This window comes from Dipodomys spectabilis, unplaced genomic scaffold (genome assembly GCF_019054845.1).
Source record: "Dipodomys spectabilis isolate Male_0828 unplaced genomic scaffold, ASM1905484v1 ptg000096l, whole genome shotgun sequence".
NCBI classification, from domain to species: Eukaryota; Metazoa; Chordata; class Mammalia; order Rodentia; family Heteromyidae; genus Dipodomys; species Dipodomys spectabilis.
In genome coordinates this window covers 6,400,659-6,689,016 of record NW_024870773.1, presented here as the reverse complement: position 1 = coordinate 6,689,016, position 288,358 = coordinate 6,400,659, and the positions used below count along the sequence as shown (strand labels likewise).

At 37.2% G+C, this 288,358-nt stretch overlaps 1 protein-coding gene across 6 annotated transcripts; it reads right to left on the bottom strand.

Annotated features, from left to right (window-relative positions):
* Window positions 1-84,996: 84,996 nt before the first annotated feature.
* On the bottom strand, window positions 84,997-243,727 carry Zeb1 (zinc finger E-box binding homeobox 1). Of its 6 annotated transcripts, none has more exons than XM_042685951.1 (10): window positions 243,600-243,727; window positions 243,423-243,497; window positions 130,633-130,833; window positions 119,901-119,960; window positions 112,200-112,361; window positions 107,834-108,036; window positions 101,128-101,233; window positions 94,265-96,072; window positions 91,163-91,343; window positions 84,997-87,481 (listed from the first exon to the last, which is right to left on the bottom strand). In XM_042685951.1, the coding sequence occupies exons 2-10, from the start codon at window positions 243,478-243,480 to the stop codon at window positions 86,880-86,882; spliced, it is 3,381 nt and encodes a 1,126-aa protein (XP_042541885.1). In that variant the 5' UTR covers window positions 243,481-243,497; window positions 243,600-243,727; the 3' UTR covers window positions 84,997-86,879. The 6 variants fall into 6 exon arrangements, with proteins under 6 accessions (XP_042541885.1, XP_042541887.1, XP_042541889.1 ...); XM_042685953.1 differs by lacking the exons at window positions 119,901-119,960; window positions 243,600-243,727 and adding exons at window positions 188,568-188,705; window positions 201,285-201,447 and having other exon boundaries at window positions 243,423-243,503; XM_042685955.1 differs by lacking the exons at window positions 119,901-119,960; window positions 243,600-243,727 and adding exons at window positions 188,568-188,705; window positions 201,285-201,343 and having other exon boundaries at window positions 243,423-243,485.
* Window positions 243,728-288,358: the final 44,631 nt, after the last annotated feature.

The window sequence follows — 288,358 nt, the reverse complement described above, 5'->3', positions numbered from 1 at the left end:
ACCCATTGAAGTTCTTTGGCCTCAGCTCTACCACAGATACTCCTGTAGTTCCTTATCTGGAACGTTCTTCTTCCCATTCTTCTTGTATCCTTTGGTTCATGGCTTAGTTTGCTTCGGAGTGGGCCTTTCTTGTTTTCCACAAACTGAATTAAGAACGTTCACTCTATCAAGGCAATTATAGCTTCATACATAAAATGTGCTATCATTTTTATTATCTATTACTTAGATGATCACAAATTTTTGTAGTACTGGAGTTGGAATTCATTCTCACACATGCTACTGATCTTCATTCATGACCTTTGTTTTTTTTTCTTGTGTCCCCTTAAATGGTGTGTTCCATGAGGACAGGGATTGTATTTTGTTCATAATTGCTTTTCCAGGTACATGGTAAGTGCTCAATGAAAATTATTGACCAAAGGAATGAATAAATATAACTGGGGTTTAATATCCCTAAAGGACAGGATGATGTTTTTCATTTTTTTTCATCCAGGAATTTAATAAATACTTGCTGACCTCAATTGAGAAAACTAATAAGAATAAGAAGAAAAACAAGGAAGAAGATTACAGCATTATAAATCTGTGTGACAGACAAAAGTTATATACTTTAATATAATGAGTCTTAGAAAATAAGAGACAGTATTATACCCACAGGATCCTTGATTTGTGAAATAGCAGTGTGCTTAATATTGCAAGTTTATTATATTTTGAAAGAGCAGATGAGTTGAACATACACATCTGGATATTTGGCAACATGTAGATGAAAACATCTGGATTATTGACCAAACATTTCAATTTAACTAATGTGTCTTGGGGTTGTGTGAATGGTTACAGATTACTCTGAAATTATATTTCCTGGGATGTGGCCACATGAATAAATGGAGAAAGATATTTCTACTTCCAAAAAGATGATGGACTACAAAACTTGAAGTCACTCTTGCCATGAACACATGAAAATTATGATTACATATAACCCTTAACAATTGCATAGTTGAAATCATATCAGAAATGAGGAGATGAAAAAAAACAGGGCAGTTTATTTCTGTTCACAGTAAACCTAGGGCCTGGGATTTTAATATCCATCAGAAGATAAGAGACAAGAGAAATATACATTGGTAAGTTTGGAAAAACTGATCCTCACTGGAAAGAGTATTAGAAGAAACCTCTCTATTGACAAAGAGGAAGATAAGGAACCTGTCCCTGAGTTTAGGGGGAAAGTCTCCCTAGAGATAATTAAGCCCCAGGCTTGCCTTTGAGTTTTAGGTCCAAAGCATGTCATTAATCTGTTCAGAAAATATGGAAATATATCTACATGGCTCAAGAAATTCTTTGCATCATCATGAGAATCTGCTCCAAAATAACATACCCATGGATTGTTTGTAATGCCAAATCAGCCTGTAGTGATATTACAACAACACAGGCTTATTGTATTTTCCAATAAAGATGAGCTCATGGTTAAAAATACTGAACTAAAAACATTCAGTGAAATAACTCACTATAACTTAGAATAGGTAGACATAATAAGCAGTTAAGTAGGGTTTACGTCCCATGAAATTGTAGATACACCACTAAAGAGGGGAAATGTGTGCTAAAAATGCTTTAAAACAATACAAGTAATTGAGTCCTGAAGGGAAGGTGAAAAAGGTTTAAAAAGTGACTAAGTAGACCTTCTAGAGATAAGAAATACCCTTCATGGATGCAAAACTCACTAGATGGATTATGCTGGATATTAGCACAGTTGGAGAAAGCACTACAAAATGGAAGTTTAGAGGCCAGTGCCTAGAATGTACCAGAGAGGGCTGGGAAGGTGGCTCAGTGGTAGAGCGCTTGCCTTGCATGCCTGAGGCCCTGGGTTCGATTCCTCAACACCACATAAGCAAAAAAGAAAAAAAGCCGGAAGTGGCACTGTGGCTAAAGTGGTAGAGTGCTAGCCTTGAGATGAAGAGCTGAGGGACAGTGCCCAGGCCCAGAGTTCAGGCCCCATGACCGGACCCCCCCCCCAAAAAAAAAAATGTACCAGAGAGACCAGATCAAAAATGTGAAAGGGTTTAAGATAATGAGGACTTAAGAAAATGAAAAAAATACAATTTTTAAAAAATCTAAGAGTTATACAAAGACAGAAGAGAATAATTGGAACAAAAATTCAAATGAAAGTAGATGATGAAATTAATCCAGCAGTGATACTCACTAGATACAGTGTTGAAAATGAACTATACAATTTATGGGGAAGGGGTGTCAGGAGGGAAAAAACTGGGAGAAAACGAGGGAAGGGGTGATACTGTTCAAAAGAAATGTACTCAAGCCTGACTTATGTACCTGTAACCCCTCTGTACATCTTTACAATAAAAAGCAATTTTAAAAAGCAATAAAAATATACAAAAAGAAAGAAAGTAGATAATGACACAAAAGTAGATAATGACTCTGAACTGCTTAAAGACATGAGCCCAGTCAGATGTGAGCTGGTGGCTCATGACTATAATCCTAGCTACTTAGGAGGCTGAGATCTGAGGATCTTGGTTCAAAGCAAGCCCAGGCAGGAAAATCTGCAAGAGTTTTATCTCCAGTTCACTACCCTAAAAGCCAGAGGCAGAGCTATGGCTGAAGTGGTAGAGCACAAAAGCTCAGGGACAGTGCCCTGGCCCTGTGTTCAAGCCTTAGGACCTACACACACACAAAAAAAACCCCACAAAACATCAACAAAGAAAGACATGAGTCAACAAAGAGAAGAATCCCCAGGAATCCCACCTGCATAATTTTTTTTTTATTGTGAAAATACTGTACAGAGGGGTTACAATTACATGGGCAAGATAATGAGCACATTTCTTACCAAGCATTGTAGCCTCCTCCTTTGTTTCCCCTTCCTATCCCTTCCCAGCCTCCTCCCGCCCCCCCCCCCCCATCCTCCCCTGCCTCCACCAAAGTTATAAGGTTCGTTTGTACTTGTACTTCTCATTGTTGCAGTGGGTCCACCTGTATCCTTATTTAAACAACTTGTTTTCCCCTTCCCCTCCACAAATTATACTGACATCAAATACAGTGAAAGCAGGGGTTATACTGTGGGGGAGGGACATACAAAGCAACAAAGAAATAATCTTATAAATGCGTTAGAAACAAATGCATGAAAGAAAAAAAAACATTTAAATACATATCTTAGAGTTCATTTTCCTAACATCACCTTATCTGATCTTTTCTGCTTGACTCATACATATACTAAATATTGCAAATAAGGGAAACCATGGGACCTATGTTTCTTTGGGCCTGGCTTACTTCACTTAATATAATTTTTTCCAAGTCTTTCCATTTCCTAACAAATGGGGCAATGTCATTCTTTCTGATGGAGACATAGAATTCCATTGTGTATATATACCACATTTTCTTTTTTCTTTTTTTTTTTTTAAAATTTAATTTAATTTTATTTGTGAACATACTGTACAGAGGAGTTACAGTTACATGGGCAGGATAATGCGTACATTTCTTTTTTTTTTTTTTTTTAAATTTAATTTTATTTGTGAACATACTGTACAGAGGAGTTACAGTTACATGGGCAGGATAATGCATACATTTCTTACCAAGCATTGCAGCCTCCTCCTTTGTTTATCCTTCACATCCCTTCCCAGCCTCCCCCCTCCCCCCCAATACCACATTTTCTTGATCCATTCATCTACTGAGGGGCATCTATCTGGGTTGGTTCCATATCTTAGCTATGGTTAATAATGCTGCAATAAACATAGTTGTGCTGGTAGCTTTAGTGTGGTCTTGTTTGTAAACATTTGGGTAAATGCCCAAAAGTGGGATTGCTGGGTCATAGGGGAGCTCTATGTGGAGTCTTGTGAGGAGCCTCCAGACTAATTTCCAAAGTCCACCTGCATAATTTTTAAAAACAAAACACCCGGATAATTTGTAGTGTAACTATTAAACACTAAATATTGGGAAGCAAAAAGGGAAAAGAGATCACATACAAAACAAAACAACAATGATGAGAATGGTAACATATTTGTCAATACCTATAATAGAGCTCAGAAGATCCTGCAATCATATCTTCAAAGGGTTATAATCTTAATCAAGAGTGAGAGGAGGAGGAGGAGGTTGCATACCTGTAATTCCCAGCACCTGGGAGGCTGTGGCAGATGGAGTTCAAGGCCACTTAGGACACTGGCTGGAAAAGAAAAAGGAATGAAACAAAACCAAAGGAAATTTTAATGAATAAATATGTAGAGAATTTGCTGGTCATAGAAGCTTAATGAAAGAATTACAAAGTTTTAAAAATCAAAGTAAGAAGAAAAGTGAGATCAGATAGAAAATTAGTGTTGGGAAAATAAATCTGAGAATGTAGGCTATGTAAAAAATCTAAAATATTGACTATGGGGAAATAAAACCCACAATAATAATGATTTGTTAGGGGACTATAAAAACAAAATGAATTGAACTAGTAGATGAAAGTAATGGGTGAGATATACCAGGAACACAAGTTAAGGAATTTCAAGACACTGTGTTTCAATGGAGGTGAACACAATCAATTAGACCTCATTACATTAATGTGACAAGCATTTAGAAAGTAAATGCCAAAATAGTAAGATTAGAATGCATAATTTCTAAGGCGTGGTTGGGGCAGGAAGAGGACTCATAAAAGTCTGATTAACCCAAGAGAATCAGGCAGAGAGAAATAGAAAAGAAAAATCATAACTCAAACTAAGTGCAAAATAATATAATGAATATAAACTCAAATATATCACTACAGTAATTAGAACATATATAAATGGGTCAAATTGCCGGGTTAGTTTTTAGTTTTGAGGATATTACTAGAAGCCCATCATCTTTACTTCTTTTAAATCAGTTCTATTGAAGCATAAATTACATACAAGAATTAACTGGCTGGGCACTGGTGGCTCACATCTGTAATCCTAGCTACTCAGGAGGCTGAGATTTGTCAGTTCAGGTACATTATAAGTACATTAAAAACAATAGCAAGAAAGATAAAACCACAGTGTCTCTATCTTGGGGTTCATTTTGCTTAGCATCATCTTATATGGTCTTATGTACATAGCTTTTGAGCTTTTCTGCTAGTCCTAGACATAATACTAATTATTACAAATAAGGGAAACCATGGGGACCTATGATTTTTTTGTTTCTTTTGTATGTTCTTCCTCCATGGTATAACCCCTGTTTTTACTGTGTTTGATTACTGTATCCTGAATCTTGTATATACATTTTTCTAATTTGGGGAGGGGAAAGGAAATAAAAAATGTTGAAATAAGGATATAGGTTGATCCATTGTAACAATGAGATGTACAAGACACTGTTGAAAACACACTTTACAACTTTGGGAGGAGGGGAGGAAGGTGTTAGGGAGGTGGGGAGGGAAAGGATTGGTAGGGGAAAAACAAAGGAGGAGGTAACAATGCTCAGTAGGAAATGTACTCATTACCTTACTCATGTAACTGTAACTCCTCTGTACAGTATTAAAAAAAAAAAGCCAGTTCAGTCAGCAAAGTCTGTGAGACTCTTATCTCCAATTAACCACCAGAAAACCAGAAGTGGTACTAGGACTCAAGTGGTAGCGCGCTTGCCTTGAGCTGAAGAGCTGAGGGACAGTACCCAAGCCCAGAGTTCAAGCCCCATGACTGACCCCCTCCTCCCCAAAAAATTAACTAAATTCTTTTGAATTAACTAATTTCCTTCATGTCATCTGCAATCTTTTCCTTTTTTCCTGTCCCTTGCTGTCATTATTGATATGCTTGCAGCCAATGCAGTCTATCTTTTCTGGAATTTCATATAAAGGGAATCACTCAGCATCTTTTTCTACTGTGGTTGTTTGTTTCCTCTTTCACTTAGCATAATGCTGTTTGAGATCTATCAACATGTTGTCTGTGTCAGTAGTTCATTCCTTCTTGCTCCTGGGAGGTATTTCATTTTCTTTATCCACTTACTAGTTGGCAGACATTCGAAATCTTCACCCACTCCCCCCGCCCCCCACCGCCCCACCCCGACCTTCCCCACTTCAGATGGTAGCAGTAATCAACATAATGAAAAGTTTTTGTATGATATATGCTGTCATTTCTAGTGGATGAATCAGTAGGTATGATATGATATTACTGGGTTGCATGATAACTTTGTGTTTACCTCACAATGAACCACAGAACTATTTTCCAAAGTGGTTGTAGCATTGAGTGCTGTCTGAGAGTTCCCATTGTCTCATATCCTCATCAGTACTACACAAACTTCCACAACTAAGTGCCACAATGCAGCAGCCAAATGACACAGTTTATTAGGTCTGGAGTCCAACTCAGGTCTTTTTTTATTGGACTTGAGGTGTAGTAGAGTTGTGGTCTTTTCCAAAGGCTTTCAGGAGGATATATTTCTTTGGTCATTCCATGCATACTTGCTTGCTGGTCATCAATTGATGGATATTCCTAGCTTGGTTGATCCTTGTTCCCCTTCCTCCATTTGTTTTCAACACCATTAATGGTGGATAGTGTGATTGTCACATTGTATCTTTAACCCATCTTCCCTCACAGCCTCAGTCTCTGATCAGCTCTGAGAATGACATGGCATTAGACAAAACATACTTACAAGGTTTATCTGTTCAGTAGAGCTCCCCAAGTCCACATTTTGTAGAGCCTCTTTTCTATATACGTGTTTCATTCTGGAAGCTTTGTAGTTTTTGGATCTACATTAAAGTCTGTGGTCAATTTCCAGTCAATTACTATATATAGTGTAAAGTACGATTTGAATTTCATTTGTTAAAAAAAGCTATCTTTTCTCATTGAATTTCTTTGACACTTCATTCTTAAAATAATTGACCATATAGCTGGGTGCCCAGTGGCTCATGCCTGTAATCCTAGGAGGCTGAGATTGAGGATCTTTGAAGCTACACTGACCAGGAAAGTCCATGGGACTCTTATCTCCAATTAAGCATCACAAAAGCCAGAAGTGGAGCTATGGCTCAAGTAGTAAAGTGCTAGTATTGAGCAAACAAACTCAGGGACAGCAATCAGGCTCAGAGTTCAAGCTTCAAGTCCAGCACACACAAAAAATAATAATTGACTATGTAAATAGGAATGTATTTAGAGGAGACTATTGACTTCATTTCTATTTGACTTTTTTTAAAAAAAAAACAACCTTATTTATTATACTTTATTGAGCTGTAAATCTTTAAATCAGGAACGATCCTTCCAAGTTGTTCCTTTTTAAAACTGTTGTGATTACTCTATGTCCTTGTATGAATGTAAGAATCTCTAATCAGTTTTTCAATTTCTACAAAAAATTCTGCCAAATTTTCACTGAAATTGTCTTGAATTTGTAGAAAAATTTAGGAATAGCTGACATTTTAACAAAACTGAGCCTTCTGATCCATGAAAATCGTATATGTTTCCATTGATTTAGAATACTTTTGATTTCCTTTGGAAATGATCTGTTCCTTTTAGTGCATATATCTTGTAAACTGTGTTTAATTTGTCCCTAAATTCATATATTTTAATGCCACTGTAAATGATACTCTTTTCAATTTTTATTTTTAGTCTTTAGTTCCTATATTTAGCATTTTGATCTTTAATACTGACCCTGATAAATTGTTATAATACAGAGAAACAATTTTGTAGACCTTCAGAATTTTGTCCATGTACCCCCATGTTGGCTTTGTGCCATGATTCTTCTATCTATGCATCTTGAGGAACTAGAATTAAGCTGTGAACTACCCCGCCTGGTCTAGAAAATGGATTCTGTGGATAGGATAAGTTTCTATCCTATCCTTATACATATATTGAGACTTGCTAATTGGTATATTTGTATTTTATTGTTTATGTTATATTATCTCATATGTTTTCCTGAAATCTAATGTGTGTGATGATGACAATCTAGCCATTCCAGTTCACTTTTGACTGACATTTGCATAGAAAATATTTTCTATGTATTTATATTTAAACTATCTATACATGAAGTGTGTTTCCTGTAGAAAGAATGAAGTTGTATCTTATTTTTTTCAATAGGAAATATCCATCTTTTAAATGCAATGATTAGACCCCTGTATTTATATTTGATTATGCCATTGGATTTAAGTGTTTCATCTTGTCATCTATTTTACGTTTTCTTCATCTGTTCTATAAAACCTTTTCTTTTCATCTGCCTTCTTTTCGACTGAATAATTTTGTTTTATCTTTGCTATTGGTTTATTATATATATTCCTTTGTCATGATGAGTATGTGTGTATATGTGTGGTTGATCTGGGTATATCACATACATCATGAACTTACAATTGTTTATTTTCAAGTAATATTAAATTATTTCATGTATAGCATTGGAACTTTACATTGATACATTTCTATGTCCCTTTCCTACCCTTTATGCTAATACTGTTCTAAATTCTATAAACTACACAATATATCATTTTTATATTCCCTTTAATCAGTTAATGATCAATTAAAGAAATTTAAAATATGGAGAAAAATGTCTTCTATGTTTTACCCTTTACAGCCTGCTTAATTGCCATCTGGCATCATTTTCCTTTTGTCTGAAGGAGTTCCTTTAATACTTTTTGTGGTGCAGATGTGCTAGCAGTGACTTCCTGTTTTGTGTCTATCAAATGAGAACAAGTATAGTGGAAAATGAGAGCAATAAATGTAAATTCCAATAACTTAGTAGTTATAATATATTTTAATTTATATTGCCACCTGTTACAATACAGAAGTTTAGACAGAGCCTGGATTCTTAAAAATCCAGTTCCACACTGTTTATAAGAAATATACTTAGAACAAATAATATAGACATATTTATAGCAAATGAAAAATACTAATTAAACTGCTATATTAACAACAAGCTATACTTCAAGCCAAAAGTACTCTTCAGGGGCTTGTTACATAATGACCAAAGGAAAATTCTACACAAGACAAAAGAATTCTGAACTTTTAAGGATTTTTATAATTTAACTGAAAAAATATTGTATGTAGATGGACCAAAAACGTATCAAAACATATAATAATAATGTGTGTATATATATGTATATGTATATAAAAGGGAGTTAAAATGAAATATTCACAAATTCAGAATCTTGCTAAAGGATTTTGATAACCTTTCTCTAGTCATTAAGGATGAAATAAAAAACTAAAATGAAATGTGTATTTGAATAGTATAACAATATTATCATGTATAATAATTACACAATATGTGCTTATTATAGTTATAACAAAATACAACAAGAAAATGAAATTCACATTGATAAAATGAAACTTTGCTAAATCATTAATGATTATACATGTTAACTATATTATATATATGTCATATATATGATATATAATCATAATAAAGCCTAGAAAATTAGCGTAAGCAAATTGTTCAATGCAGTTTTAAAAATGTCTATAATTAATTAATTAGTACTGGTCCTGGGGCTTGAACTTAGGGCCTAAGCACTGTCCCATAGCACTCTACCACTTGAGCCACAGCTCTACCATGACAGAGTAAAGCTCAAGTTGAAGAAATGCTTACCTATTGTGACTCAGCAGTTCTCAGAAGAGTGGTGATTAGTGAAGCCTATTGCAGAACAGAGTTACCATTTTACCAGGATAACCCCAGCAGTGGGTGACACCAATGGAGATGTGTCTAATATGTTAATGTTACCTTCTACCACATGTACACATGCCCTTGATTCTTCCTCAAGTATTCTCCCAAACACACACCACTGCCTTTCATATACAGTGGTGTATGTTTTATTTATCTTTTTATTGTCCATCTCACTAGAGATATTTCCTTTGTTTTTTTCTTTCTTCCAATGCTACCTCCCAGTATATTTTATACAGAGATATATGTGTACATATCTATGCATGAGCATATATATACATACACATTCATAGATATGTACATATGGTGGGTGCTGTATCACCATTTGTGGCAAAAAAGGCGAAATCTCAAAAACATGATATTAGTATAAAATGTCAGATAAAAAAATGAATACTAGTTATGTAAGTTTTAAAACATATAACTTACAAATATTTGGTAAAGTAGCACACACATGTTAATTTCAAGATAAGTAGCTATCTCTGGGGAGAGAATGATGGATACTTGGGGATGGATTTTAATCACATATATGTATATATATATATACACACCTATACATATATACACAATTATATATGTTATATATACTATATATACATATAAGAATATACTATATACAATATATAACATATTATGTAATATATTTTATATATTATACATAATATGTACATATAGTATGTGTATACATATATGTATACACACATACACACATCACACACACATATATACACAATACCATTTTAATTTTTAAACAGATGGATAGACCTGATGCAGTATTGGCAAAATGTTAACATCAGTGATCTTGGGTATTTGAAATATCTTATGATTTCTGACAAATTGCAGATTCGTAAACAAGAAGAGACATGTCAGGTTATTCCCTTATGGAAAATTGCTTCTTTGCTTCTGACGCCAAGGCCACTTTGGGAATATAGAATTCTCCACCTTAATCCTCTCCTTTAGGTCAACCCTATCGCCCTAGGCAGCCATGCACAGGTGTTTCTGGTCTTATTTATGTGGGCAAATCTAATTGTGCTGTGCTTTATTTAATCAGGGCTCCCGGGACAGGGTATCAACTACTGGGAACAAGCCCTTCCCCATGCTCAGCCGTGGCGTTCCATCCACGCAGCGTGGTGGGGTGAGCAGACATAGGCATCCGCTTATCAGATGATAGGTATACACCAGGCGAAACAAACTCCAAGGCTGGAGCAGACACAGACATTTATTAACACAGATAAGTTTTTATTGAATTAAGAGGGAGCACTTAGAAGGAAGACCCTGGAGAGTAAAAGGATTAAGTCATTTTAGAACATTTTTCTCCTGTCAAGTGAGCAAATGAAACCTCAGTGACGGCCATCTGATCGTGAGTCACTGGAGCTGCGCAGAGGGACGGCCTCCCCGATGGAAGGAAAAGCACTTACAGGTAGTTTCCAAGCAGAGCTTTGCTAACAGGGGACAGAGGTGACCTGTTTACAGGGCGTTTGAATGATCAGAAGACTCAGGGAATGCACTACTTCAGTAACAAAAGGGAATGTATACAGTACCACAATCTTTCTTAGTGTTAAAAATACTGCTTTCATCAGAAGTATTTCTTTGTCTTCCTTCCTTGGGAAACTGCACTTAGAGAAAAGTAGGTAGGCCCCTTTCTTAAAACATCCATCATATTTGCCACAACCATGTAGTGGCCATTACTGTTTCCAGGAATAGATAAGGCTGGAGAGTTCCAGGAGATTCAGTAATCCTGGTTGTGGAGCTGACTAGAGGTTGGGCAGAAATGAGACCTTGGGTGCCTCCACTTTTTTTTTTTTTTTTTGTACCAGTGCTGGGACTTGAACTCAGGGCCTGGCCCTGGCCCTGAGCCTTTTGGCTCCAGGCTGGTGCTCTGCCACTTGAGCCACAGCTCCACTTCTGACTTTTTTGGTTGTTAATTGGAGATAAGAGACTCATGGACTTTCTTGCCTGGGCTGGCTCTGAACTGCAATCTTCAAATCTCAGCCTCCTGAGTTGCTAAGATGAGAGGTGTAACCTAAAGATGCCCAGAAGGTGACTTTACTTTTTAGATCTCTAACCTCTTTTTGGAGTCCCGGCCGCCATACACTCTCTTTTTATACTTTCCTCTTCTTGCTTCTCTCGCTGCTCTCCCTCTCATTCAATTGGATCTTGAATGTTTCCCAAAGGCTCATGTTTTAAAGGTTTGGTCAACAGCCTGTGCTGCTATTAAAAGGCAGTAAGCCAGTCAATGCCGGTGACTCACACCTAGAATCCTAGCTACTCAGAAGGCTGAGACCTGAGGATCATAGTTCAAAGCCAACCCAGGCAGGAAAGTCAGTGGACTTTTGTTTACAATTAACCACCAGAGATGCAGACGTGGAGCTATCGCTCAAAGGGGCAGTGTGTTTTTTTTGTTTTCTTTTGCCTTGAATGAAAGAGCTTCATTACAGTGCCCAACTCCTGAGTTCAAACTCTATGACTGACTAGAAAAAAGAACAAAAGCAGCGAAACCTTTAGGATATAGAGCTTAGGGACAGGAAGTTAGGTCGTTGGGAAGTTGTGCTGGAGTCAGATATTTTAATCTTAGCTGCATCCCCTCCCCCTATGACTGCCTTGAAGTGAACCGTTTTTCTTAACCATGTGCTGCTTCCTGAAGTAATGGTTTGCTTCACTCCAGGACCCAGTATGTCTTCCTTTATGTTGATTTTCTGGGGTATTTTTGTCATAGCACCACAAAGCTGACGAACACACACTCTCTTGCTTTCTGTTTTATTCTCACATACATGCACACATTCAGGTACACATTCACCCAACCATGCTGGAGATTTAGTTGATGATCACGCATCTTTCTCTCACATTCTGTACCTGAAATTTCCTACAGTCATCTTGTGCTTTTCCCACAAGTTTTGGCTGACTGTTAAATGTATATATACTGAGCTGTGGCTCTGTGCTAAAAAGTGCTATTTCAATGAGTACCTTGTACTCAAGATGTCTCTTAGATTCTTTCCCAGGCCTATCCTTTCTTACTTGTTTGCTTCGGAGTTTTGTTTCACATCTCATGAATATTTATGGTAAATACTTCCTAGGTATTGCTTAGAATCATTTCCAATTTATACTGAGATAGCTTCTCTCAGAGGTGCTCATCGGCTTCTGCTTCCGAGTCATCTGGATTAGAACTGCTGCTACTCTCTCAGTCTCTCCTTATTCTACTCCTCCTGCCTCCCGAGCACTCTGGACTTGGGGTTCCTGTTCCTTTGTGATGGCTTCATCAGGCTCTGGTTTGCCTGTCTCTGCTTCCTTCCCTGTCTGTGAGCCACATTTACTCTTCCCTGCCTCACTTCCTCATCTAGCTGGACTCTTGTTTCCTATAGGACCCCCCCCCCCCCCCATGACTGAACTCTGACCCTCTCTGCTTGGTCCCCACAGACTTGCAACATCAGCGCTCACCACTGTGTGATCATCTAGTTTCTTGTCCTTGGCTTTGTTTGTTTTGATTCCAACTGTGGCCTCTTTTTTTTCCTAGGCAAAGGAAACAAAATCTGTCTATAATTTTAAGGCCTGGACAGCCAGGAAGATTCAAATGGTAAACTCACAATAGCATTTTTACTCAAAGCCCAAAAGCTACTATTATTTTTTTTTGAAAACCCTTTGAGCAGTCAGGTTCTGCCTTGTGCCTGAAATCCTAGCTACTCAGGAGGTTGAGATCTGAGGGTCATGGTTCAAAGGCAGCCTAGGCAAGAAGGACTGAGACTCTTATCTCAAATTAATCGTGAAAAAAAGGCTGAAAGTGGAGCTGTGGTTCCAGTGATAGCCTTGAGCAAAAAAGCTTAGAGACAGCTTCTAGGCCCTGAGTTCCATTCTCAGGACCCAAAGCAACCCCAAACCAAAATCCAAATCCTCTGAACAAGAGTGGATATTTTGTTTAACTTTTCCTTGCCTCTTTTAGATTTTTTTCCCCTAAAAGTAGAATGCAAAATATGCTCTACTCCCTGTAGAAAGGCTCAGTTTCTGAGGGTATTGGCAAGATGGTCTGGATATTTTTCACATTCATTGTAGCACATTCAGTTATACAGGGTGGAGTCTGGCTCATTCCTGTATTAAGAGGACTAAAAATTGGAGGAAGGGTGGGAGGGGACAAGAACTGCATTCCATGCTTTATCTTTAGCCTTTACAAGAACCATATAAATGTATCCCAAATCCCTGAAGCAGGAAAAGAGTAGTAAAACCCATGTGTTCATAGGAAATTCCATGCCTATTTGCTCTGCAGTGTGTTCTGGGAAGAGTGGGCCTTTGGGAAGAGGTAAATGGCCAGAAGGGAGGGGCCAGAAGGGTCAACAAGAAGATTGTGAAGGCTGTTAAACTCCTGTCAAGCTAGCACATTTGGTTACCTCTCACATGCTTCTTCAAGGGGCCTGTATGTAGGAACAATGAGAAGATTTGGGAACTTGGATGGGTGGGGATCTGCTCCTGGTCTGAGTGCTGCATCGATGGATTTGATCAAAAGGATCTCATGGTCGAGAGGTGTGAAGCCTGTATTCCCACAACGAAATAGACAAAAGCATCTGAGTCCATGCATCAAGTACAGCAGAAAGCATGGTGCAAAGGCCGAGAACCAGCATACAGGAATCAGAAGAGTCCTCTACTTCCTAGCTAGATGAATTAGGCCATTGAGACTCTTAAGAGCTCAGGTAAAATGGGCTTAGGCATGCCTGGCTTATGGGCAGGTTCTTGTGAAGGAAGCATAAATTAATATTGCAAAGGAAATAGTCAATACTATGTTACTTCTATTTGCATTATTTTATCATCTGGTATCAGAAAGGCCAATGGGCCTCCATTAGCAGGCACATCTGTAAGTGAATATTTTTGCTCCTGGGCAAAGTTCCAAGAACCTATCTTTCTCTTATTCCAACCCCACTCCACCTGGGACACGCTTTGAAATTAATCTTACAATTCTCATTGCATGACTATGTCTCTTAAAAATCTTTTGGGCCTTGATGTCCACTCCTAGCCTATTTGAAATGCCACTGTTTTCACAAAAGCCAATTTAAAGAATACTGGCCATCTCTGCAGGGAATGAAATGCCTGTTTGGGAGGTGGAGGTGAGGAATCTGAGGCTCTGAGCAAACCAGAGTTTTTTTCCTTCCTTCTCTACAACTCTATTGAAAAAAGACACCCCCAAAGGAACCACTAGAAACCACTTAGTGGAATTAGGCAGAAAACAGGAAATTGCTTTCTCTTCACAAATTTCAGTGAGCTGTTTGCCACTGTTTTAATGGGAACCATGTTTGTTGAGAAGAGTAACTATAACTGGCCTTGAAAAACATACACTTTCAGACAATGTTTTTACTTTTTTGTACTCTAGTAAGGTAAACATGGTTAATCTTCAAAATACAAGCTATCTTAATTTAAATGATTACGTTTTTCCCCTCGTCACCTAATTATTGCTTCTCTAAGTTGTCTACCTTTTTCCTTTTGGAATCATAAGGAACTATTAGTCCTCAGACTGTACTTCTAGCTACTTGGTTGGATGAGAATGGAAGGGCCAAAGTTCCAGGCCAGCCCCTGCAAAACATTGAAGAGATTTCCTCTCAATTAATAGCTGTGTCATGTGCATCTGCCACTCTGGATTTCTGGAGGGTTGAGACTTGGAAGAAAAGTCCTCAACATACCATCTCAACGGAAGAAACTGGATGTGGTGGCTCAAGCCTGTCATCTAAGCTACAAAGAGAAGCTTAAAAATAAATCCAAGCATGCTCCTGGAATAAAGAAATTACCAAAAAGAAAGGCTAGCCGAATGACTCAGTAGTACTGCCTAGGATGGCCCTAAGCTCAAACCCCACTACCACCAAAAATTAGCTACCACCAAACTTAAGATAACATATTTTAGAAACAATTTTTCACTTAGCTTTCTCGGATTCCTTAATGATTGTCTGACTGTGCTATGAAGGGCCTTGGTTTCTTTTCTAATGGGTTCGCTTTCATTCATGCACTTGGTTGATGTCATTAAACATGGAGCCGGCTCCTGATAGCTCATTTATCAGCGAAACCAGTTTCTTCCAGCTATGCTGGTCTTTGGGAATACTGGGAGATGAATAATACCTGTTTGAGTTCCCCCTCTTTTTCTCTGGGCATGATGTGGCTTTCTTCACACACAAAACACCTAAATGCTCAGGGACACCACTGTAGCCTCTCTTTAGCTTGAGACCCTGCTCTGCATTTTCAGTACTGCTTCCTCTCATAGTTTTACCTATTCTGATCTATATTTCCTTTAACCTTGTTCATTTTGCTTCCTGACAGTCAGAGATCTTCAGCTGATATTCTTTCCTTCACCACCTAGCTTGTGTTGGCTTGCTAATGTGTTTTTGAGCCATGACATGTGTTGTGGCTTAGTTAAATGAATCTGCAGGCTCTAGCTTATGGAGTGACTGACCTGCCCCCATCTTTCAGCACTTCTGCAGCTCTGTTGGAAGGTTTTCTCTTAGCTGCCTTGAGACACAGAGGGGAGAATGCCTCCCTGAGTTAAATGAGAGCTGGAGGAGCAACACCCCCATCATGTTCTCAACCCTGGTGAAGTTTTCATAACATCTTCCAAGGATCCCAACATGATGGAACCTAAGTTGCCCAAAGTGGTCATGGTCATGAATCCACCTTTAGTATCTCCTTTCCTTCCCTGACTCACTTCCCATGTCCATGATGTATTCTGGATTACCTATTGCCAAGCAAACAATTGGCACCCCAAAATCTTTGCCCTTACCTGGACAGATTTCTTGCAAGTTGATGTGAATTTTCCCCAAGATGTCTCCTGCCTTTCTTCATAACTTTAAACCTAGCATGTGGGGTCATGACATAGGTCGGCCTGTGCAGAGAAATAAAGTCCCTGCAACTGAAAGAATGGAGTCATTTTCTTAAGTTCTCCACCACTTGCCTCATGCATACCAATAGGAAATGGGTATGACATGGGTGGGAATGGATTGTGAGGGAGATTGTGGGGTCAGGGAGAGAAGAGCATGTTGGTAGAGAGCTAGGCTTCTCAAGCTCAGGAATGAATAACTTGGACACCTGAACCTGGCCCCAAGCATTGCTAGAAGGGCTACCTGAAACTCAGAAACAATGGTGACCAATGGTGGAGGGGCTGCAGCTGCTTTGACAGCATGCCAGGAAAGGGTCAGCATTCCCAGAAAAGTGCAAGTGTTAGGACCAGCGGGGAGGGGGTTGTGTGTGTGGGGGGGGGGGTAGTGCTTACCACATCAATGTGCTAGGGAAGGCTACATGAACCATGGTGAGGCTCAATGGCGACTTCCTCTGAAGCCATGGCTGGTAGTAGAAGACATCGTGATAGAACCAGGTCCCCAGTATTGACATACATGATTGAAGTCCATCAGCAGAATCCAGGCAGCAGCACTTCAGTGTAGGGACAAGTGGTTACTGTCATGGATAGCAAGAACAGCATGCCCATTGGGCCATTGTCCACAAAGATCTGTGGTGATGGCGCACAGACCATGCAGTTCCTAATGACAAATAGACAGGAAGCTGCATGCTGAATGAGATCATGAGAGATTGAGTAGAGGGCAAATGCTGCCCAAAATGATGCAAATGGTTATCCTTGCCCACTCCCCACAACTGAGGCTATTCTTGGACTCAGACCAGTAATAGAGATGGAGACTGAATTTCCTTGAGGAAGGAACCAGCTACTTCAGCAAGTACACGAAGGAGACATTTCTCCAATCCTTCCCCAAAGAGCCTTTAGCCATTTCAGACTTCTTGAGGATTTCTGGACACGGGGCCCATGCTAAAACTGACCACACATGTACTGGTAAATATTGTGATTAATAACCCCAATGTTTATTAGTTTATAGTGACAATAACTGTTTATTGTGCACTATTTGAGAAGGTAATGTATCAGGGAGAGGCTGCTTCGTTAATTCTGGTGTCTCACATGGGGTTGCGGTCAGATGTCTGCTAGGGCTGCCTCTATAGAAAGGCTAGACTTAGCCTAGAGGATTTAATTCCAAGCTGCCATCTTTATATGACTGTCAAGTTGATGCTATAAGCTGATTTCTCACTCTGGGGTCTCTCCATGTATCTGCTGTGTTCCCTCATGATATAGTTTCCCCTATAGGGAGACATTTGAAGAGATGCTAGCCAGTAGGCTAGGGCACTGTCCCTGAGCTTTTTTGTTCAAGGCTAGCACTTTACCACTTGAGCCATGGCTCCACTTTTGACATTTTTGGTGATAAATTGGAGATAAGAATCTCACAGACTTTCCTGCCCAGGCTGGGTTCAACTGTAAACCTCAGTTCTAAGCCTCCTGAGTAGCTAGGATTATAAGAATGAGCCACCACAACTGGCTGAGCTATATCATTTTAATGCCTTAGCCTGGGAAATGTGTATCATGTTCTGTTATATTCTATGTTAAGAGAAAGTAATGAGGTCTAGCCAACATTTAAAAGAAAGAGAAATTTACTTTACTCTTTGAAGGGAGGGACATTGGAAAATGTATGAACTGATTTTAAAATCATCATCCAATTGGACCCTGAATATTATCTTGATCTTTCTCTCCTCACCTGTCTTAGGCAGGTGAAGGTCAGAAGTGAGAGTTCTGCCTGTACAGATAATTTTCTATGGCCCACAAATGATGTTATAAATATCTTAATGGCCCTAGGCAGAAAAAAGGTTTCCCACTCCTGCAAGGAGGATGTCCCAAATCAGTGCCTTTCTGGGTCAGCTCTTTGGCTTGTGTTACTTATACTAAGAGACAACAGTGCCACCACCCTGAGCACAGGTGACAAACCTGGGACTGGCATTTCAGTAGAAGAGGGTGAGGATTTCAAAAGCGGGTGGTGGCTGGGCAACAGTGGCTCATGCCATAATCCTAGCTATTCAGGAAGCTGAGATGTGAGGATCATGGTGTGAATCCAGCCCAAGCAGGAGAGCCTGTAAGACTCATCTCCAATTAAGGACGAAAAAAAAATCTAGAAGTGGAGCTGTGGTTCAAGTGGTAGTGCACTAACCTTGAGCAAAAAGTTAAGGGACAGAGCCTAGGTCATAAGTTCAAGTCCCAGGATGGACACACACACACACACACACACACACACACACACACACACAGAGTGGATGGTGCAAACTGCCATATTAGGGTCCTTCAGATTATATGAGAATAAAGTCACACAGTCAGATCTGCTATTGTGTTAGCCAGAATTGTGCTACTATAACAAATACCAAAGATAATTATTTATAAAGAGAAAAGGGTTAATTTGGCTTACAGTTTTAGGAGTTCCAGGCCATAAGGGATTGGCTCTGTTGCTTTGGGTGAAGGATCACATCACAGCATCAGAGCCCAGGTCTATGGCAGGGGGAAACTCCTCACTTCCAGGGCAAGAAGCACAAGAAAGGAAAAAGAAATGGCTTAGGTTCCACTATCCACTTCAAGGACACGCCTCCCCCCCATGACCTAAAGACCTCCCAGCAGGCCCCACCTCTGAAAGCTTCTATTGCTTCCCAATAGCACCACGTTGGGGACCAAAGTTTTAAAACATCAGCCTTTGACACATTCCACATTCAAACTGTACAGCTATTGGAACAGATCAGCTAGGCTCCTGCATCCTGAACAATGTTGACTTAATGTCTTTTCATTCCAGTTGGGAAGGCCAGTATTTAGAGTATGGTTAAAAAGAACATCTTGATCTATGTGTCCTATTACCTAAGTTTAACTATTCAAGTGTTGGCCTTGCAACTTAAATCCCTTAAATTTCACTATACTACATCTGCAATATGGGCATGTTTTGGCCAAGGTCAAACTCATGTCCTAACAGTCGTCTTAGACAGTCCTTGGCTCTGGGGACAGCAGGATGGGATCCAGGTGGTCCTCTGTCTTTTCAGTCATCTAACTACAGTGTTGCTTCTTCCATGGTAGCTTGAATGGGTGCAGGTTGGGTGGGGATAAGTTCCCAGGTGGCAGTTTCAAAGGTACACTCCAGATGAAGAAGGCAGGAAATCTGAGTGGCTGAGGCAACTTATTAACTGCCAGTTATTTTCCTGACTCTCACCCAGTAGTTCTGAACTCTGGCCACCAGTATTCTTGATGAGATTTTTTAAAAAAAAGTTTCCCTGAGCTGAGTGTGGTGGCTCAAGCTTGTAACTGTAGCTACTTGAAAAGCAGCTATTGAGGAGTCGAAATGTGAGGCCCGCCCAGGCAAAAAGAACTTTGTCAGATTCCATCTCAACCAATGGCTGAACATAGCAGCCCATGCTTATAGCCTAAGCTACGGGGGAAATACAATGGCAGGACACAATGTCACATGCTTGTAATCCCCAGCAACATGGGAAAACACAAAGAGAAATATTGTAGCCCAAGACTGCTGGGGCATATAATGAACAGTACTTCAAAAATAATCAATGTAAAAATAGCTGAAGGTCGGGCTCAAATAGTAGAGCACCTGCCTGAGCAAATGTGTAGTCCGAGGTTCAATCCCAAGTACTACCACCAAAAACTGTTTTCCTGGCTTTGAACTCCTTAGCTTCTAATTCAAAGTGGATTTGAGGCACAGACCTTGCCTGCCTTTGAAAGCTGCTGGGGCAGCTCTTCTTTCCAAGGAGAGATTGTTGAACACAGTTCATCAGAAAGATGCTACACTTTGGGACTCATATACCTGTGGTACCTAACGGTACATTCAGACATCTAAAGCAAACATGGAGAATCACAGGGGAAAGTAAACAAAGCAGTTTCAAGCTAAGTTGAGCCGAATTTCCTTTTCTTGTAGTGAAATGCCCTCAGGCATGTGTAGTGAAATGGGCCGGCCTGCTGCTCAGTCTTCTCAAAGGCATTTCTCAGGTCTTCCAAGTTTTTGAAATGATTGCTAAGCCACGTCAACTGGGAAGGCCTGAGAACAGGGTCTCTTGAATCTTTTCTTATTTTAGCTGCTTTTTTTTTCTTTTCTTTTTGGTACTGGGTATCAAACCCAGGACATTGTACTTGCTAGGTAAGCACTTTGCCACTAAGCTACATCCTAGTACTCTTTTATTTTTTTATTTAAATTTTATTTCTGTTTTTTTTTTGCCTCACCATTTTCCATCACTAAGGGCAGCTTGAGAGGAGGGGAAAGGAGAGGCAGGAGAAGTGGAAGTGGTGTGTGTGTGTGTGTGTGTGTGTGTGTATGAAGGCCTGACTCTACTTTTCAGGCCTGTCTGGTTTTCCTCATCAATGCTGAGCAGAGGACTGAGCCTAAACTGAGGATGACTTGCCTTTGGGGAATGACCTTATGGCATAATAGGTCAGCATTGGAGGATGAGAGCTGGACATCAGGGGCTGCTGAGACACAGTCGTGCATTGCTTTGCGATGGGGATATAGCATGTAAAATGTGTCCTGAGGCAATTTTGTTGTGCCAAAACCCAAGGGTGTGCTTCTGCAGATCTAGATAGTAGAGGTCAATCCCTTGGTGTGGCCTTGACACAATCAAGAGTTGTAGAAAACACAAGATATGAGGCTGCTGCTTTATTACTTTATAGTGAGTTGTTGATATATATCATATATAATATATACCATATGGTATATATACACATATACATACATGTGCCCAAATATACATACATGTATACAAGTACACATATATAAACATGCATGTATTTTTGTGTTGGTACTGGGGCTTGAACTCAGGGCCTAGGTACTATCCTTTAGCTTTTTCACTCCAGGTTAGTGCTCTACCACTTGAGCCATATCTCCCCTTCTGGCTTTTTGGTAGTTAATTGGAGATAAGAATCCTATGGACTTTCCAGCCTGGGCTGGCTTTGAACCCTGATCCTCAGGTCTCAGCCTCCTAAGTTGCTAGGATTATAGATGTGAGCCACCGGGGCCTGGTAGTATAATTTGTTTTATAAGGTGAAGTAGCATCTTCTAAAGAATAATACAATGTGTATCACAGTAAATACACAAATGAATGACTTAGTCATTTATTACCATTATCAGATATCATGTAATGTATATAATAAAAAATACTCTACTTTTATGACTGACAGGGTGCAATGGTTGTTTATTTCAGAAATACCACAGACACCCAAGCAAAGCATGTACTACAATGTGACTAGGCAATAGTGACTTTTCAGCCCATTTATAACCTCTGAGACCACTAGAATCTCAAAAGATGGTTCATTGTTAAACCTAGATATGTTTTTGTAGTGCATGACTGCATATGATGGTTCAGAGAAAGGTTCTGATACTGGCCAGACTTAAGTATAATAATGAGCCCTGAGTATTCACGTCTGTAAAATGGGACTAAATAGCACTCATCTTCCCAATCATTAGAATCAGGTGACACAGTAGCACAATGTCCACCAAGGGCTCAGTAGATAACAGCTGTTTCAGAGCCCTAGTCTTCTCACAGAAAAGTCCTTGGACATAGACTGCTGTTGTGAGGGCGACGGTAGAAAGTTTTCCTGTGTTCGGCTTAGAATCTACCCAAAATGCTCAAGCATGGAGACTTCAAGTGGAAGGAGAGAATCCCTCATTCTCTGAGCTGGGAGATGGCCAAGGGAGACACTAAGCTGATTTTTATGTCCTTGTGTGCATCCTTGCATGGTCCACAACTAGCACCAGTTAATGCGATGTGTTTTGTTCCAGGAAATTGATAGTCAATAAACTAACCACACAAACATTAAGCAGGCTTATTGATCGTCCACTATGCCTGGCACACAAGGCTTACAGAATCTATTTTTGTCCCTTCTCATGAACCAAATGAGAAGTGAAAATTTTCTGGTAGCCAAAAGGCCAGACACCGCGGCTCTGTCAAGGGTTGAGGTTTTCCAGAACATTGTGGAAACGAGTCATTGTTGACCTTTGAGCCAGTGACTATTTTGGATTTTCCAAAGGCGATTGCAAAACTGAAGGAGGAAAAGGTAGAACAATGTGATTTTCTGAGATAGGAGTCTCTGAGGATTGGGGGGAAAAAAGAACAGAGGAAATAATTGAATTGGTTCAATTTCATAAAGGTATAATTTCATTAAGACAATTACCATCTTATTGAATTAGTTGCACTGAATAATTTTATATCTTACTTTCTTAAATGTTTACTTTTAAACTTTAAAAGAAATGTACTTGCCTTTACCCAATACCCTATGCAAACATTAACTTAAAAATGTGATCGAAGACTGAAATACAGGAGCTAAAGCTATAAAACTCTTAGAAGAGGACTTGGGGGAAAAGCTTCATGAAATTGGATTTGACAATGATTTTTTTAATATGACACCAAAAATGTAAGAAATAAACAGAGAAAAAAATAAGATATCATCAAAATTAAAATTTTCTGTATATCAAAGGACACTATAATGTCAGCAGACAATATATAGAATGGAAGGAAATAGGGACTGGGAAGTTGGCTCAGTGGTAGAGCACTTGCCTTGCATGCCTGAGGCCCTGGGTTCGATTCCTCAGCACCACATAAGCAAAAAGAAAAAAGCCAGAAGTGGCGCTGTGGCTCAAGTGGTAGAGCGCTCGCCTTGAGCTGAAGAGCTGAGGGACAGCACCCAGGCCCAGAGTTCAGGCCCCACAACTGGACCCAAAAAAACCCCAAAACAACAGAATGGAAGGAAATATTTGCAAATCATATATCTACTAAGGGATTATATTCAGGATATATAAAAAGCTCCATCATGAAAATCAAATAACTTGATAATACTTGACAAAGTACTCACATAAATATTTTAAAAAAAGGATGTTTAACTTGTCAACATTTACTAGTCATTAAGCAATGTAAACTCAAATCACAATGCAATAGCCCTTCCAACCCAGTGAGATAGTTATTACTAAACATAAGAAGTCAGGCGCTGGTGGCCTACACCTATAATCCTGGCTACTCAGGAGACTGAGATCTGAAGTTCAAGGTTTGAAACCAGCCCAGGCAGACAAATTCATGATCCTCCTACCTCCACTTAGCCACCAAAAAGCCAAAAGTGGAGTTGTGACTCACATAGTAGAGCCCCAGCTATGTGCAAGGAATCTGAGTAAGAGTGCAAGGCACTGAGTTCAAATCCTGGTACCAGCCAGATAATAATAATAATAATAACCATAATCACAATATGATTATGATTATCAGTAGAACTGAGAGAATACAACTGTCCCCATCCCAATGAATGCAAAGATCTGGGATATTCAGAGACAAGCAGACATCACACACTTCCTTGTGAAAGGTAATAGAATTATGTGGGAAGCATGCTTGCCAGAAAATCAAATTAAATGGGAGCACATTTCAGATCTACTACCAATTTACAGGAAATGAAAGAAAAGAAGAACATGTTGCATGACACTACTGGGATGCAATCATTCAAATCCAGACAGGGAAGTTCTACTAGTCAAACAATCCAGTTTGTTCAATAAATGGCATTGCAATGGGGAGAAGAGCCTGTAGAATAAAAGAGACGAAGGAGACATGCCACTCACTTGCAATACATGGATTTGGCTTAGATTTTTTTTTTCGGTCAGTCATGGGGCCTGAACTCTGGGCCTGGGCGCTGTCCCTCAGCTCTTCAGCTCAAGGTGAGCGCTCTACCACTTGAGATGCAGCGCCACTTCCGGTTTTTCTGGTGGGTTTTAGATAGAAGTCTCATGGTCTCTCCTGCCTGGGCTGGCTTTGAACCTCGATCCTCAGATCTCAGGCGTGAGCCAACAGCGCCTGGCTGGCTTAGATTTTAAGTTGGACAAATTACAAAGAAGAAGACCATACAATTTCAACAGTGACTAGGTATTGAGGAATTTTTGTATTTTTTTCCTTTTTATATTGTCAAGGTGATGTACAGAGGGGCTTTCGTTGCGTAAGTAAGGTAGTGAGTATATTTCTTGTCAACCTTGTTACCCCTTCCCTTAATTTTCTCCTACTTTCCTTCCCCCTACCCCCCAAGTTATACAGATCATTTCCAACATACTGTCTTGTGTATATCACTGTTGCATTGTTTCCCCCTTGTCCTTTGTCTCACCATTCTGTTGTTCCCCTTCCCTTCCCTAATTCAGATAAACGTACATGCAATACTAGGGTACCTATCAAATACACTAACAACAGAGGACATATCATAGGGGGAAGAACATACAAAAGAAACAATAAAAATCACATAGTACATTAAAAACAACAACAATGTCCATGTCTTGGACTTCATTTTCCTTAGCATCATCTTATATGGTCATATGTACATATGGAAATGGTATTGACATTACAGTGTCTTTTTCTTTGCAAGAATTCTTGTTTTAAAAAATCCTACATCCAGGGCTGGGAAGGTAGCTCAGTGGTAGAGTGCTTGCCTTGCATGCCTGAGGCCCTGGGTTCAATTCCTCAGCACCACATAAGCAAAAAGAAAAAAGCTGGAAGTGGCGCTGTGGCTCAAGTGATAGAGCGCTAGCCTTGAGCTGAAGAGCTGAGGGACAGCGCCCAGGCTGAGTTCAGGCCCACGACCGGCCTCCCCCCCAAAAAAAATCCTACATCCAGCACAACTATGTTTATTGCAGCATTATTTACCATAACTAAGATATGGAACCAACCCAGATGTCCCTTAATAGATGAATGGATCAAGAAATTGTGGTATATATACACAATGGAATTCTATGCCTCCATCAGAAAGAATGACATTGACCCATTTGTTAGGAAATGGAAAGACTTGGAAAAAATTATATTAAGTGAAGTAAGCCAGGCCCCAAAAAACATAGGTCCCATGGTTTCCCTTATTTGCAATAACTAGTATATGTCTAGGACAAGCAGAAAAGGTCAAAAGCTATGTACATATGACCAGATAAGATGATGTTGAGTGAAACGAACCTCAAGATAGAGACACAAGTGGTTTTTTCTTTCTTGCTATTATTTCTAATTCATTTATTATGTACCATGTGATCTTTTTGTTTCTTTGTATGTTCCTCTCCCACGGTATAACCCCTGTTTTCACTGTATTTGATGTAGGTGCCCTGCATCTTGTATATACACTTCTCTAGCTTGGGGAGGGGAAGGGAAAAAAACAAAATGCTTAAATAAGGATACAGGTTGACCCATGGTAACAATGAGATGTACAAGACACTATGTTGAAAAATGAACTTTACAATTTAGGCTTGGGGGTGGAGGGAGGAGGGGAGAGTGTAGTTGTAGAGGTAAGGTGGGAGGGAGGGAGGGTAGGAGAAAAACAAAGGAGGGGGTAACAATGCTTGATAGGAAATGTACTCATTACCTTGCTCATGTAACTGTAACCCCTCTGTATAGTATTTTTACAATAAAAAACTTATTTAAAAATCCTACATACTGAAATAAAAGAAAAAATGACATCAGGACTCAGATATATCTGAAAATAAATAATCTATATAGATATGGATGAAACAAAATTAATAAAAATTCATAATAAAATCCGAGGGCTTGCTAGTGGCTGGGTTTCTTTTACTCTTCTGTCTACTTTGGTATGTGCTTTAAATGATCTATATTAAAATACTTTAGAGACTGGGAAGGTGGCTCAGTGGTAGAGTGCCTGCCTTGCATGAATGAGGCCCTGGGTTCAATTCCTCAGCATCACATAGACAGAAAAAGCCGCAAGTGGCACTGTGGCTAAGTGGTAGAGTGCTAGCCTTGAGTTGAAGAGCTGAGGAACAGCACCCAATCTCAGCCTCTTGATTAGCTAGGAGTACTGGTGAACCTCCAGCACTCAGCTTCTCTTAGTTCTTGTTATTTTAATAATTAAGAGTGCTTCTTTAAAAAGAAATTTCTAGTCTAGTGATTTGGTTATCCTAAGATATAGGAAAAGTAGAAATCATTGCTTGACCCCTTAGTGACTTTAAAAGTTCTTTAAAAGTTTTTGAAAGAAGTTCCTACTATTGATCTCCAAGTTTCTAGTGAGTATCTTTTAGTATTATAATGAATAAAGATTTAATGTGTTTTGGACTATTAGTTCAGGTTTGTTTGTTTTTGTGCTGGTTCCGGGGCTTGAACTCAGGTCCAGGGCCTTGTTCCTGAGCTTCTTTTGTTCAAAGTCAGCCCTCTACCACTTAAGCTATAACATCACTTCTAATTTTTTTCTGAGTAGTTTATTAGGGATCAGAGTCTCACAGATTTTCCTGCCCAAGCTGGCTTCAAACTGTGATCCTCAGATCTCAGCCTCCTGAGTAGCTAGGATTATAGGTATGAGCCACCAGTACCTGGCCTGTATTTCAGCTTGAACTGACTTGCAAACTGTCCTCTATTTGTTTGTTGAAAGTTTCTCAAGTTCAGTCCTGGATATTTCTTACTTGGCTCTAAGAGTCTTCTTTATTTCTGATATAAGTAAATGTCCCAAGCTCAATACCATGCCTGGATGGACTGTTTCTCCAAGGAGTCCTGGCTGCTCTTAGCAGAAATGGTATCAGAGATCTTAATTTGCTTAGGTGAGTATTGACTGCTGCTAATGTGGTCATTGTTCAATCTTTCTAAATTCATAAAATTTAGACCACATTTATTAACTTCCTCCCCCAAATTAACAACAAATTTACATATTTTCATTTTCCCCACCTTTTCTTTTCCTCCTCTCTTGTCTGTTGTAATATTGCTTTTACAATGGCAAGACGTGTAACATTGACATTTTTACTGCCACTGTAATTTTAATCTTTCTCATTTGGTACATAGATAAGTTATAAAACAGTATACCAATCCCCCAGTGTTTTCAAAATTATAATAATTTCAATATCATTTACTGGTGAAATCCAGAAAGATATGATTTAGATCCAGCGTCAAGAAAATGTGATCCTGTTCCACTCCCTTGAGCTGTTGGGAGGGAACTCAAGACCAAATGGATTCTTTTGGCAATTATATCCATTGCCCCATGCCATGGCACTTTGGATTCTGCTTCATATTTGTACTGTGATGTTGTACAGCTATTCATTTCCCCTTGGAATTGCTAGCTGTTTATTTTTTTGTTGCTGTTGACAGAAGAAACATATACTTTCTAGGTTCCTATTCATAGGCTTGCATAATGAAACCCATTTGTATTTCGAATACCTACATGGGAGATTTTCTATTGTTTTCTAGACCTGCTGCAAAGCCTCCAGCTAAGATCGATTTTCCTTGCATTCTTGGGTTAGCTTTACTTTTTTTCTGGATCACTTGCACTGTACTTCTTTGAATTCCTATTTCCTCTGATTAGCTACATTTTTGATTCTTTAAAATATTTATGGAAGATAATATTTCTGTTCCCTTCTTACCTGAAATTGTTTTTCTCCCTTAGTTGATCGGTAGTTTGGCTAGGGTAAGGCTTTGCAGGTTTGTTACTTCTCTCTCAGAATTAAATTGTAATGTATAACTTTTTGTAAATTATAAGTCCCATATCTGATGTGTGTGTGTATATACATGCTCATTTGTGTGTGTGTGTGTGTGTGTGTGTGTGTGTGTGTGTGCGCGCCAATACTGGGCATTGAACTCAGGGCCTCATACTTTTGCTTGACTTTTTCATATAAGACTGGCACTCTACCACCTGAGCCACAACTCCACTTTTGGCTAATTTGAGAGAAGAGTATCATGGACTGGCTATGAGACTTGATCCTCAAATCTAAGCCTCCTGATTAGCTAGGATTACAAGAGTGAGCCATCAATATCTAGCTTCATATCTTTTTTTGGGGGGGACAGCTTTTTATAATAGACTACTGACCATCCAGTGACTTCTTTCTTCTTACCAAACCTTAATTTTATTTAAGTATCAAGACCACTTTTTTGAAAGAGAAAGTTTCCCTCCTCAGCCAGACAGGGATTCATTATTCGTTTTGCAGCAAATCTGTTCTGATCTGTAATCAATTTAGGAGTAAGCTTCTGGATGTTTCTATTTGAGGAAGCAATGATTCCAAGTTGTCACAGCCATCTAGTGACCATGAAGAGAAGAATAAAAAAAATGTTAGAGGCAGCTGAGTCAAAATATTGAAAGATGCTGATTACTGATGATGTAATTGAGTAGTTGAATTAACCAAACCATAAAATGAACTACTTTGTACCATAAAATTTTCATTTGTAGATAGATTTTAGATAGTCTTTGTCTGAGGATCATGTTGCCTATTACACGTATTCTTTATATAATGACTCATACTTCTTCTCTCGAATCTTTGGCACCTCAACTCAATTGTATTTTATGTTAAGATGATTTGGACCAAATGTTTCTCCAAACTCTTCTTCATAGACAGATCGGGAACTACAAATTAAAAGAAGGAAAATGGATACTTCTGTACAATAAATTTGGTAGACACACAGGACTGGAAAGGCTGTCAAGAGTTAATTTGGTTGACTGCCTTGACTCAGAGACCTGATGAGAAAGTGCCTCCCATAAAAATGCTTCATATTTTTTTATAGACCCAGCAATGTCATCACTGCCTTGTTGGAAAACATTCCAGCCTGTGATGCCAAAGTCCCAGAGTGTTACCCTGACTTAGACGTGGTGGCATGTATGCAAACATCTAACTGTATAAACTTATAAAAATGGAAAGAGTCAAAGGAAGCAAGAATTTGATCTGCAAACATGACCTGGTTATCCAAAGTTCTCCTGCTGTGTTCTTTTAAACAATAAGGCTTACCAAATAAAATGTAGCTGCATTTCTAAAACTGAACATCCTGGTTACCATATATCTAGTGGATAATTTGTATTAAGCGGTAGCATCATCAGGTTCACAAAACCCTTCTATCATGTGCTGGTTCCAGGCAGTGGGAGAGTGGTATTTGCCTGCTCTCTTCATGGGGACTTTGCAAAGTTGGGGACATGCTTGGCTGCTCTAATTCCTTACACATGGGGGCTGCAGCCATCTGCAGTTGTAAACCACGATTCTTTGACACGCAAATCCCAGATGGCGCTTTGAATTTAAGACCCATATTGCATGCAGATTTCTACCACATGTAGCTTAATTTTTTCCTCATTGTTACTCAATGTGTGCCCATTTGTTAAAGAGAAACATAAATAGAAGATACAAAGAAAAAACCATAACTCCAAAATTCTTAATATTTTGCTGTTTATCTTTCTGATTGTTTTCTGTGTATATTTCTGCAAACACAGTTGGTCTTGCAAAACTAAGTTGGCATCTACGCTTTTCCTCCTGCACCCTGTCCTGTAGGGCCTTGCTGTGTGTGTCATGATTCACAGGAACCCTGGACACAGCTCCCTGACCAGCCTCATGGATCTAATACCACCACTACTATTTACCAACATGACAGGCAGAGGGTTGGACTCCACAGCTCCTGTGTACTGTGCACCTGCTGTTTGCTACTTGAGAGTCTACATACATATTCTCTCATAACCCCTGGTCTTCAACTTTGGAGATAAGGAGACAGATTGAGGCTGAGAGATAATTGAACTTGGATTCACTTGACTCCAAAGCCAGTATTTTCTTTCTTTCTTTCTTTCTTTTTTTTTTTTTGTTGGTCGTAGGGCTTGAACTCTGGACCTGGGCGCTGTCCCTCAGCTCTTCAGCTCAAGGCCAGCACTCTACCACTTGAGCTACGGCGCCACTTCCGGTTTTCTGGTGGTTTATTGGAGATAGGAGTCTCATGGTCTTTCCTGCCCTGCCTGGCTTTGAACTGCGATCCTCAGATCTCAGCTTCCTGAGTAGCTAGGATTACAGGCGTGAGCCACCAGCGCCCGGCAAAGCCAGTATTTTCTATGGCGCCACACTTACTCTTAAGCAGGTACAAAGACTAGATCAGAGGCTACAGGGAGGGGAAGACACTGTCCACTGGAGGGCAAAGAAGATGAGGATGAGCATAACCTGCCATGACCTGCAATAGGATCACCCCCAGAGGAGATGCTCAGGGTTGTTTTCTGTGACATTAGAAAGATTTGGCCAGACAGGCAAGGTCTCAGGTAGATGAGTCGGAAGGCAGATTAGGGTCTCAAAGTCAGATTTGGCTTCAGGAAAGCTTCAAGGCTGGCAAACATTGGTATTTTACCTCTTTCTTCCAGCTTACTATTCCAGTTCCTTTACATAAGATTCAACCCCAGCATAGAGTCTTCCTAACATTGGGTTTCTCTACATGTGTTCTCTGCTGCACCTAAGGAACACATTTCTATTGTTGGCTCATGACAACTACATGTGTAGCCCTGGAAGAAGATGCTTTACATAGAACTTTGAGGGGTAATTAGGTGATGGATAGACTGAGGGGTCACTGGACAGGGAAATCATCGTAGCAGTGTATCAGGGAAAAATGATGGCAGTCTACCCTGGCTAAATCAAGTAAAACAAAGTTCATGAGTCTAGGCTGGACTTCAGAGGACTTCACAAGATGCCATAATATACTGGGCCTTGTCTAGTTGGCAGCTGGCCTCATCAGACTTGAAATAATCTGAAGTATGGAGAGACCTAATTTGACTTGTGAACTGAAAGACATGCCTAGCCACACTGAGGAGGCTGGGTGAGTCCCTGGGAGAAAGGGACACTCATTGCTTCGAGGTGGTGAGGGTGAATTTGGGTGAAGGAGGCCTCTTTCCACCATTCTGAGAAAGACCACTTTTGTCCTAGGGAAAAGGAAAAGAAGACAGCCTTAAGGAAAGGTAGGGAGCAGTGTCTGATCCCTAGAAGTGAGAGGTACAGTCTCCCCATCCTCATCCACTGCCCCTCACCCCATCTCCTGGCCATGAGGCTGGTGGTAGAGAGAGGGTGTTTGGCCTTCGGAACTACCTCAGTGGTCCAGGAGTGTCCACCAATCCAGGAGCTGGCCAGTGGGGGGCACTGGTCTCTCCTGCTCAGGTAAGGCCCCACGTACTCTAATGTTTCTCTCTCTTTCTTCTGTTTTTCTTTCTTTCTTTCTCTCTCTCTCTCTTTTCTTCCTTCCTTCTTTCTTTTTAATGCATTTAAAAAACTGTTATTGTAACGGTGATATACAGAGGAGTTACAGTTATATAACTCATGTAATGAGGACATTTCTTTTTGAATAATGTCACCCCTTCCCTTGCTCTCTCCCAGTTTTTCCTTCCTGTCCCCACCCACAAGTTGTATAGTTCATTTTCAGGGTAGTGTTTATTGAGTTCCACTGCTGCATTTGTCCCTCCATTTTTGTGCCCCCTTTACCCTCTCAAAGACAGATACATGAACAAAAAAGACAAAAGGTAAAGAAAACAAAGACATCAACAAAAAACCCTCTTGTTGGGCTGGGAAGGTGGCTCAGTGGTAGAGCGCTTGCCTTGCATGCCTGAGGCCCTGGGTTCGATTCCTCAGCACCACATAAGCAGAAAGAAAAAAAAGCTAGAAGTGGCGCTGTGGCTCAAGTGGTAGAGTGCTAGCCTTGAGCTGAAGAGCTGAGGGACAGCGCCCGGGCCCAGAGTTCAGGCCCCACGACCGGACCCCCCCCCCAAAAAAAACCCTCTTGTTTCCATTTCCTGGAGTTCATTTTGATAAAAAATTATTTTATATGAGCAGATGCATATAGCTATTGATGCTTTGTGTTCCTCTCTTAAGAATATACTCTTTTGGTCTCATTCTGTGTAAATGTCTAGAAAAGTGGAAAGACCTGGAAAATTTTATATTAAGTGAAGTAAGCCAGACCCAAAGAAACATAGGTTGCATGGTTTCCCTTATTTGTGGTAACAGAATGTGCCTATAAATCTTCAAGTAAACACATCAGATGGTTAAAGACAAATACACTGGACATGACACTGGGACAGTGGTCATCAAGCTTAGTATGTATCCTGTTGTCTGAGGCAGGGAGCTGCAAGAAGCCAGCTTTCTGAATTGATTCCCCTCCTCTACCTCCCCCCCCACCCCCCATAGGCTTGGGGCAGGGGTTCAGGTAGGCAGGAAGGCTCTGGCTTTGGAAAGCCACTTTGTGTCCCACCTGCAATAAGGCCACCACTGTGATACCCACACTGGAGATCTGTTGTGAGGTTTGAACGAGCGGATGCATCCTCAGCCTTACAGCAGAGCGCTGTGTGTTCTGGTCAGGACTTGTTTTACTCATGGTGGCCTGAGCTGTCCAGCAGTCTGCCTGCCCCCGCCCACCCTGGCTAAGCCTCTTCCTTTCCTCCTCCAAGATAGGCAGCAGCTGCACTCCCTAGCCCTCCCCCACTTCCTGCAGCTCCAAAGAAAATCAATACCCAGACACCCCATGAGAGGGCCAAGGGTGGGGAACAGCGACTCATCCAGTCCTGACACACCAGTTTGGAGCCCTGGTCAGTCCAGCGGTACCTGGACACCACCCCTGCCAGATCATTCCTTGCATGGAAGTTTAAAGTGGTTTATTTTGTCTCTCTTGCCTTTGGATTCCTGGAATATTTAATAGGGCGTGTCAGAGGGAAACAGCCATAACTTGCCGCCTTGTTCTCCGGATGAAAAGTGTCCACCTTCCATTTGTCAAGCGTGGCACCTGCCACAACTGGACACTGGCCCTTCCTTCTCTGTGGGCCTGGGGTCTGTCCCTTCCGCTTGCCTTTGGAGTCCCCACGTGCTCTGAAGCATCCCCAGGCTTCTTGGTCCCACACATTGGACAGAGTATGAGGTCCAAGTGAAAACTATTTTCCTGTCAGCACGGCTTGTGGCTGAGAGCTCATGATTTCTGAGGTGGGGTGGTTGGGCCTCTGGAAAGGGCGCTGTGACAGGTGTGTGGAGCTGTGTAGGGGACCCCTCCCCTTCCCCCTGCCCCCTCACCGGTGGCTCCTGAGTTAGGAAGGGATTTCCTGTCTGGCAGGAAAAGAGCTCCACTCATAAATGACAAGGCCTTTCTGCCCCTGAGTGGGTGAGGCCGCTTGTTGTGGGGCCTCAGTGAAATGGGGTTGTGTTTTTTTTCCTGCAAGTTTTACAATCCACTTCTGATGTAAACAACCTTTGAGCGAGCGAGCGAGGGTGGTGGTCATCCCCGGGGATTTTTGCTGAGCAGTGATGGACGGGCTGAGGACAGAGCGGCAGGCCTACATCAGTCACACCTCTCCCTGGCTCCAAGACTGACCTGTTAGCACAGCCTGACGTGGATCGTTTGTCTCCAAGTACCGGGGGATTTGCAAACAGCTGTGGACTCAAGCGTTACAAAAGCCAGCAGAGTTCTGGTTTGTGGGAAGAATAACACACTTGCAATGGGTTCCACAGTCCAGGCTCCTGGGGTCCTGGGGCACTGGGTGTGGCGGTCTTTCTCTGCTTGGGCCTGCTTTTCACTACCTGGCTCTCTCTCCTACTAGTGCGTTTCCAGGCCAGCATGGGACTCATAGGCTGAGATTCTCTCCCTGAGAATCTCATTTCCACCAAACACACAGGGGAGTTGTGCTTGGCATCAAAGCCTGAGCCAGGCCAGGCCACATGGCATCTCTGGCCAACAAGTAATTCTTGGGACAGATGCAAAATCATTTTGTTTTCTTCCTTTGGTTTCCCTCTCCCTACGCTGAATTACAAGCCCACTCCCTCCTCTTGTCCAGTCCAAATTTGATGTTTCTCTCTCCTTTTGTTTCTCAGGGAGGCCTTGCTCTGAGGAAGAAACTACTCATCTTCCAGCTTTTTGGTGTTTAATTGGAGATAAGATTCTCACACACGCGCTGGGAAAGTGGCTCTGTGGTAGAGTGCTTGCCTTGCATGCATTAGGCCCTGGGTTCGATTCCTCAGCAACACATAAGCAGAAAAAAAAAAAAAAAAGATTCTCACACACTTTCCTGCCTGGGCTGGCTTCAAACCACAATCTTCAAATCTCCTCCTCCTGAGTAGCTAGGATTATAGGCATGAGCCACCAACACCTGACTGGAAGTGACTGAAAGTTCTTTTTATGCCTTGTCAAGTCTCTTTCCTTTTGAATTTGAGGAGGGCTATAAAACATCCATAGTCAAGCTTGTCTTTCACAACCTGAGAAATGAAGAGATTTTGCCACAGAAGCCAGGAAGTGACAACACAAACATAACCAGAATCGTAGCCTTTCCCAGGCTTCTCTCTTTCTCGGTGAACCTCACTTTTCCAAGGCAAACATGTGAGCACTAACATTGCCCCGTGTGGGCACTGTGGTGAGGATGAACGGAACTGGGACTGGTGGCTCACACAGCCCAGCCCCCACTGCGCTCACAAAAATGGCTCAACCCGCTTTGAGTCAAAGTAAAAATTCTGATCTCTAACATCTGTAGGATGCTCAACAGCTGTGGAAAAATGGCCCTCAAGTACCCAGTGGCTGAGGAACTGCATTTCTTGACCCAAAGGCAGCAGCAGGACCAAATACACCCTTCAGAGAGCAATCACCAGGTTGTTTTGCTTGTCTTTGTTTTGCTACAAACACTCAATAGTTGCTTCCCTTTTGTTTTTGTGTTCTGATACCTCACAGTTATTCTGTTGACATTTTCTACCTGTTCGTTCATTGGAATGTTCTCTGGCTCAGCAGGGGCAGAGTTGACCGGCCCAGGAGACTGGATCTTTCCTGTGCAGGACTGTATTGAGTTGAGTAAGGCAAGCTGAAGCTCTGTTAGGAACTGGACTTCCAAAAATGGTACTTACCTTGTGGCCCTTTGTAACTCACACCTACTGCTCTGATTCTGGGTTTGCTTCTGAGTAAGTGACAGCAATAATAGCAATATTGGTAGCAGTAGAGTTAGCTTTCTGTCCACAGGGTGTCATGGTGTCTTTGGGCTCTGTACTCCAGATGATTTGGCATTGCTAAATGCTGAAGCCTGCTGATTGTAGCATTGCAGTTTGGTATTGGAGAAGAGAAGAACACTAAGATTTGAACATCAGAAAAAAATGGTCTCTCCTTCCTATGATGGTTTTGTTCTTGTTTTGTGGACAGCACAGCTTTGGGTAGATGTTTTAAGTATGTTTAAGCTGCTGGGTAGCTTAGAGCCAATGTTGTGTCTGGCCTCTGGAGCTGAGGAAGCCTATTCAGAGGGCATCCCTGTGAGTTTGTCTTGACTCTTCTCATTCACATTTTCCTTCACTCAGTGGTTTTACCATTATTCTTGAATAACAACTATCTGTTTCATTCAAGAATAATAGAATCATTTCCGAACAACCAGCAACCTAGAAAGAGAGTGTTTCCTGCCCATTGCCTCCAAGTTGCAGGAGTCAGGAGCATTAAGAAGTAGGATTACTGGGGTGTTCTCTGTGTTCATGGAAAATCTTGCCCTACCATTTCTTTTCTTTGGGTCCCCTGTGGGTTCATAGCTCTTTGCAAGACTTAACACCTAGTAAGAAAGAGGAATTAAAATGGGCTTGTGTGCCAGGTACCTCTTGGTTAATACAAATGGTTTTCAAGAGAAATTTTGATAGAATTTCTCTAGTCCTTTAGTAGGATGTGGCTTCTACCCTTCTCTTCCCTTCCTATCCCTCTCCCTTCTTCCTCCCTCCCTCCCTCTCTCCTTTCTTTCTTTCTTTCTTTCTTCCTTCCTTCCTTCCTTCCTTCCTTCCTTTCTTTCTTTCTCTTTCTTTTCTCTCTTTCTTTCTTTCCTTCCTCCCTCCCTCCTTCCTTTTCTCCCTTTCTCCTTCCTTCACTCCCTCCCTCCCTCCTTCCCTTCCCTTCTTCTCTTCCCTTCTTCCCTTCCCTTCCCTCCCTGCCTGCCTGCTTCTTTCCTCCTTTTCTGTCTTGCTCCTCTCCTCTCTCTCTCTCTCTCTTCTGTCACTCATATTTGCATCACTTGAGCAAATTACTTCACTTTCTTGAGCCTTAAGGGTTTGATTTGTTTTGCTTTAAGTCACCAGAGGGATTTCAAAACCTCATAAAATGACTATGTGGATTAAATTAAATTATTCCAAAGCATTAAGTAAACTGCTTGACATAGTTAAAATATAAAAACTCCATTAACTCTTATTATTCATGTATTCAGCAGTCATTTGTGACATATGTGTGTTAAATGCTGCACAGACACAAACATTTCTCAAAGAGAAAACATTTCTCTTTATTTACACACACACACCCCAGTAATTTGAGGAAGGGAAGTACTGAGGTCATATTCATGATAAGTTGTTAAAATTCTGGACAAGGCTGGGAATTGCTTACTGCTTTGTCTTCTGGAAGCCTCTGGGAGGTTGTTTGCATTAATTAGTTCTCAGCCTCTCATCTTGTATCTCTTTTCTTTTTGCCTTGGATAGCTCCCCTCTCTGTTTTGGGGTTCTCTGTAAGTCTATCCTCCAGGCTGAGCACTCCCAAGGTTGGAACCCCACTGCCAATTTATCCATGTTCTACTTCAGTGGTCACAATCTTTATGCAAAATCGGCCTTAAAATGATGGATCTCAGTGCTGAATTCCTGCCTTCCTTCCTTCCTTCCTTCCTTCCTTCCTTCCTTCCTTCCTTCCTTCCTTCCTTCCTTCCTTTCTCCCTCCCTCCCTCCCTCCTCCCCCCCTCTCTCTTTCTTTCCTTCTTTCTTGATGCTGGCCTAATCACTATAGATTTTCTTTTCTGCTTCCATGAACCTGCTGTCCCTAGGGCAGCCATGGGCCCTAAACATTCTGCATGCAGTGATGCTATAAGTGATTAATCTGTGGCTAGTTTCCTTCCATCTCCCCCAGAGTGTGAGCAGTGCCCATACATCAAGATGTCTAGGTGATAGAAGCAGATCACCTTCAACCTGGCCATGCTCTGCTTATGATGTGGTCTGGAGATCTGCTGTGTGCAATGTAATTAGTCTTTCTCAGTGAGTCCCTGAGGCTACAGAGCCTCCCATAGACGCTGCCCCCAGAGTGGCTTTCCACAGTTGCCTCTCCTCTCTACTAGTGCTTTTGTGGATTTGATTGTAGGCTGGCACCAGCCATGGTCTTATCCTAAGAAGAACTTTTATCCCCAAACAACCAGACAGATGGAATGGGCTTAAACTCCAGCTTTAGGGAAGGAACTAGCCACAAGGAAGAATCTTTTTCCCAGAGATTGGAAAAACAGAGACTTCTGAGAAGGGGGGTGGGGTGGCAATTTTTAAAGGAAGGTTAAAGAAGGGGGATAAAGCTAGTTTCCTTAGAGAAGTGTTATTAGGAAACAATGTACCTCCAGATTTCCCGTCCCTAGGCTCCATAGGGAACATGTCACTTCTTAGAGGTGGAGGAGACCTTAGCAAACTTGGCATACCTTTTCTCAGCATGAATCCTCTCTAGTTGTTCATTGATTCACTCATTTCACAAATAGCTTGACTCAAAACACAATAGGGTTAGATCTTCACTGTCCCAAGTGTTGTGACAAAAGAGTACTCAAGTAATGTAAACTAATTAAAAGGGTATACAAATGACATCAGGATTAGGTGAAGACTGTCAACTCTTTATAAATGAGGTAAACATCACAAGTTGTTTCAGAGGCAATTTTGAAGGGACTCTTCACTCTTAAGGGGTCATTATCTCTTCTAACGAATGGCGATCGACAATTCACTGCAAGAAACATAGTCACTGCAACCACCACAAATAAAACCCTCATATGTGTGTTGAGATACTATGAAATGAAAGATTGAAACCCAGGATTAAAGTAGGTATATGACAGAAATATTCTGCTTTAGAGCCCCAAAGACCTGAGGTCCTCAATACCCTCAGGCCCTATGGACATCAAACCATGCAAAGTCTATCTGACTTTTGGAGAAGGACTACTGACTTTGGGAAGACTCTAGGCCTTTCTAAAGCACAGCTCCAATTTCTCTTCTACCAAAGGGCTACATTAGACTGTGGGGAACACAGGCAGCAAAGATGGCACTGAGAGGGAGTTGAGTGGGCAGAGCCCAATTTACTGTAGAGCACATGGGCAGCAAAGATGGAGCTGAGAGAGAGTACAGTGGGCAGAGCCCAATTTGCCTTACGTTCAGTGCGTAACCAGCCCATGAAGGCTTAGCTGCATGATAGGGTGTGACCTTGACAGTGATTGGTTCCTCTTCCTCCCCTGCCATGCCACCCGCTCTTTTTGGCTTTAAAAAGGGCTGCTCTCTGTTAATAAACGAGTTTTCTACCTGCTGGATTTGGCTCCCCACTGTGTCTGATTGTCTCCCGGGCTGAGGGAGGCTGGGGAATGGGCGAGCGCCACACTTACCTTTTCTCGGACCCTGTCCGTCTTTCATGGGACGGACGAAGACCCAACATTAGACCTTTAGAAGGTCTAAGTACCAATGTGAAATGGTGTCTCTCTTCTACCTTCCATTAAAGTAAATATTTCATAAGAGCACTTAGACTGTCAGAGTATTTCCATCCTCCACTTCTGCCCCATCCTTGTTCCTCCCTCTCTCCCTCCTACTATAGCTGAAGTTTGAGAGACATTAAGTCTTTGAGAGCTATTCTCAAAATATTGAGATAACTTGACCATTGACGCCTTAGCTCTAATGATTTTGATAGATTAGTCAGCCTTCACTTAGCAGAGAATGAAGAGAGCTGGCACAGTCCCATTATAGCAGGGTGAGAGGAAGGTTGAAAAATCTAGAAACTTTGATCCTGTATGCTTCTGAGCCAGTTTCTACCCTCTTGATGGGGGTAAGAACCAGGAGGGAAACCATCAAGGAAAGCAAGTGTTTCCAGAGCAAGCAGGTAGTTCATGATGTCAGATATTGTAAACAAGCATCTCAGCCTCCAGGAAATGACAGGTTTTGCAATTCGTTGTCCATTCAGAGAGTAGTTCAGGAGAACAGGAAGACAACGAGATGGAGCAAGAGTAGAGCAGTTAGTTGGTGTTAAGTAGGAGATGACAAATAGAGGCAGTGAGTAGAGTAGGAGGGAGCTGCTTATCTTATTTTGGAAGATGAACTGCAAATGGTGAACAGTCCAGAAGATGTACAAGTGATAAAACAGGGGTGACCAGTGTGGGATAGAATCAAAGGCATGGGAGGAAGGGATAAACTTCCCTCTGAGAAACAGGTGCATATTCTTGATGTCAAAATTCATGACAGTAGAGATCTTTGTAAGTGCAGAAGCCAATTTAAACCTGTTGACAAGTGATAAATAAAAGAATGTGACTGAAGGCCTTCATCCAGAACCAATACTCTGTGCTATGTCATCCTCACATTCCCTCTATGTCTGTATCATTCTTCTCTTTTTCCTGGTGGCACTCAATCTCTTCAGCTGGGAGGGAACCCTGGCTTCCATCAACTCCCTATGCACACAATCTTAACAACTACAGTCAAGAGAGAGTCCTAGCGAAGAGGATCTCCGTTGTTCATCCTGAGCCTTTAGTTGCCCAATTAAGAGTCAATAAATTGTCACTAGATAAGGAGTCCTTTATAAGTACATGCCAGTCCTTGTGGTCACACATATAGAGTGGAAGGAGGGTGTCATGTTTTGGATATGAAGTGACATCCTGAAAATCTCACGTGTTAAAGGCCTAGTTGCCAGTTGATGGACTTTTGGGAAGTAATTAAGTCTGGAGAGTGCTGACCTCATCAGTGGGTTAATCCCTTGATGTTTTAATAAGTATGATGGTATTATTGAGAGGGGAAGCCTAGTTAGAGGAAGTAGATCACAGAAGACATGTCTGGGAAAGACATGTTCCTGGCTTCTTCCTGGAAACTCTATCTCTGTTTCCTGGTTGCCATGAGATAGGAAGCTCTTTTCCATGTTTATCTGCTGTGAAACTCCCTTACCACAGGTCCAGAAAGAATGTAACCAGCCATTAATGGGCTGATGCCTCTAAACCCATGAGCCAAAACAAATGTTTGCTTCTTGAGTTGTTTATGTCAGGTGTTTTGTCATAGACACAGGAAGCTATCTAATACAGAGGAGTAGTTAGTATTAACAGAAGAGTTGACCAACATAATTATTGGTGTCCAGTGACAGGTTATTTGGAAATGCAGAAGGGTTTTAGAAGGCGAGAGAAATTGATGTTTCAAGTTGGTTTTTAGACTGTTGTTTCTGGTCAAGATAAGGAAGGTAGATGGGGACTTGGGATATGGAAAGTTTCAAAGTCTACAACATGAGCTGAGAAGACCAACCAAGTGAATGAGCAATATTGAGAACCATCTGAGGGCAGAAAGTACTTATTTGATGAATATGAGTGATAATTTCTATTATCATCCAGCATTCTGGACACAGCAAGAATGGAAGGAGACTGACATCTGAGGATCAGAGTTTAAAGCTAGCTTGAGCAGGAAAGTCGATGACAATTTTATCTCCTATTAAATATCCAAAAAAGCCAGGAGTAGAGCTGTGATTCAAATGGTGGAGCTCCAGCCTTGAGCAAAATAGCTGAGGGACAGCACCCAGGCCCTGAGTTCAAGCCCCAGGACTGACACACATATACAACAATCAAAATAAGTGTCTGGGCCAATATTGGAGAGTGAACACAGATATGCCTCAGGTACTGGGGTAAAAGTGCTGAGGTATGAGAGATCTATCCATTGCTGTAGAAGGGGACTGTGGAGGGAAGAGGACAGAGAACTGTGGAAGCCACCAGAGGAGAGCTAAACCACTGCTGTGTCTTAGTGGTGCCTCACATGTTGACTGATGGAGATCACTCTTGGGTAGTGTTATGAGTGGTACTTCTTTTCTTTATTGAAAGGTCCCAATTTGGATGCTGCATTATGTGGTCAGCCCACACACCAGGCCAGATCTGAAATGAGTGAGGAGAATGGTCTCCCAGGAAGGTGGTATGGTCCCCAGATCACATGGTTGAGAAAGAGTCAACCTTGGCTCTCAACTTGCTTCCCTTCTATGGGTTTAACCAAGGGAAACAGAGACTTAAGAGTATCTGATGACTACAGACTTGGATCTAAACAGGAAAGATTAGTGACCTGGTCTGGCCTAGCTTGCTGGCTCTTGGCAAGGAATGGGCCATACAAGCTTGAGGCAGGAGGCAAGGCTCCATTCCTTGTTGGCAGCAGGTATGGAAATATTGCCTGTACCCAAACTGGATTCCCCCAGGTGATCTGATACACCCAGAGTGTTTTAGGGCAGGAAGTCCCGGAAACCACACGCAGTTTCTGACCACCCACTTCAGTTTTGCTTGGCACGAACCAGACAAAGACCATGCTTAATCATATTTGCATTCTTTACAGTGCAGATCTGTCTGAAGCAGATTCTCAATAGGTACTCATGTGATCACAGGGATGCCCTTTCAGAACACACAGAGCCCTCCTGTCTCTGATGTGCACAACATGGTGGCCTTGAACCTGGTTGACAGAACTCACAAAGCAACAATACACCACAAGATTGGGATGGTAGGAAAAGACTGGCAGGAGCTGGGGTGGAATTTTTTCTGACTCCAGCTGGTGATCAGCTTATACCCTAAAGCAGAAGGATTAATAACCAGGGTAATTTTATCCTAGTCAGAATGTAACTACAGATGTGGGCTTATTGGGTGAAACAGCTAATCCTTTCTGCATTTGGCTCACTTATGAAATGCGATGCCTGGAGGTTGTCAAAGTACTATTTCCGCATGGGCCACGGCTGGGCACGGCCCTCCTCTCCAGGGCTGAGTGGGTGGATGTCTGGGGACCCTCTGAGCTCCTTTGGATTGGATGAACTGACTTCTCACTTAATTGATGATGGAGAGGAAGGAAAGCACTCCGTGTGTGTGTGTGTGTGTGTGTGTGTGTGTGTGTGTGTGTGTGTGTGTGTGTGTGTGAGATACTCTCAGGGAAAAGGGAGGGAGGTGTAGTTGAAGAAAGTATCTGTTGTTGCACTGGGTGGGTGCAAAGAAAAATGGTGAAAAGGACTTGAAGATAATTTAATGTCCGTTGCAAGACTAAAACCCAAAGCCTTGAGGGACAGGGGGGTCACAGGGTGCAGAGAGGTGGAGGAGTGCACCTGGGTGTACACGTGTCTCAGATCCCAGCCAGCCGGGCACCCAGGGATTTGCAGCGCGGTAATGGTTGGAGGCTCCAAAGCCGGGAGACTCTAAGATTAATCAAAGCGCTGCTGCTGATGGAGCAAAGATGAAAAGGTTCCCAGGCCTGTCAGTGATATGTTTGGAGCTTTTCCCTTGGCAGCCACTCTGGGGTGGCTACGAAGTCAGGGTGAGAAGCCCTGCTGGGATGGAGAAGCCAGTGGGGCCCGGGACAAGGGGGAGTGGCCCTGGCACAGGGCGGGGCCTGGGAGAAGGGGCGGATTCCTGACAAGGGATCTGGTGTAAGGGGCGGGGCCCGTGACGAGGGGCGGGGCCGTGACGAGGGGCGGGGCCCGTCGCCCTGTGGGCGGAGCACTCGGGAGTCTGCGCCGTGGCTTCCTTCGTGAGCGTGCGCTTTGCCGCGCACCCCCGCGTCCCCGGTCGTTGGCGGGTCCCTCCGCGCGTGGCCGGGGTGCGGCGGCCCCTAGGTGGGAAGTTTGGACGCCTCCCACCGGGCTCCAGTCTGGCTGCGGGGGTGCAGGGCCGGCCCAAGCGGGGCGGGGTGGGGGGGGGGGAGCCTCGGGTCCCTTAACCCTGCGCGGTCGCTCGCCGGGCCCAGCGGTCCCCGCGGCGCCCTCCGGAGCCCCTCCGGGTTGAGTGCCAGGCTGCGGGCAGGCCGGAACAGGAGCTTCCGGAAATGCCCCGCGGGTCTTTGGAAGCGGTGCAGAAGGAGAAGCATGTCTGATGTCTCCGTGCGGCTGGGAGACCACGGGCTCTTTAGACACCCATTTTTCTCGTTTCTTTCCCCTCTGACCTTAATGAACGGCTCCCCTTCCCTTCCCTTCCCTTCCCTCCCCCCCCCACGCGGGGCGATCCCCCCCACTGCGCAGCGTGGGCCGCCGGGGCCCCGCGGGCTCCTGCGGGGCTGGGAGTCTCACATCGCCATGGCAACGAGTTCTTCCCGTGGGAAGAAGGAACGGGGAGCCAATCGGACAGGGACCGTCCTAGCGCCAGCTGGGGCTCGGGGCGGGTGGGGTGCGGGGAGGGGGTCTGCGGGGACGGGGTGGGGGTGGGGCAGCCCCCGGGCCACACATGCCTGACACGTGATGTCACGTGCTCTCCCGGGCTGCCCGCCGCAGATGTCCCCCACTGACTTGTGGACTCCCAGGCCTGGCCTGGGGGCCCCGGTCTCCCCGAGCTGGGCACAGGGCGCGGGCCTTGGAGAGGGCTGGAGGTTGAACTACGGCGTTCAGTTGCGTGGGGCTGGGACTGCCGGGCTCTTGGTGCCTTCTTCTTCTTTCCTTTTTCCTCCTCTGTTTGTTGTGATGCTCAGACGCGAAGTCAAGACCTCCAGGCGTTCTTGTCTGGCTCTTCATGCAAGGCTGGTGCTCCATCACTCGAGTCTCACCATCCCGCCTGGCTTTTCGCTGGTTAATGGGAGATAAGCGTCTCAGGGAATTACTGAGCCTTTCAAGTAGCTAGGATTACAGACAGGAGCCTCCAGTGCTGCCTGGCTTGCTTATTCTTTTTTTCTTTTTTTCCAAGTTAGAAAAAAATTTTGGCCATAAATCACAAGTATTTTCTGAACCAGGAAAGTATGAAGAAGCAAGTGAACATGCTTCATGACCCCCGTCTTCCCATCCGGATAATCACCGTTCACATTGTTGTGATCTTTCTTCCAGATTCCTCCTGGGTGTTGGTACCTCTGTATAGGGATAGGTGTTTCCACACAGGTAGATTATAGTGCACATTATTTATGTCATCTGCATTTTCCCTTAATTTGCCACGGACAGATGTAGAAAATTTACATTATTTTTTATTATTAGTAAGTTTTTTTATTGTGAAAATACCATACAGGGAGGTTAGCATGACATGAGCAAGGTAATTTGTAGCGGCAATATAAACTATACAGTGATCTGTTAATCAGTTTGCTGCTGCTGAAAATTTAAGTTGCTCTCCAGATTTTACTCTTCTACATGGTGATAAACATCCTATATCTACAGATTTGCACACACAGTTTTCTTAAGGTAAACTTCTAGAAAGAAAATTACTGGGCCAAAGGATAGTGGCATTTAAAATTTAGGTGCACATTTCTATATTCTGGGTCCATGCATTTGTTTTTAGAAGTAAATGACTTTATTTACTTTTTCATCCATATTGTGAGTTATAGGTGTCTTTTTTGTTTTTAATTTAGAGTTATACATGGTAACTTTTATAGAATTCCCTCTCCAAACAAAATCAGAATAAGAGTTGAGGTGCAAGTAAGTTTTTTTTTTTCAGGGGCAATTTTGAAAGCACTCTGAGTAAGACAGTAAGGAAGGCATTCACAAATGAGTTACTGCCTCATTCACAAATGAGGCAACTGGGTCTCAGCCCTGCAGGGAACTCTGAGAGACCACACAGAACCCTTCCCAACTGGCCCCATTGAGAGTCTGCAGGACACTGACTTTCCTCACTGCTATTCAGACAATGTCTCCAGGTATGCTCTGAAGTAGGTCAAGGGAATATGGCTGGAGTATCTCCAGCCCCGGCTTCAAATGAATTATGACTCCTTCCCCAAACCCTTGCCAATGGGTGAGGTTAATTCAGGACAAAAATTGCATAATGGGTTAAGATTTTCATCTGTCCCTCTCTACCTTCCCTCCTTGTTCCCTAAAGCATCTCTTTGGGACCAACTCTAGCTGCTCAGGATCCCAAGGGACTTAACTCTTCAAGGCACAGCAGAGACAGAGCTGTTCCCTCTCAAGAATTTAGAGCATTAGGATCAAAATCTGCTGTCTTTCTAGGTACATTTTCAGACAGGTACCAAAGGAGAGGGTGCTTCTTAATGGGAAGATTGATGACAAAGCTGATATTTAATTTCTGTGGCAGCAAAATGGTCCTTGGCAGGGTCTACCTCAGTCTGGCAGGAGAATCCTGCTTGTTTTTCCTGGCCACCAGAAGATAAGAGACAACAAATGCAGAAGTGCATCAGGAAGAAAAAGACCAGTGCCTTAGTTCTTTCCCAAAGATGATACTCAGTGATCTGTGAAGTTTAGGAAATGAAGCACGAAAAGTAAGCGCTGAATTTGTTGCGGGAGGAATGGAAAAGAAGTGAGCTACTGAAGCAAGAGAAGAAAGGGATGGGCAGTTAGGAAAAGAGGAATTGAGTGAAAGAAGATGAAAATGGAACTGGCTGTGATTGCTGATGTCTGTAGTCCAGGTACTCCGTTGAAGTTCAGAGGATTGCGAGTCTGAGGCCAGCTTGGGCCAGAGTTAGTCCCTATCTGAGAACCAAATTGAATGCAGAATGACTGAGGGTTGCATAACTAGTAGAGTGTTTGCTTGCTTAGGAAATGCAAAACCCTAATTCCAATCCAGTTCCAATCCAAGCCCCACAAGAAATAAAGAAAAGGAAAAGAAAGAATTTGTTTGACTTTGGGCTGAGGCACTTCAATAAGGGACTCCTAGCTACAGGGGATCACTTCCTTTCCAACCATCTCTACCCCCAGTCATTTCTTCTCAATGTCCATTAAGGGTCTGCTCTTGTTTAGCCTAACCTATAGATGCTCAGAGTTCCCTAGCTGCACATACTCTCCAAGCATCCATGTCTCTTCCCAGTTCACAGACACTGCATAGGTGGCTGGTCAGGCTCTTCTTAAGGAGTTCAGAGCCCACCCAATCCAGAAATTGGCAGAAATTGGAATTATGGGAGGGATAGAGAGGAGGACATTTATTCTTTTGGCCTGTGTGTGAATTCTTTGGTAGTCTGCATATTTGAAAATGACTGCCCCCAATTAAGATGGAGGATGCTTGAGGGATAGGCTTTGCTTGCTTCTACTTCCTTGTCAAGCCACTTGCAGTAATCATCAGACACTAGTTGGATTGATCTGGAGAGATTTATCCACCAGTACCATTTGGAGATAGGAGAGGCAAGACCTCATGGAGACCTTTAGTTCTACTGTCACAGGCCTCTCCAGCCCTCTAACTTTATGAATAGACATCTGCTTACCAGATCTAGAGGCTGGTTCTCAGTTCTTTCTTACTCTCTTGTTAGTATCTGGCTCTGGCTCCAGTTCCGCCATCTTGAAACTAAATATTCTAACATCACACCCTGATTTTTTTTTTTGGTCCAATGAGCTGTCTCCTTTTGTCTCCTAAACATCGTTCTCCCCTAAGACCCCGTCCTTCAGAGCAGCATGAGGTAGTGGAAAGAATGCAGAGTTTGGAGCCAGAGCAACTGTGTTTGATTCTGCGCTGCATCATTTATTAGCTGGGTGACCTGGGTAAGCTTCAGTTTTCTCCATTGTAAAACACAGATTGTCAGGAGGGTTGAAGATATTGTAAGTTAAGGGCCTGGCATGAGGTAATTACTAAATGTGTGGCAGTTATAGGTGTCCCTGTGTGTGTCTGCCAAGTATTATACAACCGCCTGCTGACTTCCTGCTCACCTCTGGGTGGAGGATTGCCAGCTCTGCTTCTCCATCTCAACTTCTCTCCTACATCTGGTCCTTGTCTGCACATATCTGCTAAGTGTTTCCACGTTTGATGTCCTGCCACGACCCCAGCAATGGCCTGCACACCAACCTTGTCATCCTCCGCTCTCCAAAGCTTCTCCTGCCAGGATTTCCACACTGCTATTTCCCAGATGCTCCAGCTTGAAAAGCTTAAGAGAGTCTCCAACTCAAACATCTTCTTTGCTATTTGGAAATAATGATGGTTATTGGTAGAATGCCTCCACTTGCCTTTCTGACTTAACCCAACAGTATTTGCAGCAGGCTGAGCACACAGATGAAGCCTAGCGGGGCAGAGTAACTGGCCTGAGGAGAGTCAGGAGCAGAGCACGACTTTGGTTTAAATCTCAAGCAGGTCTCATTTCTTGAAGTTTCTTTCCATGGAACGATTCCCTCCAACTCTTAATATCACAAGATGGTGACATCTGTCTGTCTTTAAAACCTTCTGGCAAATTGTTTCCAATGTCTGCCTTTGGCTCCCAACCTTTCCTTAACTCCTTTTTCACAGATGAACTCCTTGAAAGACTAATTTCTTCTAGCTTGCCCTTCCCTCTCTTCTTCAGTTCTTTTGGCGATCTGGATTCCACTCTCCTCTCAGAATGGCCCTCACTAAGTTTATGAGATGATAAGGACACCAAGTGACCCTCCCCTTACCACAAGCCCTTTCCTTACCATGCCCTCTCCCCTCGTTTCTCTTCTGCATCTTCCTCCTCTTGTTATGTTGCCCTCATGTTAGTTGCTCAGGCCATCACCCGAATACTAAAAGTTCTGAGGCTTTCTGTGCCAATGTTTCTTCTCAAATTACATGTTCTTGTTTATCTCATTCATTCCTATGGTTTCAGTTAACACCAATACCCTGGTAACTAATTTTCTCTCTTTCTCTCTCCCTCTCCCTTTTTTTCTTTTCCTCCCTCTCCCTCTCTCTCTTTCTCTCTCCGGACAGTTCTCTTTAGCTTATAATCTGTGTAGCCCATGAGCATGAACTGGATGGAGTTCTCAACCGGATTCCATCACTTATTGGCAGAGTGGCTGTTCTAGCTGACTTCAAGGTATCAGCATGAGCAGGACACAGGATGGTCAGCTGTTGTTCTGGTTGTGTCTGTGAGGATGCTTCTGGATGAGTTTGAAATCTACCACTAACGGTGGAAAGTATTGTATTAACAATGGGTGAGGGGTCTATTCCTGAGTTGTATCTTCAGAATTTGTTCTCAAGAGTCTGAAGCTGGGTGCGGGTAGCTCACACCTGTAATCCTAATTTACTCATGAGGCTGAGATCTGGAGGTTGTGCTTCCAGCCAGCCTGAGCAGGAGAGTCCATGAGATGCTGATCTCCAATTAACCACAAGAAAGTTGGAAGTGGAGCTGTGGCTCAATTGGTAGAAAGCCAGTCTTGAATCAAAAAGCAGAGGGGCAGTACTCATGACCTGAGTTCAAACTCTAGTACAGGCACCAAAATCAATCAATCAGTAGGGACAAGGATATATCTGACTCCTTGAGGGAGTGCTCACAGGGATGGGACAGACAAGTGCTCAGCAGGGAGGTGACGTCAGCTGGAGTACAGACACAGCCTGACCCCTGCGTTCTTAGGAACATCAAAGAAATGGCCCCACCTTCGTGCGAAGGAAGCAGTCTTCAGCAAGCAGTCTTCAGCAGTCTCCTACCAGCTGGTTACTAGCTGCAGGTTTCTGGAGGAGGGTGTGGAGGTGACCTCCTGCATGAGGCAGCTTCTGGCTCCTAGTTGGCTGAGGCGATACTCTGGCAGTTGGCAGATGGAGTCCTGGACTGTAAAGTGATCTGGGCAGGGCACCAATGACTCCTAAGATGATTCCAGCAAATGGCCCCTCAGGTCTCTAGAGACTCAAGTTAGAAACCTGAGAATCATTTTTGTCACCTTCTGTTTCCAACCCTCTGTTCAGTCCAATCAGGCTCCAAAATATGTATTCAATCTAATCATTCTATTTACCTTTTCCTCATGTTCACTCTCCAGGTTGACATCACTGTTTTCTGTATGACAGCAACATCTCCAAACTAGTTTTCTCACTTAGTAAAAGTTGTCTAATTGAAAAAAAAACCACAACTCCAAACTCTAAAGCAACCAAAGTGATCTCTCTCTCTTTGGTCGGTAATGGGGTTTGAACTCTGGGCCTGGGCTTTGTCCCACAGCTCTTCAGCTCAAGGCTAGTGTTCTGCCACTTGAACCACAGGGCTACTTCTGGTTTTCTGATGGTTTATTTGAGATAAGAGTCTCACAGAGTTTCCTGCTCAGGCTGAACCACAATCCTCAGATCTCAGCCTCCTGAGTAGCTAGGATTACAGGCGCAAGCTACCGGCGCCTGGCTAAACAAAGTGATCTTTCTAAAATCCTTATTTTTCACATCACGTCCTTTATTAATCCTTCAGCAGTTTATATGAGAATTTCAAACTGCTTTTCCTGGCTTAGAAGATCCTGCTGGTTGGGTGCCAGTGGTTCATGCCTGTTATTCAGGCAACTCATGAGGCTGATACATAGAAGATCTCAGTTTGAAGCCAGCCCAGGTAGAAAAATTTCTGAACATTCATATCTCCAATCAACCAGAAAAATGTTGAACTGGAGGTGTGGCTCAAGTTGTAGAGAGCTGGCTATGAGTAAGGCAGTTGAATGAAAGCTTGAGGACCTGAATTCAAACCCTGGTACCAGTGCCAAGCTGGAAGTTTTGTGTCTCATTTCCATGACAAATATCACATACACACACACACAGACACAGACACACACACAGACACACACAGACACACAGACACACACACACACACACACACATTTTAGTAGCTATTTTTTTTGGGGGGGGTGGTCCTGTCGTGGGGCTTGAACTCTGGGCCTGGGCACTGTCCCTCAGCTCTTCAGCTCAAGGCTAGCGCTCTACCACTTGAGCCACAGCACCACTTCCTGCTTTTTTTCTTTATGCTTGTGTGGTGCTGGGGAATCAAACCCAGGGCCTCATGCATGCAAGGCAAGCGCTCTACCACTGAGCCACCTTCCCAGCCCCTGACACACACACATTTTAAAACCTCAGAAGCTGACTTAGTCAGCATTTAGTATCTCTGGGAAAATAGCCAAGAGTTTACCAAAATTTAGCCAACTGCTGTAAAAGGAAAAATTATCTTTAGAATGGAAGGAATGGTGGGGCACCAGTGGCTCACTTCTATAATCCTAACTACTCAGGGGTCTGAGATCTAGAAGACTGAGGTTCCAAGCCAGTCCAAGCAGAAAAGTCAAAGAAACTTAATCTCCAATTAACCAACAATAGGCCAGACTGGAGGTGTGACTGAGTTAGCAAACCTAGCAAGTGTGAGGCCCTGAGTTCAAACCCTGGTATAGGTAAAAAAAAAAAAAAAAAAGCAAAGAGTGAAGGAAGGAAGGAAGGAAGGGAGGGAGGGAGGGAGGGAGGGAGGGAGGAAGGAAGGAAGGAAAGAAGGAAGGAAGGAAGGAAGGTTGGTTGTATGGAGTTTTTACTTGCCCTGGCCCTACCTGTTCTCCTCAGTGGTGGTTTTAGTCTTGAGTAGGCAACATCTCAGTTCCCAATTACACTGTCCAGCTGGAGGAAGCTGAGCAGCCCTATTTTAGGAAATTATTGTGCACATCTGTTCTAAACTGGTTGGGGATTACCTGAAGGACTGATGTCATCAGGCAGGAGGCTCTGTCCACATACCTCAGAACACAGGAGGGAGAAATCAGCAAGCGCTGCTTGTAAAAACTACTCGGCAACCACAAACTCAGAGATGTCTTAAAACTGAAGATTCTGGGGGGAGACATACATTAGACTACCACCTGGAGACCAGGTTAGACTCTAGGGAAATTAGGACATTTGGAAAGAGTCATGGATTTGGGGAGATTTAGAGACTCATATATTTTCTGGGTATATACCCAGACAAGAATGGGAAACAATGCTAAGAAGACCATGATGTTTCATTGTGGACCCAACCCTAGGCCCAGAGACCAGCTGAGTGGTGACTAGGGCAAGCTAACCTGAAAAGACTGGGAAGGGTAGGTGTTCTCTCATTTTGATTTCTTTTTTTCTTTTCTTTTTTTGCTTTCTGCTTGTTGGTTTGTTTTCTTGGCTTAGCTTTTAGCATTGTAGGAAATCTCTATTAAAACCTTATCTGAATACAAGCTAGAGAGTAGAAACGTCAACATATGCGAAGGCATGGTCTTTATAAGAATTGATTATGAAAGTTTCTAAACAAATGTTACTATTACCTTAAGGATTAAAAAAAAAGAACAAGAAAGAAGGAAGAAGGAAACTAATCATAGCAAGTTTTACTTCCAGAGTTAATGTGTTTGTGTGCCTGTGAGTGTGTATATGTGTGTGTGTTTGTATGTGTGTGTGTGTGCATGTGTGTGTATTCCAGTACTAGGGCTCGAGCTCAGGGTGTGGATACTGTTCCTTAGCTTTTTCACTCAAGTCTGTACTCTACCACTTAAGCCGTAGTTCCACTTTTGTTTTTTTGGTAGTTTATTGGAGATAAAAAAGAAAGAAAAATGATCTTTTAGGAAAGGTATTGGGAATATGGGTGATAAGTGAGTATAATGAAAGTGAATCAGAACAAAGTACATCATATGAACGTATGCAAATGTTACAATAAAACCTACTATTTCATAAAATTTAAAATAAGTGACAAGTGCCCCTAAAATATGAGTGTCACAGACTTTTTGCGTAGGATGGCTTTGAACTATGATCCTGAGATCTCAGGCTCTTGAGTGGTTAGGGTTATGGTTTTGAGCCACTGATGTATAATTGAATTATTGCATTATAATAATCAAATATCCAAATTTCAACAATAACAACAAAATCTCAAAGCATGTGAGGAAGCAGGAATATAGGAACCATTTTGATGAGTATTGATGACAGAATCACTAAACAAAGACTTTAAAGCAACTGTGTGTTTAAAGAGCTAAAAGTTAACATGGATAAAGAACTAAATGAGAGTTAGAAAGTGATAGATGAGTAAAATGAGAATATTAATGAGGAGATAGAAATTATTAGAGAGAACCAAACACAAATTCTGGAGTTAAATACCATAGTAATTACAATTCACTAAATTCTGTGACAGCAAAGTAAATTAGGCAAAAGAAAGAACAACAAACTAGAGATAGAAATATGAAAAGTATTAAGTCTAGAAACAAGACCAAAAAAAAAAGACAGGACTGGGAAGGTGGCTCAGTGGTAGAGCGCTTGCCTTGCATGCATGAGGCCCTGGGTTTGATTCCTCAGCACCAGATAAGCAGGAAAAAAAAGCTGGAAGTGGCCTTATGGCTCAAGTGGTAGAGCGTTAGCCTTGAGCTGAAGAGCTGAGGGACAGCACCAAGGCCTAGAGTTCAGGCTCCACGACTGGACCCCGCCCCCCCCCCCCCCAAAAAAAAAAAGGACAAAAAGCAAACAGAACCTAAGACAAGTAGATAGCATTAGCATTAAGTGGACCGAGTTTTCATTATGGAAGTTTCAGAACAAGCAGGGGAGAAAGGCCCCAAGAATTATTTGGAAAAGAAATGGCTGTATGTTCCCCAAATTTAAAGACCATGTCACATGAATTTACAAATCCAGAAAGCTCAACAAACTCCAAGAAGGCTAAGCCCAAAGAAAATCACATCAAGACCTGTTATGATCAAACTGTCAAGAACAAAAGACAAAGACAATCTTATCTACTGATTTCTTATCAGCACATTATATTATAGCCTTGTGCTATTATATATTATATAATATATATTATTATATATTAACGGAAAATATCAATGGAAAATTCTATATGGTGAAAAACATTAATGATTAATAATTAAAAATTTAATAATGAGATAATTCTGCCCCTATAGCTAGATAAATTGTTCTAAAGCAGGACTCACTGATTTTGCTATACTATTTAAGATATTTCAATGGTTTCTCCATTTCCTATAGGAGTAAAATCTGCATTATTTTCAATGTATAATCTTTTAATTTATCCTCCAGCCCCAGCTTTCATGTCACTTTCCCTCTCCTTTGTGTCTGCCTCCATCTGAACCTAGACTCCTGGGACAATCTTGAACTCTGCTTCTTTTAAGAAGCTGGCTCTCAACTTCCTAATGCTGAAGTTATTTCTTCCATCAAACTGCAGAATTTCCATCCTTCTCTGCCACAAAGCTTTATCCATCTCAGCCACTTTTGCTCAAAGATTGGTGGGCTTGAATCTCATTTTGATATCCAGCCATCTTTGTGAAGCTGCCAGTGGTAATGGATGAAGGGAGCTCATTTTTACAACTCTGTCCTCAGTGCCCTTCATCAGAAATGGAGAAGGAACGGAGCTGCTCACTCCCCATAGCTGTCTGTCTGTCTTCTCTTTCTCTCTTTAAGTAGTTGTAAGAAGGGGTTTCAATTTAACATGCTTCCACAGCTCTTTTGAGCTACCTGCCTTGAGCTACCTAGTGCTGTTGACTATCCATCGCTATTTAAACTTGGAAAACCCTTAAAGAATGGCCTATGGTGGGGGAGGGGACATAGTAGCCTCCAGGGGGACCACATGGCATTGGGCGGGAATTGAGTGTCTTGCTCAAAATGCAAGTCAGTTTAGAAAAGAGTGTCAATTGGAGTCATGAGGAAAAGTAACAAAGTGTGATCTTGGATTCTGGGGAGTCTGTCTGATAATGATACTTTTCTTCCCCTCATTCCAGAAAGTACCCAGACCATGCAGGCACCCCAAACTCTTAAGGAGGGAGCAACTTTTCATCCTGAAGAGTCCTGACTTAGCCATGATGGGGTAAATTACACATGGAGATCTAATGCTTAGTAGCTAACAATCAGTGCTTGCCTGCACCCCCAGGCTACTCTTCCTTCCAGAAAGTCTTACCTCAGAGGTTAAGCCACAAACCTGTGAAATAAATATTCAGCTCTAGTATGGAGAAGAAAAGTAGAGTGGATATGGAGGGACTGCCGACCTTGCTCAGGCCTCTTGTACTCTGGACACAACCTGTGTAGACAGAGTGATCTGCTCAGGCTCAGGACTGTTCCTTGGGTGGGGCTTTTGGCCTACACGTCCCTTAGGCCACCAGATCTCCCACAGGTAGGTTGAGGCTGGAACTGAAAATAGCTTGACCCTTTGGCCTGGGCTGGGTCTGGCTATGTGCCCCTTGGTAGGACTGGGCGACTCTGGGCATCAGACTTCTCCCTCTTCCCTTCCCTCCTCCCCATTCCTTACCCTCCCCAGCCCCCCATCTGCCCCAATACTCCTAGTTCCTCTCCAATACCTCAAGTTCCTGACTGGCCCTATCTCCCTCTCTGGGTGTAGCATCATAGCAGAGTCTCTGATGAGGAGAAAGAGATACAATCTTTCTATTTCTTATGGAAAATGGAAACTAATCGGCTTCTTAGAGGATTTTAAACAAAGTCAATATTTCTCTCAATCTGTTATAAAAGTCTGGATGAAGGTGCTCTGTGTGGTAAGATGACTTGTGGTTATCTCCAAATGTGGCTTTCTGCTCAGCTTGTCCTGAGAGCCCAGTTCTGAGCCTCATGGCCCAGCTGAACTGCAACTAGCATAGCCATCATGACTGCATCTCCAGAGCAGGAAGCAGGAAGCAGGAAAGAGAAGCAGCCATCTTCTTTTTTAAGGATCCTGTTCTAGATGTTGCTCACATTCCTTCTGTCACATGCCAAGGTCAGCAGCATCTCTTGGTCTCAGAGCAAGTGGAGAATGTGTCCACAAACCCTTCTAAGTATGGAATGATCTGTTGTACAAAAAGGAGCAAATGGCAGAAAGAACTTAGCTTTTAGAAATTAGCTTTTGCCGTACTCCTTTAAACACTTCTACAATATTGCCTTTTAATTTCAAAATGCTTGCTTACAACATATCAAGCAACACATAGGTATATAAAGAAAAACTATGACCTCCAAGGTAATTAATGTTAGCAGTAAGATATTCTTTCATTTCTCTCTTGAGAGTCACAAAATTTTCTCTGCCTGCTTTTAATTCTTCTTATTTCTTTTGTGTGTGTGTGTGTGTGTGTGTGTGTGTGTGTGTGTGTGTGTGTGTGTGTGTGTGTGTGTGTGTGTTCCTGGGTCTTGGACTGAGGTCTTGTTTGTGCTCAAGGCTAGAATTCTCCCACTTGAGCCACAGCTCCTTTTCTGACTTTTTGCTGATTAATTGGAGATAAGAGCCTTATGAACTTTTCTGCCTCGGCTGGTTTTGAACCACAATTCTCAGATCTCAGCTCATGAGTAGCTAGGATTATAGGTGTGAACCATAGGCTCCAGCTTAATTATGCTTTTAAAGAATAAAAAACTCCATTTATAATATATTCTTCTTGTTTGCAACATACATATTGATAGATACTTTTGTGACTCCATTTTATTAACTTTAATATCTCATAATATTGGAATACTCTATTTCTGTTCTCCAACTGAATTACCTTACCTTGGGGCATACTAGTATTTTAGGAGGTAGCTTTTCACAAAATTAAGGACAGGGAAATACTCATCAGATTACACAATTTGAACACAACTTACAATGCCATAGGACCAACTAAAAGGGGTTTTTCCTATATAAACTGAGCTGTGTAATGCATATAGAAATGTGAAATTGTTGCTTTTAACATTTCTTTTGATTAAAAAATAATTACTTTTTTTGGACCAGGTTTGTTCAAAAGAAATCACGTGTTAACCAATCCTTGAACAGGGGTATTTAAAATGTATCTACAAGCTGGGCACTGGTGGCTTACTCCTATAACTAGCTATTCAGGAGCTTGAGATCTGAGATCACAGTTTGAAGCCAACCCAGACAGGAAAATCTGTGAGACTCATACCTTCAATGAACTACCAAAAATCATGCCAGAAGTGGAGCTCTGGCTCAAGTAGTAGAGTGCTAGCCTTTAACAAAAAAATCTCAAGATCCACCCTCAGGCCTTGAGTTTAAGCCCCAGGAGCACAGGTATGTGTGCATGCATACGCTGACACAAACACATATATGTACAATTTAAATTGCAATGGACATCACATGGCAACTTAGTGGAAAGCCGGCCATTGGTAAATTGCAAATGTTAGTGGCATTGGAATCAGACTCCTTGCTCCCGGAAAGAACAGAAGATAAGCCAAGGGGGTGGGCACACAGTTCCAGGAAGGCTTGGCCTGCTTTTGTAGAGAGAGTACCTCCACCTTCTGCTCCCAGCTAGAGGAACAGTGAGGTCATGTTAACTCCAGTACTGCCACATAGGCCATCCATGACTCAGGGGATGTTAACTGGTTAAGTAGGGGATAGGTAGCTCACATCTGTAATCTTAGCTACTCAGGAAGCTGGGTACTGAAGATCACGGTTGAAGCCAGACTGGCCAACCAAGTCTGTGAGATTCATCTGCATAAAAGCCAGAAGTGGAGCTGTGGCTGAAGTGGTAGAGGCTCAAAAGGTCAGTGACAGTGCCTATGTCCTGAATTCAAGCCCCAGGGCTGGCACAAAAAATAGAATCAAATAAAATAAAAGGAAAAGCCAAGAGGTCTCTCCAGTACTAGGACAGCAGGAGTTTAGGGGACCCAACGAGGGGTAAGGGGTGGAGAAGCAGAATATTTCTTCTGCTTCTTCCCTTCCTCCTGGGGTCTTCTTAGCTGCCCAGATGCACAGAATCTAGGGAGGAAGTCTAGACCTGGTGGCAAATAGCGCCCTTCTCACAGCTGGTACAGTCAGGGAGGGGGCTGGCATTTCCTCTCTTCCTCTCAGATCCACCTGGTTCACACTGGGAATGGAGAGCCAGAGTTCCAAGGCCAGGAGTGACCATGTGGAGTCTTGAGGTTGGAAACAGACTGTCCCAGACCTGGGCAGCTCCTCCACTGTCAAGGGCATTGTTTTCCCTTTGTGGGAGTCCCATGAGGTACTTCTTCCCTCCCACACGCCTCTCACTCAGCAGGGAAAGTCATGACCTTGGGGAAAGCAGGCTGTTTTGCTGTAGGGCCTCCTGTCTTGATATTGAGGTGTTCATTCTCAGGGTGCAGAGGGTACTGCCTAAGAGACCACATCACCTTCAGAATTCACATCCTGCTTTCTAGATTTCTGGAATCTTCACCCTCAAAGTTTCTACCTCCTGGAAGGTAGTCACCCGCAGCCCTCACCCACAAGCATGTCTGACCATTGCTCAAGTGAGTTTATTCCCAGCCAGCAGGAGAAGATGACCCACACAGTTGAGGAGAAGACAATTGCTTCCATCTCTAGTGTCTTATGCATTTCATGCCTTTGGGCAAATAATTTGCTTCATAGATATGTCTAACATTATTATTAAATGAATAATTCTACTATTGCTATCCTCACTCACACCTGCGGTCACTTTGCTAAGTCAGGACAACACGAACCCCCCCATACAGCTCCTGTGTTTTACCATTTTATTAGCAAGTGGCTTTCCCTGTGGAGAGACCCTTTATCACTATCAACTTCCCTTGTGTAACTTACACATATAGACTGTTGTTTTTGGCAAAGTGCTGACCTCATGCCCTTCAAGGTAAAGACAGAGGCCAAAATAGGCTGGGATCTTTGCCCAGCAACTCAGCGAGCTGATGCCTCTAAGGATATTTCTCAATTTGGAAACGGAGGGAAAGAGATCGTTTAGGATAGCGCTGGCGTATCCTGAGACATGAACAGCTTTCTGTCTTGTCCTTCTGGATGATCAGATTGTATGTGTGTGTGCAGTGACTGTGTCTTATTATTTCTGAATCTTCAATACTTCTGCAAGGCCTGACTCAGAGAATGAGCTAGACAAATATTGCTGGGAAACTGCAAAGGGATCAGGGGTTAACAGACAGGACACAAGCCAGGGGTGACTCGCCAAGAACACCGTGCTGTTTACTGATTTATTTGCAGTCCTAGAGATGGAAACCAGGACCTTGCACACGCTAGGCAAACGCTATACCACGGAGCTACATCCCCAGTCCCTACATGGGGACTTTTGTAGTAAGAGCCTTTCAAGTACAAGGGGCCTCTGTGCACCCCCTTCAGTCCGTAGGCTTTTGGGAACATGACCATTAGCTTCATGGCTTCCCAGGGCTGGGCCACGCCTGAAGAAGGGAGCCAAGGTTGTACCAGGTGACAGTGAACAGAAAAGGCCCCAAGTGCTGCAAGGCAGTGGGCTGGGAGACCTGGACCCTGCAACCTCCCTGGGGCTCTTTGTTTCTGTTCTGACTGCTTTGCTTTGGTGATATAAAGCCACAAACCATAGCAACAGTTGCCAGGATAAACAAACAGCATTGAATGTCTGGATCACAGCTCACCTCCTTCTGGGGATGGCCAAGAGGGACCCATGTTGGCCTAGATTTAGGGTGCAGATGGAGGTGGAGAGCCTTGAAGGATTTGAGATTATTGTACACCAATGAGATGAGCAAGGCCATTTGTTATCTGTAATTAAATTGAACTAATTTCATTTGGTGACACAGAGCCAGAGAATCAGGGTTCTGAAAAAACACACACATGTTATTATCTTATCCTATTTTGTGTCAATGTCATCATGGGGCAGCTGGAATGAGAAGAAAGGACATTTTTGAGCTGTTCCTGGTTCCCTAAATGGATTGCATCAGATCCTTCAGCATTAAAGTCAGTCTAATGCCAAGGCCTCTAGGAGCTGATGTAAATGAAATGTTACATTTATGTAATCATTCCACAGACAGACAAGAAAAGACTTTTTTTAAATGGATAAATCTAAGCACCGAAGGAGGGTGGCCGAGGGATCAGAGGTGCACAAGCCCTCTGGGATGTCTGCTACAAACATTCATCTTTCTAGGTTTTCCCCAAGGGGAAATGACAGAGAGAAAGGAGAAAAACCCCAGGCAACCAAGTTCCCCTTTTAGTCATTTGTCCTGGAGTGGTTCTGTGAAAATAGTCAGCGTTTAGAGCTGGGGAGGGGAAAAAAATCAGTGAACCCAAAAAATGACCTCACGATTCCTCTTAAAATAAGGACTTGAGACACACACCAAACTCAGACATTCATTATGAGAGGTCAGAATCTGAACAAATGCAGTCAACTCTTTCAAAGAGTTATGAGAAAACCCCTCCATGTCCTACCCCTGCCAAACAGTGAGGACAGTCTTCTAGAACTTTCTGGACTTTTCTGGACCTTTCTCAATATTTTGGGTAGGTGTCTGTAATTTCACTCCCGTGTTTGATTCTATCCTCAGCCTTGCCCCCTGCCAGAGGCAATTCTTCAGGACAAACAATTTGCTGCCTGACTTTGATCTTGACTGGGAGAGTAGCCATTGGCAATACTGAAGTTCCTCCACAGCCAGCTCCGTTTGCCTCAGTTGAGCTCCTTGGAAGATGGGCTGGGGGCTGGAGCTCTGTCCTTCCATGACTGCTGGACCGTCTTTAGTGCCTCTTATTCTTGGTCTGTCTTTCCTCTTGTTCTCTGCAGGACTATCCAGCTGCTTCCTCTCAATGCAGGGAATTTGAGGGGGTTCCCTTTGTGATTGTCTGGTCTTGAGAGATGCCCAAAGCTGAGTGTCTCATGTGTTTCTGCACAACAAGCACAGAATGGCTTTCTTAAGGCTCTGGCAGCTTTGCAGTCCTCTGTGATAATGCCCTGATGCATCATTCTGGTTTCTGGGCTGGCTGTAGTTGCTGTCCTGGAGTATGACTCAGATCTAAGATTGATAAGGACAAGCTTTCCAAGGAAGTGTCTGAGAACTAAGGGCAGCATGTGGCATTTTTATCATGTGCTTTAATTCCTCTATGGAGGCAGTCCATGGGCCCACACTGGTTCCTTGTCATTGCCATGTGCTTATGTCATTGAGAAAACAACTTATCTGCCTCCTTCCTCCCCTGTGCTGGCCTAGATGCGGCTGCATTTTCTCTGCCAAGTCACCATAGCCTTTAGCTCTTCTGTCTTGATTTCACAGAAATACACTTTAGGACTGAAGGGGATCTCAGAGAGTAGTTTATATTTCTGTCATGCAGCACAGTTGTGTTCATGTACATTTCCTCTTTCCATCATAAAGATATTGTCTACCCCACCAAGATCCCAGACAAGGATGCTAAGGTCTGGAGAGCTTGGGTGACTTGGTGTAGGTCACATGATTCTACTCCATGAAGGTTCAAACCCAGAGCCTCCTAATCCTGTCTTTCCCCAGGCTAGCTCTAGCCTCCTGAGCTTGGAGAGTATCTTGAACCAAGTAACACCTCAGCTGGCCTTGCAGTAAATGGGCCTGTGGGCCATATGCGTCCTCACCTTAGGTGGTTTGCATGGGTGAGGTGTTAGCAGCAGCAGTAGCTGGTTCTCCTGAGCTGTATATACTGGTGGGAGAATACTTTTTTCTGTTTTGTGTGTGCCAGTACTGGAGTACGGGCACTGGGCTTTCCTTTTTCATTTAAGGCTACCACTTGAGCCACAGCTTCACTCCTTGCCTTTTGCTGGTTCATTGAAGAGAAGAATCTCATGGACTTTTTTTTTTTTTTTGCTATTGGCTGGCTTTGAATTGTGATCCTCAGATCTCAGCCTCCTGGTAGCTAGGATTAAGGTGTGAGCCACCAGCACCTGACTGGCTGGAGAATCTTGATGGCTTTGTTTCATTGTCCCATTATGGGAATCCTAGGCAGCATAGGTTCAACCATAAATGCTCTAAAATCCTCCATCATCACAGGTCACCCACGGAGAGACGTGGCAGAGTGATGCACTCACTGTGGTCTCATGGACACTCTCCAGCAGCTCTTTATACCACGTGTCTGGCTCAGATCCCCCCAGCCCTCGCAAACCCACTCACACCAACAGACTATGGAATCAACGCTGTGTGAGAGGGACTTCACCCCGAATGCTTTACAAAGAGCAGTATGACATGCCCAGGACTGTACTGCTACAGGAGACTGGAAGAGGACAAGGACGTTTCTTGTGTGTTCACAAGTTCAAGGTTAAAGAAAAGTTACTTGTTTCTCCAAGCCAAGTAATGCCCAGTTCATGTCCCTGCCTTTCCAAAGGCCAAATTGAAGTCATTCAAGGGTGGGGAGAGTTTGATCTATGTTTAGAGACCTGATCATGCTGGGACACAGAGGAAAGTCACTGGTTTGTAGGACAATTTCTTGACTTCACAGGAGCTCGTAGTCTAGAGAAGGAGATGGGATCATGTGCAGTCTGGTGCGTGCGTGTGTGTGTGTGTGTGTGTGTGTGTGTGTGTGTGTGTGTGTGTGCTTGACAATTTTCCAAGACAGGGCACAGGAAGAATGGCTAAGTGAACAGGTCCTGGTAGGGGAGAGCCATCCTTGGTTTTGGCTAAGTTGAGAGGAATGCATTTTAGGCCAAGGGAGGAGCACATTTAATGGGTTGTGGACTGGAGACGGAAGAACTGTGGAGGGCAGGGCAGGAAGCCTCAGCCAAAGTTTGTGCTTATTCTGGAGACCCTGCCGAATGCCCAAGCCATTCAAGGCAGGTAGTAACATTCTGGATATTTCTTCATCATCCTCAGTGTAGGGCCCCTGACACAAAGGACAGTGGCAATGGTTTTGTCCAGACCTCGAAGAGAAGATGGTGGGGTTTCTCTACTTCATCCCAGAGCCAAAAGATTTTCACACAGTGACAAGATCATATGTTGTTTACCTATTCACCAAGTGCCTGGTGTAGAAGGCTGGAATGCTTCTCCTGGGTTTTTAGTCAAGGAGACCTTTTGAAGTAGTGTACTGATAAGAGACTCAATTTGTCAGTGAGTTGAGGCAGCTTGGTGAGACCTTTGGCTGCCATCAGTGGACCAGTGTCTGGGATCTCATGATGGTCTGTGGTATTAGAAACAACACAAGGCTAAGGCCAGGGTATGTTTGTGGAGGGGGTAAGTGTAGGCTAGGGTGGAGGAGGCAGAGATTCCTTCACACACAGGTAGACATCATCCACTAATGATGTCAGATGTGCAAGAAGCCTGCCCTGCCTTTTCATAAGCCATACTCCCTGCAGTTATGAAATGAAAGGTTTGGCTTGAGTTACAACTTTTCTCCCTAATATAGTTCTGTCTTCACTCCCATGAAGCTTTGCAGTTTGGTATGGAAGAGTCTGGCATGGAACTTTTTGGGAAGAAGTTCTGGTATATAGAGTTCACAGTTGGCTCCAGGGTATTGAATATCCAAGGGGAATGGTGGAAGAACAGGAAGAGGGGGCTGTGAATTCTCCATCTGCTTAAGTTCATCTGAACTGGCTTTGGAGTCTCTCTCACCAAAAGCCAGCAGTGTGGGGACAGGATAACACCCAGGCCTTCCTCTAGATCTGCCTCCATCCTTGGCCTGATTTGCATCCATGCAAGGAATAAGTTGTTTCAAGAAAACCATTCATATATTCTCCAAGTTTAGGGCTCTGATATGCTCTTCATTAATTTAACTATTTTTTTTAAAAAATAGAAACCATACTATGCTTGGTGCTAATTTATCATCTTGGATCAGCCTACAAAATCTTGACTTACCCATGAGGTGGATGGATACAGCACAGGCTTTCTTAGAAACTCAGCTCACATTTCCTCTGTGGAGAGGCAGGAGCTGGACATTCCCTGGAGAATCTGGGTAGCAGAGAAGTGGGGAGGGAAATGGAGGAAGAAAAATGCAGAGAGAGAGTGTGTGTGACACAGAGAGAAAGAGAAAGAGAGAGAGAATGAGACAGACAGACAGACAGAATGTTAAAAGGGTAGGGGTAAGGGATAAGGGCAGCTGGATGTTCACAGCAATCTTTAAGGATGCTCCAGGCATAGAACCCAATAGGGCCACAGACAGATACTAGCCAAAAGTGAAGTATCAATTGGCAGCTGGGAATCTATGTGTCCACATGAAGAAATGTTCAACATCTCTGGTGATAAAAGAAATGCAAATGAAAACAACACTGAGATTCCACCTCACCCCAGTTAGGCCATTATCAAGAAATCTAATAACAACAGATGCTGGAGGGAATGTGGCCAAAAGGGAACACTACTACACTGTTGGTGGGAGTGTAAACTTGATAAACCACTCTGGAAAGCAGTGTGGAGGTTCCTAAAAAGAACTACACATAGAGCTCCCCTGTAACCCAGAAATCCCACTTCTGGGCATTTGTTCAAATGACCACAAACAAGGCCATACTAAAGTTACCAGCACAACTATGTTTATCACAGCATTATTGACCATAGCTAAGATATGAAACCAACCCAGATGCCCCTCAGTAGATGAACGGATCAAGAAAATGTGGTATATATACACAATGGAATTCTATGCCTCCATCAGAAAGAATGACATTGCCCCATTTGTTAGGAAATGGAAAGACTTGGAAAAATCATATTAAGTGAAGTAAACCAGACTCAAAGAAACATAGATCCCATCTAGTATAGTCCTAGCAGATGAGCAAAGTAGCTCAATAGATATGTACATATAAGATGATGCTAAGTGAAATGAGTTCCAAGATGTGGAAAGAAGAGGTTTTTCTTTGTTGTTGTTGTTTTTAAAATGTATTATGCAATTTCTTTTGTGTTTTTCCCTCTCTGGTTTATCCTTGTTGCTACTGTATTTGATTTTGGTACTCTGGGTATTGTATATACATTTATCTGAATTAGGAAGGGGAAGGGGAACAACAAAATGGTGAGACAAAGGACAAAGGGGGAGCCAAGGCAACAGCAATACTCACAAGACAATGTGTTGGAAATGAGCTGTACAACTTGGGGGGTGGGTTGGGAAGAAGGGAGAGTGTAAGAAAAATGAAGGAGGGGTAACAAGTTCGACAAGAAACTTACTCACTACCTTACTTATGTAACTGTAACCTTGACAATAAAACTAAATTTAAAAAAAGATTGATGTCTCTTCAAGTCTAAAGTGTATGTCTATCTATCCTATTTATCTATCTATAGATAAATATACACAATATATAATTATATACAGTTATATATAATATATGTATAAATATATAATATAATTTCATGCAATATAAACATAAAATAACATGTACAATATAATACATTTCTGTTATTTGTATACTATATGATTACATAATACATAATTAGAATATATAATATATTACAATTATATTATTACAATAACTTTTCTATATTTAATATATATGCTTGTATATATTATAAAATATGTACTATATGATAGATTTCTATTATTTATCATGTATTTATATATTTTGTAGATATTTTTATCTGTAGTTCTTTAACATATTTGAAAATATTTTTTCTGTAGCTTGTCTTTTTTTGGTCTTCATGATGTCTTTGGAAGAGCAAAGTTTACATTTTGGTGAATTCTTTTTTTTTTATTGTGAAAATACCATACAGAGGGGTTACAATTACATAAGCAAGGTCATGAGTACATTTCTATCAAGCATTGTTGCCTCCTCCTTTGTTTCCCCTTCCCATCCCTTCCCATCCCCCTCTGCTCCCCCCTCCCGGCACCAAAGTTGTAAAGTTCATTTTTCGACATAAAGTCTTGTCCATCTCATTGTTGCAATGGGTCCACCTGTATCCCTATTTAAACAATTTGTTTTTTCCCTTCCCCTCCCCAAATTATACCAACATCAAATACAGTGAGAACAGGAGTTATACCATTGGGGAGGGACATACAAAGCAACAAAGAAATCATCTTATAAATATGTTAGAAACAATAGCATGAAAGAAAAACCATTTGAGTCCTTATCTTGGGGTTCATTTCGCCTAACATCAACTTATGTGACCATTTCTGCTTGTCTCAGACATATACTAGTTATTGCAAATAAGGGAAACCATGGGACCTATGTTTCTTTGGGCCTGGTTTACTTCACTTAATATAATTTTTTCCAAGTTTTTGCATTTCCTAACAAATGGGGCAATGTCATTCTTTCTGATGGAGGCACAGAATTCTATTGTGTATATATATATACCATATTTTCTTGATCCATTCATCTACTGAGGGACATCTGGGCGTGTTCCATATCTTAGCTATGGTAAATAATGCTACAATAAACATAGTTAGTATGGTCTTGTTTGTGATTATTCAGGTAAATGCCCAAAAGTGGGATTGCTGGGTCATAGGGGAGCTCTATGTGGAGTCTTTTGAGGAACCTCCATACTACTTTCCAAAGTGGTTGAACAAGTTTACACTCCCACCAACAAGGCAGTAAGGTTCCCTTCTGTCCACATCCTCTCCAGCATCTGTTGTTATTAGAGTTCTTGATTCTAGCCATTCTAACTGGGGTAAGGTGGTATCTCAATGTTGTTTTGACTTGCATTTCTTTTATGGCTAGGGAGGTTGAGCATGTTTTCATGTGTCCATTGGCTGTCCTTCTTTCCTCTTTCTCTCTTACAGAGAGAAGTTTCTCTGTAAGTCTTTAGCCCACTTATTTATTGGGCAGTTGTTTCTTTGAGAATTTGTTGTTGGGGGATTTAATTTTTTGAGTTCTAGGTATATTTTAGACATGAGATCCTTGTCCGTTGTATGGCTAGTGAAGATCTTCTCCCAATCCGTGGACTTTCTGTTGATCTTGCTAGCTATGTCCTTTGCCATGCAGAAGCTCTGCAATTTCATGCAATCCCATTTGTCCAACCTTTTTTTGATTTGTTGTGTTTCTAGGTCTCTATTATGAAAATTTCAGCCAGTGCCAAGGAGACCTAGGGTTTCTCCTATTCCGTCCTATAATGTTTTCAGGGTGTCTGCTTTGACTCCGAGGTCTTTGATCGATTTGGAAGTGATTCTGGTACAAAGGTGATATATAAGGATCTAGCTTTAGTTTTCTACAAGTGATTAACCAATTTTGCCAGCACCATTTACTGAAGAGGCTGCCTTTCTTCCATTCTATTTTTTTAGCTCCCTTATCGAAGATTAGATGGCTATAGGTCTGTTGGTTCATTTCTGGGTTTTCAATTCTATTCCATTGGTCCAGAGGTCTATTCTTGTGCCAGTCCACTCCAAATTACGCAAACTGATTAAAAACTTTGGCAAAGTAGCAGGGTATAAAATTAACCCTCAAGAATCAATGGCTTTTCTGTTTGCAAACAATGAGAAAAACGTGGCTGAAATCAGGAAAGCAACTCCATTCCTAATAGCCCCACAAAAAATAAAACACCTAGGAATTAACTTAACCAAAGAACTGAAGGACCTATATGATGAAAACTTTAAAAACTTGAAAAAGGAAATCAAAACAGAACTTAGAAAGTGGAAAAACATCCCATGCTCCTGGATTGGAAGGATCAACATCGTGAAAATGACAATACTTCCCAAGGCTACCTACAAATTCAATGTGATCCCTATCAATATTCCAACCTCATTCTTCAAGGAAATAGAAGAGGCAATCCAAAAATTCATATGGAACAATAAAAGACCCCGAATAGCAAAAAACAATCCTTAACAGAAAGAACAGTGCTGGAGGAATATCAATACCAAATTTCAAACTCTACTACAAGGCCATAGTAATCAATACATTCTGGTGAATTCTAATTTTCCCTTTTATTTTTTCTTCTCTGGTGGATCAGGTTTTTTAACATTATATCTAAGAATTTTTGATCTAGGCCCAGGTCACAAAAATTTTCAGGGTGCTTTTTTGTTTCTGAAAAGTTTACAGTTTTAGGTTTTCCTAAAACCATACTCTAATCACCTTTTAAAATACATTTTACCATTATTTAGTGAAAACTGGAACTAAGCTGAGTTTCCTGTGGGACAAGTAGTCCAGTAGTGGTCAGGGGATGAGCTGGTAGTTAGGAGAGTTCTGGTCTGTGTGTGTCCACGGTCAGCAAAGCTTGTAATACACAACTGAACCAGGCTTCCAGCTCTAAGAGTACAGACTTGAGTAGGTCTTATTTTTCAGTCTATGACACATACTTTTATCAGCCGGTCGTGCAGTTTTTTTACTTTTTTCTTCCTTAATCTACAATCCTGCCAGTCCTGCTCACTTCATAGATATACATATATCTGCATATATTGAATGACTTTGATATATGCAGATAAATATATGATTTGACCATGAAGTTTGGGGACATGTAAATCTACATAATAGATGTCACTAGAACACATGATATGCACTACATGTTGTTCCTCATTAGCAATTCATAGTAAATATGATATTGTACAGACATGAGTGCAGCATTTCATTAATCCCTGCCATGGGCTCCTGATACACTGAGCGCTGATTATTTTGTCCTTGACTTATACTGAATAAACCCATGCCATTTAGTGGATAGTATATTATTTTACATATTTCACCTCCATGTTTTGGACTTTAGGAGCATGCCCTCATCTGTACCTTTGTAAAAATAGATATTATATTTATTTCTGATTTTATTTCTTTTGCCTTTTCCTACTCAGCATTCCTCCCATTACAGTACACTCGTGTATTTTGTAGTGTCTGAAACTGCACTTAATAATATACATTCCATATAGTTTCTTGTTTATTCTTGTAGTAATAAGCACTTAGATTTCAGAGTTTCCTGACACTTCAAACTGCCTCCTACTCGCCATCACAGAGAACCTACGTGAGAACTGCGCTGGGTTATATTCTTGGAGGTGAGGAGTTTCATTATCAATTGATTTAATCTACCTTAACCTACCCTTATCTGAAGAATAACATCTGATCATTATTTGCATTTAAAGATGAGTTTGTCTATCTCTTCCTTCTCTTCTTCATGCCCCTCCTCCTCCCTCTTGCTCCTCTTTCATTCCTTTTTTTCGTCCTCATCTTCCTCCTCCTTCTCTTCTCCCTCTTTGTAGTTTTCGCCCTCTTTTCCTCTCTCTGTCCTCCCCTTTTCCTCTTCCTCCTCTATCCTCTCTCCTCTCCTTCCTTCTCCTAGAGAGTATCTCAGTCTGTAGCCCAGGTTGTCTGTCCTCAGACTTGGGATCCTCTTGCTTATTTCCCAAGTAGCCAGAATAACAGGCATGTGCTACTGCAACTGGCTTTCTCTGAATTCTCATTTCTCTATGTGAGGTGCTTATTCATCTCCTTTTCCAAAGTTGTCCATAGGTTCTTCTATTTTTATTTCCTTTTTTGAATATTCATTTTTGATATTAATCAGTTTTAAATATATAGAAAGTGAATCCTCCTGCTAGATCTTAATCAACCCTAATAATGTCTTCTGTGATATGAAATTTTATGCCACCAAACATATCAATGTCTCACTTTATATTTTATTCTTTTGAAGTGTTTAAGACATTCATTCTTCTTCTGAGTCACAAAGATGTTCTCCTACCTTTTTCTTCTGTTAGCCTTAAAGCTTTCCCCTTCAAATTCAATGGCCTTTAATCTCTCTGATGCCAATTTATCTGTGTGTGTGTGTGTGTGTGTGTGTGTGTGTGTGTGTGTGTGTGTGTGTGTTTGTGTGTGTGTACAGTGTTGAGGCTTGAATTCAGGGCATGGGCACTGTTCCTTAGCTTTTTTGGTGGTATGCCCTACCACTTGAACCTCAGCTCTGCTTCTGTTTTTTTGGTGGTTGTTTGGGGAGATAAGCCTCTCATGGACTTTTCCACCTAGGCTGGTTTCGAACTGCAGTCCTCAGATCTCAGCCTCCTGGGTAGCTAGGATTACAAGTGTGAGCCATCAACACCTAGCAATTTTTATAAATGAACAAATTAGAGTCTAGTTTTATATAGCAAATCAGTTTTCTTGTGCAGCTTACTAAATAATCTGTCCTTTCTCTATCCATTAGCTTGTGATGTCAATTTCAACTTAGACTCTGAAGTGATCATAAACCTGCAGTTTGTTTCTTGGTGAAATAATCAAGTTTCTTTCAGATTCTGACTGCAACTTTTGCAATCAACACCTAACCTATGTGTGCTTCTGTCTACAGACACATTATTTAATGTCTATGCCTTACAAATAATTGATGTCATGGTCTTTGAATTACTTAAAGTCTGATTTGTTTGCCAAGGTTGTCAAGTGCATCAGACTCCTGGTGTTGAAAGGCTGCTCTTCCCCCAAACCCTTACCCTGTAAACACTTAATGAGCATTTTAACCATTCTCCAGCAGCATCCTGGAGCCATCTTCACCTGCAAGTGAAAAGTTTCGCATGTGGAGGCACCTTTTTGAAGCACTTGGCTTCCGGAAGCAGCAGGGAAGGTTTAACATCTTCCTGACCTGCTTGTGACCTTCTGGAATCTGGTTGTAAATTTCTTTGGTTTCCAGCTTCACAACAAAGCTTCCTACTATGCATTTCTTATCAGTCCTCATCTCCATCTCCGGAAGCCCCCAGCTTTAACTGCTTTCCTGCCCTTTCTCATAGTCACCATGTGCTTTCTGGATGTGACTTTGACTGTATCCAGAGCAGTGTCCCACACAGATGGGAACATTTGCCCTTCCTTTTTCTGTGCATCCCGTCGTGTTGATTCATTCACACTGAATTGACAGCCAGCAGCATGGTAACTCATGCCTGGTCTGGGCTTATTTAACATGTGGGCTTTTTCTGTCAGGCACAACTCAACTTCCTTGCTCAGGGACATAAGCTAGCACTTCAGCACTGTGCTCACGGCCCATTTTAAACAGCAAGATCACCCCAAAATAGCCCAGAAATGTGAAAGATATGGCACTTAAATGGTCTGTGAATGTAACACTTGTTTTACAGTGTGGGAGCTGAAGCAAAAATGAGAGTGATACCTTGTTTAGCCTCAGCTGCGACCATGTTTTGGCTCACCCAGTGCTCACTCTTCTATTCTCATCTAGGAATGGCGGCGAATACCCTGTAAGTATTGAGTCGGAGGTTTCTAGTGTATTTTAGCAGTATTAAGTTCACACATACAGAAACCACATCTAACAAGGGACAGACTGAACTGTTGTTGATGATGTTGCTGTTGTTGTTTTTAGTTCTTTTTTATTCTCTTTGTCTGTTGGCATATTCTCATACAGCCACCAAATTTTTATGACTGTAAGTTGGAAATCTATTAATGTTCATCAGGATACATTTCTTTCCCATCTGCTTTCTTCTTCAGAATTGACCTTCGTGTTTTATGTACTTTTAACATATTATATAATAGCCTCTGAATCCTTCAGTTAATCCAGCTGGAATTTTGTAAGGTACCACATTCAATTTATAGATGAATTAAGAAACAACCGGCTTAAATGTTACATGTTATATTATTTATCTATAAACCTGGTATACCTCACCATTTTTTTCAGATTTCCTTTTATTTGCCAGTCCTGGGGCTTGAACTCAGGGACTGGGCACTATCCCTGAGCTTCTTTTGCTCAAGGCTAGTGCTCTACCACTTGAGCCACAGCACCATTTCTGGCTTTTTCTGTTTATGTGGTACTGAGGAATCGAACCCAGGGCTTCATGCATGCTAGGCAAGCACTCTACCACTAAGCCACATTCCTAGCCCTCAGATTTCCTTTTGTACCAACTAAAGTACACTTTTTGTTCCTATAATTTCCTAAATTCTTAAGTATATCACAAATGCTGTAACTTGTGAATGACATCTTGCTTTTGATTGTATGTCTAAGTTAGTTGTAAAGGTGAAGAACAATGCCATTAACGTGTGAATTGATTGATTGATTGTGTGTGTGTGTGTGTTCTGTTCCTGGGGCTTATACTCAGAGCCTCAAATTCACTCAGAAATTGCCCTATTGCTTTTTTCCCAAATGGGTTGAGAATCTATGTCTACACAAAAACTTGCACAAGATATTGCAGCTTAATCATAATTGTCAAATATTGGAAACAACTAAAAAGCATTTTAGTAAGTGAATGAATAAACCATTATGCACCCAGACAATAGAACATTACTCAGGACTAAAAAGCAATGATCTACCAAGCCATGAAAAAGTATGAGGGGAACTTAAATCATCTTACTAAGTGAAAGAAGGTAATCTGCTGCAAAGGGCACATGCTTTGGACATATACATACAGTATGATTTCAACTATGTGGTATCATAGAGTATGTTTTTGTTTTTGTTTTTTTGGGGACTGGGGCTTGAACTCAGAGCCTGGGTTTCTAGACAGGTATTGTTCTACTTGAATCATGCTGCCAGCCCTTCTTTTTTTGTTTTTAGGTATCCAAGACCAACTTCAGACTATAATTCTCCTACCTCTGGCCTCCTGAGTAGCTCACACAAGGATCTCCAGCACATAATACCACACCAGACTTATTGTGTGAGGTGAATTCTCCCTCATTTTTGTCTGTGCTGGCTTTGAACCATGATCTTCCTGACCTCTTATCCTGAGTAGATGGGATTAGAACATGTTCTTTTTTACTCTCTTGGAGACCAGGGCTTGAACTAGGTATCTGACGCTTCCACTCATTGGCTGGCACTCTACCATCTATCCATGTCCCAACCTCTGAATATGTTCTCTTCAAGTGGCTGTGCCATTTTGCATTCTCACTACGTATGAATATGGTTTATTATTGATCAATATAATAATCAGTGTTTGGTATTGTCCATATTCTAGATTTGGGCCATTGTAGTATCTTACTGTTTTAATTGCATTTCTCCGGTAACAAAGGCTCATTTGCCATCTGTATATCTTCTTTAGTGAGGTTTCTGTTAAGGTTTCAGGTTCATTTAAAAAATTAGGATGCTTGTTATTGTTGAGCTGTAAAGGCCTGTGTATATTTTGGAAACAGGTGCTTATTAGCAATGGCTTTGGAAGGCATTTTCTCCTGGTCTGAAGCGTTTCATTTCATTCTTTAACAGAGGAGAACTTTTCAATTTTAATGAAATCCAGCTTATCAATTCTTTCTTTTATAGGTGTGGTGTCATACCTAAAAAGACACTGCAAAACCCAAAGCTATATAGAATTTCTCGTCTGTTGTCTTTTCTGAGTGTTGTTCTTGTTCTTGTGCATTTATGTTTAGTTGTTGTGAATGCATTTCATTTTTGTCTAGACTTTCTGCACCTGCGCAAGATAGGTTCTTGTTGCTCTTACCGTACTTACTTCCTTCACTTACCATGTTTGTGATTTTCACCCTCTTTTTACTGGAGTGTTTGTATCAGAGCGCTGTCTATCTGATTAGACAGAATCATCTTCAGATATATTTTTACTGGACCAACAGAACAAATATTTTTTGATTGGCAATCTTTGTTTACTTTTCAGGTTTTGGGGCTTGTTTATTTACTTAGAATTTTCCAAGACAGACAACTTCTTGGGAATATATTAGAGTTTGAAAATATATGCCTTATTGCAATATACATACACACACACACACACACACACACACACACACACACATTAACAAGGACATATGAGATCTCTTACCTGAGGGAAATTAGGTTCCATGGAAGATTAGGCTGCTACAAATAATCATTCAAACACAAAAAACACAACTAAGATCTAAGTCTAATAGTCTAATAGATCTACAGTCTAATAGTCTTTCTAAGATCTAAAGACTGGAAGAGAACAATCATAAAATTACTCAGTTGCACTTGTTTTTTTTTTAATTTTAATTTTAATTTTTTGTGTACATACTGTACAGAGGGGTTACAATTACATGGGCAAGATAATGAGTACATTTCTTATCAAGCATTGCAGCATCCTCCTTTGTTTACCCTTCAGATTTCTCTAATCAAGTGACAGGCACTTGTTGCAGAGAAGCAGGGACAGGGACAGTATTTTATGGAGAAGGAAAGTCATGAACAAAGGTTCTGGGTCAGTAGGCATGAGTGACTCACATCTGAACTGGCTTCAAACCCCCATTCTCAGATCTCAGCTCCAGAGTATCTACAATTAATCAACAGGAGTCCCTCGCACCCAGAATTTTCCCGATCTTTAAAGTGGAAGTGAGTCATGGGACCCAACAGCTATGGGTTCTTTGTTTCTCTGAAGCCAGTGGTATGCCATAGAACCAACTCAATTCAGTTCTGACTGTAACTACTGGAAGTCAGCACAGACCCCACTATTAAGGACATGGTCCCACAAGACTGTCCCCACTTAAGACATCAGCAGTCAACAGGGGTGCACAGACCACCTACACTACTTCCTCGATGACCATAAATGGGCTTTTCCATAACCACGTTAAGGTTTGCAAGTTTGCTAGAACAATTTCCAGAATGCAAGAAAGCACTGTACTTATAACAATGGGTTTATTATAAAGGAACAGCCAAAGTGGAAGAGGTGGATGGGATAAGGAACAGAGTTGGGAGATGCAGTGTCTCATGCCATCTCTATTCTAGTCACAACACCCAGGTATTCACTCACCTAGAAGCTCCCAGGCCTTGTTCAAGCTTTTATCGAGGCTTCGTTACATAGGCGTGCTTGATTACATCACTGGCCTTTGGTCATTGGCCCATGTCCAGGACCACTCCTGCCCTGGAGGTAAGCAGGGAGATCCAAGCCTCTAAGGATAGGCATGGTTTTTCTGGCATGGCTACTTCCTCCTGTGAAACATCTAAGGGACCATCTTAAGTTACCTTGTTAGCATATGGCCAGATATGATTAAGGTCATTATGAATTATATAATACACTGCTCTCATTCAAGAAATTGCCAAAGGATTAAGAAGATCTGTGCCTAGATCAGATATATGTCTTATATAACACAGAGACCTGCCTTAAAATATTGTGAGGATGAAGGAATTCATATATGTAATTCATTCAGCCCAGCACCTGAGGAAAGTAACTACTCCGTGAGTGTTAGCTAAGGAATTTGAGGTCTACGTCAAAGGCAGTGTTGGAACATGAATGTGGACCTGTGATGAGAGTGGTCCCCGGGGAAAATGAACAGGCCACCATGTGGAAGAGGCAGGAGAGAGGCTCACTGTTAGATTTGTACATCTTTTCTCAGATAATCCTCAGGAGAAAACCCATTAGGTAGGTTAAACAAATGAAAAATCTGACAAGTGAGTCCCAACATTTTCAGGTTTAAATCTTACCTCTATCTGACTGGAAGACACTGGAGGGGTTTTGTGGATGGATCGTGTGGATGGAAAGATGAAAATAATGGAGTGTAGGGAAGGAAGGGATAGTAGGCTTCTGTATACTCCTATGTGCTGTGTCTCTCTGCATACTTGAGTTGCCTGCGGTACATTAAGATATTTTTCAAGTTGTAGTTTTCACAATGCTTACCTCATGACAGATAACAATAGTTGACGTTTTGAACTAACGATGTACTTAATTAACATTATTGGAAGAGTTCAGTGTATTATCTCATTTAAATATTGCACTAGCCCTTTAAGTGGGTACTATTGCTGTCATCTCCATTTTACTAGAAGGAAACTCAGGCACTGAGATGTTAGCTAACTTGCTCTGTGGTCTACACTGCGATGAAAACATGTTTGGTCCTTGTATGCATCTTGCCTTTCAACTCAGTTTCGACAGATATTGAGGAAGTTAAGTGACAGTTCTGCTTTCCAGTCAACCTTGATTTTTATCTTGCTTAGTGTTTGTGTGTGTAACTAAATGAATGTTCTGGTATTTTCTTCTCCAAAAAGTTTCAGAGTTATTTTATAAGAAAGAGGCTCTCACTGGGCATAGTGGCTCATGCCTGGAGTACTGGCTACTTGGTAGGGAAAGATCGGGAGGATTACAGTTCAAGTCCAGTACAGGCAAAAAGTTAGCAAGATGCATGCCAGTAAATCTAGGCATAGTAGCATATCCTTGTCATGATCCCAGCTACACAGAAAGCTTAAATAGGAGGATTGCAATCCTGGCTGGCCCAGCAGGGAAAATGCCAGACTTTATTAAAAAAATAAAGCATTATGGGCTGAGTGATAGAGTATCTGCCTAGCAAGCACAAGGCTCTGAGTTGAAAAATAAGTAAACAAAAAGGTTATGTCCTCCAAAGTGCTTCTGCTTTCAGGGTTTGGCTCAGTTCCTGGTTTGGGTGAGATGGGAGGACTGGTAGGAGAATAGGTTGGGGAACAAGTGTGGAAAAAAATCAAAAGTTAGTTTGGATCTGGTAAAATCTTAGAGGTCTTCGTTATCGTCATAGATTTAATAAGTGACTGCCTGGACATCTAAGTCTGGAGCTCAAAGAGCTAAGCTGCACATTTGAGATGATATGGGGTTGGTTTATATGGAAACCATAAAGGGCCTATAATTTGGGGATGAGATAGAGAAAGAAATGATAAAGGAGGTGGAAGAATACATACTTCTCAGTGAGCCTGTCTCTAATGAGAATTGAGAAAAAGCGTTGTGTAAGTATTCTGCTATTATGTCACGGTCAAAAGAAAATTAATAAATAAGGAAGAAATTTCCAAGCAATTCATAACTGTCTTTTTTCCTGAAAATAATTATGAATTCACTCCACGTGTCAATTCTTTTTATCATTTTTATCAGGGAAATTAGATACAATGAAATGGTGTCTAATCACCAACTTGCCAAACAGCATTACAGAAGGAAAAACTCAACAAGATTTTTTTTTTTTTTGGGGGGGGGTCCGGTCATGGGGCCTGAACTCTGGGCCTGGGCGCTGTCCCTCAGCTCTTTAGCTCAAGGCTAGCACTCTACCACTTGAGTCACAGCGCCACTTCCGTTTTTTTTTTTCTTTTCCGCTTATGTAGTGCTGAGGAATAGAACCCAGGGCCTCAGGCATGCAAGGCAAGCGCTCTACCACTGAGCCACCTTCCCAGCCCTCAACAAGATTTTTGTTTTGACCAAAACTTTAGTAAATGAAAACAACTACTGTAAATTCCTGTTTTCAAAATACTGTTCTGTATCTCTTATGTTTGGATCAAGAGTGGATTTGAGAACAGATATAAAGCCCCAAAATCAATCATTGAATAAGGATCAATGGACGACTCTGTGTGTGTGTGTGTGTGTGTGTGTGTGTGTGTGTTGGTCCTGGGGCTTGAACTCAGGGCCTGGACACTGTCCCTGAGCATTTTTGCTCAAGGCTAGTGCTCTACCACTTGAGCCACAGTGCTACTTCTGGTTTTCTGGTGGTTTATTGGAGCTAAGAGTTTCGCAGACTTTCCTGCCTGGGCTGGCTTTGAACCGTGATCCTCAGATCTCAGCCTCCTTCCTAAGTAGCTAGGGTTACAGGCGTGAGCCACCAACGTGGGGAAATCAATGGATCTTTGATACTGATATCAAGATGATTTTCAATGAATTGCTCGGGAAAATAAAAAAATCCACATGCAGAAGATTAAGGTTGTATCCTCACATTCACAATGTATAAAAACTATCTGAAAATGGACAAAAGGCCCCAGGGCAATGGAGCTGAGTAAACCAAAATATTTATTTTCTGCTTACAAGTTATTTATCTCAGGTATTTTGTCAGTGATAGAAAGTGAATACACGTATTAAATGTAAAAATTAAATGTAAATATGTGGAAGCTAGATCTAAAATATAACTGGGTATGATAACCTATATAGGACTCTAAGGCATTCATGCACAATCAGACTAAAAGAGGTTATCCTTAGGGAAGGAACTCAGAGGTGTAACTTTTCTGAATATTTAAAATATATTTTTATTTTAATAAATATTTTATTGTAAAGATACTGTACAGAGGGCTTACAGTTACATGAGCAAGGTAATGAGTCCATTTAAAAAATATTATTTATCAAAACAAACTCCAGAAAATGGAAACATGGGTTGTTATTGTTGGTGGTGGTGGTGGTGGTAGTGGAGTTTGTGTTTTCATTTAGGGAAGGTAAAGGGAGACACAGAAAGGGAAGGATGAAAGGGGGACAAAGACAGTCATGGTATTCAGTAAACACTATATTCAAAGGGATAGTGGGAGAAAACAAAGGAGTGGGTAAAAACGTTTGACAAGAGGGCTGGGAAGGTGGCTCAGTGGTAGAGCGCTTGCCTTGCATGCATGAGGCCCTGGGTTCGATTCCTCAGCACCGCATAAGCAGAAAAAGCCAGAAGTGGCGCTGTGGCTCAAGTGGTAGAGTGCTAGCCTTGAGCTGAAGAGTTGAGGGACAGCGCCCAGGCCCAGAGGCCCCACAACACCCCCCCACCCCGAAATGTTTGACAAGAAATGTACTCATTACCTTACTCATGGAACTGTAACCCCTCTGTATAGCATCTTTATAATTAAAATAAAATAAAACCATTATGTGAAAAATGAACTAATTGACCTATGTAATGTGTGGGCAGGGATGGGAAGGGGAACCTGAGTGAAGGAAGGGGTGACATTGTCCAAAGGAGAAATGCACTCATTACCTGACTTATGAAATGGTAGCCACTCTCTACAACATCTTTTAGGGTTCATGTTTTTTTTTTTACATTTTTTTTATTGTGAAAATACCATACAGAGGAGTTACCATTACATAGGCAAGGTAATGAGTACATTTCTTATCAAGTAGTGTTGCCTCCTCCTCTGTTTCCCCTTCCCATTCCTTCCCATCCCCCCCCCCCCCCCCAAAGTTGTTAAGTTCGTTTTCAACATAACGGTCTTGTACATCTCATTGTTGCAATGGGTCCACCTGTATCCTTATTTAAACGATTTGTTTTTTCCCTTCCCCTCCACAAATTATACCAACATCAAATACAGTGAAAACAGGGGTTATACCTCTCTACAACATCTTAATGCAATTATATTAAAAAAGCATAAAAAATTAAATGTAAATATCCCTCCCTGCCCGCCCCCCTGCCATGACGTCTAAAGAGTCTTACTCAAGTCATCAGCCTTCTGAATCATTACTCCTTGAAGCCAGTTCCACTGTACCACTCATCACAGGAATCCTATAGATATGAATCCCTAGCTGATCCTTACAGCATTTTATTGTTAAGTTTGATGTCTGGTAAAGTTTAGATATCTATACTTCTTCTTTCAGCTTCTGTTTGCCTAGCTGAATCCAACCACAAATATGTTTTTCTTCTGGGACTGTCAAATGTCCTTTCTACTTGTTGCTGTGTGTGTGTGTGTGTATGTGTGTGTAAATATATGCTGCTGAAGTAGTCAATTTCCTGTTGCTAATAACACAAGTCCATCGACTGGGTAGATTATAAAGAAAAGAGGCTGTTTCGGCTTACAGTTCTAGAGGTACTGTAATAGCTTTCTTGCTGACAGACACTGAGGTGGTCTAGCACACATGTAGTAGAAGATGGAAAGTCTCCTATGTCTGCTCTCCTTGCTCTTCTTACAAAAACACCAGGACTTGGTCATAGAGGATCAATACAAATGACCTTATTTTATTCTAGTCAGCTTTCAATTGCCTTTTCCAAACCCTATAGTCAGAGTAAGTTCCCACTTCTTAATATCTTGCCACTGGAATTATATTAATATCTACTTTTTAAAATGTTTTTTTATTGTGGAAATATCATACAGATGGGTTACAATTACATGAGCAAGGTAATAAGTACATTCCTTATCAAGCATTGTTGCCTCCTCCTCCCTTTGTTTTTCCCCTACCATCCCTGCCCTCCCAACTCCACAACTACACTCTCCCTCCCCCCACCCCTCTACAGCTCAGTCATCAAGAAAGCACTGTATTACCAAGGCCTGCGTCAGTATTATGCGCATTCAGGCCTAGGGATAAAGGTTCAGATTTGGGCCAATCAAATGTAGGTCTAGAAAGACTCCAAGAATCATGGACTCGGTCTCACTAGGAATAATGGACTCGGTTCACCAGGAATATTTGCTCTACAAGATGCTTCTAGAACTTGGCTCTGGGATGGTGGCTTTGGCTCCTCATCTACAAGAATGCCCCCACTTCTGTTTCATATATTGGATTTGCATGTTCCTTTTTCAAAAATATGGCAGTCATTTCCTTCAAGTGAATGTTAGAAATGGCTCAGGATGTAGCATGTTGCGTAGTCATAAGGACATCAACTCAAAAGGAACTTGGCAAGGAAAGTTGCGCCATCAGCCAAAAAATCTTGCAAGCAAGCATGCACAGAGAAATTCGGCTGCTCCCTAACAGAGCAGGCCCTGCCCCTCTGCTCGAATTGGCCACGTTCAGGTTCACAATCTGCTTGTGATTGGCTAGTTTGAGGAGGGTAGGATGTCTTAATTACTCATACCTTCTGCTACTTTCTTGAGCAACGGTGAAGTGTCTTGATTTCTCTTCCATTTTGGAATGATCAGTTACAACAAAGAAAAGTACATTTCAAAAATCCTACCTTACTTCAAAGCATTTCTTCTTTCCTTTTTGCTGATAATGTCTTAGCAGACAAGAGCCAAGACACCAGGCCAAAGCAGGAACTTTTAAACAATCCACTCTTAGAAAAGATGGCTTTTCTTACAATTGATCAAGTCTCCAGAAGAGACCTAGTACTTTGGCCATTCTTTCCATTAGAGATGTCAGATGCCAAAGCCATAGGTCAAAGTTTCAGCAGTAGGATAGCATTTTCTAGAGATCCAGATCATTAAAGAAAATCTAACTTGTACTTAGTAGAATCTTAATTGAAGATAACCACTTTCTTTCTTCACATCTTCTAATATCTAAAGACTGAAAGAAAAACTTAATCCAATAACAGAACTAGTTACTAAGCAAAAAATGCCCCAAAGAATATAAAGCTAGTGCTTATTACTATGCTTAGAATTTGAAGGCAGTGCGTTTTGTTTGTTTTTACTTAGTAAAAGGTTTGGGTTGTGTGATGGTGATATCACAAAAGAAAATACCGTTCCCAAGTTGCAAATTATATATTTTTATTATCCTGATAAATTATAATAATTTCTATAGTTTAAATATTGTGGTGAATACTTTTCTTGTGTGCCTGTTCTGGGACTTGAATTTAGGGCCTCGTGTTCTCATTCAGCTGTTTCTGCTCATGGTTGGCGATCTGCCATCTGAGATATGCCTCCCTGCTGATTAACTGGAGATAAGAGTCTCAAGGATTTGTCTGCATGCCTATGAACCAAGATCCTCAGCTCTCAGCATCCTGAGTAGCTAGGATTATGAGCTTGAACCAAGTACCTACTTTGAATATGACTTGTCTATTTTACTTTGGCTTGAACACATCTAAAGGCAGGCTATATTAGTTATACTCATAAAATACTTAGCTTGAAGCATCATTTTTCAAAAGCAAACTGAAGAATGTGCAGTTGCTAAATGAGGCAATTTGTTATACGTGACTACCATGTTATTGGCAAGTAAGTTCTTTTTTTTTTTTTGTCAGTCATGGGACCTGAACTCTGGGCCTGGGCGCAGTCCTTCAGCTCTTCAGTTCAAGGCTAGTGCTCTACCACTTGAGCCACAGCGCCACTTCCAGATTTTTCTGCTTATGTGGTGCTGAGGAATCGAACCCAGGGCCTCATGCATGCAAGGCAAGCACTCTACCACTGAGCCACCTTCCCAGCCCCCTTGCTAAGTAAGTTTTAAGTGGAAAATGTTTTTTCTAAGAATTAGTTTTAGGATAATTGATGTGCTTCCTTTCAGAACATTAAGGTCAGATGATTCGTGTAATAAAGCACTTGTAGTTTTCATCAGATGATTTTTGTGTAATATTCATAGTTTTGCTTGGGTTCAGGAGCTTCTGCTTCCTCAGAGACTGAGTTCACATTCTAAGTTCTTCTGCAGAGACAAGAGTTCATATTCTGATTGTATACAAGCTCCTAGCTGCTTAAAGGTCAACTTTGCCAAAATATTATACTTTCTGTCTAACAAAATTCATTTAAGTCTAACTTGTTTTGAAAAATAATATGCTGTGTAGCAACTGTCACAGTCATATTATAGTCTTCATTCATGTTGGTTACTGTTTATTGACAAATGGTTTCCCATTAAATGGATAAAATGCAATTTATTCATTCACTGGGGAGAGATTTTGGCTATCTATAGATTGATGGTTCTAAGTAAAATTGCTATGAACATCTTAAAGTTCAAGTGGCCATATGTTTTTTAAAAATCTATCTTGGGCATTTGTTGTTGTATGTTAACTATGTATTTAACTTTATAAGTCTGACACACTATTTTTCCAAAGTAATGGTAACCATTTTTAAAATTCCACCAGCAATTAGAAAAGTTATAGTTTCTCTACATCCTGATCAACACTTGTTATTACTGAAAGTAATTAAATTTCAGCTCTTCTATTGGGCGAGCAGTGATAGCACATTGTGGTTTTTGTTTTGCTAATGACTAGTGTTGCTCATTTTTCCACTTATTTATTTCTTATCCACATAGCTTACTTAGTACAGTGTCTTTAAATTTTGTCCAATTAAAAAATTGTATTACTGAGTTGTAAGAGTCCTTTATTACATTTTATGTATTAAAAACATACACATACTCTTTACAGCTTGAGATAAAATTCACATACCATGGTTACCCATTTAAAATGTATAATTACATGAATAAGTATATACAGAGTTGTGCAAATATCACAATCTGAAACATTTCTGTTACCCTCAAAGAAATCTTTACCTATTAGCAATTACTTTGCACTCTTTTCTGCCCCAGGTCCTAAACAGTCATTAATCAACTACTTTTATATATAGAATTTTTCATTTTGGGTACTTAGTATAAATGGAATCATAGAATACCTAGTCTTAGTACTGATTTATTTTACTTAATATTTTTCAAGGTTCATCTATGCTTGTTGCATGTATCAGAAGTTCTTTTTAAATGTTGCATATTATTCTATTGTATAATAACACATTTTGTTTACAATCAGCTGATGACAATTTGTTTCTATTTTTGGCTATTTATAAATAATGCTGTGATCATTCACGAATAGGTTCTTAAGTTTTAATTTATTTTGGCATATATATATATGCATGTTTTGCTAATGTTTTCTCCCAGTCTGTTCTTTGGTCTTTTCTTAACAATACTTTTTGAAGACAAAAATTTTTAAATTTTGATAAGATCCAATGTTCACAAAAAATTTTTTGTTTTCTTTTGGATGTTTTTTAATTTTACAAGCTTCATTCTTATATTTAGATTCACAATCCATTTTGAATCAACTACTGTAAGGGATGTAAAAATCAAGTTTATTCTCTTGCATAGCTAGTTATCAATGACATTTTCACAATCATCTCATTATTGTATTGTCTTGGCATCTTTGACAAAAATCAACTGACAATGTATATGTGAATTTTTTGGTTAATGTTTAGTTTTGTTGCCTTGATCAATATATATATATATATATTCATGTTCAAGTCATAGCATAATAAAACAAATTATTAAAATTCTAGAAACCCAATTGTCTAAGTACTACAAGTTTTTCAACATTGTTGCACTTACTGTAAGTCTTTTGCATTCCTATATAAATGCAGAATCAGTCTATCAATTTCTATAAATGTGTGGCTGAGATTGTGATTGAAATTGCCCTCAACCAATAGATTCAATTTGGGGTGGAACTCATCTTTGTGGTATAGTCTTCTTATCCATGAACATGGGACACCTCTGTTTTCTTTGCACCTTTCTTTCTGCAATGTTTTGTAATTATTAGAGCACAGGTATCCTCTATTTTGTTAAATTATCCCTAAATACTTGAAATTTTTATGGTATACATTTTTAGGTATAAGAATTTTAAGTATAAAACTACTGTTTAGTAAGATGATTGATTTTTGCATTTTGTGTCCTGTAACCTTCTTACCTGTTCTAGTTGCTCGCTCCAGCATTTGCTTTCTACAATTGTTTTCTGCCAATAAACATGCTGTCTGAATATGAAGTTATAGTTTTTTTTTACACTTATGTCTTTATTTTTGTCATGTTAGAAAAGCTAGGATGCTCAATACAATGTTTAGGGAAAGTGTGAGAACATACTTTGTTTCTCATTTTATGAAGCAAGTGCTTAATCTTCATGCTAAGTACAATGGTATCCGTTGGATTTTTGTAGTTGCTCTTTATTTAGGTGGAGATTATCTTTTATTCCTAGATTATGAATAACTTTTATAATGAATTTTTCAGGTGAGTCTTCTACACCTATTGAGATAATTGTATGCTTTTTTTTTTTTTTTTGGATCCGGTCGTGGGGCCTGAACTTTGGGCCTGGGCGCTGTCCCTCAGCTCTTCAGCTCAAGGCTAGCGCTCTACCACTTGAGCCACAGCGCCACTTCCGGCTTTTTTCTTTTTGCTTATGTGGTGCTGAGGAATCGAACCCAGGGCCTTGAGCATGCAAGGCAAGCGCTCTACCACTGAGCCACCTTCCCAGCCCTTGTATGCTTTTTTAAAAAACACTACAAATGTAGTGAATTACACTGATTGTTGGATGAATCTTGTATTCCTGGGGTAAATCCTACTTTATTATGATGCATTTTTCCTTTTGGTAAATTTGTCCAACTATCCTCATATTTTGCTAAAGATTTTAGATTGTATGCTAATGTGAGGTATTATTAGCATGTAGTTTTGTTTATTGAAATGACATTGCTGGTTTTGGTATCAGGTTAATCCTGGTTTCACAGACTGAGATGGAAAATGTTTTTCCTCTATTGTTTTGTAAATGAATTTATGTAGAATTGGTTCATTATACTGCAAAACAGTTGGTGGAATTCACTAGTGGAGCCATCTGGGCTAAAACATTTTTGTGGGAATTTTTTTAAACTAGAAATGTTACTTTCTTCGTTAATGGACTGTGTTATTTTTTTTTAAGAATGACCCAAGAAATGTATCATTTTCATCTAATTTATCCAATTTATTGGCATAAAGTCATTATTTCCTGATTATCCTTTTATTATAAGCTCTGTAAGGTTGTCTGTTTTCTTGATATTGGTAATTTGTGTGTCTTCTCCTTTTTTTCTCTTCAGTCTATTTGGCTAGATGTTTATCAGTTTTATTAATTTTTTCAAAGTCTAATTCTGACTTATTTCCTATGTAACTGCTTTTCTTTTCCCCTTATTGCTTTTCTCCTGCTTGCTTTGGTTTTAATTTTTTCTTGTTTTTTAAGGTGGAAGTTCAGATTTTCTTATATGCACTGCTTCAAAGGCCTGCCACAAATTCTGATATGTGGTTATTTAATCATATTTTAGAATCTTTTTCCCATCTATGGACTATTTAATGTGTTGTTTACTTTCCAATCGCTTAAGGGATCTTCTATGTATATGTATGTATATATGTGTATATATATATATGTTATTTATTTGTAGCTTATCTTTTGAGAATAAACACTTTATTTCAATTCTTACAAATTTGAATGTTCTCCATGAATTTTCCATATTTTGTTAGAAAAAGAATGTATATTCTAGCTGCTGTTGAGCAGAATGTGCTTTTCCCTTAGTAGAGCACAGGAGTTGTTTAGTCAAATACAAAATTAAAATAGCAATTGCCCTAATCTGTCCTTCCATTGATTTTAAGGGAGAAATCTAAGATTATATTTCCATGTTAATTTTTCAAAGTTGTTTTTAAGTTTGTAGCTAGATTTGAAAAAAAATCTCATGTTCCCACCTTCCACATGGTATGAAATGAATATTATCATACAGATATTTTCTATTCGTATTCTTTCAGTCTGGGCCTACATGTCCCATTTTGACATGAAATGGGATATAGGCTAATTAAATATATGGCTCCCGGAGTCAGACAGGCCTGTACTCAGATCTTCATTATGTATGTGTCCATGAGCACATGCATAGCTTCTCTTTGTATTTCTATTTTTATTTTTGTGAGAAAATAGTTTTGATAAAGATATCAAAACACCTCTGCATGACATGTGTATTAATAGCATGGCACTGGTACTATAATGTGATTTTAGGGAACTGTGGGAAGGATCTATACATATTTTTCATTGTAAAACTTCTGATAATACCTGAATTTCTTTATCAGTCATTGATCCATGTGTCAAACACTGTCCTCTGAGCTTTATTGAGTATAGTGTGGATACCTATGGAGAAGGGTTGCTTATTATTTCCTTATTCTATAATGAATTTGTTGATTGGATAACTGTTCTTAGTGACAAAAGAAATAAGGCAACCTGATGAAAATGGGCACCAGGAATCTGGGGCTCTAGAACAGAAAGTGCACAGGACTAGACCTATCATTCCTATTGGAGGTAGTCAGTTCCTCAAGTCTTGAATGCCTGTGCCATGTACATGAAGTGAAGCACCAGGAAGACACCTAGAGATTTAATTATAGGAAGGAAGAAACAATTTATGTGTATTATGTCTAATGTTTAAGAGATCCAGTTGAGAAAAATTATTATATTACTGGAATTATTCAACATAAACATTCTGGAATTAGAAATAGAACAAACAGTAAAATCACAGCTAAGCTCAGTAAACATGCAAACTATATTTTCATCCAACAAGTATTTGTTGTACCAACTAGTGGAAGGTACTCTATTGGATAATGGACACATGAAAGTGACCGTGATAGATACGGTTCCTGCTCCTAAAGCAAAGAAATACAAAAAACAGCACAAGAGATAGGATGAGAAAGGCACAAGGATTTGTGGGAGTACAGAACAAAGGCATCTAAACTCAGCATCCCTGAAGTGACCTAGAGGTAAGTAATCATGGGACCTGGGAGGGGTGCGGAGGAGGGGAAGATGAAGGTGCCAGGAAGAAAGAATGGCTCTACAGAGGACTTCAGCTCTAGAAACACGAGGCCATGAGAAAATTCCTAACTTAGTGGTGACCATCTGAAACATTCAGCATTACCCAAACTCAGCTTGAGATGAGTCAAGAGCAAGATGGTAATATAGTAATCCATTTCACAGTTTTTCAAAGAAAACCTTGATAATGATGAAAAGAATGACAGTAGGTCAGGCTTGTTGATGCATTTTATTGTGAGATGGGGGAGTCTGATAAAAAACTAGAAAATGACCATGGTGTAACAAGGAACTTAAAAATGAAGAGTCGGATTGGTAACTTACATACATGAATACAGGAACAAATTGGCACAAAATGTTAAACATTGTTCCCAACACTGTTTATATAAGGTAATCCTAATTTGGCTTGCTAAAGAAATGAGTTTTATGGTTAGGCTAATCTCTTAATAAAACAGCAGAGCATCATGCTATTAGTCACACAGTGAATTTCAAAATTTAAGAGTTTTATATTAAAAACGGGGTAAAGGTAAAATGACTTGATTGTTGTTGTAAAACTAATACATTCCCATTTAAATTCTGTTCTACAGTCCAAGGCAAGTATAAATGTTAACATAACACTGTTAAATCAAATCTCAATGCAAGAGAACCAATTGCATCTCTACTTTAAATCTTATCAACTTTCCAAATTTTCATACTAAAATATATTATTGTATTAATACAAACTACAGTATTATACACTACACTGTGTAATAAATAAAGAAATATAAAAATAAGACACATAAATATAAAAGTTTTCTAAAACTAAAAGTACATATGTCAGTAAGAAGGGTATTAATACTGCCAGGTTTGAAGACATACAGTACAAAAATGTTGCACAGATCTATAAACTAAAAGAAACAAAATAATACTGATAGGTAAAAATCAGCTAATGTTGTTAATAAATTGGGTCCATAATAACTAACATTTGGAAACAGTTATGAGCCAAATAACAATGGCATGTCCATGTCTGAAATGCAAGTACATGGATAAAGCAGATTAGAAAATTTCCCTTTTGTTTCTGTAGAGAAATTCTGAAAATCAATTATCAGAAAACGAATACTGAGGAATTGAAGGGTGATATGTCCCTGTGTTTCAGTTTCTCTGACAGAGTCAGTGGTTTTTAAGTTTTATTTGGGAATTTTGATACAATGAATAAATCAACAAATGCTAGTTATTGTAGGCCACACACTGAATGAAGGCGGGTTAGAGCCTTGAAAATACTGAGAAATGGCACTTACAGCACTCAGGTCTTGCTTAAGGCCAAAGGAGATACAAACCTTCATATCATATCCTTCATATTTGCTACCACATACTCAAACACAATCTTGAACACTGATTCTGACATCTCTGTTTGTCCTTGCCAGTATCAACACTGTTAGTCCCTGCAGTCAGAACTCAATGACCATCTTCTGAACTCCATTAAAATCACATGAGTAAGGAACTTCAGTTCTTCTATCGGCTGCTTCCTTAAGGCTGACAATATGCTCCACTATGACATCTAAATATTAGAAATTACTACCTTCTAGAATGGATTTATAAAAGGTAGTTTTCATGGTTTGGAATTGCATTATAGTTCTCTGTGAAGGGAATTTTGTAGTGCAGAAGTTCTCACATTTTAGAAACATAATAAAATACTGAAGCGGATTTAGCATATGCTTACCAATAAAAATTATAAAATTTCTCCCAATTGTACAGCTTAAGAATGAACCAACATAAGAGAAATAATACTGATAAAATGAAACAACGCTAGATGCTTATCTAATAATCATTTTCCTTTAACCTGTTCAATCTTTGCTTTCTGAGTCATCAAAGTTTCTAATCTGCTTCGTGTCACAAACTTCTTCCTAACTTTGAAAACTGCATGAAAAATTACTAGGTCTGAGGTTCAGGCACACCTGGATTTTTTTTTTTTTTTTGTATTTTGTATTTTTTCAGTTCTGACTTTACACAGTAGTGATAGGAATCACAGCATAGGGTACTGTGTTTCCATGAAAAGCATGGGTAATATAGAACAGACTTCATTACCAATTAGAATTTATTTTCCTTCTAGAAAACTATTAGGCTTCATTTGTTTTCTCTTCAGACACCTGCTCAGTACTCTTGCTTACTTTTTGTTCTAAGTTGCCGGCCTGGCTGACAGCTCCGTCATCCTTCATTGGCCCTTCAGTGTTTGCTTCTTTTCTTTCATTCTCTGCCTCTTCTACTTCTTCTTCTTCTTCCATTTCTTCCTCCTCCTCCTCCTCTTCTTCTTCATCCCCTTGTGGTTTTCCACATTCCTTTTCTTCCTGTAATTCTTCTATCTCTTTATCTTCCTCCTCTTCTTCCTCTTTTTCACTGTCTTCATCCTCTTCCCTTGTCAAACTCTCTCTCTCATCTGAGTCACCCTGTGAGGGAGATGCTCTGGCACCAGCATGCTCATTCATCAGAACTTCTGGCCCTGCCTCTTCCTGCTCTGTGCTGTCGCGTTCTTCTGCTTCTCTCTTGCAATAGGAGTAGCGGTGATTCATGTGCTGAGAATAAGATCCCGAGTGTGAGAAGCGCTTTCCACACTTGTCACATTGGTAGGGCTTTTCTCCTGAATGCAATCGCATGTGTTCAATCAAGTGATGCTTGTGTTTAAATGCTTTTTTACAGATTCCACACTCATGAGGTCTTTTACCTGCAAGACAAGAACAGCTATGAACCAAAAGTGCTGCTAGATGAATACAGTTCTTATAAGTGTCAGGAACAATTTAGGTTGGGGAAAGGGTGGGGTTACAATTCCATGTTTAAAAAACTTCCAGTAAGGAGCCAGGTTCTGGTGGCTCACACGTGTAATCCTACCTATTTAGGAGGCTGAAGATCGCCATTCAAAGCTAGCCCGGGCAAGAATGTCCGCGAGACTCGTATCTCCAATTAACCACCAGAAAACTGGAAGAGGTGGTGTGACTCAACTGGTAGGGTGCTGGCCTTGAACTGAAGAGCTGAGGGACAGTGCCCAAGCCCAGAGTTCAAGACCCACGACCGACAAAAACAAAAAAAACTACCAGTAAGGAAATGGAAGGACTTGAAAAAAATCATACTAAGTGAGGTAAGCCAGACTAAAGAAACATAGGTCTCGTGCTTTCCCTTATTTTTAATTAATAGTATACGTCCAGGAGAATCTTAGCAGATAATAGTTTAATAGCTACATACATATGACCATATAAGATGTTGCTAAGCAAAATGAACTCCAAGACATGGACACTAGAGGTTTTTCTTTATTGTTGTTTTTTTTAATGTATTATGTGATTTCTTTTTTCCTTTGTGTTTTTCCCCCTATGGTTTATCCCCTGTTGTCACTGCATTTGATTTTGGTATCCACCCTGGGTATTGTGTATATGTTTATCTGAATTAGGGAAGGGAAGGGGAACAACAAAATGGTGAGACAAAGGACAAGGGGGAGCCAATGCAACAGTGATACAAGACAATATGCTGGAAATGATCTGTACAATTTCAGGGGGTAGAAGGGGAAGGGAAAATGGGAGAAAAATGAGGCGGGGGTAATAAGGTCAACAAGATTTTACTCACTAACTTACTTATGTAACTGTAACCCCTATGTACATCACCTTGACAATAAAATTAAAATAAAAAAAATTTCAGATCTTAAATTCTCTGTTCTGTGATATAATAGTATGATCTCTTGTTTATATATAAAAATTCAGTGTTACATACTTTGTAGATGAAAAAGTCAGTGGGACTTACATAAGATAGAAGTGCTAAAAATAGAAGCATCATGACTCTGATGAGAGTAGACAGTCAGTCCAGAGACAGCAAGGAGGGATAGATGTGCTTCTCAACTTAAAAAATATTGACCTATTTTAGGATCCTTTAAATTCCAAACTCACATACACAGAGTCTATGTACTGAGGTTCTTAAGGTTTACAAAGGTTAACAAAATGCTTTACTCAAAACCCAACAAACAAGCTTTCCTCTTGAAGGTAATCTTGACCCACTGAGAATATACAAGCTCAAGAAATGCAGCTTCTCACAGAACTGACAATAGCTGGGTCATAATCAGGTTGGTGCTATTCTAATTTCAATGTGAGCAACAAGTGAACATTAAAAATACAGCAATGATTTTAAAAGTTTTCTTGTTTTTTTTTTCATTGTGAATCCTAGTTTATTTCTTTTTTTTAAATTAAATTAAATTTTTTTTGTGAACATACTGTACAGAGGGGAAGTTTTCTTGTTAAAGATAGGATGTTCTCATATGTATTTTAAATTCTGGCATTTGTTAACATTTAATTCTTGCCCTGAGAAGAAGGAAAATTTTAGTTTTTCTTGGTGAAAATAACTAGAGAAATATGTTTGGAGAGACATGGCCCTCTCTTACGTACTGGCATTTGAACTCAGGCCTTTATGCTTGCCAGGCCAAGTGCTCTACCACTTGAGCTGTGCTACCAGACATTTTTTGCTTAAGCTATTTTTTTGGGGGGGGTCCGGTTGTGGGGCCTGAACTCTGTGCCTGGGCACTGTCCCTCAGCTCTTCAGCTCAAGGCTAGCAAACTACCACTTGAGCCACAGCGCCACTTCCGGCTTTTTTTTTCTTTTTGCTTATGTGGTGCTGAGGAATTGAACCCAGGGCCTCAGGCATGCAAGGCAAGCACCCTACCACTGAGCCACCTTCCCAGCCCTAAGCTATTTTTTTTTTTAACAGGGTCTTGTGTTTTTACCTAGACAAGCAGTCTATACAGCAATCCTCCTGTTTATGACTCCTGCATTATTAGGATGATATGCATGAGCTACCAATGGGGTGAGACAAGGTCATGTTAACTTTTTTTGCCTGGGTTGGCCTCAAATCACACTCCTCCCAACCACCACCTTTTGAGTAGCTGGAATTACATGCATGAACCACTACACTCGGTCTATAATATTCTTTTTAACTTCAAGAATTACTGAAGTGTTAGTGGAAAGTACCTTTGAATCTGTAGATTGTAAAAGGGGAAACAATTCTCTATGTTTTTTCTCATAAGAGTAAATGCTTTAACATAGCTGATAAGGATATAAAATATGTACGCATACTGTAGCCAAAATGGCTGGTAAAGGTGATGGAAGATGAGGTAGGAGGTTGAAGAGCTTATGATAAAACCAGACACTTCTATGGCAAACCTCTATTAGAGAGAAATGGTATGTGGCAGGCAGTTTTGATTGGCTAGAAGGAGTCTACTGTAAAATTATCAGAAATTCTCTGGGTTGAGCAGAAGCTGACTTAAGTTAGAAATAAACCATGCTGGAAGTATTTAGGCCACAGGGATCTGCAAACACTACTTTTGTATCGGGGCTTCCCCACTCTTCAGAGAACCAGTTATTAAAATTTACTAGCACTCTGCTGGATAGTTGGAATCAGCCCAGAAGTTGGCAGTGTTTTCAGTAAAAGCCAGTAGTAAATATTTTAGACTTTACTGGCCAAACAGTCCTTGCTACAGACACTCCAATCTGTCTTTCTGGAAGAGCAGGAAAGTGGCTATGGCTGATAGGCAAACAAATGGGTGCACTGAACCTTTATAGGGATTTGGGAATTTGATTTTTAAATAATTTCACACCATAATTACTCTTTTTCAATAATTAAAAAAGTAAAAAAATTCTTAAATTTGGGAGCTGGTGGCTCATACCTGTAATCTAATTATTCAGAAGGCTGATATCAGAGGATTGAAGTTCAAAGCCAGCCAGGTTGGAGGCATGGTTCAGATGGCAGAGTTGCAGCAAACAAGCCAAGCAAGCAGAAGGCCGTAAGTTCAAACCCAGGTACCAGCAAAAAGACATTCTTAGCTCACAAACCATAGAAAAACAGGTCTAGCCCCATATTTGGCCAGTTTTCCCAGTTCCTGAGTTGACCTAAGGAGTGTATATTTTGTTGAAGATTATACAGAGCAACCTTAGAATCATCCAGTTTAACCTCTAAGGTAGAAATTCTTTATAAAACACAAATACCTTTCTGATCTTTGAGTGAAAAGGATCCAAGGCTTGCCAGAATAATGGGCAAGTCCTAAATGCCTAAGCATCCTAAGATGCAGACAGGTCATGTCTCCCCGTACCTTTATCCTTCTGGGCTCATATTTTACTGACAGATGCTATGTTTGATCAGTATAGCATACACTTGCAGCCAGTGAATGTGGACAGAGTAAATGCCATGTCAGCTTAAAGGAATTAAGTCATTATTGGAATAAATCAAAACAACACAAAAACAAAGGAACTACTAGGTCCACAAAGAAGACAGGTAGTAATATCAGGATTTGAGATGTAGAAAACAACATGGTGTTTTTTTCAGTATGTCATATAACAAGTAATTTTGTAGAAGATGTTGTGTTTATTGACATACCTGTGTGTTCATATTTGTGTCTCAATAATGAGCTACTCTTCTGAAATATCTTATCACACAAGTCACATGCATACATTCCATTTTCTGTCTTCCTCATTTTCTTTTTGGGAGGTGTAGAATCAGAATCATTTTGATCCTCCACATTTGATACTCCTTCTGAGCTAGTGTCTTGCCTTTCATCCTAAGAGAAAAAACAGAAGATTTAATTTCAAATTAAAAGATAAACCAGAGATGCAAACAAAGCATAGGTTTCAGCACTACCTCGATATGTACTCTCGGATAGTGGACCCCAGCAAGCCTTGCGCTCACTACTGCCGATGGGCATGGCTGGGTCACAGCTATGGACTGATACACACAGAAGAGAGGCTGCAGAGTATATAGCCAAAACTGTATTAAAAAACATATACTCCTTTGGAGTGAAAAGAGAAAAAACCAAAAGAGAGAATGCAAATTGTTGTGGCAATAAAATTTAATTGGTTTTGAGTTATGATTTTATGTATCATTTGCAGACAGTTTTACCAAATTTTTAGTGGTATCATTTATTTTCATTTAAAAAATTCTTGGTTTCCCTACATAAAAACTGTGATTCAGTGTTTAAAAGTATATTTAAATTGTACCCTTTAGAACTCTGGAGGATTTTGAAGCACTCTCTGGTCCCCTGGACAAAAAGGTTGGGACTCCACTTTCTAATGGAGAAGCATGGAAGAGCAGTATTTTTAAGGAAAAGCAGTTTCTAGTCCAAAAGGAATCTTTAGAATTACAGTAGAGTAAAAATATTCAAGCAGTCTTAGGGAGAAAATATGGGCAGAAGACCCTCTTGGGGATAGAATACTCCCGCAGGGAGCCCGTTACAAAATTAGGTCAGGTAAGATTGTTCCTGTCTCTTGCCTATAAACTAAATATTTCCTAAAAGTACAAAGAAGCGTTCCACATTTCTTGTGCTTTTTTTTTTTTTTTTTTTTGTCGGTCCTGGGGTTTGAACTCTGGGCCTTGGCTCTGTCCTTGGGCTCTTCAGCTCAAGGCGAGAGGCTTTCAGCCTCCTGAGTAGCTAGGATTACAGGCATAAGCCACCGGTGTCCAGTCTTCTTGTGCCTTCTTAAGGCAAAAGAAACACAGACATTTGTCTGGATCATTGTCAGCTACCCACCTATGCCAAAATAACCACTACTATTTGCTCTAGTCACATGATTATGTAAAATGTTAAAAGCAGCTCCCCCCCCCTTTTTTTCCTTTCTTTGGTTGTGGGGCCTGAACTCTGAGCTTGGGCGCTGTTCCTGAGCTCTTCAGTTCAAGGCCAGTGCTCTACCGCTTGAGCTACAGCGCCACTTCCGGCTAAAAGCAGCCCACTCTTGTATTCAAAGATGTGTAAACTATTTCATGTACAAAAATATAGATAAATTCACTAGATCTGTGAAATATTTTTCAAGAGTGGTTACAATTTTAGGAAACACAGTAAAAATATTTAAGGGAAACCCAAAGCAGCAAATATATATTTAAGTATTTAAAAATATTAGACTGTACCAACTTGCTGCCAATATTTGCATTAAAGATCAAATAGTGATCGCTGGTGTCCACTTGATTCAAAAAAATGGGAAGGCTAGGGACATGTAAAAATCTTGGACAATGAGATATATAACAGTCACACAACACAGCTCTATCTAAAACTGGCATGGAGTTTTTATATGGCAAGTTAAAGAGAAAAATGCATACAGATTCATGATCACAATTCTTTGTATATTATCATGTCTCATTATTATCACTGTTCATAAACTATCAGCCAATTTACTAGATGAGTTATCTGTATACTTCCTGTTTGCCTCATTAAAGCTATTTATAATGAAAGGTGTTGTTAAAAGGTTTAGCTAAGTCTGCCTAATGTAAACTTGTGAACATATTTACTAATGATAACAATGAGGCAGAAACTATTAATTTTGATATTTAACTATAAAAAGAAACAAAGAGTATTACATTTGTTCTTTACAGCCTTAAGTAGGCTTCTAGCTGAGATGTCATTTTTCATAATAGAGTAATACTTTTAAATTTAGGTGATACCTTAAGACAGTGAAGACATGCCACAAAAGTTGAAGCAAACATGGATCAATTCTCATGTGTGTCACTACTGGGCCATGAACTCAAGCCCTTGCTTTCAATAGGCTTTTTATACCATTGTTGGGGCTCTATCACTTCAACCACATCTCCAGTTCCAGTGTTTTACTGGTTAAGTGGAAATAAGAGAGCCTTATTTGTCTGCTCAGGCTGGCTCCAAAGTGAGATCCTTAGATCTCAGCCTCTTGAGTAACTAGGATTAGAACGGTATGAGACACCAATTCCTGGATTGATCCATTTATTCTTTGGTAGTTACCTAGGTTTAAACTCAGGGGTTCTCCCTTGCTAGGCATGTGCTCTACCATTCAAGCCCCTTTCCTCTGGTCACTTTTGAGATAGGCCTCACTTTTTGTCTGGGCTGGCCTAGACTATGATCCCTTTAGTCTCAGCCTCCAGAATAGGGAGGATTACAGATACCACTGATACCCAGCTCATTTTTTTTTCCAGTCCTAGGGCTTGAACTCAGGACCTGGGTGCTATTATCCCTGAGCCTCATTTTGCTCTATCACTTGAGCCACAGCACTTTTTTTTTCTGAGTAATTTGTTGGAGATAAAAGTCAAACAGACATTTCTGTCTTGCTGCCTTCGAACTGCAGTCCTCAGATCTCAGCCTCCTGAGTAGCTAGGATTACAGTTGTAAGCCACCAGTACCTGGCTTTTTTTTTTTTTTTTGGGGTCAGTCATGGGGCTTGACCTCTGGGCCTGGGCGCTATCCCTGAGCGCTTCAGGTAAAGGTAGCACTCTACCACTTCCAGTTTTCTGGTGGTTTATTTAAGAATCTCATGTACTTTCCTGCCCGGGCTGGCTTTGAACTGCAATCATCAGATCTCAGCCTCCTGAGTAGCTAGGATTACAGGTATGAGCCACTGGCACCCAGCTTCATTTTTGTTTTAAATGTAAGTATGGAACAACCAAATTGATTCTAGAGTGATTGGATTCTTTTTCAACCTAGCACTAACTAACCAGGTTCAGGATGGCTGTTATTTGTTTATTTACCTGATTTCCATTTGGCTGGATCACTTTCAGGGGTGGTTCCTGGATTGCAGGGCTGACTGTAGTTGAGTATGTGTATGCAACCTGTGGAATTAGAATAGTCTGCTTATTGGCAGCGAGTGCTCGTAAGCATGGAACACTGTTCTGGTCAGTAATGGCCACAATTGTGGGTAACTGGGCAGTGACTGTAGGTATAGCAATATTTATGGGGTTGGCACTTGGGATTACATTTACAACTGGTTCTGAGTCTGTAACACAATTGTCCTTTTGTGGCTCCTTTTTTGCACAAGACAAGTTCAAGGGTTCTTCTTGGACAGAATAAACACTGTTCTGGTAAACACTAGTGATAGTTGACCTTTCCAATAACTCTCCCTGCTGCTTTGGTAGTGAAAGATCAAGAGGTTCTACTTGTGGCTCTTCCTGTGCACCTTCTGCTGGGTACATGTAACCCTGTGTGTTTCTGGCTGAGGAGAGGTTTAAAGGTGATGGGGATGGTGTACTACTTCTGGAACCATTGACTGTTGATCCCACTGGTAAACCTGGAGAATTAGACATTTTCAGAGGACTTTGTAGACTTATTGTGCTGTCCTGGGGTTCATCTGCATTTGTAGATTGGTGCTGTTCATCATTTTTTGCAGGTATATTTACTTTGCCTGGTTCCGGGGAAGATGGTTCAGAAGATTGCACTGAAATCTGTCCAGCTTGCATCTTTTCAAACCACTTTTTTACTACGTCCAGTGGTAAGTTTACCGAATCAGCGATTTTTGAGAGCTCTTCTGCACTTGGTTGTGCGTTCAGAGCATAGTAGGCTTTCAGGAGAGACAAGAGATTCTTTAAAGGAGGCTGACTGGGAGACAAATTGCCATCTCCAGTACCCGATGAAACAGAGGACTCGGGCTTCTCAACTTCTGGGGCTGGGAGTGGAGGAGGCTGAGCAGGCTGCTTTAGGTCATAGTGCTTTAACTCTGGAAGTGCATTGAGGTCACCTGGACAATCATCGCATAGAAGGCAAGTGCTATCATTCACTCCCCCTTCAAAGCTTTTGTCTTTCTCAGTTTTAACAGTAAGATCTTCTGGTAACTTTTCACTTTTGCAGCTGTTTGCGGGAACTGGATTTTCTTTTTTTAAATTTTGGGGAACAACTTGAAGTTGGCTAGGCTGCTCAAGACTGTAGTTGATGATAATTTTGGTTGTTCCATCTTGATCAACTAAAGGAAGACTGATGGCTGAAATAACAGAATGGCCGCCTGGTTGTATGGATGAAGCATTGATTGTTTCTTGTTCTTTGGATGCAAGATTGGCTTGATTATTCTCCAAAACTTGCCTTATTACATTACCATCTACTGCCACTTTAAGTACATTCTGAATATCACTTAAATTGATACTTATGGGAGATACCAAGCCAACTGTTGGCAGAACAACAGCTTGCACCACACCCTGAGGAGAACTGGTCGCCTGCAATGGGCCACCACCACTAAAAACCCCATTTTGTATAGGGGTTGAACAGTTGATTCCTGAAGCAACCACAATGGGTTTGAATTCATAATCCACAGGCTCAGTTTTAATTTGGTTTACAGAGAGTTGTTCTTGAAGGGGCTTATTCTCTATCTTTTGCCGTATCTGTGGTCGTGTGGGACTGCCTGGTGATGCTGAAAGAGATGGTGAGGAACACTGAGACGTCTTGAGTCCTGTTCTTGGTCGTCCATTCACAGGCATCAAGCTGATACATTTCTTACTGCTTATATGTGAACTATAGGAACCAGAATGGGAAAAACGTTTCTTGCAGTTTGGGCATTCATATGGCTTCTCTCCTAAACAAAAAATTACAGACTGTAATTTCCAAAAAATAAGCAGTATCATTTTAAAAAAGCAGGATTAACAAATATACCTGTGATATATCATTTGTAATCATTATTTTAGTTCAAAGACCACATACATTTTATAAACACTAGAAAACCTTAGCCTGAACTATGCATGCTAACCAATCAAGGAATCTTCTCAGCATATGTGAACACCATTTCTGCTAATCTTTGTAACTAATTAGCTAATTTTTCTCAAAAAAATAATTAACCCAACTCTTTCAATTAGCTTTTCTTATCCTGTTTTACACACCTATATCATTTACATATTTTACTCTATTCAATCAACTGCAGGAGAAAAACTATGTTAGAAGAAAGGAAAAAAGATCTCTCTTAAAGGAAGGAAATACTTAATATAAGGCGTTGCTATAATCATTGATTTATTAAATTGGAATGTATATTATCCCTAAGGATACAAGTTCTTGTAGATTTGCAAATCATCTTGAAGATTTTATTTTTATATTAAAACGTATTATATTCTTGATAAAATACAAAGTCTGTGTGAACTGGCAGGAGACACAATACAAGGGATTATGGAGGCCTCTGTTAAACTGTTCTCCAGACTTCCCAGGAACACAAAGCATTTATTCTCATCAGCCATTGGAGAGATGTTGACCGAAAAATTTGGAGAAGAATTGAACTGAATACAATATTGTCATAAAGTCTAATTTATGGTTAGAGTTCATGAATTTATATTCAATATGTTACAAACTATTAGCCCCAGTAAGGTCTGAACCTGTGGGTCCCATTGGTCATTTAACTCATGCATTTGTCTCACTTCAGGTTTTAAAGATCCCATCTTTGAACCTTTATTAGATGAATGAACCTTTATTAGATTATCATATTTCATAACTAATTATGAAATATGATATCAATTTGTTTACTCAGCATTATAATAAAGCTCTTTTTCTCCTTTTTTTTTGTTTTTGTTTTTGTTTGACGTGGGGCTTGAACTCTGGGCCCCAGGCACTGTCCCTGCGCTCTTCAGCTCAAGGCAAGCCCTCTACCACTTAAGCCACAGTGCCACTTCCGGTTTTCCAGTGGTTTATTGGAGATAAGAGTCTCACAGATGTTCCTGCCTGGGCTGGCTTTGAACTGCAATCCTCAGATCTCAGCCTCCTGAGTAGCTAGGATTACAGGCTTGAGCCACAGGCGCCCGGATCTCCTTTATTTTTAAAAATGAAAACAGCAAGGAAGTCAATGTAAGCTTTGCTAATTATACAACATCAATGCTGCAAATTTAAAAAAAATGAGTAATTTCTTTTTTGAAATATAGTTGCAGATTATATTTTATCTTTACAAACAGGGAGATGATAAAGACTAGTGGCTTTGAAATAAAGATGACACTAGCACTAGTTTAGTGACTTTGGACAAGTGAATTGAGCTCTTTGAGCCTCCATATTCTACCTCAGGTTTTCTGAGGACTCTAAAGGTAATATAAATGTATGTTAATAACTAGTAAGTGGCTGAGTTTTCAATACATATTAATTAAGTTACTCTTCTTGCTCAAAATTATCTTGGTATTTTGTCACTGTGAGAAAGAAAGTCTACAGAATAATTATTCTAAAGCCAAAGTTACTATATTGGAAAACCCTTTGTTCCCAACATCATAGCTTTATGGTGCATTTCTTAAGCACATAATTTAATTTACCTTTGCTAAAGTTCTCAGTAGTTTAGCCTGGAAGTTACTCCAATAAGCTCCACTACTCAGTTAAATGTACCATAAATACTGGATTTTTTTTTTGTAACAGCAGAGGTATTTGGTTAACATCTAAAGTAAAAATTTCCAGGCTAAAACCACTAAAGCCATGGAAAAATAAAACATTATTCTCTGGGGAAGAGCTGTGCAGGTGTTCTGTCTCACTCCTAGTGCAGATTTGGGGGTATATAACTCAGCTTGCCATTGCTTAGCTTCTACACAGGGTGCAAATACCTATTAATGCACACAATTCTGCATAGGGTTCATCATTAAAATTCACATTTTAGTAACATACAATTATTTTAATATTATAAAACATAATAGAGCAATAATCCAGGTAATTTTAGAGAGCAAAATTCTGGTTCTTGATCTTCAAATCCTTTTAAAAATCCATCTGAGAAAAAAAACATTATAGAAGTTGCCAGAAGGATTTGCAGTTCATTGCTTTCCTAGCATGAAAAGCATGCTGATGATGCTTTCTAAATTCCCTGTGGTGAGAAACAACCATTTTTATTTAAATTTCCCATCTACTGTTGATTGATATTTGTAAAATGTAGTGAAAATGGCTCAGCAATATCTTGGTATAATAGTTTTTAAATCCTCACTTTTCAATTTCTGCATTAAGTCTTCAAGAACCAGTAATGCATGGTTTGTAGCCTGGCACCAGTCCTGCGATGACACTTGAAGGAGCCTGATCCAAAAATCTCTTGGATTAAACCAGACTATAAGGGAGAAGTATACTTGGACTATAACCAAGAAGTCACCCTGAAGAAATGCTTTATAAAAAATTGTGCTTTGGTGAAATATCATTGGCTTCTTTTGAAGAACCTGCTTTTAAAAAGACCCTATCAAATTCTCTCTGCTGTATTATTTTAAGGATATTTCTAGGGAGGACTTAATTTTCTATTTTTCTCTTTATAATGTTCCTAGGAGCAACTTTTTGTGGTCTTTAAACTTTTTCCTTATATAATTCTTCATTATAATTATTTGCTATATTAAAAGTATAGCAGACTTATATTGGCTACCTATATTTTTGTAGTTCTGGGATTTGAAGTCAGGGTCTCTCACTTGCTAGACAGGTGCTGAACCACTTGAGCCATGCCTCCCATACTTTTGCTTTGTCTTTCAGATAGGTTGTCACACTTTTACCTCTTCTAGCTTTCGATCAGCATCTTCCTATACCTCCACCTCACAAATAGCTATGGATCAAGAGTTGGCTTGTTTTTAAGAAAGAGTGTAGCTAGGATTGTAGGGATAAGCCACCACACATTTGCAGCAGATAAATTTTAAAACTAAGACAGGTATAAATACCTAAAAATGGATTGCTCAGAATACAACTGGTAGTTCTATGTTCCAAAAAGGAGTCTAAATTCGCATTCATTTTAGAGCAGTTGTCTATTGTCATCACATGTGAAGCTGTTGATCACAGAATTGACTTACTGATTTAATCAGATCTTAGATAACAATGTAGGATTTTGAAATTACATTTAAAATCTTATTTCTAGACCCATATCCTATGCTTCCCAACTTTTTGTATAAAACAATCTGATAAATCTTCCTATACAACTATATGGATCCTACTCTGAGCTTTTCTTCCCTTTTTTTTTTCTACACTAATTTAAAACTCTGTTGAATTGAATCATCTATAGTATGAAAGTGCATTATTTCCAGGATTGGTGATACATGCCTGTAATCCCAGCTACTTAAGAGGTTGGTTTCAGGAGGATTGAAAGTTCAAGGCGAGCCTAAGCAAAGGCCTAAACACTGCCTACCCTTCAAAAGCAGGTCATTGAAACTATATTATTATTGGTGAACACTGTTTCACAGCAGACAAGGTACTGCAGTAAGCGGCAAAAGCTAATCTCTACTTTTTAGAAACATTTATCAAAAATGTGAATATAAATACTTTTTTCCATAAGAATCTTGGTGCAAACACCTGCAAGTGACAATATGAGTGATAGTGAACCCAGGGATATAACTTCAATGATCAATACAGAAAGATTCCACAATGTCATGGTTATCACCAATCACTACCCTCAAAGCCACCCAACTGTACTTTCTGTAGGGAAATGTTTGTGAAATGTAAATTAAAATTATTTAAATAAAAAACAACATATTACGTGTATGTGTACGTGTGTGTGTGTGTGTGTGCGGGCGCGCGTGCGCGTGCGTGTGTGAGATTAGAGTTTTATGGACATTTCTGTCCAGGTTGGCTTTGATTTTGATCATCAGATATAATCCTCTTGGGTAGCTATGACTACAGGCATGAGCCACTCATGCCCAACTTCTTTCAATAGATCCCAAAAGATGAGTTTTAGCTCCTATAAAAATCCTATTTTTGGAAGATGGCTTTTACTGAGACAGATTGTTACACTCAATGTAGTTGTAAACAAAATGTATCTAATATGATCCAAAGAGAAAATTATAACCAAAAAAAATCTCAGCATATTACTACTATTAATTTTTTCCATATGTATGTATGTATGTATGTATGTATGTATGTGTGTGCATGCACACACACGTGTGCACACATGCATGCATGGGTGTGTATATATATGACATTTGTAAGTAACTAAAGCTGTGCTCACTAAGGAGAAAAAAAACAACATATCAAAATAATGAGAAGAGATTTCATGTTATAATGTGAGATGCTAAGTTTTCTTGTAGCTTATAGATAGATTTTGTTTAGGTAGAATCTGGAAAGATATGAAAATACCAGCTCTCAGTGTTAATCATAAGTACCTATTTTCATCAAATATGATTCCCTTTGTAGTAATGGTTTATAAGCAATGGTGTAGGTAAAGTAAAAGGTGACCATGATGGGGAATTCTCTTTTCTCCAAGTTCTCATCAATGTTTTAGTTCTTTCCTGTGGTGCCTTCATTCACTGGCTACATAGAACCTTTCTGTGATTTTCTTACTGAGTTTCCATTTCTGATTTTCTCATGTAAAGGCTGCATCCACCTTCTTACCTCCTTTTTCAAATATCATCTCTACCCAAAAGAGGCAATGAAATTAACATTCAGCAGAAAGCTTACGTGGTTTTAGGACATATTTGTTAAAACATGCTTTATCATCTGCTTTATCGTCTTCTGATTAAGAAATTTGGAGTATGTCATATTATATTAATTTGATATACTTCAGCTAAAGGTAAAGGTGTTAATACAATACTATTTATAAACTCCATAGTAGTCTTAATCCCCAAAGTAAAGCAAGTAATTATTAATTATATATGTGCCTCATATTATGGTAGATCTATTACCACAGGTGCTTTATCATGCAGGATGCAGAAAGAAAGCAAATACTTACCACTGTGAATTCTTAAGTGCTCTTTTAGATGGTGTTTGTATTTGAAAGCTTTTCCACATTCAGTGCACTTGAATTTACGATTACCCCCAGACTGCGTCACATGTCTCTGTAAGAAAGAATTGGTGTTTTATTTGTAAAGGAAAAGGATTTTAGACATAAAGAACATCCAATCTGCTAACAATATTGCTATTGATGAGTTTGGTAATTGTTTTGTTTCTTAAAGACCTTAAATTGTAGCAGTTACAAAAATGCAACTCTTAAAATTATACCAAATAGGATGTTGATTGTGGAAACAGAATTTTGACATAGAGAAAAAAAATCCCAACTTTATTTCAAGTATCAGAGCTATGTTTTATTGATCATTTATTAAGCAATATGGTATTTATTAAATTTTAAAATAATATATACTTTACTAGGAACTAGAGATTATTGTTTCTGGTCTCTGATTTACAGATAAAGAAGACAAGTCCAAGATTATTTGATGAGCTGTCTAATGCACAGTAACTCAATTGGAGAACAAGGTCATAAAAAGAGGAAAGGACCATGGCATTTCCATTCTTGTCTCTTTTGATCTACTCTTCCTAACAATTCTCTCAAAAAAAAAACTCGAAGTCCACTATTATTAAAAGGCTTCCTTATCACACTACAGAGTAAAGTTAAAAGTCTTTCTCTTGCCCTATATCATCTGACCTTCAATACCTCTATAGACTCATCTGTCTCCCATTTGCTCACACTGACCATGGTCCTGTTTCTTGGACAGCATAAACAGGTCCTTACCTTGAGGCTTTTCAATTTTTCTGGCTTTCCAGTCAGAGATACTATTGAGGGAGGCCTCAGTATTTCAAGACTGGCTCTTTCATTGTATTCAGGGCTCAGTTCAGATGTAGCATTCTCAGTTCTTCCTACCCCATAAAAGTTAGCAGCTTCTATCACTTCTCTTCTTATACTGCTTTATTTTAACTTATACTGAGTTCTGTTTGTTTTATGTTGACTACTAATGTCTGTAACCTTACATTAGGATATATTTTGTCTTTTTCATTCTCGTCTTCTTAACCTAGAGTAAGACCTGGCATATAATAGAAACTCAAATGTTTGTAAAGTGAATACAGTATCAAGACATAGAAATACTCACTTTTAGTCATAGCACGATTTCCAACAGTATGAAGAGGAGACTGTGGCAGCAGTGGTAGGACAGGGTTACTGTCAAATGTCCTATTAACACCCTCTTTGCCCAAGCCTTGTCTATTTTGTGTCTATCTCAGAAAAGCACCTTACTGCACTATCTTTGGTACCACATTCAACAGAACACATAGTAAGTAGGCAGTATTTGTCCCAACAGTACCTTCTCTGCATCCATTTCCTCCTTCTCTTCTCTTCATATTCCTTTCCATAAGTTCCTTTGGGGACTTTACCATTAGCCCATTATTGGAAATTCTGGTATTATACATTAAACCACCTTTCATTCATGGAATGAAACCAACTCTAGCATGGTGTTTGATATTTCCAGTATTCTGTTTATATGTATTTATTTATTTTTTTTTAAATTTTATTTTATTTGAGAACATACTGTACAGAGGGGTTACAATTACATGGGCAGGATAATGCATACATTTCTTACCAAGCATTGCAGCCTCCTCCTTTGTTTACCCTTCACCTCCCTTCCCAGCCTCCCCCCTCCCTCCCACCCAATCATACCCCTCCCCCCCCCACCGACATTGTAAAGCTGGTTTTGACATGACATTTTGTACTTCTCATTGTTGCAACAGGTCCACCTGAATCCTTAAACGACTTGTTTGTCCTCATCTCCTCCACATGTTATACTGACATCAAATATAGTGAAAGCGGGGGTTACACTGTGGGGGAGGGACATACAAAGCAACAAAGAAATAATCTTTGTTTATATGTATTTAAAAGAGAATTCTTGTGTTTTCCTTTATGGGAGATTTGTCTGTAATTCTTTTTTGTTGTGTCCTTATATGGGTTTGAAAAATTCAGTGATGGCTTCATAGAGGCAGTTGTGTTGTATTCTTTCCCTTTTGTTTTATGAAGAGTTTGAGGAGTACTGGTGTCCTTCTTTAAAGGCTTGGTAGAATCAGGAGTAAAATCTACCTATTAGGTCATGGATGTTTCTTTTTAAGGGGAGGTTATTATTGCTTCAGTTTCATTGCTTATGTATCTATTTAAGAATTTTTGGTAGGTCGGCTATATCTAGTAATTTACCTATTTCTTTTATATTTTCTAGTTAATTTCAATATAGTTTTATAAAATATTTCCTTATTATCTTTTGGATTTCATTGGTATTTATTGTAATATTCCTTTTTTCTTTTATTAATTCTCCTCTCTTTTCTCCTTCTTTTAGTCAGACAGGTTAAAGGATTACCTATTGTGTTTATCTTTTCAAAGCACCAACTTTTTGTCTTATTGATGGTTTGAACAGTTTTTTGGCCTCAGTTTCATTAACTTCTGCATTAATCTTTAATATTTATTTGTTTGCTAATTTTAGTTTTAGCTTTTGTTTTTCTAGGATTTTGAGGTTTATCATTAAGCTATTAATTTAAGATGTCAAATGATCTTCCTTTTTTCTGCTCTTTTGGTTCTCTCTTATCTATAAACTTTCCTCTTAGCACTGTCCTTGCTATATCCCAAAGATTCTGGTAGGTTTTGTTTTTGTTTTCATGAGATTTCCGGAACTTTTGGTTTTCTTTTTAATTTCTTCTGTAATCCACTCCTCGTTCATCAGTGTATCTTTCAGTCTACAAGTGTTTAAATATTTTCTTTAGTTTCTTTTGCTATTGAATTCTAGTTTTATTCCATTACAGTTGAATAGAATACAGAGTTACTTCATTTTTAAAATATTGGTAAGACTTGTATTGTGTCCTAAGATATGTCCTATTTCCAAGAAAGTTTCATAGGCTGCTAAGAAGAATGTCCACTGTGTAGCTGCTAGGAGAAATACTCCGTAGAGGTCTGCTACATACATTTGATTTATAGTGTCAATAACTCTGACATTTCTTTTTTTTTGGGGGGGGGTCGGTCGTGGGGCCTGAACTCTGGGCCTGGGCGCTGTCCCTCAGCTCTTTAGCTCAAGGCTAGCGCTGTTCCACTTGAGCCACAGCGCCACTTCTGGCTTTTTTTCTTTTTGCTTATGTGGTGCTGAGGAATCGAACCCAGGGCCTCAGGCATGCAAGGCAAATGCTCTACCACTGAGCCACCTCCCCAGCCCAACTCTGACATTTCTTTGTTGTTTCTTTGTCTAATCTATTGGTGAGTATGGGACACTGAATTCTCTCATCATCATTGTGTTGGGTTTACTGGTGCTTTTAAGTCTAAAAATGTTTGATTAATGACGCTGGGGACACATATTTAGTGCATATTTGTTAACGACTGTTATATTATCTCGATAGATCATTCCTCCTATTAACATGTAGTTACCTTTTTCTGACTAATTTTGCTTGGAAGTCGACCAGATGATATGTGTTTGGCTTCTCCTGACTGCTTTAGGGGCCTGTTTGCTTGGATGAGCTTTTTCCACTCATTTATCCTAAGACAATAGTTGTTTCTGCCAGTGAGATGTTATCTTTAGTCTTCTTTTTTCTTCTTCTTCCTCTTCCTCCTCTTCTTCTTTCCTTCTCCCTCTTTTCCTCCCCTCTTCCTCCTCATCCTCTTCTTCTTTTTATTTTTTTTAAAGCAATACACGGTCAGTTCCTGCTTTTTAATAAAAATAGCTATCATATGTGTTTAACTGGAGAATTGAGACAATTAACATTCAGTCAATATTGAAAAGTATGTAGTGTTTCTTGCCATTTAATTTCACTTTTTTTTTTTTTTTTTTTTTTTTACTGTTTGATTCTTTCCCACTGTTCATTTGTTTTATTTATCTGGTGAGATTAAATTTTCCCACATTTTGTTGGTTATGTATATTTTCATCTATAAGAACAACTGTGTTACATATCAAAGGGATTAGCATTCTTATGTAATATTGTAGGCGATTAAGAAAAAATATTATTTGTAAAGCAATTAAGATTTGGGGGTAAAATAAAGGGGCTATGATGGAAAAAATAAGGATATAAGAAGATGCAGTCAAAAGAGTGAAGTGTGTGCAATGAAAATAAAATAATAGTGCGCAGGAATGTAGCTAGTTCAGTGATTCTGGGGAGGTATACAAGTAACAAATTGCAGTAGGATAGAGGAATTAAGAGTAATAAACACAGGTTGATAAACTATCTATAGAAAAATTGTAAAAAATGAAATCAATGCAATGATAAAAATTTAAAAATGATAAGTTGACGTTAGGGAAATGAACCTTAAGATATGTATTCAAATGTTTTTTTCTTTCATGCGATTGTTTCTAACACATTTATAAGATTATTTCTTTGTTGCTTTGTATGTCCCTCCCCCATGGTATAACCCCTGCTTTCACTGTATTTGATGTAGGTATAATTTGTGGAGGGGAAGGGAAAAAACAAATAGTTTAAATAGGGATACAGGTGGACCCATTGCAACAATGAGATGTACAAGTCGTTATGTCGAAAACAAACTTTACAACTTTGGTGGGGCTGGTGTGGGGGATTGGGTGGGGGGGGGAGGGGAGAGGATGGGAAAGGATGGGAAGGGGAAACAAAGAAGGAGGCTACAGTGCTTGATAAGAAATGTACTCATTATCTTGCCCATACAATTGTAACCCCTCTGTACAGTATTTTCACAATAAAAAAAATTTAAAAAATTAAAAATGGAAAAATGAAACATAACAAAATTTTTTATTTTTCGCTGAGAAATGGATACTATCTGAATTCTGTGAAAGTGTCCAATATTTTCCTCCAATGTTTGGTTCACTGATGTCTATTCATATCTATTTAATGTAGTTAGTTCTGAAAATTTCGGAGTGATGATTTGAAATAATTTGTCTCAAGCAGCAGCTCAGGGGGCGGGGGCAAGGAGGGAGCCCTTAGTAGCAGGTGATATGGTAACTGCTTCAGAGGGATATCATTTCCAAGGAGAAAAAGCTCCTAACTTCCTGTTGGGAGGGGTGTTTTAGCTGTGTTTATTCTAACAGCTTGCCTATCTGGTTCTCTTATCAAAGCAGCTTTTCCAACTGGTGGGAGTTCCTATGGCCAGACAGGACTGTTTTGGGATCTTGCAGACTCAGTAGATATGAACGAGCAGGACTTCCTGTTGGGAAGCCCAGAGATCTGAGCCAGTGGAAATGCCTTTCGTGAGTGGGACTGCCCTTAGCGAGGGACAACTCCAATCACACAGGTAACACCCTCTTGCCTATTTTCTGCAGTGAGAAATCTATCCTCTTCCCCAAGTTTGTCAAATGAGTCCTTCAGTCATGTACAGTACACAACTTTTATCCTGTATTCATGTAGTTTAGTGTCTATGAAGAATCTAAATACTCACGTGTGGCTATTGATCTCTGTCTTACCAACTCCCCATGCTGGACTTAAGGCTAGCAGGAGGCATGGACCTATTCTACAACTAGTAATGCAGGCTTGATCCAGGACCCTTTGCTTTTGTGCTCATGACTTTATTTCTCCTCCCTCTCCTGAGGGGTGTCAGGCAAGGGTTTAGAGCTTAGTACTTTTCTTTTTTCCTCTGATGTCTATGATTCTCTTTGTTTTCTGCTGTTTTACTACTTCCTTCTTAATCTCAAAGGTTTTTCTCCCTCTCTTTCTTCAAATAGTGACTTTCCTTAGTTCCATGATTTTATTCATTCAATCCACCATCTGGCTCTGAATTGAGTCATTTGATAGTTAAAATTAGAGTTTAATATGTATCATTTTGAGTGCTGATAGCTGACCATCAATAGGAATTTGTAACAAAAAGGATAATTGGTAATGCTACTAGATTTTAAAACTACATAGTAGAGCTGGGCACAGGTGGGTTACACCAGTAATTCTAGTTACTCAGGAGGCTAAGATCTGAGGGTTACAGTTTGAAGCCAGCCTGGGCAGGAAAGTCCATGAGATTCTTATCTCCAATAACCCACCAGAAAACCTGGAAGTGGCATTGTGGTTCAAGTGGTAGAGCTCTTGTCCTGAGCTGAGGAGCTCAAGGACAGTGCCCAGGCCCAGAGTTCAAACCCCCCGACAGACAAACAAAATAACAAACCCAAGACAACAACCCCCGAAACCTAGATAATAGAGCTAATAGTTTAAACTTACAATTTTATTGTTTAATGGTTTAACATAGCTACATAGCATCATTTTTGGCTTATGCTTCTAGAAAAATGGGGCACAGTAACATAAAATTAGAACAAATCATATGAAACCACATGAAATTGAGTCTTTTGAGTGAAAACTTAAAACTTTAGATACTTAAAGTAGTGGCTTCCCTTTACAGGAAAAATCCAGAGTTTTAATACTGAGAACAAATAATTATTAGTTTAAGGAAAAATTTCAAATTTTTCAATTTAAGTCATGTGGTAACCAGTATTTATTTTCTTACATTGAACATTTTGTAGGAATATAATACAAAATATTCTAAATTTGGAGGAATGTTTGTTATAGGATTTGCAAAATAATTAAGGATGTAAAGAATCGTAATATGAAAATAAAAATTCTCTACAAATAACTGCTTCTAGCTTTAGAAAACTGTGGATAAGACAATGTCTATTATTTCCTTTTATATACCATAAAATGCTTGCCTCTCATTCTAAGTTGAGTTCACAAAGTTTGGAGAATGAATGAATTGCCCTTTCACTTACCTGATCTCTTCCCGACTTATGTGATGTCATGTGACGTTCAAGTTGGGTTCTGTATGCAAAGGTGTAACTGCACAGGGAGCAACTGAAGTTATCTTCATTCTTTTCATGGCGATATTTAATGTGTTCTTTCAAAGAGGTAAAGCGTTTATAACCTCTATCACAATATGGGCAGGTAAGTAATTGGGAAAATGCATCTGGTGTTCCTGTAAGAGAAATTTTATATTTTAAACTAACAAAATTCAGAAAATATTACCAAAGGTACCACAGAGTCTTGATTCTATGTGCCAGATATTGTGCTACTCATTCCATATTTCATCCTCAAAACAACAGAATACATTATCTTTATTTTGTTTATGTATGTATGTTTTTTGTTTGAACTCAGGGCCTTACACTTTTTAGGAAGGTGCTCTAACTATTAAACCATGCTCCAATACCACATCTCTATTTTAAAGGAGAAAATATGATCTTCAGAAAGGTTAGAGAATGTAAGCATCACATAGTAAAAGATTTAAGTCAGTACTCAGAGTAGGATTTATCAGTCTGCTATGTTTTTCATTAATCCATAATTAACTACACAAAATAACTACACAAAATAAAAATAAAGATATGGGTTACATTCCTGAATGTATACATACTAAAGTGGAACCTCTTTCCATTGGTAAAGACTGTTGCCATTTATTGTTTGTTCTTTTAGGTTTGAAAGTGACACTACAAAGTTGTCTTATAGAGTAAGTGGCCACATGAAGGAATTCAGATCAGGAAGAATGTACGTGGGAGTGAAGGAGTGATAGGGACAGATGTAGATCTGGCGCATTTCCCATGTGACCCTTCATGCTCATTCTACTGAAATCCAAAGACAAGTTAATTGAGAGTAGCATGCCACATTTATTCACTCAAATAAATCAGATAATGGCATCATTTAAAAACACCATTATCTATTTTTCCTTAATTTGACCTTATTGAAAAAACAAGCAACCAAAGGTAATTTTGTAACTATCTCCAAACCCTTCCTAATCTCATATATTACTTCACTAGAGTTCAAGTCACAATACTAAGAACATGAATACAAATCACATACTAAGAACATGGACTCAAAACAGCTAGTCAAACATATTGAACTATGTATCAAATTTATTAACTATCAAATAGCCATAGCACTGGTATATTTTTGAGAACACCTTGCAAAGAAACTTGAGTAAGATAATTTTCTCTTGGGAATGATTCTAATATGACCCTCTTCTTTGTGGAGGAAATCATGTTATATTTTGTCCAGTATAAATTTTCTATTTGTACAGGCCAGTGGGAAACCAATACTTAGAACCCTCTTGCCAGAATGTGTGGTCTACATTATTGATTTTAGGTGGTTATAATGGCAAGAGTCAAAGTCCTTCATCCTGGGTATTTCATTTTTAGCAGTATAATGCCATGTAATTCTACTAATCCAGCTGTCCCTAATTCAAGATCATAGAGTTGTCTACTTTCTTTTTTTTTAATTTTAATTTTTTGTGAACATACTGTACAGGGGGGTTACAATTACATGGGCAAGATAATGAGTACATTTCTTATCAAGCATTGCAGCCTCCTCCTTTGTTTACCCTTCACATCCCTTCCCAGCCTCCTCCCGAGTTGTCTACTTTCTAATCTCCTTGACTTTTCTGCCTGGGCTGGCTTCAAACAGTGACTGTCAGATCTCAGCCTCCTGAGCAGTTAAGGATTAGAGGCATGAGCCACTGGTACCCAACAGTCTGACCACTTTTTGTACAATTCATTTGTGTATCTGTGGCCTTGCCTGTAGTTTTCAAAACAGAATTCCTTAATTTTAATGTTTTAAATTTTATTTGGCAGGTAGCATAACATTTTGATTAGCAGTGATATAAAACCTTTCAAATATCCCTTGAATTTTTCCCCACTGATTCAAAATGTGTGACTATTAATTACTGGGGTACATTAGACTATTCATAACTTTCAAGGAAAGAGCAGAAAAGCATTTTTAATCTACAGAGATAAAAAAAAAGTTTCTGGGGATAATCGCTTTTTCAATGTAAAAAATGAAAGAAGAAATGGTAGAGCATTACAATGTCAGTAACAATGAACTGTGATCTCTTCGAATATGTAAGTAGCTGACCAGGGTACTAATGTCTTAGTTGAGAGTTAATAACCTGCATTCTTCAAAAATGTATCTGTCTGGTACACTGGTGGAAACTGCTCTAAAGGGCTCTGCTCCAATTTTTTAAAGTAAGTTTTTTATTGTGAAAATACTGTACAGAGGGGTTATAGTTACATGAGCAAGGTAATGAGTATATTTCTTATCCAGCATTGTTGCCTCCTCCTTTGTTTTTCCCCTACCATCCTCCCCTACTCAACTATAACCTCCCCCCCACCCCCCCCCACCCCCGCCTAAATTGTAAAGTTCGTTTTTCGACATAACATCTTGTACATCTCATTGTAGCAATGAGTCAATCTGTATCCCTATTTAAGCATTTTGTTTTTTCCCTTCCCCTCCCCAAATTATACCAACATCAAATACAGTGAAAACAGGGGTTATACTATGGGGGAGGGACATACAAAGCTACAAAAAAAAATCACGTTACCTTATAAATACATTAGAAACAATAGCAAGGAAGAAAAACAACTTGTGTCCCTATCTTGGGGTTCATTTCGCTTAACATCATCTTATCTGAGCTTTTCTGCTTGTCCCAACATATACTAGTTATTGCAAATAAGGGAAACCATGGGACCTATGTTTCTTTGGGCCTGGCTTATTTCACTTAACATAATTTTCTTCAAGTCTTTCTATTTCCTAACAAATCGGACGATGTCATTCTTTCTGATGGAGGCATAGGATTCCATTGTGTATATATACCACATTTTCTCGATCCATTCATCTATCAAGGGGCATCTGGGTTGGTTCCATATCTTAGCTATGGTTAATAATGCTGCAATAAACATAGTAGTGCTGGTATGGTCTTGTTTATGGTCATTTGGGTAAATGCCAAAAAGTGGGATTGCTGGATCATAGGGGAGCTCTATGTGGAGTCTTTTGAAGAACATCCATACTACAAAATGGTTGAACAATTTTACATTCCCACCAACAATGCAGTAGGGTTCTCTTCTGTCCACATCCCCTCCCTGGTAATGTGGCTTCATGGTAAAGTTAGCATGCATGAAGCCTTAGGTTCGATTCCTCAGTACCACATAAACAGAAAAAGCCAGAAGTGGCACTGTGGCTCAAGTGTTAGAGTGCTAGCTTTGAGCAAAAGAAGGTCAGGAACAGTGCCCAGGCCCTGAGCTCAAGCCCCAGGATTGGCAAAAAAAAAAAAAAAAAAAAAAAAAAACCAACCCCCAAACCAAAAGCAATATAGTAGATTCTGTGCCATAGAATCTATTTTCATTTTTCACCAGCAGCTTTCCCAATTTCCCAAAGGAATTCAAAGCTGATTATTGGAATATAAGGTAAATTTATTCCTCTACTGGGAACTTTTGGAAGTTGAAATTAAAGCCAAATTTGGGATTTTTTTTCTATACTAGGGATTGAACCTGGGAACTCTGAGCTACAATTTCTTATTTTTCTGTTTCATTTGTTTTTCAAATAGGACCTCACTTTCGGGGCTTGCATGGAACCAGAATTCTTCTACATCTGCCCCTTGAGTAGATGGTACTAAAGTAGGTATTTGCTTTTGAGACAGTCTTGCTAACTTTTGCCTGGGCTATCATCTAACCACAATCCTCCTGTGTCCACCTCCCCAGTAGCTTGGATTAAAGGGGCGGGCCACCATCTCTAGTTTCAGATTTAGTAAAATATTAATATTTTACTAATTCTTAAACATTTAAGAAACTTCTTGTTTCTAATCTCAGTTCTTAAAAGAGCAGAAGGATAGCTTATTTCTTTTCAGGAGTACTTAACACTTTTTTTATTGAACTTTGACCATTCTTTGTAAACTGAGAGTTCATATCAGAACAGACTAAAGCAGATGCAGAAAAAGTGTTAGCGCTAATTTAGTATATTTTGAACCAGACCACCATGTTTTGCTTGCTAAAAGTAATGAATCAAAGGGCCAAATTAGTTTTTCTTTCTACTGCCTGCTTCTATTTGAATAAATGAAAACTGATGTCTAGATACTACTGTTCTAAGCATTTTACATGCAATCGTGTTTATACTACATACATGAGCAGCCAATTTAATATAATGCCATTATTGTGGACAATGTTCCATTAACTGCTAAGACTACTCTCTCTCTACAGGTACCCAAAATAAATTTTAGTTCATAAAAGTATTTCCTTTCGTACACTAGATTCTCATAGTAGAGTAATAGGCACAGTAATCCTTTAAAGTGAGAAAGAGAAACGAGTTTTCATCTCTATTTACCATTTTCATCATGACCACTGGCCTCTGGTGTTCCCTGCCGCTGGTCTTCTTCAGGTGCCTCAGGATAAATGACAGCAGTGTCTTGTTGTTGCAGAAACTCTTCAACATTAGGATCATGATTTTGCTCATTTTCTGCATCGGAGTCACATTCGTCATCTTTTACTAAAAGAAATGTATTTTTAAAATAAAAGGCAATTTTACTTCCAAGTTGTTACAAAGGTTTTTTAAAAAAAATAAAAATTCTTTATCCTGAGAGTATATGACTTTCTTTATTGTGTTCCAGCCCTAGGGTTTGAACTGAGGACCTGAGCTTTGTAGTTCAAGGTCAGTGTGCTACTACTGCTTGAGCCAAAGCTCTATGTCTGGCTTTGGTGATTAATTAGAAAATAAAATCTCACAAACTTTCCTGCCCTATCTGTCTTTGAACCTTAATCTTTATATCTTAGCCTCCTGAATATCTAAGATTACAGGTGTGAGCCATTAGTGCCGGGCAGTATATGATTGCTTTTGAAATTGTAGGAGATGCTTAGTAACAACTATAAATGAATTACATTCTTTTTTTGCAATCTATTATAAAGTCTTCTCACATTATACATAAGCTGTTACAGTGGCCTATGACTGCAGCCCAGTATTTGGAAGGAACAGGTCAGGGGATCTCAAGTTGAGGCCAGTCTGGTCTAGACGATGGGTTCTAGGCTAGTACAGGCTATATAGATTCCATAATAATGTCATAATAATGTCCAAAAAATCTCACCATATCCCCTTTTGAACATTAGTCTAATTCTAGTCCATCTTAATAAACAAAACTCAGAGAAAGCAATATAGATGATTGAATTATTTCTCACTTAAGGATAAAGCAATAAAGAAAAAAATTCTTAAAGGTCACCTATGCTCACAACTATCACAATACTTAAAATCATACAATGATTCTGAGTCCTTCCCATATAAAGTATTCTTTTGGCAAGCTGGCTTTTTACTAAATAGCTTTAATACTTATCTGCAGTTAGATTTGATTAGATTGATATATTTTGGGTTCATTAAAAGTGAATCAAATAAATAAAAATTGCTTTGCATCTCTTTTAGGATTCCTATATAAACAAAGCTATTATTTCTCTATTTCTGTCTCAATAAATGCTTGATCATGGGATTGTGGCAGAGACATGTTTTATTCTTTTTTTATGCTAAGAAAGTTTAAGGGAGTAGAATGAGTTCAGTTTGAGAAGCCAGCTCAGGGTGCTGCCTTGCTGGGCTATGGCTCTCCTCCATCTTCTGCACTGGCTCTGGAGGGGACTGGAGTAATTCTGGTGGTGACTGGTGGGTAAACAAGATTCCCAGGTATCTCATGGATGATGTTTTTATAGATGTAAGACTGAACTGTACATTCTAATTTTGTAAAAACAGCACTTGCTGGTGGACTGAAATCGGGACAAATTAAAATGGCTGTGTATAAGTATCTTCCACCTGGCTTTTTCATCATCTTCAAGACTTTTAACTTCAGTTTTTTTACCCATGTCCCCACCCCAGAATCCTTTATTCTTACTTTTGTTTTTTTTACAAGAAAACATGGGAAAAGAGAAATTTCTACTTCCCTCCATTATATTAATATGGTATTTTGTTTTGCAGTATAAAATGTCTAGCATGTCTAAGGGAAAAGTTCAAATCACTGCCGGGGCACACTCCTTATTGGTTAACTGAAGTAGCACAAAGCAACTATAGGTCTTCCAGTCTTTCTACAGAAATGACTTCTGTTAGGTATAAGCATGTCCACTGTAAAGGGGATGGTTCTCGAATCAATATATAATCATACAGTCAAAGAAGAGAAGAAAAATTTCCTTTGATGACTTCATATGTTACACCCTATTATTAAATAATAGCTCATTGTACTTCAGGAAACTGATGAAAGCAAATCAAAAAGCATTCCCAAATGCTGTTCATTAGCTGGAAAAATAAGCATTTTTGAACAGTTAAAGAATTGTATCTTAGTGACATTGAGCCCTTTAAACGCAACTTAAAAATTTCAAATTAAACTTGATAAAACTAAAAAATTCAAATTTTATGTATTTTCTCAAGTAATTTGACATGCTAGTTAAAAACTATTTTTAAATAAAATTGTTATGCACCTGGGTATGGTAATACATGTATGTAATCTCAGCTACTTGGGAGGTGAGAGGCCAGAGTATTTCAAGTCACAAGCCATTCTAGCAAAGTTAGTGAGATTGTATCTCAAAAACTCAAGAACAGAAGGCTGGCAGGGCAAAGCTGAAGTGGTAGAACAACTGCCTAGACAATATGAGGACCTGGGTTCAACCTCCAATGCCACCAAAACCGTTAGGATATTTTTTCAATTTACAATTACTTGTCTTATAAAAATGTTAATACTTTCTACATCTTTGTAACAAAAAAACCACACCCACACATACTAGCTATTGGAACTGGGAGCTTTTAAATAGCATATAGTTTTAGGATTCCAATCTGTATTTTCTACATGAATCTTTGTCAGTAACATGTATAAGCTTATCTGTACTTATTCTAATTTGGAGGAAAAGATTTTATAAATTATAAAAATTAGGTTAGATTTATGCCATCTTAATCCTGGCTCCACTATTGGGTATTATAAAAAGTTTATACAGAAGCCTGTGTAATTATTGATAAATAATTGATTTTATGAGATGTAGTTATGTAGATATATATTCTTATTTATTAATAGTTTCTATATTCCTCATACATTTCCTTATTTGAATAAATTAAAACATTTCTTAGTATATTGACACAGTCATTTTAATTGGAATAATGAAGGTATAGTATTCTTTCTTACAAAAGTTAGAAAAAGATTTGACTGACTTGCATTTTAGTACTGTCTTTGCTAAGTCAGGTTAATAGGTAAAACTATCCAGAAATTGGATTAAATAAGGTACTGATTAATAGTACATGTAATAAGACAGGTTCTTACAAATTTAAAAACATATTAACAAAAAGTACTGAAATAAAATTGTGACTAATTCTAATGCCTAAAAAACAAATTATTTGAATATTACATAGTTTTGAATTTTTGTTTTCAACAAAATTAAATAAGTACTTTACTGACAGGATACTAAAAACATTTTTTTTTTCTGAAACCATTTTTATTGACCAACAAACACAACTCTTGACATATAAGTCTAAAGGTGTAAAAGGAATTAAATAGCTCAGTTATATCAAATTTTTATAATTTCCTTTTTTTAGCTGGTCATGGGGCCTGAACTCGGCACCTGGGCCATGTCCCTTAGCTCTTCTGTTCAAGGCTAGTGCTCTACCACTTAAGCCACAGCGCCACTTCCGGCTTTTTCTGCTTATGTGGTGCTGAGGAATTGAACCCAGGGCCTCATGCATGCAAGGCAAACACTCTACCACTGAGCCACCTTCCCAACCCTAATTTTCTTTCATTATTTGAGAATTAGGGTTATCTCAGTGCTAACCAAAACAAAACAACAACAAAACCCAAAACAGCATTATTATCAAACACTTTTTCGTTCGTTTTCTTTCCTTTCCTTTCTCCTTCCTTCCTTTCTTTCTTCCTTTCTTTCCTTTCTCTTCCCTCCCTCCCTCCTTCCCTCCCTCCCTCCCTCCCTTCCTTCCTTCTTTTTTTTGTTGGTCATGGGGCTTGAACTCTGGGCCTGAGTCCTATCCCTGAGCTCTTCAGCTCAAGGCTAGTACTACCACTTGAGCCGCTTCTGGTTTTCTGGTGGTTTGTTGGGAGATAAGAGTCCCAGGCTGGCTTTGAACTGTGATCCTCAGATCTCAGCCTCATGAGCAGCTAGGATTACAGGTGTGAGACACTGGCTCCCAGCTTAAACACTTTTTCTTTCACAAATATGTAACATTAAGCCAGGTGAAGTGGTATATGCTAAGGCAAGAGGATCTTGAGTTTAAGGCCAGCATAAAAAGTAATATTAAGCTGTTACATGAAGAAACTAAAATATCTTATCTTCAATAACATTGTTCTTTAACAATTATTTATTAAAATATGTGATACATTTATGTGTGGTCAGTTTCAACTACTAATGTGATTAGACATTATATAATTTTAAATCAGTACTCGAGATCCCTAAAAACTAGAGAAAAATTTTAATTTCAACTTACATATTTTTTTAAATAACAGCTAATCAAAAATATCTTCAAACAGAAAATATATATTATGGTAGCATAAAATTTTACAGGCCATTAGATACAGTTGCTTAACCAGGTTACCCTAGCTACTTGGTAGGAGATTGGGATATTGTGGTTCAAGGCAAGCCTGGGCATAAAGATTCAGGAAACTCCATTCTCAATCAACGGTTGGGCACAGTGGTGTGTACCTGCTATCCCAGCACAAGGGGAAGCAAATGGGTGGGTGCAATGTCATCTGCATTATTGGAGCTACAGGGAGAGCACAATGGTTGGGTGTAGGTATGTGCCTGTCATCCTAGCTACAGGGGAAGCATGATGACTAGGTGCAGTGGTATGTGCTTGTTATTCCCACAGGCTTGAGGAAGCACAAATAGGAAAATCACAGTTCAGGTTAGGTAGAGTGAAGAGTGAGACTCTATCTTGAAAATAATGCAAAAAGGGGTTGGAGGTATAGGGTTAAGTGGTTAAAGGGCCTGACCTAGCAAGAGAGGCCCTCAGTTCAATTCCCAGTACTGCCAACAAAATACATACACACACACACATACATACATACATACATACACACATACATACATACATACATACATGTACACATTCATAAAAGTCTATATTGCATATAGAGGGCAAATATAAGGCAAACATTATAACATTTCTGACTCATAAGGAGTTTACTGATCTTTTACAAAACTGAATGGTAGTAGATATTAAACTGCTGTATTACAAATAATAGTGGTGTCAATTTTAATATGCTACAAATTGTTTCCATTTACTACAAAATGCAGAAAAATTATGTACATTAATGTGTTTGCAAGGCAATATTTAATTATTTTACATGCTATCAAGTTTAGATAATGCAGTAACTCTAAGGGTTGTTGTGAGGATTGAATTAATTTAATGCGTTCACTAACATTGCATCTGGCATGTAGTAAATGCTACACAATAGTTTTCATACATGCATTTCTGCAAGGGGAGTATCATTATTTCACAAATTTCTCCTTGATAAAATTATAGAAATCTTCTCATATTTTTCCTTAGCTCATGTAGAAAAAAAATACATTACAATTAGAGCAGATGATTTAGGTATCTGACACTTAAAATTCTAGGTCCTTTCTACTAAACTACACTATGTTCATTAACTCATATTTACCAAGCCTATTATCAAGCTGAAACCAGAAGTCTTATTATATATAAAATTTAAAAACAACTTAAAAATAACATAAAATTATGTAAAGTTTGGGAGGTACACATCATGAACATTGGAAAGCAAATTTCATGGACTTACGAATGAAAACCTTACATATTTAAGTCTTAGATTGGGCAAACACATGGAGATACATAATGATAATTTAGTTTTTTGTATTTTTATAGGGATAATTTAGTTTTAAGAACAAAACTCCAGAGTTCTGTTAAAGAACAGAATATAGGATTCCAATCACAATTTTAAGAGTGTAAATATTTAAAAGAAAAATTAAAAATTTTTATTTACCTCTTTTTTCTCATAGAGAATAAAGTATCCTAGGCTTCTTACTTTATTCTCAATTTTTAAAACTTTTTAAAACTGCTGGGTGCTTGTGGCTCACTTCTGTAGTCCTAGCTACTCAAGAGGCTAAGATCTGAGGATGGCAATTTGAGGCTAATCAATTGCACAGCAAAAAAGCCAAAAGTGGAGATGTGGCTCAAATGGTAGAGCGCTAGCCTTGAGAAAAAAAAAAAAAAGGTTCAGGAAAGCACCCAGGCCCTGACTTCAAGCCCCAGAACTAGAAAAGCAAAGCTTGTAAATCTAACTACATAAACAAAAGGGATGCTCAGGGTGACTATTTCACTCTCTGAACACTACACTATGTTCAGCCCACAGATCTCTTAACTTCATGAACTTCAAAAGGAAATCAGCTATAGGCAAGATCTAACAGAGTTGTAAACTACTGAGAGTGATTTGTACAATTAGAAGCCAAGGAAGTAACAAATCAAGGACAAAATATAGTTTTAAGCTTAATAGCTAAAATGTGTTAAAAGTTTAACTTCCAATCTTTTTACCTTAAAGCTACATATTTTGGAGCTTTATTAAATGGTTGCTTGTTCCATGCTCTAGGAATAATGCAGCAGGGATTATCTTCTCGTAGTTGGGTAGGCCCTACATTTTAGCAGAAACTTTAGTTAATATAAATGACTACTCTGCTTTCTAGACAGATTTATTGAGGGAATTTATGTTTTAGCAAATATATTTTTATAGAGAAGTGAAAACTGTGAGCTTAATACTATAAACTTGGAACTATGGGTGTCTTTTTATATAGTATTTTGCCTAAAAGGACAAATGTCTTCATAACTGATGATATAGTATTTATGTCATCAAAGTTTAACATTATGTAAAAGAGTAATAAGCACTATTCATTTGTGTTTACTAATATTACTTTTGTTCTAATAACAAATATCCAGTTTAAATATTTATGGCATTGTGTTACTAAAAACCCCTTATCCTATATAACGAATATTTGATAATTATTACAGTTGAATACATTATTCGTGTTAGTCACACATGTTCAAGATAAAGGAAAAATATAAAGTTTAGGTTGTAGATGCCATAGATAATCAGATACTCTATTATTGGTTCATCATTCTGGAATTTACCTTTACTCAATAGCTTTTGTTATAGATGAAAACTGTTCTGACGTTAACCATGAACCACACACACAGTGGAAGATAGTTATAAGAGACTAGAGAATATCTCTAAAATGTATTTCAAAAGAAAAGAATCCCTATTAAGCCATAAAAGAGAAAGAATAAAAATTAAGTAGAACTATATGATAGAAATAATCTGTAGTGAATAAAATACTATATTTTCACAAGTATAGTAATTTAAAGAAATGTTTTTAATAACTTGGAATTCATTTTTCAAATTTACATTCTAGTATATAGACTTGGTTTACATTTTTTATTTTACTCTTTTGCTTCTTAAATCTGATCTCAATCAATTACAGAGGAATAACCTAAAGTCTCAGGTAGTATGCACTTTTAGTCACTTGGAAACAAATTTTCTTCCTTACTATAATTTGAATTCATTTGGGCCCTTTCATTCATTGAAACTACAAGACAAAAAGTGATTCTTATTTGTTGTAACATGTTCACACAACCTCAGTATTCATGATTCTCCTCTGATTTATAGATAACTCATATTTTCTCTCTTCTGTTTTCTGTTTGGTGGGTAATCAAAGCAGATTACATTAACTAATAGTGAAACTAAAATTAGTTATTAGAACTGCATTTTTATGATGTTGGTAAAAAAGATATGTTTAAATTTTCAATGACTTATTTTTAGTCTATCTGTAAATTATACTTTTTCTATTGTAGAATAGAAAAAAGTGTCAAATAATTCTGTTGTCCATTTAAATATTAAACTGTTAGGTTTTTTAAAATATAGTAGCTCATAGGCCTAAAGGCTTAAACATTTAAGGAGGTAAGATAAATAAGAGACAGACTAAACTTAGGGTTTACTAATGGAAATAGCCAGTGTCCCAAATGGCCTCCTTTAAAGGTTGTGGAAGAAAATGGCAAGAGTACCTGTGCATCCTGCGTCACCTGCCTGAGCTTCAGGCCCCAGGATTCCTTGCCCTTCCTTTCCTGGTGAAATGGAAGAACAGGGATTAAATAGATACATGTCACACAAACATTTTAATTTCTAGAAACGTGAGAAGGAAACTCTTAGGTAAGATTATATTTAATATGGATTTTTATACATATGGTAATGTACCCTTGAAAAGGAAAGTCTTATAAATATGTTTTATCAAAATTACAAAGACATTGTAAAAAAACAAAAATCAGTACAGATTTAGATATAAATCTGTAATTATACATATTTTAGAATTACAGGTTGAATATCCTTTATCTGAATTGCTTGGGACCAGATATATTTGGGATTTCAGACTTTTTTTAGATTTTGGACTACTAGCCTGTATATATTATAGGACAGATTCAAGTCTAGATATGAAATTTATTAATGTTACATATACTTATAAACATAGCCTGAAGACAATTTGACACAATAGTTTGAGTCCCTAAGTTTACATGTAACCTGTAACATGTAAGCCAAGTATGTAATTTTCTACTAGTTGTGTCTTGTATAACTCAACAAGTTTCAAATTTTGGATATACAGATTTTCAACTATATAAGCATACTGGATATTGATAATATGTTAAGAGAAGGACCCTACTTCATAGAAGTAGGATCTCTTTTTCTACATATGACTATAAAACACAAATTTCCATGTTCTAGCACTATGCTATGCATGGTAGAAACTTAATAACAATCCTTCTTATAAGTTAATGGAGCAAAACATAACTTGAGGCTTGAAGAAACTAAATAACCTTCCCATAGATACACAGCTATTAGGTGTGGAAAGTGGATCAGAATGACTCCCAAGTCCACTTTTTACTACACCCTTCATTTTCTAACTCCAGGAGTAGAAAATAAGAAAAACTAACCAAATATCATTATGCCCAAAGCAAACCCTCAAAGCATTACAATATCTACTCCATCCATTATTTAATTATTGATATACATTTCTGGGTTTGAATTCAGGGCCTTGTGCTTGCTGGGTAGGTGCTCTAGTACTTGGAACATGTCCGCAGTCTTTCCTGTTTTAGTTATTTTTCAGATAGGGTCTTACAGTTTCACGTATGGCTGCCTTCAGATTGGAGTTCTCCTACCTATATCTATTTTATAGCTGGTGTTAAAAAAATATACCACCACTCCTCCCGGCTTATGTGTTGAGATGGAATCTCATTAACTTTTTGTTCTGGCTGTCTTCCAACCACAATCTTCTTGGTCTTTGTCTCCCAAGTAGCTACAATTACAGCCTGGAGCCACAACACTAGCCATTATGGAGGTACTAAAGGATATTTTTAGATGCTTGTCATTTGCCATTGCCGTCTAAGTCTGTAGTAGACTAATTATGCTGAATAGCTTCAAAATAAATATACTATAAATAAATGCAGTTTTTGGCCAGCAATTACATTTATATCTTCACATACATTTCATCTATTATAATATTTTATTAAGAACATGTACATGCATAAAAAATGAAGGAGTTAAAATTTCATTTTTAATTATCAGGAGTACATGTCATAATTATGATCAGAGTATTTACAAAGTCATGCTAAAATATGGGCTGGGACGGTGGCTCAGTGGTAGAGCGCTTGCCTTGCATGCTCGAGGCCCTGGGTTCAATTCCTCAGCACCACATAAGCAAAAAGAAAAAAAAAGCCAGAAGTGGTGCTGTGGCTCAAGTGGTAGAACGTTAGCCTTGAGCTGAAGAGCTGAGGGACAGCGCCCAGGCCCAGAGTTCAGGCCCCACAACTGGAATAATAAAAAATAAAACTAATAAACAAAAATATTAAAAAAAAATATATGTTTTTATACCCCACTGAATATGTCAGTTTTTTAAGTCCCACTGAATATGTCAGTTTTTTAAATCCCACTGAAAATGTCAGTTAAAACCCAAAGTTAGATCTTTCATAAGTTTGATTGTTGAAATAAAGATTTTTGCATGCTGTTAAGTCATATATTTAAGTGCCTTGAATTATCAGTTTTTATTCAGAAGACTTTGTTTACTCATTAACTTTTACATAAAAACATAAAGATGTTCACTAAGTGAGAAATAGTTCAAATATGTGCACAACTTTTCAGATCAAAATTAAAACACTAAAGTAAGTGATGAGAATTAACTTCTCTTATTTTCTTTTTTATTGTTATAGTTACATAAGTCAGGTTTTAAGGGGTTATAAATACATAGGGGTTATAGTTACATAAGTGAGGTAATGAGTACATTTCTTTTGAACAGTGTCACCTCTTTCCTAATTTTCTGTTTTTTTTCTCTTCACCCCTCCCCCCACAATTTATATAGCTCATTTTCAACATAGTGTCTAGTGAGTATTACTGCTGTATTTGTTCACCTTTGTCTGAATATTTCTGTGTTCCCCTTTCCTTCCCCAATCAGATAAACATGCATATAAGACAAAGATATAGAAATAAAAACAGTAACAAAAGAGAAAAAAACACCCCAAACCCATAAAAACTCTTTTCCATTTCTTAGAGTTTATTTCAGTAAACATCTATATGATCATGTAACCACAGCTATTGAACCTTTGTGATCCTCAATGAGATTAACTTCTGAAGATTATCTTTCATATTTCCCATCAGGACAATGACAAAAATTCATGCAAAGTGTTTATAAAATGACAGCATAAACACACTGCTGGCAAAGTTTTGGATATCGCTACTATTTTCCCTCTTCTTTCCCTTCTTCAAGGATTCTACTTAAACCAAAATGAATAACATGCTAATTGAGAAATCATAGGATGGAAGTGCAGTTACTTATTATTGTATCTCTATGCTCTTTCATTTTCATCAAATGAAACTCAAGAGTTATTACTTGTTCAGATGGAGACCTGGGTCTCAGAGGTAAAAAAGACATTTTGAATATTGCTAATTCTTTAAATAAAAGTTGTCAAAGCTAGTTTAAGATCTGTCTGAAATTCATTTAAATGATTTCTTTCTCTCTGCTTGGCTTAAAATCTAGCTTCTTTGGTATTTAACGACTCTTCTTCCTCTGCTTCTTCTTCTTCTTCTAGAATATACTCCTGGGTTATTACCCATAATGTAAAATCTGCCACCTTTCCTTCATGATTGGGATTGGAGTTTGGTTGAGGAGTGAAACTCTTGTCACTTACACAGCAGAACATGCCCTAATGTGGGCTTGTGGCATGAACACAATCCTCTCAACTGCAGAAGTGCTGGCCAGGAACAAGCTCCTTTCTGCTCCTCGCAAGGACAAGCATGGAAGCATGCTTGTGGAGGACGTTCTATGCCTTTTACTCTTTAATTTGCCCTTATGTGTTCTCATCTTACTTCTAGTTCAGGAATTATAAGATGGTAATCAAATCTACTTTTATTTCCATAAGAAAGTACATCAACATCTTATAACTGATTATCTTAAATGTAGTTTACAAGAAACATAAGATGTTCTAAGGTTTGTTTTAATCTAAATTCCAAAGCAAATATATGAGAAAAATTCCTGAGTAAGAAGGCTATGTTTTTTCAAATAATGACAAAATGTAGCCTGAAAAATAATTTACTGTTACTCAGCTATTAAAAAGAACAATCTATTGATACATGCAGGAGTTCATAGAGATTGAAAAAGACAATCTGAGATTACACTGTGTGTGAGTTCATTTAATTACATTCTTGATATCAAGAAATTATAAAAATGGAGAAAAGATTAATGATTGCCAAGGATTATCAATTATCAATTATTACAATTCTAATTTTGGAAAGTGTTAATAGTGGGAGAAAGTGGTAAAGAGTTTACAAGGTCTCTCTGTTTTACTTGTGAATTGGTAACTCCATGACTTGCCTCTATAATTACAATCCATCACTAATTATATAAAAATTCTATTAAAATAAGTTTAAAGGGAAACAGCAGACATTTAGATAAAAGAAATGGAGCTTACTTATTTTGGTAATAAGATAAAATCCCTAGTTAAGAACAAAGATAGCAAATGCAATTCATTTTAATTAAAAATCCAGATTTATTATCAATTGCAGGAAAGAACCATTCAAAGGATTGGACTGATTATTATTATATCCTAAATTTTAAAAGTTTCATTTTTTACATCTGTCAGCCAAAAATCCTGGTTTAAACTTCTCCTCAGTTTGGTTATTGGAAACAGACAGTTTATAATATCCACAATGACATGTTAAGGTAGGTAAAGATAAAAGAATGTACCTAAGATAAGATCAGGTAAGATGGATAAAGCACAAATCACCAAGTTGACCCACAGAAGTCATGTTGCTATATACTAGCAATGAACAGCTGTAAAGTTCCTCCAGCCATTCAAAATAGTCCTTCCTCCAAAAAAGAAACCTCTATGTGTTAAATTGAAACCTTTTTGTACAGCTATATAAAGACAATAAAAAAGAAAAGGGAAAAGAATTCTCATTTCTATTGTCACAGAAATATAAAAAGAAATATATATGTGTAAATGTCACAAAGTATGTGAACAATTTATATTCTGAAATTATTAGATACTGATATTAGAAATCAAAGACCTACATAAATACGGAGACAAACCAGGTTTATGAATTTCAAGAGTCTTCAACATAAAAAAATGAGTTCCCCAAGCTGATCTACAGATTTAACCCAATTCAAGTCAAAATTCCAGAAAGATTATATTTAATTTAGATAAGGCTATTATTCTCAAATTTACAAGGAAAGGCAAAGAAATAATCATCAAAACAATTTTGGAAAAATTAAGTTGGAGAAATCACATTTCCAGATTTCAAGATTTTCTCTAAAGCTACAGTAATAAACTCAGAGAGGACGCAGAAAACATTAATAGATATGTCACTAAAGAGAATATATAGATGGCAAGTAAATACATCAAATTACATTCGACCTCCCTAGGCACTAAGGAAATGAAACTAAACACTGCAGCCATCCTGGAAATATCCAATGCGATTGCTTATTTTCTACAAATATTGTTCTAGATTCTGCTGTTGGGAGCCCATTTACATTGGGTTTTGTGTTTTCAAATATTCCTCCCATACTTTATCATTTCATTTCACTCATTCATTTATTTATCTATCCACACACAATGTTTAACACTCATCCTGTATTTTTTCACATCTAGCTCCAGAATGATTTCTGAGTAATCTTGGTGCCTTTTGTTGGTATTTAAATATCCCAAATCTGGGCACTAGGCTACTAGTTTCTAGTCAGTGCCAATGCTCCATGTCTTCTCAGAAGACACATCTAGAAAATATATGCAGAATAAGTATGTATAGTAATGCATATCTCATCTGTTTTCATGTATGCATTTTAAAATACATTAATAAGTATGAATTCATATTGCTACTCCCAACTTCAACAAAATGCCATAGTTTTTCCTTTGTCCTTTTTTCACATTATAAACTGCTGAGAGACTTGGGTCACATTATCCTTCATTAAGAATCTATGTTGCTATTATTTTCTAAGGGTATATTTGGTTATGTTTAATTTCAGTATACAAAAGAAGTTTCAGAAGAACTTAAATTTCTTTCTTTCTTTTTTTTTTTGGATCCAATCATGGGGCCTTAACTCTGGGCCTGGGCGCTGTCCCTCAGCTCTTCAGCTCAAGGCTAGCGCTCTACCACTGAGCCACCTTCCCAGCCCCTTAAATTTCTATAATTTGGAATGTCTTTACTCAGTAGAGGGAAAATAAGAATGAATAAGGTAACAGGCACTGGAGGAGGGCTAATATTTCTGTGTATATTTTTTTGTTTACCTATATAACCATGACAGTACTTATATTCACAACATGAAGAAAAATGAAATACAAATAGTAATAAATGTATATATTATGAGTAAGGTATGTAAAAAGAAATACTCTGTGTAACAATATTTTGTCTATATACTTTAATAGCCAAAGAAAGTACAATATACATCTGAGGTTCAGCCTTGTGGGGAGCTCAGATTTCTTCATTAATGTCACCTTCAAACACTGAAATATTCAGAAGTATGTAAACATTAGTTCTGCACATGAATACAAATTGAACTTTTATAATTAGAGCTGAAAAAACCCCGGGGTTATCAAGTCCTGTATTTTCATTTTACAGATGGAAAAGGGGATTTGAAGACAGTAATTCAGTGAACTAAAAAAATGCGCTAATATTTTTTTTCCTGTGTCACACACCATGTATGTCTGGGAAAAATTCTGAAGAATAAATTAAACTATATCTTTCGGAATAAGTAGAACCTGGCCAACAATTTGTATTCTTCTCATCATTCTTTGCATTCTTCTCATCACTTGTGCCCAAGAAATCTTTACTATTATGGACAGTAAGATCAGTCTTAAATATTTGTCTTGAGATAAATAAGTTTTCACCACATTGGTATTTAGTGAACATTTCTACAGACTTAATTCTCTTTGTCACCATTGGGATATTTTTTTTGTTTTTGTTTTTGGGTCGGGTCATGGGGCCTGAACTCGGCCTGGGTGCTGTCCCTCAGCTCTTCAGCTCAAGGCTAGTGCTCTACCACTTGAGCCACAGCACCACTTCTGGCTTTTTTCTTTTTGCTTATGTGGTGCTGAGGAATCAAACTCAGGGCCTCATGCATGCAAGGCAAGCACTCTACCACTGAGCCACCTTCCCAGCCCCAGCACCATTGGGATTTTTAAAAACTCAACAATATCAAAACATTTAGAAACAGCTAACATGTTAAACATTTCAAATAATCAGGTGACTTTTATATATATGACCTTATATTGAAGGTTTGAGGAACTCTTGTTAAAACAAGTGTCTCAAAAGCTCAAGGTGTAAATACTTAAAATAGTTAAACTGACACGGCACAAGTTGGGGCTGAACCACAATCTCTTTTTTTGTGTGTGTGGATGACAGTCCGGGGACTTGAACTCAGGGCCTGGGCACTGTCCCTGAGCTTTCTTGCTGAAGGCTAGTAGTGCTCTATCACTTAAGCTATACCTCCACTTCCAGCTTTTTTTTTTGCGGGGGGCGGGGGGGGGTTCCTGCTCTGGCTAGCTATGAACCGCAACACTCAGATATCAGCCTCCTTAATAGCTAGGATTACATTTGGGAGCCACTGGCTCCCAAATAAGCCACAACATCTAATAAAATTAATATAAATATGTGGGAACATTGACAAATCATACTCCATTTTCTATAAAGCAAATCAAAAGTTGGTATTATTTTAAGTTAATAATACTTCATTACTCCAGAAATGCTATTTGTCTTTGGTAAATAACATGTCCTAATTTGCTATTTACAAAAATAATGTTCCTTCTCTGTAATCCTTTTGAGAAATTTGTAATTTGAGATTCCAGGGTACTTATTATATATTTAACATGATAGTAGTATGTGATATTTTCCAATGTAATCTAAACCCTTGATTTATATTATGCTACAGATGTGTGAACATTGTTTCATGTGCTTGTATCTACTGCAGAATATCACTGACCACTCTATGCTTCTTTTGCTTATAGTTTTTTTTCTCTGCACTACACTAGAGTGCTAGCATCTTGACAAGACTTCAGGGCTCACATCGTAAAGCTAGTTTTGTGTGTAATTGCAAAAATTAATGCTCTCAGAGGACAAGTACTGTAAGCTAATATTTGGTCATTTGTTCACATAACTCTCTCTCCTATTTACTCCTCTTGAGATTTGTTGTGTTTCTTGAGTTTGTAATTTTGTGTGTAATTCATTAATTCTGAAAAAAATCAATCATTATTTCTTCATGTCTTTAAACATGACAAGCTTTTTAAAAAAATCATAATCACATAATTTTAGTAGCTAAAAGTTTTTTTTTTTTTGTCGGTTGTGGGGCCTGAACTCTGGGCCTGGGCGCTGTCCCCCAGTTCTTCAGCTGTAGACCAGTGCTCTACCACTTGAGCCTCAGCCCCACTTCCGGCTTTTTCTGCTTATGTGGTGCTGAGGAATTGAACCCACGGCCTCATGCAAGCACTCTACAACTGAGCCACCTTCCCAGCGGCATAGCTAAAAGTTTTTATGGCAGAATTTCTGCTTCTTTTTTTACATTCTACTTGCTAAATTATTTTATTAAAATGATTTTGTTTAGTTGTTGTTAGTGCCTGTGGTTGTGTGTAGCAGTTTTAGTTTAAACTCAAATACAACTTGAGTTTGTCAGGTATGTAGAATGTGGATTGGGGGATGAAATCAGTGCAAGACAGCTTATGGTTGTTACTGCTCAGAGAGATAATCTTCCAGTTTCCCATTATGTAGCTGAAAGGACTTTGCTTGCTGCCTTTGGAAGATGAAAGGACAGCAGAGGGTTTGCTTTAGTTCATTCTTATAGTCAAGTTGGAATTCATACTATAGGAAAGATCTACTATTAAATGCTTTGGTGATTCTAAGCTTTGCTTTCTGTCAGAGACCTGAAAAACACAGTATCTATAATCCTCATTAACCAAATCTTTGGAAGCAAATAGTCTTCTATGGATTTCTCTACTTGTTAGGGTTTGACATTTTAATGCTTTGTTATCTATTTGTCTCTTTTAAACTGTGATAAAAATTTTAAGTTAAATTTAGCATATTAGTTGTTTACAATGGGAGATCAGGTGCAAATAATGTATCGCAACCTATTTTCAAAAACAGAACCTCTTCATTGATTTTTAATCTTTCTCCTTTCATGCGAGTCAATTTCTTTATCATTGCTTACTTACTTACCTCTTAAGACTTAGGAATAATCACATGAATTTATCAATTTGGGCCACAGATAGGAAATATAGGAAGGATTCCTTTTAGTGCTGAATATTAACACTTAACAGGTTAACAGCTCCAGCATTATCTAGCTCTCATAATAAATAAGCAAATTCTCTAGGTTTTACTTTTTAGAAACCTAGGCGTCATGCCAGTGTCCCTCTGTTACCATCTCATAGAATTAACTGATTCTTACGTAGTCTACCTTCTGTATTTTTCACACACACACACACACACACACACACACACACACACACACACACACACACACACACACAATGTTCAATTTTCATCCCAAGAGAAACTGCTTTGGTTCAAAACTCTAAGCACTGCCCAAATTATTGCAGCATCTTCATTGAAGCCTTTTAAAGTTTTTTTTTTCTGTGTTGTTGCAGATTTATTATTGTTTCCTATCAGTCAAGCTCTCCTTGTAACTTCTAGGATGAAATTCAAATTCCTTAACTTAGTAAACAAAGTACTTCATACACTTTCCCTTGTTTACTTCTTTAATTATTTTTTCTATGACTATTGTTTTGACCCCTCCTAATTTGAAGTGTGGTGCTCCAGTAATTTCTAACAGCTCTTATTCTCCTCTCCTTCCCCCTCCTTCTCTTTCTTTTGCTCAAGGCTAGCACTCTACCACCTGAGCCAGAGTGCTTTTTCTGTTTATGTGGTAATGAGGAACCTAACCCAGAGCTTCACGCATGCTAGGCAGGCACTCTACCACTATGCCACCTTCCCAATCCCTATCAGTTCATTATGTATCAAGATCATCTCTGTTTACTCATAAATTCTTCTAGGGATTCTCTGAGTAATGTTCTGTCACAACTTTAAATTTGCATCTACACAAAACTGTATTTGTAACTTATCTTTATTTTCCACTAAACTTCAAGTATATATATATATGGATATATATATATATATATAAAGTCTTATTTAAGTAGAGCCTACTAAATGAACAAATGTACAGAATGGAAGAGGGTTGCTTACATTTTTCAAAAGTTGCTTATTAAACTCTAAGATCTAGAATATTATAGAAATCTTAACTTCTATCTTGTGCTTATTATTCAGACTTTTATCTAAATTTCCATTTATTATTATCTAGATTCTCTGACCTATATACTTTTTATCTATTTCCCCAAGTTTTCTAACCTTAGTTTGATACCCTGTATAGATGTCTTCCTTGAATTTGACTCTTGCTGGAATAGCTTTATCGTGACCAACTTTGGATTAGACTTCTCATGTGCTTTTGCTGATGCCCTTGTTAGAAATATACAACTTCTGAAAACGAACTTTACAATGTGGGGGGGGAGGGGGAGGGAGGGAGGAGTTTGGAAGGTGGAGAGGGAAGTGATGGTGGGGGAAAATCAAAGGGGTAACAATACATTACCCTACTCACTGAAACCCTTCTGTACAGTATCTTTATAATTTAAAAAAAAAGAAATACACAACTTCTTTAGTTCATGGTATCTGTCCCCAACACACATTTTTAAAAACTACACTGGGGCTTGAATTTTGGCATGATAGGCTAAAACATTTACGTGAGTGAAAGTAAAAATTCTTTAATAAAAAGTAAAGCAGGTAAAAATACCACATCACTTAGAAGATTCTGATATTTAGAAAGGCTTACAAACACTAAAACACTTTCATGGTTTTCTGTGTCTGATATTATGGCACACTGAATTAATTTTTGCTATGCCAAAATACTATTACTTTACTGTGCAGTTCATAATATGAAATTAAAGGTAGATTCAGTTATACTAACAACATATGGAAAATGTGAAGCTTGATTATGGTTAGAAAAACAATAAAATTTAATATATTTTGGTCACTATATAAATAGTCAAAGAAACTTTATTATTCTGTTCATAATCTACTTTCTTATAAGAAAACAGGATACCAAATATTGATAAATATACATGTAAGTTTACTGTTCATTTAAAATCTTTCATCAAATTTATCTTCTCAGTTAATAAATTTTAAAGAATTACAGGACTAGAATTATGTAAAAATTAAACTTACCGTCATCTTCCCAGCAATTCTTAGCACTCCCTTCTCGCTCACTGCTTCCTGGTAACACTGTCTGGTCTGTGGGCAGGTCATCATCGGGCACCCCACCTTCACAATCACCTGCATCAGTAATACTTTCTTCTTCCACAATGTGGAGTTTGTCTTCATCATCTGAGTCTGAATTTGTTTCTACCACAGTATTATAATTTGTAACTGTAATACAAACAAGAAATAAATAATCAAACTACTATAAAATTAATTTTTGTATTTTAGTAAATAAAACTTACAAGTAACACTTAAGATTGTAGTACAATCTTAAGTTTTCTTTTAAATCATTAATATGTAATTAATTTATTTGGCAATACAAGTGTTATCACTTACTAGATAACCAAAATAACAGTAGCCGTATTTATTCAACTCTAACTATATGTACAAATACTTTATAAACACTTGTTTAATTCTTATACCTTTAAAATACCCCTGAAAGTATAGTTCTACTACTATTGTGTATATCTGTATTTTACATGGATGTGTACATCAAGGAAGAGAGATGGAGTAATTTACCCAAAATGATACAGCTAGGAGTCCCTGAAATCCAATGGATTCCATCTTACTCTGAAACTATGTTAAACATCTTCCCCAATAATATTAAACATATTGTATACCATACTGCTTTGTACAACTGATGCTTCAAATACTTAAAGCATTACAGCTTAAGAAAAAGATAAGCTTTCCTTGCAAGATGATATTATATCATCAAAATCATAAGGATTAGCCCCATACATTAGATATAAATCCCACAATGACTTCAGAAAGAATCAACCAATTTAGTCAAAGTTCTAGGTTACACAGACTATATCCAGAAAAAATAATTCCACAGTTTTCAAACAGGCAACTTTCCCATAATTTTAAAATTAATTTTAATGCAATTTAACATAGGCATCATAAGGATATAATTCATAAAACACATGAAAATAATTGAGGATATACAATTTTAAACATATAATCTAGCATAAGAAGTTCCTTAAGAATCCTCAGAATAATAATTCTAAAGAGATATCTTAATAAATGGCGTATGGTCATGGGAATGTTTCAATGATTTGATTAGTGATTCTTATTTGCTAATAAGGAAGCTTTGCTTTACTAGGTAATTAAGCAATAATTATTTCCAGTTATTCTTTGCCTTGCTTCCTTAAATTGTCAATTCTTGAAAGAAAACAATTGCCTAAATGATTGATATGCACATGTAACCTTTACTTTGATACATATGCACCCTAAAACATGAAGAAAGCAATATAATTTCAAAGTGAGTATATATATAAATATATATGTTATATATAAATGTGAGAAATAATGGAAACCTTTAAAATTTTGCTTTTATCTATCATAGGAAGGATCCTCCCCGCAAAAACAATGTCAAAAAGATTAGTTGAGTTACTGCTGAGCACATATTAGGAACTCTTCAATGTCTTAAGTAGGGAAAAATGTCATTTTGCAGCATGAATGCATCTCTCTTCCCCAAAATAAATGGCTTTATCTCTTATTTGTGAAATAATATGCTTATTGTAAAAATTTCAGATAATTATCAAATATGAAAAATAAGTAAAAGCTTCCATAGTTTTTCTTCCTCAACTATTTTATCAAGTTAAAAAAATAGCAAAACATATTGCTCAATGTACTAGGCAGGCATGATACTAATCATTATCGCATCTCATACTACTTAATTGTAATACAAAGTTCACATTTTATATAAATCTTATATTGCACATAGATAAGTGTGTATACTTAAACACGCATATAGTATCACATTATACCTTTTTGCCACTTTGCTTTGGCCACTTTAAAATATATCTTGGAAATTTTTTATCAGTATATAAGAAATTTTCTTTACTCTGGAGGACGGATTGGACATAATTTCCTGTACGGATTTAATTTGACCAATCACCTTTTCATAGAATTTAGTTTAGTTTTTAGTAGTAGGCGTTAAAAAGTTATGTAATAAAACTATTTTCTGCAAATATGTCTATAGTCATCCTTTAAATACGTTGATTAGACAGATTGGTAGGAGTGGAATTGTTGCCTCAATGGGAAAACTTCTTCCATAGATATTGTTAAACTTTCCCCAATCATATTTAAAAAATTTTTTTTCAGACATTACCTGGGAAAATCTATTCAATATCTCCATATAATAAAGAAAAAATTCCCTTTAATAAAGACTGAGATGGAAACATGGGGAAATTCCTTGTACTTCAAGCAAACAATGCCTAAGCAAAGTGAACTGTGTATGAGAATATGGAAAGTAATTTTCAAAAGCTGGTGCACAGCTGACTCCAGGGGTTTCCTTATAGGCCCTTAACAGATACTAAGGTGCAAGTGAGTGTATCATGTGTGTATGCACACAGACTTTGCATGAGGACTCATATTGGCAAATGATACACACTGCTATTAACTTTCATTTTTATGTTAACCTTATTGGTAACCTACTAGATGGCATTTGAAGTTGGCATTTACATACCATAAACTTAAATAAAATGGCCACAGCTTATATTTAATAAATTTACATCTAGAGTAATTTAAAGTTGAAAATTTTCCCTCAATTATATATACACACACATATATATGTGTGTATATATATACATATATATGTGTGTATATATATATATATACATATATATGCTTGCATGCATACTATTTTCACTGGGTTCTTTTTAACCCAGGGTAATTGCTTCAGGGTAATTGTCCGGATTGAGTCATTGTAGTTCAGAGTGATCTTAAAGACCATCTGTCACTTTCTAGAACTCTTGCAAAACACCTTCCGATGCCCTAGTATATGCTGCCACTGTAAAGTAGGAGGATAGCTAATCATGAAAAACACAGAGACCATCAACATTTTATAGTTAGCTTGTGAATCTTCTCATAGCATGTTTTGACATATGGCACAAAAGGGGCAAGATTTTTTAAATGCAATAGATTTATTTACTAAAAGTAAGAAGACCAATAATTATTTTACTGTCTTTTGCTTTAGTCACTTAATTAAGAGAAAAGTAAAAATTGTTCATCTTGATTATTGTAACTGAGACAACAAGCAGCTTCTCTGTGCTTCTGGATTATCCTTTTGCTTGTCTATCTTTGGAGTTGATTTTAAAAAGCATCACCATCAAAAGCATGGAGTAATGCAAGTCCTGGATGAATTCCAGTAGCTAACAAACATGTCAGTTATCTCAATTTCTTATTTATCTATTTCCATACTCTATTTTATTTTTTTCTATGACTAAAATAGTTTGTCTGGAGAGTAGTAAATCCATTTTATGATTAATTGGTATAATATTCATATTTAAAGGGTATAGTAGTATAAGAATTCAACATATCTATTCAATGAATAAGAAAGAATATATGTATACAATGTGAAATGATTCCATCAGAACAATCAGTATTTCTATATTCTCACATCACTTCTGTGTAGAATTTTCTGTGTTGAAAGCCTTTTAATTCCTTTCATATAGATAGTTTTAAGTATTGTTAGGCTACAGTTACGTTACTGTGACACAGAACACTAGATTTACCCTCCCTTCAAAAAACTTTTGTACCTATTTTTCACTCCAACAGCAGTACAGTCTTAGCCAGCACAGGTAATCATTCTAATTCTGAGCTTTAGTTAAAACAGTAAATATAAAAGCAAAGATAATTTAAGATAATGTAAGACAATTAGAATCTTTCAAATCTTTAAATGTGAGTTACAATACATAGCAGGACTTCAAATAGAATATGGAAACATTTTCTTGTTATCACCAGATGTTACAATGACACTTTGATTTTTTTCTTTTTATTAAACATATTTTTTTATTGTAAGGATACTGTACAGAGGGGTTACAGTTACATGAGCAAGGTAATGAGTCCATTTCTTACGGAGCAGTTACCCCCTCCTTTGTTTTTCCCCTACCATCCCTTTCTTCCCTACCTCCCTAACATAGTGTCTTGTAAATCTCATTGCTACAATGGGTCAGCCTGTATCCTTATTTAAGCATTTTGTTTCCCCCCCCTTCCCGAATTAGAGAAGTGTATATACAAGATGCAGGGCACCGACATCAAATAATCAAATACAGTGAAAACAGGGGTTATACTGTGGGGGAAGAACATACAAAGAAATAAAAAAATCACATGGTACATTATAAATACGTTAGAAACAATAGCAAGAAAGAAAAAAAGATATTTGTGTCCCTATTTTGGGGTTTATTTCGCTTATATCATCTTATATGGTCATATGTACATAGCTTTTGGCATTTTCTGCGTGTGTTTGTAATTCTTAAGAGAGTCTCTCATATATTTGTTTTCACATAGTAGGCCTGGAATTATTTGTCAAACTAGAGTCTTGCATCTCTTTCTCAATAAAGAACTGAAATGGTGTAATTCCTTAGAAAGACCAAATCACAGTCCAACAAAATAGACACTAGGAAATGGGTATGTGAAAGCAGTGGGTGGGGATCAACAGGAGAAGGGTAGGCAAATGAAGAGAATGCAGTTATAAAATTCAATGCATATTCTACAAAATTAATAAAATCGAGGAAAGGGGTGGGGTTGGGAGAGGTGGGGGAGAATGATGAAAAGAATGACATTGATCAAGGTACACTGTATTTATAAATCAATTTGTTGAATGGCAACTCCTTTGTACAATTACTTAAAAATAAATAATGGAAAAGAAACAAAGCATTGTATTACTGATAATATAGGAAAACAAAACTGCACCCAACTAGACAAGGTAAATAAGCACACAGAAGGAAATTCACAGGGTTATTGTAAAGCTCTGCATATAGCATTATCGTAAGAAAAACAGCTTATGTTGTCCATAAGTACCACATTCAATACCAACTGTAAGTATATATATCTGATTTACTGTATAATGCAGTGCATGTTATCATAATACATATATTTAATGTAATGAATCAGTACTAAAACAATATATACACCTCTTAAGTCCTTGAAAACAGGCATCAGAATGGATTTAGAATGCTCCAAGAATTAATGAAAAAATATAATGGTATTAGGGACTGAACTCATGGCTTCCAGTGCTTTGCCACTTGAGCCATGATGGTTAAGTCAGCCCTTCTTGAGTTTTAGTTTGTTTCTCAGGGAGGGTATTATACTAGTGCTGCCTAGACTGGTCTCAAGCTGCAATCTTCCTTCCTTTGTCTCCAAAGCAGCAAGGATTAAAGACATGCATAACCAACTCTGGCTTTGTTTTCAGGTAGAGTTTTACTAACTTTTTGTCTAGCCTGGCTTAATTACACTGTGATCTTCCTAATTTCTGATTCTTGGTAGCAGGGATCACAGGTGTATGTCACCATATTCAGCTCACACTAGGTTTTAGTAAATAATAATAGTTCAGCAAATTTTGAGAGAAGTTAATTAAAAATACACCTATCTAGATAACATCTTTCTCAGTCAAGGATATATATTAAAGTCATAGAATATGTTTATATTTTCAAAATTCCATTAAAAAGTTAAGTCCAATAAAAGTAATCATTATGGACTTTATTGCTGCAAAGGTTTACTGATTTTTACTATTGTCACATACATGCTATTAATAGAATGAAAACTAATAGGCAAAGGCAGGAAAAGCCTTGGCATCTCAGAATACTAGCTCTCATTTCCCTTTCACTACACAGAAATTAATAAGAATTCACAAGATTTGTTTTTAGTACTTTCTCTGTAGGTTTTTTGTGTTTTGTTCTTTCTCACTCTTGGGGCTTGAACTCAAGGCCTGAACTTTTTCTGCTCAAAAAGTTTGAGCATATCCCTTTGAGCCATAGCATCACTTCTGGTTTTCTGGTAGTTAATTGAAGATAAGAGTCCCATGGATTTTCCTACTTGTTTGGTTCAAACTGCAATATTAAGATCTCAATCTCTATTGAGTAGGAAACATAATAGGCAGGAGCCACTGGCGGCTGGCTCTTTCTCTGTACTTATTCTACCTTTCTTCCATCTTCCACAGCTCTTCTCATGTATATGCCTGTAACAAGAGACATCAATCCCCTTATCATTACTTCTTTTCTGTCTTCCCCAAACTTCTACTCAGTAAGATAATTTCAGCTCATACAAGTTCAACTCACAAACAGGTAGATGAAACAGAGAGTCCAATCCTCAACAGAGTAAACTAAATTCACTCCCAGTAAAAAGGACTATTTTTCACGTAAGGAAAGTATTTGTACTAAAAATAATTCACACTGATTTATTAATAACTAGTATTTCCATCATAGGTTGATACATCTTTATAAAAATATTTTAATTTTATGAAATTTTACTTATAGAATATATATGTGTATTATGACAAAAATCAAGGGAAGTGTGAAAGTGTCAAGTCAGAATAAAAAATAAAGAGAAGCATTATTTAATCAAAACATAGAGGCCATACAGTGAATAAGCCCAGTCTTTAAAACAAAAACAATAAACTAGATGAACCATAAATCTATTTGATTGTGAAGGAAAACTCATAAGTACAACTGTTAAGTATTAAAATGAAGATGGATCTGAGTGCCAGAGCACTTGCCTAGCATGAGTGAGGCCCTGGGCTCCAGCTTCAGCACCATGCACATAAAAGCAACAAGCAACAAAGAAAATGCAAATGGTGCTAAAGTAGCTAAGACTATAAGGGAATTTAAGACACTTTGTAAATGAGTATTTTTCACTAATATAAACAAGTAAGCTTGAAAATGCAGGTGATAGTTATTTCTAGTAAATTATAAAATATTAGTTATTTTAGTACTTATAAATTTATGAGAGCACAGGTACACATATAGAAAAAACTTAGGAAAGTTATCAAATAGCCAGCCATCAGATGTTTTTCTAGATGACTTCCTTCAGATCTTCCAACAATAGATAGTTGTGCTTCTTTTTAAAGAGAAAACAACAATCACACTATAAACAAATGATGGCATGGATGTAGCCAAAAGAGAACTCTATTACCCGGAAGACTTGTTCAACCACTCTCCAAAGCAGTATTGAGGTTCCTCAAAACACTAAACATAGAGCTTCCCTATGACCCAGCAATTCCACTCCTGGGCATTTATCCAAAAATAACAAACAAAGCCACACTAAAGTTAGCAGCACAACCAGGTTTATTGCAGCAGTGTTTACCATAGCCAAAATATGGGATCAACTCAGATACAAGAAAATGTGGTATATATACACAGCGGAATTATATGCTTCCATCAGAAAGAATGATATTGTACCATTTGTAAGAAAATGGAAAGACTTGAGAAAAATTATATACATGAAATAAGCCAGACCCAGAGAAACATAGGTTGTATGGTTTCCCTCATTTATGGTAGCTAGAATATTCCTATTAAATTATAAATAAACACACTGGGTGGTAAGCAAAGGGTTACAGATGAAATAATGAAGGTATAATAGACTCCATGGAGAGCCTAAACAGTGTAAGTCTTCAAAAAGACTAAGTCAAAGCCCAAGGAAATAAGTACGGGGAAATAGAACTTACAAAAGGGGAGGGGAGGGCCAAGGGGAGATGGATAGAAGAATCAAGGAGGAGAAGTGGGGAGGTATGTAGGCAAGGATTCACTGGTATGTATATATACCACAAAATTGAGAAATATAAGGGAAGAGGTGGGTCAAAGAGGGGAGGTGACTTTCTATAGAGTCAGTATGAAATTTAACTGAACTCTGAGAAACAGTACTTACGTATACATGCTCACATGTACAAACTCACATGGAACTCAGTCTTACTTATGAGTGATGCAAAATTGTTAATAAGAGTCAAACCAATTAATTCATAAAAGAACTAAGAAAACATTTAGCATTTGAAAATATATCTTTACTATATTTATATAATTCAAGAAGAGACAATAATTCTACAGACACCAAAAACATTTGAAAAATATTACCATTCTTTGCTGACAAACACATTTTCATAAAAACAAAATTGAAACCAATATCATGACAAATATTTATATATGGGAGGTACTAAGAGTATAAAATCTGTATTATCATTATTATTACCAATATTCTAAAGGAACAAGTCAATTTTTAAAAAGAACAATAGAGGAAGTATAATTATTAGGAAAGAGTAAGCAAAATTATTTGAAGATAGCATAACATTTTTTGCAAACTGAAAAGTAACTAAAAACTACTATCGATCAGGAAATGTGGTAAAGTATGAAATCTAACAGAAAAGCATATATACTAACAATAAAAATAAAATGATGTAAGTGAAATTCTATTAATAATGGCCACATAAAAGTTAACATATGAAGGAAAAAAAACTATTTAAAGAAAACATGAAGTTTCTATACGAAGAAACACAGCATTTTTATTAAGTTTTTATTAGCATAATCTCTTCTCTTGACTCTTAATTGTTCTCCTTTTACCTCACTGATAGCTTGGTTTCCATTTCCTTCCTCTATCTCCTGGGTTTCAATCTGTCTTATAACCTCTATCCTACTTTTATCTCTAAGCCCAAACTTCTTTTATCTCCAACTCATACCAAATGTCTACTTCACACTGTCCAACAGAAAACTTCCGGATCTACAATCCAACTTATAGTCATTCACAGTCTTCTCCATTTTATTAAGAGGAGTCAAAACTGGCATCAAGTTTTTTTGACCTGAATATCTTTTCTATTCATGGCTACATACAGCTTGAAGTTCCATAAAATTTACAAAAAAGACCAAGAGCAAGTGACTTCTCCTTCCTACTGTGCTGCCCTCTACCACACCAATGCCTGTGAGGAAAGCCTTTGGGAGAGAAGATGTTTTCTAATATCAAGGGTAACTAAAACCCCCAAAACAGGTTACAGCAATAATCACATTACCCCCAGCCACAAAAACAATGTTTAAAACAGATTCTACCATAGGAGTTGGCATGATTCTGTTTTTCTCATAAAAAGGTAAACATTTTGTTACCTATCCTAAGAAAGCAAGTTTTCTCTAACCAATTTTAAGACTCATTGGTAAGCAGCTGAACTGGGTGTAAAAAATAAGATAAAAAAAGAGAATGTTTTTTCCCTTCCCTCCAAATCGTTTAAATAGGGATACAGGTGGACCCATTGCAACAATGAGATGTGCAAGTCCATATGTCAAAAATGAACTTTACAACTTTGTCAGGGGTGGGGGGTAGGTGGGATGGGAAGGGAAATGATGGGAAGGGGAAACAAAGGAGGAGGCAACAATGCTTGATAAGAAATGTACTCATTATCTTGCCCATGTAATTGTAACCCCTCTGTACAGTATTTTCACAATTAAAAAAGAAAGAGAATGAAGTTCTAATATCACTAATTTCATTAGTTCTTTCAGATATCTTTAAACTAGCAAAACAGTTCATGCAACTTAGAGTTGTTGAAGGCAAAGTAAAAAGGTCATGAACCCCAAGGATGTACTTTGAACATTGATCACTGTTTGTTTTCAAGGGAATGACAACAGCATACTCTATTCTCAGACGGAATGATCCCAAGCTAGAGAGCCTTCTTTTTAGAATCTCTTGCAAGGACCAAATTTCTACACAAGGTAACTTAGTCTTATCTTGTAAAGACTATCTTTTCTCTCTGCTGTACTACTGGATAGATACAGAAGAAGGTGGTTCATACTGATAAATCAAAATTAAAATGTATTTCTTAATGAAACATTAAAAACTTTTTATAGGTGACTAGAGTTGTTTTGTTGGAATTGTCTAAACAACACAACATACAAACTTGTGAGTTGTCAATATTAAGTAATTTACTTCTTCTGAATTACGTGTTCTAGAAGGTGACAGAATAAAGACATATAGTAAGTACAGTCTCTGACTATAAGACATATGCATATTTACAAAATGAGCAACATGTTAAATATTATAGTAAAAATGTAGTAATATAATTAGATATTAAATTACTAGTAATGTGGAAAATAAGTAGGCATTCATAACCATCTCAAATCTTTTTTTTTGGGGGGGGGGCGGTCCGATCATGGGGCCTGAACTCTGGGCCTGGGCGCTGTCCCTCAGCTCTTCAGCTCAAGGCTAGCGCTCTACCACTTGAGCCACAGCGCCACTTCTGGCTTTTTTTTCTTCTGCATATGTGGTGCTGAGGAATTGAACCCAGGGCCTCATGTATGCAAGGCAAGCACTCTACCACTGAGCCACCTTCCCAGCCCTTCAAATCTTTTATATCTTGTTAATGTACAAAAAAACCAATTCTGAATATTTTGTTTCATTTTTTATTTGACATAGATGGCTAGAAATTTAAATGAATTGTAGTCCTGAAAAATTTCAGATATTTTGTTTTACCTGACTTATCTAAGAAGGATTGGGAGCTGTTACCATCACTGGACATACTACATCAGAAAATAAACACCCAACAAACTTGAAGATCATGTGAAAAAAACCACAAAGGTTTTATTCCTTTTATTTTAGAAAGTAAGTAGACATAGTCATAAAAGAAGTAGAAATTCTTGGAAAAATATTATGTGAGTAGCAAATTTAGTACATGTAACGAATAGCAGAAAGGTACTAAAGGGTATTAAAATAATCTTTAGAAATTGTGTCCTATCAGATTTATACTACTGGTAAAAAGGAAAAGTTAAACCAATCAATGTCCCTTTTCTAACTGACTCACAAAGCCCTTAGTTAAATATTCAGTGAGTTATATGCACAGCAAAATCCTTAAAGGAGCCATATTAAGAATTATTATCCTCATCTTCTAGATAAGAGAACTGACAGTTTATAGAAGTTGCATAATTTATTAAAGGTAGCCTAGTTAGTACTGGGTCCAGGATTTCAATGTAGACCAGACAGCTCTGGAGACCATGCTCTAAACCAGGATACGGTACTGCAGACAAGCAGTATAAACAGAATAAACAAGACAAGCAGAATAAACAGCTCACAAAAGAAAGAAGGGTACAAAACATCAAAAAGTTACTGATGAATTATTAAATACATCATCAAGAAGGGTTTAATCAAATCTTTCTGAAGTCAGAATCCAGGACAATAGTATTTAAAATATCTTTATTACTTATCCTCCCATCAGAATGAGAATGAAGGACATATATAATTACAAATCTCAATTCAGGACTTACTTTATTTCCTTGATTTAAAACTTCTGGTAGCTTTCCATTGCATATGTTGTAAGTTCCAAACTCCTATGCATGGCATCTGTACATTATACATATTATGGTGTCTGTTAGCTCATTACCTTCATATACTGCTCCCCAGAAGCTCTGCACTTCCAGGCTTCTGTCTTGTCCTTTTTACTCTTCTATAGGGCCAAATTCTTGCTCACCTTGTAGCAATCTTCAACAGCCCAGATATACTTCACTATCTCCAATTCAAATTAGCTTACCTCCTGTGGGTTACTGCAACATCCACATCATTGGAGACCCTATCTCCATTTACTCCATAGAAGCCAGTGTGATCTTTTAAAACTTACAGTACAATGTGTCACTCTCCTTCAGACTTTGCAGTGGCTCTTCCCTATTTTACTATAACCTGCAAGGCTGCACATGTTTGTGTTCTCATCTTCTCCACAATTGCACATCTTATAAGAACCTTTCTGTTTTTGGTAAGTGCCAAGACTTTCATCATTCTTAGTCCTGTATTAGCCTTCCTCTCTGTCTAGCTTGTTTCTTTTCTCTCCTTGTGTTTCCATTCCCACATTATCACCTCAAAGAACAATTCCATGCCCCCTAAATCTAACATGTTCCACCCTTTACTCTCTAGTACCATTCCCTTTTTCCTGTAGAGCAAGCCGCCACAATCTGGAATTACCTTGTTTAGTTACTTACAAGGTAGAATTATCTTATTTAATTATTTATTTTCTTTTGCCAACATTATTATCTCTATATATTAGATCTCTGCTCCTGCTGTAACAAATTGCCATATTCTTAATAGGCTTAAAGTAAAGCAGTTTTACGTATTATTCTGTAGCTCTTGAATTCAATATAAATCTCAAGGGGCTAAACTATGTTGGAGAGCACATCTCTGCCAATCGCTTCTTTGTAGTTCACTTTATCCTTTCCAGTTTCCTGCCTTTTTCAATTTCTAGGGGCTACCCACCTTCCCTGGCATGAGGCCCTTGTCCATCTTCAAAGTCAGAAATAGCCAGTTGACACTCTCATATCACTTTTTGACAATGGCCTCTCTCAGTCTCCTAGCTTCCAATTTTAAGAACAATCACACTGGTCCTACTTGACTAGTAATAATAATTCATATAATTTTAGATTCTCTATTAGGTAGTGTATCATTTTCACAGGTTCTAGAGATTAGGACATAAACATATTTGAAAGGCCATGATTTTACTTGCTTCACTCGTAACTAAAATGTGAGGATAAAGATATTGTTTTGTTCACTCCAAGTAGTCCTTAGTGAAACAGAATATACATGTAAAATATTTGTTGAATTAATAACTAAACTAGAACATAATTACTTGGAGGATGCTTTCCTTTTTTGTAGTACAATCTCAAAACTTCATGCTAGGTAGGCAAGTACTCTACCACTGGTCACAGTTTGGTTCTTTTTGAATTCTCCTAGCTCTTGTTATACCTTTGTATATTCTAGATTTCTGCAATAATGTCCATTTCCATCATGTTTTCATTTTTGCGTTTAAGTGAACATATTTTTATGTTTAAGTGCTCAAGTTTGAAGTATTTTGATAACATGCCAATAAAGGATTAAGTGCTATGAAAAATGTGTTGAGCTGATGCCAGTGACACATGCCTGTAAGCCTAGCTACTAAAGAGGCTGAGTTCCTGAGGATTGTGATTTGAAGACAGACCCAACAGAAAAGTTATTGAGACTCTATCATCAATTAACCAGCAAAACGACCCGTTAGAAGCATAGCTCAAGTGATAAGAGAACCAGTCCTGAGCTACAAAGCCAAGCATTACTGTAAGGCTGTGACCTTAAGACTTGATAAGGGGCCTGGGAACGTGGCTCAGTGGTAGAGTGCTTGCCTTGTATGCATGAGGCCCTGGGTTCGATTCCTCAGTACCACATAAGCAAAAAGAAAAAAGCCGGAAGTGGTGCTGTGGCTCAAGTGGTAGAGTACTAGCCTTGAGCTGAAGAGCTGAGGGACAGTGCACAGGCCCAGAGTTCAGGCCCCACCACCGGACCCCCCCCCCAAAAAAAGAAAGACTTGATAAGGAAGGAAGGAAGGAAGGAAGGAAGAGAAGAGAAGAAAGGGAAAAAAGAAGGTAGGTTGGTTGAATCAACAAATTTCAAAGTGAAAAGTACATAAAATATTAAAAAAATTATTTAGGCACTGGTGGCTCACACCTATAACCCTAGCTACTAAGGAGACTGAGATCAAAGGATCCAGATTCAAAGCCAGCCTGAGCAGGAAAGTCTGTGAGATTTATTTTCTCCAATTAACCACCAAAAAGTCAAAGTAGAGCTATGGCTCAAGTGGTAGATCTCTAACCTTGAGCAAAAAAGCTCAGGAATAGCACCCAGGCCTGAGTTCAAGCCCTAGGACCAGCACACAAAAAATAAATGTGCTTATGATTTAGTAATTATTTTTATGGCTTCCTAATGAAGTGAGGAGTATTTTGATAATGTGTCCACTTAGGATTATCATGCTGTGAAATATGTTAAAATAAATTTTAAAAATTGAAAGGATGTAAAGATAAGTCTTAAATAAGCCGAATTTGTACAGCTTCCCAAACAAGTGTGAGCTTGGCAAAAAACCTAGTAGACTTTCTATATAACCTACCTGCTAAAACTACCATGAAGAAGAAGTTGGTGTATTTAAAAGCACATAAGCACAATGCTCTGTATACATCAACTGGGCTGTAGATGCTCTGATTGGTATGGTCATTATTGTAAATGTTACATACAAGAGTACATTGTTTACTATTTTATTGTATATATTGTATACAGTATATTTTATACTATAATAGCAGAGAATCCTATTCCTCTACAAGAAAAAGTAACTCACTGTGATGTTAGGAAAATGAACCCTTAGATATATATTTAAATGTTTTTTCTTCTTTCATGCATTTGTTTCTAACGCATTTATAAGATTATTTCTTTGTTGCTTTGTATGTCCCTCCCCCACAGTATAACCCCTGCTTTCACTATATTTGATGTCGGTACAATTTGTGGAGGAGAAGGGGAAAAACAAGTCATTTAAGGATAACTGTGGACCCGTTACAACAATGAGAAGTACAAGTTGTCATGTCGAAAACGAACTTACAACTTTGGTGGGGGGGGGGGGAGGATTGGGTGGGGGGAAGGGACATGAAGGGTAAACAAAGGAGGAGGATGCAATGCTTGATAAGAAATGTACTCATTATCTTGCCCATGTAATTGTAACCCCTCTGTACAGTATGTTCACAATAAAAAATAAAAATTAAAAAAAATAAAATTTTTAAAAAAGAAAAAGTAACTCATGCAAAGTAGGTATCAATAACTGTTGAATCAACGAATAATTTCAAAAGACATGGTTAAATAAATTTGACCATGATAAGTGCTTTTCAATTTATTTCTGTTCTTATAGGAAAAACTAGGTAATGGATTCTCCCCTAACTTAATCTAACTAAAAGTAATTTCTTTTCTCCTTATTGTTGGTACGACAAAAGTGAAAACAATTTTTATAACAAGACAGCATTGTTTGCCATTTACTCTTGACATTTGCACTAACAATACAAAGGCGATGGTGGCTAAAAATACTGACGCCTTAGTATGATCAACTCACTAGCAGTAACTCATACCCTTGCTTGCTAATTCCATTACCACTCACTGCCAGCAAAAAATTATATATAACAGTTTTAAGAATGTCCTTGATGAAGCAGTAAAAATTAGTTTATTAAGAATCAAGTACCCTTTTAACCTATCATGCAAGAAAACGGCAGGTACACATGGGATACTTTTACTAGACATTAGAATATAACAGTTACATTATGCAAAACCCCCCTGCAATTATTAAAGTTGCCTCTGGAAGTAACTTTTTATGGTGCACGAATTTAACTTGAAAATACAATCAACTATAAAGTATGGTTATTCAAACTAAACATTTGGTAGATATTCTTCTCGAAATTCACTAAGAAATCTAGTCATACCCAGAAGAAAACAAATGGCTAAAATTGTTGCCAATATCAAAACTGAGGTTTCACATGTAAATTTTAGTTTTGGAAATCTGTTAAATGCTATCATGAGTTTCAAAGCTTCCCAATCTTCAAGAAGACCCTCTGACGTGATGGGGCTACTCTTAAATCTGGTGAAATGAAATGTTTCAACATTTGGAATATATTCATGATTTAGTGCTGCTGTGCACTATGTAAGTCCGTGCTACAGAAGTGGTGTTGTGGCTCAAGTGGTAGAGCGCTCGCCTTGAGCTGAAGAGCGCAGGGACAGTGCCCAAGCCCCAAGTTCAAGCCAGCATGTTAGGTGCCAATGTATAAATAATGCAGAAGTTTACAAAGCCATCAATAAAAGGTTAATCCCACAGACTTTAATCTATCAAAAAAAAAAAACTACATACTACTCATGAGGTTACACTGTCACACTCTAAATTTTAAGAACCTGCTACGTGATGAGTTTTAATGTAATAATCAAAGAATAGCCAAATATATCCAAAAGGCTAATTCCAGCTACATGCCTGTTTGAGACAGGTTTTAATACGTTTTCAACCATAACATACAGAAGTCTTTCCTTTTACTTTCCATGGTTTCAATTACCCACCGTCAACCTTGATCCAAGTCATAAAAGAGAAAATTATAGAATATACAATTTGAAATTTTAAAATTACATGCCTGAGTAGCATGATGACATCTTACACAATTCTAATCTGTTCCACCTGGAATGTGAATCATCCCTTCATCCTGTAGATGCTACATGCCCCTTAGTCACTTAGTAGGCATCTCTATTGTCAGAATAATTGTTGTCCAATCTTTTTTTAAAATATTTTTTATTGTAAAAATAAGTGTACAGAGGGGTTACAGTTACACAAGTAAGGTAATAAGTACATTTCCTATCGAGTATTGTTACCTCCTCCTTTGTTTTTCCCCTACCATCCCTTTCCTCCCCACCTCCCCAACTCCTCCCCCGCAGATTGTTGCCCTATCTTATCTGGGTGCTTGTATTCAGTTCTTCATAATGGCCTCAAAGCACAATAGTAAGTGATGCTGGCAAATTTGAAATGTGAAAGAGAGTACTTAAAAAGTACTTCCTTTAAGAGAAAATGTTGAAGTTATTAATAAAGAAAAAAGTAAAATTGGAAGTTGAGATTGCTAAGATTGACAGTAAGAATGGATAAAAAAAACAAGTGTCTATATGATTTGGTTCTTTTTGAGACTTTAAGCTGTGAAGACTTCTCATCACAGTCACAGTATCTGAGAAGGAGGGAGGGAAGATTTGTGTTGGCTCAAAGTTTCAGAGGTTTCAGTCCATTGTGGTGGGTAGGGAATGGCAGAATGGAATAGCTCACTTCAAGGCAGCCAGAAAGCAGAGACAATTCACTCAAATGAGTGGGTTTCTTCCTGTTCCCCCATTTTTTTCCATCTGAGAGCCTAGCTGATGGGATGGTGCTGACTACAATCAGGAAGGTCCTCCCCATTTAGGTAATTTTCTCTGGAAATGTCCTCACAGATACAGCTAGAGGTGTACTTTACTAACCTCCCAAGTACTTCTCAACCCAGTCAAGGTGATAATCAAGACTATCATGCATGCTTCTACTGGAAGACTGGAATGTATTCCCCACAGGTAATGTGATAAAACTATTGTACTGCAAGAGACTAAATGTACTGTTTCTATTAGGCCAGGCATTAAGAAATTTTTTGAAAAAGTTATTTCTAATAAAAGTATCATGTTAACATGTAGTGACTATTATTAAGAATCAATTAGTATTGAAAAGTTTTCTTAGTTTTAATTTGAACAGTTAATACTGATAAACTATAACCAATATAATCAAAATTTCTTTGGGGCTATCAATCATTTAAAAATAAAAAGATATTTAGAAAAATAATTTCTGGGGACTGTACAGGTAGCAACTACTTTTACATATCTATTTAAAGTTAATTCAAAACATAAGTAAAACACGAAATGAAGTTATTCATTCATACCAGATACATTAGGTACTTAAACAATCACATGTAGCTACTATCTTATTATGTGTCTAGTAGCTAATCTATCTTATCTAATGGGTATAAAACATCTCTATCATTACAGAAAGTTCTAAGAGATACTGCTGTTCAAAATTTATTTTAGGATCAGCTAATCAGCATCTTGTTAAAGATTGTTATAACTCTTTAAGTACTTTATAACTGTGTTAATGTCTTTAAAAGGATAAATGCATTTTGAGAGCAGAGATTAAAACACTGAACTGTATATTCGTCATTACACAGTGATTTTATATTATTATAAATATAATACCGTATCTTGTATCTTGTGTATTCTCAGTATAAATATTTGGATAACAGACCTGCAGAGCTCAATACTTAACTCAATAGATATTTATTGAGTTTTACATAAATTATGCACTATATGGTAATGTTCATTATCTGTATTTCAATATAATGCTGTCTAAACTTACACTGATTCTCCACTTTTTCTCCTTTTGTATTTATAGTAAACTTCATCAATGATTCAGTATGATTTTGTTTCATTTCACATTTCCATAATTAAGTATATAAAAACATCCTTTGTTGATTGGTTATACTAAATAGGTCCTACAGCTTATAATTGTGGAATATTAATTATGACTCTCATGTTTTCAAAAGGAATTCCATTCATGTGGTTGAAAGTAGTATTTCACACTGGCATTGGTGTGCATGCCTATAATTTCAGCTACCTTTGAGGCAAAGGCAGGAGGCTTTTGAGTTTGAGACCAGTCTTGGCAAAGTTAGCAAAATCTTATCTCAAAAGTAAAGTAAGAACAAAAGAGGTATGAGTGTTATGACCATATAAAGTAATATTTATTGAAATGGACTCCAAGAAATGGAAACAAAAGGATTTTATTCTATATTCATATTTTTAACTTAATTTTTTTTTTTTTTGCTAGTCCTGGGGTTTGAACTGAGGGCCTGGGCACTGTCCCTGAGTTTCTTTTTTTTTAATTAATAAGTTTTTTTTTAATTGTGAAAATACCATACAGAGGGGTTACAATTACATGAGCAAGGTAATGAGTACATTACCTTACATTACCAAGTATTGTTGCTTCCTCCTTTGTTTCCCATTACCATCCCTGCTCTCCTATTCTTGCCCCCTCCGCCAAAGTTGTAAAGTTTGTTTTTGGACATAACGTCTTGTACATCTCATTGTTGCAATGGGTCCACCTGTATCCCTATTAAAACAATTTGTTTTTCCCTTCCCCTTCACAAATTATACCAACATCAGATACAGTGAAAACAGAGGTTATACCATGGGGAGGGACATACAAAGCAACAAAGAAATCATCTTATAAATATGTTAGAAACAATAGCAAGAAAGAAAAAAAACCATTTGAATACATATCTTGGGGTTCATTTCACCTAACATCAACTTATCTGACCGTTTCTGCTTGTCTCAGACACATACTATAGTTTCCCTTATTTGCGATAACTAATATATGTCCCTGAGTTTCTTTTGCTCAAGACTAGCACTTTACCACTTGAGCCATGGCACTACTTCTGGCTTCTTCTGTTTATGTGGTACTGAGGACTCGATCCCAGGACTTCATGCATGCTAGGCAAGCACTCTACCATTAAACCACATTTCTAGCCCCGTTTTTTAATTGTTATAAATGTGTTGCTGTTTTTGTTTTCTTTACCTTTTGTCTTGTTGGTAAGCTCATCTGTCTTTGGGAGGACATAAGGGTGGGGGGGGGCAAAGGGTGAACAAATGCAGAGTGATACTTGCTAAGACATTATGTTGAAAATGAACTATACAAATTGTAGATGAGGACAGGAAGGAAAAACTGTGAGAGATTGTGGGGAGAGGTGATACTGTTCAAAAAGAAATGAACTTATTATCTGAGTTATATAACTGTAACTCCTCTGTACATCATCTTTACAGTAACAATTATATATATACATATATTAAAAAAAAGAAGTATGGGTGTGACTTAAAGGGTACAACACTTAATTACCCCATTTGAGGGCCTGGCTTTAATCCCTAGTACATACAAAAAGACAAGAAACTGAGGTTTTCAGTAAATCATTGCATTAATTCCATGATTAAGTTTGTTTTGATTGTTACTATTACTGGAGTTCATTTAATTTAATTCACTGTATAGTTTTAGCACCTATATTTCTGACAATACTTACAAAAAGTAGTGAGTGGAATTTCTTTTTTTAAATAAGTATTTTATTGTGAAAATACCATACAAAAGGGTTACAATTGCATGAGTAAGGTAATGAGTATGTCTCATCAAGCATTGTTGCCTCCTCCTTTGTTTTTCCCCTACCATCCCTGCCCTCCCATCTCCATGACTACACTCCCACCCCCCACCCCCTGCCCTGCCAAAGTTGTAAAGTTTATTTTTCAACATAGCATCTTGTACATCTCATTGTTGCAATGGGTCTACCTGTATCCTTATTTAAACAATTTATTCTTCCCTTCCCCTCCCCAAATTATACCAACATCAATACAGTGAAAACAGGGGTTATACTGTGGGGGAGGGACATACAAAGCAACAAAAAAATCACCTTATAAATACATTAGAAACAATAGCAAGAAAGAAAAAACCACTTGTGTCCTTATCTTGGGGTTAATTTCTATGCCTCCATCAGAAAGAATGACATTGCCCCATTTGTTAGGAAATGGAAAGACTTGGAAAAAATTATAGTAAGTGAAGTAAGCCAGGCCCAAAGAAACATAGGTCCCATGGTTTCCCTTATTTGCAATAACTAGTGTATGTCTGAGACAAGCAGAAAAGGTCAGATAAGATGTTGTTGTGATGTAGTTGAAATGAGTGGAATTTCTAAGTTTACTAAAACTGAAGTTTAAAATGAACTTGGGAAGTATACTTCTGAGATTATTATATGCCAAGAACATTACAAAGCATTCTGGATGCCAGAATATTAGGGGGGGCCTACAGGAACCTATCACTTTAATGATCTTCTTTTACCGATATTAGTTAAGAGATTTATAGTGCAATCAATACTGCTTCTTCCAGTCACATCCAGGCAAGGACACATTTATAGGAGTAAGACTAGCAGGAGAAATACATGTTTTTCTGGCCAGATGCATTTTCCTGGGCAACAACTAAGATATGCATCTGGAACTAGGTAAGGAATCAGTTGCCTCTATACACATACAAACACTCCGCCATTTTAGGGCTATGCATCATTCAATACACCTCACAGCTTCCTTCTGGAAAAAGAACAAAACTTTCTCTTGAATTTTCTGTTTGAGCAACAGAAGCAAAAAGTGCATAAAATTTTATGTATTAATATGCTATTTGTACAATAATAAGCAGTATTATGGCAGTGACAAAGGGGTGTATATCTAAGTTGAATCAGAAGTTTATTTCTCCAATCAAAGCAAATAAACATAATTAATATGCAAATAAAGTAATTTTATAGACTAAACATCGTATTATGCTAATTTCTAAAACCTGTTTTCAGTTTTCTCTTGCCATGTAAATTCAATGTGAGGTAGTATTAAAGATTGACTCTGGAGACAAAACTAGGTATCTAACTTATTACATAATCTTGTCTTTTGGAGTGGAGACCCACCTACGAGAAGTATCTGTTTAGATCGGAAGTAAATAAACTCCAACTTCAGATTTCTGTTGGAGAAGACGCTATACAATCTGGCACTAACATTTCCAGGCCCCCATCCAATTACAAACAGGATACGGGTGGGATTAGTCTGTGCACTAGGAATAGTCAGATCACAGGATGTCCCCAATTGGAAAACCTAAACAAGAGAGAACTGTGCACTACTGTAGGGTTATAAAGTTAGACTAACTGTATAATCAGAATGTCCTATGAATCTACAGACTGGAGTGAAGTTACAGACATAAATCTGTCTCCTATGAAAAGTGTCTTAAAAAGCCAAAATGAGCCAGAAGTCAATGAATCCACAGGGAGCTCCTCAAACTGTTCTGTTTTCCCCAAGTATCTCCTAACTAAATACAGCTGTCAACTTAAGTCACGGATGGTGTGAGGTTGAGCTTTGAAGGCTTGGTTTTTTGCACCATATATTTTGTGTTCAACTTGCAACTCGAATCTTCAGGTTAACAGAGTACATTACTGAGCCACTCAACTACATTGCCATTTACAAGCTGCAAAGTTCTTTAGGCAGCACATTCTCAGAACACTATAAAACTGGCAAAATGATTTTTCTTTTTTTAAAAAGGCACATGGGGGTTAAACAAATTATTTAAATTTACAAAGAGATTTATTAGAAAGATTAATACAAGTCTATAGAGTTCTTTCCATGGCCCTATAGTATTTTTCCCCCTTTTCCCCCCTATAGTATTAAAGGCATAAATAAAATACTCTTGGCTAGGTGTTTTGAATGTGACATTATGTTTTTCATGAAATCTTAAGCTGCTTATATGCATTTATATGAATTGTTTCCTATCTTTTAAAAAATCTACTCTAAAGAGGAAGCCTGGTCTAGACAAATAGGTCCTTATATACTATCAAAATAAAGACTGTTGACAATTTTTCAGACTTAATAAAAATAAAAAAGGAAAAAAATAAGTGAAAATAGGTTTCAAGCCAGATAGCTTATTTAAAATCTTTAAAAATAAAAACGACTTAAATAATTCAAAATGTGTTGCCAGATCCTGCCTAGCAAGTCCGAGTTCAAACCCAAGTACTCCAAAACAAACAAACAAAAAGCTGTGGTGACTCTAAGGAAAGCGTGTTGAGTGAGGAATTACACAATAGCGGACTTTGCCATGCTAAGACATGTAGCTTATATTGGATTTTGCTTAAAATTTGGGAATTTCTTGTATTTCTTGTAGAATATTTCTATAGCAATTTTCTATAATTATTTCTCTAAGCTTTATTTTTCATGAAGTTCAACTTTCTCAGGTATAGTTTTGCCAGTTACATTCTTTTTAAAAACACAACTTCTTGGCTGAGTTATAATGATAAAATGAACTTAGTCAACCTTGAGCATACTTGAGTTTACCAAATGACAAAGTACTTTGAATCACAAAAACTAATGATGAAAAATCATTATGCTGGCTTACTCAAAATTTATAGAATAAAGGTGCATTGCATTCCTAAACTGGCATGTTGATTTGAAACTTTGTGTTTAACTTTTTTTTATTGTAAAGATACTGTGCACAGGGGTTACATTACCTGAGTAAGGTAACCAGTACATTTGTTATCGAGAATTGTTACCCCAATTTGAAACTTCTTTGTACAAGTATTTAAATAAAAAACTATTCAAAATTTTAAAATGCTCTCCAGAGGTTCCTTTCATTCTAAAAGTATTATCTAATTCAAATTTATGTTTTCCATGTCTTTATATTAAAAATACATAAGGGTTTACTGAAATATAAAGTGAATATCTCTTACATATAATGCTATTCCAAATTTCCTCAGAAGTATTAACATTCTTCACATAACAACAACTGCTTTTAAATTTTGTGTAAGAAAAGGACCTCTTTCCCATTAAAAACACAAACCCTCAATTGCATTTATCTCATAGGAAAGCTTTAAACAGAAAGTTATGTCCACTTAAGAATGAATATTCTATACTGTTTTAATATTTGAAAACCTAAACTAACCAGTCACTAAGCATAACATGTTGATTAACTTGCCTGAAAGGCTTAAATCTTTTTTTATCTTAAAACACAAAATAAAACAATAAAATACAATAGGTAAACCATTTTGACAAGAAAGATGACGCACTGTATTATACAAAAAAATCCATGTCAAAATAGAAATTATCACATTACAAAAATAAGATACATCTGAATGGCATAAACGTTGTAATACAAGTTTTAGCCAACTAGGATTTGTCTGGTTCCAATAACCTATTATTCACACCTCTTTAATCACTGCCAGAGTCTATTATAAATAGCCTCATACATTTTTAAGTAAGGTCGTTTCAAAATCAAACAAAGAAAGAGGTAGATACTCTTATACATAAGGGATTCAAATCCTAATATGCAACAGGACTGTTCATTGCTCAAATGTTTAATATAAATAAAGCTAGCAAAAATCTTTCATGAACTATGTCAAGCATGCACTCTGTATTCAGTAGAAACTAAAGTGTAGCACCATTTAATCACAGAGGCTTGGAAGAACATTTTCCCCAACAAATTTCACTTATATTTGAGACTTTAGGCATTATTTATGATCTAGCAAAATATAATAATCAATTTGTTGATCTAGCTGAAGAAATCACTATACAAAAGAAAAGACTATGAGAAAAATTTATAGTCTTGCCACTGATGTCTTGGTTATGAATAACTACATAGTGATGATAATATAAATGTATTTCTTCAACACACTATGTAAACACATGATATAGAAAAAATGCAAAATTTTAAAATACTATGGTTAATATTTTCTGGGAAAATTAAATTATTAAAAATGAGTAAAAGGGGTTAAAGTATCATGTAGTAGACAGAGATGTAAAAGAATAAGCTGAAATCAACCAAGCCAAATAAATGAAAACGACATGGATAACAAAAAATAACAAAAGTAAAGCAACCCCTGATGTTATACTAAGGTACTTGATAAAACTGATTATTATGAATTTCTAAAAAATTTCAATTATTACTATTCCAGAGCTGTTTTATACGATTATAGGATCTTTAATAATGACCTTAATTCTGAATATTCTCCTTTAAAAATTTTCATATGGCACCTTAAAAACTATTATACCAAGTAACTACAACTGTATTTGCTTTTAGTTGACTATTTAAAAAAATTCCCATGAAATTTCAAATTAAAAATTGTGGTATTTTTTTCTGGATTAACAAAATTGCTACTTTCCTCTATGTTTCCTACTTTTTACTTCAATAGTGCCTGCTTGTAGAACTCAAAAGACAAAACAGTACAGTTAGGGGAGAAGGAGATAAACTAGTAACTACTCAGTTACTTAGCCTAGACTAATGCCAATATATTATACAGTAAACAACCTTTTAGAAGTACACCTTTGTGATCAGAATATTTCAAAATTGAAAAGAAGTTAGAATGAATGTATAATATTAGAAAGGAGCTTTACATTTTAAAAGTTACATAAATGCCTCAAATTTATACTTGTTTATTTCCTTTGTAAATCCATTTGTTTAAAATAATTGTTACACACATAATTGTTTATCCACAATGGTACTTTATTTTATTGGTTATGGGGCTGGAACCAGGATCTGAGTGCTGTCCCTGAGCTCCTTTTTCTGAAGGATAGTGCTGTACCACTTTAAGCCATAGCTCCACTTCTGGATTTTTGGTGGTAAACTGGAGCTAAGAGTTTTGTAGACTTTCATGCCTAGCTGGCTTGAATTGTGATCCTCAGATCTCACCCTCCTGAGTAGCTAAGATTGCAGATATGCCCTACTTCCTAAACGGTACTTTTATTTTAAAAATACATTTTTATTATTATTGTAAAGGTGATGTACTGAGGGGTTACAGATACATGTCAGGTAATGAGTACATTTCTTTTGAGCAGGGGCACATCTTCCCTTGTTTTCTCCCAATTTTTCCTCCTGATCCCCACTCCCCTACAAGCTGTATAGTTCATTTTCAACAGTGTCTAGTGAGTATCACTGCTGCATTTGTTCATTCTTTGTCCACCATTTCTGTGCTCCTATTACCCTCTGCAAAACAGATAAACTTACATACAAGACAAAAGGTCAATAGTGATGTGCATATAAAATGATGTTTATTGAAATAAACTACAAAAAATGGAAACAAGGTTTGTTATTTTGGGTTTTATTTTTTTCTCCTTTGTTGTTTTTGATTTCTGTACCATTTGTCTTGTATTTAAATAATACTTAAAAAAACTAATTATGTTAACATATCATCTTTAATGCTTTTCAAAAGTAAAAATTAAAAAGGATTTTCAGTAGAGATGAAAATCTGAAGATACCATATCTGACTTAGCTCTGGCACATATAAAAAATAAAACTATTTTCTTCACTAGCTGAAACATCAATAACCTTAAAATTATTCTGTATATATTCCCTAAACATGAACTGTGTGTTTAAAAAATATGGTGATTCTTAAAGATTTTTTTGGTCTCCCCCAGCAAATCCAAGTTTCTGGTATCATAGTTCCTAATTTTTTTATTTCCTAGGTTTAGAACTTCACCCAAATGTGCACAACTGCAATTAAGACCCTATGTAATTGCTGTTCTCAGTGTCAAGTGCTTAGCTTTTCACATACTCTCTGGAGTGACTTGCAGGGTTTCAAAACAAAAAGGCTTTGTCTCTGCTATAACATCTGTTTGGAAGAAGGGTCTTATGACTAAAATGTGCTGGTCAGAAGGAGGAAATAAGAGCAAAGAACTCTAGACCTTACTAACTACCTAAGTGGCCACTTTACTAAGTAAGTAAGTATAGGTTTAAATAGGATCAATGTCTGATTCTAAAGGAATCGGATCTGTTTACCTGAAGTCACGTAAGTGCAAATACAGAGAGTTGGGTTGGTGCAATGATCAATTCATTGATCGAAGTCATTCACAGAGGATTTGTCATTATGTCAGTTACTAATAGTTAAAAACATGAATAAGCCTGTTTTTATCCCCAAAGACTTCACTAATAGGGTAGACAGATAAACGAACAAATAAATTCTAATATATTATGCTAGGTAACTGATAGATAGAAACACCTGCAGCTCCAGGTAAAGAACAAACAGAGGAAAGGATTAAGGATGAACACCAGGGCAGGCTTCTAGAAATGGAAAGGCTTTAGTGGGGAGGAATATCTAAGCCTATTTCCCTAAGCTAGGCTTTAATGGATAAAACAATCACATAAAAAGAGTGAAGGTCATTGTAAATAAAGGAAAAATATTTCTTCAAGCAAATGCCACCAGTCTATCCTTAAATTAGCTGCAGAAGAATGTTGCCTTAAACTGTATGCAGGATACCAGATTTTGTTAGAAGTTAGAAGGTTGAATTCAGATGGAAATGCTTTAATCTATAAAAAGCATGTGGCTTCAGAAATATTATTTGTAACCATTGGTGTATTCATACCACAGGGCTCACCCTATGGATGTCCAGTCTCTCTTAATAATTAAGTCACAACTACATTTTTATTCTAAGGCACCCTAACACAATAGAACAGTACTCTTTGCCACTGAGGCTGCAGCTCCTAGGCCTCCATGGTCTCCAGTACCCTGTTCTCAAATATGGCAAGGTTTTTTCCAACCTTCCTCAGGGTCTCTCTACCATGCAGGCACAGTGTACCTACCTTGAGTGCAGGAGCTATAACAAGCTATGGTCTGCTAGGCTTCTTCCAAATACATCAGTCATAAGAGATAGCCTTATGGGCCGTTTTCATTTTTTCCATTGTCTAATGAGCATGTGTTCTTTAGCAATTAATTAAGGGAAAAACAGCATCTGCTCTTACTTTTAATTTTTTTTTTTTTTTTGGTTAGTCATGGGGCTTGAACTCTGGGTCTGGGTGCTATCCCTCAGCTCTTCAGCTCAAGGTGAACACTCTACCACTTGAGCCACAGAGCTACTTCTGGTTTTCTGGTGGTTAACTGCAGATTAGAGTCTCAAGGACTTTCCTTCCCAGGCTGGCTTTGAACTGTGATCCTCAGATCTCAGCCTCCTGAGTAGCTAGGATTACCGGCATGAGCCACTGGCGGCTTACTTGTAATTTTAGAACGAGTAAATTTGCCTTTATTCTGTAGAAAACAATGAGTATGAGACAAGATATAGGCTAAACTGTTGATGGGTCATTTTAGGAAACCTAACATCTATGAAATGAAGGAAGAGAATGGTGAAGAGTCATCAGCATCCCTTCATAGAGACTAAGGTGGACATGACTTTGTTGAAAGTCAAGAGACATTGGTGATTTCACAAAAAATCAAGTGAGGCAGGCAAAATTCTAAAAAGGCTTACGCCCAATGACACATAGCCTTATATAGTCTCCTCTAGTTGAATGTAGACAGGACATTTAAATATAAACTATGTCACTCCATTGATTAAGTTACTCAAAAATGTGACAGGATTGAGGTAATATATAATTAAGATACATAACTAGTGCACTCTGTGCTTATCAAAGGAGAGTATTGTGGGTAAGCCTGGGCCTGACTTAAGAAAGTAAACTTTGTAGAAAAGGACTTAAAACTTCCTCTGAGCTCAGGGATTTCAGAAGAGGTTTTCTCTTCCACTGATCTTGCTTTTGCAAGACACAAAACAACTTCCATTTTTTCCCTTTTTGGGGGCAGTACTGAAGTTTTGAACTCAAATTACTTTACTTCTTTATTGGTGCTCTGCCACTTGGACTATACCTTCAGCTACATTTTTTAATTGGTTGTTATTATTTTTCTTTTGAGACAGAGTCTCATGGTTTTACTGCTGGCTTTGAACTGAGGTCCTCTGAGTCTGTCTCCTGAATAGCTAGAATTACAGGTGTGAGCTACTAGCACTCATCCAGCAAGGAGCATCCTTCTTCAAAGTGTAAGAAAGTGAATTCTGTCAGTAACCTAAATGAGCTTGCAAGAAGGCTCTGAGCTACATATGAGAACTCAATTTGGTTGACAACCTGATTGTCATACTGAGCAAAAGACCCAGACAAATGGTGCCTGGACTTCTGACTCATGAAAACTGTGAAACAGTATATCTAGGTCTTACCACTAGATTTGTGGTAATGTTTTATGAAGTAATAGAATGTTAATCCATGAAATCAGTACTCAGCTTTACTAAGAGTTGAGGGACTCAAATCTTTTAAGCTACAGGGTTGTGTCATATGGCAGGACTTTCGGGGTCAGGGATTTATTTCAGCTAAGATCATCAAATAGAAATGTGACAGGATAGGTTAAAACCAAGAAGATATAGGGAAAAGATGTATTTAAGTTGATAAGAGTGTATGGATTGGACATGGTTGAGTGTGTTCATGCGCTGGAAGCTGAGTCCTCAATGTGGTTATGTTGAAGTGATGGAACTTTTAAGAGGTGGGGCCAAGGTAATTAGCACTTTCAGGCACCACCCTTGGAAAAGATTAATGTTATACTCATGGAGTAAGTTAGTTCTTATGAAATGGGCTGTTACAAAGTTAAGTCCCCACACCACACATTTGGCCCCCTTTTGCACATCTCCAGGTACTGTTCACTCTTTTGTCATATTGTAACATAGCCATTGGGGCATCCATCAGAGGCTGAACAGATGGGTTTACTTTCTGTTGGACTTTTAGGCTAAGCCTGAAAAACCATTAGCTAAAATAAGCATCTATTCTTTCTAAAATACTAGCATTAGATATTCTGTTCTAACAACACAAAACAGACTAAGGCAGGTTCTCTCATGTACCTAGGACATCTCAGATACTGAGGTTGAGATGCAGGCTTAGTCTAGACTCCATCATAGGTCAATATACTATGTGCTTTACTCTATCCTGACAAATAATGTTAGCTGATAGCTGAGGTAGCGGTTATCTTATTCATAAATTCCTTATCCTTAGCTTTTAGCCAATATCTAGCACATGCTAAATAGCTGTTAAAGTAAGTGATTTAATTTCATACTAGGTAAGATGAATAAACAGTTAAAAATAGCTGAAACTTTATAAGAAAAATATTAATAAAATTAAGCACCATTTTTTGTAATTCTTTGAAATTATTAGTTAAACTCATGATTAATTTGAGGTATTAGAAGAAAGGCAATGATACAGTCATTATTTAGCTTATCCAAAAATCTCTTCTAAGTGTCTACCGTGTCAGGTGCTAGAATAAAATTTTTTTTGTTTTGTTTTTTGGTCGGTCGTGGGGCTTGAACTCTGGGCCTGGGCGCTGTCCCTCAGCTCTTCAGCTCAAGGCGAGTACTCTACCACTTGAGCTACAGCACCACTTCCGGTTTTCTGGTGGTTTATTGGAGATAGGAGTCTCACGGTCTCTCCTGCCCGGGGCTGGCTTTGAACCACGATCCTCAGATCTCAGCCTCCTGAGTAGCTAGGATTACAGGCGTGAGCCACCAGCGCCTGGCTAGAATAAAACTCTTATATTAGCTTACTCACTAATTGTTCTTATATTAATTCTAGCCGTTCTTTTAGTCAATCTCTATACATTACCAGAGTAATTCCCAATAAGAATAATTATCTTTTTTCTATTTTTTTATTGCGAAAATACCGTACAGAGGGGTTACAATTACATGCGCAAGGTAATGAGTACACTTCTTATCAAGCATTGTTGCCTCCTCCTTTGTTTCCTCTTCCCATCCTGGCCCGCGCCCTCATCCCCCATCCGCCCAAGATTTATCTTATATTTCAACATTGCCAAAAAGTGTTTAATGGTTTTTGTTGAACTAAGGATTAATTCCAAACTCTTTCCCTTAACTTTATAGTCAGGGCTCTGCTTCCTCTAGTTTGAAGTTCACCATTCCCCTAACCACCTAGGAATATGTGTGATGCCATATCCTTTATTTGTAACCTTCTATTCTTGTCTACCACCCACCTATTTATCCTTCAGATCTCACCTTAAATAGCATGTCTTTAAATATATCTTAATATAAATTGTATTTTGTATATGGCATTTACCATCTAGCTTGCAACTGTATCATATGATTCTGCATACTCATTTCTTCTGTTATACTGAAAGCACCATGGGATTGTGTCAGTTTTGCTCAAAAATATATTACTCGTACTAAGAATATACAATATATGGATTTATTTTTTTGGTGTTGGTACTAGGACTTGAACTCACGGCTTCACACACCTTTTCACTCAAGGTTGATGTTCTACCACTTGAGCCATAACTCCACTTTTGGATTTTTGCCAAAAAGAGTCTCAAGAATTTTTCTGCCCTGGTATGCTTTGAACCATTATAATCAGATCTTAGCTTCCAGAGTAGCTGGGATTATAGGGATGAGCGATTTCCATTAAATAAAAATAAAGGCCTACAACACAATTTATAAAAGCTGCTATTAACACCAGTTAGAACCAAAAAGTCCTATTCAGTAGTACAATGTTCCTACCCTTCTGCAAATGCAATTCTTAACATCTGTAGAGGAAACCAATGAAGGCATCTTATCTAGATAGACAGACAGATGGATATAGATTTTAAGTTCTGAAGAATTTCTATTGCTAAAACCATTAGAAATTCTTTATTGACCAGTATTCTTACAGTGTAAATTTCTAAGTACTATCAATAAGCGTTGAATACATTGCAATATATTCTCTTGTCATGTAAATATTACTCAATAAAGTCTGCTATTAACATAGTCAAGAATAATGTATGATAATGTGAGATAAACCACAAATTTCCTGATGGTGCTTTTAAGATACAGACTAAAAGAATGACCTAGGTCATGACTAAGCAAATCTAAACAGTAAACTTCAGAAATGTGCTTTGTAAATATTTTAAGCAAAGAAGTACATCTTGGAGAGGAAAGAAATATGCTAAGACAAAATATGGGAAGATATATATACCATGATGAGAAAAATGTTATTGAGAAGCTAGTGTGTTAAAGAGTGAAGATTAAGAGACTGCTGGAAAACTGAATTCTAGGCTGAGTTTGTTTTGGTAGCAAACACAGGACAGTAATTTCTAGCTTGGAAACTATAAAAATATTGCAAAAACATGACATGTCCTCTAATATATACTTAAATACAGATTCATGGTTAAATGTATTTATGCAACAATGCAAGACTGAAGCATGAGATAGGTATAGAAAATGAGAATCAGTACTAGGGTAACGGCTCATGGGCATTAATGACTTTGTTAATATTCTAAAACCTAAGGTGTTTACATTCAAATTGATTTCATTAATCAGAATAAGGTCACAAGTACAGATTTTGTTATGGTATAATCAAGTACAAGTTTGCTTGTTAGAAGTTCACCTGTTAAATGTGTCCATGCTAATGAATTACTTGATGATACACACACACACACACACACACACACACACACACACACACACACATACACACACATGTTACGTGCAACTTCATTCTTTTTATTGCTCTATGACTCTCTTCTCTCTTTGTTGTTCTGAAAACAAGACTTGGGTACATATATAACATCTCCTGGTTTATAAATAGCTTAGATATCTTTGGTAAAATACTCTATTTTTAAATATGCTTCAAGAGCTTGCAGGGAAAATGATCAGGTCAAGACCATTACATAGACAACTGAACACTTATCAACACATCATCACCAGAGAGTAAGAATGAATTAAATGTTTTATTTCACTTTTCATTATAACATCAAACTATAAAAATGAATATGCTGAACAATTATACCAACTTTGTCTTAGAAGTCTACTGCAGATAAAGATTAAGAGACCAGTCATAAAAGTTTACAACTAAATGAAAGAAAATACACATTAGATTATAACAACAGAATATTTAGCCAAGACATTATTTATGATTAATGTTAATAGTAAACAATATTTTACATTTCTCACACACGCACAAATCTGCACAGGGCATAAACTGTAACTAGTGAACTAATTGTAAAGATTTCATCCATTTTTACACAACAGAGATAAGGAACAGACAGAAAACAAGATATTATCATTTATATCTAAGATCATTACAATTTGTAATAGTCCCAGACCCACTTAGTAATTATATATCTCATATTCTAAATCCTTTCCTTGTTGTTGTTGTTGGTAGTGGGGCTTGAACTCTGGGCCTGGGTGCTGTCCCTCAGCATTTCAGCTCAAGGCCAGTGCTCTACCACTTGAGACACAGTGCTACTTCCAGTTTTCTGGTGGTTAACTGGATATAAAAATCTAATGGACTTTCCTGCCTGGACTGGCTTTGAACCGCGATCCTCAGAGTTTAGCCTCCTGAGTAGCTAGGATTACAGGCCACCAGCGCCTGGCTCTAAATCCTTCTTAAATTTCTGAATAATGCTATGCTATGAGTGGCTCTTAAAACACAGTATATTCTGAATAACATTTTTGTTACTCTGAAAGACAAAATTTATCGCTAAGAATCATCTATAAAGGATGTGAAACAATCTATCAGTATTAGTGCCTTTCAATTAGTCTTTACAAGGAAAAAAAGGCAGCAATATCCATAATATCATTTTACATTCAAATAAAATTTTGGTATGACATATTTAGAACAAACCCTATAAGCTATATGTATAAAACTGACAGGACTATGTTAAAATACTGAGCATAGAGTAAAGCTCTGTCAATGTTAGAATTAATTAAATGAAAAAAAATCTGACAACTCATCTTTAACTTGCAAATTTTAAAAGCAGTAGGTAATAATCTTTCATTTGAAGGAAATTACAAAAAAAAAAAGCAAGCAAAAATCTATATAAGAGAAGTAATACCATCATTTTTACATAATATCTACCACCCTGTAGATTCCTCATCACTTTTAAAGTCAAAGACCTTTTTCTGCACTAGTAATAATAACAGTAGTAATAGCAGTAGTACTGTTTCATGGAGGTGGAGAGAACTTCAGGGTATTACATTCCACCATTAGCAATGACTATATGATCAAAATATTTTATAATGTAAGGATGATGAAGTATAGAAGGCGAAGAGGACTGTGAGATGATTTCTAATAAGAAACAATGGACAAGTAATAAAACTAGATTAAACTAAATCTATTATTTCTTGTTTGAATGCAGCTAATTTCCTTATGATGTTTCAGTTACAATCTTTCATTAGCGGTTAAGCCTTACAAAGTGTGAAAGATGCTTTTATCATTCTTTGAGATCTGAGCTTCTTATTTAATATATCAAAGAATCTACTTGACAATGGTGTTATTTATAACCAAGTGAAGTTGAATTTTACTTTGCTGAGGGATCTTGAATGACAGAAGAGATACAGTTAAGGATACGTAAAGGCTTTCACAGAAATATTAAGTATCCAATATGACACTACATGAACCAAGAATATCATGAAGATACTTAGTGATGTGTTATAGGAACAAAAATGAAAGAATTGAAATACTAATTAACAACCTCTAATATCATTGTCATTGATGGAGATACAAAGAATGAAAGAGGTTTTTGCTTGTTTTAATCGTGATGCTGGGGATGGAACCCAGGGCCTTGCATACACTGGGCAAGGTCTACCACTGAATTACATCCTAAACCCCAGAAATCAATTCAATTAGATGAGAAGCAAATAATTTCATAACTAAAAGTCAGCTCTAAGTGTAATCAAACCTAACTTTAACTTATGAGTAATGTACTTATGCTGTAATTCCATGGAGGAGAATAATACTATAGTTTGTACTATATCAATCAAATTAGTAAAATAAGCAAATAACTATAGCAAAGAGAAAACATGTTAAATGAATAAATATAGACTAAAGTTTTGGCAAACACCACAATTTATTAATGTTTTCTACATTAATAAATGAGAGGAGAGGAGAAACAAATCACATTGCCAAAGTAAACTTTAACTATTAGGTACTATTGTTATACTAGGTACTTCCAAACATTAGTTCAGTTCTGAAAATGGCAATATTACCTTTTATTGACTTCATGTTACATATGAAAAAAATTGAGGCTGAGAGAGATTAAGCAATTTGAAAATGTCCATATCTATAACTGGAAAGGTAGAAGAAAGAAAATATAAATAATTTTTTAAGAAAGAGGAAAGGAAAGTGGAAGAAAATGGAACTTTGTACAGCTGGAGAGAAAGTTGAGCAGTGGATGTGTTTCCAGGTAATAACAGTTAATTTAGGCTCACTTGAAAACAGACTGATGTGGAAAACAAGACATTTTATCTATTTTTATGTTTATGAATCCCAAGTTTTTTAAATCTTTAAAAATATTTTTATTACATTTAAGTAGTTTACAAAGGAATCACTATTTAACAAAGCAGTTTATGAATACAGTGTCTCTTTATCAATACCACAGCTGCCAACATTCTTACCCAGCACTCCAAACCTACCCCTCCTTTTCTTAATTTTTTATTGCATTTTTTGCCACTTAACAAAGCAGTTAATGTATACAATGCATCTTGATCTGTATCACTCTCTTAAATATTTTCACCCCCTGCCTTTGGCCCACCTCTTCCTATTTTTCTTAATTTTGTGGTATATGCAATGAATTATGACTACATTCTTCTTCTTCCTCCCTCTTCATTTTTTATCCAAGTTTTAAAAACTGTTATGGAACTATAAAAATGTTCTGCCCATAAACAAAAGTAAACTGTAACCAAGTGTCAGTTTTCAAAACACAGGTGATACTCCATTAATAATAGTAAAAAACAGACAAAAATACTGTTATGACTTGTAAACTCTATCAGTGAGCTAGCGAGCAAATCTCTATATCAGCTTATTTCTCTTTGTCTTTTTCCATTCATTTGACAAATATATCTAACGACACTTTGCTTTCTAATACCACCATCAGTCTATGCTTCTCAAAACCTAGATACCTCCCTATCTCTGATAAATACATTCCCTTCCTTTCTCACTAAAGCCTGCCCAACGTTTCCCACCATCTGCTCTACCTCCATCTCCAGTGCAAAGTAACCCGGTGTTAAAGAAAAATGATATTTTACAAAATATTAAACCAATTCAAGGTTCTATTACTATGAAAATTACAATATACTCACCACTTTATCAATATCTTCTTTTATATATGCTACTTGTTCATGACATGCCTAGGAAAGCGATCTACTACGTGAATGACACCTCCAGCCATCTACTTTCTTTAATTCTCTAGAAAACAGTTCCCAAACAAAGCCATTCAGAGTCAGTAGAATTACCTTCTAATTTGAATAACCAATGCAGTTTTTCTGGCTCTGGTATTTGCAAATAACATACATCTATGGTGTGGCAATGCATTGTTACAAACACAATAAAATAAAATATAATCAATAATTTTTATTTTTTGGGTGCTAGGAATTGAATACAAAGTCTTACCCAGAATAAACATGCATACTTACCGCTGAGTTATACAACAGCCATAAAATTAATATACTTTAGCAAGAGAACTGGCTCTCCTGGTTCTTATAAAAATTGCATGTAGAGTCCAAACTCTAAATACACATGTATTTGTAGTGATGTATTTGGACTGTGGTCTAAATCTAGCATAGGTATATATAATACCAGAAGCCAGCATTTATATGGAAGAAACATCCCATTATTCCATGTCTGAAATGACATGTAGAAACTCTATGGTATATGGTCTTAAAATAATTCTTTAGTGTAGTCAAATCATTTAAGGCACTAAAAGAGTGAATATTATAGATCTCATGGTCATAGTACAAAAAGGTATGTATTATAGGAAAGGAATATAGAATAAGAGTTTCATACAGGTGAGACTTTCAAGGTATTTATTAACTGTACTAAAAAAACAACTCTGACTTGATAGGTGATAAAGGCTACTATTTCCTGAGTATTAGGCCATGTAATTAGTTCTTTCCTAACAAATTTTATTGTAAAGGTAATATACAGAAGGGTTACAGTTAAAAAATAAGGTAATGAGTACATTTCTTTCTCTTTTTTTTAGTCGGTCATGGGGCTTGAACTCTAGGCTTGGGTGCTGTCCCTGCTCTCCTCAGCTCAAGGCGAGTGCTCTACCATTTGAGCCACATTGCCACATCTGGTTTTCTAGTGGTTTATTAGAGATAAGAGTCTCATGGACTTTCCTGCCCGGGCTGGCTTTGAACCGCAATCCTCAGATCTCAGCCTCCTGAGTAGCTAGGAATACAGGCGTGAGACACCAGCGCCCAGCTCCAGTACATTTCTTTTGTTAACTCTTCCTCATTTTCTAAGTTCATTTCCAACACAGTGTCTAGTGGATATCACCATTGCATTGGTTCACCTACTGTTCTGCCACTTCTGTGATTCCCCTTCCCTTCCCCCAGATAAACTTATACAGAAGACAAAGGAACAGAAATTAAAGACAGTGACAACAGGGAATAAACCAAAGGAGAGAGAAAGAAAGAAAAAAGAAATAACTGCAAACAGTGCACTAAATAGACCTCTTCCACTTCTTGAAAGTTCATTTTGATAATATGTACTTAGTTCTTTGTATTGTCTCTAATTCTCACAACAATTTCTAATGTCATATTACATTTTCAATCTTACACTGAAAAAGGAGAGGCTACTCAGCAAATGAGTAATAAAATTGATATCTGAACCCAGGCTATCAAATTTGAATGTCTGTACTTTTTGTATGTGTGGCATATACCTTATATAACATTATTTTACTTTTACTACATTACTTTCTTTCTAAGCAATTCATAGGATTTTCTGATACTTAAGAATTATAAAATTTTACTAAGGAAAATTACTGAATTTCCGAGTTTGGTCTTAAACATTCAATTCTCCTTGGTCTAAGTTTTGATATCATAAGTTTCTCTAGCTCAGACATTAAAGTGTATTGGTAGTCCTGGCATTTCCTGTGTCAAGTCAAACATTTCAAAATTAAGAATAGTTTAATTTCCAACAGACTCAGTCTTGCACATTTTACCATAAACCAGTCTTCATAAAAGGTCTCCAGAAAACAATCATGAAGAATAGTAGTGGAGGTCGAAGGAAACCAAAGATAGCAATTGTTCCAAAGCTAGAAGAAACTGTACAATCATCTACTGGCTCAATACTTATTTTACAGATGAGGAAACTGAAAAGCTAGAGTAGCCTTCTGTTCAGGATCCCACATTGACTAATCAAAAGGTTCCTAATGCTAACCCTGGGACCCTGTCTACTCTATGAGGCTTCCTTCATTTCAAGAATACTCTCCACTCTCATTCCTATTTTTACTATCCAGCTATTTAGAAAAATGTTTTGGAACAATCTTGAATAAATACTTGCTTTAAACTTTCCCCCTCCTACATTTAGCTAGAATGCAAACCCAGTTGCTCACAAAACTTTCTCAGTAAACTTTCTCTTCCATAGTTACGGTGTCCATAAAGGATGGCAACTTTGCCATGTCTAACTTAACACTTTTCTCTATAACAAAACATTGACTTATGATTATCTTGTGAAAGCTTAAACTCTAACCTGATTTCAAGGATCTTGCTCCATGTAGGCACAAACTACCTTTCCAATTTGGGGAAGAGGGTGAAGTTCCTTTTAGCATTATCTCTAACTTCAATTCTGGCTACAGTTTTCTCATACAATTATGTACAACTAAACAAGATTTACTACTGTTTTAAAATAACATCCCAAATGCCTATCATGGTTGTAGTTAAGTCTTCATAAAGGCCACAAACCTAAAGACATCGGATTCAAAATATTTTAGGAAAAATTACTTCCATAAGGCCTTATAAACCAAACACAGTATTAAAAGTGAGTTCAAATTGGTGGGATATCAAATTATAGTCTGCTATAGTACTTGTTTGACAAACAATGAAAAATTTGTTTCAGCGCAACTGAAAACAATGTGAACAAAGAGTTTCATGTTTGTTTATACATGATTTTACCTATGAGTTAAACCCATAAAACCACACCCAGCTAAACCAAGTCACTCAGGTATAACAGAATATACATATGCACATATCTCAAAAGTTACCAGCTATCTCAGTGCATTGCACCTGTGTCAGGAGTCAGCAACATTCATGCACCCCAACATTACAACTTTCTCTAACTTCAAAATATTCTTTCTTCTACCAGTTCACAATAATATAAATGCTACAACCCATACTCACTTCCACAAGCAAACTGCAGAGCCATATTTATTAATACTTAGGCATTTAAGCATTTAACACTGATTCAATATTTGTAAATTGTAATAACAGGTGTTACAGTTGGCTTTAGGTTTCTATATTATTTTAATTTGACACTGACAAAGTTTTTTGGTGGTGTACTCCAAGTCCATTCCCCCATTAGCCAATGTAACTTCTGTTGCCCAATTTTATATAGTGGTGACTTTAAAGATGTAGCTATCAGTACTTATTATATAATCCTTAAGCAAGGAAAGCAGTATCTTTTGACCCACAAAGATATTATTAGAGTAACAATGAAACAAAAGAAATAATTTTCATACAGACCACAAGAAGAGAATAGTTTATTAACAATGACAGCATCAAGATGGTCTATTATCAATCATTTAAAAACATATAATTGAAGACTATGAAACATGGAGAAAACATATATGCCAGTTTAGAAATAAATAAAATCTGTTATGACAATAATTACTTAAAATAATTTGCATAAGTAGTCAAGATAGAAATAATGAACATTTAAAATTAGTTATTTGATGGTTTTATGTGGAAATTTTTTTTTGTCAGTTGTAGGGCTTGAACTCTGGGTTTGGGCACTGTCCTTGCGCTCTTCAGCTCAAGGCAAGTGCTCTACCGCTTGAGCCACAGCACCACTTCCAGTTTTCTAGTGGTTTATTGGAGATAAGAGGCTCACGGACTTTCCTGCCCAGGCTGGCTTTGAACCGCGATCCTCAGATATCGTTATGTGGAAATTTTTAAAAATTATTTTAAAATGTAATCACCTTAACAAAACTATGTTGGTAAGCTGAATTAATTTCTTTTGAAGCTTGTAAACTCACAAAAGTTAACAAGGATCCTGAAATGTGTAGTTTCTGTAATATCTTTTTAACTCTTCTATGAATCTTAATAGTGTGCATGTTTGTGTGTGTGTGTGTGTGTGTGTGTGTGTGTGTGTTGGTGCCGAGTCTTTTTTTTTGGGGTCTGGTCATGGGGCCTGAACTCTGGACCTGGGCGCTGTCCCTCAGCTCTTCAGCTCAAGGCTAGCACTCTACCATTTGAGCCACAGTGCCACTTCCAGTTTTTTTCTTTTTGCTTATGTGGTGCTGAGGAATCGAACCCAGGGCCTCAGGCATGCAAGGCAAGCACTCTACCACTGAGCCACCTTCCCAGCCCCGGTGCTGAGTCTTGAACTTGGAGCTTTTGGGTACTGTCCCTGGGAGTGTTTTGTTTTTTGTCTTTTTGCTCAAGGCTAGCACTCTACCACTTGAACCACAGTTGTACTTCTGGTTGTTTAATGGTTGGAAATACAGTCTCATGGGCTTTCCTGCTCAGGCTTGCTATGAATCAAGATCCTCAGATCTCAGTCTCCTGAGTAGCTATGATTACAGGCAGGAGCCACTGGCACTTGGCCTAAATATTTTTTAAGGTTTTTTGTTTAAGATTCCTTACTACTATATGAAATTACTGATACTTTTACTTTTTTCCTCTTTGCTTCATTCCTGTGTCTCCTCCTATGTTGCCCAGGCTGGTTTTACACTGACAATCTCCCTATATTAGGTTCTTGACTATATTTGAGAAATGAAGTTCTGGCCAAAAGTTTCTTGTTTTAAAAAAGACAATATCGTACACATTATGATAGCTTTAAGTACAAATAATATTTATAGTATTCTATATCAAGTAAGCAAATGGTCAAAACTGAAGATCTGCTTGAAGAAGCAAGTTTAATATATATTGTAATATTAACATATATAGTTGTTTTTCTAGTATTTTTAATTCCAGTCATGTTGGTCACCAAATATTTGAGCACTTATTAAGTAATGCAAATGTCCTCAAAACCAATGAACTATTATTTTAAATTTTCTGTACAGGATATCAATATATCAATATCTATCTATCTATCTATCTATCTATCTATCTATCTATCTATCTATCTATCTATCTATCTATCTACATATAGGGGCTTGAACTCAAGGCCTGGCAGGTGTCCCTGAGCTTCATTTGCTCAAGGCTAGCACTCTACCACTTGAGCCACAGCACCATTTCTGGCTTTTTCTGAGCAGTTTAATGGCTTTGAACATGATCCTCCAATCCGAGACTCCTGAATAACTAGGATTGCAGGTATAAACCACCAGTGCCTGGCATATTATATAGGATATTTTAAAAAATGATATTCAGGAAGTGGAACTGTGGCTCAAGTGGTAGAGCACTAGTCTTGAGCTGAAGAGCTGAGGGACAGCGCTCAGGCCCAGAGTTCAAGCCCCATGATCGACAAAAAAAAAAAAAAAAAAAAGACTTACTCATTCATATAATTAAGGGCATAAGTCAAGCAATGTTATTATGTTTCTATGTTCTGAGAATAAAGCAGTTAACAAAGTCAAAACATCGTTGCCTTTATTTTCTATTAAAAGAAGGAACAGTAAGTAAAATATATGGAATGGTAATAAGTCTTTAAAGAAAAGAAACAGGGCTGGGATGTAGCTCAGTGGCAAAGCGCTTGCCTAGCAAGTGCAACGTCCTGGGTCCGATCCCCAGTACCAAAAAAGAAAAGACAAAAAAATACAGTAAAAAAAAAAACAAACAAAAAGAAAAGAAACAAAAAATCGGAAAGACTTGGGATGGACTGGGGGATATTTGGAAGTGACTAAAGAAAGGCTATATTAACATTTAAGCAAACACAAGATGAAAGAATTAATGATGAAGTTACGTCTGGAAAGAGTCTTAGCAGAGAGAACATCCTGAAAAGTATCTGAAGCATGGAGTTTCCCTGCCTGGTCCAAGAACAGCAATGAAGATAGTATGAATGGGTGAAGTCCTGGAATAATGAGCCTAGACAAAGTATAGGCCTTTGAGACTATTTTAAGGATTTGGTTTTTACTCTGGTTGAGATGAGAATCAATGGAGCTTTTTATTATTTTCTTTTAAAATAGTTCATGTGTCACTCAATAACATTTTAATCAACAAAGTACTAAACTGATAATGGTTCCATAAGATTGTATTTCTCAGTGATGTTACTGATAACTTAATTTGTGAAAGTACACTTTTGTTTTTACAATGATGAACTCTCCTAATGACACTTTTCTTAGAACCTATCGTCATTGATAAGTGACAAATAACTCAATTAAAAATGGGATAAAACAAATGAAGAGCAGAGGCAGGCAGACCAATTATAAGAAACTTTAGAGATGGGTGCTGGCGGGTCATGCATGCAATCCTAGCTACTCAGGAGGCTGAGATCTGAGGATCATGGTTCAAAGTCAGCCTGGGGCTAGGAAGGTGGCTCAGTGGTAGAGTGCTTGCCTTGCATGCTCGAGGCCCTGGGTTTGATTCCTCAGTACCACATAAGAAAAAAGCCGGAAGTGGCACTGTAGCTCAAGTGGTAGAGCGCTCGCTTTGAGCTGAAGAGCTGAGGGACAGCGCCCAGGCCCAGAGTTCAAGCCCCACGACCGACCAAAAAAAAAAAAAAAAAAAAGAAAACCAGAAGTGGTGCTCAAGCAGTACAGTACTCATATTGAGCTGAAGAGCTGAAGGACAGTGCCCAGGCCCAGAGTTTAAGCCCCACGACTGACCCTGCCCCCCTGCCTCCACCTCCCCTCCCCCCTCCCACCAAAATAAGAAGCTTTTGGGGAAATATGAAGATGATTTAGATAAGGATCATAAGGTGTATAGATAGTGAATAGTGAATAAATATTAGATATATTTTAAGGGTAGAAACAAGAGAATATTTGTTCACAGAGGTATAAAAAAACTATGCAGTAAAAAAAGACTAGTATCAAGAATGACATCAAGGCTGATTACGAACTGCAGTCTTTATTGAGATGGGGAAAACTGCCAGATTAGGTTTTGGTTGGAGAAGGTAAGTAATTCAGTTTGCTAAGATTCATTCTAAAGATTTCATTAGCAAGCAGAGAGTTATCTAAAGCCATATTACTAGATGAGGTCACTAAATGCTATGGTTTGGATGTGAACCATCACTACAAAAACTAATGTGGAGGCCTTCCTCAATGGTTCAATGTCAGAAGGTAGGCGTCTGGGAGGTGATTATGTAAGAGGAGATTTTTTTTTGTTTTGTTTTGTTTTGTTTTGTCGGTCATGAGGCTTGAACTCGGGGCCTGGGCACTGTCCCTGAGCTCTTCAGCTCAAGGCTAGTACTCTACCACTTGAGCCACAGTGACAGTTCTGGTTTTTTAGTAGTTTACTAGATAAGAGTCTCACGGACTTTCTTGCCTAGGCTGGCTTTGAACCACAATCCTCAGATCTCAGCCTCCTGAGTAGCTAGCATTATAGGTGTGAGCCACCAGCACCTGACTAGGAGCACTCTTTTTGTTTTTGTTTTGTGTTTTTTTCCCCTCTTGTTTTTGTTTTGCTGGTCGTGGGGCTTGACTCTGGGCCTGGGCTCTGTCCCTCAGCTCTTCAGCTCAGGCTAGCACTATACCACTTAAGCCACAGCGTCACTTCCAGTTTTCTGGTGGTTTATTGGAGGTAAGAGTCTCATGACTTTCCTTCCCCCAGCTGGCTTTGAAGCGTGATCCTCAGATCTCAGCCTCCTGAGTAGCTAGAATTACAGGTGTGAGTCACAGGAGCCTGGCTAGCACTGTTTTTATGAAGGATAATAATGTATTTTCCCAGAGACTGCATTAGGTCTCTTAAGACATGGGAAGAGATTGTTTCTCTGAAACACTCTTTTTTTTTTTTTCTTATAATGTACCCAGCCTTAGATTGTTTTTACAGGAACACAAAAAGTACTGAGATACTAATTCACTAAATATGAACTAAAAAATAGTCCAAATCCAAATATTGGAGTATCTTGCCAATCTAAAAGTAGAAAAGACAGAAGGAATCATCAAAAGAGACTGAAGAAGTTGCAACTAGAAAAGTGGAGGGAAAAGTCAGGAGACTGTAGTACCTAACAATCAAATAAGTAGTGTTAAATGCTGTTGTCATAACAGGATTGAGAAGCAACTGGCCTAGCACCATGTGAGTCACTAACAAGAACAGTCTGGGTGAAGTGGCAGTAATTATAGAAACTGAATTCAGAAAATTCAGACAACTATTTCAAAAAGATCAGTTGGAAATGGAAATAAATACATAGGGGGGTAACTACAAGGAGAACTGGCCATTTAAGTTCTTGTGCAAAAAGAGCCAGTGGTGAAGGAAACACAATGATGCATGAGAGGGCAAAACTGGCTTCGTTTCTTGATACTCACTATAATAACTCTCCATTAAAATTTTATTTTTATAATTTCTCCAAAAGTTATAATCATGGTATTTCATATAACAATAACCATTTAAAATATAATACATACTTCATAATTCTAGAATTAAGTAAAAATGTTGAATATACCAATGAATAATATGCTCATCAGCAACTGCCCTCTGCAACGCCATTATCAGTTTCACGTGTGTTTTATTTGCCTTTACCTTTATATAATCAGTGAAAGATAATATTTAAATATTTTCCAACTGATCTGAATTATGGCTGCTAATAATACATTCATGGTGATCAGAATTTATGTTCATATTCACATTTTTTAAAACAGATGGCTAAGTGCACCTTTTGTACCTATGTTTTCAACTCTAAACTTTAGGGCCAGAACTATGAGATAAATATTCAATACAGAAAACAAACAAATTATCTTACCTAACCAACCTTGCTAGAATCACACAACATATACCAAAGTTCAAAAATACAATCTACCTATGATTAATATATTTACTTACAGAATATCAAGTATGTTAGGGAGAGCTTAAAGACTGAACTCTGTGAGGAGGGGGAGGTGCATACCCAGGAAATGGGCCTTGTACACTTGTTTGGCACTCTATCACTTGAGCCACATGTGCGGTATGGATTTTGATGGTAAATTGGAGCTAGAATCTTGAGGACTTTTTTGATCAGGCTGACTTCAAACCTTGATCCTTCAGGTCTTGGCATCTTAACTGAGTAACTAAGATTTTAGGTATGAGCCACCAGTGTCACATAAGACTGAACTATTTTAAACCAAGGATTGACACAAAAACAGAAGCAAACAAATCAGAAAACAAGGGCAAAATAGTAAATATGCAGGGCTTTGAAGACAACAGTAAGTCCTTTTTTAATTCCTTAAAAAAATAATCCTAATGCCTTTGTAATCCTTTTTAGAAACAATTCTAAAATGTAAATACAAAAATAGGCCAAGAGATGGATTTGGGCTGGCCATGAACTATAATTTGTTGACTCCTGCTTTAAATGGTTATACAAAAGATTAAACATGATGTAGGTAAGGCAGATAATTTAAAATGATTTATATGCCGTTGAAAAATGATTAAAGGGGTGACACTGATGAAAATGTATTTTACTTACAAATGTTTAGTGGAAATCTCTTTGTATCACTAAAAGATAAAAAATAAAAATAATGCAATATGTATTATTAAAAATAGAAAATAATTCCTACTTGAAACAGCACATTTAATAAATATGTATGTATTTCACTAATGTGGTTCATTTGCACTTGCCTCATACAAACAAAGTCCTGGGCTCAATCCCCAGCACAGGGAGAAAGAAAACTTATATATCTTAAAAAGCAACTAAATTTCCCTTTACCAAAAGCCACAGAATTGATAAAATAATCTCTAGTTACATAATCAACCTAAATGATAGACTTCTAGATTATATCTTAACTATTATAACAATAAATAGAGAAAAATAATGAAGTATTTCTTTTATTGTCCCTATATAATTCTCCACATTAAACAACATACAGGAGTTAAGATTTAAAATGTTTTATGTTAGGAAAAATGGAGTTATTTTAATAATTTCCTTGGGAATGTTAGATCCTTTAAAGACTTCCTCCAGGAAAAGATACCTACAGAAAAAATAAAATAAAAATAAAAACCATTTTAGACAGATTTTCTATCTAACATACAAGCATGACTATTTCATTCCTTTAAGTAATTTCATATAAAGTATCTCAAAACCTTTGTTATTACCATTGGCTGTAGCTCAGTGACAGGAATGTGTCCTCAGCATGCATTAGCCTGTAAGTTCAGTACCCAGTACCAAAACACAAAATCGGACATAACTGGTCAATTTCTGAATGACTCAAGACTTCTTAGAACTTGATCAAACCTCAATGACATTTTTCTCTCTTCAAAAAAGCTTGTGATCTATTAAAGATTGCCAGTTTCTTATTCTGCCTAAAATATGCCATATTTTTTTCTATACTTGTTTTTGTAAGATGCATTAGCTCTTGTGTCTCATATTGCCATACCTATTCAAGTTTTACCTATCCATGAAGACCAAAATTAAATTCATTCATTTCCATCATTGCTGTTACTGGTTGCACAACCCAGAATTTATTTCCCTGAAGTTATTTGTTTTTAGCACTGTTGAGAAAGTTAATTATGTAATATTTTATATTATATTGTTTTAAAATGTTTTAACACTCCTAATCATCTCAGGTTATAGAGGTATTCTAAATATGATATGCATTTAATAAGTAATTCTTAGATTAATTTACTTCAGTGGCTCTTAAAAACAATGGTTTGGCTGCTCAATTGAAATCTGAATTACAGGCCTACATTTTAAAGAAAATACAACTCATTCAAATAGAATTGAGCAATTAATTTTGGGAAGTGCACCTTTTAAGAAGTGATGGGGCCCAAATCTAGATAAAATTCTACAAACTGAAACGTATGATCACACTACTTTGCTGCTGCTTCCCCTCCCATGGACGTGATGGGATAAGAATAAATGGCCTTGATTTTGGTTCAAATTTTGTGGTCTAAATATAGCAGTGAATCATAACTGATTGGTATAAACTGCTATGTTTATTTGGTATTCCACTATTTTCTAAGCATTTGTTCCATTTAATGCTACACTTACTCAACTTCATATAAAATTTCCCAAGGCAATTCCAGGCAACAATTTAAATAAGCATGGTTCTGTTTCTGTAGTTGCTCCTCTGCCAGTCTATCCCTTAAAACCATATAGATTCAACCTAGGGTTCTCCTTGTACACCTTGCCTGGGCTAACTCATCTCTTGACTTTTTCCTTTCTCCTAACAAAATTCAATGACCTTATTTCAGTCCATTAAAATCTTGCCAAGTAACTAGACTCATTGGTTTAAGGTATAGCTGTGATAGTTAAAGGACAGACTGTAATGGTACAAATACAATTTTAAATATGAAGGCATTTTAATAATGTGCCTCATATGAAATATATAGGAAATATGATTATTAGTCTTGCATATAAAGTCAGCAGATTTTCAGCAGGAGTATCATATATATATACACACATATATACACATATATAAAAATGAGACATATACACATATACACATATACATATAAGTATATGTACATATGTATATACCTATATGTATGTACATATGTTCATATACTTATATGTATATGAAAAACATGATACAAGACCACTTTCCATAAAGAAGTATCTAATGACACTGAAAGAATAGTAAACTAAGATTTTCAGCTCCTGCTGAAAATTCTTTGTTAGTAAACTATTAATTATGCTATTTATTAATTCAGTTAATAAAGTTATTTGTGAAAAGTGTATCATTGTAATATTTCACATACTTCAAATATGTAAAAAACTAAATCCACTGTTTTCCCCTGTCACTGAAACTCTTCAAGGTCTCTAAATTCCTCATTTTCTCATCCAAATAATCCTTACATCCTAAAAATTCTAACTCATAAATCCCTATCTAATAAACCACTTCTTTTCATCTTCACTGCTAGCTACCCTGAGCAGGCAGTACTGGCTGAAAATAAAGATAATTGGGGATTTTTAGGATTCTGGTAATTACTTCTTTATCTGGGTATTGTTCACAGACAGGTGTTCAATTTATTTAACTTCTTGAAGAGATAAATATACAATATGCCCCCTGTTCTAAATATGTATCAGGCTTTACTAAAAGCTTTAAAAATTAAAATCTAGCAGGTCTGGTGATATACATGCGAGGCCAAAGCAAGAGTATCCTGAGTATAAGGATAGTTGGAATGCTGCTTCAAAAGAAAATTAAAACATCTCTGATAGTCAGATATGCTTGGTCTTATGCTTAAGTCCAAAGCCAGATATTATATAAATATATATATATACATATATATGTATATATATATGTATATATATATATAAAATACACACACACACACACACACACACACACAGACTTGGAAGGCATTTCACCAGGCATTTCCATATCTCCCTTTCTTGATAGGTCTTTGTTCTTGCTCTTTGCTCTCTGTTCCTTCAAAGTCGGCACATGTGTTGTGTACTCAGCCCAAAACACTATTTTGCCTCCCCATTTCGGTTAAGAACTTCATTTCTGCAGTCAGAAATAGATTGGAATTTTGTTCTTTGACTCCAGGCTAAGTTAGCAATGCCTTCTGTCTTCCCTTAATACATTTCATCACCTGTCTTTAGCAGGTTATAAACTCTGTAGGGCACAAGTATTTTACTATGCTAGTCTCAGAGTTCTTCACATATTTCAGGACTGAATAAATAAGCTTATTATCTATATAGAGACTAGATATGTACTCGTGGCAAACTTTAAAGTATAACCATTCCAATGTAAATTGTTCAGTTGCTAAGACTTTTTCAATATATTAAAGGGATAAAAGTTAAATACAAAATTGTTTATGCACAGAAAGATATATAGCACACACAATGGTAAAGTCTCTTTCAATGGTTCTAAGTTTACTGTAAAGTTCTATTATAAACAATAATTTATTGTAAATAATTCTGAAGTAAAGTCAACCGTAAGTTTCACTCATTGTCTATATATAAAAGGTTGGATTATTTTTTAATACCATGAAAAATAAACTTCACCACTGATTTAATTTAATGAGCTGACTGACCAGGTCAGTCTATTATTTCAACATTTTTATTTTTATTTTTTGGATTTTTTTTGGGGGGGGGGGGAGAGGGAGGGTGGGCCTTGAACTCTGGTCCTGGGAGCTGTCCCTGAGCTCTTCAGCTCAAAGTGAGCTCTCTACCACTTGAGCCACAGCGCCACTCATTTCAGTATTTTCAATTAGAAGTCAAGATAGCATCTGCCTACTTGACTTTAAGGAAAAACAAAACAACTAATGGGCTCAGGAGATGGACAGAAGAGAATCTCTCCTCTGACCAAGGCTAGCTTGGACTACACAGCAAGTTCTAGGCCAGTGTAAGATACATAGTAAGATTCTATCTCAGAAAATAATAAAACATTCACAAATATTTGCAAATGTCTCAAGAATTTAAACTTTATATACTATACCTAATTTCATACATGAAAAGTAAAAAAAAAATCTTATTTTTGTTTCTTACAACTTTCAAGGAAAATAACACAGATGGTCTATCAAGCAGCATTTACAAATTGTTCTTCCTGGACAAAAATGCAAAACCTGTTTTACTTAAAGGTCATTATTTATGGGGTGGGATGTAGCTCAATGGAATTGGATGTGCCTAGAATTTGTAAGGCCCTTCGTTCAGTCCCTAGCACCACAAACTACAAAATTAAATGAAGGTCACCTTTTACAAAAGCAGAAGCATGAATGAAATCACCTTCATTATAGGGGGGTCTACCATCTATCTCAGAAAGCAGTATAATGGCCTTTATAGCATATTTAATAAGTAATTTAATTTCAATAAAAATGCAGATAGCATCCTAAGTTGTATTACTTTGTTGCATTCCATTTGAGAAATATTTTTCTGCATATTATCAAACTACTGTCTTTTGGGAGGAAGGAGGGATTGCTGGGGCTTGGTCACAGGGCCTGGGCACTGTTCCTAAACTTTTGCTCAAGGCTAGAGCTCTACCACTTGAGCTACAACTCCACTTCTGGGTCTTTGCTGGAGATGAGAGTCTCAAAGATTTTCCTTTCTTAACTGCCACCAAAATGTGATCCTCAGATCTTAGCCTCTAGAGTGGCTAGAATTACAGGTATAAGCCATCAGCACCTGGCCAGACATCTTTTCATCCTAACATTCAATTAATCATATATCCACTAACTCTTGAATTAGGCACACTTTATTGCCTAGTACCAGAAAAAAATTTTTAAAAAAGGAAAGTAAAAGAAAAATCATTATTTTCCTTATTTTGAAAGGGAAGTGCTGTTTTCTCTAATTAATGTAGAATATACTTATCATTTAAAAGCACTATCAAAATATTAAAATTATCCTATAATCAGGAGACTTAAAATAACATAATCACTGAAATATGCTCTGGAAATAACATTAATGACTCCATAAAGAAAGTATTTTTAATATTTTTATTGTAAAAATACTGAACAGAGGGATTTTAGTTGCATGATAGGGTAATGAGTACATTTCCTATTGAGCATTGTTACCTACTCCTTTGTTTTTCCTCTACCATCCCTTCCCTTCCCACCGCCCCAACTCCTCCCTCCCACCTCCCCCCAAAATTGTAAAATTAATTTTCAACATAGTATCTTGAACATCTCATTGTTAACATGGGTCAACCTGTATCCTTATTGAAGCAATTTGTTATATCCCTTTCCCTCCCCAAATTATAAAAATGTATATATAAGATGCAGGACACCAGAATCAGATACAGTGAAAAGAAGGATTATACCCTGGGGGAAGAACATGCAAAAGAAACAAAAGAATCACATAGTGCATTATAAGTACCTTAAAAACAATAGTAAGAAAGAAAAAAACCACTTGTGTTCCTGTCTTGAGGTTTATTTTGATTAACATCATCTTATATGGTGATATGTACATAGCTTGTGACTTTTTTTGCTTGTTCTAGACATGTACTAGTTATTGCAAATAAGGGAAACCATGGGACCTATGTTTCTTTGGGCCCTGCTTACTTCACTTAATATAATTTTTTTCAAGTCTTTCCATTTCCTAATGGAGTAATGTCATTCTTTCTGATGGAGACATAGAATTGCATTTTTTATATATATGTATATATATATATATATATATATACATATATATAATTTTCTTGATCCATTCATCTACTAAGGGGCATCTGGGTTGGTTCCATATCTTAACTATGGTAAATAATGCTGCAATAAACATAGTTGTGTTGGTATATATAGCTTTGTGCTGGTATATATATCTTTGGTATGACCTTGTTTGGAATTGTTTGGGTAAATGCTCAAAAGTGGGATTGCTGGGTCATAGGGCAGCTCTATGTGGAGTCTTTTTTTAATACGTTTTTTATTGTAAAAATACTGTACAGAGGAGTTATAGTTACATGACCAACATCATGAATACATTTCCTACCAAGCATTGTCACCTCTTTCTTTGTTTTTCCTTTCCTCTCCCTTCCCTCCCACCTCCACAACTACACACACACCCCTTCCCCCTCACCAAAATGGTAAAGTTCGTTTTTCAACATAGTGTTGTACATCTCATTGTTTACAATGGGTCAACCTGTATCCCTATTTAAGCATTTTGTTTTTTCCCTTCCCCTCCTCAAGTTAGAGAAGTGTATATACAAGATTCAGGGCACTGACATCAAATACAGGGAAAACAGGGGTTATACCATGGGGGAGGAACATACAAAGAAACAAAAAATAACACACAGATGCTGGAGGGGATGTGTCCAGAAGGGAACCCTACTGCATTGTTGGTGGGAGTGTAAACTTGTTCAACCACTTTGGAAAGCAGTATGGAGGTTCCTCAACAGACTCCACATAGAGCTCCCCTATGACCCAGCAATCCCTCTTTTGGGCATTTACCCAAATGATCACAAACAAGACCATACTAAAGCTACCAGCACAACTATGTTTATTGCAGCATTATTTACCATAGCTAAGATATGAAACCAGCCCAGATGCCCCTCAGTGGATGAATGGATCAAGAAAATGTGGTATATATACACAATGGAATTCTATGCCTCCATCAGGAAGAATGACACTGTCCCATTTGGAAAAAATTATAGTAAGTGAAGTAAGCCAGGCCCAAAGAAACATAGGTCCCATGGTTTCCCTTATTTGCAATAACTAGTACATGTCTAGAACAAGCAAAAAAGGTCACAAGCTATGTACATATGACTATATAAGATGATGTTAAGGAAAATGAACCCCAAGATAGGGACACAAGTGTTTTTTTTCTTTCTTGCTATTGTTCCTAACGTATTTATAATGTTCTGTGTGCAGTCTTTTGAGGAACCTCCATACTGCCTTCCAAAGTGGTTGAACAAGTTTACACTCCCACCAACAATGCAGTAAGGTTCCCTTCTGGCCACATCCCCTCCAGCATCTGTTGTTACTAGATTTCTTGATTATAGCCATTCTAACTGGGTTAGGTGGAATCTCAATGTTGTCTTGATTTGCATTTCTTTTATGGCTAGAGAAGATGAGCATTTCTTCATGTGTCTAATGGCCATTGTTATTTCCTCTTCAGAGAAGTTTCTCTTTAAGTCTTTAGCACACTTATTAATTGGGCAGTTGTTTCTTTGAGGATTTGTTATTGGGGGATTTAATTTTTTGAGTTCTAAGTATATTTTAGATATGAGACCCCTGTCTGTTGTATGGCTAGTGAAGATCCTCTCCTAGCCTGTGGGCTTTCTATTGTTCTTGCTAGCTATGTCCTTGCCATGCAGAAGCTCTGTACTTTCATGCAATCCTATTTGTCCAACCTGTCTTTGATTTGTTGGGTGAGACCTAGGGTTTCTCCTATTCCTTCCTGTGATGTTTTCAGGGTGTACTTTAACTCCAAGGTCTTTGATCCACTTGGAGTTGATTCTGGTGCAGGGTGATAACTACAGATCTAACTTTAGTTTTCTACCAGTGTTTGACCAGTTTTGCCAGCACCATTTACTGAAAAAGTTGAAGAGAGCAGCTGAAATTAGGAAAGCAACCCCTTTTGCAATAGCCCCACAAAAAATAAAATACCTACGAGTTAAATTAACTAAAGAGGTAAAGGACTTCTATGATGAGAACGTCAAAAACCTGAAAAAGGAAATTAAAGCAGGACTAAGGAAGTGAAAAAACCTCATGTGCTCCTGGATTGGGAGGATTAACGTCGTGAAAATGGCAATACTGTCAAAGGCTATCTGCAAATTCAATGCCATACCTATCAATATCCCAACCTCATTCTTTAATGAAATAGAAAAAGCAATCCAAAAATTCATATGGAACAATAAAAGACCCTGAATAGCAAAAAAAAAAAACAACCAAAAACAATCTTAGCAGAAAGAACAGCGCTGGAGCAATATGAATTCCAAATTTCAAACTGTACTACAAAGCCATAGTAATCAAAACAGCTTGGTACTGGCACAATCACAGACCTGAGGACCAATGGAATAGGACTGAAGACCCAGAAATGAACCCACAGACATATAGCCACCTAATCTTTGACAAGGGAGCTAAAAAAATAGAATGGAAGAAACACAGCCTTTTCAGAGAAAGTATTTTAAGAGAGGAAAAAATTAAATTGCTATACATTATTCACTTTCCGTTTATCTTTAAGATGAGTCTTATTATGTTATAAATAACTGAGAAAAGTTGCAATTAAAGGGAAGCACAGAAGAAACTATTTAAAAATTTACTGCTTCCATTTAAACTCATGTTCTTAAGCTTCACTTATTAAAAGTTTTTCTTAATGATACAACTTTTAAAGAAATACAGTTCTAATTTTCACAAGTACTAAATAATAAATGGATGAAGGCAAATTACTCAAATTCTTTGCACCTTAGTTTCCTTTTCTGCAAAATGGTACTGTTACACTACATCATTAGTGGCTGAACAATTTTTTTCTTATAACCCCTCCACCCCACCCTGCCCCCAAACAGGCAAACTCTAGCTACTCAGGAGATAAGGATCACAGTTCAAAGCCAGCCAAGGGCATGAAAGTCTGTGAGACTCTTATCTCCAATTAATGCCCCCCTCCAAAAAAAATAAAAAAAAACAGATGTGGAGCTGTGGCTTAAGTGGTAGAGTGCTAGCCTTGAGTACAAAGCCTATGGGACAGTGCCCAAACCCTAAGTTCAAACCCCAGGACTGGTACCAGAAAAAAATCCCAAAACTTTCTGGAATTTGATAAATACGAAGCATATAATCCACAGCAAATGCAGATATCATACAAAATATGATTATAATATCAAGGAATATGAAGACCCTCTGAAGCTGGGTAAAAAGGAAACTGCATAAAATTTAATATTTTTTGTAACTAAACATAGTTTCCATGAGTAAGGTTGAACATTTAAGCAAAAGGAAGTCAGTCTTTAGAATAAAAAGGAAAACCCAACACAATTTACTAATTTACATACTGTTTTTGAAGACATCAACCAGGAAAATATAAATAGATGTAGGTGTTCATTAGACAAAAGAAGCATGCCTTAGGCATTAGAAATTAGGTAAAATAAGATTCTTTGATAAACCTAGGGTATTTCTGGACATGGGACTGTATGGCACTCATAGCTTTAAAATGAAACAAGCAGCCTAACCCCAAGCCAACCACCATAGTCACCACTAGCAGCTTCAATTCCTTCTCAGGGGGAGGAAGAAAATGTTATATAATGCAACAATGGTCAAGGCCTTTTAGGTTTGTGGGGAAATGAAATACCTTTAGAACCAGAAATTTCTCATTTTATAATAATTGCTGGCTTCCTTACCCTCCCAAACCTCACTAACCTTCAATTCTTGTTCTCTGAAGGAAATGCAGTAATTATAAACACCCCTACATTCTTAGGCACATTCTCCTAAGTATGAATGGGTTTGGAATGCACCATAGCGTGAGTTCTGATTTGCTAAACTGTTGTAGTCACTGGCAGCTAGAGAACTTCCTGTCTGTCTGGGAATGATGACAGCTGACACCTAGAGCTTTTCACTTTGTGAAGACCAGTTTTCCCCCTGAGAAGAAATGCAGAGCCAGGACAATTGTCTGTAAGAGAACATGAATGATCTTTCTGAAAAGCCTAAGGAGCACAGACCCATAGTATTAGAGAGGTTGCTAAACACTTGGAAGATTATGCTGATATGAATGCATTAAAAATGTAAAAAATAAAATTGAAAAACTGCTTCTTTGTGAGAGAATCCCTTAAGAGAAATGAGAGACCCTAGAAAAAATAACTGATTGTTGACTAGGTAAAGATCCAATGGTCAAAACCAGACTAAAGAATTACAGGTAGTTAAACACGTGATATAATTAGTATTTTTGGGTAATACTTGCTTAAATGACAGCTGTAATAGTAAACAATGCTGGGAAAATACTCTGAAAACGAATAGATTTTTGTGAAGGGTGAATGTTTTCCATAGGTAAAGTCCTAGCAATGTTCTATTTAACAATTTATATTTTATAAACTCAAGTAATTAATCATTCAATTTATAAAATTTCATAAGCCATTTGCCTTAACCAACTTAGTTTTTGAAATGTTTAAATATGTAGAGACTGAGTCCCTATAACAAAAAGCTCTTTTTTTTTGTCTTAAACATCCATGGCAACCAAAAGAAATAAGCTACAAATAGTTTATAGCTTTCCTATTGTTTTCAAAAAATTACCAAATCTTCTGTGGAGATTTTCTATTCTCCAGTTCTTCAAGTTTCTAAAGATTGTGAAAATATATTTCACTAAGGCTAAATGATATTATCTTATACAGAACACCCAGTTAAATTTAGATAAACAGCAAATGACAAAACATTAGACAATCATTATTTGTTGTTTATCTGAAATTCAAATTAGACTGAGTATAATGTGGGTTTTTTTGCCTTATGTTAATTTTAGAAACTCTAAAACAGGTGACCTCAAAAGATTACCCAAGGGATGTAAGCTAACTAAAGTGGAAGTTCCATTCTTTGTCTAGGGTTATACTTTCAAGTATGCCAGTTACTAGCCACACTTGGCTTACTGAGTACTTGAATTGCGGTTACTTCTATGTAAAATGTTCTATGATATGAAAGACACACCATGTTTTGAGTGTTTAGTATAAAACTGTAAAATATCTAATAATTTTTATACTGTTTACATATTGAAATATTATTTTGTATATGTTAGGTTAAATAAAAGATAAAATTAATATTGCCTTAAATTTTTTCTTAATGTGGTAACTTGAAGACTTAAAATTATGTATGTCTTTATATTTGTGGCTTCAATTATTCGCTGTCTTTTTATTTTTTACTTGAGAGTAGTATTCTAAATCTAGAGCCTCTAAGGAAAGAGTAGCTTGGATTTTTCCTTGTCTTATTTCTGAAGTAAATCTTCAGAGCTATCTTTTTCACTTCTAGTTATTACAGTAGATAAGGGAATATGATTACACTTAGGAAACTAAATTTCTCCTAGGGATTGTTTGCATGGACTGGTTATAATCATTTAAAAAGTAACAAACATAGCATTTATGAAAAACACCACAAACATTTTTTAAGGTGCTAAAGATTAAAACTAGGGCCTTGTGCATGCTAGATAAGCATTCTACCTACCACTAAACTAAATCCCAGCCAAGAAACCTGATTGTTTATAAATTATTCATACGTAATTCAAAAAAAGAAGTGTTGTGATGTCTAAAATGTATATATAAAAATAACACACACACATATAACAACTACATCCCAGTTTCTGTACCAATAGGTTGGGTTTTCATTGTTACATATTAATGATCAAATTACAGAACAACAGTTTATGTGTTTCCTATTTCTGTGGTATAAGTTCTTATTACAAATTATTGGGACAAAATGTTAGTTTTGCTATTCTAGATAGCAAAGTCAAAATCTTAATGGTTCCATTTAATACATACATGCTATAAACTGATCTGAAATTAGAATACTTTTATACAATTAAATTTTTAATTTTAAAAATTACCCTGCCAATGTAATATTGGTATTGGATATTTTTTAGATTAAAATAATTTTAGTTATAATGAAGCTTTAGTTTGGGGGGAAATATTGTACTTTATCTGAACTTACAATCTCACAAGTTTAGGATTATGAGGGTTCATGTTTTTTGTTGTTTTTTTGTGCCAGTCCTAGGGTTTGAACTCAGGGCCTGGATGCTGTCCCTAGATTTTGTGCTCAATGCTAGTGCTCTATGGAGATTTGAGCCACAGATACACTTCATGTCTTTTGGCAGTTAATTGGAGATAAGTGTCTCACAGAATTTCCTGCCCAGGGTGGCTTCAAACCATGATCCTCAGGTCTTAGCGTTCTACGTAGCTAGGGTTACAGGTGTGATCCAACAGTGGCCAGCCAAGTTTAAGTTTTAATTACAAGTTTTTTTTCTTTTGAATGGCTAAACAGTTAATGCATTCATTAAGGGTAAAAATATATAACATGCTCTCACAAAAATAAATTGTATGTATGTATATATGTAAAACCTAAATTCTCAATAATATATATTCTTTCCTAATATAGTCTATATTGTATCCACTTTGAAGATTTAAACTTTTTTTAAATTACTCACAGTAAGACTAACTGTAACTCTAACTACATACATAAAAGTAAGTTGGTCCAATGTTTTCCCAATATCTAATTTTTTCTTCCTCTGGAAACCAACAAAATGCTATTTTCTTGGTCAATGTCTTTCATTAAGAATATACAGAAAGAACAATGCAATGGTCCATAAGAAAGGCTCACATCTTATACAAATAGTTTTCACTTTAAGAAAAGATAAATAAAATGAACAGATTGAATTTTTGTATTTTAACTCCTCACTGTCAGAAGTTTTATGAGAATTGCAATCTTATACACTTTGTTAGATGTTTAGTGTCTTGTCAGCCAAAGTTCTTCTTGACCTACTTCTAATACAGATGTCTTTCTGTATGCTGTTTTCCTGTTTTATCCAGGAAATAAAGGATATCCTAGTATCATCCTATTTAAGATTAATCATTTTAAGAGGTGTCAATAAATGCACAAGAGAACTAAGAGGTTTTCTGACATTAAGCATTATGAAGTAGTGCCAAGATATTACTTTCTCTTACATAAGGTTTCCCTGTTGGAACCAACATATATACTATTTATTTTCTGAAGATGAGAAGTTGAGAAAAAACTATTGATTTTAACTTTTAAAAAACACCAGTGGCTCACGACTGTAATCCTAACTACTTAGGAGTCTGAGATCTGAGAATTATGGTTCAAAGCCAGCCTGGGCAGGAAAGTCAGTAAGATTTATCTCCAATAAACCACTCAGAAGACCAAAGTGGCGCAGTGGCTCAAGTGGTAGAGTGCTAGCCTTGAGCTAAAGAGCTGAGGGACAGCGTTCAGGCCCAGAGTTGAAGACCCATGACTAACAAAAACAAAAACAAAAAACCTAGGATCTTATTAGCCAGGCTTCAGGGGCTCATGCCTATAATCCTAGCTAACCAGGAGGCTGAGATCTGAGGATTGAGGTTCAAAGCCAGCCCGGGCAGGAAAGTTCATGAAGACGCTTACCAAATTAATCACTAAAAAGCTGGAGTTGTGGCTCAAGTGGCAGAGCACTAACCTTGAGCAAAAAAGCTCAAACTAAAGCCCCATAGGCAGGTGTGCGTGCGCACGTGCACGTGCACACGCACACGCACACACACACACACACATGCACACAAATTAGGACTTTACAGAAATTTTACGATCATCTACTTTTTTAAAAATCAAAAAAGCCTGTATTTCCATACTTTCTGATGTTTAGCTTATTGCAAAGCAAAAATGACTTGACGGACATTTTTTTCTGAAGGAACAGCAATACACAGCTTCAAAAATCATGAAAAGCAATTTTTCAAAGCTGATTATATCAGTTCAAGATGTGATATTATCAGACTGATTGAATGCTATTTCAAAATTCTATTTTTTTGGTGGGGAGGGGCGGTGCTAGGATTTTAATGCTTGATAGACACGTACTCTACCACTTAAGCCATGCCTCAGCCTTTTTTGTATAACTTAGTTTTTGAGATAGGGTCTTGTTTTTCCCCCTACATTTCCTATGAATTTATGATGACAGTTGGGCAACACCATGCCCAGCTTTTTATGGTTAGTATGAGGTCTTGTTCACTTTTTGCTAAGGCTGGCATTGATTTACCATCCTACCAATCCTCATGTCTTTAGGAAAACAGGTCTGATCCTCTGCACCTAATTTGTTTCCAAAGTCTTGAGTGCAAAACTCAAGCCATCCAATACAGTTCCTGACAAGTAATTAAACTCAGCAGTTATTAGTGTATTTAGATGTAGATGGAACTGGAAAACAAATTTTGCTATAACTGCTTTTAAAAATAATAAAACTTCCATAATTTCTAGGGTTGGATTCATTTCTAAGTAATGAAAACTACCTCCTGACTATATGATGTCCTACACGTAAGCGGCTACAAATCTATTAGGAAGTCTGATGGTCTCAAACCCTAAATGGAGCATTCCAAAACCAGTCAGTCCTTCATTAGGAGATTGGGCCCACAAGTGTGCACTCACTACCCAGTGCTTACCTTTAGAGAACAAGGTGGCTGACACAAACTGATCAAGCTCTCACCCCACCTCCAAAAACACTGAAAAAGATCAGCAGATCTTTCTTGGTGCAGGAAGGATCACTTTATAATCTTCTGTAGTAGAAGTTAAAGATTTTCCTAAAGAAGAGAAGGGTAAAAACAATTGAGATCATACCATTTGGATCAAGTTTATCTTTCTATATTACAAAATGAGGATTTAAAAATTAGATAAAAATCATAAATATTTAAAAATTTACATTCTTAAAAAAGTTATCTACCAAAAATATTGACTGGTTCAAATATTACTCTTTAAACAAAATGTTGAATAATTTAACTTACATTCTCCCTGAGAAATTTGAAGAGTTGAAAATTTTTGGAAAAAAATCTATGCCATCAAATGGTCATAGAAATAAATTGCATTAAAAGTTAATGCTGCTATACTCACTGAAAAGCAATGAATCAAACACAGAAGTTGTATTCTGCCTCTATACTGTCAAATTATATATTACTCCATGACAACAAGTAGCACTCTGATTTGTGTTAAATGCCATAGAATCACTAAGGAATCAATCTATTAGAATATAAAACTCTGTGAGGAAAAGTAACTTTAGCTTTCTGTTTTTAATGCAATGATAATCTGTAGAGTCTTAAATAAATCTTGGCAGATTTTGTACGTATTGATTTTTTTTTCATGTGTACGAAGAATCTTAACCCATTAGTCAATATTCTTAAAGCAAAAGTTCCATAAAATGAAACAATCAGGAGCCTATAAATGTTCTGAGGGGTCAGCAAATATGGTCTAGGAAATAATATATTATAATAAATTATATACTAATATAATAATATAAATAATATACCAGTGTGATCATATAAAAAATAAATGTTCAGGAAAGCTTTTTAAAGTTTTATCATAAAATGTTCATAAGAAAATGCTATTAAATGTATTATTACAATCTAAACTCCTGAAAAGAAATGGAATACTTTAGGGTCAGGAGATCACACTGTGTGATTTAAAATAGATTACTATATATCAAATATAAAGTTTTAATACAGATGAAATACTATGTGCTTTCTTAATAACATAGAATTACTTTTCACTTTATGGGGAGTATATTAATATAAGCTCAGGGATAAATGGCTATTTATAGCTATAATTCTGTCTAAATACTGACATCATATATAACATTAAATTGAAATTAGAGGATGCCATCCTAACATTATGATTTTCATATGCATTTTAAGTATGTATGTACATTCTGTTCAATTTTTAAAGTGACAAATTTTAAGAAATACTGATCCCTATTTACTTAAGTTTCTGTAAATTAAAGGAGATTATTAAAAACAAAGAGACTGACTTCCTTGAAATGTTTTCTAATTCTTCCCAAATTAGATTAAGGGGAAAAAAAGGGTCAGTTACAAATCAATGATGTTGATTTAAAAAAATTAAAAGTGTATACTGTGTGTGTGTGTGCACACGCACGCACGTGCATGCATGCGTGCACACACACACACGCACCCACTCTAATCCTGGGACTTAAACTCTGGGAGTTGTCCTTGCGGCTTCTTTTGCTCAATGCTAGCACTCTACCACTTGAGCCACAGCTCCACTTCTTCCTTTTTTGGTATTTATTGGAAATAGCCTTTCAGACTTTCCTGCTCAGGCTTGGCTTCAAATTGTGATCCTGTGATCTTAGCCTCCTGAGTACTAGGATTACAGGCATGTGCCACTAGTGCCCTATAAAACTGTATACTTTTAAAGGTCTAATATGCAAGAACAGTAAAGTTAGAAGAAACAAGTATTTGAAAAGTACTACAGTTCATTTGCCTCCAAATTCTAAAAATGTAGGATTAGTCCTAGAAACAAATTTGACAGCTTTATTAATGGTACACTTCACTTCAGGGTAGAGGCTACCTATTTTTGTATAGTCAAAAACCACAGTAAATAAACAGGAAATTTGCATTTTATTTTTACCCTGAATCACTGAACTAATGTCCTATCTGACAAGTTATACTTTTATTAGTCATAAAAAGTTTCCCATGCTTCAAAAGTAATTCAATTTAATATCTAGTGTCAGGAAGTCAGATTTGAAATTTTAAAATTTTTTGGCTAAAGAATTTTTAGCATGTACAAAATTTCACTTAATATAATTTTCCTATTTTGGGCAGCTTATATGGCTTTGAACTAATTTTGAGGGCAATATGTAAACTAAAGAATTAAGTTCAATAATAATATATGAAAAAGAGCTTTAAAAGGGTAAAGAATACTAAGTTGGAAAATTTACTAAAATGAAAATATTCCACAAAATGGCTGAATCTCCTAGGCTAAGGAGGAAATAGTTTCCTAACACAGAAGAATTATTTACATTGGTAAAATAATGGATCTTCTGCTCTAGTCCCACTAGCAGGAGGAACAATTTTTCAGTTTACTACATTCAGAGACTTAGTATCTAATTTTTAATTCCATTTGTAAATACAGATTACTAAACCACACTAATAACCTGATTTTAAATTCCTTACAAAACTGTTCTAAACCACTCCATCCTATTTTTCATCCTATTTCTCAAACTACTCTAAGTGAAGGACTGTTTTCCCACTTAGTGGACCTGTATTCAGGGAATATTGCTCTTAACTCACAACAGATAAAATTCTTCAATACAGTTTCGTTAACAAGACTGGTCTAAGCTTCAACCAGATGTCATGGATGATGTGCTTGCATGACACAAAAATACAACATTGCTGTATAATAATTGTGAGGAAACCACAGAGACCCAGAAGAAGCATTTAGTCATGGATGAGTCTGCAAGTCTTAAAGGAACACTGATCTAAGAGAGGTAAGTGTAAGTAGGAGGATGTGAACAACATGCTCTGCTCAAAGATAAGCAAATAATCTACTTGTTTATAATCTCCTCTGAATGTCCAAACTCCTAAAGTACTAAATGTTTTGAAACCAGGGAAAGGGACTGATTTCACATCTGTCTTAACACTGGCAGAAACCTGGGAGCCATGCAGCATAGGCAGAGAAACATGCATTTGTATGACATTGTGTCAGTTACAGACTGAGGCCGTATGTCTTAATTCTTACTGACGATAAAGTCAGAAGTTTAGAGAAAATTTATAGCTCAGTCTCCAGGTGCAGAGAGGTCTCTCCTATATGGAGTACACATATATTCTTGTATCACCACTATGGTTTTAGACATAGTTGTTAATGCCTTCTGGTATTCACTAGGGTGAGACTTCTCTCATTGTAAAATCTCTGAAAAATAATCACTAGGTATTCTGAACTAGAAGGAAACTTAAAACTTCAGAAATTATTTTTGATCAAATAATTAGTCAATAGTTTCAATTAAAAATAGATTCTACTTATTTGAATCTTAAATTTTTGTCAAATAGAAAGATTTTTCCCAAAAACCTGGTATCACTCTCAAGCTTATTATTTTATTTGTTATAATTCTCAGTTGGAGATTTTGAAAGTAGCTTTTTCAGCAGATATACATACAGTATCTTTACATTTTATCATTTAAATACATGGTTTTAAAGTCTGTCTTAAATGTTCTATGTAATCAATCATGATTTCTGATTTTTTTGGTAGTGGTACTAGGGCTTGAATTCTACACCACTTGAGATAGATATGCTTCTACTCTTGGCTTTTCATTAGCTAACTAGGGTATTAACAATCTTTCAGATTTGTCTGGCTTGAGTGGTTTTGAATTTGGTTTCCAAACTTCTAAAAAGCTCAGATCTCAGTCTTGAGTAGATAGTGAGAACTCCTAGAGCCCATCTTAGTATTTTGATTTTAATTCTTCTTGAGGAATTATTAACATTATTAAGTGTGATTAGTGATAATTGATAAATATAAAAATGGTGATTGTTTCATTCCTGAATTAAAGCTTCACCACTTAGCTATTGTTAAAGTGATACTGTACAGTTTGCTGATTTAATGAAGTATCTTATTTCTTGACGCTCAGCTTTTCACCTACAACCTGCCTTTCATCACAACATAGTATAAATGGCCAGTAGAACTGGGGAAGGTCTCTAATTCCTATTTGATCAACATAAACATTGACTATATAAAGCTATCCCAAACAATGTTTATGAAAATCTAACATATAACCTTATTTTACAGAAGTCCTCATAACCACAAATAAAATTAATATTCCACATCTTATGTGGTCCTAACTCTGGATCTTACACTAAGTATTTAAGAAACCACATTTTAAGCATCCAGGCTTCTTTACAGGATGACTATGTCAGGTATACCAAAAAGCCTTAGTTTATAAGGGAAATATCTTTTTACAGAAGAATTTCTACTAATGTGTGTGAAAGGGGTGACAGATTGAAAAACCGTCTTTTCAAAACTGCAGGATAGAACTGATTCAGAGAATAATAATCAGTGGATGAAATCATGAAAAGGTCAAGAGAGACTGAGCTGTCACCATTGTCCAATTTTAGTACTGCTAAGAATGTGAAAAGTAGATACTGTATGCTCCCTCAGGTGACACAGTTCTGAGGAATAGCTCACATAGCAAGTGCTCCTATCTCCTCTCATCTGTAGTATCAAAAACAAAGTTGAACCAGAATCTAATAAAGTGTTTTGAGGCTAACTACAAATTTACAGAAAAACTGGAAGCTAGAAGAATCACTTAATATGGAAAATCAAACAAAAACTCCAAAGCAGAAAGCATACTGCTGTTTCTTTAATACCAAGATTCTTTAATAAGTCATGAACAAGAAGTAAGAGAGGCAGGGTAGGAGTGTGGGAGAGGAACAGGAAAGAACAGAATAATAACTGAGGTAAAAAAAAAATGGCTCAAGAAGACATGTTACTTATCTATTTTCCCAACAATCAAATGCTATAAATTGTTTGAATTATGACTGAACAACGGAAATGCAGTGTGACATTCACCAGTCAAAAGGTAGCTGAGGGGCTGGGAAGGTGGCTCAGTGGTAGAGCGCTTGCCTTGCATGCCTGAGTCCCTGGGTTCGATTCCTCAGCACTACATAAGCAAAAAGAAAAAAGCCAGAAGTGGCGCTGTGGCTCAAGTGGTAGAGTGCTAGCCTTGAGCTGAAGAGCTGAGGGGCAGTGCTCAGACCCAGAGTCTAGGCCCCACGACTGGACCCAAAAAAAAAAAAAAGGTAGCTGAACATAGAGTTAACATGACACCGTAAATCATTACTGTTAATTTTGTTGACTATAATAAAATATTATAGTTATATAAGAGAAATGCCTTTAAAAACATGCATAGTGAAGAATGTAAGATTGAAGATTTGTGGTATGTGCTCTGCTATTAATAGTTGAGGAAAAGGAGAAAATATGTGAAACAAAAGGCAAAAATTTGCAACTCTTGGACCAGGGAATATGGGATTTATTGCACTATTCTTCCTTCTTCTGTGTATGCTTGAAATCACTTTTTTATCTAGTCTTCTGGCATTATCATCTATTTTGTCAAATATACTCTAGTATAAGAAAACAGAGGGGCTGGGAAGGTGGTTCAGTGGTAGAGCGCTTGCCTTGCATGCCTGAGGCCCTGGGTTCGATTCCTCAGCACCACATAAGCAAAAAGAAAAAAAAGCTGGAAGTGGCGCTGTGGCTCAAGTGGTAGAGTGCAAGCCTTGAGCTGAAGAGCTAAGGGACAGTGCCCAGGCCCAGAGTTCAGGCCCCACGACCAGACACACACACACACACACACACACACACACACACACACACACACACACACACACACACACACACACACACACACACACACACAAAACAAAGAAAACATAGATCCATGACTATCCTACTACATAACCATCATTCAGGACTTTGTAAAGTAAGAATGTAACACATATGACTGCCCTAATGTGACTGGCATAGATTTGCCCTTTGAAAGATTCATTTTTCATTATACAATATTATGCATATATGTAAACTTGTACAGAAAAAAAACATCTGTAACTTCTAGTACTTTAAGTAAATAGATTTTTGAAAAATAATTTGCACCCACTACACAAATAAAAGTTCTAACAGTTTGCTGGGTGCTGGTGACCCATGCCTGTAATCCTAGCTATTCAGGAGGCTGAGATCTGAGGCTCATAGTTTGAAGCCAGCCCAGACTGCAAAGTCTGTGTGGCTCTTATCTCCAATAAATTACCAAAAAAGCTGGAAGTAGAGATGTGGATCAAGCATTAAAGTGCTACCCTTGAGTAAAAAAAGGTCAGAAACAGTGTCTAGATCCTGAGTTTAAGTGCCAGGACCATCTAAAACAAATTCTTAACAGTTTGTAGAATGTACTTAATCAATACAATGTAGGTTATTTAATTTGCATCTTTCTCTCCTTCATATTTCAGATAAAATTATGCTATTATTTTATTGCCACATATATTGGGTCTGCTTTCTCAAAATTATCCCATGATTCAAACGATACTTTCTTGAATCTATTAATGTTCTCTTTCTTCTCTGAATGACACTGATTAGTCTCAGCTAAGAGTTTGGAGCACTGTAGCTTCACCACATTAAACATAATATTATTACAAACATGAGTATTTAAATAAATAAATAAATAAGTTAAAATTTCCCAGAAAAATTTAGTTATATGTTCCTTTAAAATTTTAAAAAAATGGGTAAAGTATATGGCAGAAATGTGTTTTAATGAGACTTTCTTATGCCCCTTGTGTATTCCACTATGTGCATCTCTATTACAGAGCAGCAGCCTCTACTAGTTCACCCTTCTTATAAAAAGTATTCTATAGTAGTCAGGTGTTGATAGCTCATACCTACAATTCTACCCAAGAGTCTTGATATGTGGAGGATTGCAATTCAAAGGTAGTACAGGAAGAAAAAGTCCAAGAGACCCTTCTCCAAGAGACTCCACTTCCAAAATAACCAGTAAAATAGCCTGGAGGCATGGCTCAAATAGTGAAGTACCAGTTGAGCCAGCAAAGTAAGCAAGTTTGAGGGAAATTTTACATTTCCCTGTGATGTTCAGAAACAGTACACTTAAACTTAGCGAAAGGGTGGAAGTAAAAAAAACACTAGATAATTTAAGATAAATTTTGTAGTAATATTTGGGAAGCTCTGAAATAATGTGTAGAAAATCAATCATGTTTTTTCACTTAAAAGCATTGTATAAGACATTTTTCAAATAGAATTTGAATTTGGTTAACTTGGAAATCAAAAAGAATAATAGTAACTTCCAATTTCTTTATTTCAATAGGGAGAACTTGAGTTAGCTATGTTCCTATGTCTATGCACGTGTGTGTGCATAGGAGATATGTATGACATAGTGAGAAGACTGAGATGCTAAGATGCTTACAATTTTTGTGGGTTCATGAATCTAACATCTCTACTAGTAGCAGAGCAGGAACTAGATTTATGATGCAATCTAAGATTCTTTAAATGTCTAGTCTTCCGAAGGTGTAAAGAGAACGACAGCATAATTAATTTAGGTTACATTGTTCATAGCAAGCACAAGATAGTAGGAAGTCTTTGGCTAGATGCTGTGATAACTTGGGAGATGTAATCTATGACAGTTGAGAGGTCCTAAAAGATGATATGAGAGTTTCACTGACATCTTATTTACCAAGTGAAAAGAGATCTTTGTACCAAGATATGTTGAGTGTGTGTACAAAACAAGAGAGAGGAGGAGGGAGGAAAAGAAGAGAGGGGGATAAAGAGATTGTGTCCCTGTCTATAGTGGTAATATGGTACATGTATGTGTATGTATATGTATATATACATATACATATAGACACATACAATACAGAACAAACAGACACAAATACAAATAGACAAATAGAGACATACAATACAGCCCAAGTTAAGAGAATTAGGAATTTTATTTGTGTGTGCTGGCACTGGAGCATGAATTCAGGGCCTTATGCTCTTGCTTGGACATTTTGCTCAGGGATGGCACTCTACCACTTGAGCTACACCTCTATTTTCACCTTTTTGCTAGTTAATTGGAAGTAAGAGTTTGAGATATATCTGTTAAGGATGGCTTCAAAACACACTCCTCAAATCTCAGCCTCTTGAGTAGCTAGGATTATATGTGTGAGCCACTGGTACCTGGGAAGGCCAGAAAATTTTAATATAAAGAAATTACTGCAATTATTATTATTACTGTAGTGAATTATAATTTAAGTAACCATTTATGAAAATTTTTCTGTATGCTAGATTCTGTTCTAGGCATTTTATATTTGCATAAAATCATCTGATTTTCTGTGAGGTATATACTATTATCCCTATGTTAAGAAACTGAAACAGTGGAATTATACAAATTTCTTAAGATTACAAACCTTAAGTCAAGATTAGTACTTAAATCCAATAATCTGATGCAAAGACCAATGTGTTAGATATACCTTGGAAATGTTAATGTACACCTGCTTCACATAATTGCATTAAATAATTTGAATTGATAAACATGATAAATCCTATGTGTTTGCCCATATCCACATTCTTGATTATTGCACTAAGTTGAAGATCTTTCCATAGCATTTTCTTACATTAAATAAGATAGACAATAGACTCTTTCAATCTCACTAATTTTAAGACACATTTTCAAAGACCTCCTGTCCAATTTTTATGACAAAATGAATAACCATTTCATGAAGGAAATTAACTGATTTAACTTATTAACAAACTACAGATCAATTCTCAAGGCATCCCTATGAAAGGACTGCTTTATTTGTATAATTTAATAAGACACTATACTTTATCACAATTACTCATTTAGTGTCTATGTTCCCTGCCAGACTAGAAGCTAAGGTTCACATCACTCCTATGTACTATGATGCCATAATGCCCAGTATAGCAGGTTGTTAGAATTTATAGGATGAATAAAGTGAGAATTACTCTTCTATCTATTGGGCTTGCTTTTAGTAAACCATTAGTAGTAGCTTAATAATGCAAAGAATGACTATTTCTTATAAGATTTTACATATTTGTAACTAGTAGTACATGAATGATGTTTTAAAGAAATAACACAAATTTCTTCAAAAGCCTCATGACTTTTACCAGCAACAGCTCTTTCTTTATAAACTTGTTATAACTTCCTAAATTAACAGATTTTGGGAGGCTCCCAGTTCTGGTTTTCACATTTAAAAGGTTCTCCCTTATACTGAGCTGAGAACAACCTTCTCATCCCCATAACCTCAAATAGGCAGTTTTAGTAAAATTCCTTTGTCACATAAACTTCAATTCCACATCATGTTACTTCCAATTTATTTCTTCATAGTAGCTCCCTAAGTCAAAATAGAATCCATTATAACGGACAGAAACACTATAAATTTCTAAAGTCTTTTTTTTTTGGTGGTACTGGGTTTGATCTCAGGACCTAACATTTGCTGACTGGTTCTATCAGCTGGGACACACCCCTGCCTCTTTTTGCTGTCATTATTTTTCAAATAGTTTCTCAAATTTCTGCCTAAACTGGTCTGTATTGCAGTCTCCCTATTTATACTTCTGATGTAGCTGTGCTCAGGTGTGTATCATATTCTTAGCTTTCTACTGGTTGAGATGTGGAGGGTAGGTATGTGTCTCACAAACTCTTTGTCTAGGCTGGCCTCAATCACAATCTTCTTAACCTCCACCAACTGAGTAGCTAGGATTATAGGCATGTGCCTGTGGTGCTATGTTGGTAGATTTTAAACACATCATTTGTAATTCATTTCAATTAAAAATCTGCTATGTAACACCCTTGATCTGTTATATTTATGGAACCTGTTTTATTTTTAATGCTTTATTACTGTCATAATTTATATAAAATAAGTTGCATTGTGAAACTTCCACCATGCATATATTCATAGGTTATATACCGTCCTATAACTCTATGGCTTTAAGTATTTTTGTGCAGTTAAATACTTGATTTTTCACTTGACATCATGGACTAATCAAAACCAAGTAGTTATCAAAAGAAAACTATTATATGCAAGGCATAGTATATAGAAAGGACTACTTATTTCCTCAAGTACTCCTTGAGTAGCTGGGAAGACATCTTTCTTCTAGCACTGACAAAGTGAACTGCCTAGATCTCTAAGCTGAAATCTTCAACTCAGAATACTCAAAAGTTGGGTTGGTTACATTCTCAGAGAATATCCAGGGAAAAATAAACAAAGAAGTCACTACAGAAACAAAATTCAGCATAACTTTAATGAGAAAGTGCTTAATTTTGATTTTATCATTTGAAAACAATTTATATTTTTCTAGTATCTTAATAGGTTCCACATTTAAAAGGTTAGCATTCACTATTTTAGTTTAATTATCTAGTTTAATTTGTTTATACTAGAAAATCTAGTGCAATGGGATGACTATGGTTTATATTATTTTTTTACATGTTTTATAAAGAGCCAGAAGAGAAATGTTCAAAGGTTCCAAACATGAAAGTGATGAGAGGAAAGTAATGATTACTTCACCTAATTTGATCAGTATACATTGTATACATGTGAAAAGAAGCACATGGAACCAATTAATATGTACACATTCAATGAAAAATAAAATCTATTACTGAGTTTTCAAGAATGTCCACAGATTTATCATATGAAAACAACTAACCTGATTATTTTTTAAAACAACATTCTTGAGATTTACTGTATCCTATTAGAAAACTATAAATAGAAAAAGTGTAGGTTTTATTAGCTATCTAAGTATTTTTCACATAACAAATTTTATTTTTCAAAATTTAACAAATACGCATAGTTCATGTGTAAAATATATATACTGCATTCTTAAGGGAATAAAATTAAGTAATGTACACTACCATTAAAATACCTACATTGTAAATGAAAGCACTGGAATCTATCTTTATTCAGGGCCAGCCTTGGCAAAAAGTATGAAATCCTGTTTGAAAAATAACTAAAGCCTTTAGGACTGAGGACAAGTACCTCATGTGGAAGAATACCTGCCTAGCAAACATAGGACCCTGGGTTCAAATCCCAAACAAACTACCCACTAAAAATTGTGTGCATACAATAACTTTCTATCCATTGAAGAAGTTAGTTTCCGTCTTTAGGGAACCCATTGTCAAAAATTAAAGAACCCTAGTATTTCTCTCCCATTAACATAATTTTCACATGACAGCTCAGTATTGACATGCTTTTGTTACAAATCTAAGAAAATATAATAGCAGTTTTTCTCCATAGTCACAAGTCTCCCCCCCTCCGTTTTTGCTTAGAAGATAGTCAGTTAAATGACTTATAAATTTTAACAGCTCAAAAATAAAGAACTTCATTTTCACGGTCTGTGTTTTATACACCATCCATATTGCTTCTACTCCTATGGCAATTTATGCCTTTTCATGGTATTGGCTACAGTTGCAATTTACATTTGTCAGTGTAATTATTTCAACACTATAATTACCACCTACACTGGATGTCAAGAGTAGTTAGGGAATACTATTTTAACCTTAGCACCAAGCTGAATAGATGGCATACAGTATACAGTACATAATATTTAAACTGCTAGATAAATGGATTGAGGATGGATGTTGTTATCTAGAGTGCTTAGTTCATTGTCAACATCTGAATTATTATATTATACTTGGTCTAGGTGTTTCTTACAAGGGCAAATTCTGGGTATGTTCATTACTAAAATCTAGAAAACAACTAAAACCATGACACAATTCCATTAATATCATCTGATGCCTCTAAGGTAAGAAAAACACTGTGCTGGTCTCAAAACCTTATGTTTTATAACAAAATGGTTCACAGAACTACAATGTAGCACTACTATATCAATCTTATTAGCCATTACCTAGTTTCCAGAAAGCTAGCATGTCCATGGAGATAATGAAATAAGCTTTGATAACCTTCCATTTTAGATTTCAATCTCTACTCCTGTTCAAAGTTAACATAGGTAACATGAGTTTGAGTGGCCAAGGATGTCCAAATAAAGAGACATACAGAAACCAAAAGCATTCAGGAGAAAAATCTAAATTTAAGATCATATGAATTTAGGAATTATATTTTCAGTGTAAATAAATGTTAGGTAGAGTAGAGATATTTGATTTTATCATCAAAATTTTATACTATGCTATATCATATAATATATAAAAACATACTATGCTGTAACATTTGTGACTTTATTTTGGGTATATAAACATTTTGTCTTGTAAATTTAACATTTCCCACAAAAGAATATTAACAATTTTAATGTACTGCAGTATACATTTTGAGACAGGATCTCATTATACAGCCCAGATTGGCCTCAAACTTGTGACCTTCCTGCCACAGCCTCCAGACTACTGGGATTTTAGGCATGTGTGACCATATTCAGCTCCTATTGTAGCATTTTAAAGGGTATAATGTTAAACTAAATGGATTTTATTATGTGTTATAATACTTCTTTTCCACTATTATTTTACAAAGACGTAAATAACAAAACAGACTTATAAAACTTGTGACATATGCTTTGAGAAGCATTTATAAGACCTAAATACATATCAATTTGGTATAAAAATGATAATGTAGTATGCTATTTCAAAAAGTGAATTCACTGCAGTAGAATTATAACAAACAAATTTTTTTCAGCTGTATATTTTTATTATCACTCTCTTATCACATTTAGTATATAAAATCTTTTCTTTGCAAATCATTCTTTGTATTTGATTAAAAGTGTAAGGTACAAACATATAAGTGTTACACATTTGCCATTAAGTCCTAGAGTTAAAATAAGCTAAAATTTTAATTTAAATATAATAAATATACACATTTATGTATTATAATTTAAACAAAAACTCTTACCATTTTTTCCTTTTGATAGTTATTCATTCACTCCATTAGTCTTTCTTGATAGTGCCTTCCTATGTCAAGCAGATAGTAGTCAAATCACAAAATGACATTTGGATGCTCACGTCTTCAGATAGGAGTTTTCGGCCAATTGCCAGTTGAGAATTTAAACTGAAAACTAAATTACCCAAACTTTATTACGTTGTTCCCAAACCCACCCACTGATAATGAGAAATAACTCCTAACTGGAAAGTAAAGTGATTGACACCATTTATGTAGTTGTAATACTTTTTAAGAACAAATGCTATCATTAAAAATATACCTTCCCCATAAATATTTTTAGGGAACAGTTTTAAGTAAATTTAAATTCATTCCCAACTGTTTCCTTAATTATCTTGCAACGCAAATCATTTTATGATCAAAACAGTAGTTTACTCAATGATATAATAAATTATTAATTCACAAATATAAGTCACTTCAAACACTGTATTCACCTCAAGATACCTGTAAGGTTTGGAAACAATTTTACAATATAATTTATACTTACAAAATGTTTATTAAATCATCAACTACTTTTTGTAACTACATACTGTAACAGAAATTAAAATTTCCTTAAAGAAAAAAGGCTCTACCTTAAGCCATTTTTTTGTACTGAGAAGTCAAAATTTAGGATTATCACACACTTTCCTTTTCTGTACTCTGCTGATTATCATATTTACTATTTGTGTAACTTGCCAATCACTAGACTTCATAATAATTTAGTTGTACAATCTGCTGTTTGATGATTCTCAGATACCAGTCAAACTAAATTATCCTCACATATCACTACAATATTCCTCAGAGCCTTAACAGAGCCCAACTATGAGATGTTCAGTTTCAATCTTTGAAAACTTAAATCTTAAGCAAAAATATAGTGAAGCTAAAATGAAAGAAAACTTGCCCTTTCCTAAAACATCATGGTTACTACTAAATAAAACCTAGGTATGAATATTATTATTCCAAATTATGTACACTAAAAGATGCAAATAGTTTCATGTCCTAAACATAACCCATACACAAAACATATATATGCTGTATGCACAATCTTTGTTTTCTTTCTTTCTCCCTCCTTCACACACATATACTCTACATGTATATCCATCCAACATACAATCTTAAAGATGTTTCCATATAATAAACTGAAACCAATTCTTAAGTATTTCATAACACAGAATATAAAGTAAATAATCAGCTTATGACTAAACCAAGAGAAAATGACTTTGTAAACAAAGCGTAGCATTTAATAAAAGTACTGTTTTTGAGTTAATCAACACTGGCCTCCAAACAGTTTGTTATTCTTAGTTACAAATTTATTCTAGTCTATTAGCCCAAAATTTCAATAAAGGTAATATTTACAAACTACTCAGAGACCCACAGAGTTCTGATCTACCTGCTACATGTTACAATAGTTGACTCCATTCTCAAAGACTTTATAATCTAAAACTGTACAAGGTAAATGTGTGTTGGGGAGAGGTTTATGAAGACAAAGGAGTAGATTTTGAAAACAGAAACAAGCACATTGGGCAGTTTAAGTGGTTTGAATAGGTTTACAACATATAGGAGTTTAAAGCAGAAAATGCCAAGTACTTATTTTTACTTAGTGTAACAAAACTCTCAAAGCAAACAATGATTAAATATAGACTATGGCCACAGAAGTTCATGTCCTTATTGAAGATAAGAGAGATTCCTTAGCCAAATCAAATTACAGAATATGAAGGTTTCCCCTACTCTGTCCCAAATCAGGCTTCAGTACAATTCTAAACGTATTTGTTTCATCCTAATGACTAAAATCATCATGAAAATATTTTAACTATTAATAGGAGACGTAATACTGAAAAGATACTAGGAGATTAATAAAATCATGAGTCAAAAAAGGGCAGAATAACTCTTTTGGCATGACTAGCATTATGGATAATTCACCTCCTAAGAAAGCTAATTTCACATTCCAGAAGATGATGAGCACAAGTGATTTGTCAATATATATGTGTGTTTTTAAAATAAAATCTCTTATAAGTGTTTTAGAATTTAACAGTACCTCTTCATTTTATAAAAGAACAAACCAGTCTAGAAAAATGTCCCTATTTAACCAAAGTCACACAGTCAGTAATAAAACCAAGACTCCTAAGAAAAAAAATGCATGCTTTTTTACTATAGTCAATAAAAGAAACAATCTCATCTCAGAGAAAGACAATCAGTAACATTATGATTACTTTATATCTAATACTTCATTATTTTGACCATTTAGATTTAAGTCAGGCACTCTGTTTCATAACTATCTCTTCCAGACTAAGATCATGAGTTTGACAAATACACAAAATTTTATTAAAACTCTCTATAAAAAAGTAGTCTATGGTTTTCCCACAGCATCTATGTTTCTTTCATTTCCTTCGGTTTTTTTTTTTTTTTGGGGGGGGGGGGAAGGTCCAGTCGTGGGGCCTGAATTCTGGGCCTGGGTTCTGTCCCTCAGCTCTTCAGCTCAAGGCTAGCGCTCTACCACTTGAGCCACAGCACCATTTCCGGCTTTTTTCCTTTTTGCTTATGTGGTGCTGAAGAATCAAACCCAGGGCCTCAGGCATGCAAGGCAAGCGCTCTACCACTGAGCCACCTTCCCAGCCCTGTTTCTTTCATTTCTAACATCCTATCTTGCCCAGTTTTTAGCAGAACTGTTTATCAGTTTAAGAGTGTCACATGGAGAGCAATGGAAATACCAAGTCTTACTTGGACTGCTTCAGATGATACAATTCATCCAAGTTGTGTGTGTGTGTGTGTGTGTGTGTGTGTGTGTGTGTGTGTGTGTGGCTGTGTGTGTGTGCATGCACACAAGAAGTTAAAAAACTGAAAGCCTATTTGAATTTAGTTGTAAGAATAAAACTTGTCAACTAATAGATTCTATTGTCTATTCAAAACCAAAACTTACGAAGAGTTTCTAGTAAAGCGCAGCATATTTTTAGTTCAGCTAGAGTAAAATGTCAGAGCACTCATTAGGTAGTACCTAAAATGATTCACCAAAACTCTTGTGAACAGGGAGTCAGGTTAAACAAATTAACTCCATCCTCAGCCACCCCCACACCAACACTGCCACTATTACCTTCCATTCCATTGCTCTGAGTCCATGGACCAAAAGAGCATAAAATAATTTTTATTGCTATTATTTCTATTCCAAAATGGCATCTCAGTATTTCATATATAATAGTAAAGGCTCTAAAGAAGAAAGCAGCTCTTTGCTAAACCTTACGAAAACTAGCATATGATAAGTAGAAAACACTGAATTTCAGGTCAAAGAAAACAGGTAAAGAAGAATTAAAAAAAACAAAAAACAAAAAAACCTTGGAGGTAACTCAGATATTTCAGGATAGTAAATATACAATGTATTTGCTAACTGGGTAATATAATCTATCATTCTCAGATCAAAAATCCAATTAGTATTTCATGAATATTGTTTTTGGTGATACTATGTATAATGAAGTATGTTAGGACAACTATGACCTTGAAAACAGTAAGAGGTTAACAATTTGACATATTTTCTTTCTTCTATGTATATTTTCAGTTTTTCTGCAGCAAATATATGTTTATATGTATATTCAGATTAAATGTATACATTGTTTTCACCAACTCAAAATATTTGATATATTCCATGTGCCAATAAAACATCTTTATATTATCATAAAAACTAATAAATTAAGATACAATGTATTAAAATGCTTTTTTAGATTTCTTTAAAATTTTCATTTTATTGTAAAGATGCTAAGCTCAGTCTTTTTCCTAAAAACTTTCTATTTTGTTCTAGTACATTTAGAGTGAAGCAGATGTTTAACAGCAGAAGCTATCTGAAATGAACTGAAAGGGGTCACAGAGAGCTCGGAGTAGGAAAAAGGACAAACATGTGGCAGGAGAGGTAAATCTGGAAGTGGGAGTGTGCAAATATTACTCCCAGATTAGTCAGTGCTTTTTTGCTACATAGAGCAAACAACTCACAACTACTGCTGTTTTGCAAACTTTAAGTAGGGCACTGAATAAGAAAGAAAAAGCAAAAACAATGTAATATACCGAATAGTTATAAGTGATGGTACTCTGAAGTAAATTATGTTCCTATATTTAGTAAAGCATACAGAAGTATTTCAATATATTTAAAAATATACAAGACACAGTTTTCTTTAATCAAACAAAAGGGACCACACTATAGTTTTACTAAGTCAATACCAATAAAGATAGCAAGTACTTACAGATAAATTATCAAATAAACAAAGGTAATGTATTTCCTTTGGAAGTGATAATGCCTTGTTAGTTGGAATCCATCTTAAACTTTAATATCATAAATATTTAAACATAAGAAAGTTCTAATTCACATCTGTGATTCTCATTACATCCCTTATTACCTTTTGAAGAATCTTTCATAATTTTTGCAGTGTTCCACATTATACATTTGGATTGTGTAGTTTATTTTACAATGGTATAGCTCAGTAAAGTTTGTGACCATGTTTTGTTTCTTATTTTTCTGCGTTACCATCAAAATGCCCTAACACTAGATATATATTTAGTATACACACAATCTTATAAACTGGATTAAAGAAAACCTTTATATTGTATGGTTTGAATGTGGTGGCACACACGTGTAATTCCAGCTACCTGGAAGGTGATGATCACATTTCCAGTGTGGTTGGAGACCAGGCTAGACAAACTTAACAAGAGACATTCTACCTGAAAACCAGAGTAACAGCAAAAGATCTGGGTACATGGTTCAAGTTACAGACTGCCTAGCAAGCACAAGGTTTTGAGTTCAATCATATTATAGATATGTGACTTACTAGAGCTCCTATTCAATATTGATTCAGGCTACTAAAACTCACTGTAAGGGAACACCACTCCAATAGCCCTAAAAATACAAAACAGTCTCTGGAACTCTGTGGGTTTCTTATTTCAGTATATATAGCCAAGTTTCAGCACCTATAGTTCCATATATTCATGAAAACAAAGCCAACTATATAGTAAGGTCTCTGATGGTTATGTCTATACTAAATGTATCTTTCCTGTCATCATACAGTACAGCAATTATTTAGAAATCATTCACACTGTATTATGTTCTATAATCTAGAGATGATTTAAAACACAAAGGAAGATTTTGCAGTTGATTTGCAAATCCTGTACCATTGGTACCCTTGTATTCATACCTTTGAGTATTCAAAGATTTGGTGCCTTCCAGACCCTGGAATCATTTCCCTTTAGATGCCACTACACTTGATTTCTATGTTACCATTTACTCTTGCATAAAAATAGCACCTACTAGTTTATAGATGCTTTAGGGATAGTAATAAAATATTTCAACATTAGACTTATTTTTTGAAGACAATTTTTTCTTGAAATTGAATTTATATTTCCAGCCTTTAAAAATATTCCAGCACCTGAAAGATATTGGGGGGAGGGAAAGTAGGAGAAAAGCAAGGGAGGCAGCAACAAGGTTTGACAAGAAATGTACTCACGATATTGTATGTGACTGCAACCACTCTGTACATCACCTTGACAATAAAATTAAATTTAAAAATTCTAGCACATTTTATTTATAGAATCACCAAATTAATTTGTCTCTATATAATATTTCTTCATAATTAGAGATATAAAAGGCTACTAGATTTCAGTAGTGTTTAATTAATCCTTGCAGCATAATACTAAACTACACAATGCCATTTCCAAAGTGTGTGAGTCAATTATCTTAAAGTATAAGGGAACAAATATTTTTAAAAGCCTCATGTATTAGATTCAAAAGCCATTATTTTTAACCCTTACTTATAGCCGTCAAGATATACTATACTCATTAAACAGCGACAAACTTGTAATTTCCATCATGGCTTCTCTAGCTCCAAAGGTTAAATTTATCTTTCTTACACTGTCTCGAATACTGCTAAGTAGCATAGGAAAAAAGAGGCTGACTCAGGTGGGGCAAGTAAAAAAAGTTGGAGGGAAGAGCTAAGCAAAGTAAAAGCAAGCATCATAAAAATCCAAGCACTTACTTACTAAGAGCTCTTCAAGACTATTAAGAACCTTCTTCACCTTACTTTCTTTCACAAATACCCTTCTTTGTACACTTGTCCCTCTATGGATGAATATCAGGTTTTATATAAACAAAGCCTTACAAAAACTCAAAGCAACAGTAGCTGAAAACTGTTTTTCAATAAGACATACTTCAGTAGCCCTTGAAGACAATATATTAACAAATATTCATCAACTATCCAGAATCATTAAAATACATAGGCTTTCTAGGTTTTTTTGATATATAAGAAGGACTGAGATGAAATATTCTAGCAATCAAAGATGATTAGGATTTATCTGAAAAGTCTTAGTTAAATATCCAATAATGCTAAATGAATAAGGTATTAATTTATCTAGTAATTCTTAGGAAATGTCTTTGCTGTCACTTCATACTTTTGAAACGAGATAGTATATCAAGATCAAGGCATTATAAATTTAGTGAATAAAAATATAAATAATTCTAAAAAGTATAAATTTCTTAATTTTAAGAAAAGGAAAACTATGATCTGTTATCATTAGCTGATGAGCAATTATAGCCATTTAAAATTAAAAAGTATTACAAAATGGAATTTTAGATACTATAGCATCTTATACATGAAGATAAATTTTATTTCTCTAATTTATTCTCCTTTCTCTTACCTTTCACTTGCCTTTACCTAGCATTTTACTTAAAAATACTACAACATGTAGTATGAAATGGAAGAATGATTTCATATTTTAAATTCATGGATAGTGTTAGGGAATTCTAAGGCTCTGAATACCAAATTGCACATTGGTTGCTTCTTTCAAACTATTAGAGTAGATGGGCTAGGAGTATAACTCAAGGGCACTCAAACAGAATTCAGTGAGGGCCTGAGTTCAGTCTTCAGTACTGAAAACCTATAGAAGAGTGAAAATGTCTCAAATATTAAAACAATATTTTATAATAATTAACACTGCAGTAGGGTTTTTAACATATCTCTTTGTAAAGCAACCATTGTAAAATAATAGCCAAGAGCCTCGTCACATATTTGCTTTATTTTCTTGGTTTACAGGGCAAAATACACAGGACCAATTGTGCATAAAGAATTAACACAATATTGTGCAAATATAAGTAAACATATTTAGTTGAAAAAAAAGGTCAAGTGATGAAAAGTCAGTTCCTGATCAAAATACTAAGTTGGCAAATGAGATGCATAAATCATTTGGCCTAGATTTATTTGTAATGACTGTTTGACATAGACTCTACAATGCTTGATACTCCAAAATTTATAATTGATGAACTTGCTAAATATTTTAGTCAAAATGACACATACTTCAATTAAATAATTAACATGTGGTCTACAGAAAGCTTTCAAAACTTTAAAAATATTTTTAATTTTTTTTTTTATTTATAACTAATTACATAAGCTAAAGTTCACCTTTATAATTAAGGCACCATACTAAACTTTGTAAGTAAGCGTCTATACTACATAGATTATTCTGAAGAGCAGCAAGAAAGTAAATATTTTTAGGCTTTATAAATTCTTTTTTCGTGATGCTGGGGATTAAACCCAGAGACTACCACTTACTAAGCAGGTATTCTAGCACTGAATTGTACTCCTAGTCCACAAATACACACTTTTTTAAAGTACTGTATTTCATTACTGAACAACCTTTGTTTCAATTATGGTCAATACACTTTTTATAGGGAGATGTTTATTAAATGATGAGAATTTTTGGCAGAAAGATCTTCAATTCAGTATCTAGACAAGCTTTACTAATGAAGGTACTGAAATGCAATAGACATTCCCAGGGACTTACTTCATACTCACAGGCTTGAAAATAAAGGCCGGTGTTTTAGGGAAGTTTAAATTTCAGGTACTAAAGAATGTTTTATGTACTTGTAGCTGATCATGATGAGTGCCTATGCAATGCTTTTCTCCTTTCTAAGGATTCAAGATTTTATTTTATACCCACTCTCCTTGCGGTCAATGTGCCTCAGGGAAAGTAGATTGATCTGGAGTCGCAAGGGTAGACCACAATTGGTCTAATTCAGTATGATAAGCCCATCCTTCTTGCCAATGATTATTTTAAGTATATTTCCAAACAAATTCAGGCCAATTGAAGAGGAAACTAATGGGATGGGAGGGACAAATGTCTAAAGTGTGTTTGTGTGTGTGCGTGCACACTCGCGTGTGTGTGTGTGTGTGTAAAACAGCATCATGTAACCCACAAAATACTGATTGAAAGCAGTAGGAAGGAAAGAAGAGAATTAAGGGAATATAATTGAGGGATTAAACTTATTCAGAGTACATTGTATGGCATCTATGAAAACTTCACAATCAAATTTCTTTGTATTATTAATGATTCCTAAAATTAAAAAGAAAGGAAAAGAAACAAGCCATGCTTGTGGACAAGATGGATGGGAACTGTTTAGGGAAATGAAGCTATATTGTTCAAAAGGAAGCCAAAAACACTCAATTCTCTCTTTGGATTTGAAAGAGGATATTACACAATTCTAACTGTAATCCTAATCCAGTAAACATTCTGTAACTACAGTGTTGGAAGACAGGCAATGTGGGGCAAATAGTGAAGCAAAGTCAAACCTAGTATTTGAGAAAATTCAGACTGAGGAAGACAGTTGCTACATGTTTTCTTTCATTTGTGGAATTTACATGGGGGAAAAAGGATATGAAAGTAAGGGAATGGGGGCCAGGAATGTGGCTCAGTGGTAGAGTGCTTGCCTAGCATTCATGAAGCCCTGGGTTCAATTCCTTGGTACCAAATAAACAGAAAAAAAAAAAGAAAGTAAGGGAATGAAAAGGAAGGGCGGACAAGAGTGAACAAAGTATATTATGTATAGTATGAAAGTATATTATGTATAGTATATTATATATAGTATGAAAACATTAAAATGAGTCATATTACTTTATACAATTTAAATGTCAATAATTAAAAAAAACATTGAGCCCCTTGAAAAATTAACCCTAATGTATGTCTTACCTTTGATATTTTTATGTGAGCCAACTAATATCTTTGTAAGCCAAAAATAGACCAATTTGGAAATTAATTAGCTGTTAGGAAACAAAAAATTGCCTACTTCTATTTAATTACTCATGGAAAATTATAAAATATATTATACGTCATTGCTAGCTTTCAAACAATACAGTTATTTCTCTAGGTTTTCATATTTCCTGTGGTGTGTATCCTGTGTTGTTGGGAGTATTTAAAATGATCTGAGTGTACCAAACAGTTTGACCTTCTTTTGATCAATATAAAAGCTATACTATGTTTTGAGATTTCAAAGGCACCACAGGCCCATGGTGTACTCAGAATGTTATATTGAGTCTAACTTCGCTTTGATATCAATTGTTTCTTATTCCTGCCACACTATTCAAAATGTGTGAGAACCATCAGACTTCCTGGCTCCATACGGGCTACATACTTTCATCCAGTTCTCTATTCCCAGTTAGGCATCTTTTGATAGCTGAAGTTGCTAGAAGTATGCTCTATAGCACATAAAAAGTATTCTGGACTATGAGTTGCTCCTTGAACTTAAACTAAAAAGATAACTGATATAACTAGTTTGGTATTTTAAAAAAATCTCATTTCTGTTCTTCCTTCCTCTTGTCCTTCTCTCAAATTCCTTTTACCTAGATCTCTTATCCCTAAGTACTATAAACTTCAGAAAGTAAGAGGCTATGAAATGGAAGTGAGTCTATATAAATGTAGTACAGTGATAAGCATAGACTGTCTTATACTGTAATTTAACACAAAACCTATAATACAATAGTATTTCATAAAAATGTGTTGAAAAACAAATTTTATTACAATGAGGTTAGACTATAACTAAATGGATTTTTATTGAGAAGTAGCATAGAATAGTAGTCAGTAGAAACATATGAAGTAAAAAATACCTGGTTCCTAACAGCTCTACCACGTATTATGTGACCTTAGGAATCAAACATTCAAGATTCTTTATATTAAGAAAAATACTATTGATTACCAACTTTGATTTTCTAACATTGGTGTTGGGAGGAAAAAGAAAATAACATAATTTCTCAGTTCTAAAAGATCTATATTTCACTTTAACATATTTCAAACAAAGTGTTGGCTATCGAAAGAACCTTGCTAGACATTATTCATTTTATAATTCCTTGTATAAAATTTCACATGCATTGTATTGTTCTGTGAAGTTAGACATGACTGAGAATATATGTTTTGTCAGTTAAGTATATCAACAAGTCTATATACCATTGAAGTACAAATTAATTTTAAAATCCTTACTAATCTCCTAAAATGCTTTTGTAAACAACACTAGAATACAAAACATTGAAACTGAAAGTTATTGTACTATATATAGAACTGCTTGGGATACATAGCTGTAGTCAGGTACATTATTATCTGATAATCCTAATTAGATATCAGTATCTTCTGTTAAAATCTTCTGAATGACTTTCAAAGAAGTTATTTAGTTTCTGTCTAATATATCTAGAAAAAAACTAATTCAATTAAACAGCAAATGAAAATTGGGCCTCAGAATTATGCTATCAATCCTAAAAACAGCATGTGGTTACAAAAATGTGGCCAAAAAAGTAATTCAGACTAATCCTTTGATCACATGCTCCTCTACTCCAAGAAAGTATTTGGTATCTCCAAAATGAGAATGAGACAGAAAAGTTAAATTAAGAGATATGTTTTCTAATCAATAGTATCTTAGAATTAAGAAAATACAACTATATATATATATATATATATAGTTGTATTTTCATATATATATATATATATATATATATATATATATACAGTCTGCACATTTAAGTGCTACACAATAGGTAATTTTTTGGAGACAGAGTCTTACTAAATAATCCAATCTGGCCTCAAACTCACAATACTCATGCATTAGGCCCCTTAGTGCTAGAATGATAGGTGTATACAACCACACTCAGCCTAAACAGGTAGTTTTAAAGGTGCCCATTATATACTAGGTACAAAATGGAATACCTTACATAAAATATAAAAATTGTCACCCAAATCACTTATGTGATCAACATTTGAAAATGAGATAAAATGAGATTCTAATATTAATGATTTTTTATGAATCATTAATATTGAAACCAGGAAATAACTTAGCCTCTCAACCCCAAAATGCATATTTTTCACTGTAACATTTTTCAAATGAAGTGTTAAAATAGCTATCAAAGTATTTTTATGATTTGTATAATTTTCATTTTTTAAATGAAATAAAAAACATTCTCTTTACCTTTCACTAGACAGTTTTGAAAAAACTGAGTCTGTGTTTTCTACTCTGCTCCCATTTTCAGCACACCACACATACTTCATAACAATTCCATGTGCTGTTAAATTCTTTAAAATATTCTCATAGGGCTTAGAGGGGCTATCTAAGTGGCAGAACATATGACTGTGAAGCCTTAGGTAAAATTCCTAGTACCGAAATATTTAGGTGCAGTCTCTTATATTCTCTTTTTATCTTATATGTATCTATCTCCATTCTTTCAATTATCTTTTATAAAAGTATAGTATTTTAGTTTTGTCTTTCATAGATATTGTTTATTATACTCCTTAATATTTTCTTCAGGAACAAACCAGGGTATATTTTTTTTCTTACTTTTCTAAGTAGTACAAATTTTCTAAGACTCTCTTCTTTGGTGGGCAAAACTCTGTGCTGACAATATTATAGGCTGGTGTTATTGACTACCACTGAGATTAAAACAAGTAACTGCTGACTCATAAAGAATCAACTGTTGACTATTTAGTACCAGGCTTTAAAAAACAAACAATGGATTATACAAAACATAATAGCTTATCTTCTTTAGAAACTTCATTAAAGAAAAACTTACTAGTGAAACATCTGTATACTGGAGAGGCAACAATATACAAATTCATAAATGTTTCCAGTTGATAGGAATCTGGATTACAGTCCATTGCCTTTAAATTCCTGTTAATAAACTCATAAGTCTTTTATACCAAGAATTTTCATGACATTTTAAATATTTTTAGTGTAAAGATACTGTACAGAGGGGTTACAGTTACATGAGTAAGGTAATAAGTAAATTTCCTATAAAGCATTGTTTCCCCCTCCTTTGTTTTTATAGACACTATTTTATGTCATATAATTTAAGGATATCACTATACTTATTATAAAAATAAAGGCATAGTTTGTTTATAAAAGATAAATATCATTTCCAATAGTGTGATGGTCAAATATTATTGGGCTAGAGAAAACAACTTCTCTAATCTCATAAAATTGTACCACTGGAGAAGTGGCTCAAGTGGTGGAGCACCTTCCCAGAAAGTACAAGACGTTGAGTTCAAATCCCAGTAACACGCACACACACACACACACACACAAACAAAACACTCAGTCAATTATGATTTAGATAGCAGATTAGAAAATCTGGCAGTTATTTCAGAACCATAAAAGGCAGAAAAAGTATGAACTCAATGTAAATTTTATTCTGAAGTTTAAAATTCTTAGAAAATGATTTCCAAACATTTTTAAAATTCTAAAAAAAAGTTAATGCAGACACTGTTATTTAATACAGTAAAAAAAAGAGGGGGAGGTTCTGAAAAAGTAGATGAAATTCAATGACCTCCTCAAAATTGAGGCTTAATTTTTGAGGCAGTCACTATGAATCATCTACATATAAAAATAAAAATGTATTTTGCGAAAAAAAATCTCTAAAGCAACTCTGCCATAAGAATAAGGCCTAGAAAATTTTACCTACTGTATAGTGCTTTGAGTTGCTATTATAGAATACACATTCAGGACAGATTGTTTATTCTCTTATGTGACCCCAAATATTCAGCTAACGCTGAGGCTGAAACTTTAACCAAGCCCTTGCACACTCACACAAAGTTGCTCTTTGGCTGTAAAAGAGCCTTTTAAAAAAGGAGAAAGGGAATATAATGGGAGAGAAAGGGACTGTGGAGAAAGAAAAAGCCTCTTTTGTGCCATATGAATTATTTATTCAGTCAAGCAAAGAACTCACTATTTCTAACTCTAACAGTCAATCAAAGAATTCTTAATAATGAACTCCAATGCAAAGATAGTTTAAAAATTATCACAATTCAGCCATCTGTGATTTTTTGAGAATATTAATAATGTAACAAATTGTATGGTATCTAAACATTTTGATTTCTAACTTATAAATTTATGAATAAGATCAAAAGTGCCAATATTTAAAACTGACCCCCAAAGTCAGCTGATATTTTCTGTCACCAGCAATTCAGGAGCTAAACTATTTCTTTGGTATTTTTCATATTGGAATCTAATTACAGTAATTTACAAGCCTTATTATTTATATCTAACTTTGTAACCAAATATTTTAAACTGTTTTAGGCACATCATTCTCCACTGATGAGTGCTGTTGAGATTTATTTCACTACTCCAGAAGATAGTCTGGGCTCTTGATCAGTAGAGACAGGCTAGAGTCAAATTTCTTCCATAACAATTAATGGTGCTTGGTTATCTAAATTATTAATAAAGAATAATGGCAGAGACAAGGCCTGTGTTCCTTGAAAAAAATCACATCTAATCTGAGCCTAAACTACCTTGTCCTTCATATCTGAGAATACAGAATTTTCACATTATAAAGTAGTTTATTTATAAAAGCTAAACACAACAGAGCCTTAAAACAAACCCATGCATATACTTCAAAATTATTTTCAAAACAGATACCAATAGCACACATGAGGAAAAAATAATCTCCTCAGTAAATTGCATTGGAAAAGTTGGATGGATACCCATATGCAGAAGAATGAAATTAGACCTTTATCTCATACCATTCACAAAAAGCAGTTCAAAATACATCAAACACAAGATCTGAACTATAAAATCATCATGAGAAAACAGAAGGGAAAAGTTCTACAATATCAGCCTGAGTAACAGTTGTTTTGTTATGACCCTAAGCACAAGCAACAAAAGTAAAACTAGACAAACTACATCAAATTGAAAAGCTCTATACAACAAAGAAAAAAAAGTGAAGAGACAACTTACGGGATGAGAAAAAAATATTTGGAAACCACACATCTGAAAAGATGTTAATAACAAAAATATGTAAGAACTTAAATCTACACAAGAAAATTGCTAAAAAAAAAAAAAAAAAAAAAGAGCAGAACAGACATTTCTCAAAAAACGACAAACACATTGCCTTTAATAGGCAGGTGAACAAATGCTCATCATCAATTAATCAACAACAAAATGTAAATTAAAACCACAATGAGATATCTTACTCTTGAGTATTATTAAAAATATTAAAAACAAGTATAAAAATGTAAAGAAAGGGAAACATTTTCATACTGTTGTGGAAATATAAATTAATAATAGTCATTACAGAAAACATTATCAAAGTACCCAATCAAAAAGCCTAAAAACTACCATATCATACATCATTCCCACTACTGGGTATATATTCACAGGAAATTAAATGATGTGCTGAAGATAACTGTACTTCTATGCTCATGCAGCCTTATTTATAATAGCAGGACATGGAACCAAATTACATATACATCAAATAAATGGATGGATAAAGAAAATATGGTATCTACATACAGGGATTAGATTCAAGGTTTTAAAAGCAGGAAATCTTGTCATTTGCAATAATAAGTATAAACTTGGAAAATAATGTATAAAGTGAAGTAAGCCAGGACAGAAGAATACTGTGTGATATCAACTATTTGAGGAATATAAAACTGTCAAATTTGTAAGAGAGAGGGCAGAATGGAGTTTCAAGAGACTTAGGGTTGGAGGACTAGGGAAATATTGGTCAAATGATACAAAATTTTAGTTAGGAGGAATTTGTTCAAACTATCTAAGGTATACTAAGGTGACTATAGTTTATAAAAAGTATGTTTGAACAGTTAAAAATTACTAAGATTTTAAGTTTTCTCTATACAAAAGAGTTTGTGATGTAATACATACATTACCTAAAACCTAAACACTACTTCTTTTGAAAGTTATATACCTGTCTCCTTATGCTTTCAATCTCTATTTGAAATTGTTTGAAAAAATCCTGTCTTAGTATGAGTTTCTCTACTCTTGTCAAAATAATGAAACAGAAAAAGATATCAGTTATCTTCTTCCTCTGGGAACATTTGATTCTGTTTCTATTTCTTGCAAGACAAATTACCCAGTAAGATATCAACAATGTTTCCCTTATTAAAGCCAATTTTATAGAATAAGATTTGGAGTTAATAGTTAGGCATCAAGTAAATGTTACAGTGAGGAACATTGAGGCCTACGTTAACATTTTAATCAAGTTATCATATAATAAGTGACACAGTAAAGATTAGAAGCCATGTTTTTTTGGACACTATCTGTATTCTCTTCTTGTTTAACAATAAGATTGCATATACACTGGAGCAATTTGAAATGTTTCCAAAAGTTTAGGCCAGGTGCCAACATGCACACCTATAATTCTAGCTACTTAGGAGGCTGATATCTGAAGAACAGGTTCAAAGTCAGCCCATGCAGGTAAAGTCCATGAAACTCTTATTTCCAAATTAACATCAAAAAAGCCAGAAATAGAGCTGTGGTTTATGTGAAAAAGTGCTAGCCTTGAGCACAAATGCTCAGGGACAGTGCCTAGGCCCTGAGTTCAAGACCAAGGGCTGGAACAACCACCTCAAAAGTTTTATAGGAACGATAAAAGAAGTATTTTCGTAAGTCAAGTAGTGTCTCTGAAGTTTACAACTTATGCAAGACATTTTTTAAGCTTAGTTGCCCAGAGGTAAAAAATAGCCCCCTCATTAAGGTCTAGCAGATAAACTCCTTCTTCAAGTTTACTGTCTGTAAGACATATATTTTCAATGACATCAGTCCTTAGATCATTACACAGTAAGACTCTACTAAGATTAATAGAGATGGGTGGAATTTTACTTTGAATAGGAGGCACTACATATATTTCTATGAACTACATTTGTGTTAATTTATTTCTTCTTTTTGGGGATGCTGAATGTAAGGTACTTTTTAAACTACTATCACCCAATCTTCTTCCTCTCTCACTACTTTATAGGGAACAAAAACTTGTTTAAATAGGGATACAGGTGGACCCATTGCAACAATGAGATGTACAAGATGTTATGTCGAAAAACAAACTTTACAACTTTGGCGCGGTGGGCGGGGGAGGGGGGAAGATTGGAAGGGATGGGATGGTAAGGGGAAACAAAGGAGGAGGCAACAAGGCTTGATAAGAAATGTACTCATTACCTTGCTCATGTAATTGTAACCCCTCGGTATGGTATTTTCACAATTAAAAAAAATTTGTCATAAAAATTACCTTGCAGTGTAAGTTTATTAAATCCTGAAATAAAAATTCAAAGTCTTCACTGTTAAATTTGAATTGCATTTTACTTGGGAGGATTATAATAAATATCTTTCAAGTGTTTTTGAGAAATTGAATTTTTTTTAAAGCAAGACAAATCTGTAAAGTTTTTCTTATTTTAAACTCCAAGAAAAAGGCTGAGTCAGAAGTATAGCTGCAGAGTGTGGTAGAATACACCTCTAATCCTTCAGAAGTTAAGGTAAAAGGATCTTGAAACCAAGGCCATCCTAGGCTATAAAGAAAGACCTGCCAAAAAGAAAAACAAGTATAGTTTGAGGGTGATAACTTATTAAACAAGTCTGATTATACCTTTGAGACAGAAATGGGATTTATGATATATGGTCAATTAACAAGCTATATAAATTCCTTTTATACAATAAAGAAAAAAGGCAGTAGATAAAGGCTGATTTTTTTCTAACATTTTAAAAAATATTTTCCCCTATTTTCTTCTGTTGAAGTGATCTTCAATAAGTGATCTATTCATGATTTATCAGGACACAGTAGATAAAAATGTTAGAATGCGGGGGCTGGGAAGGTGGCTCAGTGGTAGAGCGCTTGACTTGCATGCATGAGGCCCTGGGTTCAATTCCCCAGCACTACATAAGTAAAAAGAAAAAAAGCTGGAAGTGGCACTGTGGCTCAAGTGGTAGAGTGCTAGCCTTGAGCTGAAAAGCTGAGGGACAGCGCCCAGGCCCAGAGTTCAGGCCCCACGACTGGAACCCCCCCTAAAAAAGTTAGAATGCTTTACTTTAAATATCTCTTTTTGCTAAAGGAAACATTATAACTCCCAATGTCATCTCATTTAATATTATTAATTATTAAGGGGAACTACCAAAACATCTCAAAAGAATACCATTTCATTCAAGTCTATAAGGTTTTCTTATGTAAACTCTCATGTTAACCATGACTGTTCACACTTCTTAGTCAAGAAAACCCAGTAAGGAAGTTGTAGTTTCTGCTTCTCACTAGCTCTTTGATCCAAACCTAATCATATAATGTTTAGGTTCTCAACTGCTTTTATAAATGAATCAGCCTAGATGAATTCTAAGGTTTCTTTCCACTTTAAGGATCTGTATTTCATTTTCTCTCAGTTTTTCAAATCTTTTTCAATGGTAGCAAAGTACTCAAGAGTTCCAAAAGTATCATTTTTACCTGTCAGCACAGAAAAGTTTTCTAACTTTCCTAGCATTTTCAACCCCCTGGGAATCTAAAAAAGCTGATTGTCCTTTTAACAAAATGATTCTTATAAATGAATGAGCTTGTCTCTGCTAATAGGTTCCTTTTAATCATTTTCATTTTACCTTACAGGCCACTAATGCTAAGTGGGCGGGTTCTCTATGTGTCCTGCTTAGAAAAGATGAAACTCATAAACCACAACAGAGTTTCTTCCTCCCATTAAAAGGGTTAGTAGTTAGATTTGGTTTGTTTTAGTCTTTAGGGAAACCTGCTCCTGAAAAGTTGTTTTATATGTATAGTATGGAGAGGATCTGTGTCCTCCATACTAGCTAAACAAAGGTAAGAAATATAGAAAGAAAAGTTTAAGTCAACAATCTACCCTCTTATCATTCAGACTATGTGAAATATAAAATTTGTATTTCAAAGGGTAAAATTTAAGCTAGTTTAAATAGCTTTAAAGAGATTTATTAAACAATTCAAATCCCCACAAAATCTGTTTTCATCTCTCAAAATGTTTAATCTTCAGTTGAATGGAGTTACTAACAGATGGAATAATTTAAAAGCCCTGAAAATGAAAATGCTAGTCAACAAAAATGGTGAATATCATTTTTAGTTTAGTGAAATAACTATGAATATAGATATTCAACATACTAATTAAAGCTAACTACTTCCTCAACTCCCTCTTCCTTCAAATTCTATAATCAAAGCAAATCCACTGGTACAATGTAATACTTTCATTAGTTCAAATTTCACATAATATTTATTGAAATCTATTAAATGAAAATAAGATTTTTTTTCACTTAAGAACTCTTGACTTAGCAAAACAAGACTAAATGTGATTCTTGAGCACTCTAAAACTCCAGATAATTACATTCAGAATAATCCTAAACAAGGTGAAATGTCCAAGCTAGCAAGAATTTCCCATAATCCACATCTAAAAGGGAAAGAAGGCAAGGGTCCTTTCAGCCAAGGCTCTGAATAGAGCTTTTCTTCTATATAACAAAGTGTGTGAGGTACAGAGAACACTGTGTAAAGGTAACTCATTCTTTGCCACATAGTTCCTTATAACATTACATTTTAATAGTTAATAACTACAGCTTCTATCAACTACAGCCAATAAGTAATAATAGTTCCTGCTGCAGTCAGTGATCCTAAGAATATTCCAAATTTTCAGACAGTTATGAGAACCTAAATCAGAAAGTTTAGAGGAAAATAACTTGAGAATTTTCACCACTATAAAGTGAAGGTACTTATTACATATTAGTATTTCTTTAAATACATTTAGTTATTAAGTATTTTATACTTCAATTGATAAATTATCAACATTACTAAAGTTATAAAAATTTATACAGAACAGATAAATATTTAAATATGTACTTCATACACACATAAACATGAAAATTGTTCTAAGGAAGTTGAGAATCTAATCTACTTTATTTATAAAGGTACAGTGGGACAATTTTACAGTAGTGCACTTGGCTACATACTTATTTAACTCAAATAATTTGTCAGTTAATGTCTATTACATAATACTTAGATCAAATGACCATCTAGTCTGTTTTATATTAGTGCATTAAAATCACCATACCTCTTATTCGGGCTGATTAAAAAGTGTTGAGGAAAAGAGAAGTCCAGTTATAGTTGGCCTGTATTTTCTCCTCAGAAAAAAACTGTCTCCCCATCATACAACAAACTTCTATACAATTGGAAAAATATAAACTTAAGGATTATGTCAATTTTTCCCTATGCTTTTTTTCTCCTTAAGAAAAAAAGTCTAAGCTGGGTGCTGGTGGCTCACTCCTGTAATCCTAGCTACTCAGGAGGCTGAGATCTGAGGATCACGGTTCACAGCCAGCCTGAATAGAAAAGTCTGTGAGACTCTGATCTCCAATAAACCACTAGAAAACCGGAAGTGACGCTTTGGCTCAAGAGGTAGAGCACTCGCCTTGAGCTGAAGAGCACAGGGACAGTGCCCAGACCGAGTTCAAGCCCCATGACTGACCAAAAAAAAAAAAAAGGTCTAAACACCATTTGATTTGTCCAATATTTGGGTTTACAAAGAACCTGGTGAAGTAGAATCATATTTGAGGTATTCATAGATTTTGTGTCATAGGTCAATCATCAGTATATTTCCATTGCTGTCTACTAAGATTCAAAGTGAACAAAGCATACAAAACCACAAAATCATGTGCATCTGTTCTGAAAGGCACTTTAGAAAATCATCTCCTCCAACCTTTTCATTATGCAAACATTTTATAACATTCAATTAGAATTGAATTACCTAAGAGCTATTCAAGAATCATAAAATTATGGGAAAATTTTTACACATACAGAAATTAGAAGATAAACATAACTATACAATCAGAAAATTTAAAAATCCTATAAACCAAATATTGCACTTTAAATGTACATGGTAAATAACAAAATCTTAGGTTCAACAGAATCCTATAATGAAATACTAGATTATTGTTCTTTTTGCAGAGAAAATTCAAGATACAAATTATGATGGTAATGAGATAGATAAAAAGAAATTAAAGCTTTTTTAAAGCATATGAAATATCAAATTGAATAAACTTTTCAATGAACCAGTATTGATTACCAAAGGCTTATGGAATATTCTGAAAATAATCAATTAAAAATGTTGAGATAGTTCAGTATAAAATGAATTCACATCTTCCTATGCTAGCATAAGGGAGAAAGTAAGATCTCAAGAGCATCTTGAGACAAAAGCATCCAAAGAGACTTGGAAACGTTCTGGTACCAGGGTCAGCAATGAAACTAGAAACAAATGGTAATCCATTGGGCAGTAGTTAGGAAGCTTAAGAAGAGCAAGTACGTTTTTCATAGTCTTGGGATGTGTACCCACAGATATCAGACAAAAAGGGATGAATCAGATTTTTGTCATGATAAAAAATTTTGGTCTGCCATATAAGAGAGTTAACAACTACACTTGGTATATCTGTAATGGTAGTTTCCCTAAGATATACTCTAAGGTATACTGGGTATCACAGTATGTGTACTCTTTCAATTTTAATAATGGCAAACTGTTTCCAAAGTGGATGCACCATATTATACTAGCATCAACACTAAGTGTTGCTATTGTTCCATATCTATACCAATATCAACATCATTACATCTTTAATTTTCATCTCTCTAATAACTAGTGGAGTTGAATATCTTATATAGGTTGAGTACACCTCAATCAGAAAGTAAGGAATCAGAAGTGTTGTAGATTTTTCTTTTTCCAATTTAAGAATATTTAGGTATTTCAAGGATGGAAAACAAGTTTAAACACAAAATTCATTTATATATGTATGTGTGTGTATATATATATGTATGTGTATATATATCATATATATACAGCTTATACATCTAACCTGAAGATACTTTTAAGCAGTATTTTTAAGCAGTATTCTGATGGCAACCCATCCATCACAAGAGGGTCTGATGTGATATTTCCTACTTATAGAGTCACACAGTACTCAAAACATCTTACACTTTTGGGCTGGGAAGGTGGCTCAGTGGTAGAGTGCTTGCCTTTCATGCATGAGGCCCTGGGTTCGATTCTTCAGCACCACATAATCAAAAAAAGCCAGAAGTGGCACTATGGCTCAAGTGGTAGAGTGCTAGCCTTGAGCTGAAGAGCTGAGAGACTGTGCCCAGGCCCAGAGTTCAGGCCCCATGACTGACCAAAAAAAAAAAAAAATACAGCTTACTCTTTAGAGCAATTCAGATTTCAGACTAGAGGTGCTCAAGATGTAATACTGATTGGTCAAGTAAGGTCCTTTCAAGGGAGCATATTCAAGGCCTTAGTCTAGTTTGATTTTTAATAAGGTGGCTATGTTTATTTCACTAAGTGGTAGATTTTAAGATGTGTTAAATATTTATAATCCCATGTCCTATGCAGCATCAATTACCAAGAAGACAATGCTTGGTAAGAAATGTATGCATTTTCCCGCCCATGTAATTGTAACCCCTCTGTACAGTATGTTCTCAAATAAAATAAAATAAAATTAAAAAAAAAAGAAATTCTTAATTTTGATATAATCATATTTGTCAATATTTTTCTCTGATTTATGTTTTCATCTTGTCACAAGAAACATTTTGCTCTATTTTTAAAAGGGCTATAGTTTTACCTTACCATATTGTTATATAACTAAAGATTTAAATCTAAAACTCTACTTGGGATGATTTTTTTCCTAAATAACCGGATAAATTATTTTCTATTTAATTAACTAAAAAACATTACCAAAGGAATCACTCTTTTCTCATGGACTGGCAATTTAGTGCTATCAAAGATCAAGTTCCTCTAAGTTATATTGCTATTATCTCCTAGCTCCTCCTTGTAAGTTTTAGAATTTGTGAAAAGTTGCACAGAAAACTATTTATAGCTTGATCATATGGTATAAAGCCTATGGTTAAAATTGGGAGAATTGGTATCACCATAATATTCTCCTATAAACATGAACAAGATACATTATATGCCATAAACTGGATCTTTCTTTAGGTCTTCCAATGAGGTTTTAGAATAATATTGCATGTTGATTAGGTTTATTCGTATCATCTTAGCTGCTGTAATGACATAAAGATTGCTTTTTAATTGTATGTACCATGTTTAAAATGTATGTACCATGTTTAAAGTGTAATTAACTTTACTATAATGATTTTGCTTCCAAATTTAAACTTCAATCCCAATAATTCATCTGTGGATTTTTGTACATAACCATATAATCTAAAATCTAGTTTTCTTTTATTTATTGTCAAGGTGATGTACAGAGGGGTTAGTTACATAAGTAAGGTAATAAGTACATTTCTTGTCAAACTTGTTACCCCTTCCCTCATTTTTCTTCCACTTTCCCTCCTCCCCCAAATTGTACAGATTATTTCCAACATATTGTCTTATGAATATCGATGTTGCATTGTTCCCCCCCTCCTTGTCCTTTGTCTCACCATTTTGTTGTTCCCCTTTCCTTCCCTAATTCAGATAAATGTACATACAATACCAGGGTACCCAAATCAAATTCAGTGACAACAGGGTGATATTTCATGGGGTGAAGAACATACAAAAGAAACAAGAAATCTAGTGGGTTTTATTAGTGCTTAACCGTCTTTTGAAAGCTTACTGTACTAGCTAAAACTTTACTACAAGGTGATTCAAACTGGCATTAACAGAACTCTTCTCTCTTGCCATACACTAAAGGAAAGTATTCCTTTCATACTTTACCACTGAGTGTGTGACAAGACAGGTTGAAGTTTTTCTGTGACTTAAAAAAAGTGCCTTTATCATGTTAAGATAGGGCCTTTTTATTCACTGATTTGCTAAAATGTCAGATGTTCACCTGATTCTCAGCCTTCAAGCAACTGATACAGTCAAACATATTAAGTGATGTTCTAATATATAATCAGATCTCCAATTTTAGGATTATACCCAATTTTGTAGTGATGTGCTACTGTTTTTATACATTTCTAGGTAAAGCATAATGATATTAAACTTATGATTTTTTATATCTATATTTGGGTTGAGTTACACTACAAAACCCATTTCTCCTACTTTTCCTCCAGTCTCATAAAATGAGTCAAATATTGTCCATTTTTCCAAGCTTTGGAATACTTTCCATAAGACTGGAACTATGCTTCCTTGGATGTTTTGTAAAACCCTGTTAGTAAAACTGCCTGGAGCTAGTAGTATTTTTCTGTGTAAGACTATTTTTCCTTTATATTTTAATCTTTAATCTTCTGTTAGTTCTTGAGCTATATTTTTCTGGAAATTTGTCTTTTTGATCTAAGCTTTCAATTATGTTATCTTAGATCACTATATTAATGATCAATAAAGTCAATCATTCCTGAGACATCTGAAGAAGCATTTCATTTCACTATAGCACTGTTTTGTAACTTCTCTTTTCCTTTAGTTCAACTTGTCAATTGTTAGTTTTCTCAAATCATCTTTTAAGCACCATTTTTCTTTTCTTTTTAAACTAACAATTTCTTTTTAATCCTAACAATTTATTTTTATTTCCCAGCTTATTAATATATAACTTCATCTTTATTACTTCCTTTTGCTTCAATTACAGTAGTATCCCATTTCTCTTTTTCTAATTCTTAATAGTGCAGAATTTTTTTCTTCTTCAGCCTTTATTTCTGTAAGGTAAATATGAAAGCTTACAATTTTGAACAAGCATCACTTTAGCTATGTTTAAGTTCTGATATAAGGTGTTCTATTAATAATTATAAATCTTTTTTAATTTTTCTTACAAATCTTTGACTCAAGTCATTTAGAAATTAGCACCTGAATTTACACACAGAAGTTTTGTTACTTGCATTTGATATCAGAGCTAGCCTGATATCAAATCACTAAAATTTGTTAAAACTGGTTATATTTAACTAGAATGTGATCAATTTTTACACATGTTCCTATGTAATTAAAAAATGCTGAGGGAGGATTTGGGGAAGTGGGGAGGGAAACTATGGTAGGGGAAAAACTACTAGGAGGTAACAATGCTTGATAGGAAATGTACTCATTACCTTATTCATGTAACTGTAACCCCTCTGTACAGCATTTTTACAATTAAAAACATAAAAATGGGGCTGGGAAGGTGGCTCAGTGGTAGATTGCTTGCCTTCCATGCATGAGGCCCTGGGTTCGATTCCTCAGCACCACATAAGCAGAAAAAAAAAAGCCGGAAGCGGCACTGTGGCTCAAGTGGTAGAGTGCTAGCCTTGAGCTGAAGAGCTGAGGGACAGCGCCCAGGCCGAGTTCAGGCCCCACGACTGGAACCCCCCCCCAAAAAAAAACCATAAAAATGCTGTAGTTGAAATGTTCTATACTTGTCCATTATGACAAGCTTAAAAATCCTTTTATTAAATTATTTTTACTTATTGACTTTGTTTCTTCTAACATTTACTGAAGAGATTATTTCAAATAACCCACAACCATAATGAATGTGCCATTTCTTCTGTAAACATGTTTGTGTCTATTATGAAAGTATATTGTTGGTTATATACTAATATAAAATTCTATCTCTTTTCATTATTTTTAATGGCCCCCACTGTCTAAGCTGGTAATTGTCTCAAAATTAAAATCTTAAGTTAATAAAGTCACACTTTTTTAGACATAATTTAAAGTATTTTTTATCGTTCCAAACTTTCTATATGCATTTTAAAAGTATGTTTCTTTAAAACAGCATATAAATGGACTGTTGTTTTATCCAATTCAACCAGTTTCTGTTAACTGGAATTTTTTTCCCCAGTCACTACCAATAGATTTGCACTTACTACTACTCTCTCATGTTATGCTTTGTATTTGCCTTCTCTTTTTATTATCATACATGTGTTTATAGTTGGCAAAGGATCCACTCACGCCGGTACTTTATAAGATGTTTCTTTAGTTTTACCTGTATTTTTGTTTTCTGGCGACCTGGCATTGAAAATTTAGTGAGTTTATATTTATTTCTTTTTACATATTAGTATATATTAATTATGCAAATGATTGATTTAATTATGACATTTTCATACATGTATAGAACATACTTTAGGGCTTTGACTGTTCCCTCCTCTTCCACTGGTCCTTTCTCTTCTCAAATTGTTCCCTCTCTGCTTTCATGTCTCCTTTCTGTTTGGGGGGTTGTTTTTTTGGTCAGTAGTGGGGCTTGAACTCTGGGCCACGGCACTATCCCCCTCAGCTCTGCAGCTCAAGGCTAGCACCCTGCCACTTGAGCCATGTCACCACTTCCAGCCTTTTCTGTTTATGAAGTGCTGAGGAATCAAACCCAGGGCCTCATGCATGAGAGGTAAGCATTCTACCATTGAGCCACCTTCAAAGCCCTCCTTTCTGTTTTACACCTAGATTTCATATATCTTCTCTTTTCTTTTTTTTGGTATGTTTTTTATTGTAAAAATACTTACAGTTACATGAGCAAGATAATGAGTACATTTCCTATTCAGCATTGTTGCCTCCTCCTTTTTTTCCCCCTACCATCCTTTCCCTTCCACCTCCACAACTATCCCCCTTCCCCACCTAAAGTTCATTTTCAACATAGTGTTTTGTACATCTCATTGTTACAATGGGTCAACCTCTATCCCTATTTAAGCATTTTGTTTTTTCCCTTCTCCTCCCCAAATTAGAGAAGTGTATATACAAGATACAGGGCACCGACATCAAATACAATGAAAATAGGAGGAACATACAAATAAACAAAAAAAATCACGTGGTACATTATAAATACATTAGAAACAATAGCAAGAAAGAAAAAATATTTGTGTCCCTATCTTGGGGTTCATTTCTCTTAACATCATCATCTTTTTTTATTGTGAAAATATCATACAGAGAGAGGGGTTATAATGACATGGGCAAGGCAATGAGTACATTTCTCATCAAGCATTGTTGACTCCTCCTTTGTTTCCCCTTCCCATCCCTTCCTATCTCTGCCGCCCCCCGCCAAAGTTGTACATCTCATTGTTGCAATGGGTCCTCCTGTAACCCTATTTAAATAATTTGTTTTTTCCCTTCTCCTCCACAAAGAATACCAACATCAAATACAGTGAAAACAGGGGTTATACCGTGGGGGAGGGACATACAAAGCAACAAAGAAATCCTCTTATAAATGCTAGAAACAACAGCAAGAAAAAAAAAACCACTTGTGTCCTTATCTTGGGGTTCGTTTCATCTAACATCAACTCATCTGACCATTTCTGCTTGTCTCAGACATATACTAGTAATTGAAAATAAGGGAAACCATGGGGTCTATGTTTCTTTGGGCCTGGCTTACTTCACTTACTATAATTTTTTCCAAGTCTTTCCATTTCCTAACAAATGGGGCAATGTCATTCTTTCTGATGGAGGCAATGAATTCCATTGTGTATATAAACTACATATTCTTGATCCATTCATCTACTGAGGGGCATCTGGGTTGGTTCCATATCTTAGCTATGGTAACAATGCTGCAATAAACATAGTTGTGCTGGTAGCTTTAGTATGGTTTTGTTTGTGATCATTTCATCATCTTATATGGTCATATGTATATAGCTTTTGACCTTTTCTACTTGTCCTACCCATGTACTAGTTTTTGCAAATAAGAGAAACCATGGGACCTATGTTTCTTTGAGCCTAGCTTATTTCACTTAATACAATTTTTTCCTAGTCTTTCCATCTCCTAACAAATGGGGCAATGTCATTCTTTCTGATGGAGACATAAATTCCACTGTGCATATATACCACATTTTCTTGATCCATTTATCTACTGAGAGGCATCTGGGTTGGTTCCATATCTTAGCTATGGTAAATAATGCTGCGATAAACATTATGTTTGCGTTTTCCTCTTCTTTACCCTGTTTTTGCTGGCTTCTTTATATATTTTAGATTAAGTAGCTCTCTTTATTTCCTTCCACTACTGCTTTAGAATATATATTCACTACTTTTCTAGGTTTCATGCCTAATGTCAGAAATTTTAACATGCCTGTATAATTTACAAAAATCTATAGTAAAATCAACTGTTTTACCCTGATGCCAGGTTTTGCTTGGCATTTGTCTCCACCAATTCATATTTATCACCTCCTGGGTTCTTAATCCATGTTACAAATCATCTTTCACTAGTAACTACTTTCCTTATCTATGTGAATGAGGGGATCAGAATTCTTGAGAATGTCATGGTAGAAGTATGATCATCACTGTGAACAGCATTGATGACTTACAGTAAAGGCAGATGCGTGGGCTGAGGTATAATTCAATTGCATTTGCACTTGCCTAGCAAGTACAAGACACTTAAGTTCAAAGCAAAGACAAAAGGAAGAAGGAGGAGAGGAGAAAGAGGAGGAGAAATTAGAGGAGTAACAGCAGATAGAGGATAAGGAAAAGATGACATGTAATTTCTAGGCTCTGTACAATTCAGATGAAAATCAAGATGATGAAGAGAAATAATGCAATGAAATCCTATAACAAGTTTCCCAGAATAATCTTGCCAAGAACTACTCCTGATAGCCCTGTTTCTCTTTCAATCAAATAAATGGCATTTATTGGTCGCTCATTTAAAAATATATTAGATTAAATCAAAATTTTAATTCCTACATCACTTACAAGTGTTAACCAATCCAAAAAGCAAAGCTTATCTGCCTAGGCCACAGACAGTCTGAAATAGATTGTGTGTGTGTGTGTGTGTGTGTGTGTGTGTGTGTGTGTGTGTGTAGTTGAAAGGGTATAATTCCTAGGAATTAGTTTTTCTGGAAAATAATTTTGAGTAATAAATATTGCTCATAGGATTTTAATTCCTACATCACCTACAAGTGTTAACCAATCCAAAAAGCAAAGCTTATCTGCCTAGGCCACAGATAGTCTGAAATAGATTTTGTGTGTGTGTGTGTGTGTGTGTAGTTGAAAGGGTAATTAATTCCTAGGAATTAGTTTTTCTGGAAAATAATTTTGAGTAATAAATATTGCTCATAGGTTTTTATGCTTAATAGTACCTACTTAAATATCTTTGAAGTATTTTGTAGCCAAACGGGTTTAAATTTATTTATTTATTTATTTTTATTGTGAAAATACTGTACAGAGGGGTTACAATTACATGGGCAAGATAATGAGTACATTTCTTATCAAGCATTGTAGCCTCCTCCTTTGTTTCCCCTTCCCATCCTCTCCCTGCCCCCCCACCCAAACCTCCCCGCTACCACCCCCCCCCCCGCCCGCACCAAAAGTTGTAAAGTTCATTTTTCAACATAATGACTTGTACATCTCATTTAAATTTTTTTATACTAAGAAAATGAAACTACCTTTGTTACTACAAATGGGGGGTTTGCTACTATAATGGAGGGTTAATATTTGTATAATGTTTACTAGCATATATTAGCTATACAAGTGGTATTCACTGTGACATTTTTTATATGAAAACATGCACTGTGATAAAAAAAAAACTCATCTTCCCTTTCTCTTTCATATAGACAGGTTTTACTTTTCTATTTACATGTATATACATACTTCAATCATAGTCATCCTCATTTAGCCTCCATTGGTCATTCCCACTCCTGCTGATGCTCACATCACCCCCCATCACCGATTGCCTATCATTCATCTTTTTCCTTGTCTCAGTATATGTTAATCGCACAAAGAGGTTTCACTATGGTAATCCACATGCTTATACATAATTTACTCAGATTAACCTCATCAATTTCTTTCCCTATTTATTCAATAGTTTTCAGTGTTTCCTTAAGCTCTCTTTCATATAGACATTATGTATTTTGATATTATTCATCCTACAGAATTTCCCCCTCCTTTGTTCCCCATCCTAGTTTTATCTACATTTCGTGTGTATGCATATATGTGATATGTGTATGTAAGTATGTGTGTATATGCGTGCATGTCTATCTTTTAGATCCAGATTCCACAGATGAGTAAAAACATGATTATTTGGCATTTTGTATTTATTTTAGTATTGGGGTCTGAACTCAAGCATACCTCATTCACACTAAGCTGACATTTTACAACTGAGTCACACACAATTTCAGCCCTGTGTTTCAGTGGCTATTGTTGAGATAAGGTCTCACTTCATGGCCAAGCATACCCTTGAGCCATGATTTACATACTTTATTTAGGCTTCCAGTCATTACTGAGATCACAGGTACACAACATACAACCAGCTTCACTCTTTGAGAGTGTAGCCTCAAAAACTTTTCTGCCTATTCTGGTATAAAAACTGCAGTTCTCTAAATCTTAGCTTTCTATATAGCCTGAGATGACAGATGTGTACCTACCACTGAGCTCAGCAATGAGTTGAAAAGGGGTCTCAAACAACAACACTACAGACTTCAATTAGCTAGGATTATAGCCATGAGCTATTAGTGCCCTATTTTTGAAGGTTGTGATATAAAACTCCACATGCATCTTTTTTTTTTTTTGGTCAGTTGTGGGGCTTGCACTCTGGGCCAGGATGCTGTCCCTCAGCTCTTCAGCTCCAGGCAAGCGGTCTACCATTTGAGCCACAGTGCCACTTTTCTGAGTGGTTTATTGGACATAACAGTCTTATGGAGTTTCCTGCCCAGACTAGCTTAGAACTACAACCCTCAGATCTCAGCCTCCTCAGTAGCTAGGATTAGAGGCATAAGCCAACAACACCTAGCGCATCTATTATTTTTTAAGAAGAATATTATGTTATTCACTAAAAAGTCAGTCTGGTTTGGTAAAAATTAAAATTATAAACATTTTATATTAACTTTCATTATTGTCAAATATAATACATAAGACAAATTAAGCACATAGTGTATAGAGGGGGAGTAATGAATAATAGTAAAATGAGGTTTTTAAGGTTTTGATGAAAACATATAATAGCATACAGAATATAAATTCTCCTTAAATAACACAATTTAAATCATACAAGTATTTAGAAAGCAAGATCAGCATAAACAAGACATCCATTTTATTTAAAAATTATTATTTAACAATTATTCCAAAGTCAAAACATGATCAAAGTATATTTCATTGTATTTAGTCTATATCATAGCATACAATGTAACTTCCAAACAGAGCCTGAGATCAGGAGGAAGCAAGCCCAGGCAAAAAGTTCACAAGACCCCTTCTCAACCAATACCTGGGTTGTTGGCAAATGCCTACTTTCTCAGTTAGTGGGAGGCTGAGATCCTAAGAATCATTGCTCCTGGCCAGCCCAAGAAAATGAAGTTCATGAGATCCTATCTTAGTGGGAGAAGCTGGGCATTGTGGTACACATGTGTCACCCTAGAAAGGCAAAAAGAATAAAATGGGAAAATCACAGTCTAGATGCAGGGCCCTGGCAACAAAGCAAGCCTCTCTCAAAAGAGCCAGTGCAAAAAAAAAAGTCTGGAAGCATGTCCTTTTTTTATTTTCAAGGAGAGGTACTGAGGAGTTACAGTTACATAAGTAAAATAATAAGTACATTTCTTGTCGAACTTGTTACCCCTCCTTCATTTTTCTCCTACTTTCCTATAGTGTCTTCCTAGCAAGTGCAAAGCTCTAAGTACAAACCCCATTACTGAAGAAAAAATGGCAAAAATCATTACACACACATACACACTTGTAATCCCAGCATTTGGGAGGATGAAGTGGAAAGATTCTGAGTTGAAGGCCAGTCTGGAATACACAGTGAGCTTGAGGCCCTCTCCTCAATCAAAGGACAAGTAACATTTAATTTACTAAATGTCTATGGTAGAGAACCTAAACCAAAAAACAATAACAAAAACAATAAGTAGAGGTCTATTCAGAACCATCAATAAATGCCAAAAACATTTTAAAAATTATAATAAATGTAGAGTGTTTTACATTTTTGGAGAACCATAATTAATGGCAGTAAAATTATTTTATTGACTATGTTTGTAAGGCCCATGTTTGTTTGGGCTGTGATTTATTGATTTAGAAAGAAGGAAAAAGAAAATATGCATTTCCCCATAAAAGCACAGAGCATAGAAATACATGGCCAACTGGGCAAGTATTTGTGTACTGTGTATGTGTAGATCTCAGCCACTAACTTTAACCTGTGTATGCTTCTAAGTGAAGTAACCCTTTCGTTATTTGAAGGTAGCAGAAGTGGTGGTGGAGACAGTAAGGGATAAAGCTCCACTGTAAAGTGATGCCAATGAATCCACTGGCATTATTACATGATAAGTGAGAACTCAGGGAAGCAGAATGAATTTGCTTTTAGATTTATAAATTTTTCTTCTTTTCATAAAACAAGCCTATCTGGAATTTTAAAATATGTTAACAAAATATACAATAAAATATAAAATGATGAATTACACAAATAAAGTGTTATTTTCTGCTTCAAGACTTTTCCACATTATTTGATAACATTCAAACTCATTACAGTAACTGAAAGTCTTTTTAGTTCACTGCTTCCTATCCAATTTTTGAGCCTCATCCCTACTGTGTTCCACTCACCCACACAGTACAGCAAAACCTGGCTTGCAAGTCCCACGGTGTGTGGGTATTTGTGTGCATGCATGCATGCGTGCATGCATGTGTGTGTGTGTGTGTGTGTGTGTGTGTGTGTGTGTGTGTATGAGAGACAGAGAGAAACAGTTACATAAAACTATTTTTCCTGTATAGAACATTTGCTTGCAAGAATAACTTATACACACATCTTTATGATACAGCACTGTCCTCTTTGTACATGGGACTGAGTACCATAGCAGTTACCAAAAACCTTTAAGTTTGTTTTTCCATTTTTCCTTTCCTACTACAATGTAAGCTACTACAATGCAAGCTATTATGTATCTTCAGTTGCAATGCCCTAGTACACAGTAATCTAACATATCCATTCCACAGAAGAACAAACTCATGCCTAAATAAATCACATTATTTTCCCAACTTCATAGACAAGTTTCCAAATTCACTGACAAGTTAATATTACAATGAATGAGTTTTATTTCTCAGTTCAACGTTTTTTCTATAAATACATCAATAGATACCAGGATCAAAAGTTACTGACATTAATGTAGATTATTCAATTCAAATACAGAGCTAAAAGGAGTATTTTAAAATAATATATGACAGATATAAGCTATAATGAACTTTCAAGAAATCAAAAAAATAAAAAAGGAGAAAATAAACCACGTGATAGACAAAGGATTCATATACAGAACTGCAAAGAACTAAAAATGGCAAAAGAAACACTCTAACAAATGGGCAAATTATCTGAACAAACAGTTCGCAGGAGAAGAAATACAAATAGCTAACAAATACATGAAGAAATGTGCAACATCCTTAGCTATGAAGAAAATGCAAATCAAAACAATAGAGTAAGATTCTATCTCACCCTAGTCAAAATGTCAATGACCAATAAAACATACAACAACAAATGCTGGTAGAACATGTGGGGAAAAAGGAAACCTTATATACCATTGTTGGGAATGTACATTAGGTGTGACCACTGTGGAAATCAGAATGGTCTTCAAAAATCAAAAAACAAACCCATTTTATGGTGCTACCATACCACTTTAAGCCAAATATCCAGTGGTATATAAATCAATATACAAGACAGATATCTGAGAACTCATGTGATTTATTGCAACTTTATTCACAATGGCCAAACAGTGCTCAACAATTGATGAATATACAAAGAAAATATGGTATCTACATACATCTACATACATGCTATGTATGTTCCCACATACACATGTATACACTACATGTGTATATATGTACATAACATGTATATATGTATACATATGCTATGCCATATGTGTATATACGTATGTATGTGTATATACACAGAGATACAATTGTAATTATGAACTCTTTAGAAGGCTGAGGGAGAATGAAAGAAGGAAAGACAATGATGAAGGATGAATAATACTGAAATAACTGAATATATGTTGGTGACATAAGGAATCTCACTGAAGGCTGTTGAACAATAGAGGATAGGGGAGATGGGGAAAGAGCAACAGAGACGGGTTCACTTGACTAATTCTAATGTGAAATACCATGATGAAACTCCTTTTCCCAATTAATACACTAAAATATTTTTAAATGAGTGACAGGTTATACAGGGGGGTGGGGGAGTATCAGTAACAGGGAGAGGGTTAATGACAAGAATGAAGGAAAATGAATATGGTTGAAGTACTTTATATACATATATGAAAACAGAACAATGAAACCTGTTGTAACTGTTTTTAAGTGGGGTAAAAAGGGAATATGGGAGACTGGATAGTTGATGGAAAAGGAGGGTGCAGAAGTGTGACTCAAGTGGTAAAGCACCAGCCTACAAGTGACTGGTTTAATAGATATCCCATGTAAAGATAAAACCTATGGAATGTGAAAGGATTGGTATATTGTTAAGCTTATTAGAACAATGTAGGAAATAAGTAATCACAAAGGTAATATTCACATCCTGCTTAACTATGACCACTCTCCTTGGGCATTTTTTTCTCTAACATTGTAGCCTCACTAAATCTTGAGCTTTGGTTAGAAAATAGGCCCTGAAAAAAATAATTTCAAATGTAGATTTTTCAAAGTGAATTTCGATGCATTAAGAACAAGTTTTTTTTTGGGGGGGAAGAGTAATTTTTAAAGCTGTAAGTATATTTTAGATATGAGGCCTTGTCTGATGCATAGCTAGTAAAGCTCTCCCGTTCTGTGGGCTATTCATCCTGCTGGCTATATCCTTTGCCATGCATAAACTCTTTAGTTTGATGCAATCCCATTTATCCATCCTTTCTTTGATTTGTTGTGATTCTGGATCTTTGCTTAGAAAGTTCTGGCCCGTGCCTAGAAGCTCTAAGTGTTTCCCCTATCCCTTCTTGTAATATTTTCCTGGTGTAAAAAAATAACAACCCAATTAATAAATGAGCTAAAAAGTTAAAGAGAGACTTCTCAGAAAAAAAAGTGAGAATAGCCAAGAGATACACAAGGAGATGTTAAACATCTCTGCACATAAAAGAAATACAAATCAAAACAATATTGAGATTCCACCTCACCTGTTAGAATTGGCATTATCAAGAAAACTAACAATAGTAGATGCTGGCCAGGATGTGGTCAAAAGGGAACGTTACTACACTGTTCGTGAGAATGTAAAGTTGTTCAAACACCCTGGAAAGCAGTATGGAGGCTCCTCAAAAATTAAACATAGAGCTTCCCTATGACCCAGCAATTCCATTCCTTCGCATTTATCTAAAATCACAAACAAGGCCACACTAAAAGCTACCAGCACACTAAAAGCTACCAGCACAACCATGTTCGCTGCAGCATTGTTTACCATAGTCAAGATATGGAATCAACTCAGATGCCCCTCAGTGGACAAATGGATCAAGAAAATGTGACATGTGTGTGTGTGTGTGTGTGTGTGTGTGTGTGTATGCACACACACAGTGGAATACTATGCTTTCATCAGAATGAATGATATTGCCTCATTTCTAATGAAACGGAAAGATTTGGGAAAATTATATTAAGTGAAGTAAGCTAGACCCAAAAAACATAAGTTTCCCTCATTTAGTAATAAGACTACCTAAAAACCTACAAGTAAACACAATGTATGGTTATAGATAAGAAATTATACTTGAACAAATAAATTAAACAGGACTGTAACATTCACACAGTGATACCAAAGAAAGTTTTAAGAGAAGATTACAAAGGCTCAATAGCCATTTGCATATGATCATATAAGATGATGTTTATCTAAATGAACTCCAAGAAATAAAAATAAGAGGTTTTTTATTTTACTTTTTGTGATATTTTTGTTCTGTCTTTTGTGTTTTCCCTTTTGTCACTGCTTTTGTGTTCTGTACTTTTTGTCTTGTATGTATATTTATCTGTTTTGGGATGGGTAAGAAGAAGTACAAAAATAAAGGGTGAACTAATTCATCAGTGATACTCACTAGACATTATGTTGAAAATGAACTATAAAACTTGGGGGGGGGAGGGCTCAGGAGAGAAAAAATTGGAAGAAAATGAGGGAACAGGTGACACTACTAAAAAAAGAAATGTACTCATTACCTGACCTCTAACTGTAACCCTAGGTACATCACCTTTACAATAAAAAGAAAGAACAAGTTATTCATCTTTTGCATATTACTGAAGGTTGCCAAAGGCAGGCTAGTAAACCAATTGTCCACACCTATCATCTAAAAAATCATCTTGAGGCTGAGACCTGGGGGGTCATAGTTCAAACCTAGCCCAGGAAGAAAGTCTGTAAGACCTCATCTCCAATTAACCAGAAAAATGATAGACTAAAGGCATGGCTTAAGTAGTAGGGAGTCAGCTGTGAGCAAGAAAGTTGAGCAAACAAGTCTAGCAGTGGTACATATATGTTATTTCGAACCTAGTGACGTATATCTGAAAATTTTCATTTAATACTTTTGGACCATGGCTGACCAGTAACAACAGAAATTGTGGAAGGTGTAACTGTAGATAAAAGATCTGCTGCATTACATTTTAGCTCATAATTAACAGTATGTATTTATTAACGCAGGCATGAGCCACTGCACCCAGCTGGTTTTGTTATAATTGTTCCATTTTATTACTGGCTGCCGTGAATCTCTCATTGTGTTTAATTGTAAATTAAATTTTATCATAGGTACAGATAGAAAAGACATTATATCAGATACAGAGTTCATCAAGCACTAGAGGAACATATACTCTCCTCAGAAGATCTCATGGGCAGCATAAAGATGTTTTGCTTAATATCAACCATATTTTCCTTAGCAATGCCAACATAAATATCAGATTTTACTTGTATAAAAATTCAAGGGCAGCTGAGCACCGGTGGCTCACGCCTGTAATCCTAGCTACTCAGGAGGCTGAGCTCCAAGGATCACAGTTCAAAGACAGCCCAGGCAAGAAAGGCCATGAGACTCTTGTCTCCAATACACCAATAGAAAACCGGAAGTGGTGCTGTGGCTCAAGTCTTGCCTTGAGCTGAAGAGTGCAGGGGCAGCGCCCAAGCTCAGAGTTCAAGCCCCATGACAATATAAATAAAAAAAAAAAATCAAGGGCATCCTTAAAAACACCTATAGAAGCAAAAATAACTTAAAGTTACATTATGTGTACTGAATGATCCTTGTGCATACGATAGTCCAGCTGTAATACAAATTGTAACCAGGATTTTAATGGAACTTTTTCTACTGCATATGTATCAGTCTATACAACTTCTAATTTTGTCAGTCTACACAACTTCTAATTTTTGTCATGATTATTTAGCTAGAAGTATGTACAACATTTATCCCTTTAACAGGTAGTGTGAAGAACCATTTTATCATATGCTCTAATCAAGATACCTTTGTAGTTTAAATCTTCTGAATTTTATTTTAACAATGCCCTTCTCTGTTAGTTTATGTCTATTAGAAATGAACAACATACATTTCCCTATAAGTTAATGGTCATGTTGCAAAGATTAAGAAATATTTTTCAATCTTAAGTAGTTCTGTAATTAGTTCTTTTTCATCTTCTTCCAACATGAGCACAATTTGCAATTTTAATACATGTAGTTAAGAGTCTCTGGCCAGGCACAGTGGCACACACTTGTAATCCTAGCTACTCAGCAGACAGCGATCAAGATGATTGTGGTTCAAGACCAGCCAGGACAAAACATTAGTGAGACCTATGTCAAACAAGCCAGCTATGGTGATCACAACTGTAATTCCAGTTGTGCAAGACATGGGTAGGAAGATCTTCGTCTGAAGCTGCTTGAGCAAAAACCATAAAATCTTATTTGAAAAATGACCTTAATCTAAACAGAACTGGAAGTGTGGCCCCGTTGGTAGAGTACTTGCCTAGTAAAGACAAGGTAAAGTATTTCCTAGTCAATTTAAACCCCAGTACCACAAAAATATACTTCTGCATGATACTGCATCTGTCTTGATATATGGTTCTAAAGCATGGAAAAGTTAAAACACATCTATGAAAAATAATCACACTTATTTTTAAAATTCAATTCCCAATTCAAGTTTATCATATGCTTCAAAGCTACTAAGATTACAAATACAGGAGGGCAAAGAACTTCAAAAATACTGGATACGAGAAAAATAAACAAAAGGCATTAAGTAAATATTTCCCATGCTTTTATTTCAGGGTCATTTAAAGTAACTGATGGTGCTTTCAATTTATATTAAACATTTAAGTTTTCCTTCAAGAAGATTCATGAAAAGTACACACAGGATCACCTGATAGTTTAGATAATTCCTACGTAAGTCACTATCAACAGTGTTAACTGTTTCATTATGGTATTGGCATTAGAGCATTTACAGAAACATTTAAAATTAGAAAAATAAATACTTTTAACATTTGAGCTAATGCAAGGCTCAAAAACTGTAGTTATATCAACATAACCATGTGCGTAGAAAACAAAGGCATAACTAAACACATTAAACTTCACAGAATCATTTTCATGTAAGTTATCATTTCAGCCTGGCATTGGTAGCTCATGCCTGTAAACCTAACTAGTTAGGAGGCTGACATCTGAGGATCATAATTTGAAGGCAGCCTTTGCAGGAAGGTCTGTGAGACTCTTATCTCCAACTAACCTCCAAAAAGTCAGAGTGGAGCTGTGGCTCAAGTGGTAGATTACTAACCTTGAACACAAAAGCTAGGAACAGTACTCAGGCCCTGAGTTCAAGTCTTAGGACCAACACACACACACACACACACACACACACACACACACACACACACCTCTCAAGTTATAATTTCAATTTTTATGGTTTGTTGAGCAGAGCGTAAGTGTACAACAATTAATAAGCCTAGACTCTTAATTTAAAGACTCGAAATAAATTTATATTCTTTAACTTTTAGTTAATAGATTTAAATTTATATACCGATACTTAACTAGAAAATGGAGTGAAGAAGGGCCACCAGTAGGAAAGGGACTTACAAGAAAAGATAAAATCTAAAAACCACTAACATCTGAGTGACTGCTGGCTAACAAATATATTAGCAGCACCTGCAAATCCCGTTACAATTCAAGTCTATGTAAGTTATGGAAAACTTGTTACCTTGTTTTATCAATTGCAATTTCCTTACTATACTTAGCCATTTCATTTTTTGAAAAGAAAGACGATATATTTGCAGGAATCTTATGCTGAACAAAAAGAGGAAATTCAGATACACAAAATAAATAAAAGCAGTCATTGCCTGTCCTTCTCCAAGCCTAAGAACATAAACTTCTTTTAAAAGAAAAAAAAGGTCTGCTTTAAAGCAGATTGGATGAATATCAAGATTTAAAAAGCTCAAATTTATAAAAAATTATTCAAGTTAAAAACATTCCTGCTTCTTTCTAATGACAGTAAACTAGAAAATACTAATGTCTAATTCATTAAGAGCTAGTTTTAAGTAACAGTAAGACTCAGAATTATACAGAAGATTTCAATAAGCACAGAAGATAGACAGGCTTATGATACTACTGCATAATAATCATTTTTGTTAGCATCCTCTACTGGTAGTTTCCTAAGACAGCAAGAAGAAATGGTGCTAATGACAGAAAGGTACCTGCCTGCTGTTCTATCGAAGGTAAATTAATCAGCATGTGGTCCTTAGTAGCTTGAGTACATTGAGTCAAGAAAAACAGTAAGGAAAAAAAGAAGAAGAAAACCACATATAATGTGGGAAATGAGTAGAGACAAATTTTTTAAAAATCACAATGAAGCATTAAGTTATAGTAGTAAAAACCGATTTTAGCAATTCTAATGTCAGTCCTTCACAGATGACTAACATCATTATCCTAGTGACCCCACAAGATTTGATGCTTTGGCCAAATCTTGCTCAACTCGTTTACCTATGTGTAGTTCTACTCTGACACTGTCATTAATATCCTACCTTGCAGATGTAGTCTAGAAAGAAAATATTTTACTTAAGCCTTTGCTGTAAAAATCTGCATACCATATTTCAAAATGAATAAAAATACTGTTCAAATATGAATAACAAAATATTTCTATGATTACCTCTCATTGTGTATACATCATTATTTCATTAAAAGATTTAAGAGTTAATATTTTTCCAGACCATTATCTCCAAAATATCTGCAGCTTAAATATGACTGCGTTACTAAGAAATATTAACTGGTACTATCCCGAGGTTTCACAACACAATGACACATACCTTCATTTTTCATATGCAAAATCTGAGGCTAAATCATATAGGTTGGCTATAAAGATCAGCAATGGATGAGGAGCATTTGAGAACAAAAAGAAATACTAGGGCATAGCCAAAAGTGATGAAAATGGAAGATACCTGTGGTAGTACAGTGCTGTCTCAAACACCTTTTGTTTTCTGAGAGCAACGCATACCGCAGACAAGACGTTTCTGCTAAACAGCCCCAAATCCGTTTTTCTAATATTAAACACAAAGGAAAAACACTGGCAGCAAGCTTGGGTATAAATACATCCTCCCCAGAGAAGGAAATCAGCAGACAGGAGGGGACTGACAGACATGCAGGAGAAAACTAAACACCATCTTTTTCTACCTGCACAAGTTGCCATTTGCTGCAGCGATCAAGAACCTCTTTCCTGTTGATTTCAAGTACCTTTCAGGATAGCTTTTTTTTTCCTCCTTAAGTCATCTGTTGATATGCCTTACAAGTATAATATTCATATCACAAGATCTCTAGGAGAAGAATCCATTCTTTCCTGTTCAGGTAAACATGTTTACAGCAGCTGCACGGACGCTGGGTGGTTCAGACTCACATGTCACACACATGTCGTCAGCAACAAGAAAAGCCCCTTTCTCTGGCGATCAACATTTTAAATAAGGTAAAAGCAAATAGCCCTTTCGGAACCAACTTACCTTTCATAAAGCCACATCAGCAACAGCGGCCAACAGCTCAATACAGAACACACACTACGTGACGCTAAAACAGGAAATTAAAATAGCAATAGCCTATGCTCTGCTTCTTGCAGTAACAAGTCATCCCTCCGCCGTGAGGAGACCAATATACCTTTCGGCGTAACTACCAGGCGTATTAAAAGGCAACCATTTATTCGAAAAAGTAAAAATCATTCATGGAAGTGGTGACTTTAATGTCCACTCAGTTATATTAAAAATACGTATTATGATGGAAAGGAAACATCTTGGAACAGCCTAAAATCTTCCTATCTGATTCTAGACAGGAAATCCCACACAAATTCTAAAATTGCCAGGAAAGGTTACAAAACCTCGCCTTTCTCGTCCCAGATGGGAGGGAGAAAGGGAGCTTGGGCGCGCGGGGGGGGGGGGGGGGGAACCGCCAGAGTTGTGACTTAAACACGTAATCCCTCATTTTTCCGGACGCTACAGCGATCGCACCAGGGGCTCATTTATTCTTCCACTCTCCAAAAGTCCTCGTGAAAATAAAGCAGGAGGGGGAAAAAAAAAAATCGAGCCCTCCGTCCCAAATGCACGCGCAATTCCTTATATAGCCGCGGCTGCAGCGCAGGGCCGTTGCCGCCCATTATTATACAAACAGGTACCCGCGCGCGCGCGGGGCGGGGGCCTCGCTCCGCCCGCCGCGCGCCCGCCGCCCCCGGCCGGCGAGTCTCGCCCCTCTCGCCACAGGAACTGTCCAGACAATAACAATCAGCAGACATTTCGCCGCTGAACTAGACACCGAGAAGGCACCGAATTGCTCTCTCCGCCACCACCCCCCCCCCCCCGCCAGATAAATAGACATGCAATCAACTTACACCGTCCGTCCAAACTGGAAAGGGCGACCGTGCGACCACCGCCACATGTGTGGACCTCGGCTCTCTCCCCTCGTCCGTCTGTCTGTTCGCTCTCTCACCCTCTTTCTTCTCCCTTTCTTTCCTTTTTAATTTTTTTTTTTTAAAAAACAACTCTCACGCCAGTCGAAGGGGTGTGTGTTTCCCTGGCACCCCAGCACTGATCAATAAACACTGCCGCCGCGGCGGCCCGGGCGCGTCCGTCGGTCCGTCCGCCCCCTCCCCCACCTCCACTCCACACCCCCTCACCCTCCTCCTCTTCCTCTTCTTCCTCCTCCTCCACTCGAGACCCAGAGCGCCATCCCAGTTTCAGCGCTCCGTCCTGCCCAGGTAACAACCACCACCCCCCCCATCCCGCACCCCAAAACCGAAAGAGCACGGAGCGCGGCCATGGGTGCAACCCCGTCCCGATGCGGGCGGGGGATCTGTCTGTGGTGCTTCCCGGGCTCTGGGATCAGGTAGTAACTCCACAAAACACCGCTGCACGCCCGACCCCGCCGCCAAGCCACGCAGCTCCCCGCAGCAGCAAGTAGGCGCCCCGTCCGGCTTCCTTGCCACCCCTCCACCGTGGCGCCCCACGAGATGTTCAGAAAACAGGGACCTCACTCGCGGGGGTTCGCCCGCGAGCGCCCAGGCCTGAGCCCGCCGCGGCGGGGCCCGAGGCGCGCGGAGGAGGGGCGCCGGGGGCACCCACGGCCCCGCGCGCCGCCCTATCCCCGCTCCGCGAGAGCGCGGGTCACAACTTTACCGCCGCCGTCCGAGCCCGGTCCGCCCGCCGCGCCGCGCCGTAGCGCGCACCGCCGGCGCCCGCGCACACTTACACACACACACTCACATACAGAGACACGCGCGCGCGCGGACGACACGCAGCCCGCGGCGCCCGCAGCCCGGCCCGGCTCGGCCCCGGAGCCCGAGCGCCGGCGCCCGCCGTGGCCGTGGCGCGCGGAAGCCACTTTGCCCGGGCGGCGCGGGGCGCAAGTTTGTGGCTCAGCTCTCCCGGGGGCCCTGGGGCGCCGCCGAGGGCGAAGCACCCGGAGACGGCCGCGGAGGAGGGGAGCGGGAGGCGCCGGGGGGCGAAAAGAGTGGGGAAAAGTGCGGAAAGAAGCAACAGCCGCTCCACCCGGGACCAGAAAAGTCGCCGGCCGCGTCCGGCCGCCCTCCCTGCGCCGGGGATGCGGCCGCGGCGGCGGCGGCGGCGGCTAACGGTCCAGGGAGGCGGCAGGCGGCCGGAGCCGCTAGGCGGAGAGAGCCCAGGTAAGAGACATAACGGTTCGGGGAGAGCGGGCGGCCGCGGGCGCCTCGGCACGGCGGCGGCGGAGGGGGGCAGAGCACTACTTTCTACTTTCCCACTCCACTTTGCCCGTCCCTGCCCCGGCCGCCCCCAGCCCGGCTCGCCCCCCTCACCCTCGGGGCGCCCCGGCTGCCCGGCTCCCCCTGACTCCGCCGCTCCCGGGTCCCCTCCGCCACTCACCGTTATTGCGCCGCGGGTTCGCCTGCTTTCTGCGCTTACACCTGGGGCCATCCGCCATGATCCTCTCGCCTGTGTCTAAATGCTCGAGTCACCTCCTCCCCCTCCCGCCCTCCCTCCCTCCCTCCCCCTGCTCCCCCCTCACCCCTCCGCCTCCACCCCTCCCCCTCCCCACCGCACCTGGTTTACGACACTCGCGGCTTTACGACATCACCTTCCTTACACCTAGAGGCGCTCGCTCTACGGCCGGAACCTTGTTGCTAGGGACGGGATGGTTTGCGGCAACCGTGGAGGCTGCGGAGTTTGAACTGAGTGGAGAGGAAAAAGTTTTGTTTTGGGTTTCCCCTCAGGTGTAGGGCTGTGTGGGGGCGAGGGCCGGGGGCGTTGGGGAGCTGGTGGGCCACCGGGTCAGCAGGGCGGCAGGCTGGCACGGCGGGAAAGGTAAAAGTTAAGAGGCTCCGCAGCGGGCGGCTTGTGGACTGGCCACACCCGCTGCGCGGTGCGGGGCGCCGGCGGGCTGGCCCTGGGCTGCGGGCCCGGTGCCCTCGGAACGGGCCTGCGGGCGGGGCGAGCCCCCTCTGCCGCCCTCTTCCCGGAGGTTGGGGCCCCGCTCCCGCGCGTGCGGGTTCGCCCGGTGCTGCCGGTGGTGGGGGGGAGCGGGGAGGGGGTGTTCGGGAGCTCCCGCGGTCGGGGGAAGGGCAGCGGCGGGGAGCCCAGCCCTGGAGGGTGGGGACGCCCGGCCACCTGCCCAGCTCCGTGCTGACCCACCACCCCTCCCCACCCCCGTGCCCCGCGCGGGGACGCACCGCTCCCCGCCCCCCCTCGAGCGAACCAGGATGGGAAGTGACTTCAGTTCGGTTGAACTTCAGCTGGACCGAAAGAGAGGCGAGAAGTTCCGCCCGCAGGAAAGCGGAATGAGTAATGCCCACGCTGCGCCGGTCTCACTTCCCCACGGGCTCACCTGCCGTCACCTGGGCCTCCCTCCCCCGCCCGCGTCCTGGGAGGCACTCGCGAGATTCCCTCGACCCCCCTTCACACCCAGAGGAGCATCCCTGCTGTCTGAGAACCTGAAGGCAAAGAAAACAGCAGCTGAGAAATGGGTGTTCGATGGCTGGGCGGCTGGGTTTTTGTTTAGTCTTTTTTTTTTTTGCTTGTTTTAACTCCGCAAGCCCTTTGGTGTACAAGTTTGGGGATTTCTGAAAGACTCTGTGGATAGCACCAACAGTACCGAGAAAGTTGTCCCAAGTATTTAGCATAACTTAAATGGAGCCTTCTCTTCTTGCTCCCCCTCCCCCCCACTCACTCCCTGCTTCAGATGAAGAATTGTTTGAGAACGTAACGCTCTTATGGGATAAGAGAGCCAAGCTGTATTCTAAATATCATGCTCATAAATGTATGAGGTAAGGGTGACTGAGCAAACTGGAACGTGACATGGAAAAGCAATAGAGTAATCCAGAGAATCAGCTAGCACAGTGTGGACACAAAATACCTGCTCTATAAGTTTTGCTGCATCTATGGTAGGGTTTTTTTTTCCCATTATGCTATAATTGTGCTTTTTACATCCTCACCCTCAAATTTTCAGAAGATCTTGAGTAATGTCCTTAACTGAAATAATACTGCACTTAAATACTGGTAATTTTTTTTAAAAAGTTTAATCTTGAATACAGGTATAAAGGGTTTTCTCATATATTTGCTTTGGCGTTTTGAAAAGTAAATGCATTATCTGTACCTGCTATGGGGCTGTGTTCTTGCGTACATTATGTATCAATATTCCCCAGTACCAGTCTAGAGTCAAAGTTCTTAATGATCACTTGAAGTATAGGCAGTCATTTTCTTCAGTGCCATGCTAATTGAGACTTATGCAAGTCAAAATGATATTCTTACTTCAATTGGTTCTTTTCCTTTTAAAGAATGTATTGTAGTTCTCAGTTACCTTGTGAATCTGGTCATAAATTGTCTCTTTTTCCAAAGATTGCCCCCTTTCAACATTATTTACAAGCAGCAAAAAAAAAAAAAAAAACTATAGCACATGTTTTGCTTACCCTTAAACTTAGGAAATATTACACATACCACTTTCTGGTTTATACTTCCTTACCAAACTTCCTTTTGTGTTTATCCTCACCTTAACCTTTGTTACATAAGAGTGAAAGAGACAAAGTGAATAGAACTTACTCTCTCCCTTACTTCAGTGGTTAATGGCTTAGTTAACTTGGACCAAGCATTTGGGGGTAGGGGTGGGAAGGTTTGGGGCTTGAACTCAGGGCCTGGGCAGTGTCTCTGAGCTGTTTTGTTCAAAGCTAGCACTCTACCACTGAGCCACAGATCCACTTCCAGCCTTTTAGGTGGTTAATGAGAGGTAAGAGTCTCAGACTTTCCTGCCCAGACTGGCTTTAAACCATGATTTTTAGATCTCAGCCTCCTGAATAGCTAAGATTACAGGCATGAGCCAAGCATTCTTACCTATGTGGACAGATACTTTTTCAGGTAACCTCTTTTTTAACTTATTCATTTGTGCATTCTACTCATATACTAGATATTTAATAAATTGTTAATCTACTTTATGATACCTTATGTAATGTTGATAATGACATCTAGACTGAAGACAATAGACAAAAGCAAATCTCTGAATAAAGCGCTACTCTAAACCTGATGCACATGTGATTATTGTTTTTAATCTCTAATTGGGGGGAAAAACTTCAAAGGTATAGAAGAAATAAATTTTTGAGATTTAGACTGAAATTTAATCAGTAGAGAATACTATTAGGCATTTACCATGAAATTTTTTGAACTTAGTATTTGCTTTTAATACAAGATTCATATGTAAATTAATTTTTTGTGTGTGATGGTACTGGGGCTTAAGCTCGGGTCCCCATGCTCTTGCTTACCTTTTCCTCTCAGTGCTGGGGCTCCACCACTTGAGATATACCCCCACTTCCCACTTCTTTTTATTTTTTCTCATTAATTAGAAATAATCTCTCCAATTTGACTGCTCATCCTGGCTTTGAACCTTGGTTCTCAGATCTCAGCTTCCTGAGTATCTAGGTTTATAGGAATGAATCACTAGTACTTTTTTTTTTTGCTTTTTTTTTTTCCTTTTTGCTTATGTGGTGCTAAGGAATCGAACCCAGGGCCTCAGGCATGCAAGGCAAGCGCTCTACCACTGAGCCACATTCCCAGCTCCTGCTTTTTTTTTTTTTTAATTAAATTTTTGTTGTGAAAATACTGTAGTGGGCTGAAGACTTAAAGAGAAACTTCTCTGAAGAGGAAATAAGAATGGCCATTAGACACATGAAGAAATGCTCAACTTCTGTAGCCAGAAAAGAAATGCAAATCAAAACAACATTGAGATTCCACCTAACCCCAGTTAGAATAGCTATAATCAAGAACTCTAATAACAGATGCTGGAGGGGATGTGGCCAGAAGGGAACCCTACTGCATTGTTGGTGGGAGTGTAAACTTGTTCAACCACTTTGGAAAGTAGTATGGAGGTTCCTCAAAAGACTCCACATAGAGCTCCCCTATGGCCCATCAATCCCACTTTTGGGCATTTACCTGAATGATTACAAACAAGACCATACCAAAGCTACCAGCACAACTATGTTTGTTGCAGCATTATTTACCATAGCTAAGATATGGAACCAACCCAGATGCCCCTCAGTAGATGAATGGATCAAGAAACTATGGTATAGATAGATAGATAGATAGATAGATAGATAGATAGATAGATAGATAGATAGATAGATAGATAATGGAATTCTATGCCTCCATCAGAAAGAATGACATTGCCCCATTTGTTAGGAAATGGAAAGACTTGGAAAAAATTATATTAAGTGAAGTAAGCCAAGCCCAAAGAAACATAGGTCCCATGGTTTCCCTTATTTGCAATAACTAGTATATGTCTGGGACAAGCAGAAAAGGTCAGGTGAAATGAACTCCAAGATAGGGACACAAGTGGTTTTTTCTTTCTTGCTATTGTTTCTAACGTATTTATAAGGTGCCACGTGATTTTTGTTGTTGTTGTTGTTGCTTATGTATGTCCCTCCCTCACTGGTACTTTTTTTTTGGGGGGGGCCCGGTTGTGGGGCTTGAACTCTGGGCCTGGGCACCGTCCCTCAGCTCTTCAGCTCAAGGCTAGCACTCTACCACTTGAGCCACAGCACCACTTCCGGCTTCTTTTTCTTTTTGCTTATGTGGTGCTGAGGAATCAAACCCAGGGCCTCATGCATGCAAGGCAAATGCTTTACCACTAAGCCACCTTCCCAGCCCCATCTCACTGGTGCTTTATAAGACAGGTTTTACTGTGTAGCCCAGGCTAGTCTGGGACTTACTATACCCCTGCCTCAGCCTCCAAGTGCTGGACTTACAGGCATACACCACACATAGCTCAGGTTAGACAAAATTTGACATGAAATAATTTTCAGACTTAAATTTAGCTATTTCATAGTATTCAACATGTATGCACTTACACTAAACTTTTCAAACCAAAGAAAGCAATGTGTAATTCTCTGATCATAAAAATTAAAAGTTGGTTAACTGTAGATGGATAGAATATTGATACTACTCTTCCATTCAATATATTTTTAGTTCTAAAGCTTTGAAATCGAAGGATACACCTGATACATGTCCCTGAAAGTAAAGCAAATAGAAGTCTGTAGTAGGAATTGTGGTGCATATCTGTAATCCCAGCAGAAGACAGAATTAGGAGGATTGAGGTTGGAGGCTGGCCTGGAAAAAAATTATGCCAGATGTTCTGAAACCCTTAAACCAAAGGGTCTGGGACATGAATAAGTGGTAGAGCACTTGCCTATAGGCCCTGTGTTCAATCAGTAGCACTAGATCCAAACAACAAGAAAAACAACTACATTGGTTGATGAGGGCAATGGTCATTTCATTGTTGTAGGTTCAGCAAATTCTGCAAATCCAAGGTCAGGAAGGAAACATGACTATAGACTGATGCAAAAATCGTCGTCCTCTGGACCTGTGCCAATTTTTCCAGTAAATCCTCCTGGGGATGATAAGGTGGAAAATGTTCCCCTGCCCCAATAGCTTTATGTGATTTTAAAAATTAATACTGTACCCATAAAGTTCCCCTCTGGGAAATAAAGCTATGTTTAATACAAATCAGTAAATGCTAATAGGTAGAACTTCTTATGTTTCAAGAAGGATTTAATTTGTAAATATATGTAAGGATAGGTTTGCAGAATGCCAGAAAAATAAACTACATCTAAAAGGTAAAATGAATACTATTTCCATAAAATCACAATAATTAAGATTAATTAAAAACTTTCTACAACGGTTACATTGACCAAGATACATTTTACTCATAATCCAACTTTTTGGATTGAAACCTCTTTGTGCACTTTAAAAACTTAATGAAAACAACTTCCATAGAGGGTACTATTGGTCTTTTGAACATGAATGCTATTTATTTGCTTCAGAATTATACATAGGTAATTAGCACAAAAGAGGGAGCAAAATGGATAGTAGGTTGGAGTGAATTTTAAATACCTGCCACACTAGCAGAGGTTAGATACCTGGCTTCCATTGCTGATTTTTTCTCTTCTGCTTTTATATATTTATTTATTTTAAGAGATGATTGGTTCTGTTACAGGATATGGCTGTTTCTGTAATCTATAGATTCTTGGTTACAGTCACTGCTCCTATTCAATCCTTAGAGTATTTCTATTTAAGTCTCTGCAGTAACAGGTATTAGAATTTCCACCATTATGTTTATGAATATGATAAAAGTGATGATATTCAATTATATGCTCAACTTTAAGACTACTGGACAGACTTTATTCATTCTTCTACCTCAGGCCTCTTTCTTTGCCCACTTTCTTTATTGTACTTATGTAATGAGCAGACACTGCGCCTTTCCCCACTGGTTTATTTTTGAAATCATATTTCTTTGTCTGACACAGCTTATTTCCCCTTCTCTTTTAGGTCAGTATTTTTCAAATTATTCTAATTCTGTAGAACATTTTGCTTTTTCGTATGAGGCTTGTTATTCTCTGGCTTAAAAAATCCATCTTCTGCCTTTCCCATGCTCTGAGAGACTGGTTTCTGTGGACCACATCACTCAGGTTCCTTTGCCCTCTGGCTTTTATTTGATTTCAGCCAATTTGGAAAGAAATGGCAAAGGATGAGAGTGGGAGAAAGAATTGAGGATATTTATTCCACCCTCCTGCCTGACTATGGCCACAGCTTCATTCTTTTCCTAAGGCCCATGGCTCCTGTCAGATACCTTTGCCCTCCAGCTATAATCCTTTCCAAGTTCCAAAATCTTCCCTTGTACCTTCTCTCCTAGGGATAGTAATGGCTGCATTCTTTATCACTTCTCTAAAACCTGGCTATATGTATGTAAATAGTCTTTTCACTAAGCTGTCTTCAGTTACACTTTGAGCATGTTAACTACTTCCTCCCAGGGCCATGAGTAATACAGAAATTGAAATTAAAATAATTTTAACCTTATTATCAACAGAAAATATTATTCCCATTATTAAACTTTATTCTGTAAATATCTTACTTAATGAACAAGTATATACTCATGTTCTAATGTGTGAACATATAAAATGTGACAAATGCAGTGACATTGTAATTTTTCTGTAACTTTGTGGAATAAAGGCTCCTATCCTAATTGATATGAAATCCAAGCAAGACACATCTATATACTTAAAATGTTGTGAAAATTATAATATTACAACTAAGTATAGATAGCTAGTTGTACCTAATAATGTTTCATATTGTCCTTATTACTTAGAACCATGGCCCCTTGAAATAATGGCTTTATTTTCCTCATTGCATGTTCCCAGATGCTAGTGTATTACTAGTTCTGGCCAGTGTGATATAAGAGGAAGTGGTGTGTGCAACATGGACAAGTTCTTCAACAGGAGAGGGTCCATTCTTTCCCTTCTTGATGGCTCAAGTTCTGTAAAGAGAGCATAAAATGTGGGAGCTGGTGGCTCACACTTGTAGTTCTAGTTACTCAGGAGGCTGAGATCTGAGGATCACAGTTTGAAGCCAGCCTGTGAAGAAAACTGTGAGACTCTTTCAACTCCAATAAACTATCCAAAAGGCAGAAGTATAGTTGTGGTTCAAGTCGTAGAGTGCTAGCTTTGAGCAAATAAAGCTCAGGGACAGCATCTAGGCCCTGACTTCAAGCCCCAAGACAGCGCACATGCACACGCACACGCACACACACAGAGAAAGAAGCAGAAAACAAGAAAACAAGCCAGGTCCTTGACAATAGAGCACCATTATTGTAGCCCCAGACTTCCTACCCCTGGATTTCTTTTTGAGAGAAGGAAACACGTATCTTATGTAAGCCACAGTTATCTCAGGTTGTCTGACATCTGCAGCCAGTTATGTCTGTGTTATACAGTGTGTAACTGTATTCACTCGCTATTGCTTCAGGAAAAAAAAATTGCTGTAAACTTAGTGGATTAAAACTACAAATTTAATATCTTACCATTCTGGAAGCCAGAAGTTGAAAATAGGACTCATGGGGCTAAAATCAAGGTTTTGGCAGTATTGGGCTCCTTCAGAAAGCTCTAAGGGAGAATCCGTTACTTTGCCCTTTCCCTTTTCTAGAGGCTGTTCACATTCCTTGGCTCTTGAGCCTCTTCCTCTGTCTTCAAAGCCAGTGACATCTGGCAGAGTCTTTCACACTTTACCAACTTACTGGTTCTTTCTATTTTGCCTCCCTCTTCCACATATAAAAGCCTTTGTGATTAGCTTAAGCCCACCTAGATAATTCAAACTCTCCCCATTTCAAGATCATCTAATTGGCAACCTTAATTCCACCTGAAACCTTAATTCCTCTTTGCCACATTGCTAATACGCATCAGATTTGGACATGTCCATTTTTGGGAGCCACCATTCTACCTACTACATTATTCAAGTTTTACATTTTGCAATTGAGAAACTGTTATCGATTTTTTCATCTAATTTTATATGCAGTTTTATACTATTATGCCATTTGGTGATTGTTTTAATAGAACATTTAGCATTGGGCTACATAGAAGTTTTTTGTTTTGTTCTGGTTTTGTGCCAATGCTGAGTCTTGAACTCATGGCCTTGGGGTTGTCCCTCAGCTTTTTTTTTTGCTCAAAGTTGGCACTCTACCACTTGAGCCACAGCTTCACTTCTGGCTTTTGTTAGTGGTTAATTGAACTTTCTTGTCCAGGCTGGCTTCAAACCATGATCCTGAGATCTCAGCCTCCTGAGTAGCTAGGATGGCAGGAATTTCAGTTGTTTTAATAATTACTTTATGTAGTCAACTAATAGTTGAGCATTTTCTGTGTGACAGACACTGTATAGGTCTATAAATACCTAGTACAGTCCCTGATTTCAAGAAGCTTACAGATTAGTGGGAAAAATGATGTATTAAAAATCCATTATATAACTTTCAAGGAAGCTTGTTGTCCATGATAAAGATAGCTGAAAGAAGGCTTTCTCAAAGAAGTGATGGAATGTGTCAGAGGGGAAAAATCCCATTGAAGATGGAATCACATATGCAAAACTCAGGATGAAATCATAATACTTTGGGGTACACATCCAATAGATTTAAGGAATTAAGTGGGGCTGCAGAAGTGGTTTCTAGATGAGGCTGCAGAGTGTTGGATTTGACACATTGTATTGAAAGCAACAGTAGGCCATTTTTGTGAACTTTAATGTATATACATTATATGAGAAGAGAAGTTAATTAGTGTTCCCTGAAAGAAAAGTAAAGCTGAACAGGAGAACAGTGTTAAAGATATTCTTTTCCTTCTTTTGAATAATCATTTAAGAAAAATAATTCAGCAAGAAAAAGTAACAAAAATATACCTAATGACTGTGCAAATAAATCACAGATGAAGTAAAACATTTCCAGATTATATTAACAAGTAATATCGTACTGCTATTAAAAGATAAGCAGAAATAAAGCATAAGTAATATTTCTCATGTTTTCAATGTTAATAAAATTATTCTAGATTAAATGCTTTTGTGGTGTCTTTGACCTTCTAATACTTCCATATCAGGCCCTCAAAATTTATGATCCATAGATCATTATTTTAGAGTCCCAAATATGTATTTCATTAATACTTGCTATTTTCCACTGTTCTGTTCAACAGTAACACACAAAAACTAACTTTCTCCCCCTTTCATTTCTACTGTCTTCTAGATTACCTGACATATTTCCAAGAAGGCAGAGTTGTTGCCTTTCAGATAATCTGACATTTATCTCAGAACTTCTCCAGGTGTGTCAGAATTCCTGAGATTTAAGACAATGAGCCCCATGAAGCTAATAATCCCCTCACTTCACAGCACACTGTATAGATCATTGGTATATTATTTATAACTTTTACTGTATTTTTGTATTTATCTTTTATAGTATGAACTATTCATTTTTGCATTTCTGATACCTAAAGCAATGCATATCTTATGGCAAGTGCACTCAATAATTATGAAGATGGTGCAAAGTTCTTACTTTTGGTAAATCTTTCCTGCATATTGGATTGTATTTGAACTGTTTTACATGGAATATAGTCCCGGGTAAATAGTACAAGTAACAACAATAAAAATGAAATTCACAGACAACGATAAAAGTCGTATGTTTAAGGGCAGATTCCACTAGCTTTCCTACCTAATGCCATCCTATTCAAGGCTGAAAGATAATTTTTATCCAAGAAAATTCCATTTCAGGTATAGGTGGAATGAAGCTGATTAAAGTACAAAAGGAAGAAATGATTGTAACTTTTTTTTACTATTAGTTGGAATATCTATAAACATAGTTGGTCTACATTATATTATTTCAGGAATTGTCTCCACAATAAGTAAACTTCCTCCACTAGATAAAAAACATGTCACAATGCAATTTTATGGCACTTACTGCTCTTAGATTATTTCTTTAAAAATACAAGTTAAAGATTATGAAAGAAATATGAAATCTGTCAGCTTTGTTTCTTGTTTTATGCATCATAGACACTAATTTTACCTAGTTGAAGTGAAAAGATAGGAAATTATGGATATGTCAGTTTTGTTTTTAAAAAAAATAGAATCTAAAAGTAGAAGTAAAGCCATGTCTCACCAGTGAAGAAATCAGAACACCTCTAAATATGAAGTCAGTCCATCCCATTTCTTGCCTCTGTTTTGATTTTATTTTGTTCTTGTGCCAGCTGCTGTGTATGAAGTGATATGGCCTCAGAAGAGGAGCCACTAGATGTGCATCTACCATGACATCATTCCACAATACTTAAAGGAAAAACAAGCATTCCCAGTTCCAGTTGTATAAGTCAATAAAGACTGCATTTTATTTGATCTTTTTCACATGGATAATATGTGTACTTACAATGATGTCTTAATTTTTCCACGTCTATATGAGAATTAGTCTTGGGCTGTTTTCACTCAACAGACAGCATTGTCTAGTATAGTTCTATAACCCTTATGGTTTTTCTTTTATACTTGGTTGTAATATTCCTCAAATTGATAACTAGGCTATGATTTCCTAAGCCAGATTAATCAGTAAGTCACATTTTTGGTTTCTTTTTATAAAGGATAAACACAGGTGTAGTTTCTTACCCATTTTCTGGAAAATTTTCTCAAAATAGGGATTACTTAGTAAATTGCAATGAATATGATTATGTCTTATTATATTATCATCTTGCTTACTTTTGAAAGATATTGAACCAGTGTATAATGTCACTAGACCATGATTAAACAAGCTTGCTAGGGTTTCAAGCATGCTAGGCAAGCAATCTGCATGTACTGTACCCTTAGCCACACACTAATACAGTTTTTTTTCAATTTTTTAATTGTGATTAAATGGTTATATAATTTTCCAAATTTCACAGTACTGTGGGATAGTGATGCTTACTTAAAGTCACAAACACATTTTAACTTTCATGGGGCAAATTGTCTATCATGGTCTATAGCATTTATGAGTTCTATGAGCTTTGTGATACAGTTATTTCTTCCACATTGGGTGGTATGTACATTTCTTCTGTTTTGCATAGCATCAGCTGTTCCCACTTTCCCACTTGTTCCCTCCCTCCCATCGCTGCCATTGAGTTACTTAGTTCATTTTGGTCAATGTCCAGTGCAACTGATGGGTCCTGCTGTTGTATATTTTTCCCTGATTCCCTCTAGTTCTGTGTCATCCTCCTGGTTTCCCTCCGGTGTGCACATATATACCATACATGTGATCAGCAGCATGGGGTTATTTAGTAGTGATTCGACCAGATGAGTGGAAGTCCTTTGTTTCTTAAGTCTTCTTAACTTTGTCGTATCACTTTACATTTTGGATTTAACGTCCACTTATCAGGGAGACCATGTGCCGTTTGTTTCTTTGCTCTTGGCTTGATTTCTTTTAGTTCCATCCATTTCCCTGCAAATGCCATTATTTTGTCCTTCCTAATGGCTGCATAATATTCCATTGTGTATAGATACTACAATTTTTGGATCCATTCATCTGTAGTGGGACATCTAGGTTGTTTCCATATCCTGGCTATTGTGAACAGTGCTGCAATAAACATGGAGGTGCATGTGTCCTTGTATACTGGTTCCTGTTGTTGGAGGGGATGGGGAGAAAGAGGAACCCTATTAACATTAATACAGTTTTGAAAGAAATGTTCTGATTTTATGTCATAAGGTTTTTGCAAAGGACTGGTTTGGACTTATGACTAATTTGTCTTTGAAATTATCTGCCTCAACCTTAGACAAGATATTCTATTAACTGTCGAGTGTAATGTATATCAGGTTTTTCTTTCTAGGTTACTTTGTAAAGTATTCCTATGGATCAAAAAATTGCTCATAAGGAACCAAATTATTTTAAACCTAGCTTTAATTACTAAACAGGTTTAAGTACCTTTTAACTTCAGTACTCTTACTTGAGTTATATGTAAAGCCATTCCTAGTTAATAGTATATAAAGCTTACCCACTACAACCAATGTTTCTTAACAATGTTTCTTTCAATAACAATCAGTGTTTCAAAAAACATTCAAATATATTCAGGATCATTCAATGTTTATGCAAATGCATACAACCTACAATTTGATACTTTAATGTATAATATTTGTGCCATTTATTTTCTTGACATTGAATTATTGTCATTAAGTAAAATACTTTCTCTTTAGTAGCTCAACTTTTTTTCCAATCTATCCACTCACATTATGCTTTTTTATTATTGCTAACCAGTAAATATCTATCATACCACTTTTTAAGTATAGAAGTTTTTCTGGAGAATGTATTTAATCAATCCAAAGAGTAATATGTTTACATATGAATATACAAATACCAAAGTTAGTTGATAGATGAAATTATCTAGATAATTCACTTAAAGAAAGGCTTAAAATATTGACTATGTGAGAGAAATACAATTAATCACCGAGCTAATCAAGTGAATTTATTATAATTCTTTCCTGTTCTGTTTTTATGTCTATGAAAGACAAAAGTACAGCTGAAATCTTGTTTTTTTCCTCCTCATTTACTTACATTTTGTCTTCCTTTGAAGTCACTTTCTCTCCACTACAGTGCTGACTAAAAGACTACCAACCAAACAAAGCATTTGATGCGAAGAACTTGCCATCCTGTTAGATATCTATTCCATGAATAACTAAAAATTGATTGATGCTTTTCTCATATGTAAAAATTTTCTATTGTTCTGTTCATGTTTACATTCCTCTTCTGTGTATCCTTGGAAGACACTGATCAGGGATGTAGCCGCAAAAGTCATCATAGTGCCATATAGGAAACCGACTTGGAAGATGCTTTGGACCTCTGAATTTCCAGGCCACTTGATAGCAGATACTATTCATTACACAAGAAGATTGCTTCATCTTGGGAAAAGAGGGTCCTGGAGGTGGGGGAAAATGAGTTAGTCTTGAATACAGTTCAACTTACAATTCAATCATTTAGATCTAACTAGAAAATGATTGCTGCTATGTTCCAGATACAGAATGAGAGCTTTTCTATAATAAGTTGGTGAGTTATCTGTGTCCTATGTTTATAGTCTAGGGAGAAAAGGAAGGGAAAAATTCCTTTCCATCCCTCTTATCCTTTTTGCTAACAAATCCCATCTTTAATTTTGTTGTTCTCCACAGGTCAAGGACAGGAAAGGACAAGATTTTAAAGCGTAAGTAATGTAAATATTCAAGAAAAATTTAGGAGCCAGAGGTATTTTAGTGACTATTTTGTTGAATGTTCAATTCAATAAATGTAATATACAAATTTTGGGCTGGGGGTGTAGCTAAATGGTTGTGCACCTGCCCAACATAGTCAACACCCTGAGCTCAATTCCAAGTCCCACCAAAATAATCTTTTAAAGTCTTCGGATTCTTTCTGTGCTCACTTTTTGTCTTTTATGCCAGTACCTGAGCTTAGACTAAGGGTCTCAAGCTTTATATTCATGATTGGTCTTACCACTGAGCCACTCCTCTAATGAGGCATTTTTCTAGCTAATTGATGATGGAGTCCTGAAGACTTCTGTATGGACTGCTCTAGCCTGGATCCTCCTAGTCTCAGCCACTTGAGTATAAGTTAGGATTACAAGTATGAGTCACTAACACCTGGCTTATGCTCACTCTTTAGTTGGGTACCTTCATGAACACAAAATTTCCCGATGCTCTGATGAGTTATCTACTCACTCCTTCCCATCTGCCCTAGTCTCTCACCACTCACCCCAAAATTCTATATTTCCTAATCATTTGTTCCATATCTTAACTTTTATATACACTTATCAAAACTATGAATTAAAAATCCTGTAGCAGGGCACTGGTGATTCACACCTGTAATCCTAGCTACTTAAGAGGTGAGATTTGAGGATCACAGTTTGAAGCCAGTCCAGGCAAGAAAGTCTGTAAGACTCTTATGTTCAATTAATCACCAAAAAGCCAAAAGTGAGCTGTGGCTCAAATGGTAGAACACTAGCTTTGAGCAAAAACCTAAGGCCCTGTGTTCAAGTCCCAGGATCAGCACTCACTCTTTTCTCTCTCTTTTTGTCACACAACTCCTGTAGTCATTAATATAGCTGAATAATATTTTTAATATAAAGATATACCTTAGGGTCCCACTAATGGCAAGTATGGAAGATGATCCATGTGATCACACTTTATTTTTAGAGCACTCAATAAATCGAGCCTTTAGAATTTTTGCATGTCTGAATTCTGTGAACCAAGGAAGAAAATTGTGAACCAAGGAAGAAGTTTGAATTGCAGAGAAAACATCTTTAAAAAGAGTAGGCAACCCCTCACAATGGCAGTCAGATGTTTGCTTCCATTGTCAAAAACTACTTAAATTCAGATTTAGAACTTAGTGTCCTTGAAATATAAAGAAATCTAGCTTGTCCATGAATGTGAATGCACATAACAATGCATCTTTGGAATTCTGCAGTCAAAATGTCAAGAACATGAGTTTTACAGTGAATGCCTCTAATGGGGAGGACTCTCAGCTTGAGTTAAAGCCAACATGACATTGCTGGTGGCATAACCCACAAACATAATCAGCAGATTCTTGTCAAAAATTAAAACCATTCTTAGCTTAGCATGCTAGTGGAATGCAGCTGTTGGGAGGCTGTGACAGGAAGATTAGTAGTTCAAGGCCAGGCTGGTCTATATAGAAAGAGCCTGTTATAAGTAAATAAATAGATTTTATTTCTCCAATCCTTCCTGTATGCACATATCAATACATCATGTGGAATAACATTAATATGTACGATTTTTGTATGTCAGTTTAGGCAAAATGTCTTAGTCACTAACAAAGATTTTGCAGCAAAAACGATAATAAAATTATTACTTAAGGGATGCTAGATGGAGCTATTATTGGCTTCATGAACAGGAATTCTTGTACTTTCAATAGCAGAGAAGGTCAATGTGCTATTTCATTATAGAAAATAGTACTCATTGTTTTTAGAAACAAACATGTACTACCTTTCTTTCTTTCTTTCTTTCTTTCTTTCTTTCTTTCTTTCTTTTGTCAGTCGTGGGGCTTGAACTCTGGGCCTGGGCATTTTCCCTGCGCTCTTCAGCTCAAGGCGAGCACTCTACCACTTAAGCCACAGCGCCACTTCCGGTTTTCTAGTGGTTATTGGAGATAAGAGTCTCACAGACTTTCCTGCCGGGGCTGGCTTTGAACTGCGATCCTCAGATCTCAGCCTCCTGAGTAGCTAGGATTACAAGCATGAGCTACCAGCGCCCGGCAACAAACACGTACTTAAGTAAGAAAAAAAAAAAATAAGGCCAAATATCAAGCCAGAGATGTCAAAAGATGTCATTAACCTCAAAAACCTAATTTGGATCCAAGGGAGAATTCCTAATCTTTTTAAAGAGAAATACTTAAGAAGAATTTATTTATATAAATACTTATTGATTTGTTTTTATGTGCCTAGATTCTTGGGAGATTAGAAAGAACTAGACAGACAATAATTCCTGCTTAGAAGAACTTATATACTGGCAGAAAGAGACAAGTAGCAAATGATAAGTAGATGAATTACATAATACATTAGAAACTTAAATACAGGGCACACTAAGAGAGATGGGGAGGAGTGCCAGGGTTTCAGGGTTTCATGAGTTTCTCTTCAAATTGCAAAGCATCAAAAGTCTAGTCTGTGTAACATGTTCTTGGAGAGCACATGCTTGTACAGTGAGGAGACTGTCATTGGAGCCAGGCAGCGGCTGTCCAGTAAATTATTGTCTGATGCACATTTGTTTCAGAGCAGGTGTCAAATTGTACAACTACCAGGGTTTATTCTATGTTTGGAGAAATGCATTTTTTCATGAATGCTATGATAAACAAAATCTGTGATGTCTCCCATTAGATGGATCCCAAACACCTGTTCCTTTTTATTTACCTTACTTTTGTTGTTCCTTTTGGTGAATACTACGTTACTACTCTTTAGAAAACAAAATAATTGAACATATGTGCAATTTTAGTTATGAAACATTTACATTTTTCCATCAGGGTTAATGAAGACATAATTGTTTGTGTTTGTACACTTTAGAAAATAGGGACTCCTTTATGTCACTACCACAGATGACTATGGTTAGCTCATCTGTGAAAGTGGAAGCAAAAGAATATGATAGGACGTACTACTTAGGGACAGGCAGAGACAGCTTCATCAGTCTTTTATTCAGCTTGTTTAACTTTATCCTAATTTGTTACTGCTGAAATAGTCCCACTAGGTGTCATTGTTAGTGACATTGAAGTTAAGCTCATATAGAGATAAAAACTAAGGCCAAATATACAAGGGAACTTTGTCCCTTGTATCAAAATCCTAGAAAGATCATTACCACATGGAAACTAATATATTGCTGTTAAATTACAATAATGTTAGTTTAAAGAAATTTGTGTTGTTATTAGCTGAAATCCAGCACTTGATCCTCATAACAACATTTATGCTGTAAGGAAGATTCATTCAAAGCTAAGTTTCACAGAGGTTATTGAATCAAGGTCCCTGGCCTAGTAAAGTCAGAAGAATAAGTGTTGGGCTGAGATGAATAAATTCTACCTGTCCTGGACAAATAAGCGCCTGAATGATTTCTTTTTTTTTTTTTTAATTTTATTTTATTTTATTTGAGAACATACTGTACAGAGGGGTTACAATTACATGGGCAGGATAATGCATACATTTCTTACCAAGCATTGCAGCCTCCTCCTTTGTTTACCCTTCACCTCCCTTCCCAGCCTCCCCCTTCCCTCCCACCCAATCATACCCCCCCACCCCCCCCCCCACCGACATTGTAATGCTGGTTTTGACATGACATTTTGTACTTCTCATTGTTGCAACAGGTCCACCTGAATCCTTAAACGACTTGTTTGTCCCCATCTCCTCCACTTGTTATACTGACATCAAATATAGTGAAAGCGGGGGTTACACTGTGGGGGAGGGACATACAAAGCAACAAAGAAATAATCTTTTAAATGCTTTAGAAACACATCCATGAAAGAAACAAAAACATTAATATACATATTTGAGGTTTCGTTTTCCTAACATCACATTATCTGACTTTTTCCGCTTGACTCATACCTATACTAGATATTGCAAATAAGGGAAACCATGGGACCTATGTTTCTTTGGGCCTGGCTTACTTCACTTAATATAATTTTTTCCAAGCCTTTCCATTTCCTAACAAATGGGGCAATGTCATTCTTTCTGATGGAGGCATAGAATTCCATTGTGTATATATACCACATTTTCTTGATCCATTCATCTACTGAGGGGCATCTGGGTTGGTTCCATATCTTAGCTATGGTAAATAATGCTGCAATAAACATAGTTGTGCTGGTAGGGTAGCATTAGTGTGGTCTTTTTTGTAAACATTAGGGTAAATGCCCAAAAGTGGGATTGCTGGGTCATAGGGGAGTTCTATGTGAAGTCTTTTGAGGAACCTCCATACTGCTTTCCAAAGTGGTTGAACAAGTTTACATTCCCACCAACAATGAAGTAAGGTTCCTTTCTGTCCACATCCCCTCCAGCATCTGTTGTTGTTAGAGTTCTTGATTTTTGCTGTTCTAACTGGAGTGAGGTGATATCTCAATGTTGTTTTGATTTGCATTTCTTTTATGGCTAGGGATGTTGAACATTTCTTCATGTGTCTATTGGCCATCCTTCTTTCTTCTTCGGAGAAGCTTCTCTTTAAGTCTTTCGCCCACTTACTTATTGGGCAGTTGTTTCTTTGAGGATTTGTTGTTGGGTGGTTTAATTTTTTGAGTTCCAAGTATATTTTAGATATGAGACCCTTGTCCGTTGTATGGCTAGTAAAGATCTTCTCCCAGTCCGTGGGCTTTCTATTGATCTTGCTAGCTATGTCATTTGCCCTGCAGAAGCTCTGCAACCTTATACAATCCCATTTGTCCAGCCTTTCTTTGATTTGTTGTGTTTCCGGGTCTCTATTCAGAAAATTTCGGCCTGAGCCAAGGAGACCCAGGGTTTCTCCTATTCCATCCTGTAATGTTTTCAGAGTGTCTGCTTTGACTTCAAGGTCTTTGATCCATTTGGAGTTGATTCTGGTGCAGGGTGATATATAAGGATCTAGCTTTAGTTTTCTACATGTAGTTAACCAGTTTTGCCAGCACCATTTACTGAAGAGGCTGTCTGTCTTCCATTCTATTGTTTTAGCTCCCTTATCGAAGATTAGATGGCTATAGGTCTGTAGGTTCATTTCTGGGTTTTCAATTCTATTCCATTGGTCCTGAGGTCTGTTCTTATGCCAATACCAAGCTGTTTTGATTACTATGGCTTTATAGTAGAGTTTGAAATTTGGTATTGATATTCCTCCAGCAGTGTTCTTTCCGTTGAGGAGCGTTTTTGCTATTCGGGGTCTTTTATTGTTCCATATGAATTTTTGGATTGCCTCTTCTATTTCCTTGAAGAATGAGGGTGGAATTTTGATAGGTATTGCGTTGAATTTGTAGATAGCCTTGGGAAGTATTGCCATTTTCACGATGTTAATCTTTCCAATCCAGGAGCATGGGAGGTTTTGCCATTTTTTAAGTTCTGTGTTGATTTCCTTTTTCAAGATTTTAAAGTTTTCATCATAGAGGTCCTTCACTTCTTTAGTTAAGTTAATTCCTAGGTATTTTATTTTTTGTGGGGCTATTACAAATGGAGTTGCTTTCCTAATTTCAGCCACACTTTTCTCATTGTTGGCATACAGAAAAGCCATTGATTTTTGGGGGTTAATTTTATAACCTGCTACTTTGCCAAAGTTTTGAATCAGCTTGAGTAATTTGGGAGTGGAGTCTATGGGATTCTTTAAATACAAGATCATGTCATCTGCAAAGAGGGAGAGTTTTATTTCTTCTTTCCCTATTTGGATCCCCTTTATGTCTGCATCTTGTCTTATTGCTGTAGCTAGGCATTCTAATACTAGATTGAAGAGGAGTGGAGAGAGTGGGCATCCTTGTCTTGTTCCTGAGTTAAGAGGAAATGGCTTTAGTTTTTCACCATTGAGTATAATGCTGGCTGTAGGTTTGTCATATACAGCCTTTATTGTATTGAGGAATGTTCCATGGATTCCTAATTTTTCCAAAACCTTCATCATAAAGGGGTGTTGGATCTTGTCGAATGCTTTTTCTGCGTCTATTGAGATAACCATGTGGTTCTTATTCTTGCTCCTGTTGATGTGATGAATAATATTAATTGATTTGCGTATATTGAACCAGCTTTGCATCCCTGAAATGAATCCTGTTTGATCGTGGTGTATGATTTTTTGGATGAATTGTTGAAGTCGGTTGGCCAAAATTTTGTTGAGAAGTTTTGCATCAATGTTCATCAAAGAAATGGGTCTATAGTTCTCTTTCTTTGATGAGTCCCTGCCTGGTTTTGGGATGAGGGTTATGATGGCTTCATAGAATGTGTTCGGTAGTGAGCTTTCTCTTTCAATTTCATTGAAGAGTTGGAGGAGAATTGGTGTGAGCTCTGCTTTGAAGGCCTTGTAAAATTCCGCTGTGAAACCATCTGGTCCTGGACTTTTCTTAGCTGGGAGGTCTCTTATTGCTGTTTCTATTTCAATGCTTGATATGGGCCTGTTAAGATAGTTTGCCTCATCTTGGTTTAGTTTTGCGCCTGAATGATTTCTGACTAGGTGACATAGTTTTGTTGTGAAAACTGGAAAAGTATGTAATAGGGCTGCCTAAATCTAGATACGGGATTGTCTAGGTGGGTGCTCATTGCTGTCAGCTTGTTTCCCAGCTCCAGCCAGCACCTCACTGCACCTCACCTTCCCTGGTCAGCTCAGGGAACAGGAACAGAAGTATTGTAATCTCCAATCACAGAAGCAGCCATGATGCACAGGATTTGAACTGGCTGATTTTTTTTTAAATGATTTCCTTCATTTGTTTGTTAAGTGAAACAATATCTCTTGTTTAGGAATTCTTAGTAATTTATAATTTTTTTAAGATTGAAAGGAAAAACTCAAAAATACGGATATTATAAATTTAGCATTTTAAAACTAGGTTTTATTTCTTTGTTTATAATTTATGAATTAAGCAAAAATGTTAGACTTGCAATTTGTAAAATAGTCTAGTCTCAGTACTCACCATTGCAGAAGTAAGAATTGCTAAATATTGGATCATTTCAGTCATTTATATAATTAATGAGTGTCTAGAGCACTAACTGCCATAGGCCTTGCCTCAGGTCTCTTTCTAACTTGGACATTAACTGAACTTTCAAAAGAATAATCTACTGCATTTTGTTTGATGAAACACTGACAATAAAAACTTGCTAGAGATCTAAAGGTTTTATTCCTTGCTGTTAACAATATTTGTGAACTTTTTAAGTCATGCACTCTCGTAAGAGATTGAAAAATAGGCTTAATTGTATAGTAAGTGATGAAATTAAATTTATCTAACAGGAACAGCCCACCCATTTTCACCCTTTCTCAAGTGAGAAGCATATTACTTATGGTTTACCTGTAAATATGAAAATAATTCACAGATAAGGAGACTTACAGCACTATTTTGGATCTTTACAGACTAGTCTTCCTTGTTTCAAATGGCTTACTACTTTTGGATTTGGAGTTATTCTGCCTATTCTGCCTAGTTTGCTTCTCAACTGGGGGTAAGGTACCACTTCATCTCCCTCAGAAAAGATGAACTACAAGAGCCCGAGAGTACTGATAGCTATTTTATATTATTCACTAAAGCATAACAGACTCACACTTATGACTCTGTAATCCAATTACTTGGTGGAAATGCATACATGTGTTCACATGTACCTAAATATATATCAAGTTGCAAAACAGACAAATTTTAATCCACAGTGACAAAAATCAGATTATGATTGTCTTTCAGAAGAAGAGAGTACTAGGAACAGAGAGCAAAAATAGAGGGGAGCTGGCGCCTGTGGCTTATGCCTGTAATCCTAGCTACTCAGGAGGCTGAGATCTGAGGATCATGGTTCAAAGCCAGCCTGGGCAGGAAAGTCTGTGAGACTCTTATCTCCAATAAGCCACCAGAAAACTAGAGATGGTGCTGAGGCTCAAGTGACAGAGCTCCTCCCTTGAGCTGAAGAGCTCAGGGACAGCGCCTAGGCTCAGAGTTCAAGCCCCACAACCGATTAAAATAGATAGATAGATAGATAAATAGATAGATAGATAGATAGATAGATAGATAGATAATAAATAGAGGGGATTGGGGAGTGTTAATAATATTCTGTTTCTTGAGCTGGTAGTAGTTGTAAGGTTTTCCTTTTGTCATAACTCATTGAAATATACACTTAGAATTTATACAGTGTTAAAATGTATGTGTAATATATTTACAGTTTATATATATATATATATATATATGTGCTATATTTCAATAAAGTTTTCTTGAAATTATTGTAGCATAGAAGCTCTTATAGCGTGTGCCATTATTGCCTATTATGTCAACTGGCATATTTCTGATACAATTGTTGGGGAAGGCAGTATGTATACTAGTAAATGTAATAGAAACTCAGAAATTTTTGTGCTTCAGCCCTAAAAATAAGCAGATAGGTTGATTTAGTGGGTATGTAAACAAAACTTTAATAGGTCCTTTACCAAGTAACTACTTTTTAAAATAATATTTTAATTCTAAATGACTGCACTCTCCTGTATGACTAGACATTAGTCTATTCCTGTGATTTTCTTTAAAAATTTTAAAATTGTTACTATAAAGGTGATATGCCTGACATAAGTCAGGTAATTAGTTCATTGCTTTTAGGACAATGTCACCCCTTCCCTCGATCTCTCCCAGTTTTTCCCCCCATCCTCATCCACAAATTGTGTAGTTCATTTTCAATATAGTGTCTAGTGAATACCACTGCTGTATTTGTTCACCTTTTGCCCCTCAACTTCTGTGCCACTCCTTAAATGAACAAACAAGACAAAAAGCAAAGAAAACAAAAACAACAACAAAGACAAAAACTCCTGTTTCCATATCCTGGAGTTCATTTCCGTAAATACTATTTTATATGATCAGAGGCACATAGATATTGCACCTTTTTGTTCCTCCCCCAAGAAGATCCTCCGCTGGTCTCATATGTATAAATGCCTTGAGAGTTCTGTATAAGTTGCCATGTCCTGGTGTATTTTAGATCTCACTTCTGCATCTGAGAGAAAACCTGTGCCATTTGTCTCTCTGATATACCTATATTTTTTAGTACACATTAAAACATAGTTTTTAAAAAAAACAAAAGGTGATCATACCATCCATGTTATTTTGTGATTTATTTTCAAATCTAAAATGTATATTTGAAATAAAGATATGAAGAACCAAGTGTCTATCTAATTTTTATAACTCAAGTGATAAGACAGTCAAACAGTTGTGGACTAGAAAGTAATGTATCCCTACTCCTCTCTGTCTGTAATTCCTAAAATTAAACATGTTAACAGATTTTTCATCATTCCTTTAATTCTCTATGTGTATGTCAATGTGGGATTTTCTTTGTAGTTTTGTTGTTGTTGTTTGTTTTTGTTTCTAACAATTCAAGGTCATGCTTTCTTCTACAATTTTCTCTCTTATCCATACAGTTTCAGTATACTTACATGTCGGTCAGTGTTGACATATCTGTACAGTTCTTTAAAAATCTAATATTTACACTATTCTTTTTAAGGGCATATAATATTTCAACCCAGGGAAATTTCATGATATATTTAGCCTCTTTTCTACAAACAGATATTTAGGTTGTTTTCAGGGAATTTTTAATGTTAGGACAAATATTCCTTTCTATTTGTGTGTATATCATTATGCATCTGAGAGAATTACTGTGTCAAGTGTATAACTATTCCTGTACTGAAAATAACTTAAGCCGGGCGCTGGTGGCTCACCCTTGTAATCCTAGCTACTCAGGAGGCTGAGATCTGAGGATTACGGTTCAAAGCCAGGCCAGGCAGGAAAGTCCGTGAGACAAAACTGGAAGTGGCATTGTGGCTCAAATGGTAGAGCGCTCACTTTGAGCTGAAGAGCTGAGGGATAGGGCCCAAGCCAGAGTTCAAGCCCCACGACCGTCCAAAAAAAGAAAAGAAAAGAAAAGAAACTATACTTATGTGAGAAGTTATTGAAAATTAGATACATCATTATATCAAGAAAAATAATTTATTAAGAATTAAAATAAGTCACTACAATAAGAATTAATCTTTTAAGACAGATTAAATGTTAATAGTGTGAAAATTTAGTGGAATGGAATACATATGGAAGATAATGTAACCCTTAATCATAAGCCCTTAATCATGGAATTTATTTTCCATTTAAGTATTTATTAAAACTTAATGTCAAATATAGGATGAAAACAAAACTACAGCCAGAATTCACAAATATAAATTGTAATGCAACAAAATTTAGTCAACATTTTACAATGTTGGTGATCAAATAAAATGTTTCACTTGAAATCAGAAAATTTCACCTCAAGATTAGACCACATTTACTTTGAAAGTCATCATCCTTGATTCATGCTGTTCTATGAATTGAGTTTTTCTTCTAATGGAGAATTGTTGGTCATTTAATTCTGTACCTACTGCTGATAGTAGTGTTTAGCTGAACACCAGGACATGAAGGCAGCAGAAACTCCCAGAAATGAAGCAATGGGCATTATATGAATTATTGTGCCCTAAAGATAGTTGGATTTAAACAGGAACAAGTAAAACCAGCAAATTGGTATTCTGGCTGGTAGTCATTTAACTACTTTGAATAAAACCATTCCTTGACATAATATGAGCTTGCTAGTAGTAAGAGGACAAGGATAAGGTGGAAATCTTGTGTTCGAATGACTTCTAGTCTTTGTGGATAATACCAGCTAATACCTGAATGCTATTATGTGCTTAGTGCACTTCAAACAGCCCTATGAGAGGTGGATAGACAGTAAGCACCATTTCACTGATTGGGATTTGAAAGTGCAAAAAGGGTCAGACAGATATAAATTTGGTTAGTAGCACAGCCAGTATTCATACTAGATGATCTGGATACCCAGCCACTATCTTAGCCATTTTATTAGAAATTTGCCAGTTGGCTGGATAGGTACTTTTTGGGCAAGCACCTGTGCTTGTGGGAGAAGAAGCTGCTACTTCCCATGATGACTATTGACATCCCTTCAAGTTGGTTTGTTTCAGATAAGGCCTTCTAGAGAAGACCATGATGAACTAGCTTAAAACAAGCCAAAGCTGCCTAGCCTTTGTCACACATGATGTACCATAAGCTATGCCCATTACAAGTTCATAGTAAGGATAAATTCTCTTCTCCAGAGGCATTCCCATCTTCCATTTTTAAAGAGGCATCCTAAGAAGAAGCATGTTCTTGAACATACACAGGAAGCTCCCACCTTTACACACAACAATCTTTCTCCAGACAATAGAAGTACTTTGCTTCCTTTTGTTCAGGGAGAGACACTGCTTTGGTAAATATTCCAGTGCACTCCTAATTACTGCAAGAAATACACCTTTCTCCACTCCTTTCTTACCTTACTGAGCCTATTGGTTTTGTAGTCACCCAGGGAGCAAACCTATTGTATCTGCTTATAGCTTCATTTGGTTCTAAGTTTGTGAAGCCTCATATTTTTCCATCTTCCCTATGTCAGCCATAAGATCCTTACTTCATATTTTTCCATCTTCCCCATCTTAGCCATAAGAACCGCCACAACATTCAGGAAGAGGAGCTGAGCAAGGGCAGATGTTTCTACATGTGCAAATTATATGTCTAAATATTGCCTTACTTTTAGTTATATATTTTATTATAGTTAAGTAGCTGTATAAAGGAGTTTTCATTTAACAAAACAGTTATGAATACAATATATCTTGATCAGTGAAACCCCTTTTAGCATGCTTTGTAATGGTTTTGTTAAAAAAACTACTTATGATACATATGGTAGTAAGGATTGAGGCAATCAGGCTCTTAATGTGAGATATTGTGATTTTCTCTGTTTTAGTTTTCCACCTTCTCCTGTTGTCTTTGGCTTTCCTTAAGATCTTTTTCTTAAATAGTTGGTCTTGCAACCCTCTATTGTAATCCCTTGTTTTAAAAACCTGGTAATGTGGTAGAAAGGTATCGGGGAGGGGCAGTGTTCTATCATCTTATGATTAAATCTTAGTTTGTTTGGTGGGCTCGGGTATCTGGCCTGTGACTTTCAGAAACACTTTTTTTTGGGGGGGGGGGGGTCCGGTCGTGGGGCCTGAACTCTGGGCCTGGGCGCTGTCCCTCAGCTCTTCAGCTCAAGGCTAGCGCTGTACCACTTGAGCCACAGCGCCACTTCTGGCTTTTTTCTTTTCGATTATGTGGTGCTGAGGAATCAAACCCAAGGCCTCAGGCATGCAAGGCAAGCGCTCTACCACTGAGCCATCTTCCCAGCCCCTAGAAACACTTCTTATGGCTTTCTTTCCCTGCTATGGGAAAGTGAGGGGCTTAAGTTGTCTAGTTGCCAATCCAAAGATCAGATAAGGCTCTGTGGAAGTAGCTTCCCTTGAAAATAGAACACTCCACCAAATGCCAAAGTGATTTACTTCTGTCCTGAATATATGACATGTCCTTACAGCCACCGTCCTGCCTAAAAGCAGAAAGAAACTCTTCTCTGGCCTCCACACTGAAAGTTTTGTAAAACCCAAACTTGAAGGTAAACCTCAAGAAGGTGTGGGGAAATCTCACCAATGCCGGGTCCCCAGGAGTTTGGACTCTCAAGCGAGCCCACACTCCACACCTAACAATTGGTCACCATTGCAGCTTTTTAGTATATGTGCTCCTGGATCTGTCATGCAGTTATATTCTGAGAAATCAACTGAAAATAGCTAAGTAGAGATAGGTATTTAATACATCCAACTTACTGAACATTACAGTGTTGCTTAGCCTATCTTAAAGATGCCAGGAACACTTACTCTAGCCTGTGGTTGGGCATCAAGAGTGTATCGGGTGCTGGTGGCTCACACCTGTAATCCTAGCTATTCAGGAGGCTGAGATCTGAGGATCGCAGTTCAAAGCCAGCCCAGGCAGCAAAGTCCGTGAGACTCCTATCTCCAATAAACCACCAGAAAACCGGAGGTGATGCTGTGGCTCAAGAGATAGAGCACTAGCCTTGAGCTGAAGAGCTGAGAGACAGCGCCCAGACCCAGAGTTCAAGCCCCACAACTGAAGGGGGGGGGGGGGGGAAAGAGGGGGGGGGAGAGAGAGAGAGAGAGAGAGAGATAATCCTACTGCATATTGCTAGCCTTGGGAAATCCCAAAACTCAGAATTAAAATTGTGGCTTCTTGAATGCACATCACTTCCATTCCATTGTAAAGTTTAAAAAATGTAAGTATAACCATCATAAGTCGTGGACTATCTATAGCTGCTCCTTCCTGCTGCTCTAATAAGCCACTATACTGTTATATAATTCCCTGTCTCTCTAGTTTTCAGGAATTGTTGGGCCCTATGACTCCAGTTTTCTGATGAGTCCAAAAGGAGTTGTTAATTTTCAGTTTGTTCAGCATTTCTTTTTTTGTTGTTTTTTGGTCCGGTCATGGGCCTGAACTCTGGGCCTGAGCGCTGTCCCTCAGCTCTTCAGCTCAAGGCTAGCACTCTACCACTTGAGCCATAGCACCACTTCCGGCTTTTTTTTTTTTCTGTTTATGTGGTGCTAAGGAATCGAACTCAGGGCCTCATGCATGCAAGGCAAGCGCTCTACCACTGAGCTACCCTCCCAGCCCCTGTTCAGCATTTCTTTATGAGTGCATTACATCTTGATCAGTATCACCCCTTCTACATTCTTGTTCAGCTTTTTTTTTTGTGAGGGATAGTGACAATGTTCAAACCCCATTTTTATTTGGGGCGCAGTATATGAGTGTGTGTTTGAATTCAGGTTTTTGTGCTTATGAAGCAGGTGCTCTCCTACCTGAGCCATGCCCCAGCCTATTTGCTTTAATCATTTTCCAAATAGATACCACATTTTTTCTGGTCTGCCTGGAGCTCAACTCCCTGCATAGCTGGAATGATAGGTGCGTGCCACCATAACCATTTTTTTAATTGGTTGAGATGGGAGCCTGCAAACTTTTGGCCAAGACTGGCCTTAAACCATAATATCCTCATGATTTCAGCGTTTTGAGTACCTGGATTACAAGTACTAGCTAACACATCTGGTAAACTTCCAAGTTTTTACATTCCACAGAATGGTGAAGAAGACAAATCTTATAAAATGGCAATGCCTAGTCCTTTAAATTTTAAGTCCTTTAGACGTTTATTTCCCACATTTTTAATAACTGGGAAGTCCAAAATTAAGCCACTAGTAGTTTCCCTAGCTGCTGATGTCCACGCTTGCTTAGAGTGGAAGGGGCTGGGAAGTGCCCATCAGGATATTTCATAAGAACATTTTGTTGCCATCAGAATGATAAGTTTTACCACCTGCCGTTAGCTCATGCCTACAATACTGCCTTCTGCAGGTGAAGATCTAGAGAATTGCTATTCAAGGCCATTTGGAGCAAAAAATTTTACAAGTTGGTATACATGTTATCCCAGTTACAGTGAGAAATGTAAATAAGAGGATTGTGATCCAGGCTGGCCTGTGCAAAAAAGTGAGACACTCTCTCAATTATAACCCGAACAAAAAGGCTGGGGACGTGGCTCAAGTGGTAGACTGTTTTCCTAGCAAATGTAAAGCTTTGAGTTCTAACTCCAGTAGTGGCAAATAAAATAAAATAGTTCTTAATTTTGATTGTTTAGAAATTTCTTTTTTAATACTGGTGGTAAATCTAAATTGAGCTGAAATTTCTCTAGAGGTTAGATCTGGGTGTGTTACCCTCCACCTGTCTTCCCATGTGCAGCTAGAGTTGAGAACCAGGCCATAAAGCAATAGTTCTCAAACTTGAGAATGCATCTCAGATTCAACACTGAGACATATTCAGATTTCTGGATCCCATCTCCAGGTTTTCTGGCCAGTGGGGTTGCTGTGGAGGCCAGAAATTTGCATTTCTAACAATTACCAGATGGAGCTGATGCTGCTGGCATGGGACTATGCATTTTGAACCACTGCCGTGAGAAATCCTAAAAAGTGATTGAAAGATGTGACATTTGTGATCTGCTTGTCCCTCTTAGAGAATGAGACAGCACAGCTTCCTGTTTATTCTGCTTATTCCCTGGCTAATTAATTCAGAATACTCATTCTGGGTTCTTGTTTTGTTTTTGTTTATTAAAATTTCCCATCTTTAAAATTCTGCCTACAGCTGACTTCTCTTTACACACAGTCTAACATTTTCCCTTCTGGGTATTCTTACATGTTCACATTGTGTTGATTACTTCTCAATGCCAATTATTCACAAATCTATTACTCATGTCTGACATATCCTCTGAGTTTCACATCTATATATTCAACCTATATCTCCAGTAAGATGTCCCCCAAGAACCAACAAACTGTTATATATTAATGACCCAGCGCTCTCTTTGTAGATGACACCATCATGTAGCCTATTTCTCAAGCCAAAAATTGCATGTCGGCCTTGATTTCTCTTCCATACTGCTCTTTCCAATAATTTCCTAGGCCTACAAATGCCAGGCATGTTTGTAGAGAACTAGGACACTACTAACAAGTGTCAGAAAGACCTACTGAAATCAGATTACCATAATTATATATAAGCTTTTAATTTTAGTATTGAAAGTCATAGACTTTTAAAATAGGAGCTATTAAATATCATCTTGATTTTTGTCTATATTTTTCCACCTAAATATAGTTACTTTTCCATGAATCCAGCTCTTTCATTTGATGACAAATCCAAACAGGGGTTTAATTATCTGAGTTTGAAGCTCTGATCTGCATAGAAGCTAGTGTAGAGGAGACTTGGGAGTTCAAGTGCAAGCACAACAATTCTCATAGCAATCTTCCCCTACTCTCCACTGAGAAACAGTGGGGAACAGGCTGGGTTAAATGTTTATCTTTTTTCAAGGCTATAGTCTTCCTAGGAAATAGATGTTCAAAATAGAATGTTGAAACAGTATCTGCAACTCTGCGTCCACAGTTTGGCACTTAGGAAGGTTTATATCCTTTGCTCCTGAAAAAATGTTTTGATTTTTTTCATGGTTATTTACTTAGGAAGTCAGTGGATTCCTGTGATTGCCTCCCCATCAGATGTTACCCCACATTCCTATGCATGTGGTGTACTGGTATACCACAGAAGCACTGTGGGATATATGAAATGTTCATGTTAAATGTTATGTGACACGTTTCTCTTATATGTCCATGTGCAACACTACTTAACTACTGTTACGAATTGACCCAGGATACCAGGAAATACCCAACTGATACCAGGAAAGCACTGACAAGGTGGTATGGGTACTGCAGTCATAGGAAGTTTGGGAAGTCCTGCATTATTACCCCTTCCCCAAAAATTCATGTTTCTATGAATATAACATGTACATATTTCTATGAATAACATGTACATATATGTACATGTTAGACCGAATTTGCCATAGGTTCAGGAGATGATCAAGAAGAACAAGCTAAATTAATCAATGCAGCCTATACTTTTGGCCTTGTGAGGAAATAAATAATTAGGAGGTAAATGTGAGACTTGTTAAGGTGTGAAAATGTGATTCAATACAGCCATGTCTAGAGTGCAATCAAAGTCTCTTCCTTAAAATATAAAAACAATCTTTTTTTAAAATTTTTATTTATGTTTTATTGTGAAAATACTGTACAGAGGGGTTACAATTACATGGGCAAGATAATGAGTACATTTCTTATCAAGCATTGCAGCCTCCTCCTTTGTTTACCCTTCACATCGTTTCTCATCCTCTCCCCCCACCCCGCCTCCCCACTTAGTCCTCCCCGCCCCCCCTCAAAGTTGTAAAGTTCGTTTTCCACATAACGACTTGTACTTCTCATTGTTGCAACAGGTCCACCTGTATCCTTATTTAAACGACTTGTTTTTCCCCTTCCCCTCCACAAATTATACCGACATCAAATACAGTGAAAGCAGGGGTTATACTGTGGAGGAGGGACATACAAAGCAACAAAGAAATAATCTTATAAATGTGTTAGAAACAATCGCATGAAAGAAAAAAATATTTGAATACGTATCTTAGGGTTCATTTCCCTAACATCACCTTATCTGACCTTTTCTGCTTGACTCAGACATATACTAGATATTGCAAATAAGGGAAACGATGGGACCCATGTTTCTTTGGGCTTGGTTTACTTCACTTAATATAATTTTTCCAAGTCTTTCCATTTCCTAACAAATGGGGCAATGTCATTCTTTCTGATGGAGGCATAGAATTTATACCACATTTTCTTGATCCATTCATCTACTGAGGGGCATCTGGGTTGGTTCCATATCTTAGCTATAGTAAATAATGCTGCAATAAACATAGTTGTGCTGGTAGCTTTAGTGTGGTCTTGTTTGTAAACATTTGGGTAAATGCCCAAAAGTGGGATTGCTGGGTCATAGGGGAGCTCTATGTGGAGTCTTTTGAGGAACCACCATACTACTTTCCAAAGTGGTTGAACAAGATTACACTCCCAGCAACAATGCAGTAAGGTTCCTTTCTGTCCACATCCCCTCCAGCATCTGTTGTTATTAGAGTTCTTGATTTTGCCATTCTAACTGGGGTGAGGTGGTATCTTAAAGTTGTTTTGATTTGCATTTCTTTTATGGCTAGGGAGGTTGAGCATTTCTTCATGTGTCTATTGGCCATCCTTCTTTCCTCTTCAGAGAAGTTTCTCTAAGTTTTTATCCCACTTATTTATTGGGCAGTTGTTTCTTTGAGGATTTGTTGTTGGGGGAATAAAAGACCCCGAATAGCAAAAACGCTCCTCAACGGAAAGAACACTGCTGGAGGAATATCAATACCAAATTTCAAACTCTACTATAAAGCCATAGTAATCAAAACAGCTTGGTACTGGCACAAGAACAGGCCTCAGGACCAATGGAATAGAATTGAAAACCCAGCAATGAACCTACAGACCTATAGCCGTCTAATCTTCGATAAGGGAGCTAAAAAAATAGAATGGAAGAAAGACAGCCTCTTCAGTAAATGGTGCTGGCAAAATTGGTAACTTCTTGTAGAAAACTAAAGCTAGATCCTTATATATCACCCTGCACCAGAATCAACTCCAAATGGATCAAAGACCTTGGAGTCAAAGCAGACACTCTGAAAACATAACAGGATGGAATAGGAGAAACCGTAGGTCTCCTTGGCACAGGCCGAAATTTTCTTTGTTTTGTATTTTTGTCCATTGTGGGGCCTGAACTTGGCCTGGGCTCCTCAGCTCAAGGCTAGCACTCCACCACTTGAGCCACAGCACCACTCCTGGCTTTTTCTGCTTATGTGATGCTGAGGAGTTGAACCCAGGGCCTTGTGCATGCAAGGCAAGCACTCTACCACTGAACCACCTTCCCAGCCCGAAATTTTCTTAATAGAGATCCAGAAACACAACAAATCCAAAGAAAGGTTGGACAAATGGGATTGCATGAAGTTTCAGAGCTTCTGCATGGCAAAGGACATAGCTAGCAAGATCAATAGAAAGCCCACGGATTGGGAGAAGATCTTCACTAGCCATACAATGGACAAGGGTCTCATATCTAAAATATACTTGGAACTCAAAATATAAAAACAATCTTAAACAATTAATTCTCTCTTTGACTGTTTCTCTCTCCTTCCCTTCCTCGTTCCCTCTCTCTTGCTCTGTCTTAAAAAGCAGGAGCTGCTGAAGCTGTTGAGCTGTTGACAAACATCTTTTGACCAAGCAAGATCCAGTCTTTGGATGATGTTTACATCAAGAAGGTAGAGATACGAAAGAAATAGGAGCCACTTCATCAATCCTGCCTGAAGGCTAATAACTTTTGTCACTCATTCATAATCCCCTAAATACTATTTCTACAATAATTTTTCATCAGTTGTCTTTTTAAAAATTTTATTTATTTATTTATTTTTGTCAGTCATGGGGCCTGAACTCTGTGCCTGGGGGCTGTCCCTCAGCTCTTCAGCTCAAGGCTGGCATTCTACCACTTGAGCTACAGTACCACTTCTGGCCTTTTCTGCTTATGTGGTGCTGAGGAATCGAACTCAAGGCCTTCTGAGTTGCTAGGATTACAAGCATGAGGTACTTGGCACCCAGCTAGAAGATCTTTTTATAAAGAAGATTTATCTTGATGTTCCAGGAACCTTTAACCTTTTTACTTTTCCTTCTTAAGGTTTACAAAGCTTCATGATCTGTATCTTGACACCTATCATCTTTTGAAATAGTCCTTTTAATCTTTTCAAATGTGGATTCCAAAGCCAGGCATTGGTGGTTGATGCCTATAATCCTAAGCTACTCAGGAGGTTGAGATCTGAGGATCTTGGTTCAAATCCAGCCCAGGCAGAAAAGTCCATGAGACTCTTGTCTCCGATAAACCAACCAGAAAACCAGAAGTGGCACTGTGGCTCAAGTGGTAGAGAGCCAGCCTTGAGCTGAAATGCTGAGAGACAGCACCCAGGCCCAGAGTTCAAGCCCCATGACCGCAAAAAAAAAATGAACAAATATGGATTCCATTTTATCCTCTCTCACTGCTCCTTCTGGGACGCCAATTACATGTTTTGTTATGCACTTTAACCTCCCCATGTGAACATTATGGTCTTTTCTATGCTGTCCATTCTTTTCTTGCTTACTGTGTTCTTCAGTATTGATGCTTCAAATTAATGTTTTGAGGTTTCTTTATGCCTTTAATCTTTCATGTATAATTATTAAACTTATATATGTTGAGTTCTTAATTCCAAATCTTGCCCCTTCTTTAGCATTTTAGTGTAGTCTTCCTTCTTTTATTTCTTTGAACCAATTAGCCATAATTACTTTAAAGTCCTTGTCTACTAACTGCAGTCACTAAATTGTATAGGCCTGTTTTTAATCTCTTGATTTCTGGTCACATTATCTTGTTCTTACATAAATAACTTTTTTATTGAATTTTTGACATAATGCATTAAAATAATATTATCTTTCTCCAGAGAAATTTCTCTTTACTTCTCTGGGTAAATAGAATGAGGTCTCATTGCATACATACAATCAGGAATAGGTTTTGTGCACACTGGATGAGGCTCTTTTTGTCATATGGAGACCAAGTGTGTACACTGATGTTTCTTCTTGCTAGTCATTAATTTTGTTGTTATATTTGCTGCTTAATCTGAGAATCAGGTTTTTTTTTCCCTTTGGGAGCTTTGCTCTTAGTTTTTTGCGTATTTTTGAAAAAAAATTTTACATGTGATGCTTCTTCAAAACTCAGCTCCTGGGTGGGAACCTACCATGTGTCAACTCTAGTGTTTCACTCCTGGTTTCAATCAAATACTATCTTTTCAACTCTCTAGCTTTCTTTTGCCTCATACAACAAGACCACCCAAAAGTTTACTTGTATTGTTCGTCCACATTAACCCTCAGTGCAGGCAGTTCTCAGATTTTAAGACTTAGAACTGACAGATTCTCAACCATTCCCTCCATGTCAGCCTTTTCTCTAGAATCTTAGAATCTCGGCTTCCCTTTTCCATGGTTGCTTGAGGATGTAGATCACTTCTGCTTTTAATTAGATGCTTTTTGTATCTTACATAGCTTTTTCTGTTTCCTCAGTGGCTTCATCAATGGACCCTAAGCTATATATGGACTCATATCTCCCAGTGGAAGCCAAATGTTCATTTTATGTAATGTCATTTACAAGCAGGCCAATTTTCTTCTATGTTCCTGGGTGAGGTCACTTAATAATATTAAATACTAATCAACTTGTGTAAAGAGTCAGAAGTAGTTCTTATGAGTACAATCTTAATGTATATTCAAACGTGCCTTTAAATTTTTGTTTTGCAATTTTAAATAATGTAGGAAAAAAATCTCTTCACAGGAAATGGATCTAGCTCCAAATATATAAAACATGTTATCTCTTTTCCTTCACCTGGGGTCTCCTAGCCTTAGCAACAGGGAAACACCTGACCAGTTGCAGAGAGATAAAGAAGTCTGCTGACTCATGAGTGCAGACATATTTCTAATGACCAATAGAGGAAATGCAGTATTAGATTTTGCTGTCCTTATTAAGGGAAAGCCAAGGAAATAAAAATACTTCTAAATGAATACCAAACTGGCAATGAAGATAAGCTACTGGAAAATAGATGCCAAGTTAGATTTAAGGGTAAGTAATAAAAGCTAGTACACATAGACAGCCAAACAAATATATGGGGAGATTTCTAATTTGCCAAGAAGGTTATCTTTCTCGGTATAATGGAATCACTCTTATCCTCAATATCCTCAAACAGACATTTTGATTGATTGATTGATTGATTGCAATACAAAGGATCAAACTGAAGGACATACACAAAGAAGCAAACTCTGTCAGTGAATTACTGACAGCTCTCCAGTGGTCATATTTAAAATCAAGACAATGTAAAGCTTTGGAACAATTCTGGAATTGTTAGCCAAAAAAAGTTGGTAAATCATTAAGCTAATGTCCACTCTGTGAATTCTAGTCCCATTACACAGCCTCCTTCACTGACTACCACTTGCTTCCATTTTTAAAAAACATTTGGGAACTTTTACAACTTGATCTTCAGGCTTTATCCTTCCTCTGTCCCACTACTGGTACTTGGAGCCTAGTCACACTAGCCTAAGAAGGTCCTCTGTTTTCATATTTTCATCCACAGATTCAACCACAGACCTAAAATGTATTTTTTTAATACATGCATCTGTATTAAACATGCCCTGGCATTTTTTAATTTTTGTTTGGTTGTGGGGCTTGAATTCTGGGTCTAGGTGCTGTTCCTGAGCTCTTTAGCTCAAGGCTAGCGCTCTACCACTTGAGCCACAGTGCCACTTCCAGTTTTCTCTTGGTTTATTATAGATAAGAGTCTTAGAGACTTTCCTGTCCAGGCTAGCTTTGAACTGTGATCCTCAGATCTCAGCCTCCTGAAAAGCTAGGATTACAGGTGTAAGCCATAGGCGCTTGTTCTGTTGTAAAATGTTGTATAACATTTACATTTATATTAGGCATTAAAGCTAGTCCAGAGGTGATTTGGTTTTGAAACAGTATCTTACTATGTAGCTCAGGCTGGCATCAAACTTTCAATTCTCCTGTCTCAGCCTTCCAAGTGCTAGGAACTACAGGAGTATGCTACGAAACCCAGGACTAGAGGTACAGTATTCAAGGGGAGGGCTGAGTATAGACATATGCTTGTAGTACCAGTTACACTGGAAGAAGAGTTAAGGGGATCATATTTGAGGCCAGCCTCAGGTAAAGCTGACACCCTACCTGAATGTAAGTTGAAACTGAAGGCTGAAGGTGAGGTGGCTCAAAAGCTAAATCTCTTGTCTAGCAAGCCATAAGCCCAGAAGTCAAACACTAGAAATACACACACAAAATAGTGTACAGGAAGATTGCACAGGTTATGAAAACATACTCAGCCGTTTCATGGATTATGATATTTTTGGAGAGTTCTGGAACAAATCCCCCACAGCTACTGAAAAAGGACTATACTTGCAATTTTATAAATATGCTTGTGTCTTTTTAATGCCTCCAAGCCTTGGTTTATTTGGTGTCTCTTTCTCCAAATATATTCTATTTTATCCAATCCCTTTGTTCTTCTTTTTCCTGTTTCTGTTATGGTAATCTTATTTATTTTTAGTATTCTCTTTCTCCCATGTCTCTTTCTCTGTTAAAAATTTCCAATCCCATCCAGATGTGACCCACTCTTCCCTTAAACTGAGCAACACTTGGCTATGTTTCTCAGAGGACTTTCAGAATAATCAGCACTGAAGAAAAATTGTCTGTGTTCTTATATTTTCCCTTTTATTAGTCAGTTAGCTCTCTGAGGATAGAAGGGTGAATTTTTTAAATTTTATTTTTTTGTAAAGATGCTAGGGTTATAGTATGAGTAAGGTAATGAGTATATTTCTTGTTGAGCATTGTAACTCCCTCCTTTGTTAGAACTGTGATTTTTTTTAAAAACCACAGCTGGGTCCACCAGAGTCTTCCAAATGCTAGTCAGCTAATACTTACTCAATTAAATACAAGTGCCATGTGGCCCCCATAGGCATTTTACAGCATGGATATCTGCTTTCTTCCATGTCATCTGGAGTGACACTCTGTCTCATCACCTTTCTTTAAATAATGTACACCTTAAGAAAAGAAAATGTTTAAATATGGATACAGGTTGACCCAATGTAACAATGAGATGTACAAGACACTGTTGAACATCGAACTTTACAATTTAGGTGTGGGGGGAGGGGGAGTGTAGTTGTAGAAGTGGGAGGGAAGGGATGGTAGGGGAAAAACAAAGGAGGAGGCAACAATGCTTGATAAGTAATGTACTCATTACCTTGCTCATGTGACTGTAACCCCTCTGTACAGTATTTTCACAATCAAAAACTTATTTTTTAAAAAGAAAATAGATATCTATATATCTTACAGGAGGTTAATATCTAGAATAAATAAGGAATCCAAACAAAATAATAGAAAATATCTACTTTAAAAGCAGATGATAGACTAAGTAGATATTTCTCAAAAGATTAACAAATGACCATCAGATATACTAAAAAAAACTCATCACCACCAATCATCAGGGAAATGCAAATTCAAATCACAATGAGATATGGCTTGACTCTAATTAGAAAGGCTGTTATCAAAGGCAAAATACACCAAGTACTTATGGAGAAGAGCCTTACGTACTGTTACTGGGAATATAAACTACTATAGCCATTATGGAAAGCAGAGTGGAGGTTTCTAAAAAAATTAAACATAATCTAAACATAGAACCATCATATGACCCAGCAGTCCCACTACTACGTGTATAACCAAAGGAAATGAAGTCAGTGTGTGGAAACGCCATCTGTACTCCCCTGTTTGAGAGCAGCACTATCCACAGTAGTCAAAAACACCAACAACTGAAGTGTACATCAACTGATGAATGTGTAAAGCAAATATACACCTTTGGAACACTGTCCAGCCATAACAAGAATAAAATCCTGTTATTAGCAAAACACAGGTAGAACTGGAGGTCATTTCATTAAGTAAAATAAGCCAGGCACAAAAGATAAATACTATATGGTCTCAGTGACATGTAGAATCTAAAGGAGTTGTTTTTGGTGAAATGGAAAGTGGAATGATGGCTGGGAGAGTACAGTCGGAGATTAGGGGACAGAGTAAATGTACTAAGTTATAGTTAGATAGGAAGAAGTTCTGGTTTGCAGTGGCAAATGAGGGTTATTATAGATATTATAGATATAACTATATATTACTAAAAGCCAAGAAGAAAGGATTTTGAATATTGTCACCACAAATATATGATGAATGTCATTGATATTGATATAACTATATTTCCTCACACACTGTATATACATTAAACATGTAATATATAATATAGGAATTATATATTACATATAAAATATATGTATATTAAAGCTGGGCATTGGTGGCTCATGCCTGTAATCCTAGCTACTCAAGAGGCTGAGATCTGCGGATCACGGTTCAAAGCCAGCCTGGGCAGGAAAGTGTGTTGGACTCTTATCTCTAATAAACCACTAGAAAACCGAAAGTGGTGCTGTGGCTCAAGCAGTAGAGTGCTTGCCTTGAGCTGAAGAGCTGAGGGATAATGCCCAAGCCCAGAGTTCAAGCCCCACGACCGACAAAAAAAAAAGTATATTATAAAGTAAATAGCATATGTATATTACACATGTATATTATAATATACAATAATATATAATATAATCTATTATATACATTATAATGCACTATACATACATATATATTTGAATACTACACAATATACATTTCCTGAAACATCCTATGGTACCCTATAAATATACACTATTTTAATGTACCAGTTAAAGAAAAATACTCACCATACTATCCAAGACCCACCAGAAAAATCTTTCTTTTATTTATACCAAGTAAGCCTAAACATAGTAGTGACATACTGCCATATATATATGCATACCTGTATATGCATATATATATATATATATATATATATATATATATATATATATATATATGGAGAGAGAGAGAGAGAGAGATGGGGGGGCTTTTCCTGTGCTGAAGACAAGGGCCCGAAGAAACTGGGGACTATACTAGAATTTGGCCCATTATAGTCTCCTCCCCTTTTGGCATCTATGTTGTATGTCTCACCAAAGTTATTATCAAGAGTGTCACTCCTGAACTCTCAGCATCAGCATCATCTGAAAATCACTAGACATAATTCTTGGGCTCCACTCCATATCTATGGCATTGGGAAGTCTGGGGGCCCAGCAGTCTCTGCTTTAACAGGAGACAAGACCTGATTTTGAAGCACACCAAATTTAAGAATCACTGTCTCTTATCAGATGAGCTGAACAGCTCTAAAGCCGTGTACATATGACCATATAATATAATGCTAAGTGAAATGAACCCCAAGATATGGTCACAAGAGGTCTGTCTTTGTTGTTACTGTTTTAAATGTACCATGTGATTTTATGTTGTTGTTGTTTCCTTTGTATGTTCTTCCCCCTATGGCATATCCTCTGTTGTCACTGTACTTGATTTTGGTACCCTGAATCTTGTATATACATTTATCTAATCTGGGGAGGGGAAGTGGATAACAAAACGCTGAAACAAGGACACAGGATGACCCATTGCAACAAGGATAACCACAGGACAGTATATTGGAAATGAACTTTACAACTACGGGTGGGGAAAGGGGATGGGGGTGAGGAGGAGTGTGGGAGGTGGGGGAGAGCAGGGACAACAAGAAGGGAAGAGGTAGTAGATGAATGGATCAAGAAAATGTGGTATATATACACAATGGAATTCTATGCCTCCATCAGAAAGAATGACATTGCCCCATTTGTTAGGAAATGGAAAGACTTGGAAAAAATTATATTAAGTGAAGTAAGCCAGGCCCAAAGAAACATAGGTCCCATGGTTTCCCTTATTTGCAATATCTAGTATATGTATGAGTCAAGCGGAAAAGGTCAGATAATGTGATGTCAGGAAAATGAACCCTTAGATATGTATTTTAATGTTTTTTTTCTTTCATGCATGTGTTTCTAATGCATTTATAAGATTATCTCTTTGTTGCTTTGTATGTCCCTCCCCCACAGTATAACCCCTGCTTTCACTATATTTGATGTCAGTATAACTTGTGGAGGAGATGGGGAAAAACCAGTTGTTTAAGGATACAGGTGGACCTGTTGCAACAATGAGAAGTACAAGTTGTCATGTCCAAAATGAGCTTTACAACGTCGGTGGTGTGGGGGGGGGGGGGGAGGGGAAGGGGGGGGAAGGAGAAGGATTGGGATTGGGGGGAGGGGGGAGGCTGGGAAGGGAGGTGAAGGGTAAACAAAGGAGGAGGCTGCAATGCTTGGTAAGAAATGTACGCATTATCCTGCCCATGTAATTGTAACCCCTCTGTACAGTATGTTCACAAATAAAATAAAATTAAATTAAAAAAAAAAAAAGAAGGGAAGGGGTAACAATGATCGACAAGTAATGTACTCATTGCCTTACTCATGTAACTATAACTCCTCTGTATAGCATTTTTACAATAAATTTTTTTTAAAAATCACTGTCTCACCCATCAATGTCTTGGTTTAGTACCATATTATAAGTAATCTGTTTTCTGCCATGATTAAAAACACAACAAAACAAGTATATCTAATTATCCTACTACCTCTTTTAATCCTCAGTTAAAACTTATATTTTCATATTTGTGATGCCACGAACTCTCCCATATCAACTGACTGCTTCATATCTCTTTTACACACTTATCCTTGTTGTTTGCCTTGAGCAGGAAAGTACAGTAATAGTCATGGGCATAATAAACCAACTGGAGTAATTTGCCCAACTTTCCAAGCTCTATTCCCTTTAAAAGACTGTGTGACTAGTATAACTCTGGAGTTCTTGTCCTTCCTGTTGCTATTCTTGATGTTGTTGCCATGTAGGAATTAGTAGAGAGTTTCATATACTACATTGGACACCCTTAAGTCAAATAGTAGTTGACTGATCTTAGACATTAGCACTGAAATAATACTAAAAAAAATTCATGGAAAGAGATCTGGTTTCATCTGAATGAAACTATGCTATAATATTGGCTTATAAGGTAACAGTTTATTTGTAGATTATCTATAATATAATAGATGTAATCATGAATGTCTTTGCTCCAGAGTGAACTATATAGTTGAGTTGCTGAATAACTATAACTGATTTCACTGCACTTTCATGAAATTTTGACCACAAAAATTGACCAATCTTCAACTTGATGTTTTCTAAGTCCCTGAATATTTTACTTAGCATAGTTTAGTATAAATTTCCTGTATTTTGTAAAAAAAAATCCTTTAAAAACATCTTCACACCACATTTCTTCAAAAAAATAAATCTACTTCTCATTGACTCCACCAGCATCTTCCTCTCCAAGATGGGTTTCACAAAGATAGGGTGTTGTATAGATTCTGTCCTACTACCAAATCATGAACTCTAAAAGACAGTATTCAACAATATCAACAATATTTGTTTAACCAATACACTTTTTTGTAAGCTGGTCATAAGGCTGGAACTCAGGGCCTGGGTGCTATACCATCAGCTCTTTTGCTCAAGGCTAGCACTCTAATACTTGAACCCCAGCTCCATTTCTGGCTCTTTTTTTTGGTGCTTAATTGAAGCTTCTTACACACTTCTTGATTGAAGAGTCTCACAGACTTTCTTGCCTGGACTGACTTTGAACCACGATTCTCAGATCTCAACCTCCTGAGTAGCTGAGATTAGAGGCTTTCAATATACTTTTTTCTATAATCTTATTAGTATAGAAGGAAAATAAAATGACGGAATCATCTGAGCATCTTCTCTAACAAACAAGGCCATTAGCCAATTTGTAATAACTAACTCCCAGAAAAAACACTGACTGGGTCTTAGTCATAACTCAACCATACAGATTACATGCTAGAATAAATCTACAAACTCTAATCCAAACTTCTCAACTTGAAGACAAAAATCTTCAAATGTGAAAGTATTCCATAGAATCTGTGTTTGTGCCTACAAAATATACATTTTGTGTATTCTCTATGTTTATTTTATTCTATTTTAAATTTTTATTTTTTATTTTTTGGCAGTAATATAGTTTGAACTTAGGGCCTTGTACTTGTTTAGACTAGCCTCATAGTACAACTGTCCTATCTCTACCTCCTAAGTTACCTCATAAGCCATAATACTCTACTCATGTTTATTTTTTAATACTATCAAGTTAAATAAAATTAGGGGAAAAGAATACTCCACATCTGGCCTAAGTAATTCCTAGAGTTCTTATGAACGTAATTATAAATGATTAAAAAGTAAATCCCAGATGGGAAGGAAAAACTGGGAGAGAGTAAGGAAAGGGGTGACATTGTCCAAAAAGAAATGAACTCTTTATCTGACTTATGTAACTGTAATCCCTCTGTTCATCACCATTATAATAACCATACATTAAAACAATCCCACATAAGCTGTAGAATGAATGGCCAGTGGCACTAACGCTAGAATGCTTTTCTTCTTTTCATACTCAAGAAACTTCAAACTTTGGGTACTATAGTAAACACTGGTGGCATCCAGATGTCCTTTTGCTCTAGAACAAACTATCTACAACCTAAACTTCCCATAAAGGGCACAAATTTACAAATCTCACAGTTCATTAGACAAAGTATAAATGCTGCTACAAACCTTTTTCCCAGAAACATAGAACATTTGGAGCTACATGTAGCACAAGTAGTTGTTGAAGTACAAAGTAATGGGTTTCATCATGACATTTCTACAGATGCATATAGATGTACTTTGATCCTATTCAACCCTTTCACAGCCCTTTGTTCTCTTCCCTCCCTGCCAGACTGCTGTCCCTCTTTTCATTTTCCACATCCTTTCACTTTCACATTCTTTCTTTCCTACAAATTCCACATCTGAGAGAAAATATGCGATCCTTGTCCTCGTGAGACTGGTTCATTTCACTTATAAGATGGGCTTTAGTGCCACCCATTTTTCTGGAACTAGCGTATTTTTATTCTTGTTTATGGTTGAATAATATTCCACTGTGTAAATGTACCACATTTTCTTTCTTCATTCATCCTTTGATGTGTACCTACGCTAATTCTGTAGTTTCGATGTTATGAATATTACTGTGATATGAATGAGTGTGAAGACATCTTTATAGTAATCTGACTTTGATTCTTTGAATATATATTTAGGAGTAGTGGCTAGATCAAATGGTTGTTCTGGAAAGGCATATCAGTTTAGACTCAAACACTGTTTCTAATTAGGGGAAAACCTACTACATTTCTGAGTAGCCTTTCCCTCAATTATTCTAATTGCCTTGCAGCCTCCTCTCTCCCAAAGAAGAAAGCAAGCAGCTGTTCAGGTGTGAATCTCCTGTTACTCCCATACAGAGGAAGAGCTCTCAGCCTCTTTGGGCATGTTCTTTTCCCCCTTCAAAGAACATATACTTTTGTTCTCTCTTTTAGGTATGTACTTTCATAGCTTTCATTTCCAAGGCTCAAAAGTGAAAGCATAAATCTCTTAAAGTAGCCAGCTGTAAATCAATTACCCAGTTACTTTTTTAAATGATTGCCTTATGTCCTTACCATCCAACTACTCTTGCTTTATGCATGTGGCTGGCCAGCACATATGTCTCCCTCCTCCCTCCCATAATTCCTCCATTCTCAATGTTTCCTTATTTCTCCAGTTCTTTCTCTAACTTACTTGGCTTTTCTAACATATTCTTTTTTCTTTCCTCCTCCTTTTTGCCTTTATCTTTATGAAGTCTCTTGCTTTACCTTTTCTTAGTTTCTTCAAGTTTGGTCTATTAGAATTAACATCCTAAATTCATGTGTTTCTTTTTTTATTTTTTATTTTTATTTATTTATTTTTATTGTGAAAATACTGTACAGAGGGGTTACAATTACATAGGCAAGATAATGAGTACATTTCTTATCAAGCATTGTAGCCTCCTCCTTTGTTTCCCCTTCCCATCCCTTCCCATCCCTTCCCATCCTCCCCCTGCCCTCCCCCCACGCAATCCTCCCTCCTCCCTCTCCCCCCCATGTGTTTCTTTTTTTAAGAGCAAATAATTATCTAACCATCACATTGGAATCAATACGGTCATAGACACAGTTTCTTTAGTAGCATCTCTGAAGAAGTTACCTACTCAAGATGAACCTTTAGAGTATATTTATTTTAATTTTCACCATATAAAATCTCTTCTGCACATTTTGAAATTAAGAAATCCAAAAGTGTTTACACTGAAAACAAATGCTTTTCTCCTTGTCTCTCTTCCCCCATACTGACTCCCTAGAACCAGCCACATTCAATTATTGGAGTAGTCTCTCCATACGTTAAGTACTACCTAGTAATATGTGTCTTGGGCTATAAATATTAGACTTTCAACTAGAAAACATGATAGCGAGTATCAAAGTCTTATTCACATCCCATACTTCCCATTCCTCCTGCCAGTGGAATCAATTTTCCATTTTTGGCTAAATTATCAGTCATTATTTACTTTAATAAAACTCCATACATCTTTCATTGCTCATTCAGGTAGTACTTTTGGATTCTTTCTCTTTTTGGAAAACTTCATTCTTTTTAGGATTAAGAATTGCCCTGTTAATATTTTTATTTGCTTAGTTTCCGTGTCTCTATCACTAAATAACTTTTCCAGTGCTGCAACATATCTGTCAAACAACTTCCACTTCCACAGGAAATACCACCTCTACTTCCTATGGAGGCATTCCTCTCTTTCGATACCCTTTTGTTCAGCCACAATGATGTGTAATGTCAGTGTTGGATCCCTAACAACTAAAAATAACATTTCCCAAAGCTAAACACAGCAAATTATCAGTTCCATTTTCCTCATCTTTGAGAATTTCTCTTCTATGGCTTTCAATTTTCTTGTTCATGAGTGGACCTGCTATCCATGAATGCTGCACAGCTGTCATTCTGGAACAATTTTTTTTTTTTTACTAATTCCTGAGAACTTCCATCTCTGTTGCTATATTTTGTTTCTTTATCTAAAGACTTTAGTAACTTCCTTTTTTGCAGTGTGTAGTCTCCAGTACTTTCCTGAGAAAGAGCATACACAGGAGGTAAAATTTCTGAGCCTTTCAGTATAGGATCATAATAAGATCAATTGTTTGAAATTATTTTGCCTCAATTTTTCTCTTCATTGCCTTCTCGTTTCCTGCTTTTGGAAATTTTAATCCCTCTGTATATTAGTAGCTTCTCTTTGCTTTTTGGGTTTTTTTTTTTTTTTTTTGCCCTTTTGGGAAGATGTAGGATCTTCTTTCTTTTTGATGTTCCTAAGTTTCACTGATGATGTGACTTGGTGTCTTGCCTTATTCATTATGTCAGTTTCTTCAATCTGGAAATTCTTCTCCTTTTGTTTCAGAATCTTTGGAAACTATCATTTCCTCTGTCCATTCCTCTCTTCTCTCTAGGACTTGGAAATAATTTGTTTCTAATCATATCTTCTTTATAGAACTGTTTAGACCCAGAGGCTTGTTGCCACTAAATGGTGTTCTTAACTACTCTTATGTAGGAAGAAAATACTTATTATGGGAAAAAAAATCTTAAGGATGATTTGCCTTACTCCACTTACTGCTTTTTCTATATAAATCTTGCTTCATAGTAATTCCTATTGGTTTTACTTCCTTTCATTGTTAGCTCTTTATGCCTTTATACTACCATATTAATAGCATCATGATTATTTACAGTAATGGCCTCCACTATGGACAGTCCAGTGTGTCAGCGTCTTCACGATGCAATCAGGACCACCATAGAACCTGTGTCTTGTGTTGTTGTGCATATTAATAAACTATAACACATTAAGTGCTAGAAGTAAGCACTATACATCATAAGTACTCCATTTATGATAGTGAGCTGTTTTATCATTATGATGCAGTTATTTGGGGCTATTATTAACCCCATTTGAGAGATGGAAAGCCTGAGGCACCAAGGAGCTAAATTCTTTATACAGAACACTCAGCTACAGAGTAGGTGGCTGAGCTGAAACCAGGTTTTCTTAACATGACGAACATAGGACTTCCAATCTACTCCAGCG

Bases quoted from the DNA above. Each gene is read 5' to 3' on its own strand.
- Zeb1 (XM_042685951.1), bottom strand. From the start codon at position 243,480: ATGGCGGATGGCCCCAGGTGTAAGCGCAGAAAGCAGGCGAACCCGCGG. The intron at 130,834-243,422 runs GTGAGTGGCGGA...TTTGTATTACAG, and splicing joins GAACCCGCGGCGCAATAACG to TTACAAATTATAATACTGTG. The intron at 87,482-91,162 runs GTATGTCAATAA...CTTGTCTTGCAG, and splicing joins ACACAAATATGAACACACAG to GTAAAAGACCTCATGAGTGT.